At 49.3% G+C, this 274,768-nt stretch overlaps 16 protein-coding genes, 5 long non-coding RNA genes and 2 pseudogenes across 45 annotated transcripts; 14 read left to right on the top strand and 9 right to left on the bottom strand.

The window, feature by feature from the left end:
• Positions 1-24,110: 24,110 nt before the first annotated feature.
• SPINT4 (serine peptidase inhibitor, Kunitz type 4) lies at positions 24,111-27,924 on the top strand. Its single transcript, XM_086331609.1, has 3 exons — positions 24,111-24,222; positions 26,823-26,997; positions 27,897-27,924. The coding sequence occupies exons 1-3, from the start codon at positions 24,111-24,113 to the stop codon at positions 27,922-27,924; spliced, it is 315 nt and encodes a 104-aa protein (XP_086187735.1).
• Positions 27,925-31,806: 3,882 nt separating this feature from the next.
• Positions 31,807-32,653, top strand: LOC147360123 (large ribosomal subunit protein eL18 pseudogene; annotated as a pseudogene).
• Positions 32,654-64,253: 31,600 nt separating this feature from the next.
• On the bottom strand, positions 64,254-77,691 carry WFDC3 (WAP four-disulfide core domain 3). The gene is given in 7 exon segments (XM_086331602.1): positions 64,254-64,476; positions 65,374-65,437; positions 65,439-65,560; positions 66,333-66,464; positions 75,477-75,711; positions 77,157-77,239; positions 77,599-77,691. Coding segments are annotated over 6 exon segments (759 nt in total). The 5' UTR covers positions 77,214-77,239; positions 77,599-77,691; the 3' UTR covers positions 64,254-64,327.
• A 72-nt stretch (positions 77,692-77,763) lies between these two features.
• On the top strand, positions 77,764-99,733 carry DNTTIP1 (deoxynucleotidyltransferase terminal interacting protein 1). 3 transcript variants are annotated; one of them, XM_086331592.1, is made up of 13 exons: positions 77,764-77,924; positions 78,502-78,572; positions 79,617-79,713; positions 85,983-86,081; positions 87,760-87,828; positions 88,089-88,145; positions 88,400-88,458; positions 89,794-89,839; positions 92,786-92,844; positions 92,945-93,005; positions 97,122-97,193; positions 99,220-99,275; positions 99,372-99,733. In XM_086331592.1, exons 1-13 carry the CDS (start codon positions 77,820-77,822, stop codon positions 99,508-99,510), a joined length of 990 nt encoding a protein of 329 aa, XP_086187718.1. In that variant the 5' UTR covers positions 77,764-77,819; the 3' UTR covers positions 99,511-99,733. The 3 variants fall into 3 exon arrangements, with proteins under 3 accessions (XP_086187718.1, XP_086187717.1, XP_086187719.1); XM_086331591.1 differs by having other exon boundaries at positions 89,791-89,839; XM_086331593.1 differs by lacking the exons at positions 89,794-89,839; positions 92,786-92,844; positions 92,945-93,005; ... (1 more) ...; positions 99,220-99,275; positions 99,372-99,733 and adding an exon at positions 89,471-89,670 and having other exon boundaries at positions 88,400-88,456.
• LOC147360121 (U5 spliceosomal RNA) lies at positions 96,385-96,490 on the top strand (annotated as a pseudogene).
• Positions 99,734-100,819: 1,086 nt separating the features above from the next.
• UBE2C (ubiquitin conjugating enzyme E2 C) lies at positions 100,820-104,240 on the top strand. 2 transcript variants are annotated; one of them, XM_086331606.1, is made up of 6 exons: positions 100,820-100,963; positions 101,521-101,548; positions 102,592-102,678; positions 103,118-103,322; positions 103,429-103,488; positions 103,986-104,240. In XM_086331606.1, exons 1-6 carry the CDS (start codon positions 100,875-100,877, stop codon positions 104,042-104,044), a joined length of 528 nt encoding a protein of 175 aa, XP_086187732.1. In that variant the 5' UTR covers positions 100,820-100,874; the 3' UTR covers positions 104,045-104,240. The 2 variants fall into 2 exon arrangements, with proteins under 2 accessions (XP_086187732.1, XP_086187731.1); XM_086331605.1 differs by having other exon boundaries at positions 102,592-102,699.
• A 5,374-nt stretch (positions 104,241-109,614) lies between these two features.
• TNNC2 (troponin C2, fast skeletal type) lies at positions 109,615-112,554 on the bottom strand. The gene is made up of 6 exons (XM_086331607.1): positions 112,490-112,554; positions 110,818-110,872; positions 110,530-110,673; positions 110,342-110,456; positions 110,025-110,161; positions 109,615-109,794 (listed from the first exon to the last, which is right to left on the bottom strand). Exons 1-6 carry the CDS (start codon positions 112,490-112,492, stop codon positions 109,763-109,765), a joined length of 486 nt encoding a protein of 161 aa, XP_086187733.1. The 5' UTR covers positions 112,493-112,554; the 3' UTR covers positions 109,615-109,762.
• Positions 112,555-116,055: 3,501 nt separating this feature from the next.
• Positions 116,056-121,632, top strand: SNX21 (sorting nexin family member 21). 2 transcript variants are annotated; one of them, XM_086331590.1, is made up of 3 exons: positions 116,056-116,400; positions 116,831-117,002; positions 120,557-121,632. In XM_086331590.1, the coding sequence occupies exon 3, from the start codon at positions 120,575-120,577 to the stop codon at positions 121,229-121,231; it is 657 nt and encodes a 218-aa protein (XP_086187716.1). In that variant the 5' UTR covers positions 116,056-116,400; positions 116,831-117,002; positions 120,557-120,574; the 3' UTR covers positions 121,232-121,632. The 2 variants fall into 2 exon arrangements, with proteins under 2 accessions (XP_086187716.1, XP_086187715.1); XM_086331589.1 differs by having other exon boundaries at positions 116,831-117,009.
• Positions 121,629-136,215, bottom strand: ACOT8 (acyl-CoA thioesterase 8). 6 transcript variants are annotated; one of them, XR_015138953.1, is made up of 6 exons: positions 136,036-136,215; positions 134,432-134,568; positions 127,694-127,919; positions 124,062-124,219; positions 123,349-123,599; positions 121,629-121,873 (listed from the first exon to the last, which is right to left on the bottom strand). XR_015138953.1 is itself a non-coding variant. In XM_086331596.1 (6 exons), exons 1-6 carry the CDS (start codon positions 136,152-136,154, stop codon positions 121,755-121,757), a joined length of 954 nt encoding a protein of 317 aa, XP_086187722.1. In that variant the 5' UTR covers positions 136,155-136,215; the 3' UTR covers positions 121,629-121,754. The 6 variants fall into 6 exon arrangements, 5 of the variants coding, with proteins under 5 accessions (XP_086187722.1, XP_086187726.1, XP_086187724.1 ...); XM_086331596.1 differs by having other exon boundaries at positions 123,349-123,543; XM_086331601.1 differs by lacking the exon at positions 121,629-121,873 and adding an exon at positions 122,207-122,634 and having other exon boundaries at positions 123,349-123,543.
• Positions 136,216-136,437: 222 nt separating this feature from the next.
• ZSWIM3 (zinc finger SWIM-type containing 3) lies at positions 136,438-155,333 on the top strand. Of its 2 annotated transcripts, XM_086331575.1 has the most exons (3): positions 136,525-136,820; positions 152,928-154,751; positions 154,811-155,157. In XM_086331575.1, the coding sequence occupies exons 1-3, from the start codon at positions 136,666-136,668 to the stop codon at positions 155,004-155,006; spliced, it is 2,175 nt and encodes a 724-aa protein (XP_086187701.1). In that variant the 5' UTR covers positions 136,525-136,665; the 3' UTR covers positions 155,007-155,157. The 2 variants fall into 2 exon arrangements, with proteins under 2 accessions (XP_086187700.1, XP_086187701.1); XM_086331574.1 differs by having other exon boundaries at positions 136,438-136,820; positions 152,928-155,333.
• Positions 155,334-156,024: 691 nt separating this feature from the next.
• On the top strand, positions 156,025-159,430 carry ZSWIM1 (zinc finger SWIM-type containing 1). Of its 6 annotated transcripts, none has more exons than XM_086331588.1 (3): positions 156,356-156,448; positions 157,382-157,705; positions 157,831-159,430. In XM_086331588.1, the coding sequence occupies exon 3, from the start codon at positions 157,915-157,917 to the stop codon at positions 158,896-158,898; it is 984 nt and encodes a 327-aa protein (XP_086187714.1). In that variant the 5' UTR covers positions 156,356-156,448; positions 157,382-157,705; positions 157,831-157,914; the 3' UTR covers positions 158,899-159,430. The 6 variants fall into 6 exon arrangements, with proteins under 6 accessions (XP_086187710.1, XP_086187708.1, XP_086187714.1 ...); XM_086331585.1 differs by having other exon boundaries at positions 157,382-157,710; XM_086331587.1 differs by lacking the exon at positions 156,356-156,448 and adding an exon at positions 156,475-156,602 and having other exon boundaries at positions 157,382-157,710.
• On the bottom strand, positions 156,073-156,814 carry LOC147360114 (uncharacterized). The gene is made up of 2 exons (XR_015138955.1): positions 156,699-156,814; positions 156,073-156,591 (listed from the first exon to the last, which is right to left on the bottom strand). It is a non-coding gene; the product is annotated as an uncharacterized LOC147360114 (long non-coding RNA).
• A 714-nt stretch (positions 159,431-160,144) lies between the features above and the next one.
• Positions 160,145-162,389, bottom strand: SPATA25 (spermatogenesis associated 25). Of its 2 annotated transcripts, XM_086331604.1 has the most exons (3): positions 162,295-162,389; positions 161,149-161,179; positions 160,145-160,772 (listed from the first exon to the last, which is right to left on the bottom strand). In XM_086331604.1, exon 3 carries the CDS (start codon positions 160,714-160,716, stop codon positions 160,171-160,173), a length of 546 nt encoding a protein of 181 aa, XP_086187730.1. In that variant the 5' UTR covers positions 160,717-160,772; positions 161,149-161,179; positions 162,295-162,389; the 3' UTR covers positions 160,145-160,170. The 2 variants fall into 2 exon arrangements, with proteins under 2 accessions (XP_086187730.1, XP_086187729.1); XM_086331603.1 differs by lacking the exon at positions 162,295-162,389 and having other exon boundaries at positions 161,149-161,343.
• On the bottom strand, positions 162,370-164,903 carry NEURL2 (neuralized E3 ubiquitin protein ligase 2). 2 transcript variants are annotated; one of them, XM_086331594.1, is made up of 3 exons: positions 163,790-164,531; positions 162,870-163,054; positions 162,370-162,604 (listed from the first exon to the last, which is right to left on the bottom strand). In XM_086331594.1, exons 1-3 carry the CDS (start codon positions 164,529-164,531, stop codon positions 162,572-162,574), a joined length of 960 nt encoding a protein of 319 aa, XP_086187720.1. In that variant the 3' UTR covers positions 162,370-162,571. The 2 variants fall into 2 exon arrangements, with proteins under 2 accessions (XP_086187720.1, XP_086187721.1); XM_086331595.1 differs by lacking the exon at positions 162,870-163,054 and having other exon boundaries at positions 163,790-164,903.
• Positions 164,904-164,933: 30 nt separating this feature from the next.
• CTSA (cathepsin A) lies at positions 164,934-171,511 on the top strand. Its single transcript, XM_086331581.1, has 15 exons — positions 164,934-164,981; positions 165,208-165,398; positions 165,745-165,856; positions 166,133-166,183; positions 166,276-166,362; positions 166,589-166,744; positions 167,162-167,253; positions 167,655-167,739; positions 168,548-168,639; positions 168,723-168,801; positions 168,895-169,034; positions 169,683-169,758; positions 170,453-170,542; positions 170,716-170,820; positions 171,066-171,511. The coding sequence occupies exons 2-15, from the start codon at positions 165,208-165,210 to the stop codon at positions 171,147-171,149; spliced, it is 1,440 nt and encodes a 479-aa protein (XP_086187707.1). The 5' UTR covers positions 164,934-164,981; the 3' UTR covers positions 171,150-171,511.
• PLTP (phospholipid transfer protein) lies at positions 171,445-182,788 on the bottom strand. 4 transcript variants are annotated; one of them, XM_086331580.1, is made up of 16 exons: positions 182,548-182,788; positions 181,207-181,317; positions 180,997-181,096; positions 180,337-180,465; positions 179,888-180,043; positions 178,838-178,901; positions 178,671-178,734; positions 177,532-177,623; positions 176,174-176,350; positions 176,041-176,100; positions 174,062-174,226; positions 173,899-173,966; positions 172,551-172,593; positions 172,382-172,445; positions 172,213-172,289; positions 171,445-171,761 (listed from the first exon to the last, which is right to left on the bottom strand). In XM_086331580.1, exons 2-16 carry the CDS (start codon positions 181,304-181,306, stop codon positions 171,630-171,632), a joined length of 1,491 nt encoding a protein of 496 aa, XP_086187706.1. In that variant the 5' UTR covers positions 181,307-181,317; positions 182,548-182,788; the 3' UTR covers positions 171,445-171,629. The 4 variants fall into 4 exon arrangements, with proteins under 4 accessions (XP_086187706.1, XP_086187705.1, XP_086187704.1 ...); XM_086331579.1 differs by lacking the exon at positions 182,548-182,788 and adding an exon at positions 181,668-182,107; XM_086331578.1 differs by lacking the exon at positions 182,548-182,788 and adding an exon at positions 181,944-182,107.
• Positions 178,354-179,453, top strand: LOC147360109 (uncharacterized). The gene is made up of 2 exons (XR_015138954.1): positions 178,354-178,923; positions 179,081-179,453. It is a non-coding gene; the product is annotated as an uncharacterized LOC147360109 (long non-coding RNA).
• A 19,117-nt stretch (positions 182,789-201,905) lies between the features above and the next one.
• PCIF1 (phosphorylated CTD interacting factor 1) lies at positions 201,906-213,118 on the top strand. 3 transcript variants are annotated; one of them, XM_086331571.1, is made up of 17 exons: positions 201,906-202,022; positions 203,755-203,930; positions 205,305-205,447; positions 205,538-205,662; positions 206,827-206,964; positions 207,106-207,236; positions 207,357-207,511; positions 208,159-208,306; positions 208,399-208,482; positions 208,745-208,844; positions 209,894-210,056; positions 210,896-211,068; positions 211,194-211,280; positions 211,359-211,543; positions 212,157-212,250; positions 212,350-212,525; positions 212,610-213,118. In XM_086331571.1, exons 3-17 carry the CDS (start codon positions 205,324-205,326, stop codon positions 212,833-212,835), a joined length of 2,109 nt encoding a protein of 702 aa, XP_086187697.1. In that variant the 5' UTR covers positions 201,906-202,022; positions 203,755-203,930; positions 205,305-205,323; the 3' UTR covers positions 212,836-213,118. The 3 variants fall into 3 exon arrangements, with proteins under 3 accessions (XP_086187697.1, XP_086187698.1, XP_086187699.1); XM_086331572.1 differs by lacking the exon at positions 201,906-202,022 and adding an exon at positions 202,533-202,649; XM_086331573.1 differs by lacking the exon at positions 201,906-202,022 and adding an exon at positions 202,563-203,144.
• A 684-nt stretch (positions 213,119-213,802) lies between these two features.
• Positions 213,803-233,224, bottom strand: ZNF335 (zinc finger protein 335). 3 transcript variants are annotated; one of them, XM_086331568.1, is made up of 28 exons: positions 232,966-233,224; positions 232,044-232,294; positions 230,532-230,772; positions 229,520-229,597; positions 228,961-229,266; positions 228,738-228,866; positions 227,730-227,876; positions 225,753-226,005; positions 225,495-225,675; positions 224,479-224,591; positions 223,690-223,708; positions 223,430-223,546; positions 223,268-223,344; positions 223,026-223,186; positions 222,066-222,298; positions 221,118-221,211; positions 220,897-220,991; positions 217,749-218,008; positions 216,822-216,933; positions 216,326-216,700; positions 215,573-215,715; positions 215,336-215,490; positions 215,100-215,203; positions 214,928-215,005; positions 214,635-214,718; positions 214,478-214,543; positions 214,314-214,395; positions 213,803-214,223 (listed from the first exon to the last, which is right to left on the bottom strand). In XM_086331568.1, the coding sequence occupies exons 2-28, from the start codon at positions 232,242-232,244 to the stop codon at positions 214,096-214,098; spliced, it is 4,032 nt and encodes a 1,343-aa protein (XP_086187694.1). In that variant the 5' UTR covers positions 232,245-232,294; positions 232,966-233,224; the 3' UTR covers positions 213,803-214,095. The 3 variants fall into 3 exon arrangements, with proteins under 3 accessions (XP_086187694.1, XP_086187695.1, XP_086187696.1); XM_086331569.1 differs by having other exon boundaries at positions 225,495-225,672; positions 232,966-233,103; XM_086331570.1 differs by lacking the exons at positions 213,803-214,223; positions 214,314-214,395; positions 214,478-214,543; ... (6 more) ...; positions 216,822-216,933; positions 217,749-218,008 and adding an exon at positions 219,211-220,560.
• Positions 233,225-233,303: 79 nt separating this feature from the next.
• LOC147360105 (uncharacterized) lies at positions 233,304-236,320 on the top strand. Its single transcript, XR_015138952.1, has 2 exons — positions 233,304-233,402; positions 235,168-236,320. It is a non-coding gene; the product is annotated as an uncharacterized LOC147360105 (long non-coding RNA).
• Positions 236,321-241,757: 5,437 nt separating this feature from the next.
• On the top strand, positions 241,758-242,772 carry LOC147360104 (uncharacterized). The gene is made up of 2 exons (XR_015138950.1): positions 241,758-242,076; positions 242,422-242,772. It is a non-coding gene; the product is annotated as an uncharacterized LOC147360104 (long non-coding RNA).
• Positions 242,773-250,860: 8,088 nt separating this feature from the next.
• LOC147360103 (uncharacterized) lies at positions 250,861-255,233 on the bottom strand. Its single transcript, XR_015138623.1, has 2 exons — positions 252,831-255,233; positions 250,861-252,075 (listed from the first exon to the last, which is right to left on the bottom strand). It is a non-coding gene; the product is annotated as an uncharacterized LOC147360103 (long non-coding RNA).
• A 7,543-nt stretch (positions 255,234-262,776) lies between these two features.
• On the top strand, positions 262,777-270,143 carry MMP9 (matrix metallopeptidase 9). Its single transcript, XM_086330845.1, has 13 exons — positions 262,777-262,981; positions 263,494-263,726; positions 264,081-264,229; positions 264,528-264,656; positions 264,745-264,918; positions 265,127-265,300; positions 265,706-265,882; positions 266,004-266,159; positions 266,912-267,206; positions 267,329-267,468; positions 267,903-268,053; positions 268,146-268,249; positions 269,834-270,143. Exons 1-13 carry the CDS (start codon positions 262,844-262,846, stop codon positions 269,950-269,952), a joined length of 2,139 nt encoding a protein of 712 aa, XP_086186971.1. The 5' UTR covers positions 262,777-262,843; the 3' UTR covers positions 269,953-270,143.
• Positions 270,144-274,768: the final 4,625 nt, after the last annotated feature.

The raw sequence follows: 274,768 nt of genomic DNA, 5'->3' as shown, positions 1-274,768 counted from the left end.
GGCGTGCTGTGATTCATGGGGTTGCAAAGAGTCGGACATGACTGAGCGACTGAACTGAACTGAACTCAAAATGTACAAACCTCCAGCTACAAGATAAATAATTACTAGGGGTATAGTGTACAATGTGATAAATATAACTAACACTTTATGTTATATATGAAAGTTGTTAAGAGATTAAATCAAGAGTTCTCATTATAAGAAAAAATCTTTTTTCTATTCATTTAGTTTAGTATCTATATGAGATGATGGATCATCACCAAGCTTAGTGTGCTAATCATTTCATGATGTGTGTAAGTCAAATCATTCTGCTGTACCCCTTAAACTTATACAGTGATGCATGTCAATTATAACTTGATAAAACTGGAAGAAGAAATAGTAAAATTAAACCAAAAACAAATGAACCAATGAAACAAAACAGAAACAGACTCATAGATATACAGAACAGGTGGTTGCCAGAAAGGAGGGCAGTGAGGGAATGAGTGGAATAGATGAAGAAGGTAAAAGGTATAAATTTTCAGTTACAAAATAAATGAATGTCAAAGATAAGATGTAAAGTAAGGAATATGCTCAATGGTTTGGTAAAAACTGTGTATGTGACAGATGGTAACTAGACTGATCACTTTGTGATGTATAGAAATATTGAGGCACTATGTCAGGCAAATTTGGCCTTGGAATACAGAATGAAGCAGGGCAAAGACTCATAGAGTTTTGCCAAGAAAATGCACTGGTCATAACAAACACCCTCTTCCAACAACACAAGAGAAGACTCTATACATGGACATCACCAGATGGTCAACACCGAAATCAGATTAATTATATTCTTTGCAGCCAAAGATGGAGAAGCTCTATACAGTCAGTAAAAACAAGACCAGGAGTTGACTGTGGCTCAGATCATGAACTCCTTATTGCCAAATTCAGAGTTAAATTGAAGAAAGTAGGGAAAACCACTAGACCATTCAGATATGACCTAAATCAAATCCCTTATGATTATACAGTGGGAGTGAGAAATAGATTTAAGGGCCTAGATCTGATAGATAGAGTGCCTGATGAACTATGGTCGGAGATTTGTGACATTGTACAGGAGACAGGGATCAAGACCATCCCCATGGAAAAGAAATGCAAAAAAGCAGAATGGGTGTCTGGGGAGGCCTTACAAATAGCTGTGAAAAGAAGAGAAGCAAAAAGCAAAGGAGAAAAGGAAAGATATAAGCATCTGAATGCAGAGTTCCAAAGAATAGCAAGGAGAGATAAGAAAGCCTTCTTCAGCAATCAATGCAAAGACATAGAGGAAAACAACAGAATGGGAAAGACTAGAGATCTCTTCAAGAAAATCAGAGATACCAAGGGAATATTTCATGCAAAGATGGGCTCGAAAAGGACAGAAATGGTAAGAACCTAACAGAAGCAGAAGATATTAAGAAGAGATGGCAAGAATACACAGAAGAACTGTACAAAAAAGATCTTCACGACCCAGATAATCACAATGGTGTGATCACTGACCTAGAGCCAGACATCCTGGAATGTGAAGTCAAGTGGGCCTTAGGAAGCATCACTATGAACAAAGCTAGTGGAGGTGATGGAATTCCAGTTGAGCTATTCCAAATCCTGAAAGATGATGCTGTGAAAGTGCTACACTCAATATGCCAGCAAATCTAGAAAACTCAGCAGTGGCCACAGGACTGGAAAAGGTCAGTTTTCATTCCAATCCCAAAGAAAGGCAATGCCAAAGAATGCTCAAGCTACTGCACAATTGCACTCATCTCACACGCTAGTCAAGTAATGCTCAAAATTCTCCAAGCCAGGCTTCAGCAATATGGGAATCATGAACTTCCTGATGTTCAAGCTGGTTTTAGAAAAGGCAGAGGAACCAGAGATCAAATTGCCAGCATCCTCTGGATCATGGAAAAAGCAAGAGAGTTACAGAAAAACATCTATCTCTGCTTTATTGACTATGCCAAAGCCTTTGACTGTGTGGATCACAATAAACTATGGAAAATTCTGAAAGAGATGGGAATACCAGAACACCTGATCTGCCTCTTGAGAAATGTGTATGCAGGTCAGGAAGCAACAGTTAGAACTGGACATGGAAGAACAGACTGGTTCCAAATAGGAACAGGAGTACGTCAAGGCTGTATATTGTCACCCTGCTTATTTAACTTATATGCAGAGTACATCATGAGAAATGCTGGAGTGGAAGAAACACAAGCTGGAATCAAGATTGCCAGGAGATAATCAATAACCTCAGATATGCAGATGACACCACCTTTATGGCAGAAAGTGAAGAGGAACTCAAAAGCCTCTTGATGAAAGTGAAAATGGAGAGTGAAAAAGTTGGCTTAAAGCTCAACATTCAGAAAACGAAGATCATGGCATCCGGTCCCATCACTTCATGAGAAAGAGATGGGGAAACAGTGGAAACAGTGTCAGACTTCATTTTGGGGGGCTCCAAAATCACTCAGATGGTGACTGCAGCCATGAAATTAAAAGACACTTACTCCTTGGAAGGGAAGTTATGACCAACCTAGATAGCATATTCAAAAGCAGAGACATTACTTTGCCAACAAAGGTTCATCTAGTCAAGGCTATGGTTTTTCCTGTGGTCGTGTATGGATGTGAAAGTTGGACTGTGAAGAAGGGTGAGAGCCAAAGAATTGATGCTTTTGAACTATGTGTTGGAGAAGACTCTTGAGAGTCCCTTGGACTGCAAGGAGATCCAACCAGTCCATTCTGAAGGAGATCAGCCCTGGGATTTCTTTGGAAGGAATGATGCTAAAGCTGAAACTCCAGTACTTTGGCCACCTCATGTGAAGAGTTGACTCATTGGAAAAGACTCTGAAGCTGGGAGGGATTGGGGGCAGGAGGAGAAGGGGACGACAGAGGATGAGATGGCTGGATGGCATCACTGACTTGATGGACGTGAGTCTGGGTGAACTCCAGGAGTTGGTGATGGACAGGGTGGCCTGGCGTGCTGCAATTCATGGGGTCGCAAAGAGTCGGACATGACTGAGGGACTGAACTGAACTGAATTGATGTTGCACACCTGGAACTAACATAGTGTTGTAGGTCAATTATGTTGTTGTTGCTGTTCAGTCACTCAGCTGTGTCCAGCTCTTCATGACCCCATGGACTGCAGCACACCAGTCTTCCCTGTCCTTGAACATCTCCCAGAGGTTGCTCAAACTCATGTCCATTAAGTCCGTGATGCCATCCAACCATCTCATCCTCTATCATCCCCTTCTCCTCCTTCCTTCAATCTTTCCCAGCATCAGGGTCTTTTCAAATGAGTCAGCTCTTCGCATCAGGTGGCCAAAGTATCAGAGTTTCAGCTTCAATATCAGTCCTTCCAGTGAACACTCAGGACTGATCTCATTTAGGATGGACTGGTTGAATCTCCTTGCAGTCCAAGGGACTCTGAAGAGTCTTTTCCAACACCACGGTTCAAAAGCATCAATTTTTCAGAACTCAGCTTTATTGATAGTTGAACTCTCACATCCATACATGAAAAACTGTTTTTCCATACTGGAAAAACCATAGCCTTGTCTAGACGAACCTTTGTTGGCAAAGTAACATCTCTGCTTTTTAATATGCTGTCTAGGTTTGTCATAGCTTTTTTTCCAAGGAGCAAGCATCTTTTAATTTCATGACTGCAGTCACCATCCGAGTGATTTTGGAGCCCAAGAAAATGAAGCCTTCCACTGTTTCCATTGTTTCCCCATCTATTTGCCATGAAGTGATGGGACCAGATGCCATGATCTTAGTTTTTTGAATGTTGAGCTTTAAGCCAACTTTTTCACTGTCCTCTTTCACTTTCATCAAGAGGCTCTTTAGTTCCTCTTCATGTTCTGCCATAAGGGTGGTGTCATCTGCACAGCTTAGATTATTGATATTTCTTCTGGTGATCTTGATTCCAGCTTGTGCTTCATCCAGCCTGGCATTTCACATGATGTACTCTGCATGTAAGTTAAATAGCAAGGTGACAATATACAGCCTTGACGTACTCCTTTCCCAATTTGAAACCAGTCCATTGTTCCATGTCCGGTTCTGACCGTTGTTTCTTGACCTACATACAGGTCAATCATACTTCAATTTTTAAAAAAAGACAATCATTGAAGAGTGCCCATTCATTCTAAAGAGAATTATTAAATATCTGAAGAGGAAGCCATTTAGAAGTGGTCAGATGGTCCAATGACTATCACTCAACTTCAGCCATCAGAGAGAAGTTTAGAGCTTTAATATAGAGAGGGTTCATGAATATGTTTTTGGAAGGGATGTCATAGATCTAGAATGCTGTGTTTCCCTCCAGCACACCCAGTCAGAGACTTTTAAAAAAACTAACCATTCATAGATGTATTAAGACTTGTGCTAAAAGGGAAGAGATTCCAGGCCCAATGCAGACCTGCAAAAACATGAGACTCCCTACCACTGCTGCTATCCAAGCGAAGCATGAAAGAGTGCTTGGAAGAGATTGAGATGTGTTCCCTGAAATTGGGAGGCACTAGGCTCTTGCCTATGTTACTAAATGCATGTGGGGTCCAGCTGCTCGCCACTCAAAAGCCAATAAACAGACCAGGTTGGTGGAAAGGGAAGTTTGCTTTATTTCAGATGCTGACAACTCAGGGGGAGGGTGGACATCTGTCTAAAGGCTGACTTCCCCCCTGCCACTGGCAACCAGTGGATCAAGAACTTTTATAGACAGAAGTGGCAGGGGGGTGCGGGGGCAGGGGGGCGGGTTGCAGGGTGCGGAGGGGGGAGGGCTACATGCAGAAACAGCACAGTGATCTCTGACAGTCATCTTCAAACTGGTCATCAGTGGTCTGACCAGTGTCATTCTTGATTGTTTTAGGTGCAGTTAATCTTCAGTTCCAGGGCTTCCCCAATGGCGCTAATGGTAAAGAATCTGCCTGCCAATGCTGGAGACACAGGTTCAATCCCTGGATAGGGAAGATGCCCTGGAGGAGAGCATGACAAACCACTTCAGTATCCTTGCCTGGAGAATCCCATGGACAAAGGAGCTTGCAGGGGGACTGCAGTCCATGAGGTCGCAGAAAGTCGGACACGACTGAAGTGACTTAGCAGCAGCAGCAATCTTCAGTTCCAGGGTCCATTTGTTCCAATTTCTTTGAGACCAATTCTCAGAATTGTAGCAGCTGATGTCGTGGGTACAGTCTGTCATCATGTAGTTGACTTCTTCCACCTGCTGTTTTGGTGAGCTGTCTTATAGATAGCTCACAGGACATGGCTCAGAATATTATCTATATCCTTTGAGAAGGAACTAAAGGTCCTTGACTATGCTTCATGGGTACATTTTCATCATTTGGTCTCACTGGACTGTTTTACTTTGTTTCCACATGCTCTCATTTCTCTGATTAAACTTATTCTTTGACTGAAGTTTTCTGCAGACAAAGGGCAGGCAGAGGACACTGGTGGGAGGAGCATAGGGTCCTGCTCTGTTTCACCTAGACAGTGAGAAGCAATGGCCTTCCTGAGTCTGAAAGGACTTGGAAGCCCCCGATTTCTTGTGAGCCAAGGAAATAACAGAGAATTAGCCAGGCTTGAGACACTTAGGAAGAACTTCAGCAAGAAGACTGCCAGCTCTGGACTCCTTGTGTGTGTTGCCAGGGGCAGTTACAGAAGGACTTAGCCCCTAAGCACATCACCCCATTAGAGAAAGCTGCAATCTGGAAATGAAAAACGCCCCTTTGACCAGTGCCCCCCATTGTTTGTGGACATACCTTGAGGAAGGATAGACTGAATGGCTTCCAAAGACTCATCAATCCAGGATTCCCAGTTCTCCTTCGATTGTCTGTTTTTAGGTAAAGAGTGGGTTTATTTAGAGAGACATACATTCCACAAACATAATGTGGGTCATCTTAAAAGGTAAGAATGGCGCTGGGAGAAACATGCTCCACAGACAGAGAACGGCCCATCACAGAAGGCGAGAGCCTTCCCTTGTGTCTTAACACAGATCTTTCTTCTAAGGATCCAAGAATATCTCCAGCAATAGCCACTGTGATCTACCAACTTGGGTGTTGTGGGGGTTTTATTAATATCCCAGGGTGGAATTCCTCCACCAAGGCTCACAAAAGCTGTACTTGAATGAAGGGGTAAGACTGCCAAGTGGCCGTTTCATGCTCCTTATTTCACTAAACAAATCAAGAGGGGTTTCTCTGTTGACTATAGTGGTCAATCACTATTATAAAAAAGAAATAGGACTGCTATGCTAAGTTGTTCAGTCATGTCCAACTGTTTGCAACTCCATGAGCTATAGCCCACGAGGGTCCTCTGTCCACGGAATTCTCCAGGCAAGAATACTGGAGTGGGTAGCCTACTGCTACTAAACTACAAAGGTAAGAATTAGACTAGAACATAGGAAACTTCTAGGTGTAATGTAATAGAAGATTACAACAACCAATAAAGACAGAGCCACGAAGGTCTCACATGCTTCAGATATGAGAATTTGGAATAAGAATTCTACCAAGTTTTAAAAAAAAAAAAAAAAGGACACACAAACCCGCTGATACATTGCTGGATGAAAGCAAAGGGAATGTGGATGAATAGCATGAGGAAAAAATCATAAACATCAGCCACAACATTCTGGTCAGAAAAGAGGACCATAACATCCTCCTTCTTGCTGTATCAAGGATGTTTATACATATAAGTATCACTAATATTATATATGGGTCTATTCATTTTAGTTCTTCCACATCTCCTACTATCTGATACTGTGTGTGTATGTAATGTTTAAATCATAATTTTTTTGCATGAGTGGTTTAGTCAACATTGCTGAGCAACATAATGCCTCACCAAGAAAATCTCAGTGGCAAGCAACAATAAAAGTTTCTCTCACACACATCAGCAGAAACACAGACATCCGATTACCTAAACTGGGTTTAGCTGAGCTTGAATCCAGGCTGAGGGGAGGGTCCACTTTGATCTATACATCTCTCATTCTTCTGGGACCAGTGGTTTCTCAAGAAACATTCTTCTCATGGAAAAAAAGCAGAAGTCAAAGGAGGAAATTAAATTCTACAAGCACACTTCAAACTTGACCAAAGCAAATAGCAAACCAAGTCCAAAGTCAAGGAGATAGGAAGCACAGAGAGAGTAGTCTGTTCACCTGAAAGTCACTGTACCAAAGTAGATGTATAATAAAAACCTATGTTCGATAAGCCTTATAAGAAAGAGATTAACTTAAATACTACAGAAGGATAACGCATCCAATGTACTCATACTTTGCATTTCAAAAGTGAGAAATGTTCCTTTTCAGTGACTCAGAAATTTTTAGAAAAGCATGATAGTATAAACAGTGTTTATGAACACTGTAATAGAAGCAATGGGCAAGACGGAGGGAAGCTAGAAAGACCGAAGCTGGAGAACAAGGAAGAAGGCTGTACTTCTCAGATCCCCATCATTTAAATGACATGAAAGAATGCTAACAAGGCATTCTCCATGGAGATGGTAATGATTGAATACCAAAGAAATTATAGTCCAAAAGAGCAAAACTAAGAGTAAAGAGAATGTAGGGTGAGGAAGAGATAGAGTGAGAGTTTGGGGGTAGCAGGGGCAACCTATTATGTACAGAATGGATATACAACAATGTCCGACTGCAGTTAAGTGAAAGTCACTCGGTCATGTCTGACTCTTTGCAACCCCATAGTCTATACAGTCCATGGAATTCTCCAGTCCAGAATACTGGAGTGGGTAACCCATCCCTTTTCCATCGAATCTTCCCAACCCAGGAATCAAACCGGGGAGTCCTGCAGGCAGGACTTTACAGGCAGATTCTTTACCAACTGAGCTATCAGGGAAGCCATCCTACTGTAGAGCACAGAGAGCTATATTCACTATCCTGTGATAAACCATAATGGAAAATAGTGTGTGTGTGTGTGTGTGTGTGTGTTTTATATACATAAACACAGGCTTCCCTGGTGGCTTAGACTCCAGGCCAGAATACTGGAGTGGGTAGCCTTTCCCTTTTCCAGGGGATCTTCCCAACCCAAGAATCAAACCCAGGTCTCCCGCATTGCAGGCAGATTCTTTACCAGCTGAGCCACAAGGGAAGCCCCAACACCACTATATATATATATATGAGAGGGTAACAGGCAGGAAGGCCAGGGGTCTCCAAATGGAGGAAATAGCCTGCAAGTGTCAGACATTTTTATCTCTCTTAAGCGGCAGGAGGAAACAAACTAGCAATATTTTTTCCTTCTCTATACAAATTTAAAGGGAGGTTTCTCTTAAAATACTGTGTTGCCATAATGACACCTGGTTTCGCCTGAAGTTAGCTATTCTTGAGCCTAGAGATAACCAATGCCTTTTTCTTATGGAAATGTTTGTCTTAAGCTATGCTAATGTACTATGCCTTTACCCCAAACTCTGTCTCCAAGTCGGTTCCACCTCTTGGCCCAGAACCTACTTGACAAACCAGTATGTTATACTCAGATATTGTTCCCCTAATCTATGTAAATGAAACTATTTGTATGGTGGTCTGCCCTTCTTCAAGATTCAAGTTAATCATTTCATGGCCCAGGATAAACCATTTGGTGCCAAGATTATCCCAAAATGCATCTTACGGGTGAGGGGCCTGGTGCCATTCTGAATTTTAAGACATTCCTTTCTTTCATTAACAGACTGCTAGTGACTATATAACATCCAGCTGAAGACTAGCAGGGGGGTACTCTTTCTGCCCCCTTCTGATGCCTATGTCAGAAGCTTTCTCTATCTCCTTTATACTTTAATAAAACTTTATTACACAAAAGCTCTGAGCGATCAAGCCTCGTCTCTGGCCCCGGATTGAATTCTTCTTCTCCGGGGGCCAAGAATCCTGGTGTATTCACGTGATTCAACAACAACCTTTCATATATATATATATTTAAGAAATTTAGAATTGGAAGGACTGATGCTGAAGCTGAAACTTCAATACTTTGACCACCTGATGTGAAGAACTGACCCACTGGAAAAGACCCTGATGCTGGGAAAGACTGAAGGCAGGAGGAGAAGGGGATGACAGAGGATGAGATGGTTGGATGGCATCACCGACTTGATGGACATGAGTCTGTGTAAGCTCTGGGAGTTGGTGATGAACAGGGAAGCCTAGAGTGCTGCAGTGCATGGGGTTGCAAAGAGTCGGACACGACTGAGTGACTGAACTGAACTGAGAAATTAGAAGTTTTTTATATATATATATATATACATATGTATATATATATATATATAACTGAATCACTTCTAATTTTATTTCAGGGTACAGGCTAAGGCATAAATATAGCCTGTCCTGGGGATCTCACTACTGCTCTTACCATCTTTTCTAGTCATCTGGAGAAGCAAGTAAAGCTCAAAGAAGGGTTCAGATGAACCTTGTCCTTGATGCTATTAGGAGAAAGTGGGAGATGGCGTCTCTGAGATGAGACTACTCTTTTAAGTAAATTCTTGGCAGCTCTACTTGTATTTCAGTCCCATGTGTCCCACTTCACTACCTTTCAGCCACGGGGGCAGAACAGGATGTGCCGGGTCCCCAGCCATGAAGCTAATGAACCCAGGAGGTAACCGTGAGTCTCCAAAGCCCCTTTTCACCCTTTCCACATTCCAAGCAGCATGTTACCCTATAAAAAAAAATAATTTAGGGGACTTCCCTGGTAGTCCAGTGGTTAAGAATCCAGCTGTCAATGCAAGGGACACAGTTTCTATCCCTGGTCCTCAAAGATCCCCCGTAGCCTGGGACAACAAAGCCCATGCTCCATGACAACAGAAGTCACAGCAATGAGAACCCCATGCACCATAACTAGAGAAAGCCTGCGTACAGCAACGAAGACCCAGTGTGGCCAAAAATAAAAATATAAAATAAATAAATAATAAAAATAATTTTATTATGAAGACTGAGTTCAAGCTAGCTTATGGGTTTACTCATTTATTTATTTCTATTCAACCTAGTTTCAGAAGGGTTTAAGGCAGCTTACCAAGACTCATAACACATTGTATTTTTAAAAATAAATTTAGCTGATATAAGGAAGACAGAGCATAGAAGATATAAGGGTAATAAAGTATGGCAGAACCATGAGGGAGACTACAAGACATCATAAAATTGACTGTCAAAGAAAAAAAGAATCCAGAAGGAAAAATGGATTCGTTACCCTCCCCATTTTCCCCATAAGGCTCCACACTATTGTTTTTCTTAGTCCACTTTTAGAAAGATACTGGGTAGCAATAGATTTTTTTTTCTTTTGGCCACACTTTGGGGCTTATGGGATCCTAGTTCCCTGAACAGGGACTGAACCCAAGCCCTCCACAATGAAAGCACGGAGTCCCAATCACTGGACCACCAGGGAATTCCAGAGAAGCAATAAATTTGAGACCACTCTCCCCAACATGATCTGACTTGCAAATAGAGGTTGAGCTTGGCTGCAAAGGCTAATTTACCATGAAACTCATGGAGCTTAAGCTTCAGGCCACTCATGTGCTCTTCTCAAGGCTCAGTGCCTGCCAGGATGAGTCAGGAAGGAGTAACCTCATCCAAGCATGGAGGCAGGCAGCATTGTCCCTACCCAGGGTGAAGCAGCGGAGGCTGAAGGGGCACGGAATACAATACTACATGCCCTGATGAAGGCCTTAAGGTAGCACTGTTCACATCTGGACAATCCCTACTGACAATCTGTCACACTCACTGGACAAACTGATCCCATATTTGAGCTCAAGGAGAAATCTCAATCAGATGTTGCACTGCAAGTAACCTGCCTGGGAGCAGCCTTCAGGGCTTCATGACCATATCGTGAATCAAGGACAGGCACAGTGTGGGGTGGGGAGGACTTGGAAGAGATGGATCAGAGGCTACTGAGCTGCAGTGAGAGTCTATTAAGTCAAGACCAAAGAGTTAGGGTCTTCCCTGTGGTCCAGGGGTTAAGAATCCACCTTCCTGGGGAACTAAGATCCCACATGCTGTGGAGCAACTAAGCCCATGAGCAACTAGAGAGTCCATGAAACAAAGATACTGCATGCCACAACCAAGACCAAAGCAGCCAAATAAATAAATTTTTAAAAAGAAAGAAGGGAAATGGATTATCACCCCCTTCCTCAACTAATGCATTCTAAGCACCTGGACTTGCTTTGAGGGAGACAAGGCTGAACTGAAAACACCCTGGCATGTATACCGCACAAAAGGGGCTGAACTTCCAGGATAGAATCTCTTTTTTTCTTTTCCTTTTTTTTTATTTTATTGAAGTATAGTTGATTTATTATAGTAAATAATGTTAATATAGCAATATAGTGTTAATTTCTTCTGTACCTCAAAGTGACTCAGATACTTGTATATATAGATACATACATATAGATACAGATATCCCCTACCCTGTCTCGCCCTAGGCAGCCACAAGTCCATTCTCTGTGTCTGTCTCTTTCTGTTTTGTAGATATGTTCGTTTGTGTTGTATTTTAGATTCCACATATAAACAATATCACACAGTATTTGTCCTCCTCTTTCTGACTTACTTTCCTTAGTACAATAACCTCTAGGTTCATTTATGTTGCTGCAAATGACAATGTTTCATTCTTTTTGATAGCTGAGTAATATTCCAGGGTGGAATCTCTTGAAAGGATGTTTCACCCCAGCCTGAGTTTTAGTCCAGTTCGGTCACTCAGTTGTGTCCGACTCTTTGCAACCCCATGGACTGCAGCAACCCAGGCTTCCCTGTTCATCACCAACTCTCAGGGCTTGTTCAAACTTACGTCCTTTGAGTTGATGATGCCATCCAACCATCTCATCCTCTGTCATCCCCTTCTGCTTCTGCCTTCGATCTTTCCCAGTATCAGGGTCTTTTCCAATGAGTCAGTTCTTTGCATCAGATGGACAAAATATTGGAGCTTCAGCTTCAGCATCAGTCCTTCCAAGGAATATTCAGGACTGATTTCCCTGAGTTTATTGAATGTATTAAAGAAAAAGTGAAGAGAATGGGGAATGTGGGAGAAGATGCTCTCATAGATTGGTCCAGCTTTTCCTGGGGAGGCAGTAAAGGTTGGGAAGCTGGGGGACAAGGGTTTGGGTACAATAATGACCAAAATAAAATGGGCCAAAAAAGACAATGACACTTATGAATATACTGTTGACAGTTGCTGGAAATTCTCTTCCCAGTCCACCCCCAGCAGAGACTGTGACAGATCAACAGACCCTCAATTCCGGGGAGGGGGGGTGGGCAGCAGGGAGAGGCTACATCGAGTTAATAATGATACTTGAGGGACAGAATGAAAGACAAGTGTCTTTTTACTTTTTACTTTCTGTCCCCCTGCAGAAGACTGAATATGAATACATGAAGACTATAATCCCTTGGAGAACACCCTTGTCATTCTGTCATGGTGTCTCCAAGAATTACAATTTATATAAAAGTATAATTAAATAGAGGCTACAGATTTACATCAAGGGTTGGCAAACTTTTTCTGTAAAGGATCAGACAGTAAATATTTTGGACTTTTCAGGCTATCTGATCTCTGTCACAACTACTCAAGCCTGCTGTTTAGCACACACACACACACACAAAATAGACAATATATAAATGAATGAGTGGAGGTGTGTTCCAGTAAAGCCTAGTTTACAATCATAAATGACATGGCAGATTTGGCCTGCTGGTCATGTTTGTCGATACCTGCCTGCTAAGATGGGAAGGGGAGGCTCTAGAGAACACCAAAGTTTTTGAAATGAACATCAAAATACCTTTATCCTAAAAGTAAGATGAAATATAAATAGGTACTCTTTTACAGGGCATATTAACTTAGGTTTGAACCATCACAATGACTCATTGGATTAAGGTGATCTGGAAATCAGTGTCTCTGGCCAAGCCACTCAACCAGGGGCAATTTTCCCCAAAAGGAACATTTGGCAATGTCTAGAGAAATGTGGGATTAGCAAAGTTTAGCAGGAGGTGGTTTCTACTAAAATGCAGTGAAGAGAGAGAAGGGACGCTGCCAAACATCCCACAAACAGAGCAGACTAAGAGCAGACTAAGGACTTCCCTGGTTATTCAGTGGTTAAGACTCTGAACTTCCATGGTAAGGGGCACGGGTTCCATCCCAGGTTGGGAAACTAATATCCCACAGGCCAAGCAGTGTGGCCCAAAAAGAGAGAGAGAGAGAGCAGACTGAATGACTTAAGTTAGCTGATATAACTGACTCCTTTAAAAAAATGTTTCATCATCCTTTACCCTGAAAGGATCATTGGACTCAGGCTTTCTCTAGTTGCAGCGAGCCAGAGGTTGAGCAGGGGGTTACTCTTCACTGGGCGCAGGCTTCTCATCGCATTTCAACTCTTGTTGAAGAGCACAGGCTACAGGCTCGAGGTGCGCAGCTTCCATACTTGGGGCACACAGGCTCAGGAGCTGCTGTTGGCTCGTGGGCTTAGTTGCTCCAGGACATGTGGGATCTTCTTCGGCCAGGGATAGTACCCATGTCCCCTGCACTGACAGGTGGATTATTATCCACTGTGCCAACCAGAGAAGTCCAGATATAGAGTACTTTTTAAATATCATGTCTGGGACTGCCATCTTCCCCTCCTCCCTTCCATCCTTCACAGCACAGGCTCTGGTTGGGCCAGTAGAGCTGATTTTATGTCACTTTCATCCAACATAAAACCTCAATAGCTCTGGCTGGGAAGTGGGGGCAGAGATGGAAAAAAAAATAAATAAATAAATATCATGTCTGGTCCCTCAAATTGGCATCTGATAATGTACATTCTGGATAACATACATAATGGACAGACAAGCATATGACAGTGCAAATACTTTTACATTTCTAAGAAGTTAAAATGACCTGTGTGTCCTATGAATGATTTTAAGAGCAAGTTTTAAAACTTGAATTGTGGTTTGTTTGTTTGTTTTCAGTCCTTCTATACTTGCCCCAAGTTGTAGTCTTTGAAATTGTGTTCCTTCACTCACGTTGGATGAGCCACGGGAATTATTACATTAACACAGAAGCATTTCATGACATGTATGTAGCTGTTGCTTTATACTGAGAGAAAACTGAAACTGTGGGGAATGATTAAATAGTAAGCTCTACAATTTTATTTCGGGAAATAGGAGAAGGTACAATTGCCAGGAGAAATATCAATAACCTCAGATATGCAGATGAAACCACCCTTATGGCAGACACTGAAGAGGAACTAAAAAGCCTCTTGATGAAAGTGAAAGAGGAGAGTGAAAAAGTTGGCTTAAAGCTCAACATTCAAAAAACAAAGATCATGGCATCTGGTCACATCACTTCATGGCAAATAGATGGGGAAACAGTGCAAGACTTCATTTTGGGGGGCTCCGAAATCACTGCAGATGGTGACTGCAGCCATGAAATTAAAAGATGCTTACTCCTTGGAAGGAAAGCTATGACCAATCTAGATAGCATATTCAAAAGCAGAGACGTTATTTTGCCAACAAAGGTCCGTCTAGTCAAGGCTATGGTTTTTCCAGTGGTCATGTATGGATGTGAGAGTTGGACTGTGAAGAAAGCTGAGCACCGAAGAATTGATGCTTTTGAACTGTGGTGTTGGGGAAGACTCTTTTTTTTTTTTTTTTTTTTGGAGAAGACTCTTGAGAGTCCCTTGGACTGCAAGGAGATCCAACCAGTTCATCCTAAAGGAGATTGGTCCTGGGTGTTCTTTGGAAGGAATGATGCTAAAGCTGAAACTCCAATACTTTGACCACCTCATGCGAACAGTTGACTCATTGGAAAAGACTCTGATGCTGGGAGGGATTGGGGGCAGGAAAAGAAGGGGACGACAGAGGATGAGATGGCTGGATGGCATCACCGACTCGATGGATGTGAGTTTGAGTGAACTCTGGAAGTTGGTGATGGACAGGGAGGCCTGGTGTGCTGCAATTCATGGGGTCGCAAAGAGTCGGACGCAACTGAGCGACTGAATTGAACTGAACTGAACACTTTGTCTCTGGAGAAAGAATCTGCCTGCCAATGCAGGAGACACTGTTTGATCCCTGGTCCAGGAAGATCCCACGTGCTGCAGAGAAACTAAGCCTGTGAGCTGCAACTACTGAGTCTGTGCACTAGAGCCTGGAAACCACAACTACTGAGCACACACACCCTAGAGCCATGCTCCACAACAAGAGAAGCCACTTCAGTGAGAAGGCCCCACACTGCAACCAGAGGGGAGCCTTTGCTCCCCACAACTAGAGAGAAGCCCTCACAGCAATGAAGACAGCTCAGCCAAAAAGAAAGCACAAAATAAATGAAACTGAGCATGATTTTTCAGCATTTACCCTTGATTCAAATTACAATTTCAAAATATGTAGATTAACTGTATCTTTTGTCCAGTGTAGATTTTTTCCCCTGATACTATGGTTCGTTGATGCCTTTTGCATCAACATAGCATATGGTTTATAGGTTGGTATCTTAAAATAAGTGTTAACTATGTCTCAAACTTCACCCCATACCACCACCAAAATGTCTTATTAAAAAAAAAAAAAAAACTAAAACCATACTTTCAAGTCAGAGTGTATATTTTGGTGTAAGACTTAGGATTTTTTTTTAGTTTGTTTGGAGTTTCTTTAGGATATTTATTTTTTTAATTAATTTGTATTAGAGTTGATTTACAATCCTGTGTTAGTTTCTGCTGTACAGCAAAGTGAATCAGTAATACATATATATACACATATATATCCACTTCTTTATGTGTGTGTGTGTGTGTATATATATATATATATATATATATATATACAATTCATATAGATAGATAGATATCCAGTAGTCATGTATGGATGTGAGAGTTGAACCATAAAGAAGGCTGAGGACCAAAGAATTGTTGCTTTTGAACTGCGGTGCTGGAAAAGACTCTTAGAGTCCCTTGGACAGCAAGGAGATCAAACCAGTCAATCTTAAAGGAAATCAACCCTGAATATTTACTAGAAGGACTGATGCTGAAGCTGAAGCTCCAATACTGTGGTCATCTGATGCAAAGAGCTGACTCGTTGGAAAAGATCCTGACACTGGGAAAGATTGAGGGCAGGAGGAGAAGGGGGACGACAGAGGATGAGATGGCTGGATGGCATCACAACTCAGTGGACATGAGTTTGAGCAAACTCAGGGAGATAGTGAAGGACAGGGAAGCCTGGTGTGCTGCCGTCCACGGGGTCACAAAGAGTCAACACAACTGAGCAACTGAACAACAACAACACTGTTTTTTAGATTCCTTCCCATACAGGTCATTACAGAGTGTTGCGCAGAGTTCCCTGTGCTATACAATAGGTTACCAGTTATCTGTTTTATACAGAGTAGTATGCATATGTCAGTCCCAGTCTCCCAGTCTATTCCTATCTCCACCTTGGTAACCACAAGTTTGTTTTCTATGTCAAGGGACTCTATTTCTGTTTTGTAAACAAGTTCATCTGTACTATTATTTTAGATTCCACATATAAGTGATATTATATGATATCTTTTTTTCTCTGTGTGACTTACTTCACTCAGTATGACAATCTCTAGGTTCATCCATGTTGCTACAAATGGCATTATTTCATTCTTTTTTTTATAGCTGTTGGGTTTTTCTTTGTGTTGTTTGTTTATTTCACATTGAATATAGTGAAATACCCAAGAAGTCTGAAAGCTGCAAACGGGTAACTAGGGCCTGACCCAGCCCATCCTGGGCTTTAGACTTGGAAATAACTTCTTTCTATGAATCCTCATCCAGTTTACAGATCTAAAAACTCATCTGATAGAAAGGTTTATGACTACATCTGAGAAATCATCTTCAATGTAAAACTTACACAAAAATTACACTGTAAGAATTAAAAATTTGTGGGAAGAACTTTGTTTAGAGCACTAGCTTATATCATTCACTCTTTTGGGGTGGCGGGGCTGGGCCAAAGGTGTGTGGGATCTCAGTACCCCAACCAGGTATCAAATTTGCACCCCCTTCCTTGGAGCATGGAGGCTTAACCACTGGATTGCCAGCCAAGTCCCTCACCTCTTTCTCTATGGTCCATCTCACTGATTATAGCATATGTAATTTTTTTTCACATTGAAATTATACAAGACTTCCCTGGTGGACCAATGGCTGGGGCTCCCATGCTCTCAAAATAGGGGGCCTGGTGTTTGACCCATGGTCAGGGAACTAGATCCCACATACCACACCTGAAGATCTTGCATGCTGCAACTGAAAGAGATCCCATCTGCTTCAATGAAATAATGAAGAATCTTTTATTCTTTAGTTGAGCCAAATAAATAATATTTTTTAAAGAAAGTGTACAAATATTTGGTATAATAAACCTTGTTACCTTGATATTTTAAGAAATTAAACCCTAGCAGGAGAAGATATTGGTCTCCAGTTTTGTTTTGTTTTTTTAACTTATTTTGATGAGACTGAAGGACAGCCATATATCTACCAGGAAGGAATGTGCTTTGCCACACCAAACAGAAGAGATTTTTGCAAATTCAGATTCAAATTCTCAGCTAGGTTTTAATTTTTTTTTCAGATATTTCTGAGTAATAACTTCTCCAAGGAGGTGAGGGGAGAAGTTCTGCAACATAGGGCAGGTAGTTGGGAACACCAAAAGATCACAGATAATTAAAGAAACCAAACATGTCAAGTTAAGGAATTTCTCGCTTTTCTATGTTTGGGAAGATGCAAGAGTCTGGGCTCATTAAAATCATTCCTTTGATATGCATTTCACCTATCTGGGGCCAGTATCCTGTGTTTTCACACATGAGTTTCCTCAGGGCTTGCTGTTGGGAGTGGCTGCAGTCTGATGGCTGCTAGATGGCAGGTGTTCTTTCCTACCTGAGTTCCTTCAGGGTTCACTAGTTCACCATCCATGGTGGCTGCAACTGCTGGTTACTGTGACATCCTTGTTTACCAATATGGCAGGAGATATTTGATTTCTCAAACTTGAGAGTGTAAAACTCCTAGAAGAAGACATAAAAAGAAACCTCCTTGATGTTAGTTTTTGGCAATAATATTTTGGATATAACATCAAAATTACAAGCAACAAAACCAAAAATAAACAAGTGGGACTACACCATATTAAAAAGCTCTGCACAACAAAGGAAACAATCAACAAAATTGTTACCAACTTCAAGCTCACTCTATTGGCCCCACAATTAACTGAGAGAGGAGGTGTTAAGGCAAGGAATATGACTTTATCCAGAAAGTCAGCAGACTAGTATATCAAAATAACCATCTTATCTTGATCTGGATGCTGGTTTCTTTTATAAAACAGAGAGGAAGGGAGGGAGGAAGGGAAGTAAAAAGCCCATTTATCTTGCAAAATAGGAGAGGATGTATTAATACTTCTTTTCTGCAGCCTTTCACAGCTGGGCTGGCTCAGATTGTCTCTCTGTGAGCTGAATAAAGGCACTTTAGTTTAATAGTCAGGCAGAGGGGCTAGGTTCCCTGAGGCAGGCCATTATGTATGAATATAATAACAAAAGCAAAGGTTAAAGTCAAAGAAACAGATCCAACATGGAGTAAGAATTGGCTCTTCCCTGCAATAAAATGAAAAGGCAACCTATGGAATGAGAAAAAATACTTGTAAACCATATATCTGGTAAAGAGTTTATATTAAAAATATATAAGGAAATCGTACAACTTATTAGGGAGGAAAAGCCAAAATACCTGATTTTAAAAAGGACAAAGTCCTGACTAGCATTCATCCAAGAAGACATAAGAATGAACATAAGTGTAAGTATATGACATAAGTATACGAAAGACATAAGTGTATGGAAAGATCATCAACATACTACTCATTAAGGAAATGTTTATGCTGGACACAAGATGAATGCATAATATGAATAGCATTTTGTACATTGGAAACAGAAAAAATGCATCATTTGAAGACAACTTTTACAATAATATTAAAAATATAATTAAGACTGCAAGACCTGTATGGTAAATACCATAAACCGCTCTTGGCAGGTAATAATGAAAACCTGTATAGATGAACTGTATACCGAAGACTATATTGTAAGGATATCATTCTCTTCAAACTGGTCTGTAAATCCAATGCAATTCAAACCAATATCCAAGATGAGTCTTCTGAAGTACTTAACAGACTCTAAAATGTATATGAGTAAAACCACCTGCCAATGCAGGGAACACATTCTGGTCCTGGAAGATTCCACATGCCACAAAAGCAGCTGAAACCTGTGTGCTGAAACTACTAAACCCATGCTCTAAAGCCCATGAACCACAACTACTGAGCCCATATGCTGCAAGTACTAAAGCCCTTGCAACTGCAGCCTGTGCTCTGCAACAAGAGAAGCCACTGCAATGAAGAGTAGCCCCCACTTACCACAACGATAGAAAGCCCATGCCCAGCAACAAAGACTCAGTGCAATCAAAAATTAAAAAATTAAAATTAAATGTATATGAACAGATTCAAGCACGTGCTAATTGGGGAAGAGAAGGGAAGCGGAAACAATGGAGCAGCAGTCAAGGAAAAATAGTGCAGACTTGGGGCAGAGTCCTGGATCCTCCTTGAGGAATATAAACAATATGTTTGAGTTCTTCTTTAGGAACTAAGGCCTACACTCAGGCAGATGATGGTAACTTTAGGATAAGCACAAGATTCCTGGAGGACAACCCACTTAACCTCACCACCAACCAGTCAGAAGAAAGTCACATACCCTACAGCTCTCACCACAGATTTTGCTCATGAAAACTTCTCCTCTCCTCAGAACCTTTGGGGAGCTTGGGGTTTTTTAGAATGAGCTACCAGTTATCCTTCTTTGGCCCCACAATAAACCTTTCTCTAATCCAAGATAAATAAATAAAATGGAATAAAATGTATATGAAAATGCAAAACCCTAAAATAATACAAAATGCAAGTAATTAAGAGTGATTTTGGAGTAGAAATGTACAGCAGAGTAAAATAAATAGTTCAGGAGCTGGATAAAAGAGGAACTCACCAATAAATGGGTCTAGAAGCATTGAAAAAATGAAATCGTACCTTTACTTTACACTTTACCAAAAATAATCAACTTCAGGTAAAATGAAGATCATGGCATCCAGCCCTATCATTTAATGGCAAATCAGTTCAGTTCAGTTCAGTCACTCAGTTGTGTCTGACTCTTTGCGACCCCATGGACCACAGCACGCCAGGCCTCCCTATCCATCACCAACTTCCGGAGCTTACACAAACTCATGTCCATAGAGTCAGTGATGCCATCCAGCCATCTCATCCTCTGTCATCCCCTTCTCCTCCTGCCCTCAATCTTTCCCAGTATCAAGCTCTTTTCAAATGAGTCAGCTCTTTGCATCAGATAGCCGAAGTACTGAAGTTTCAGCTTCAACATCAGTCCTTCCAATGAACACTCAGGACTGATTTTCTTTAGGATGGACAGTTTGGATCTCCTTGCAGTCCAAGGGACTCTCAAGAGTCTTCTCCAACACCACAGTTCAAAAGCATCAATTCTTCGGCCCTCAGCTTTCTTTCTAGTCCAACTCTCACATTCATACATGACCCCCGGAAAAACCATAGCCTTGACTAGACAGACCTTTGTTGGCAAAGTTAACATCTATGCTTTTTAATATGCTGTCTAGGTTGGTCATAACTTTCCTTCCAAGGAGTAAGCATCTTTTAATTTGATGACTGCAGTCACCACCTGCAGTGATTTTACAGCCCCCAAAAATGAAGTCTTCCACTGCTTCCCCATCTATTTGCCATGGATTCCATGATCTTAGTTTTCTGTATGTTGAGCTTTAAGCCAACTTTTTCACTCTCCACTTTCACTTTCATCAAGAGGCTCTTCAGCTCTTCTTCACTTTCTGCCATAAGGGTGGTATCATCTGCATATCTGAAGTTATTGATATTTCTCCCAGCAATCTTGTTCCCAGCTTGTGCTTCATCCAGCCCAGTGTTTCTCATGATGTACTCTGCATATAAGTTAAATAAGCAGGATGACAGTATACAGCCTTGATGTACTTCTTTTCCTATTTGGAACCAGTTTGTTCTTCCATGTCCAGTTCTAACTGTTGCTTCCTGACCTGCATACAGATTTCTCAAGAAGCAGGTCAGGTGGTCTGGTATTCCCATCTCTTTCAGAATTTTCCACAGTTTCTTGTGATCCACACAGTCAAAGGCTTTGGCATAGTCAATAAAGCAGAAATAGATGTTTTTCTGGAACTCTCTTGCTTTTTTGATGACCCAACAGATGTTGGCAATTTGATCTCTGGTTCCTCTGTCTTTTCTAAAACCAGCTTGAACATCTGGAAATTCACAGCTCACGTACTGCTGAAGCCTGGCTTGAAGAATTTTGAGCATTACTTTACTAGCATGTGAGATGAGTACAATTGTGCAGTAGTTTGAGCATTCTTTGACATTGCCTTTCTTTGGGATTGGAATGAAAACTGACCTTTTACAGTCCTGTGGACACTGCTGAGTTTTCCAAATTTGCTGGCATATTGAGTGCAGCACTTTCACAGCATTGTCTTTTAGGATTTGAAGTAGCTCAACTGGAATTCCATCACCTCCTCTAGTTTTGTTTGTAGTGATGCTTCCTAGGCCCACTTGACTTCACATTCCAGGATGTGAATGTCTGACTCTAGGTGAGTGATCACACCATCATGATTATCTGGGTCATGAAGATCTTTTTTGTACAGTTCTTCTGTGTATTCTTGCCACCTCTTCTTAATATCTTCTGCTTCTGTTAGGTCCATACCATTTTGGTCCTTTACTGAGCCCATCTTTGCATGAAATGTTCCCTTGGTATCTCTAATTTTTTTGAAGAGATCTCTAGTCTTTCCCATTCTATTGTTTTCCTCTATTTCTTTGCATTGTTCACTGAGGAAGTCTTTCTTATCTCTCCTTGCTATTCTTTGGAACTCTGCATTCAAATGGGTATATCTTTCCTTTTCTCTTTGCTTTTTGTTTCTCTTCTTTTCACAGCTCTTTGTAAGGCCTCCTCAGACAGCCATTTTGCTTTTATGCATTTCTTTTTCTTGGGGATGGTCTTGATCCCTGTCTCCTGCACAATGTCATGAACCTCCATCCATAGTTCATCAGGCACTCTGTCTATCAAATCTAGTCCCTTAAGTCTATTCTCACTTCCACTGTATAATCGTAAGGAATTTGATTTATGTCATACCTGAATGGTCTAGTGGTTTTCCCTACTTTGTTCAATTTCAATCTGATTTTGGCAATAAGGAGTTCATGATCTGAGCCACAGTCAGCTCCCGGTCTTGTTTTTGCTGATTGTATAGAGCTTCTCCATCTTTGGCTGCAAAGAATATAGTCAGTCTGATTTCGGTGTTGACCATCTGGTGATGTCCATGTGTAGAGTCTTCTCTCGTGTTGTTGGAAGAGCATGTTTGCTATGACCAGTGCATTCTCTTGGCAAAACTATTAGCCTTTGTGTGGCACTGGAGCAGCAAGCAGCCAAGAGGAGATAACCCATGTCCAAGGTCATGGCAAATAGGTGGAGAAAAAGTGGAAACAATGACAGATTTTATTTTCTTAGGTTCCAAAATCACTGTGGACTGTGACTGCAGCCACAAAATCAAAAGACGCTCGCTCCTTGGAAGAAAACTATTACAAATTTAGACAGGGTAATTTTGCCAACAAAGGTCAAACATAGTCAAAGCTATGGTTTTTTCAGTAGTCACATATGGATGTGAGAGTTGGGCCATAAAGAAGGTTGAGCACTAAAGAATTTTTGCTTTCGAACTGTGGTGATGAAGAAGACTCTTGAGAGTGCATTGGACAGCAAGGAAATCAAACCAGTCAATCCTAAAGGAAATCAACGCTGAATATTCATTGGCAGGATTGATGATGAAGCTGAAGCTCCAATACTTTGGCCACCTGATTCGAAGGGCTGACTCATTGGGAAAGACCCTGATGCTGGAAACAGTTGAGGGCAGGAGGAGAAGGGGACGACAGAGGATGAGATGGCTGGATGGCATCACTGATTTAATGGACATGAGTTTGAGCAAACTCAGGGAGATAGTGAAGGACAGGAAGCCTTCTATGCTGCAGCTCAGGGGATCGCAAAGAGTCAGACACAACTTAGCAACTGAACAACAGGTGGCTTAGAGGTGCAAATGCAGAAGTCAAAATTTCAAAAGTCTTACAAGAAAACAGAACCAATATGTCCCACATTCTTAGGTAACAGAGTGTTGTGAGTTCAAATCTTGTGTTCACAACATAATGGATGTGTGACTTTGTACATATAATTTAACCTCAGCCTGTTTCTCCATCTGTAAATGATGATCACAAGTGCACCTAATTCATGGGGTGCATATGATTATTTAGTGAGATAGAAATAGATGTAGATATAGACTTAGTTATAAGGTTTCATTTAAACAGTGCTTTTCATGAAGAAAATGCTATAGGGTTTAGCTACTGTTGGGTAGCACCCAGCAGGCCTGCAAGGCTTGTACTTGTCCAGCTTCAAGACAAAAAAAGAGCCCAAAGTCATCAACAGAGACATCAAAGGTTTAATGGATGGGAGAATCTGTAGGACACCCCACTGCATGCAGCAGACAGTGGGCAGGACATGGCAGCAGACCTCATTCTGGAGGCCAGCAAGATTGAGGGGGCAGAGATCAGTAGTTAAAGGGGAACTTGACATCAGGTTGGCTCATCAGTCACCAGGGAAACTAGTAACAGGGCATACCTCTCACCACCCCTTTGGCAACAATCACTAGCTGAATCCTGAGGCAAGTACATAGGAAGGTCAGTCATGTGAGTAGGAGAAGCAGCACTGGTCAAATAGGGGATGTACAGAGAACAATAGAACAGCCATCTTGAGTAACCTGATAATACAGCTACTATCATTACTATTGTATTTATTATATTCTTTCTGTTGCACCAGAATGTCTGTTCTTTGCTATAGAAGGTTAAGTTGAGGAAAGGAAGCAATCTTTTTTTAATTCAATGCTCTGATGCTTCTACCCTCCATGGTTAAACATACATAGAAGCCCTGCATTCTAGATAAACTTGTGACTCACTATCAGGGGTCTAAATCAGCTTGGAACCTTCAGCTTCATGGCTGGATACCCAAGCACTCACTGTCCAACTCATCACTAGGAAATGCCCAGTCCTGGCCCTTGGGGTAAGTGGGCCCAGCCCTCTCAAGCATCAGGCCCAGAATATAACATCAGTTGATACCAAAACTCTCCTACTTGCTACTGGCTACACCATGAAATTGATCGAGCTGGGATTTCTTCTGGGGCTCTTCACCTCCTTGCTGACTACTCCATTAATGGGTGGTATGACTCAGATTACTGACATGATATGTAAAAAATTCAAAGGTATGAAATTGAAGCAGAAAATAAATCCAAGGACCAATTTTGAATGAGGAAGAAAGAATTAGAAAAAATTTGATATGCAGATGGTCCAAGAAGGTCCTCCTTTAGTATCAATACCCATAAACGCTGACTGCCTTGACTTGGGGCATATATTCTAGGCATCCTGTGGATGTTTGATGAGAAAAAACAAACTGTGATACAAATAAGTCCTTTCCAAATGGGATTCTCTTTTGTAGGCCATGCAAAGGACTAGAAGTATTCTGAATTACGGGTTTCACTGTAAATTTCAAAAATTCCAGACCATTCAAGGACATGGGGGGAAGAATTGGAGGAAGGGATAGTTGGGGAGTTTGGGATAGACATGTCCACACTGCTATATTTAAAATGGATGACCAATAAGGACCTACTGTACAGCACAGGGAACTCTGCTCAATGTTATGTGGCAGCCTAGATGGGAGGGGAGTTTGGGGGAGAATGGATACATGTATATTATGGCTGAGTTCCTTCCCTGTTCACCTGAAACTATCATAACACTGTTAATCAGCTATCTGTGCTGTGCTTAGTTGCTCAGTCATGTCCCACTCTTTGCAATCCCATGGACTATAGCTTGCCAGGCTCCTCTGTCCATCGGATTCTCCAGGCAAGAATACTGGAATGGGTTGCCATGCCCTCCTCCAGGGGATTTTCCCAACCCAGGGATCAAACCCAGGTCTTCTGCCTTGCAGGCGGATTATTTATCATCTGAGCCACTAGGGAAGCCCAAGAATACTGGAGTGGGTAGCCTATCCCTTCTCCAGGAGAACTTCCCAACCCAGGAATCGAACCAGGGTCTCCTGCATTGCACCAGGAATCAAACCAGGCTTCCCTGGTGGCTCAGATGGTAAAGAATCCGCCTGCAATGCAGGAGACTTGGGTTCAATCCCTGGGTTGGGAAGATCCCCTGGAGAAGGGAAAGGCTACCCACCCTAGTATTCTGGCCTGGAGAATTCCATGTACAAAGGAGCCTGGCAGGCTACAATTCATGGGGAAACAAAGAGTTGGACATGACTGGAGCGACTTAGCACTAGCACAGGCTCTGGGGAAGGAGAGAACACTGGAACACATGGTTACTGTTTAGAGAAACTTACAATGTAGATGCAAAAGACAATGAAGTTTTCTTTCACAGGTACTATATACAGGCTCAAGTGCTTCCAGAACATAGGGAAAAAGTAACACAGTCTACACTGTAAGTCAGACACCCCAAATTCCAGCCTTGTCATTTAACAAACTAGTCCAAGTCACTGAATCCCATACCATCCCTTAGCTTCAGTTTCACTTGTATAAAGTGTGGATCAGAAGAATGCCTGTATCAGAGGATGTATGTATAAAATAAGCTTGTGCATGTCACTGTATTTAAATAGCTACTTTTACCAAGGAATAAATCCCAGTCTGGCTGCTTGAATAGGATGAACAACAATCTCTGGGTTGCCAGTATAACCGTGTTGTAGCTGTTTGGACCACTTACTATGTGATTTTTTTTTTTTTTGGTATTTTTATATTAAATTTATTTATTTCTAATTGGAGGATAATTGCTTTACAATGTTGTGTTGGTTTTTGCCTCATATCACCATGAATGAGCCATAGTATACATATGTCCCCTCCCTCTTGAACCTCCCTCTCACCTCCTACCCCATCCCACCCGTCTAGTTTGTCACAGAGCACCTAGCTGAGCTCCCTGTGCTGTACAGCAACTTCCCATTGGCTATCTGTTTTACCTATGGTAATGTATATATTTCAATGCTACTCTCTCAATTCATCCCACCCTCTCCTTCCCCTGCTGTGGCCATAAGGGTTATTCTTATCACTAAGAACAGAAGGTTTGCCTCTGGGAAGGGGACAAGGGGAGAGATGACAGGGTGTGAAGGTGAAAGAGTATTACCTCCAAGGTTATGCATCTTGGTATGTACCCTGTTTTGAGCAGCAGGCACAGTTAACTTAAAGTGGGGACATGGTTAGTATAGTGGGTCTATGAAAACTGGAAGGTAAGCATTGAATGTCCTGTCCAGGCAGTTAAGAGGCGAGAAAGATGAGAAGGAGATTGTGCTTTCATATAACGTAAGATATGAAAGGTGAATGTCATTACTTTGCACAAGATACTGGTAAAGGGTTTCACAGGAGGTTCAGTGGTATAGAATCCACCTGCCAAGCAGGAGACACGGGTTCGATCCCTGAGTTGGGAAGGCCCCGTGGAGAAGGAAATGGCAACCCACTCCAGTATTCTTGACTGATAAATCTCATGGACAGAGGAGCCTAGCAGGCTACAGTCCACGAGGTTGCAAAGAGTCAGACAGACTTGGTGACTAAGTCCCCACCACCACTGACAGAACCCCCTTTTTCATGGCTCACCATCTCTCCAAATCACTGCTGAAGACCAGAAACTGGAGTTTTAATCAATTTGCATGCCCAAGGGCAACCTTGCCAGGGGATCTTAATTCCAAGAGAAAAACAAATGCCTTTCAGTGACCTTGAATAGGGGTATTTCCAGACTGCCGTGACAAATGTGTAAAGGCCTGTGAAGATAAGCTCTTTAATTCCCCCTAATTCAATGTGAACCTCTCACGCAGATCGCTGCAAGATGCCGCTCAATTTTGGCAGCTGCTATGACATTCAGTTCAGATATTTCTACAACATTACCTCTGGATTATGTGAAAGTTTTGTCTACACTGGCTGTGATGGCAATCTTAACAACTACAGGCTTAAAATAGAATGTCAAATGACCTGTGAGAAAAAATACATAAAGTAAGAAATTTAATGTTATTCTTGGTTATTGGGGGAGTGGAAAGGAGAGGCTCTGAGATCCCAGGACAAATCCTGGCTGGGGAGGGGAGGTGGGATGATTGTCATAATCAAAACATTTAATAGTTGGGTTGGATCTCATATCACTTGTCAATTTGCAGTTAGGAAATCAAAAGTCTAGAGAGAAAATTATAGCCATCATTTATTGGACAGTTAGCATGTGCTGGGTACTACACTAAGTTAATTACATATATTGATAGAATTTAAAATTAAAATCACCCTAAGATAGGTGTGTATCATGATTTTTATATGGCAGATGAGGAAACAAAGTCCAATATTGGTAACTAACTGGTCCAAGATCACATTAATAAATGGCATGGCAAGGTTTCTGACCAAATCTGGTCATCCAGGGCCGGATCATCTTACATGCACAAGATCACCCAGACCCAAACCTTGAACTCCGAGACCTGTGAACTTCCCATAACAACATGCTGTTTTATAGCGCTAAGCTCCCAGCCCACACCTCACCATTTCCCAGTCATAAAACTAGAAGGCGGTCCACAGAGGTAACAGGGCTATGGTGTGGGTGATCTCTAGGAAAGTGGGATGGAACATGGCCTTGGGAATAGTTCAAAAGCAGAAAATGTGTTTTATTTATTTACTTAATATCCCTAGTGACTCTTTGTAGCGCCTGGCACATAGAAGACAATAACTAAGTTTTGAGGAAATGAAAGAGAGATTAATGAAGAATGAGAGTTTAATCAAGGGAAGTAGAGGGACACTGAAAGAGATGCCATCCTCTGGGCTTTCCCTGAGATAAAAATGACTTAACATAGTCCAGGGGGACTTTACAAAACCTATAACCTGTTTCTTTTGTTTCTTTGTTTGTTTTGCTTAAACAGACCATCTGGGGAAACTCCCATCAGCTAAGAAGCTTCTTAGCACAAGCACACTGAAGAACAGCTGTGGGGAAAATCAGACCAGTTTTAAGATCTTTGAAATGTGCATCCTTTTACTATTTTCCTAATGTTAGTGTTGTGTTTCCTGAGAAATAACTGTATGATCATTAAAATGAAAAAATTTTATGTGTGAGCCCTTCTTCCTCTCTGCAATTCCCAACCCACCTCCCACCACTTTATCCAGAGCTGGAATGTGAGCTGGTCCTAATCCATTACTCCCCACTCCCTCCTGAACCATTCCTCATGCATATAGTCAATGCTTACACTGTTAGAGATGTGATGAGCCAAATCTAGATAGGTTTATATCACTTCGCCTCTCAGGTTGAGTAGTTAGTAGAACCAAAGTACCAAATCTACACTACTCTTTGTCCTTGAAATCAAACCAAGCAGTGACCCTTAAACTCAAATGAAATGTTCTTGCACTCATAACAAATTTTTCTTCACAGTGTCTTCCAATTCATGTTCACCAAGGCAGGAGTCCCAATTTGTTTAACTATTGGGACTAATAGTTAACTATTTGTTTAGCTATCTTCCTGATATCATCTCTATTTATCACGGTTATTGAATACTTGGACATTTTTCAGTGCCTCAATCACTGACATTTGACTTGGCTATTCTCAGCCCTGAGAAAAGAACTCTCAGCTTCAGTTCAGTGAGTATGCTTTAGCTCCCAAGAGAGTGACCATCCTGACACTGTTTGCCAAGTCTTCTGAACACAGTGCTACAAGGTTCCACATGACCATGATCTTCCCAGCTGCAGGACACTCAGCTTAGCCATCTCATTTCTGAATTTCTTCAGGCATCCCTTCCCTGAACCCCTTCCCTGTCCATCTTATTGACAGATTCCCATCCCATCCTGCACCACCAGTTGCTAGGGCCAATGTCAGGGGCCTTATGAACCAGCCAGTGAAATCTTGTTGCTAGACGTGCAAGTTTGGTCTCTGCTCAGTCTTAAGAATAAGAAAACAAGTTCCCTAAACTGAGACAGTTTTCTGCAAAAATTCTGATTACTTCAAGAAGAGACTCTCGTCCAGACAGGGTTTACTCTGAATATATGTACATTTCAACTTTGGTAAAGATTCTAGAATTGCAAATCATTCTTGAACCCCATCAGCTATAGGAGACATGCTATGGGGCCTGAAATACAGGCACTGGGCTAATCTGACTGGTCCACATAAATGAAAGTTCTGACATTTTCCTATTGTGAGACATGAAACTGGGTGTCCCAGAGTAGGTTTGTTGGGTACAAAAATGCATAACATATTCCCATAGACTGTTTGCTTCCTCTTCCAGTCAACTCCTGGAAAAGCCAGAGAAGTGGGGGAAAAAAGTGTGTAAATATTAATAACCAAACTCAAGACTAAGAATCCTTTGAGGAAAGAGGGCAGTTATACCTTAGGGAGGAAAGGATATTTTGATGCCCATGACAGTTGGGCACCAAAAGTGAAAGAATGACTTGGATGACGGCTTTTAACTTGTGTTATTCTCCTCAATACAAAAATCTGGGTCTGTCAGTGTTTCCCTTGTCTTCCTTGGCAAAGCAGTAACAGCCCCAAGATACAACAAGGGCAACTGAGATAACATGTGTGGCCCTAGCACCCAGCTAAAGTAAGGTGTGTATAAAAACAAGTGCAATGGACTTCCCCGGTGGTCCAGTGGTTAAGAATCTGCCTGCCAATGCAAAGGACACAAGTTCAGATCCCTGGTCCAGGAAGAGCTCACATGCTGGGGAGCAACGAAGCCCATGTTGCCACAACTACTGAGCCCATGCACCTTAGAGCTAATGTTCCACAACAAGAGAAATCACTGCAGTGAGAGGCCCATGCACCGCAACTAGAGAAAGCCCTCGTGCAGCAACGAAGAACAAGTGCAGCCATAAATAAACAAATAAAATAAAAAACTGGTGCAACTGGACTAACCAGACACAGAGTTTATTGTTTTGTCTTCTTCCTATATGCACCAAAGGTCCAACTGTCACATCTGTACATGACTACTGGAAAAACTATAGCTTTGACTAGACGGACTTTTGTCGGCAAAGTGATGTCTCTGCTTTTTAATACACTGTCTGGGTTTGTCAAAGTTTATCTTCCAGGAGCAAGTGTCTTTTAATTTCATGGCTGCAGTCACCATCCAAAGTGATTTTGGAGCCCAAGAAAAGAATATCTGTCACCATTTCTACTTTTTCCCCATCTATTTTCCATGTAGTGATGAGACCAGAAGCCATGATCTTAGTGTTTTGAATGTTGAGTTTTAAGCCAGCTTTTTCACTCTCGTCTTTCACCTTCATCAAGAGGCTTTTTAGTTCCTCTTCACTTTCTGCCATAAGGGTGGTGTCATCTGCATATCTGAGGTTATTGATATTTCTCCCGGCAATCTTGATTCCAGCATGTGATTCATCCAGTCCAGCATTTCATATGATGTACTCTGCATATAAGTTAAATAAGCAGGGTGACAATATACAGCCTTTCTCAATTTTGTACTCCTCTCTCAATTTTGAACCAATTTTCTGTTCCATGTGGAGGCTGAACCAAGTGGAAAAAACATCCAGCTGTGGATGTGTCTGGTGGTGAAAGTAAAGTCCAATGTTGTAAAGAACAATATTGCATAGGAACTTGGGATGTTAGGTCCATGAATCAAGGCAAATTGGATGTAGTCAAGTAGAAGATGGCAAGAGCGAATATCGACATTTTAGAAATTAGTGAACTAAAATGGACATGAATGGGTGAATTTAATTCAGATGACCATTATATCTCCTACTGTGGGTAGTAGATATTTCTTCCCTTTTAGAAGAAATGAAGTAGCCTTCATAGTCAACAAAAGAGTCTGAAATGCAGTATTTGGGTGCAGTCTCAAAAAAGACAGAATGATCTCGGTTTGTTTCCAAGACAAACCATTCAGCCTCACAGTAATCCAAGTCTATGCCCCAACCACTAATGCCAAAGAAGCTGAAGTCGAATGGTTCTGTGAAGAACTCCAAGTCTTTCTAGAACTAACACCAAAAAAAGATGTTTTTCTCATCACAGAGGACTGGAATGCAAAAACAGAAAATCAAGAGATACCTGGAATAACAGGCAAGTTTGGCATTGGAGTACTAAATAAAGCAGGGCAAAAAACAGGGGAGGATAATTGTTGTAATTAATTTCAATTTCAGCTCTTAGAGGAGTAGCAGCTCTGTATTCTCCACCCCCAGCCACGTGACAGACAACTGTGCACATGTTCCTGGAGAAGTTTAAACATAGCTGTGGCAGCCAACTTGGGCAAAAAGAATTCTGTTCTCCAAATATCAGGGATCTATGCTCTGCCTGCTGATTGCCCATTCTGATCTCACAAAGAAGCACCTCCTTTCATTGTTACAAGCCCTTCCCCCTCTGGTCAAAGTGACTTCCAGGGCCAGTGCCCATTTCCCTACACTTCATTTTTCTCTTTCTGGGAGCCAGACATTTAAAAAATAACTACGTATACAGGAAAAATTAGAAAGTGAGAATGCATGTCCTAGAAAGGGCTCAGAAAAAAATGTGAAAATATCGTTAAGTTTTCATTTCAGACTGATCCTCAACATACGGACAGACTAAAGCAATAAAAAACAAACAAAAACAAAACAGCACTCACAAAAACAGTAATAAAATAAAATCACTCCCTAGGGAAGGGGGAGAAATGGATTTCCAGAGTTACCACATTATTAGATTCAAATGTCCGATTTTTTTAAAAAAAGAAAAAAGTCACAAGGCATACAAAGAAATATGAAAGCTTTTTTAATAAATCAATAATAATTGTCCCTGAAGAAGATCTGATGGAAGATCTGCTAGAGAAAAAGTTTTAAGACAACTGTCTTAAAGATGCTTAAAGAGCTTTCCAGACCTGGCTAAGGAGGAGGCGCCATCATGGGAGTTGACATTTACCACAAGAACAGAAAGGTTCCACACAAGGAGCCCAAGAGCCAGGACATTTACCTGGGGCTGTTGGTCAAACCATACAGGTTCCTGGCCAGAGGAACCAACTCCACCTTCAATTAGGTTATCCTGAAGAGATTGTTCATGAGCTGCACCAACTGGCCACCACGGTCCCTTTCCTGGATGATCCGGAAGATGAAGCTTCTTGGCCGGGAAGGCAAAACAGCTGTGGTTGTGGGGGCTGTAACTGATGGTGTTCATGTTCAGTTCAATTCAGTTCAGTCACTCAGTCATGTCCGACTCTTTGCGACCCCATGAACTGCAGCACACCAGGCCTCCCTGTCCATCACCAACTCCCTCAGTCCACCCAAACCCATGTCCATTGAGTCGGTGATGCCGTCCAACCATCTGATCCTCTGTCGTCCCCTTCTCCTCCTGCCCTCACCCTCAGTCTTTCCCAGCATCAGAGTCTTTTCAATTAGTCAGCTCTTCGCATCAGGTTCGTGTCCAGGAGGTGCCCAAACTGAAGCTTGCGTGCTCTGCGAGTGAGCGGCCGCGCCCAGAGTCGCATCCTCAAGGCAGGGGGCAAGATCCTCACCTTTGACCAGCTGGCCCTGGCCTCTCCCAAGGGCTGTGGCACTGTCCTCCTCTCTGGTCCTGACAAGGGGCGAGAGGTGTACAAGGCATTTCGGCAAGGCCCCAGTAACCCCGCATAGCTACCTCAAACCCTATGTCCGCTCCAAGGGCCGGAAGTTGGAGTGTACCAGAGGCCAACGAGCCGCTCTGCCGTGGCTGCGAAAACTAACCTGAGAGTCTACCTTGTTATTAAAAAGATTTTGGATGAAAAAAAAAATGTTCAAGGAACTAACTTGAAGAAAGTCAATACAATGAATGAATAAGATGGAAATATCCATACAGAGATTTTTTTAAAACTAAAAACAAACAGAAAAGAAATTCTGGAACTGAAAAATACAATAACCAAAATGAAAAAACCATTAGAGGGATTCAAAGGCAAATTTAAACAGGCAGAATAAAAAAGCAGTGAACTTGAATGATGATAGAAATTCTCAAGTCTGAAGAACAGAAACAAAAAAATACCTGTGATATATCATAAAAATATATCAAAATACTCATTGTGGGAGTCCCAGAAGGAGAAGTGAGAGAGAAAAGGAAGAGTTTTTGAAGAAATATGACAGAAAACTTACAAAATTTGGTGAAAGATATGAATATAAATACCCAAAAAGTACCATAAACTGCAAGATGAACAAGATACATATCCCTTATAAATAAACAGATTTTCTTCTCTTAGCCAACTTTTGAGTTCATGAGTGATGAGACCATGTCATCTGAGTCTTCTGTGTCTCTCTACCCATTCTCTTTTCCTCTAAACCTAGGACATACATAGCCCATCAGAGATTAAATCATAACAATCAGCATGTCTGGAAGGAATTCCTCCATGTTCTAAGGCTGATAAAAAAAACAAGGAAATATATCCTCAGTTGCAAAGACTTTCAGATAGTGAAACCATCATCATTTCTCAAAGTTCCATTCTAGTAGATGAGATTGAATCAAATAATTAGTAATATTAATCATACTACTAACTATAGTGTTATGGTATATTATAGTATTATAACTATAGTTATAATAGTATAACATAATCAAGTAGTATATAAATAAATACAACATAAATAAAAGTACAGCTTTTATAAGTGTTACCAATGACAGGTACATATTGCTATAAAATTATAGAAAAGAGAGCTTGCCCTGATCAGGGAAGCCATGGAAAGGTTAACAGAAGAAATCACAACTTAGCCAAAACCTAATGGATGAGGCAGAGGAACGATGAGATAATAGAAAAACAGGCAGAGACAATACCATCTGTAAAAACATGATGGTTGAGAAAGTGACGGGTTTAACAGACTAAAAAATAAATTCCGTAAGTTAGGGGAACAAAGAGTAGGAGGAATTTTTGAGAAGACAAGATGCCTCTAGAGATGGGAAAACATAAAGTAAATAAATTAACAGGACTTATTATATTTTATTACTTCTTGCATTAGGATATAAATTCCTAAAATAGTCAGGAACAATATAATACTGCTTACTAGGAAAACCATAAAGCTTTTATTAAGTCCATTAAGGTTGGTTTTGACAAAAATATAATGGACAAAAAAAATCAAATCTAACAGGATGATGAAACAGTTTTGGAGATGGATAGTAATGATAATTGCACAGCAACATGAGGGCACTTAATTCACAAAACTGTACACTTAAAAGTGGTTAAAATGGTAAATTTTATGATATGTGTGTTTTACCATAATAAAAAAATCTAAGTTCATTATAGCAGTATGCTTATGTCCCAAAATGACCTAGTATTTGATCCTATTGTAGAATCATAAGAAATTAATATCATAGCAAATGGGACACAGGGAAGTTGGATGTCTCTTTGGTTAAAGTTATGCATAGCTTCTATATCTGTTCACTGAAAAAGACCCTGATGGTGGGAAAGATTGAAGGCAAAAGGAGAAGGGGGCAGCAGAGAATGAGATGGTTAGATAGCATCACTGATTCAATGGCCATGAATTTGAGCAAACTCCAGAAGATAGTGAAGGACAGAGGAACCTGGTGTGCTGTAGTTCATGGTGTCGCAGAGCAGGACACAACTCAGCAACTGAACAACAAAGCTTCTACATCTAAACTTACAGCTGTGATTATTGTGAGTCTATTAACCAAGTGATGGGCTACTCAAGCAAGGGGATCATGCTATTTACAAAGTGACATATCTGGTCCATCTGACTATTAGGAATCTCTTCCATATTGATGATCTCTAATGAATATGAATGGTCTCACATTATGGGTTCATTTTATCCCATAAGTTACTCTTGAGCAACAATTATGTGTCATAATAAAATTTCTGTTCACATTTCCTTCTCTAAAACTTGTTCTTAGATTTTTTGCCACTGTGCCATGAGGCATGTGAGATCTTAGTTGCCCGACCAGGGACCAAATCTGTGCCCCTGCATTGAGAACACGAAGTTCCCCTGCCAGGGAAGTCCCAGTTCTCACCAACTTTTAATCTGACTTATTCCGCTACCCTTGCGATAAAAACAGACCATTATAATTTCCCATAAATCCATGAATTAGGTTGTCTTTGCTTCTGGGTAAGGTGGACAAGGACAGATATTTCCTCAAGATCTGCCCACTCAGAAAATTTTCATTCCTCACTCTTCTTCAGGGTAACGAAGCTATAAATGCTGAAGCAGTTGTTTTCGATCAGTCCTAACACACATACACAGAAGGATTGTGCAAATCAGACAATTTTTCCACCATCAGTCATCCCTGAAGAAACCATAAGTGTGGATTTCAAATACTGTAACAGCACAACACAACAGGAAGAGCATATTCCATAGGTTAAGAGTGTAAATTGCTTGCTCATAAAATTTACTTGTGCCTTTGGGGCCATGTCATAATTGGTCTAATATAGATTCCTTCCTTATTTAAAAGGACTTTCAATGGGTTTACCAAGCACTCCAAGCTTTTCTCAAGCACCCTTCTTTTGCAAGCTTTTTTCCAGACAAAGCAAGGAGTTAATGACCTGCACTGTTTTCCACCCTGTAAAGTTACACCCACTGTCTTAGATCCCCACACACTGAAATGGAAAGTTTCATCTTCTCTCCCTGAGGACCTACAGAGAACATACTGAGACCATAACTCTGAGACCCTGAGAACATACTCTCACACTTGCACATGACCATACAGGAACTTTAGGAACCAAATATTTAAATAACAATGCCATCACATAGCCTGTCTACTGAGCACATTGCAGGGAAATACAAGGCATTCAGCACTCTGGGACGTATTTATTCCTTCATCATAGCCTAGGGTCTCTCTGTCCCAGCCCAGACACTATTCAGCCTTGTCCTACTAAGGACAATAGAGCTGGTGACCAGGCCAAGCAAAGATGTTGGTCTTGTTGAACCTACAGAACCAAAGCTTTCACATTCCTTTTACTGTAGCTGCTGGCCCTGATCTTACTCCATGCTGTGGAGAATGTACTCCAGCCAATGCAAGATACTTAGCCTCTACCCACGGACTGTTAAATCAGAGTCCAAGTCTCTTATGCAATTTAATTGTGCATGCTCAGTCGCTCAGTTGTGTCCCCTTTGTGACCCGCCCTTTTTTTTTTGCGACTCTTTGTAACCCCATGAACTGCAGCCCACCAGGCTCCTCTGTCCAAGGAATTTTCCAGGCAAGAATACTGGCGTGGGTTGCCATTTCCTACTCTAGGGGATCTTCCTCATCCAAGGATAGAACCCGAGTCTCTTGTGTCTCCTGCATTGGCAAGAGGATTCTTTACCACTTCACCACCTGGGCAGCCCCATACAATTTAGTTATGAAAGCCTTAAAGAAAGGAATTATGTTTCATTTGGCTTCCTCAAGCAGTATATGACCTAGAAGAGCAGAGAAACTACATAATTGTAGATGGATTACATCATCAGTACAGGGCTGGATTATAACGACACACTAGAACTCAAGTATGCAAAAACATTTAAAGGCTACCAAAAAATTTAAAATATAAGTTTAACATTTTTCAAAAATAGTATTCCACCTAGATTTAAATCAAGGTTGCTTATATTTTTTGCCACACAGAATATATATTATTAATAACATGGAGATATGGAGTCATAATATGTAACAGAATTTATATAGTCTATGCATTATAAGCTAAAACATTTTAATCCTTTCTTACTCAAGTCCAAGTCCAAAAAAAAAATTAATGCCCTTAGCAAAAAGAAAAATCCTGGCACCAATAAGATTATAGATTAAGATTTGCCCAGTATGAACAAAAATCCCTGAATGTTAAAAGCTTGGATTCTCTAGTGGTGATGGTTTAGTCACTAAGTCATGTTTGACTCTTGCAACCCCATGGACTATAATCCCCAGGTTCCTCCGTCCATGGGATTTCCCAGGCAAGAATACTGACATGGGTTGCCATTTCCTTCTCCAGTGGATCTTCCTGACCCAGGGATGAAACCTGGGTCTCCTGCATTGTCGGCAGAGCCGCTTCTGCCCACACTTTCAGAAAAGAAAAGACATCATGACTGAGAGTCTAGTATGTGGAGGGAAAGTTCTGCAAAGAAAACTTGGGATGCTATTACCAAGTGGAGGATAGCAGGCAAAACCAAAAATATTCACTACTCCCATCCCTTGACTCTTAAACTCGTACGCACTGTTTTCCAATCATAAACTTTTTAAGGTTTATGATTAACATAGCCAAAAACATTTAACAAAACCCAAAAAGAAACCGTTGGCAGTCCCATTCCCTACCTCAATTAGCTTCAGGGCTAGGGTTTTACAGGTAAAGTCCCTTATCTTTTAGCACGACCTGAACCCTGCCAGGAAATTCTGCAATCAGTGTATCAAACGGCAAGTTTCAACATCAACCAACATATCTTAAATAAAATAGTAGGTAAAATGGAAAAGAGACCATGTTTGTGCTATGTGTATGCTCAATCATGTCCAACTCTTTGCAACCTCGTGGACTAAAACTCGCCAGGCTCCTCTGGCCATGGGATTTTCCAGGCAACAGTACTGGAGTGGGTTGCCGTTTCCTCCTCCAGGGGATCTTTCCGACCCAGGGATAGAACCCTCTTCCATCTCCTGCATTGGCAGGTGGATTCTTTACCACTGGGCCACCTGGGAAGCCTATTTGTACTGTGAAGTGAAGTGAAGTCGCTCAGTCGTGTCTGACTCTTTGTGACCCCGTGGACTGTAGTCTACCAGGCTCCTCTGTCCATGGGATTTTCCAGGCAATAGTCCTGGAGTGGGTTGCCATTTCCTTCTCCAGGGGATCTTCCCAACCCAGGGCTTGAACCAGGGTCTCCCACATTGTAGGCAGATGCTTTACCATCTGAGCCACCAGGAAGTTTGTACTGTAGCTAGTTTTTTATATGTGTGTAATTTCATTGATTTTATTTTTGGCTGTGCTGGGTCTTTATCGCTGCATGGGCTTTTCTCTAGTTGCGGCGAGCAGGGGCTCCTCTCCAGTTGTGGTGCATGGGATTTTCATTGCACTGACTTCTCTTCTTCCAGGGCACAGGCTCTAGGGCACATGAGCTCAGTAGTTGTGGTTCCCAGGCTCTAGAAGAGCACAGGCTTAGTAGCTGTGGATCACAGATTAGCTGCTTCACAGCATGTTGGATCTTCCTGGACCAGGGATCAAACTCATGTCCCCTGCATTGGCAGTAGGATTCTTTACCACTTTACCACCACACTCCTGCTGTAGCTAGTTTTAATCATATTCTTCCTCCAAATGTGTTCCATATTGCCCCACCTTTGTCCAGAACCTCTGTTTAACTGAGCTCTTTACAAACTGAGTAGCCCAAATTAACATTCTAGACAGAAGAAATATGAGCTCATGGTGGGACTTCCTGGGCAGTTTTTAATCTTTCCCTCTTCCAGGCTTTCATGCTTTCTAATTTCATGATCACCTCAATACAATAATGCTCTAGGGCTTCAGAGTCCCTTCAGTGAAGCATTAACCATATCTCCCCTTGATAGTCAGGCTCATTCACTTTAGGTAAAAATATAATCCTCCTTTTCTTGCTTTGCCAAGTGCAAGAGAATTCCAGTTGAAGCTTTAAATGTGCGTTAAGGAAGCTGTTACACCATAGAAAAAAGAGGCATAGCCAGAAGTGAAATATACCTCCAATGAAATTGTCTGGCCAAATACAAACTCTTTCTTCTCTCTAATGGAATGCTACTGGATGCGTGAGTCCCTCAAACATTTCTCAAGAAACTTCCATCATCAGTTTTCAACTAGACAGAGCAGAAAATGAATTGCAAAAAAAATAAATACAGGAAGTTTAATGACCCTTCTTGTTTTCTGACTCATATCTCTTTCATCTGAAATGTTGCGCTATATGACTTCCACTGAAATGGAACATCTCACTTTCTTCCCCCAGTGACAGGCAGCGCAGAGCGCTCACCGCACATGACTAGAGAGATACTTCATGCAAAACACCAAGCTATCCAGCATCCTGGGGATATTTTTTCTTTTTTTTTTTAATTTTATTTTATTTTTTAACTTTACAATATTGTATTGGTTTTGCCATATATCAACATGAATCCGCCACAGGTATACACGTGTTCCCCATCCTGAACCCTCCTCCCACCTCCCTCCCAGTACCATCTCATTATAGCCTAGTAAAAGTGAAAGTCACTCAGTCATGTCTCTTTTTGACCCCATGGACTATAGAGTCCATGGAATTCTCTAGGCCAGAATGCTGGAGTGGGTAGCCATTCCCTTCTCCAGGGGATCTTCCCAACCCAGGGATCGAACCCAGGTCTCCCGTATTGCAGGCAGATTCTTTACCAACTGAGCCACCAGGGGTCCTATTCCAATCAGTTTTGCCATCACCCAGGTTTCTCTTTATTGAAAGCTGGGTTAATTAGCAAGTTAAGCAAAAATGTTGATTCTGTTGCAATCATGGAGCAAGGCACCTTCGGACTCCTGGCCCAACAATGAGGAATGGACATCAAGAATTTAGCTTGGGAACTTCCCTGGCATCCAGTGGTTAGGGCTTCACCTTCCAATGAAGGGGGTGCCCATTAGATCCCCGGTCAGGGACCTTAGATCCCACATGCCTTGTGGCCAAAAAAAAACAAAACATAAAACAAAAATAATATTGTAACAAATTCAGAAAAGACTTTAAAAATGGTTCATAAAAAAAAAAAAAAAAAGAATCTAGCTTCCACTAGGTAGATCTTAGTTGGAGAAGGAAATGGCGACCCACTCCAGTATGCTTACCTGGAGAATCCCAGGGGCGGGGAAGCCTGGTGGGCTGCCGTCTATGGGGTCGCACAGAGTTGGACACTACTAAAGCAACTTAGCAGCAGCAGCAGGTAGATCTTAAATGTTCTCACCACACACACATACATGGTAATTATATGAAGTAATCAATACAGTAATTTGCTATCGCTTTGAAGTGAAAGTCCCTCAGTTGTGTCCAACTCTTTTTGACCCCATGGGGTGTAACCCATCAGGCTCCTCTGGGATTCTCCAGACAAGAATACTGGAGTCAGTTGCCATTTCCTCCTCCAGGGGATCTTTCCAGCCCAGGGTATACATATTTCAAAACATCATGTTGTGCACCTTAAATGTAATTTTTTATTTTCAACTGAATTTTGATAAAGCTGAAGGGTAGGATAGGTCTGATTAGTTACCTCAGGTTTCTATATCTCCAGTTTTTTATCTTCTATTAAACGTTACTACAATACAGCGGTACAATTCATGTTTCAGGAACCCCATTCATATGCTTCACTCACCCTATTGTGACACGTCAACTCTATTTTCTCCTGATAGAGTCAGTTGAATGAAATTGAGACTCCAGAAATAAAGTCTTACATTTTTGGTCAACTGATTTCCAACAAGGGGCCAAGACAGTTTAATGGGGAATTCAATAGCTTTTTCAACAAATGGTACTGGAACAATTGGACATACACATGCAAAAAGAGGGACATGGGACCCTTGCCTCACTTCATATACAATAACTAACACAAAATGGATCAAAGACCTAAATGTAAGAGTTAAAACTGTACAACTCTTAAAAGAAAACAGAGGTTTTTTAGTCACCTTGGGTTAGGCAATGACTCCTTCAGTTCAGTTCAGTTCAGTCGCTCAGTCGTGTCCGACTCTTTGCAACCCCATGAATCACAGCACGCCAGGCCTCCCTGGCCATCACCAACTCCTGGTGTTCACTCAGACTCAGGTCCATCGAGTCGGTGATGCCATCCAGCCATCTCATCCTCTGTCGTCCCCTTCTCCTCCTGCCCCCAATCCCTCCCAGCATCAGACTCTTTTCGAATGAGTCAACTCTTTGCATGAGGTGGCCAAAGTACTGGAGTTTCAGCTTCAGCATCATTCCTTCCAAAGAAATCCCAGGACTGATCTCCTTCAAAATGGACTGGTTGGATCTCCTTTTAGTCCAAGGGACTCTCAAGAGTCTTCTCCAACACCACAGTTCAAAAGCATCAATTCTTTAGCGCTCAGCTTTACTTATAGTCCAACTCTCACATCCATACATGACCACTGGAAAAACCATAGCCTTGACTAGACAGACCTTTTTTGGCAAAGTAACATCTCTGCTTTTTAATATGCAGTCTAGATTGGTCATTACTTTCCTTCCAAGGAGTAAGCATCTTTTAATTTCATGGCTGCAATCACCATCTGCAGTGATTTTGGAGCCCAGAAAAATAAAGTCAGCCATTGTTTCCACTGTTTCCCCATCTATCTGCCATGAAGTGATGGGACCAGATGCCATGATCTTAGTTTTCTGTATGTTGAGCTTTAAGCCAACTTTTTCACTCTCCTCTTTCACTTTCATCAAGAGGCTGTTTAGTTCTTCACTTTCTGCCATAAGGGTGGTGTCATCTGCATATCTGAGGTTATTGATATTTCTCCCAGCAATCTTGATTCCAGTTTGTGCTTCATCCAGCCCAGCATTTCTCATGATGTACTCTGCATATAAGTTAAACAAGCAGGGTAACAACATACAGCCTTGATGAACTCCTTTTCCTATTTGGAACCAGTCCGTTCTTCCAAGTCCATTTCTAACTGTTGCTTCCTGACCTGCATATAGATTTCTCAAGAGGCAGGTCAGGTGGTCTGGTATTCCCATCTCTTTCAGAATTTTCCACAGTCTATTGTGATCCACACAGTCAAAGGCTATGGCATAGCCAATAAAGCAGAAATAGATGTTTTTCTGGAACTCTCTTGCTTTTTTGATGACCCAGCAATGTTGGCAATTTGATCTTTGGTTCCTCTACCTTTTCCAAAACCAGCTTGAACATCTGGAAATTCACAGTTCACGTATTGCTGAAGCCTGGCTTGGAGAATTTTGAGCTTTACTTTACTAGTGTGTGAGATGAGTGCAATTGTGTGGTAGTTTGAGCATTCTTTGGCATTGCCTTTCTTTGGGATTGGAATAGAAACTGACCTTTTCCAGTCCTGTGGCCACTGCTGAGTTTTCCAAATTTGCTGGCATATTGAGTGCAGCACTTTCACAGCATCATCTTTTAGGATTTGAAGTAGCTCAACTGGAATTCCATCACCTCCACTAGCTTATATTTCGTCAAAGCTTTAAAAATTGAAATTTGAAGGGCACTCTCAAGAATGTTGAGAGAATTCCCTAGTGGTCCAAAGATTAGGAGCTTTTTGCTTCACTGCAGGGGACAGAGGTTCGATCCCTAGTCAGGGAACTAAGATCCTACAGGCCAAAAAGTGTGGCCAAAAAGAAAAAGGAAAAAAAAAAAAAAAAAAGAAAGTGGAAAGACAGTCCACAGAATGGGAGAAAAATTTGCAAATCATATATCTGATAAAGGACTAGTAGCCAGAATATAGGCTTCCCTGGTGGCTCAAACAGTAAAGAATCTGTCCATGATGTGGGAGACCCAGGTTTGATCCCTGGGTCTGGAAGATACCCTGCAGGAGGGCATGGCTACCCATTCTGTATTCTTGCCTGGAGAATTCCATGGACAGAGGAGCCTGGTGAGCTACAGTTGATGGGGTCACAAAGAGTGGGCCACGACTGAGCAACTGATACTGTCAATTTTTTTATAGCCAGAATATATACAGAATTCTTATAACTCAAAAATAAAAATGAAAAGACAATAATTAATACAACCTAATCTTAAAATGCATATAAGTTAATAAGCAGAAGAACTAAAGAGCCTCTCGATGAAAGTGAAAGAGGAGAGTGAAAAAGTTGGCTTAAAGCTCAACATTCAGAAAACTAAAATCATGGCATCTGGTCCCATCACTTCATGGCAAATAGATGGGGAAACAGTGAGAACAGGGGCTGCCTTTATTTTTCTGGGCTTCAAAATCACTGCAGGTAGTGATTGCAGCCATGAAATTAAAAGATGCTTACTCCTTGGAAGGAAACTTATGACCAACCTAGACTGCATATTATAAAGCAGAAACATTACTTTGCCAGCAAAGGTCTGTCTAGTCAAGGCTATGGTTTTTCCAGTGGTCATGTATGGATGTGAGAGTTGGACTATAAAGAAAGCTGAGCACCGAAGAATTGATGCTTTTGAACTGTGGTGTTGGAGAAGACTCTTGAGAGTCCCTTGGACTGCAAGGAGATCCAACCAGTCCATCCTAAAGGAGGTCAGTTCCTGGGTGTTCACTGGAAGGACTGATGTTGAAGCTGAAACTCCAGTACTTTGGCCACCTGATGCGAAGAGCTGACTCATTTGAAAAGACCATGATGCTGGGAAAGATTGAGGGCAGGAGGAGAAGGGGACAACAGAGGATGAGATGGTTGGATAGCATCACTGACACAATGGACAAGGGTTTGGGTAGACTCTGGGAGTTGGTGATGGACAGGGAGGCCTGGCCTGCTGCGGTTCATGGGGTCACATAGAGTCAGACATGACTGAGCGACTGAACTGAACTGAACTGAACTAATATGTAGAGTACATCATGAGAAATGCTAGGCTGGATGAAGCACAGGCTGGAATCAAGATTGCTGGGAGAAATATCAAAAACCTCAGATATGCAGATGACACCACCCTTATGGCAGAAAGTGAAGAAGAACTGAAGAGCCTCTTGATGAAAGTGAAATAGGAGAGTGAAAAAGTTGGCTTAAAGCTCAACATTCAGAAAACTAAGATCATGGCGTCTGGTCCCATCACTTCATGGCAAATAGATGGGGAAACAGTGGAAACAATGGCTGACTTTATTTTTAGTGGCTCCAAAATCAGGGCAGATGGTGACTGCAGCCATGAAATTAAAAGACGGTTGCTCCTTGGAAGAAAAGTTATGACCAACCTAGACTGCATATTAAAAAGCAGAGACGTTACTTTGCCAACAAAGGTCTGTCTAGTCAAGACTATGGTTTTTCCAGTAGTCATGTATGGATGTGAGAGTTGGACTATAAAGAAAGCTGAGTGCCGAAGAATTGATGCTTTTGAACTGTGGTGTTGGAGAAGACTCTGTGAGTCCCTTGGACTGCAAGGAGATCCAACCAGTCCATCCTAAAGGAAATCAGACCTGAATGTTCATTCGAAGGACTGATGTTGAGGCTGAAGCTCCAAACTTTGGCCACCTACTGCAAAAAACTGACCCATTTGAAGAGACACTGGTGCTGGGAAAGATTGAAGTTGATAGGAGACGGGATGACAGAGGATGAGAAGGTTGGATGGCATCACTGACTCAATGGACATAAGTTGAGTAAATTCTGGGGGTTGGTGATGGACAGGAAGGCCTGGTGTGCTGCACGCCATGTGGTCACAAACAATTGGACACAACTGAGCGACTTAACTGAACTGAATCTTAAAATTGGCAGAGTTTCAGTAAACATTTCTGAAAAGATATACAGACAATAAGCACATGAAAAGATGCCCAACATCCTTGGTCATTACAGAAATGCAAATCAAAATCACAATGAGGGTTTCCCTGGTGGCCCAGTGGTAAAGAATCTGCTTCCCCATGCAGGAGACACGGGTTGAATTCCTGGTCCAGGAAGGGAGCAACTAAACCCACATGCCACAGCTGCTGAAACCCTCATGCTCTAGAGCCTGTACTCTGCAATAAGAGAAGCCACCGCAATGAGAAGCCTGCACACCACAACAAAGAGAAACCCCCACTTGCCACAACTAGAGAGAAGAAAAAGCGCAAGCAGCAACGAAGACCGGGAACAGCCATAAATAAATAAATAAAATTATTTTTTCAAAAAATCACAATGACATACCACTTCACATCCACTAGGATGGCTATAATAAAAAAAAAAGTTAGACAATAACAAGGGTTGAAAAGAATGGAGAAATTGGAACCCTCATATGTTGCTGGTGGGATTGTCAAGTGGAGAAACTGCTCTAGAGAGCAGTTTGACATTTCCTTAAAAACTTAAACAGGTGGTTACTATGCTGTGGTTGTCATTCAGTCGCTAAGTCATGTCTGACTCTTTGCAGCCCCGTGAACTGCAGCATACCAGGCTTCCCTGTCTTTCACCATCTCCCAGAGTTTGCTCAAACTCATGTCCATTGACTCAGTGATGCGATCCAACCATCTCATCCTCTGTTGCCCACTTTTCCTGCCTTCAATCTTTCCCAGCCTCAGGGTCTTTTCCAGTGAGTTGGTTGTTTGCATCAGGTGGCCAAATTATTGGAGCTTTGGCTTCAGCATCAGTCCTTCCAATGAATATTCAGGGTTGATTTCCTTTACAATCCAGCAATTCCACTCCGGAGTGTACGTTCAAAAGAAATGAAAACATGTGTCTACACAAAAACTTACATATAAATTTTTCAAATAAGTATTATTCAGGGAATTTCCTGGCAATTCAATTCAGTGGTTGGGACTCCATGCTTCCACTGCCTAGGGGCAAGGGGATTCCCGTTTGGGGAACTGAGATCCCACAAACCGTGTCACCAAGTCAAAAAGAAAAAAAAGGATTACTCATAATAGCAAAAAAGTGGGAGTAACCCAGGTGGTCATCCGTTGATGAATGGGTAAACAAATGTGCTGTATTCATGTATTAGAATATTATTTAGCATAGGAATCAACCAAGTATTGATACATGCTACAATACGGATGGACCTTGAAAATGTTGAGGGGGTACAGAGATGCTTCTGGAAGAAATATTCATTTATATTTATGTATATTTTAAAAACTGAGTCACTTTGTTGTACAACAGAAATTAACACAACTTTGTAAATCAACTGTATTTCAATAAAATTTTAAAACTATTTAATTGGCCATTAATACCAAAAATTTAAGTAAATTATGATAGTTTAATGATGTAATTATTTTGTGAATATTACCATAAATGTAATATATAAACACATATGTAAATACATAATTATGTAAATTATGATGCTTAAATGATGTAAATTATGATGTAATCCATGTAGTTATTTTAACAGCTCAGCAATATAATGTTAAGGATAAAAGTAAGTCCCAGATGCATCTGCGTAGTATGATTTCAATTATGTCTTTGTGTTTTTTTTTTAATAAGAAGCTTTCTTAATGAAACACACTTAATAAGTTAAATGGCATTCTATTTCCTATATAAAGTAAACTGAATAATTTGTTCCCTCCTTGGGAGGCACAAGTAGTAGAAGACTAAAAATATAATTTACCCTCAGAAGGATGATTCTGGCATTTGGAGGAGCAAAGAATGCTGAAACCAAGTAATAGGTTTCTAAGCATATGGGGGAAAGTTGGAGATTGGATGGAGGGACTGAGGGAAGTGACTTTCTTACTTTCTTCAGTTCAATAAAGAAACTGATGGGGATAGAAATCTTTTCATTTTTTCTGTAAATTTTAAATATTTTTCTATTGAAGTTTTTAAAATTTTACTTATATATTTATTTTATGTTTTGGCTGTCCTGGATCTTCATTGCTCAGCAGGCTTTTCTCTCGTTTCAGCAAGCAGCGGCTACTCTCTGGTTGTGGTGCGCGAATTTCTCACTGCAGTGACGTCTCTCACTTGGGAGGCTCTAGGGTGCATGGGCTTCAGTAGTTGTGGCACGCGGACTCAGTAGCTGTGGTTCCCATTCTCTAGAGCACAAGCTCAATAGCTGTGGTGCACAGGCTTCGCTGTCCTGCAGCAGGTGGGATCCTCCCAGACCAGGGATCAAGCCTGTGTCTCCTGCATTGGCAGGTGGACTCTTTACCACTGAGCCACCAGAGAAGCCCCTCTAGTAAGGTTTCAAAGGCACGGAAAATGAGTAACAGATGTTTAATCAAACTTACCAGTATAATCATCTCACCAGTTAAGTCAGTGTTTATTTAAATTGCATGTATGTTTATTAATGACCTCAGGCATGTTGCAATATACTGAGTCTGTTTGGTATTTCCATTTTATGGAGATTTTTATACTTTTAACCATAAAAATGAGGCTTCCCTGGTGGCTCAGTGATAAAGAATGCACTTGCCAATGCAGGAGACAGGGGTTTGATCCCTGGGTTGGAAAGATTCCCTGGAGAAGGAAATGAAACCCACTCCAGTATTCTTGCCTGGGAAATCCCACAGGCAGAGAAGCCTGGCAGGCTACAGTCCATGGAGTCACAGAGTCAGACACAGCCTAGCCACTAAGCAACAACAAACCATAAAAACACACACGAACTTTTCCTAGTGAATTTTCATCTCCTCCATGTTTGAGTTCTATGCTTTTCACATTCTTTTTATTCAAGATGCTTATTTATTCTGTTTTTCTTAACCATGCTTGCCAAAGTTTCGTCATCTTAATGGTGTTTTAGAGTAGAAACTTTTCATTTTATATGGCAATTTTAGTGATTCCTTTTTTAATTTGTTCTTTTCCATCACTACCCTCATCAACATATTTTGTCTACTTTATTTTATATTTATTTTGCTATTTTGGTTCCAGTTTAAGTGCAGGGCTACATTAACTGATTTCTCCAATGTTTGTGTGTGTTAGTCACTCAGCTGTGTCTGATTCTTTGTGATCCCATGGACTGCAGCCTGCCAAGCTCCTCTGTCCATAGAATTCTCCAGGCAAGAAAACTGGAGTGGGTTGCCTTTTCTTCCTCCAGGGGATCTCTGGACCCAGGGATCAAACCCAGGTCTCCGGCATTGTGGGCAAATTCTTTACTATCTGAGCCACCAGGGAAGATTTCCAATGTTTACATTTATATATTAAAGCACTGATAACAATTCATTTACAGCTGTTCATTATGGAGATGTTGATGTGATGCTGATATCCTGAAATAGTCATGACCCCTAGACGTGGATGAGAAATGGTTAAGCTGGGCTTCACCACAGGGCTTTGACAAAACAGGACCTTGCAAGCTACATGGCTGGGTAGTCAAGAATCTACTGTCCTACACACTAGGCTGATTCTGGTTGCACCAAAACCCTACCCTGGCATGGGCCCTAGGGAGATGGAATCAGAGAGATGGATCAACTCCCCTTAAGAGAAGGAGCTCCACCCCCAGTATTTAACATCAGCCCCATCCAGGACTCTTCCTATCTACTATCTGCAGCACCATGAAGTCTGAATGGATTCACTTTTTTCTGGGCCTCATCTTTTCCATGCCCCTCCATACACATTCTGGTTTCTTGTTTACTCCATCTCTCAGAAAAAGCTTGTGCGAAACCGGATATCTTGGACGTAAGGCAAAATAGAAGGGGTAACCAAGGAGGGCACTATGAAAGGGGATCTAGGCGGCATCCTGGAAGACATTGCTGCCAATAAGCAGGAATCAAGTCGTCCTTCCATTTCAAACAGCACGGCTCTTAGAGTATCAAATGTTGGGGGTCCCATTAAGTTCTGCCTAAGGATGAGAGGAGGTAGACAGAAAGTACAGTCGCGTTAAGTTTTTTCCGAGAGATTTCAGTGTAAGAGTGGGGATTATGAACATCAGATCGATGTCAGGAGTGTCCAGGAAATTCTCTTATTGGTGTGAATATACGTGTGCATGAATGTGTGTATGTCAGGTGAAATCAATTCTATTTAACACATACGTCCAGGACCACTGTGTTACATTCCACAGATACAGGGAAGCAGAAGTGATCACAGACTTAGGGCAATCACATTCTACTTATTTAAATTAATTTGCTCAATTCACTTTCTTTTTTTTTTTAATTTTTTGGCTGTGCCAAGTCTTCACTGTTGCTTGCGGGCTTTTCTCTACCTGTGGCAAGCAGGGGCTACTCCGTGGCTGCTGCACGCCCAGGCTTCTCATCGCAGTGGCTTCTCTTGCGGAGCCTGGGCTCTAGGTGCACAGGCTTCAATAGTTGCAGCACACGGGCTTGGTGGTCGTGGCATAAAGGCTTAGTGGCTCCACGGCATGTGGGATCTTCCCGGACCAGGGATCGAACTCGTATCCCTTGCTTTGGCAGGCAGATTAACTGTACCACCAGGGAAGCTCTCGACTCACATTCTAATGGACGTGTATGAAATACTCAGAGTAAACAGAGCAAATTCCCCATTGTGGGTAAGGGCTGTGGTTGAACTTCAAGAAGACTGACATTAACTCCTCCTTTGTCTCCAACATGGTCCTCACTTCTCCTGCTCTAACCACCGATCTCCATCGTCTCAGTGAAACCAGGTAAGTCTGAATGGCTAGGCCCAAAGGTGGGGGGCAGAGGGGGAGCAGGGGATGCAGGATGGGAGAGGACACAGACTCTGGTGAAGGAGAGGAAGACTTTCTGCCAGTTGGGGCACTTTAAGCCTAATCTTCAGGAGGAGATGTAGAGAGCCAAAGGCCTTTTTCGCTTGTGTGTCTGCACTCTATGGAGGGGGACCTGTGTCCCTGGGGGAATGGATAAGCTGTTGACCTCTGGTGACGTGCAGGGTCAGGAAATGGGATAGATTTAAAATCCGGGAGGAGTACTGGGGTAAATGCAGGGAGCTTCAGGTCTCTCCTGAGAGAGACAGAATTCCCTTACTGTAGGTAAGGTAGCAGAACTCCCTTACTGTCCTTCTCCAGCTGTGGATCTGAGTCACAGACCCGGGCTACAGACTAGAATCCTTGCCCTGTATCAGTACATAGCGAAATTCAGGCTCAAGGGACTCTCCCAGTGTTATAGGGTCAGGCAGATTCACACAGGCTGATGGGCATCAGTAGGCTGAGTCTGTGAGGAGAAGGATGCCAACTTGGCCCTGGAAAGGAAAACCTGACTCCAGGATTCTCCCAGTATTATAGGGTCAGGCAGATTCACACAGGCTGATGGGCATCAGTAGGCTGAGTCTGTGAGGAGAAGGATGCCAACTTGGCCCTGGAAAGGAAAACCTGACTCCAGGACTCTCCCGCACAGAGTACTGCAACTACCCTCCTTTGTCAGGCAACTGTAAATTAGTTTTGACCAGATTCTACTACAACACTTACACCTTTGTCTGTGAGCCCTTCATCTTCACTGGCTGCGGAGGCAACAGAAACAACTTTAAACAGAAATATATCTGTGAATATTTCTGTCTTCCTGAAAGGTAAATCTCTCAGCCCCCTCTCCTCCAATTCCAATGACACCAAATATTAGTGAACCATGGTTTTTCCAGAAAAATCAAGGAAGAGGTCAGGAGAAATGGAGCAAGGGTGACAAGATATTTTACTTGGGTTGGGCAAAGTCAGTCACAGGCACGAATTTCCAACATCTCAAGTCATTTAGTCCCAAGGAAACTCTTTCGAAATTGTGAAAATTGAGGGACTTTCTTTGTGGTCCAGTGGTTAAGAATCTATGCCTCCACTATAGGGGGCCCGGTTTCCATCCTCACTCGGGGACTTAAGATTCTGCATGCCACTTGGTATGGCCAAAAAACAAAAAAGAAACTGTGAAAATTGAGGCCCAGGGAGGCTAACAACTTGGAAGAAGGACATAGATCCAGACGCCCTGACTTCCACCCCCAATGTCTCTACTACCATGATGGCCTCAGATCCTGGAGATTCTGCCAAACTCCTTATGTTTGCACAGCTAAAAGAGAAGTTAATGAGAGTGTCAGAAGAGTAGGTGGTTCAGTATTTATAGTGAATGCCTAAACACTAGACTTGTGCTCAAGAGCAGAGCCATCACTTCATTAATTTGTCTGTCCTCAGGGTCTAGCACTTTATTTGCTCATTAATATTTTATGAATAGATAGATACATGGATCAGGAGAGATAGCAGTGTTTTAAGAATAGCTATGAAGTTCTGCTAACATTCAAAAGATTAACGGATTCTTCCAATGTCTGTACGAATCACTAAATTTGTTTATTTTTTTTAACAGCGACAGAGAAAAAGAGATTGAGAAGGAACCATCAGAAAGAAGAAGCCAGGGAAAATAAATATTCCTTATGAAGAATTATGCCAAAAAAAAAAAAGAATTATGCCCAAATTATTCTGAGTAAATAAATTAGGCTATATTGCAAGAAGGTTTTCAGATTTCTTACTTTCTTTGCCCAGATTTGCCCTTCACACTGATTAGATATATAAAATTTTAACTGAAAAACATCTATATGTCAAGCCTTGATCTAAATTCATTCACCTCTCCCACACTACATTTCTCCAACATCAACTACAAATGATCTCTTTGAGGTACCAACCCACCCATATAATGAGTCAATCTGTATTGAAGCAATCATTGTTGCCATCTCCTTGGTGTGCCCTTCCAAAACTGAGTTTGCTTCCGTATTTTGTCACTGACTCCAGGGGATTTCCATGTAAGTGGCACAAAAACAATCATCATAAAATTATTTCCTCTGCCCCAATCAACAACTATCCAACCCCCAACAATGCTTGTATGCTAGAAAAATGTCTCCAGTGCTCCCAAGTGCCAGAAATACAAAAATTATGACTTTGCAGCTGGAAACTGAAAATCTTAAACCAAGCTGAACCTCTACAGTCAGAGTATAGAGTTTCATTCCCCTTTGCCCTAACTGCCTTATCCATAGTCTCATCAAAACCAGCCTCACAAATGGGTTCAGAGATACAAGTGTGTGCACACACATACTCAGTCATGTCCAGCTCTTTGCAACCCCATGGACTGTAGCTCGCCAGGCTCCTCCGTCCACGGGATTTCCCAGGCAAGAATACTGGAGTGTGTTGTCATGCCCTTTTCCAAGGGAATCTTCCTGACCCAAGAAAGGAACCAGCAACTCCTGTGTCTCCTGCATTAGCAGGCAAGTTCTTTACCAGCTGAGCCACCGGAGGAATCCCCTAGAGATATGTGTATAGTAGGCCAATATGCTAAGGACTATAAACAGTAAGAGGAGCCATAGCTTAGAGCAAAGCCACATGTGAATGTGCTGAATATTCCAGCTTAATTCCATCAATGGCAACCCCTGCCTGTGGCCTGTGGAAACAGCCTTGGAGATATCTCTGCAACTGGCAGAAAACATAGGTTAGGGATGTCACCCTAGCCCCTCACCCAGGAATTACTCTTGTGTAAGTGTTGAGTCAGAGTGCAGTATCTTGCCCCTTCTGAGTCCAGATCAGATTGTTCTAGGCCTCACATCATTGGTATAACCTACCTGGTGCCCATCCATGGATTCTCAAGAGTTTCCTGCCTCTGACTATTATGAAACACAGTGTTATAACACAAGACTCGTGTCATTTCCTTGGAAGTCTTTCAAAACTATATTCTGGTTTTCCAAAGAAGGACTCTTGTAATTTTTTTTTAATTAAATATTGAGGGGGTGGGGAGAATGTAACATAAGAAGGATAATTTAAAAAAAAAACAAAACAGCAGCTTCAGCACTCCCTAGGAGCTTGGTAGAAATGCAGCTCTTGGGCCCACCTGAGAATGTTAACAAGACCCACTTGGAGGAATTCCCTGGCGGTCCAGTGGCTAGGACTTTGTGCTTTCACTGGAGGAAGAGTGGGTTCAATCCCTGATTGAGAAACCAAGATCCTGGGGGGGCGGGGGGTGGGAAGGGGAAGACTCCTTGTTGATGTGCATTCTCATTTCACAAATTGTTGTTTGTTGTTCAGTTGCGAAGTCGTGTCTGACTCTTTGTGACTCCATGGACTGCAGCACACCAGGCTCCTCTGTCCTTCACTATCTCCCGGAGTTTGCTCAAATTCATGTCCATTGATTCAGTGATGCCATCCAACCATCTCATCCTCTGCCACCCCCTTCTTCTCTTGCCCTCAGTCTTTCCCAGCATCAAGGTCTTTTCCAGTGAGTCAGCTTTTCACATCAAGTGGCCAAAGGATTGGAGCTTCAGCTTCAGCATCAGTCCTTCCAATGAATATTCAGGGATGATTTCCTTTAGGATTGATGGTTTGATCTCCTTGCAGTCCAGAAACTCTCAAGAATCTTCTCCAGCACCACAATTTGAAAGCATCAATTCTTTAGCGTTCAAACTTCTTTATGGTCCAATTCTCACATCAGTGCATGACTACAGGAAAAATGATAGCTTTGATTAGATGGACTTTTGTCAGCAAAGTGATGTCTCTGCTTTTTAATACACTGTCTAGGTTTGTTATAGCTCCTCTTCCAAGGAGCAAGCATCTTTTAATCTTAAGGCTGCAGTCACTGTCTGCAGTGACTTTGGAGCCCAAGAAAATAAAATCTAGCACTGCTTCTACTTTTTCCCCTTGTATTTGCCATGAAGTGATGGGACCAGATGCCATGATCTTAGTTTTTTGAATGTTGAGTTTCAAAACAGCTTTTTCACTATCCTCTTTCACTCTCATCAAAAGGCTCCCTGGTTCCTTTTCATTTTCTGCCATTAGAATGCTATCATCTGCATATCTGAGGTTGTTGATATTTCCCCTGGCAATCTTGATTCCAGCTTGTGATTCATCCAGTCTGGCATTTCACAGGATGTAATCTACATTTAAGGTAAAGAAGCAGAGTGACAATATACAGCCTTGTCATATTCCTTTTCCAGTTTTGAACTAGTCAGTTGTCTGGTTCTAACTGTTCTGGTTCTAACTGTTGCTTCTTGCCCCCACTGCCCCCTCCCCCCGCCCCCCCGCCCAGTACAGGTTTCTCAGGAGGCAGATAAAGTGATCTGGTATTCCCATCTCTTTAAGAATTTTCCAGTTTTGTTGTGATCCACACAGTCAAAGGCTTTAGCATAGTCAGTGAAGCAGAATTGACTTTTTTTATGGGACTTTTTTTTAATTGTTTTAAAGAGTGACTTCCCCAGCAGTCCAGTGGTTGGGACTGTGCCTTCCAATGCAGGGGACGCAGGTTCGATCCTTGATTGGGGACCTAGGCTACCACATGCCATGGTGTGCAGCCAAACATTTTTTTTTTTAAAGAAAAAAGTAATAGATGGCTAATTATTTTTTAATTTAAAAAGAAAAGTAAAAAATTTAAACGGGGAGAACACTAAAAATGGAAACACATAAACTCCATATCAAATGGATCATGATGGAGCAAAAGAACCTTAACGCTGAAACCAAGAACACTCAGTATCAAGAAAAACCAATAGCAATCTATCTGAAAGCTCAAGAAGTATTGAAAAAAGATAGAGGCTTTGTTATCTAAACACCTGCTGGCTTCATTGAAACAACATTGAAAGTAAAAGATTTTGAAGCCATTGGAAATAGAACAAAAACCTTGCTAAATAAAAAAAAAAAACTATTTAAAAAACAGAATAGCAATAAAAAAACATGTGTATCTGTGACACACTGCTGAGTGACAAGAGAATCACAGGCATTTTGGCTGCTTGCTACCCATATCAACACCAGCCAAGATTATCTATGGGCCCGGAAAGATTCCTCCTTGAACTTTTTGGTATGTCTGGATATCTCGACAGTGATTATGCAGCTTTTTTAAGAGATAACAACCCGGAGCTGTGGTACATATATACAAAGGAGTATCACTTGGCCATAAAAAGAATGAAATAATGCCATTTGCAGCAACATGGATGGGCCTAGAGACTGTCACACGGAGTGAAATAAGTCAGAGAAGGAGAAATACCGTGTGACATCCCTTACCTGTGCACTCTAAAGAGAAATGGTACAAATGAACTTACTTACAAAACAGAAAGAGACTCACAGACTTAGAAAATGAACTTAAGGTTGCCAGTGGGAGGAGAGAGAGTTTGGGAAGGTCATGTACACACCACTGCATTCAAAGTGAATAACCAACAAGGGCCTATTGTGCAGCACATGGAACTCCATGCAGTGACGCGTGCCAGCCTGGAAGGCAGAGGGGTTTAGGGGAGAACGGATACATGTGTACGCATGGCTGAGTTCTTTCGCTGTTCACCTCAAACTACCACAATGTTGTTAATAGGCTATATCCCAACACAAAATAAGAAGTTTAAAGTTTGAAGAAAATAAAAAGATAACAAACCAGGAAAGGAAGAGGAGACGGAAGAAGGGGAGGAGGGGAAGGAGAAAACTAAAAACAGAAAAGACTGGGTGATCCCAAGTATATGAACAGCTCTGAACGTATGGGCAACCTGAAGAAGAGAAACAAGAGAGGGACTTCCCTGACGGTCCAGCGGTGACGACTCTGAACTCCCAGTGCAGGGCGTGTGGCTGGCCAAAATCTTGGCCTTCCCCGCACACCAAAGCCGAATGAAAAATACGGAGACAGGGTGTGGAGGAAATAGGTAGATGGCCTTTATTCTAGCCCGAGGAGAGGGGCACACAGTAGGCTCACGCCTCAAGGACTGTGCCCCGCCCCCCATCTCCATGAGGAACCTGCTGCTAAGCCGCTTCAGTCGTGTCCGACTCTGTGCGACCCCATAGAGGGCAGCCCACCGGGCTCCCCCATCCCTGGGATTCTCCAGGCAAGAACACTGGAGTGGGTTGCCATTTCCTTCTCCAATGCATGAAAGTGTAAAGTGAAAGTGAAGTCGCTCAGTCGTGTCCGACTCTTAGCGACACCATGGACTGCAGACTACCAGGCTCCTCCATCCATGGGATTTTCCAGGCAAGAGTACTGGAGGGGCTTATATAAGTCACCGGCTTGCAGTCAGGAGTTGCTGATGAGGGGCAAAGGTGATAGGCTCTTGGTTTCTTCCTCTTGCATTGTTTCAAAGACAGTCATCAACTGGCATCCATAACCCAGTCATCGAGTCTGGCAGTTCGGGGGCTCTGCGGCCTCCTTTCTGATGTGTTAACTACAAGGGGAAGAGTGTTGTAAGGGTGAGCACCAGATAAGGGATGTATTTAGCATGGAGTCAAAGGAAATAAGTGTGAAGCGTGGCTCCTGCGAAGTCAGCGAACAGAAAAGCAAATTTAGTTACAGACATGCAGAGTTAAGAGCAGTTAAAGTAAAAAAAACAAACGAGGGATGTTCAGGCCTGCTCACTGTTCTCTTTAAATTCTTTGTTCTCAGGAAAGGGAAACAGGAAAACTCATTCCTCTTTTTCCCTTTTCACTGCAACAGGGGCACGGGTTCGATCCCTGATGGGAAACTAAGATCCCACATGCTGCACTGAGTGGCCAAAAAAGAAAGAAAGAGAAGAAAAACAAGAGAAAGGCTGGATGAACATATAAGGTTACTGAATTAGGCTCACAGACCCTTGTAGCTGAGAGGGGATTTTGATGCTGACAACTCAGCCCTGTGCCAAATGGAATCTCAAGATAAGAGTTTGAGGGGAAGTAGAAAAGAACAGCTTTAGGGAATTCCGAGGCTGTCCAGTGGTTAGGACTCTTCGCTTTCACTGCTGAGAGTACGAGTTTGAACCCTGGTTGGAGAACTAAGATCTTGCAAGCCACGTGGCACTGCCAAGAAAAAAAAAAAGGAATAGCTTTATTATTTTGCCAGCGGAGTTTTATAGTAATAGTTCAAGGGTCAGGATGCTGATAAGGATCAGGTTTTACAGAGGTCCTGCCTTTCTTTAATCCAGCCTCATGTGGTTTCCTGATGAACTTTTGTAGTTGTCAAAGTTATAAAACTATGACCTTCTCTCTGGAATAAAAAATGCTTCATTAAATAGTTCATCTTCCATTTCCTGAAGATTTTAGTTCTGCAGAAGAGCTCTCAGTTCAGTTCAGTTCAGTCGCTCAGTTGTGTCTGACTGTTTGCAACCCCATGAACCGCAGCACGCCAGGCCTCCCTGGCCATCACCAAGTCCCAGAATCCACCCAAACCCATATCTATTGAGTCGGTGATGCCATCCAACCATCTCATCCTCTGTCATCCCCTTCTCCTGCCCTCAATCTTTCCCAGCTTCAGGGTCTTTTCAAATGAGTCAGCTCTTCACATCAGGTGGCCAAAGTATTGGAGTTTCAGCTTCAACATCAGTCCTTCCAATGAATGCCCAGGACTGATCTCCTTTAGGATGGACTGGTTGAATCTCTTTGCAGTCCAAGGGACCCTCAAGAGTCTTCTCCAACACCACACTTCAAAAGCATCAATTCTTTGGCGCTCAGTTTTCTTTATAGTCCAAGATCCAACCAGTCCATTCTAAAGGAGATCAGTACTGGGTGCTCTTTGGAGGGACTGATGCTGAAGCTGAAACTCCAATACTTTGGCCACCTCATGCGAAGAGTTGACTCATTGGAAAAGACTCTGATGCTGGGAGGGATTGGGGGGCAAGAGGAGAAGGGGACGACAGAGGATGAGATGGCTGGATGGCATCACCGACTCGATAGACATGAGTTTGGGTGAACTCCGGGAGTTGGTGATGGACAGGGAAGCCTGGCATGTTGCAATTCATAGGGTCGCAGAGTTGGACATGACTGAGTGACTGAACTGAACTCACATCCATACATGAACACTGGAAAAACCATAGCCTTGACTAGACGGACCTTTGTTGACAAAGTAATGTCTCTGCTTTTCAATATGCTATCTAGGTTGGTCATAACTTTCCTTCCAAGGAGTAAGCAGAAGAGCTCTCGGATAATGTATATGTGTCCCTTGAGGCAGAACCAGAAAACTTCCCCAAAGCTACACTACTGTGTTTCTTGATCGCTTCTCCCTTGTTTCTGCATCCCCTCCTTCCTTGATTCAGTTCAGTTCAGTTCAGTTGCTCAGTCTTGTTCAACTCTTTGGAACCCCATGGGCTGCAGCACACCAGGCTTCCCTGTCCATCACCAACTCCCAGAGCTTACTCAAACTCATGTCCATCGAGTCAGTGATGCCATCCAACCATCTCTTCCTCTGTTCTCCCCTTCTCCTCCTGCCAGTATCAGGGTCTTTTCCAATGAGTGGGCTCTTCATATCAGTTCACTTCAGTTCAGTTGCTCAGTCGTGTCCAACTCTTTGCAATGCCATGAATCACAGGAGGCCAGGCCTCCCTGTTCATCACTAGCTCCCAGAGTTCACCCAAACTCATGTGCATGGAGTCGGTGATGCCATCCAGCCATCTCATCCTCTGTTGTCCCCTTCTCTTCCTGTCCCCAATCCCTCCCAGCATCAGAGTCTTTTCCAATGAGTCAACACTTCCCATGAGGTGGCCAAAGTATTTGAATTTAAGCCTCAGCATCAGTCCTTCCAATAAACACCCAGGACTGGTCTCCTTTAGGATGGACTGGTTGGATCTCCTTGAAGTCCAAGGGACTCTCAAGAGTCTTCTCCAACACCACTGTTCAAAAGCATCAATTCTTCGGCACTCAGCTTTCTTTATAGTCCAACTCTCATATCCATACATGACCACTGGAAAAACCATAGCCTTGACTAGACGGACCTTTGTTGGCAAAGCAATAGCTCTACTTTTTAATATGCTATCTAGGTTGGTCATAACTTCCCTTCCAAGGAGTAAGCGTCTTTTAATTTCATGGCTGCAATCACCATCTGCAGTGATTTTGGAGCCCAGAAAAATAAAGTCAGCCACTGTTTCCACTGTTTCCTCATCTATTTGCCATGAAGTGATGGGACCAGATGCCATGATCTTTGTTTTCTGAATGCTGAGCTTTAAGCCAACTTTTTCACTCTCCTCTTTCACTTTCATCAAAAGGCTTTTAGTTCCTCTTCACTTTCTGCCATAAGGGTGGTGTCATCTGCATATCTGAGGTTATTGATATTTCTCCTGGCAATCTTGATTCCAGCTTGTGCTTCTTCCAGCCCAGCGTTTCTCATGACGTACTCTGCATACAGGTTAAATAAGCAGGGTGACAATATACAGCCTTGATGTACTCCTTTTCCTATTTGGAACCAGTCTGTTGTTTTTTGTACAGTTCTAACTGTTGCTTCCTGACCTGCATACAGATTTCTCAAGAAGCAGGTCAGGTGGTCTGGTATTCCCATCTCTTTCAGAATTTTCCACAGTTCATTGTGATCCACACAGTCAAAGGCTTTGGCATAGTCAATAAAGCAGAAATAGATGTTTTTCTGGAACTCTCTTGCTTTTTTGATGACCCAGCAGATGTTGGCAATTTGATGTCCGGTTCCTCTGCCTTTTCTAAAACCAGCTTGAACATCTGGAAGTTCATGGTTCATGTATTGCTGAAGCCTGGCTTGAAGAATTTTGAGCATTATTTTACTAGCGTGTGACATGAGTGCAATTGTGCAGTAGTTTGAGTATTCTTTGGCATTGCCTTTCTTTGGGATTGGAATGAAAACTGACCTTTTCCAGGCCACTGCTGAGTTTTCCAAATTTGCTGGCATATTGAGTGCAGCACTTTCACAGCATCATCTTTCAGGATGTGAAATAGCTCAACTGGAATTCCATCACCTCCACTAGTATATTGTCACCCTGTTTATTTAACTTATATGCAGAGTACATCATGAGAAACGCTGGGCTGGAAGAAGCACAAGCTGGAATCAAGATTGCCAGGAGAAATATCAATAACCTCAGATATGCAGATGACACCACCCTTATGGCAGAAAGTGAAGAACTAAAGAGCCTCTTGATGAAAGTGAAAGAGAAGAGTGAAAAAGTTGGCTTAAAGCTCAACACTCAGAAAACAAAGATCATGGCATCTGGTCCCATCACTTCATGGCAAATAGATGGGGAAACAGTGGAAACAGTGGCTGACTTTATTTTTCTGGGCTCCAAAATCACTGCAGATGGTGATTGCAGCCATGAAATTAAAAGACGCTTACTCCTTGGAAGGAGAGTAGTGACCAACCTAGATAGCATATTAAAAAGCAGAGCTATTACTTTGCCAACAAAGGTCCATCTAGTAAAGGCTATGGTTTTTCCAGTGGTCATGTATGCATGTGAGAGTTGGACTGTAAAGAAAGCTGAGTGCTGAAGAATTGATGCTTTTGAACTGTGGTGTCAGAGAAGACTCTTGAGAGTCCCTTGGACTGCAAGGAGATCCAACCAGTCCATCCTAAAGGAGATCAGTCCTGGATGTTCTTTGGAAGGACTGATGTTGAAGCTGAAACTCCGATACTTTGGCCACCTGATGTGAAGAGTTGACTCATTTGAAAAGACCCTGATGCTGGGAAAGATTGAGGGCAGGAGGAGAAGGGGAGAACAGAGGATAAGATTGGATGGCATCACCGACTCAATAGATATGGGCTGGGGTGGATTCTGGGAGTTGGTGATGGACAGGGAGGCCTGGCGTGCTGTGGTTCATGGGGTCACAGAGTCGGACATGACTGAGCGACTGAACTGAAGTCTTATTTTATTACATATAATTCAGTAAGGATCTGTATTATAGATCCAGCTATGTAACTTCTCAAAGTCAATTGAAAAAGGTGGGACTAACTCCGATTTAGTCTTAACTAGGCTTCAGAAGCTGATGCTGAAGCTGAAGCACCAATATTTTGGTCATCTGATGTGAACAGACGACTCATTGGAAAAGTCTCTGATGCTGGGGAAAGATTGAGGGCAGAAGGAAAAGAGGGTGTCAGAGGATGAGATGGCTGGATGGCATCACCGATACAGTGAACATGAACTTGGTCAAACTCTGGGGGATGGTGAAGGACAGGGAGAGGCCTAAGGTGCTGCACTCCACGGAGCGCCAGAGTCAGACACTACGGGAGATGGAACAAGGCTTCAGAAGTGGTCTATGACAGACCTCTGCTGCCCTCTGGTGGCTTTAAGCATAAAAGCACCAGCAAAGAACGAGCACTCAAAACTTCCAGACACCAAAGTGCAGCTAAGCCTGGAGTCCCAGGGGAGGAGCATCTGAACCTCACCACCACTCCAAATAGGTCTTGACCCCTCACTGAACACCCTCTTCATCTCCAGTCTGGATAATCACCCTCACAAACTACGCTTCATTTCCCTGTCCTGGATGGGCTAGTGTACTGGTCCAGATTGGAGCTAGGGGGTCCAGGTAGGTGGTTGTTGTTGTTGTTGAGTCCCTAAGCCTTGTCTAACTCTTTGAGACCCCATGGACTGCAGCACATCAGGCTCCTCTGTCCTCCACTATCTTCCAGAGTTTACTCAAATTCATGTTGAGTCAGTAATGCTTGCCAACCATCTCACCCTCTGCCGCCCCCGTTCTCCTTTTGCCCTCAATCTTTCCCAGCATCAGGGTTTTTTCCAATGAGTCAGACTGGTCACATTAGGTAATCAAAGTATTGGAGCTTCAGTTTCAGCAACAGCGCTTCCAATGAATATTCAGGATTGATTTCCTTTAGGATTGACTGGTTTGATCTCCTTGCACTCCAAGGGACTTTCAGGAGTCTCTCCAGCACCATAATTTGAAAACATCAATTCTTCAGTGCTCAGCCTTCTTGATGGTCCAACTCTTACAACTGTACATGACCACTGGAAAAAATATAGCTTTGATTAGATGGACCTTTGTCAGCAAAATCATGTCTCTGCTTCTTAATACGCTGTCTAGGTTTGTCATAGCTTTTCTTCTAAGAAGCAAGCATCTTTTAATTTTATGGCTGCAGTCATCATCCAGAGTGATTTTGGAGCCCCAAAAAATAAAATTTTATTAAAAACTCCCAAAATAAAACTGTCACTGCTTTCACTTTTTCCCCTTCTATTTGCCATGAAGTGATGGGACCAGATGCCATGATCTTAGTTTTTTTAACGCTGAGTTTCAAGCCAGCTTTTTCACTCTTCTCTTCCACCTTCATCAAGAGGCTCTTTAGTTGTTGGAAAAAAACAGTTCAAGAGCTGTTACCTGATAGTCTGATGGTCAGTGCAAAAGAATGTGATTATAGAGTACAAATGAGGAACTATGAAAGGGAGAGTCTGATGCAGAGTTACCCTTGCCTGTCCCTCTTTTTCTTACTTCCCAGACTATCACAGGGGATCCCAAGCAACTAGCCTTTCTCTAGTTTATAATGAGAGAAATGAGAATATCAAAATTAGAAGAATTTTGAGGTCAAACAGACCAAGGTTTGAACTAGCCCTCTGACTTACTCTGGGACCTCTGGGCAAGTTATCTAAACTTCCTGACCCTCTAGGAAGAGAAAAACAAATACCAGATGATATCATGTATTTGGAATCTAAAAAATGACACAAATGAACACATCTGTGAAACACAAACAGATTCACGGACAGAGGGAACAAACGTGTGGTTGCCAAGGGGGAAAAGGATGGAGGCGGGATGGATTGGGAGTTTGGGGTTAGCAGATGCAAACTATTATGTAGAGAATGGATAAACAGCAAGGTCCTGCTGTAGAGCATAGGGAACTATATTCAATATCCTGTGAGAAAACGTAATGAAAAAGAGTTTGAAAAATAAAGTATACATATGTATATCTGAGACACTTTGCTGTACAACAGAAACTAACAGACTGTAAATCAATAAAACAAATTTTTAAAAAATTAAAAAATAAACTTTCTGACTCTGTTTCCTCATCTGAAAAACACAGGATTTCTCAGGCCACTGTGAGGATTCAATGAGATGGTGCGTGGAAAGTTCTTAGCTCAGCGCCTGAATGGGATGAAGTCAGCACTCAAATGTTACCTGTTAACTCCTATGGTGGGGACGGGGGGAGTGGGGGGGCTTCTTCGTTCTTCGCTGATGCTGGTGAATCTAGATGAGGCTGTCCTCTGCACTGATCCGCTTGTCAGAAGGGCCCCTTGCCCATGGGTTCAGCCTCCTGCCCCTCTCATCCCATGTACCCCACTCACCAAAGACATTCCGCCTCACGGGACAGCAGTGAAATCCAGAAGGATGACAAGGAGAGGATACAGAGGTCCACGGTGCTCTCAGGTCACCTGTGGAGCCTCGAATTTCTAACACCTGATGGTCAGGAAGCAGAGGGAGAAGGAAGACGCACTGGGTCTGGTCAAAGAATGGGTCTTGCTTGACCCACACTGGAGGACTGGCAAGTGTCGGAGCCTCAGGAAATCCTGCTCAGCATGAGAGGTTGTTAGGGGAGGTCATCGAAAGGATGTGACCGTTGATTGACACGTGAGTTGAACCTGGGCAATCGGAGGCTCCAGCCCTCCCGTCTTTGGAATGGACCTTGTGCCCACTGTTCCCACAGCGGGAGTTCTAAGGATACAGCCTTAAGAGAGGGAGGCTATTAGGTGCATCGGCACTGTATATGAAGCTGAACCCCGCTAAGACCTCCCGATAAACCTTTTAAGTTTCTGAAGGTGAGTGCAGAGATCTGCTGGCCTTGGGGCCGCCCCAGACAAAAATGTAAGTTGCCTTACATGTTAGAACTCCCACCTACCAATCCAAGTGGTCGGCTCTTTCTTTTCTATCCCTCCCTCTGAGTGCTCTCCACTAGGGGTTGGTTTCAGATTTCACCTGGAAAGCGCTCAAGGTGAAACAGGTGGAAGCTTGAGGGTCAGGGAGTGGGAGGTGTGTGGCTTTTCTACCTGGTCAGAAGCTACTTTCAGGGTACAAGGTTACGGAATGGGACCAGGGTCCACAGAGGCCTTCAACCCTCAGAAAGGAAAGGTTCTGATGGCTTCTTTGGTTTTACAATGTGGGAAATAAATAATAATGTCTGCCTCTGCTTTCCCCTCCCCCCACCCTCTCCCCGCCATTCCAGGCAGACAGGATAGGCTGGCCCAGATGAAGAGGACGGGAGGTCTGGAAGGACTCCTCTCCCAGTGCTCAGCCTGAGCTGTACCTGGAGCTCACACCTCCCTCTCCAGTCCTGCTCCCCACCTGGCAGAAAACCATCCTACAGTATTTTAAGATCCTCTTTTTTTTGACTGCACTGAGCAGGATCTTTGCTTCCCAACCAGAGATCTAACCTGTGCCCCCTTAAGTGGAAGTGTGGAGCCCTAACCACTGAACTACCTGGGAATTCTCTGTGCAAAGATATTAACGTCCAACAAGGGATAACTGGTTAGTTATTTTTATGGAGCTCTATTAAAAGAATGTATGTGATGGCATAAAAGATCTCCCAGATATAGAATCCGATCCATAAAAAATAGAATTTTTTTTAAATTATCTTGGTCTGAAGAACCTAAAGAATGTCCAACAAGAGATAATTGGTTAGTTATTTTGATGTGTGTGTGTGAGTCGCTCAGTCATGTCCAACTCTTTGTAACCCCATAGACTGTAGCCAGCCAGGCTCCTCTGCCCATGGAGTTCTCCAAGCAAGAATACTAGAGTGGGTGGCATTCCTTTCTCCTGGGGATCTTCCTGACCCAGGGATTTAACCTGCGGGCAGATTCTTTACCATCTGAGCCACCAGGGAACCCCAGTTATTTTTATGGAGCTCTATTAGAAGAATACATGTGATGGCATAAAAGAGCTATATATATATATATTTTTTTTTTTTTTAATTATCTTGGTCGAAAGAGCCTAAAGACATCCCACCCTATAGCAAAGTTTCCTGGAGGGGACAAAACACCTATCGTGAAGCCAAGGGCTGGCCCCCAAGGAAGGTGGACCATGGTGGGATAATCCAAGTGACTCAAAAAACTAGCCATTCACCCCAGCTCCACCCCAACCCTCATCCTCCAACCAAAGAAAAGTCAGCAAGTCCAAAAAGAGGCCTGACTCTCCCCTTCCTGGAGCTGAGATACATGTCTATGGCAAGTCACCCTGGGTTTGGCATCAACCCATCTCCCCCTTGGCCACACCTAACCAATATCCATTTGTTGGTGTTCTCAGAATAAATCGCTTATCCCTCCTAAAGAAGTCAATCTCAGAATCCCACAGGCACACTCAGACCCTTTTGCTCTTTCCTCATCTTAGCCCTCAAACAGCACAGACAAGAGGGTCAGCACCAGCCTTTATTGGGGAAAAGACACACCACACACCCACTGCCCAGACCCAGGGCCAGGCTTCCCACAGTCAAGGCAGCAGTAGGAACAGAAACAGCGACGAGGGCAGTGACAGTGCCCAGGGGTGCCACAAGCCCCAGGACAACAGCCTCTCCCGGCTGCCAGGACAAGCCCCCTCGACGCTCAGGACACACCAGATTGACGAGAGCACCGGGGCCTCTGCAAGAAGAAGAAACATCAGGTCATAACTGTGCCCTCCTGGCTCCAGCTCCCCAGCATGTTCGTCTCCCCTTCTACACTGGAGAAGTTAAGCAAAGATTGCTCTCACGGACCTTAAATGGCTACCTGCTTTCCAGACTGGAGAAGGCAATGGCACTCCACTCCAGTACTCTTGCCTGGAAAATCCCATGGACGGAGGAGCTTGGTGGGCTGCAGTCCATCGGGTTGCTAAGAGTCAGACACGACTGAGCGACTTCACTTTCACTTTTCACTTTCATGCATTGGAGAAGGAAATGGCAACTCACTCCAGTGTTCTTGCCTGGAGAATCCCAGGGACAGAGGAGCCTAGTGGGCTGCCGTCTATGGGGTCGCACAGAGTCGGACACGACTGAAGCGACTTAGCAGCAACAGCAGCAGCTTCCCAGACAATCCAGGCTAAACTGGCATTGAAGACTATGTATCATGAAGTGATCAACCTTATATTTCCTGTTGTAAACACAGCCTGCCTGGTCCCTTACCCACTCTCTCATATCACTCCCATCCGTTTCCCAAATGTGTCACACACAATCCACCCTCTGTGTCTTTGGTCACCAGGCCACCCTGGTGTCCAGCTTGTTCTCTGTGTTCTCCTTGCTGGGTCACATCTAGCCTAGCCTTCAGGGCCCAGATCAAATCCTACTTCTAGGAGAAGGACCTTCCCAAGGAACCACACTTACTCTGATCACCTGTATGCCCATACGGCCTATACAAGAGTCCTGACCTGTGAAACAGAATCTAACTAGACTTTCCAGGGCAAATACTGCCTTGCCCTTCTGGAGTTCCCACTCAGCATCTAAGTCGGTGTTTTGTACATGGCAGTGAAGACCACTGTTACTGATAATGAGGGACTGTACTCACCTAACTCAGGGTCAGACCTAATGGTCCAGGTGGGGTTCGGGGCCGGCTGGGGTGATGGGACTGGGTGGGACACAGAAGCGGCCACAGCCTGACTTGCAGCACTTCTCCCCAGCCTGGCAGTTCTCATCGACCATGCAGTTGACAATGCACAGCCCCACTAAGACTTCTGGACAGTCACCGTCCCACCCTGGCGGATAAGCAGGCAAAGGTATAGAGATGGGACGGTTGGTTCCAGTGACTCCAGGTGGGATCCCACCTGGGACTTAGACACAGAGGCTCAGATGACTCCATCCCTGATTCTGACTAGATCTTAATCAAACATCTGGCTGGGACACCTTGAAGCTAGAGGATCTGAGCCCCCGCAGGGCCCCAAGAGAGCACCTGGATTAATTTCCAAATGGTATTTCACAAGGAGTTCCCTAGAGGTACCTCGCTGGTGGCTCAGATGGTAAAGAATCTGCCTGCAACGCAGGAGACCTGGGTTTGATCCCTGGGTTGGGAAAGCTCCCCTGGAGAAGGGACAGGTTACCCACTCCAGTACTCTTGCCTGGAGAATTTCATGGATGGAGGAGCCTGGCGGGCTACAGTCCATGGGGTCGCAGAGTCAAATATGACTGAGTAACAAACACTCACTTTTTTCTTTTTCCACTTCAGGACTTGATATCACTGTAGGTTTGGGGTGGGCCTGGGCCGGGTGCAGAAGCAAGGCTCCCACGCCACCACCCTCAACCCTGGTGTTTGGGCTTCCTACTTCCCACCCCCTGCCATACATGGGCCCCTTGATCCAGGAGGAGGATTGCTTTGGCTTGAAGCGGGGCAGGGTATGAGGACTGGAAGGATAAGGATTTTGACTTCCTCCCACAAACAGAAAGAGAAGACGATCACAGATGGCTCCCTCCCCAACCAGCTCTGGGAGCCCAGGAGCACCCAAGGATTTCTTCCCCAAAGAGCTGACATACCTCCCTTGATGTCTCCGAAGCAGGCATGGCCACAGCCGGTGCTGCAGCACTTATGTCCCTGGGGACAGGACGTGTCCCCGTCACACAGCTCTTCACACGGAAGGGGGTCGGCCGGACATTCACCACCAAACTCTGCCACAGAATCAGAACACTGGGGCTCAGAGACACCCCAGCCCAGTGTTGCCAGTTATTTTTATCAGGACTCCAGTACAAAATGTACAAAAAAAGATGTAATGGAAAACAATACATTTTCCATTGTTTCCTGTTTGTATTTCATAAATATTTATGCTTAAAGTGTATATATTATGTGCATTCATGAATATTCAATGCTGATACTTCTTATTCTATTTCCTCTCTTTTTTAATGCTGGCCACAAAATACAAAGTTGATATCCAGATTCAGCTTGAAAAGCGCGGTTGAGGTCTAACAAGTTGTGACAAACTCACTAGTTGCCGCCCCATACTCGTCCTCCCTCCTTGCTTCCTGTGGTTGACATCAGCACTGCTGGCTGCTGAACTCATGCCCACGGGGAGCCCCCTTCCTATCATCTCTGGGCTGGACTGGGTGACTTGCTTTGACCGACAAGACCCCAGCAAGTATGATGGAAGCAGCGTGTGTGCATGCGTGTGTGCTCAGTGGCTTCAGTCATGTCTGACTCTTTGCGACCTTATGGACTGTAGCCCACCAGGCTCTCTGTCTATGGGATTCTCTAGGCAAGAATACTGGAGGGGTCGCCATGCCCTTCTCCAGGGGACACGTTCACGGCCTCTAGACAGACAATGAAACTCAGAGAAGAGAAGCTGTTGGCCCAGAACCGCAGAGTGAGTCAGCGCCAAAGCAGGATGAAACCCAGCCTCTCGGTCTGTAGTGAAGCACTCTTTCTACTACACCATCCCTAAGACAGGTGGGCAACGGGCCAGCTCCACAGGGCAGGCACACCCAAGAAGTCACATCCAAACCATACCCACTCACCGTGACTCACTCCTCTCGGTGTTCCAGTTTTTTAAATGGAGGGAAAATACAGGCCATTCAAGGCTTTGTAGAAAACCAAGACAGGACTGGCCCAGTGCCTCCGAGAAAGAACATATACATACGATTGGACACAGCTGGTTCCGGGAAGTCTGACATGATGGAAAAAGCACGTGCTAGACTCCAAGAGAATGCGTGCAGCTGAACATGTGCTCGGCCGCTCCGCTGTGTCTGACTCTCTGCGACCCTATGGACTGCAGTCCTCCAGGCTTCTCTGTCTGTGATATTCTCCAGGCAAGAATACTGGAGCAGGTTGCCCTTTCCTCCTCCAGGGGATCTTCCCCACCCAGAGATCAAACTCCAGTCTCCTGCATCTCCTGCATTGGCAGGCAGATTCTTTGCCACTGAGCCACCTGGGAAACCTCATACAGCTGGACAATCCAAGGTATGATAACCTAGCATCCTTAGATTTTCTAAATAGCCCCTATTTCATGTCATTCCGTATTACAACTATGTGTCTTGATTTTTTTATTCAGAAAATAAGATCATTGTTCATCACCACATGTCTCTCCCCACACCTCCCACTTGTTTGACAAACACTAAAATCCCTCTAACAAGGAACAAACCCTTTTATCCCCAAGGCTGAGAAGACAGCATAAAATAATCTCCCCAATAGAGAAAAAACCCAGCAACATAAACATCTCACCAAATTATACCTTGTACCATAGAGAGTGGAGGTCTAGAATCTCAAACTTCCCAGATTAAACCATTATGCTGGGCCTGACTCTGAAGTAGCTTCCCAGGTGGCTCAGCGGTAAAGAACCCACCTGCCAATGCAGGAGACAGAGGAGATGCGGGTTCGATTCCTGGGCCGGGAAGATCCCTGGAGGAGGAAATGGCAACACACTCCAGTATTCTTGCCTGGAGAATCCCACAGACAGAGGAACCTGGGAGGCTACAGTCCATGGGGTCGCAAAGAGTCGGACACGACTTAGCGACTGAGCGCATTTCACGACTCTGAAGTAACCAAAGCCAGGAGCACCCGGCTTCCCCTGCTTTCATCCCCAGGACCAGGAACAGACACCAAAGCCCTATTGTCTCCCAGGCCAGACTTCCTTGAGTTCCCTGGGGATTTATCAACTATCAGAAGCAACAAAGGGACCCTTGGAGGATAGGCTGAAGCCTTGAGGCTCAGAATATATCCCTTCGGACCAGTGCCCAGCAGGGCCACCCAGTCCAACACCCTATCTGATGCCTGAATCCCTGCCAAATGATCCCCCATCCTCAGCTTGGAGAGCTGGAATTAAGGAAGCCTTACTAACTCCAAGCCCGACTACAGCCAGCCATCCTTATATTTAAGCTAGACAGCCTTAAGGAGAAGAAAGTCTTCTTTACACTCAACTGAAATCTGTTTCCCCATCGGTCCTTTACCTGCCCCCAGACACCCGGTAAGATCACAGCTTGTGTCACCTTTGCAGACATCCTCTGCCTTTCTCTGTCTCAGCTTTGCCAGGCTAGGGAGCTCAGTTCCTCCTATCACATGGTTTCTAGTCACCTCAGTTATCTCAGCAGGAATCAAGGTGAGAAATACGAATGACAGCCAGAATAGGGGTGGTCAATCTAGCCTCCGGATATGCCCAATCCCAAGATCCCAAGCTATCAGCAGAAAGGCAGGATACAAAGCTGAAGCCCAGACACACTCACTCACTGAGTCTCCACTGCTGCCTCAGCTCCAACCCTCCACTAGGGAAAGACGCCAGCTGCTGGCGGAAAGTGACATGTCAAAACTTCTTAAGCCAAGAAGGGCCCTGAGTCCTCAAACCTACTCCTTTCTTCTCATGTATATAGACAGATAGACATCCAGAAGGGGGAGAAACTGGCTGAAGTCAGTGGTCCCAGAACTGGGCCCCAAACCCGCAGCTTTGGCACTAGGTCCAGTGCCCTTTAACCCACATGATTACAATCCCCTACACTCTGCAAGGATCACCTAAAAACAAATCAACAAGCACTAAGACTCAGCTCAGTTCTGCCAAAACTAGTAGACAGCTTTAGGGGTTAGGAAAACTTACAAATAAACTAGCGTGTGTCTGGAGCCCCCGCAACCACTCCTAGTTTCGGTGATTCACCGGGACTCAGCATACAGGTGTACATACGGCCATGATTCACACAGCACAAAAATGCAAAGCAAAACCCATCAACGGGAAGAGGCGCGTGATGCGAAGTCCAGAGGAAACCAGGCGCAAGCTTCCAGGAGCCCTCTCCAGGAAAGTCGCACAGGATGGTCTTTATTCTTCTGGCATGAAACTGTGACAACATGTATGAAGTGGTATTCTACCAGGAAACCCACTGGAGACTCAAGATTTTTCCTGGGGGCTGGTCACACGGCACTCTCTGCCTAGCCCATACCACTCTTAATAGTTAGGGTGGCAGGAACTCTCTCAAAAATCCAAAGTCTCAGAAGCCAGCCAAGGCCAATCTTGTGAGCAGGCCTTTCTGGGAATGTTAACGTTGGACCCGCTGTGTTAACTCTCTCAGCTGTACAAACAGCGTGGAGGTTTCAGGAAAGGGGGGCCCAAACACACATGGAGCCCACACCCTCGATCCATACAAAAGGACATAATGCGTATGTCCTAATAAGAAAACGGAGGCTCACAGGGGCTCAGGAGGGGCCAGCCTTCACGCAGTGGGAGGGGGCCATAAGGGACCCAAGATAGACAGTCGTGTCCAACTCTTGGCAACCCCACATACTGCAGTGCACCAGGCTCCTCTGTCCATGGAATTCTCCAGGCAAGAATACTGGAATGAGTTGCCATCCTTTTTTCCAGGGGATCTTCCCAACCCAGGCATTGAACCTGGGTCTTCCACATTGCAGGTAGATTCTTTACCGTCTGAGCTACCAGGGAAGCCTCTGGGACAACATTAAGGGAGCCAAAGGGGACAACATTAAGGCCATTATCTGAATCTTTGCTCCAAAACCTTCTCCTCTCAAAGTTATCCCCTTCTCAGCAAAGAGTACGACCATCACCCAAAGGCTCCAGCCAGCCACTCAGCATTCTTCTCGACACCTCCTCTTCCTCATCACCCACATCTGCTAACCAGGCCTGTCAGCTCCAACTTCAGAAGTATTTCAGGGACTTCCCTGGTGGTCCGCTGGTTAAGAACCTGCCCGCCAATACAGTGGACACGGGTTCAATCCCTGGTCCGGGAAGATCTCACATGCCCTGGGGCAACTAAGCCAGTGAACCGCAACTGCTGAGCCCCTCTGCTGCAACTGCTGAAGCCTGCTTGCCATGAGCCGGTGCTCCGCAACAAGAGAAGCCCGAGTGCCGCAACTAGAGAGTGGCTCCCCCTTGCCACAACTAGAGAAAGCCCACACGCAGCAACAAAGACCCAGCACGGCCAAAAATAGTAAATAAACTTTTTTTTCCCCAAAAAAAAGTACTTTGAGTCTGCCACTTTCCCAGGTCTGTACTGTCACCACCCTGGTCTGAGCCATGGCACTCCCTTGCCCAGCCTGACACAGTGGCCTCTCAACTGGCCTACCACCTTCTACATTTTCCTCATCCATGCTTCACACACCAGCAGAGAGGTCTTTTTAAAATGAAAACCCAACCAGGTCTCTCCTGCTTTAAAGGCCTCCCATTGCACTTACAATAAAGCCTTAGACAGAGGCCCTGGAGGTTCCCCGAAAGCCCAGACCTGAACCGGAAACACCCTCCTTCCCCGTCTCTCGTCTCCAACCACACTGACCTTCAGTTCAGTTCAGTCGCTCAGTCATGTCCGACTCTTTGTGACCCCATGAACTGCGGCACACCAGGCCTCCCTGTCCATCACCAACTTCCGGAGTTCACTCAAACTCACATCCATCGAGTTGGTGATGCCATCCAGCCATCTCATCCTCTGTCATCCCCTTTTCCTCCTGCCCCCAATCCCTCCCAGCATCAGAGTCTTTTCCAATGAGTCAACTCTTTGCATGAGGTGGCCAAAGTATTGGAGTTTCAGCTTTAGCATCATTCCTTCCAAAGAAATCCCAGGGCTGATCTCCTTTAGAATGGACTGGGTTGGATCTCCTTGCAGTCCAAGGGACTCTCAAGAGTCTTCTCCAACACCACAGTTCAAAAGCATCAATTCTTCGGCACTCAGCTTTCTTCACAGTCCAACTCTCACATCCATACATGACCACTGGAAAAACCATAGCCTTGACTAGATGGACCTTTGTTGGCAAAGTAATGTCTTTGTATCTAGGTTGGTCATAACTTTCCTTCCAAGGAGTAAGCGTCTTTTAATTTCATGGCTGCAGTCACCATCTGCAGTGATTTTGGAGCCCCAAAAAATAAAGTCTGACACTGTTTCCATTGTTTCCCCTGGTTTTAGAAACAGCAGAGGAACCAGAGATAAAATTGCCAACATCCGCTGGATCATCACAAAAGCAACAGAGTTCCAGAAAAACATCTATTTCTGCTTTATTGACTATGCCAAAGCCTTTGACTGTGTGGATCACAATAAACTGTGGAAAATTCTGAAAGAGATGGGAATACCAGACCACCAGACCTGCCTCTTGAGAAACCTATATGCAGGTCAGGAAGCAACAGTTAGAACTGGACATGGAACAACAGACTGGTTCCAAATAAGAAGAGGAGTATGTCAAGGCTGTATACTGTCACCCTGCTTATTTAACCTATATGCAGAGTACATCATGAGAAATGCTGGGTTGGAAGAACCACAAGCTGGAATCAAGATTGCCAGGAGAAATATCAATAACCTTAGATATGCAGATGACACCACCCTTATGGCAGAAAGTGAAAAGGAACTCAAAAGCCTCTTGATGAAAGTGAAAGAGAAGACTGAAAAGGTTGGCTTAAAGGTCAACATTCAGGAAACGAAGATCATGGCATCTGGTGCCATCACTTCATGGGAAACAGATGGGGAAACAGTGGAAACAATGACCTTTCACCTCCTGAAAAGAGGAAGCCCGGCCCCACCCCACAGGCTTTGCCCCCGCAGTTCCCTCTTCCTAGCATTGCACCCAACAGCCAGATGCTTCTTCTCATTCTCCAACTTAAAATGATACCTCCTCTTTCCCTCGCTTTTCTTTCCTTTCGTAGCACCAGCATGACTGGTACTTATTATTGTCCGCTTATGATTATTTCCTATGTCTCACATCAGGGGCTGAGCTCCACGAGACCAAGGACCGTGACTGCTCTGCTCACCCCTGGATGCCCAAATGCCAGGTAGTATAGACCGACTCAGTGTGTACTGAATCCATTTATAAGCAAGCAAGTGAAATACACAGGCCGGACGTCAGAGATGTGGGAGGAAATCTGATCAGCAAGGTGCCAGGCATAACTCTATAAGCTCTTGGGCATTATTTGGCAGGTTTTGTACAAGCTTCTTATATACATTTCTTCTCAACTACATGATTGGAGAAGGCAATGGCAACCCACTCCAGTACTTTTGCCTGGAAAATCCCATGGACAGAGGAGCCTGGTAGACTGCAGTCCATGGGGTTGCAAAGAATCGGACACCACTGAGCGACTTCACTTTCACTTTTCACTTTCGTGCACTGGAGAAGGAAATGGCAACCCCCTTCAGTGTTCTTGCCTGGAAAATCCCAGGGACGGGGGAGCCTGGTGGGCTGCCGTCTATGGGGTCGCACAGAGTTGGACACGACTGAAGCGACTTAGCATCAGCATCAACTACATGGGATAGACTGAATACTTGTACTCTCCGAAAATTCTTATGTTGAAACTAAATACCCAAAGTGAGGGTATTTGGAAGTGGGGTCTTTGGGAAGTGATCAGGTCAAGAGACTGGAGCCCTTATAAGGGCTAGTGGCCCTTATTGGCCTTCTGTCAGATGAGGTCACAGCAAAAAGAGAGCAGTCTACAAACCAGGAAGCAGGCCCTCACCAGACACTTAATCTGGCACCCTGATCTCGGATGTCCCCGTTTCCAGAATTGTGAGAAATAAATGTCTGTCGTTTGTAAACCACCCGGTCTGTGCTACTCTGTTTCAGCAGTGGGAATGGACACTACCTTATCGCCCTATGCGATAAATGTCCTTGCATGCACGTGTTTAGTCCATCGGTCATTTCAGAGTCTTTGCAACTCTTTGGAGTCCACCAGGCTCCTCTGTCCATGGGATTCTCTAGGCAAGAATACTGCAGCAAGTTGCCATTTCCTCCTCCACGGGATCTTTCTGACCCAGGGATCTCCTGTGTCTCCTGCACTGCAGGCAGATTCTTAGCTGCTGAGCCATCAGGGAAGCCCTGATAAGAGATAAATATGCTTACCTCCATTTTAAGGATGATAAAAAGAGGCCACAGAGGAGCCAGGCTTCTTACCCATGTTCAAACCCTAACTGCCTCAGGAGAGCAGCTCCAGGGTCCAGCCTGGGCCCTCAGGAACTCTGATGTGCCTCTACCTTACCAAACAGACAGCACAGGAAGCCTCTGGTGAATCAGGGCTTAATGAAAGCGGAAGTTGTTCACAGCCCAGAAAGAAGAGCTCCCAGTGCCAGTCATCGGGTGTAGCAACAAGTCCCATTGGGTGAGTGGGCCAGCCCTGCTCTAGGACTGGAACTGTAGAAAAGCACTTAACTAATAACTCCGTGGCCAATATCACTTCCCACCAGACGAGGAACCCCACGCAGCCCGTGGGCTCCGGGAGATCTGCAGAGAAATCACTGTTCTAACCTGCTGAGCTCCCAGGAAAGAAGCAGCCCCAACTGGGCTGGCCAGGGCCCAGAGCAGCTCACTGAGGTGCCCGGCTGGGCTGCCAGCCTCACCCTCAGCCCCTATAATTCAGTCATCACCTTCAAACATGGGGAAGACTGTACCAGGCCCAACAAGCTGCCAGGGAGTGACCCGTGGGAGACAGATGCCCAGCCCTGGTTCCAGACAGGGCCTCAAGAGTCCTGGCAACGAGTACAACCCTCTATTCTCTTTTATGGGCACGCTGCCCAAGGGAGCTGCCAAACTGAGGTGCAGACAATCCTACTGGGTAGAGGGAAGGGACCTGCTACATGGGGAGATTTGGCTGGCAGGTCAGCCTTCACAAGAACCCTGAGTTCCAAGTAAAAGAATCACAGATAATCAATGGTCTGTTCTTTCCTGACAGAAAGCAAAGAAGTGGGGACTCTAGTGATTAAAGAAGAGACAGCTCCCCCACCAAAAAAAAAAAGGGGGGTGGGGGTGGGGAAGAGGTGCTCTAGGTGAGCTAGATTCCAAGAGCCAACCTTGAAGACAAGAAGCTGGCTGGGTCTACGTAGCCCAGAGGCAAGATCGGAAAGGAGACATGGATTTCGCCTCCCGAGACATCCTTAGGGATGCCTCCTCAGCAGAGCCAACTACAGCATGCACTGCAGCGCATCTGCCTAGCCAGACAGGATTCATCCCCCTGGTATGGCTCTTGGCACAGGTTCTTATCAGGAGGGTATTTTTCTTCTTTCACTGCAAAAGAGATCACCTGAGATTGGGGGTAACTGATAAGGCCTCAAGAAATGGGGAATGGAAGTCAAATGCACTTTGGGGACCTTTAGCCTCTCTGGCACTCCACTCCAGTACTCTTGCCTGGAAGATCCCATGGACGGAGGAGCCTGGTAGGCTGCAGTCCATGGGGCACTAAGAGTCGGACACGACAGAGTGACTTCACTTTCACTTTTCACTTTCATGCATTGGAGAAGGAAATGGCAACCCACTCCAGTGTTCTTGCCTGGAGAATCCCAGGGACAGGGGAGCCTGGTGGGCTGCCGTCTATGGGGTCGCACAGAGTCAGACATGACTGAAGCGGTTTAGCAGCAGTAGCAGCCTCTCCCAAATTCTTATCTGAAATATTTCTGCAATCACTTTCCCCTCCTCCCACACCCCCACCATCCACCAACACACACCCAGCACCACTCAAGGACCAGCCATTCTGCAGAAAGAGAGAAAGGTTGGGCAAAGCCAGAACCTCTAGTAAGCCAGACTGGAAATGTTATCTCCTTGTCCAGAGAGGACAGAGAAAGCCAGGAAGACCTATCCTGGCTGCTCCCAGAATTGATCCATCCAGGTCTGTCCTACAGAGGAGACCATCATCTCCCCAAATGAGGACCCTCACTCTGGGGGGAGGCAAGGGGTGATTTCTTCTCTAGTTATTTTCAGTTACTCTTAGTCAGGGGTCCCAAAGGGTAACTCACCACGCTCTCCTACAGTCAGCCTGGATGCCACAGACCCAAGAGCCACTACTGTCTTCAGGAGGAAGAGGCAGCTCAACATGACGAGGATGCTGAGAGCTGAGACGAAAACTCCAATCTGGCCAGACATGTACATCTTGCCCAGAAGATCAACCGAGGGAAGGGCAAGGCAAGGGGACTGGCCTAAGCCCAGCCCCAGATCCTTCGCTTTCGCAATAATTCCCAAGGATGTCTTCTCCTGACAAGAAGAAGAAAAGTGATTGGTTGCTGGTGTGTGGAACATTCCTGGTGCTACCAAAAGACACATGTGATCAGAATGATCAAACTCTGTACAAGGGACAATGATGAGGAATCTAGGGGGAGCTGGGGAAACAGAGGGATAGACACTGGATCAAAGAGAGCCCCAGAGGGTTTTTCAGGGACATGGCTACAGCTGAAATGAGAGAGGAAAGGACTAACGACACCACGGAAGGAAAGAACCAACGCTAATAAAATGCACTGTGGCTCCTGTCCATCATTGCAACCTAGAAAGCAGAGACTAGAACCAACTGCACACAAACTAGTCAAAAACTATAGAAAAGTAGTGCTTGAATTTCTTCAGAACTAACATAAACGCACCAAAAACCTACATCTTGGTCCCTCCGGCCCATATATAGGACATTTGTGGCCTATATGAAGGCCAGTTGACAAAACCCAAAAGAACAGTTGCTGACTCAAGTAATAACCTAGGCCATATACACTTCTTTTCTTTATCTCTTCTTCCTATATTTCTTTTTATTTTTCTTTATCTGTCCCTTTGATCAACCATGATACCTGTGTCCACTGGCATTGCTTAGTCTAACAAGGCTAAAGGGCAGGGGACATTCAAGGCACAAGGTTAAAAACCTCAATAGGGCCTAGGAGTTTGTTGCCAGAAAGTCACCTTATTATTTTAAGGCTGATAAATGAACATTTGTTGATCTAACATGTGCTTTACATATTTTATTTCTCACAATTAACTTGCAAAAGTAAGAAAACTGATTCTTTTTTTAGAGAAAGAACTGCCCAAGGTCATTAAGCTAGTAAGTGGTGGCTGCTGGAATTTAATAACAGTAATGACAGATAGCATTGTTTGAAGGTTTATTACTGCCAAGGGTCTAAGTACTTTACATAAGTTAACTCACTTAATTTCACTGCAACCCTATGAGTTAAGTACTATTATCCCCATTCTACAGACAGGGAAACTGAATCAAAGAAAGAAATGTAGGTCACAGCTAATAAGTAGTAGAATAAAGGTGTGTGTGTGTGCATGCTCAGTTGCTTCAATCGTGTCTGACTTTTTGCAGTGTCTGAGTCTTTCTAACTCTATGGACTGTAGCCCACCAGGCTCCTCTGTCCACGGGATTCCGAAGGCAAGAATACCAGGAGTGGGTTGCCATTCCCTTCTCCAGGGAATCTTCTGACCCAGGGATCGAACGGAAGTCTCCTGCATCTCCTGTGTTGCAGGAGGATTCTTTAACCACTGAGCCACTTGGGAAGCCCAGAACAAAGGTAAGCAGTCCAATTCCATAGTCAGTGTTCTTTATCATCATATCATAATGAATTTGAACTCAGATCATTCTAACTGCAAAACTCATGCACCTTCTACTACCCCGTATTATGACCTGGTAAAAGAAGATCCAATTCTATTCAGGGATGTCTTACCTCTAATGCAGAGCAAAAGGGGGTCTGGGGAACTCCACAGCTGTGAAACCCCTGCATCCTCAACCTATCCCAGAATCAACCATCTGGGGAGAGAAGCCCAGGATCTTCATTAGATGCCTTCCGAAGCCAAGAGGCAACCCCCGGGATAAAGGCCTGGAGGGACCGCTGAGTGAGTGTTTAGGATGCCATGGGCCAGACCCCCTCCCCCTCTTGTTGGGTTTTGGGGTCCTCGCATGAGGCCCATCCAATTCTGGGAGCTGAGTGCCGGGCATATTAAAATCTAGTTTTCCAAAGACAACCGCAGACGCCCCTATACCAAACGCTCCCCACCTCTCCCCAGCTCCAGCCCGTGGAAACCTGCTCCCTTCCTCCCGCCCTGCACTTCTCCACGGGCCTTGGCCCGGCCAGAGAACGACCCTTGATTGAACACCCCCAGTCACACCCGAAGCGAGGCCGCCCCCGAGAGGGAGACAGGCCACCCGACGCGCAACGCCTCTAAGCAGCCGCAACCGGACGGGAACCAGCGGTTCGGTTTCCCTGGCAACCCCGCCGCTCGCCGCGTCGCGCTTCCGGAGCCTGAGGGCGGCGCGCTCCAATGACGTCACGGGGCCACTTTCCGGCCGGTGGCAGAGTCGGACTGAAGTTGTGGGGGCCCGTGGCGCCATGGGGGCCACTGGCGACGTTGAGCAGCCGCGGGGACCCGGCGGGGCAGAGCGGGGTGGGCCCGAGCTGGGAGACGCGGGCGCAGCGGGGCAGCTGGTTCTCACGGTGAGGGCGCCCCCGGGGAGGCCCCGGCCGGGCCTGGGCTCGGGCCGGGCAGGGCCTCGGGCTCCTGGGACCCTGGCCCGCGGGGGAGAGAACGCGGCGGCTGATCTACCGAGGGGGTTGGCATTGTCGCAGTCCGACGACCTGGCTTCAAATTCTGGTGCCGCCCTCCTAAAGCTAGGTGACGTGGGCCGGCCCTGTCAAGCCCCTGAGCCCCAGTTTTATCTTCAGGAAGATGGAGATGCTTAGCCCTTGCCTCATAAAGTTGTCGGGGGGGAGGGATAATAAATGCGGGTAAAGCTCCCAGCACATCATCTGGCAGAGTAGACCCTCGGTAAACACTGGTCTCCTTCCTCCACCCTTTTCTGAAAAGTAGGGTTGGGACTTTGGAGGCAGGAAACTTTCCCTCGGTTCCTTTTGCCCGGCCGGGCCTTCCCCCGCACCGCCCTACCCCCAAGGTGGCAGAGACGGTGAAAGCACCCGAGAAGCAGGAATGTCTGAGGTGTAACTTAATACCCACGCTCCACCTCCACGCCAGTGTTACGGACCTCGGTGACATCTGCTCCCTTGGTCCCCACAGAACCCTTGGAACATAATGATCAAGCACCGGCAGGTGCAGCGGAGGGGCCGCCGCTCACAGATGACCACAAGGTAAGGTTAGCCCCGGATGGGATGTCTCTCCCAGGCACTGGCGTGGAGGGCAGCTTTGCGGTCCCCACTGCACAGGGCTAAGAAAGAGTTCATCAGCCAGTAGAAAGAGGAGATTCAGATTCTGTAACTCTCTGTGTGATCTTGAGCAAGTCATTTCCCCCCTGAACTCAAAACGAGGGGGAGGGGTGTTGATTAGGGTTAGGGTGTAACCTAGGGACAATGCCCAAGGTCCCTAACATTCAATGGCTCTTGTGTTTAAAGCTGCCAAAGAGGCAGAATAGCATGGAGGTTATGAGAAACATGGGCGTCATAGTCTCCATCTCAGGGAAGGGAGGGAGCACAAGACGGGTCTTTGGGATGCTGGTTGTATATGTTTCCTGACCTGTATATGTTTCCTGACCTGTATGTGTGTGTGTGTATGCTAATTCGCTTCAATGGTGTCCAGGTCTTTGCAACCCTATGGACTGTAGCCCACCATGGGATTCTCAGCCGAGAATACTGGAGTGGGTAGCCATGCCCTCCTCCAGAGGGATCTTCAGACCCAGGGATTGAACCCTCATCTCCTGCATCTCAGGCGCATTCTTTACATCTAGTACTATCTGGGAAGTCTTGACCTGAGTAGTGATTAAATGGATGTTCACTAAAACTTACAGTGTATTAAGTATATCTACTAAAACACTTTAAAAATAATGCCCATTTCATAGCGTTATGAGTATGAAATGAAGTCCCACGTCTATGTGGTTTGCACAGAACTTGGACACATAGCTAGTTTTCAGTAAAAGTCATCTGATTGTTTGGGGGTGGTTTGTTTTTTTCTTTTTCTAGCCACACTACATGGCATGCAGTATCTTAGTTCCCTGACCAGGGGTCAAATCTGTGCTTCCTATAGTGAAAGCATAGGGTTTTAACCACTGGACTGCCAGGGAAGTCCCAAAGCCATCTGTTATTGTTGAAGGATCTTATGTCAGTAATTGGCAGATTGGGAAAGGAAATGTTTGGAACATGCCTTCTGACTGTGGCTTCTTCCCCTCCCTCCCTCTGCAGTTTCACAGATCCTGCCATCTCCATGGACCTCCTCCGAGCTGTCCTGCAGCCCAGCATCAACGAGGAGATCCAGACAGTCTTCAACAAGTACATGAAGGTGAGAAGGATGCAGAGACAAAAAAAAAAAATAGGAGTTAAGACTCATGGGTGATCCTTCCTTGCATCACAGTCTTCCTAGCTCTTTCTAGTACCTACACATACCTAAAGTTTTCCAATTTGGAATCCCCACTCCAAGAATGTTTTTTCTCTTTGGGGGTAATTTGAATACCTCTTATTGTTACCAAAGCAAGTTTGGGTCTCCTCACCCATGTGTGTGCTAAGTCACTTCAGTCATATCCAACTCTTCGTGACCCCGTGGACTGTAGCCCGCCAGGCTCCTCTGTCCGTGGGATTCTCCAGGCAAGAATACTGGAGTAGGTTGCCACATCCTTCTCCAGGGGATCTTCCTAACCCAGGGATCAAACCTGCGTCTCTTAAGTCTCCTGCATTGGCAAGTGGGTTCTTTACCTCTAGCGCCGCCTAGGAAGCCCAAGCAAGTTTGGGTCTGCTCACCAACACGCAGTAAAACCAATCTACTGACAGCAGGTAGTGGTGAAGGAAAGTGCAACATTTACTGCTGGGCAGCGCCAAGCACGGAGGCTGGGGGCTAGTTTGTTTCTGTTATAGTTACTTAGTCACTAAGTCATGCCGACTCTGCAGCCCCATGGACTGTAGCCCACCAGGCTCCTCTGTCCATGGGATTTCCCAAGCAAGACTACTGGAGTGGGATGCTATTTCCTTCTCCATGGGATCTTCAGACCCTCATCTCCTGCATTGGCAGGTGGGTTCTTTACCACTGAGCCACCAGGGAAGCCCTCCGGGGACTAGACTAGTGCTTGAAACACCCAGACTCCCCAATAAGTTTCAGCAAAGCATTTTTAAAGACAAAGTGAGGGAGGGGCGTCCCAGGGTATGTGATCAGCTTGTGCACAATTCTCTGATTGGTTGATGGTGAGGTGGCCATGTGGTATCACAGGGAGTAACATTATTAACACTTAGGCTCTGCTCATGTTCATCAGGTAGTTCATTTCTTCCACTTCGTGGTGGTTTTAACATCTATTAGACAACTCAGGAAATGTGCATCAGATGCTGTTATTGAGGAGTTTTAAAGCAGAGGATATGGGAGAGGAGTCTGCTCCCTGTCCTCCAAGGCCCCATAGGGTCAGCTCCATTAGTTGTGCCAAGCTGTGGTGAGGATGAAATGACCTGAGTGTAATGTGCTCAGCCTGTGCTTGGAATGCAAGTGTTTTTAGTACTTGTTTAATAGATAACCATTGTTACTGTTTAAAATTCATTTTAATATCTATTAATAATCTACACGGCTCTACCTGAATTTGCCACAGATGCTTCAGTCCCAGCATATTAAGGACTGGACTCTTTTTTCTTCCTAAATCTTCTCTTGTATTTATTCTTTCATTCGAGAAGTATTTACTAAGCCCTTGGCAATGCACTCCAGTACTATTGCCTGGAAAATCCCATGGACAGAGGAGCCTGGTAGGCTACAGTCCATGGGGTCACAAGGAGTCGGACACAACTGAGCGACTTCACTTATTCACTTACCATAATTCAGGCACTGTTCTAGGCACTTAAGGATGTAACAGGGAACAAAATGGGCAGCGTCCTTGCCCTCTTTAAATAAATGTGTCCTTTGCCGGGGAATGCCAGAGAGAAGGAGAAGACAGTGACCTGTAGGGAACAGAGGTGCTCTTTCATAGATTGTGTCTAGACAGGACATTTGAGCAGAGACCCAAAAGAGTGAGGAAGGAACAAGTCATGCATTTACCTGGAGGGAAAGCAATCCAGGCAAAGGGAACAAGGGCAGAGGCCCTGAGCCAGGAGCATACTTGGCACGTTCAAAGCACCAGAGTGGCCAGTGTGGTGGGAGCCAACCAAACCAGGAAAGAAGTAGGAGAGGTGACCAGACCGGTAACAGACTCAGCTCAGGCAGAACTTTGAAGCCGGAATGAGAACTGTGAATGAAAAGTATTACCTGCCACATCAGAAAACAAAGGATGCTGCAGCCATCAAGCCATCTCTTTACAGCCCCCCTGCCTGGAGCCCCAAGGGAACTCGGGGTAGAAACAGGATGCCCGCCATCTAGTGGTCAACTGCTGCAACCACCCCCAACAGTGCACCCCGAGGGGACTCGGGACTGAGAAAGCACAGGATTCTGGCCCCAGGAAGCTGAGGCACACGTCAAAAGAGTGGTTTCAGTGAGCCCAGACTCTTGCATCTTTCCATACATAGGAAAGCACTAAATTCCTTAACTGGACATAGCTGGTTTTCTTTATTTAACGGTAATCTTTTGATGTTCCGACTACCTGCTCTTTGTTGCAAAAATTCCTGTGTCGATATCCTGGCTCCCCACCTTGCCCTCTTGGAGCCGTCTCTCAAAGCTGTCTTAGATGCTGCGTCCTGGACCTAAATCCTCAGTTTTGTCCACCAAATAAAACATAACTCTCAACTTTTAGGTTGTGCTTTTTTTCCCCCAGTTGACAGAACTTTGGGTTTTATTACAAGTAAAACAGAGGCTCTTGGAGAGTTTTGAGCAGAGTTCATGAGGAACATTTTTTAAAGAGTCTCTCTGACAGTCATAGAGAGAGTAGACTTCAGGAGGAGCAGTTAGGAGGCTTGAGATGATAGTGGCTTGGGTATTAGCAGTAAGGGTGCCAGGAAAAAGTCAGATTCTATATGTCTCAAAGGTAGCAAACAGGATTTGCCAGTAATTCAGAAGTGCCGGGTAAAAGAAAAAGAGAAGTAAATAACTCCCAAGTTATTTGCCAGAGGCAACTGTAAAGGTAGAATCACCTCTGACTTGGTATGAAGAAGATGGAAACAAGCAGAGGCATCGGGAGCTCAGGGACAATTTAAATGAGATCATCATCCACTTAAAAACCAGAGTCCAGTGGGCTCTGCCCTCCTGCATCTTCCAATTCAGTCCTGGGGTCCCGCACATTCCACCCCACACTCTGACCAGCCTGCCCTTCTTCTTTGCCTCTGCCTTGGTTCAGGCCTTCATTATTTCTCCCACTGTAATCCTTAACTGCCTCTGTTCTTTCCGTTTTTCAGCCCACCCTCCATAAATCCGGTGATTTCTAAAATGTAAATCCTTTAAAATCCTTCCACGACTTTTCCATTTTTTTCTGGGTGAAATCCAAATTCCTTTATGTGGCATATATGGCCCTCTGAGATCAGACCGCAGCCACCCCTTGCTGTATACCTAGTTATTCCTGCCCCTAACTTCTGCACTTCCCAGGATGCCCCAAGTATTCTTATACCTCTGCACCTTTGCATATGCAGAAATAAAGGGGTTAAGCCACTAGGAAAAGACTAGACCAGGATTATCTGTCTCCAAAGCACTTTCCTTGTTGCTTGTCCAGATAGTGGATACCATGATTCAGGAACTTTCTCTCCTGGACACATGCTGAATAAACACAGTTTGTGGCTTCACGTTGTCTGTGAAGATACCTCCTTGCCACGCTTGTTTTTAGAACAAGGTACAAATGACTTGATTACATCACAGCTTCGGATAAGTCCAGGCTGTTGATCAGCCTCATCAGGTCACTTTGTTTAATAGTGTTCCCAAATCTCAGCTACCCATTTTCTTAAGAATGTTTAGAATAATAACTTCTAGAAATGGCTGATCTTATCCAAGAAATGTTTAATTTTATCAATTTATTCTTGTTACTACTAAATGCTTTACTTTAAAAATATTTTAAATACTACTAAATGCTTTACTTTAAAAATACTACTTTAAAAAATATTCTAATAATATAGCTTAGAAAATGGAGTGATAGATGGATTAAATGGGATGGGTAGATGGCTATGTGATAGCAAATACAGCAGAAGGTTCATTGTAAACCTAGAACCTATTATACAGAGTGAAGTGAGTCAGAAAGAGAAAGATAAATTCTGTATTCTAACGCATATATACAGAATCTAGAAAAATGGTATTATTTACAGGGCAACAGTGGAGAAATAGACATAGAAAATAAACATATGGACATGAGGAGAGGGGAGGAGAGAGTGAGATGCAAAGAAAGGGTAACACGGAAATTTACATTACCATATGTAAAATAGATAGCCAACGGGAATTTGCTGTAAGGCTCGGGAAACTCAAACGGGCTCTGTATCAGCCTAGAGGGGTGGGATGGGGAGGGTATATATATATATACCTCTGGCTGATTCATGTTGAGGTTTGACAGAAAACAGCAGAATTTTGTAAAGCAATTATCCTTCAATAAAAAATAAATTAATTTTTTTTAAAAAGCTTAATTGTAGACTAGGTAATAGGTATTAGTATCAATTGAATAAAAGTAAAAACCAAAAATCACTAAAACTCACCTTACAGAATCCCAGACTGTTAACAATGATCATGTAGTCTCCTGTATTTATTTGTGTGTATGTGTGCGCACGCACATGCATGTTTAAAAAATACATAGGATCATTTTACACAGTTCTGCAACAATATATTTTGGTCATGTTTCTAGGTCAGTACATAATAGCTCACGCTGACTGTTTTGTAATAGTTGCAGAGTAGTCTAGTGTGTGAATGTACTGCAGTTTGTTAGCTAGTCCGTAGAACACTTGGATTATTTACATTTTTCTCTATTACAAACAGTTCTACGTTGAACACTTTGAATGTATATCTTTGTTCACCTGTGAGAGTATTTCTAAAGGATAAAGTTATAAAGATGAAATCGGTGGATAAAGGAGGAAACATTTTTCCCTCAAGAAAATTTCTCTCCAGAAATTTTGTGCCGTTTTGCATTTCTACCAATGGTGCTTGAGAATTCCGTATTTACCCTCATACCCGGAGGTGGCTCACGCTTAGCCTACGTATGCCTTGCACTGCCCGCCTCACAGGGTGCTTGTAAAGTATCCATGTTATTTCATTTAGCATTCACTTAGTCATTAGTCGACATTGAACACCAGTATTAATCTCCAGTTTTTAGTTTTTGTTTTGAAGTCAAACTCACCTGATCACTTCACTTAATTTTGCCTGCAGAATTTCCCCCTAAACTCTTTTTTTTTTCCTCCTAAACTCTTGAGCTCTCTAATCCAGTGCTTTCACTCTCTCCTCCTTGGTTTGGTGTACACAACAAAGGCATATATGTCAGTGATTGTACTTCCGCATGGTTGTCTCCCTCGGGGGGTTCATGGGTTTTAGGTTTCAGAAGTTTTCTATTTGCCGGAGAGAACCTATCTTCTCTCCTAGAGACACGGACTGTCTTTGATGTGTGCCCAGTGTCTCGGTTTGGACCTCGCGTCACCTTATCCCTTGGTGCTTTCAGGCTCCAGCTCTCCCTCGTACCTGGTGGAGGAACCTTTCTGCCTTTCCTTTCCCCAGCCAGCTGGGGCTGCTGATAGCCGGGCGCCTGGCCAAGTCTTACCCCTCCCAACCTACAGATGTTTCTCTCAGATTGGGTGAAGTCAGGATTCAAGTAGGCTTTTCTCCCACTGGGTCTTTTCTGGCCTCCCTGACCTGTTCATCTCAGGCACTGGCCTTTTTTTTTTTTTCCTTCTATGGAAGTAAAATATGTACATTATAGAAATTGAGAAGAGGTATAGTTAAAAAAAAAAAAGAGAAAACAATCATGATATCGCCACTTTAATATAGTGTATTCTCACAGTTCTTTTGTCTATGCTTGCTTTTTGCTATTTTAGTCTCATGCTATCCCAAACTGTTTAATAACTTCCTTTCTTCACTTTACTATATATCATGAATACCTTTTTGTGTCAAAAATATATTCTCCTGTACCTTCCTTACTGTGATTTTGATACTTGTCTACTTCTTCATGGTATAGATAGTCCATAATTTACTTCAGTTGTACTTGGACATTTAGGTTATCCTTTGATTTTGTACTGTCTACACATTACTGCTGTGAAGACCCTTCTTTGAGTACCTCCATGATGGTTCTCCTCTGTAAGAGTGGATAAAGAGGGGAAGTAGAGCCAGGGACCTGAATCTAAGTCTGGCTGATCTCACGGCATGGTCATGATTGCCTTTCCCTTCTTCATGCTTACGTGTGTGCTTAGTCGCTCAGTTATGTCTGACTCTTTGCAACTCCATGGACACCAAGCTCCTCTGTCCATGGAATTTTCCAGGCAAGAATACTTGAATGGGTTGCCATTTCCTACTCCAGGGGATCTTCCTCGAACCTGTGTCTTGTGTGTCTCCTGCATTGGCAGGCAGATTCTTTACCACTGAGCCACCTGGGAAGCCCCTTCTCTTCTTTATAAGGGTAGATTTTATGTACAATTCCCTTCCCGTTGATGCAAATCAGCAGGACTTCTGGCTCTGTCTTCTATTGTACTTCTCCCTAGTTCTTCCAGAAGGCAGCACTGAATGTACGAGACAATGTCGGGGAAGAAGTGGATGCTGAGCAGCTGATCCAGGAGGCCTGTCGGAGCTGCCTGGAGCAGGTGAGATCAAAGAGGAAGAGAGATGTAGGCACAGGGGTTAGCCCTCCGGGCTCGGCGAAGACATACGGTCTCATCATGAGTGGTATTTGGAAGGAAACCCAGTGAGCTACTTACTTAGGGCTTGGAGCTTTGAAGACAGAGGGAAGGGAGGTAGCTACTAGATGCCAAGTACTATGGTAGACACTTTCACCTGCATGAGTTCGTTTCCATCTCAGAAGAAACCTGTACAGAAGGCACATTTCAATTCCTAGTTTACAGATGAAGAAATTGTGGCTTAGAACAAGCAGGAGGTAGAACAGCTAAGATCTGGCTCGCCTCTGTAAGCGCGTGGTGACTTGATCACGTAGTCACAGCCCCTTTTGGTGTCACGAGAAGTACCGCCCTTTCTGCCTCCTTGCCTCCCAAGGTGTGGTCAGGAGGCATGACGTCAGGTCTAGAAATGGCTGTGTGCTCAAGATAGTCGTGAACCTGTTTGCATGTGTCAGCTGCTGTTATTAATAGGAATTGTCAACATCACCCAGATTCTGTGCTTGACTGTGAGCCATTAGCTGTCAGAGATGGAATTTGCTTCATGACGACAGCCGCAAGGGCAGACTGGAGTTCAGTCCTCTTATGTTGTTGGTGTTCAGTCGCCAAATCGTGTCCGACTCTTGGTGACCCCACGGACTGCAGTATGCCAGGCTTCCCCGTCCCTCACTATCATGAGTTGAGAGAGTAATGTCTTCTGGGAGGTTGGCTGGCAAGCTGCTCAGGCACAGCCTCAGAAAAGAGCAAGACCAGGGCCTCGAACCTGAGATACGCATCTCATCTGTCTGAGGACCTGTTTTCCCAAAGCACAGAGTGCCTCTTTTTCATCTCGAATTTCCCTCGGCGTGCAGTCTACTTGCAGTGGGTTACAACTTAACCCTCATAGAGCTGAGCAGCGCTCTTTGTTTTGTTTTGTTCACAAATCCCGTCTCGTCTCTGGCTCCCTGTCCTTCCAGGTGCCTTTACCTGGTCCTGTGGCTTTGAAGCCAGTGTAGCTGTTGATGATTCTAAACATACAGCTCAGCCCTGAGCTGCTTCCCCATTTGCCTTCCTCCCCTCTATCCTCAGAGCAGGCAGCCCCAGGTTTTTGAAGATGAGTCGGATTGTGTCTGATCATGGTCCCAAGTCCCCTTTCTATGTGTTTGTTTCTTTGCTCGCCATCCAGATCACCCATAGAATGAGGCTCACAAGAGCAAAGCCCTTGCTTGTGCTATTAATTGCTGTGTCTCCGGCACTGACATACTAGGCACTCAATATTTATTAAAAACAAAACAAAACAAAACAGCAGCTTACTGAGGAACATGTTTAATATCAGTGCATATACTTAGAAAAAAAATGTTTAGCATATGTTTACATGGAAAAAGTCAAGAAGAGTCTTACATTGAAATGTTAATAGTATTCTGTGGGAACTGAGGTTTCAGATTTTTTTTTTTTAATTTTTGCTTATTTACATTTTTGTAATTTTCCAGTAATGATCCTTCATTATTCAGGGTTTTCAAAAAAGGTGTTTATTTGTATAACTATTTCAGGGTCCCTTTGTACTGACCATGAAAAAGTTTTAACAGAGTTTGAAGTTGTATCTAGTGGAGGTAGATAGGTTTACCCACCAAAAGAGTGACTGATAACACTTTTTTTTGTCTTTTCCCTTCAGGCTAAACTACTGTTTTCAGATGGAGAAAAAGTAATACCCAGACTGACACATGAGCTTCCAGGGATAAAGGTCAGAGTCCCTGTGTGCCAGTGTTTTGCAGGGAGGACCAATCAGACTGGGAGGCTGGAGAGCTCTGTAGCCCCAAGGAGGCTGCACGGACCCCCGTTTGTGGGACCAGGTCTGAATGGCATCGTGCCAAGAGGGCTGCTGAGTCCTGGCTCGGGGGTGCCAGAGGGTGTGTTCCAGGGCTTTTGTCTTCTGCGGCCCCGGGGACCTGCAGCTCCCGGGCAGTGGCCTCCATCTGACTCCCTTCCCTTCCCCACCCCCAGCGTGGCCGGCAGGCAGAAGAGGAGTGTGCCCTCCGAGGAAGCCCCATTCCCAAAAAGGTGAACCGTCTCCTCATTTTCTGCCTGGGTAAAGGCCCTGCAGCTCCAGAAGAGGGTGGGCTTCCTCAGCGCCCCTTGGGGCCTTTCTAGCGTGAGAGGCAGGAGTCCTAGGCACAGTCACCCTTCCCGCTCACCCCCGAGCGTCATCTGGCCTCGCAGGGAAGCCGCCTCCTTCAGGTGACCCTGGTCCTGCCCGTGGGCTGGGGGCTCCCACAGGGCCAGGCCTCTCACGGCTGTTCTGTTCTCTGTGGCAGCGGAAGGGACGGCCTCCGGGACACATCCTGGCAAACGACCGGGCCGCCACGGGCATGGTGTGAGTAGAGGCCAGCAGAGCCGCGGGGAGGAACGCGCGGGGGTGGGCCTGGGGGAGGGGGGGCCGGAGTCGACCCAGCCGCTGCGGGCATGGTATGAGTAGAGGCCAGCAGAGCCGCAGGGAGGAGCGTGCGGGGGTGGGCCTGGAGGAGGGGAGGCCGGAGTCCACCACCTGGCAGCCTGGCAGACTCAGACTCATCTGTGCAAGAACCCAGGAAGGAGAGTTCTCTAGTCTGAGGGCTGAGGGAAGAAGGCAGCGAGGAGGGTGTCGTATCTTGCTTTTACCCCAGAACAGTTCAGCCCAGCTTCATTAAACACCAAAGTTTTTCTTTAAACACCAGAATTTTGTTTTATTTGTATGTACCAAATGCTTGTGGGGCTTCCCCAGTGGCTCAGCTGTAAAGAATCCACCTGCAATGCAGGAGGCGCAGGAGATGTGGGTTTGATCCCTGGGTCAAGAAGATCCCCTGGAGGAGGGCGTGGCAACACACTCCAGTACTCTTACGTGGAGAATTCCATGGAGAGAGGAGCCTGGCGTGGGCTACACAGAGTCAGGCACGACTGAAGTGACTTGGCACACACACACGAATGCTTGTAATGTGCCATCACTGGTCTGAACACCTAATATATACGTTTCCTTTTAATTCTTCCAACCACCCTCTGACAAAGGTATAATTAATTCTGCAAATAAGGAAACAGACTCACAATTACTTGCCCAAAGTCAGACGGCTAATAAAAGGCAAAACTATACCACATTGCCTCCAGGATGGTCATTTTCAAAGACTGTTGAAGGAACAGAATCTTTTTCAAACAGCTTTACGTGGAAGCCTAATACCAATATGTAAAAAAGATAAAGCCTCCCTGGTCAGGGAACTGAGATCCTGCAAGCTGCATGGCATGGCCAAGGTTTGGGGGTAGGGTGAGGAGGAGCCGCACTGATCTGGTTAAGAGAGATGGAGATAGTTTGAAACCACCAGCTTAAGAGATGGATTAGTGTAATCCTTATACCTTAGACTTGTCTCCTGCCTGAAGCAAGTTCATTCCTCACTTACACAAGACTGGGAGTTGCTACTGTTACCTCTTCAGACAGGTGAGAAACTGCAGCCCAGAGAGGTTCCCGGACTTGCCCACACGGCTAGATGGTGTCAGAGCGAGTCCTCGAGTGGACTAGGACCCGTTCTTTTTCCCTTTGCACCCCCTCTAACGGGGACCAGGCAGCAGTCTCCCTAGGGCTGGAGTGAGAGTGTATGAGGAGCTCCCACCGGTAGCAGCAAACTTTCTTGCAGTCCTAGGCCCTATCTCGGAGAATTCACCTTTCCTTTTTCCCTCCAAGCAGATGGAAACCAAAATCCTGTGAACCAATTCGCCGGGAGGGCCCCAAGGTATGATGCTGTGAGCATGGCAGTGACTGCTGTCCCAGGGAGACCCCAGTCCAAGCTCTGGGCTCCCCCTTGAGGGAAAGGGGGTGGGGCTGGGTGAAGGATGTGTGCGCCAGAGCCATTTTACCCGCCCGCCTACCTCCCCACTCTGGCTTCCAGGAGGATCCCAAGTAAGGATTGAAATTAGGGGCAAAACAAAGAGAGGGCTTGGTCTTTGCTGCAGCCTTCTCCCTGTAAAAGCTCGGTGTCACCAAGACTTATCCAGTACTTACAGGCACTGCCCTACATCTTTGGTATGGATTGCCTCATTTAATCTTTATCACAACCTGTTGAGAGAGATTCTGTTACCTTTCTATGGTTCATGAGCTTCCTTTCCTACCTCATGGCAGAAATTATTTTATCTGTTATCCTACACATTTGATACGCTTGAAGATACTAAGGACTACAGAGTTGCCCAAAGTCACATACCGAGTAAGTGGCAGAGCTGTGTAAAGCCAAGGTCCAGGGACACCAGTCTGGGTTCTTAAAACTGTAGCTTCTGTTGCCTCCAGAACAGTTGTTTGCAGGCTTTTTTTTTTTTTAATTTTAATATTTTTAACACCAAAAACATTTTGTTTTGGGGTCTGCCAATTAACAATGTTGTGATAGTTTCAACTGAACAGTGAAGGAACTCAGCCATACACGTACATGTATGCATTCTCCCCCAACCCCCCTCCCATCCAGGCTGCCACATAGCATTGAGCAGAGTTCCACATGCTGTACAGGTGTTTGTTATCCATTTAAACATAACAGAGTATGCATGCCATTCCCAAAGTCCCTAGCTGTCCCTTCCCTCCCTGCCCCACCCTCTACCCCTCCGCCAGCAACCATTAGTTCGTTTTCTAAGTCTGGGAGTCGCTTTCTGTTTTGTAAGTCATTCCATTTGTATCGTTTCTTTTTAGATTCCACATGTAAGTGGTGTCCCATGATATTTCTCCTTCTCTGCCTGACTGCTCTCAGTGTGACATTTCTCTAGTTGCATCCAGTTTGTTGCAGATGACCTTATTTCATTCTTTTTAATGGCTGAATAGTATTCCATTGTGTGCGTGCCACGTCGTCTTTATCCACTCCTCGGCTGATGGAGGTCTAGGTTGTCTCCATGTCTCGGCCATTGTAAACAGTGCTGCAGTGAACACTGAGGTGCATGTATCTTTGGGGAGCAAGTTTTTCTCTGGATATATGCCTAGGAGTGGGATTGCAGGGTCATATGGTAGCTGTTATTAAAGGAGCCTCCATACCGTTCTCCATAGTGGCTATACCAGTTTATGTCGCCACCAACAATTCAGGAAGGTTCCTTTCTCTCCACACCCTCTCCAGCATTTGTTGTTTATGGATTTTTTGGTGATGGCCATTATGACTGGTGTAAGAATAGAATCTTTTCTTCAACTAAAATCATACATGCAAGCCCACCGTCCAGTCATAAATGATAGGTGAAAGCTCCACCATCCAAATCGAGGCTGTGTCCAGTGGAAATGGTCCCCCTGTTATTGTACTGGCCCGCTGCCTCCCCCAGTGCCCATGCCTGCCTTCTTCACCTCTGCTTCCTTGGAGCCGGTGATCCCGCAGCCTCCTAGAGCTCTGTCTTCCTCTCCAAACACCCCTGCTCTCTCTCCAGTGAGTCCTTCCTCTGCAGTGGCCTGTATAAGTGGGCATTCCCCAGAATTCTCTCCATTGCCCACTTCACCTCAGGTTTCTCTCTGGATGACCTAAAGCATCCACGCTTGTTAGATCTTGGGGACTAGTACTTGCTGAAGTTGCCTTACCTCTTGGTTTGTACCCCCACCTTTCCCTCTAGTTTAAAACCTGTATATCCTACTGTCTGCTGGAGCTCTTGGCCTGGAATCTCCATAGAATTTCAAACTCAGCGTATCCAGAGTTGAAATCAGAATCTTTCTCCCAGACCCACTTCAACCTTCTCTTCTTGAGGCATCTTTGCCTCTTCCTTCCCTTCCCCTCCCTACATCCAGTCCCAGCTGATTCTGCCTCCCAAATAAATTCCCTAAAGAGGTTCCTAGTCCCTCTTCTTCCTTCATCCTACTACTGCGGCCCTCATCTTCCTTTTTTTTTTTTTGGCCAAACTGGCATGCAGGACCTTAAGTTCCCCAACCAGGGATCAAACCCATCCCCCCTGCAGTGGAAGCGCAGAGTCCTAACCACTGGACCACCAGGGAATTCCTCCTCATTTTCCAAACTGCTCTGTACAACTGCCTCTAACTGCCCACCCCTCCTATAGTCGAGCCACTTCACACCCGTTAGCCTAGTTACAGAAGAGCAAGCTATCATGAACGCAGATCCAGCTCTTCCTGCCTAGAGGCCTTCAGTGACTCCATCACCTCCAGGATAAACAAATAAAAAGCCGTCCACATAGTGAATGAGCGCCCCCAGCCCCGCTCTGCTTCCCCCCAGCCCCATCCATTGCCACTCCCGAATGCTCACTCTTTCAGCAGCACACAGCTGCTGTGGTTTCTCCCACGAGCTCCCCAACCGTCACCTGCCTGTTTGCGCTACCCCTCCTGCCTCCCCTCTCACTGTCCAGCTGTGCTCTCTGCCAGCACCACCTTGGGAGTCACCCTTCAAGGAAGCCCTTCTGTTACCCTCCCCTTGACTCCCATCAGGCCTTGCACTCGTCTGTGTCACTGCCCACCGTATAGAGGTATCATTGTCCACATGTGCATCTGTGACCCTGTGGAGAACAGAGACTGTCCCTGATTCATCCCCTTAGCCCCAGTCCCCCATTCCCCTCTCCACAGTATATAGCACAGTGTGCAGTATTTTAAAAGTATTCAGTTTCTTAAATCAGCTGTTTGTTCAGTAATGGTCAAGGATGATGGTAGGAGAGGGCGGGGGAGAGTTTCTGTCCTGCCCACCAGATAAACCTCCACCTCACCAGCCTCTCTGTCTTTTGCACAGTGGGACCCAGCTCGGCTGAACGAATCTACCACCTTCGTGTTGGGATCTCGAGCCAACAAGTAAGTCTATACGGAATTGGTGCTGAGGGAGGGGGCCCTGAGGGGTCCCCCTGAGCACCACACCTGTTGGGATCCTCACCACTCGTCTGTTGCCTTGCAGGGCCCTGGGGATGGGGGGCACCCGAGGGAGAATCTACATCAAGCACCCACACCTCTTTAAGGTACGTGAGTGCCAGGAGTCGGGCCAACCCTGGCCGTGGAGTAGGCGGCACTGGGAGCTCTCCATGGCCCAGAGGAACCTGGAGTAAACCCTGACCCAGGAGCCAGGGCAGCAGGGTTCTAGTGGCCCCTCTGCCCTTAACCTTTACCTTTTGTAATTGACTCAACACCTCTGTGCCTCATAACATAGCTCCTGTCCTCGTCTATTTGCTGCGTGTCAAACATGGTTTTAAGTGCTACACTTATGTTACCGCTTGGATGTGAGTCAGGATTCTGTCTCCTGCAAATCCTGAGCTCTTAACCACTGCTGTATTCGTTTGTCTGCAAAATAAAGAGATTGCAAGCAGTTCTAACGTTTTCCAAAGAGGGGACTCCTCGTCTGAGGTATGCTTTGGTCTCCACTATTTGAGAAAATAATGGATCTGGGAGGGCATGAATTCATGCTCTTAAATAAGTTTGTATTTTATCAGTCACAGGAGCATCCAAATACATTAGAAAAAAGGTAACATGCACGTGTTCAGGCTAATGGTTTTTGCACCTACATGCAAGACTCGGTGCCCCTTGTCAGAACAGCTCCTGGGGTCTCAGAATCATGGGCTCTGGGCGCTACATTCGGTGCAAGTTCAAGTTCTTTAAAGGGTAAACCTACTTCTATCTTACCGGTCTTAGTTTGGGGATTTTCAACCTGTGTTTTGGCCTGCGTGCTACTACTTCATTTTCCTCCCTAGTGTCTTCAGTCCTGCTGTTCCTTTGATGACCTTCCCCCACCACCCCCACCCTTTTCTCTGCCTGACTGTTCTGTAAGATCCACCTTGTCCAAGACCCTCGCTGGCGTCATTGCCAAATGGATATGCTCTTAGACCTACTTCCAGTTCCTTTTGTGCAATGGTTTAGAGTATCATCTCAGTCCTGTTCCATTACTGACTAGCATGTGACCTTGGGCAAGTGGCTCCACATTTCTGAGCCTGTTTTGTCCTCTGTAAAATGAGAAGGATGCAAACCAGCCTTTTATGGTTGGTAGAATTAAGAGAGAATGCAGTAAAATCTAGCCTTTCTTTGCAGTAACTTTTCCTTTTAATACTTACTTGGCTGCATCAGGTCTTAGTTGTGACTCACGGGCTTAGTTCCCTGACCAGGGATCAAACCCACATCCCCTGCATTAGAAGGCAGATTCTTAACCATTGGACCACCAGGGAAGTCAGTAGTAATAACTTTAAAAGGAGTATAGTCTATAAAAACATTGAATCATTGTGTTGTACACTTGAAATTAGTATGATATTATGAATCAGCTATACTTCAAAAAAAAATAAAAAATGGACTTCCTCTATTAAAAAAAAGAGAGAGAGAGATAAAGCACAGTAAAGCCCCCAGACAATGCCAACATAGCAAGGGCTCAGTAAACTGTCATTACCAGCATGCTTTCCCAGTTCTTAGACCTATCGTTGGTAATAAACTCATGGCCAGTAGATACTCTCTTACTTTAATCTTTTCAGAATAATAAGTGGAGGGGAAAAGTTTTTGGTTTTTTACTTTTAATTCTTTACGACTGATGATAAGCATCTTTTCATCCATTTAGAGTTTTTGTGTTTCTTCTATAAACTGCCCGTTATACCTTTTGCCCATTCTTTTGTCCTTCTAAAGGCATTTTGCAAATTTCCTTTTTGTTTTTAACTTTTTTAAATTATAGAAATAATATATAAACCCATTCTTGTAAAAAGATTCAAACAATACACTAAAGCTCATAGGGAACAAGGCACCAAACTCCGCTTCACCCTTGACTCTGACTCTTCTCCCTGAAGGTCACCCCAGCACTATGGTAGCAGTTTTCAGTCCCGTGTGTGTGTGTGTCTCCTTGTCCTTCACTGATGTTTTGTTAATGTTATTGGTCTTATACTATATATATTGCTCTAATTTTTTTTTCACCCCAAAATTCATTCAGTCATTCAAATACCTATTGAGTACTGAGCAGTCTCAGACTGCAGAGATACAGCAGTGGGCAAAACAGACACACACAGCTCCTTGCCCTCACAGAGCTTACAGTCTAATGTAAAGCAAGCTGCATAGCCTGGAGCCAAATCCAATCTGTAGCCTGTTTTTGTCCAACGCAGAGTGATGACGTTTTTAAAGGGTAATTTAAAAAGAAAAAGATTACGTGACCAGCAAAGCCTAAAGTATTTAAGAAAAAGTGTGCTGACCACTATAAATCTAGGGAATAATACCTTAAGAGATTTGTCCATGTTATTAAGTCCCCCTCATTTAACTTTTTTTTTTTTAAGATTTATTTTTGACTGTGCTGGGTCTCTGTTGCTGCACAGGCTTTGCTCTGTTTTCGGAGAGCAGGGTCTACTCTCTAGTTGCGATGCACCGGCTTCTCATTCCTTGGCTTCTCTTGTTGCAGAGCTCAGGCTCTAGGACACACGGGCTTCAGTAGTTGAGGCTCCCAGGCTTTAGAGCACAAACTCAATAGTTGTGGTGCGTGGGCTTAGTCGCTCCTCGGCATGTGAGGTCTTCCCAGATCAGGGATGGAACCTACATCCCTTGCATTGACAGGTGGACTCTTCACCACAGAGCCACCAGGGAAGCCCTTCTTTTTTTTGTTTTTTAATATTATTTATTTGTTTTTGGCTACACTGGGTCTGTGTCCAACCTTCTCTAGTTGCGGCAAGCAGGGTCTACTCCCGAGTTGTGGTGTGCGGGCTTCTCATCACAGTGGCTTTGCTTGTTGCGGAGCACAGGCTCCAGGCACTCGGTCTTCAGTAGCTGCTGAATGCGCACTCAGTAATTATGGCGCACAGGTTTAGTTTCTCCCCAGCATGTCGGCTCTTCGCCGACCAGGACTGAACCCATGTCCTCTGCATTGGCAGGCAGATTCTAATCCACTGGACCACCAGGGATGTGCTGACTCTGTTAATTTTAACAACAGTCCTATAAGTGTTAATACTCTCTGTTTTACAAATGAAGGAACTGAGTCTCAAAGAAATCATTGCCTCGATTTACACCACCTAATAAGTAGAAGAAACCGAGATTTATGAACCAAGTTTTTTTTCTTTTCTTTCTTGTTTTTTTAACCTGCCACCCCCTAAAAGCCCACCAGGCCAAATTGGCTACCTGCGCATATGATCATCTCCAACTTTCCACGCCACACGCGCTCCCTATGGGCTGAGCTCTGAACCCCACAATTAAGTTCTTACTCATGATGCTCTTCTGCCTCCAGGGCATAAAGTGTCCTCACTTTGGTTTTAGAAAATTTGGTCACCTTAATAACCACATATGTTGTAAGCCACCTCCAATCACTTCTTCACAGAGGAGTACAGCCCTCAAACATAGTCACCAGTCTGACCAGTTGCCAGAGGTGCTATGTTTTAAGGAAGGAAAGGGAGGATACTCTGGTTTCTCTTGAAATCGAATATATCTTTTGCCTTTTACTAAAGATTTCTGTAGAGAGAAACAACTCTGAGTGTTCAACTCAGAGCCCTTGGCAGGGCTAATCTTTGATGTTATGGTGGTGGTTTAGTCGTTAAATCATGTCCAACTCTTGGCAAACCCCCACTGTAGCCTGCCAGGCTCCTCTGTCCATGGGATTTCCCAGGCAAGAATATGGGAGTAGTTTGCCATTTCCTTCTCCAGGGGATCTTCCCCACCCAAGGATTGAACCTGGGTCTCCTGCATTGCAAGCAGATTCTTTACCAACTGAGTTACCAGGGCAGCCCCTTGATGTTATAATAAAAGATAAAAAAGTAAAGTAAAGCAAAGTGGGGAGTTCCTTGGTGGTCTAGTGGTTAGGACTCCATTCTTTCACTGCCATGCCCCAGGTTCAGTCCCTGGTTGGGGAACTGAGATCCCACAAGCCTTGAGTCTTGGCCAAAAGAAAAAACAAAAAAAAAATTTTTTTTTAAGGGAAAGGAATTAGAAGTGTATTAAATCTCTGGGAATTGGGCCCCTTTCCCTGGCCTCCTGGACTCAGCCCTGTTTGCTCTGAAGAAGTCAGTGAGCCCTCTCTAGCCACCAGAGGTCTTGTTGGTAAGAAAGCCCCAAAGGCTAAAAGTATGTTCTGAACCAAATGAAAAATTCCCATCACACCAGACTAATGTCTCCCCCTGTGGCTTCATCCCTCACAGTATGCAGCTGACCCCCAAGACAAGCACTGGCTGGCTGAGCAGCACCATATGCGGGCAACAGGGGGAAAGATGGTAAGCACTGTTCACACGTGCCACTGCCAGGGACCCACCAGCCCAGGGACCAGGGCTGTTGGTGACAGCTGCCTCCAAACCTGAGAGAGTCCACACCCAACAAATGAGAAAGGAGACTTGTAAGAGTAGAGAGGGCCCGTTCCTTCATGCTGAAGACCCGTCTAGCCCCTGCCTTTCCTCTCCTGTGCCCAGGTCTCCCACACACTGCCCCCTCCCCCTCCCATGGCACCCTCATATGTAGTTCATATTAGCTGTACATAAGAATAGCAAGTACAAGACACACTTAACACTCTTTCCCATCATGCACTGCCTGTCGATAGATTTCACCCCTCCATCACAACTCTGCCATCAGACGCAACTATGGAATCTCTTCTCAGCACTGCCCCAGACTGTACCCCTTGTCAGAAAAAATTAGCACATGCAGTGAAACTTGTTTGCCACACCTGGCAGCCCCTTTCAGAATCACTTCTACTTGAAGAGTTCTCAGCTCAGATCAAGCAACATCCTTAGGAAAATCATCTTCACGTGTATTCTAAAACTGTCATGGTGGGGTGTGTCCATCACACGCACTGTCTCTCATCTGAAGATGCACTTAGCCCCACTGCTGGGACTGCTCCTGTTAGAATTCAGTGGCCTTGCAAGCCACTGCACCATCCCCTACCTGGCTGCCTTTTATTTCCTAATATTTATGCTATACTCTCTTTGAAAAAAAGATTTTAGGAAGCTTACTGTGAACACATAACATAAATAAGAAAAGAGAGGAAAAAAGGAAAGGCCGGATCGAAAATTAAGGCAGGAGCAAGACTAGTTATAAAAAAGGATTGTTGTTGTTTTAAGAAAAAAAGGCAGGGGAATTTTAAGTTACCAGACTGGGAGACCAGTGCATGTCTATAGGTTTTCACAGATTCAGTTCCTTTGCCCCTGAGGTGAAGACAGTCAAATGACTCAAGGGACACACAGTTATTTCTGACCCTAAGACTGGAAAGAAACGCCTCCCACAGAAGACTCATGTGATGAACATCATCGCCCACGTGGTAAATTCACAAGAGGGCTCTCCCAAGGCCGATCATGGCATTGTGCCAAAGCAATTCTGCAGGCCCCGGACCAACACCCCAGCGCCTGGACAGCAGTGCAGTTTGTCGTGTTTGCCCTTTTGCCTCAGAGTTCAAAACCAGCTTATCTTAGTTCCAGGGTTCACACATGGCTTCCTTCTGATTTCCTGTTTCCATGTGTATTTTGCTGGCTCTCTGGCCCTTTTGTGATTGAAGGATAATTACAATATTGTGTTAGTTTCTGTCATACATCAACATGGATCACCCATAGGTACATATGTCCCCTCCCTCCTGAGCCTCCCTCCCACCTCCTACCCCATCCTATCCCACTAGGTTGTCACAGAGCCCCAGTTTGAGTTCCGTGAGTCATACAGCAAATTCCCACTGGCTATCTGTTTTACATATGTTAGTGTATATGTTTCCATGCTACTCTCTTCGTTTGTCCCACCGTCTCCTTCTTACTCCGCACGCCCCCATGTCAATAAGTCTGTTCTCTATGTCTGTACCTCCATCACTGCCCAGCAAATAGGATCATTAGTACCATCTTTCTAGATTCCATATATATGGGGAATATACAATGTTTGTTTATCTCTTTCCAACTTACTTCACTCTGTATAATAGGCTCTAGGCTCATCCACCTCATTAGCACTGACTCAAGTGTGTTCCTTTTTATTGGCCCTTTAATTTTAAAACACCTCAGGGTCCCTTTTTACAAGAGATGGCAGCTATAGATAAATTAGTCACCATTGCCCACTCTCGCACCCAGAAAGTTTCAACTTAAGTGAAAGAATGCCTCAAGGAACTGTTCCCCAGACAGACAGTCTCTCCCTACTCTCTCCATTGCTAAATTATAAACTGTGACTACCAGCCCCTCCCTTCCAGCCCTTACTTTAAGCAGACATTTAATAAAGTGCTAATCAAGTTGACTGAAATGAACCATAGGCAATGATGACTCTCCTTTGCTCCTACTCTAGGCCTACCTTCTCATTGAGGAGGACATCCGGGACCTGGCTGCCAGCGATGACTACAGGTAAAACCAGTAGTCTCTGCTCTCCCCTCCCCACTGGGATGAGCATGGACCTACATCCTCCCTTGCTCCAACTCTCCTCCTCAATGTCTGTTCCAGAGGATGCCTGGACCTGAAGTTAGAGGAGCTGAAATCCTTTGTCCTGCCCTCCTGGATGGTTGAGAAGATGCGGAAGTACATGGAGACACTTCGGACAGAGAATGAGCATCGTGCTGTCGAAGCACCTCCACAGACCTGAAACTGGGTCCCCTGGTTACACTTGGCAGCCCTCCTCCAAGGCCCTCATACCCACATGGCTGAGGCCACTGCTGGGACTGCTCCTAGATGGATCTCAGCGGCATTAAGCTATGCCTGGGCTAGTTTGTAGTGACTCACTGCAGAGCACCCCCAGACTGGCATGTGGTTCTATATTTGTAAAGTTATTGGGATAAGAAGCAATTAAACAGTTTGTAATAAACACAGATGGTGAGCCTGCTGTGAGGTCTGCCAGTGGGGCCTGACAAAATATCAAGGGCTCTAGAGGAAGTGGGTGTAGGAAAAAAGGACCAGGCACCCTCACCCCAGGAAGCCCAGTGCCCCCGCGAACATCTGCTTTGTGAGATGAAGCTGGAGACACCGTGTATTTTGCCAATCTTCCCTGTCCCTCTGTTTCTGTTTCCTCACCCAACTAAAGCGTGGAATACCAGAATGTGATGGCTGGCACCATGGGAGATTGATGACAAATCAGAAAAAAAAATGTAAGGTGGCTTTTATTACCCCCGTTTTATAGGTTAAAACTCTAAATTTTGTGCCCAGGGTAATGCAGCAAACTTGGAGAAGCAGCCAGTGAAGCTGTTTTCCAATCAGGACTCTGGCTCTAACCATCAGCTTCTAGTTTTTTCCCTCACCTGCGTGTTCAGACACCTAAGGCCCCAACCAAAGTGCCTAGGACATTAATAACAGGTGGAGGAGCTGGGGTTTCCGGTTTGAGGGACGAGTGTGGCTTCCCAGGTGGCATACTGGTAAAGAATCCGCCTGCCAATGCAGTAGACAGCAAGAGACACTGGTTTGATCCCTGGATTGGGAAAATCCCCAGGAGTAGGAAATGGAAACATACTCCAGTATTGCTTAGAAAGTTCCATGGACAAAGGAGCCTGGCAGGCTACAGTCCGTGGGGTCGCAGAGTTAGGAGTGAGCACACGCACACATCACAGGATTGGAGACTCTCGGTAAGGACGTGCAGGGTGTTGCCGACTGTAGCCAAGCGTTTGACCTAAAGGGATTCATCCCACGTGGACGTCTTCTAGGCCCTTTAATGGTTGGCGTTTTCCAAAGGCGACCAATCTATTACAGGTTCGTTAATCAATGACAGCCTCTTCTGCCAATCGCCAGTGAGAAGCCCGATTCCGTCGCCCAATAGTGGTACGCTGGTAGAGGGTCTAGCGGTTGCGCGATGACATAGCACTCTGGAGTGCCCCATTGGCTGGATCAAACCCAAGCGAGCCACTGATTGGTTAACGCTGCCGGAGGGTTACAATTCAAACGCGGGCGGGCGGGCCCGCAGCCCTGCAGTTGGAACTGTGACCTCCGCGTACCGCTTTTCTCCGTCTCATCGCCGCCCGGATGGCTTCCCAGAACCGCGACCCAGTCGCCGCCGCCCGTAAAGGAGCCGAGCCCAGCGGGGGTGCTGCCCGGGGCCCTGTGGGCAAGAGGTGAGTGGTGTGGAGGTAACACCCGCCGAGCCTGGCACGCCCTGGGCATTTGGGGCCAAGAGGGAAGACTTCCGGGACCCCCACCTCCTCCTGGAACGGGTGAGATACGGGAGTTAGAGAGACACGCCAGAAGCTCTCCTGCTCTTAAGAGACACTCCCGAAAGAGGACGAAAGGGGTAGGATCACTGCCAGGATCCTCTGTCAGTGAGCCGAGATGAAGATACTCCGGCGACCCTCGGTGGCTAGGCCGGAGGGTGGCGGAGGAGCGGGGTGGGGGAGGAAGAAGGGGGGAAATTGAGATCCGGAGAGAGACGCCAGAGAAGCAGATGGGGTTAAGAGTAAGCCAGATCCGTCCTTCGAGATCCTCGAATTAGGGAGGGTGAGGGCTCACTAGGACCCTCCTATGGAAATGGAGGTGACTGTTACCCAGGTGAGTCCGACTTCAGGGTAGAGGAAAGCCTCCGTGACAGCTGCTCCAGAGAGACTGGGGTGGGAGAAGATACCTGGAGTCCTGGCCCATCCAGACTCCTAGGTAACTCCAAGTACTCTTTTTGCAGGCTACAACAGGAGCTGATGACTCTCATGGTGAGTGACTGGTGCCCAGATCCCCAACCAATTGGTCTACCCTTCCACCTCCTAGTCACTTATCGTGGCTTCCTTTCCTACATCAGGCTCTTTGGTAGTCGTGGGGGTAAAAAGATGAGTCCACCTTTCTCTCTTTTGGAAAGAAGTTAATCCACCCCACCTACACGCCTTTTCTCCCACAATCTCTACTCCCCAGTACCATCCCCCCCACAGTGAAGTTATACCTAAAATACAGCTTTTATACAAGGCCTCTCCTTGTCCTGGCTGGCCCTACTTCCCTGCCCTAAGGTTTGAAAAAAGGGAAAATGTTAGTAGCTCAGTGGTGTCCGACTCTGCAACCCCATGAACTGTAGCCTGGTAGTCTCCTCTGTTGAGGGAACTCTCCAGGCAAGAATACTGGAGTGGGTAGCCATTCCCTTCTCCAGGGGATCTTCCTGCATTGCGGGCAGATTCTTTATCCTCTGAGCCACCAGGGAAGCCCTCAGGTTTATCCACACCCATCTCTCCATCCTTCTTAATATTTCTAATCCTGTCATACTTTGGAATGCTTCCTTCCTGGACTATGTTTTCTACATTAACCCTAGATACTCAACTCACATCCTTCAATGACCATATTGTTCCTCTTCCCAGTCTGCGAATAGTTTCTGGGCTTCATATATAACCAGCACTCAATAGCATGTTGAGGGAATTCCCTGGTGGTCCAGTGGACTCAACGCTTTTACTGCCTTGGGCCAGGTTCCATCCCTGGTCAGGGAATGAAGATCCCACAAGCCAAAGAACAGCCAAAAAAAAATAGCATGTTGAACTGAATTCCTACAGCCAGCATTAAAGGTCCAGAGCTGCCTTCTGCTTCCCTACACAGCATCTCATTTCTTAGCCTGGCAATGAACCTCCACAATCCCAGTACTCCCCTCAGGAAAGCATATCGGTTTGGCCCAGTTGCTTTATTTTGGATCAGAATGTGAGGTTAAGAGGAACGGGTTCACCGACTGGCCCCCCAGGAGCGAACTCTTCCAGCCCAGCATGTGTTGTTTCCTCCCCAGATGTCTGGCGATAAAGGAATTTCTGCCTTCCCTGAATCCGACAACCTCTTCAAATGGGTGGGGACCATCCATGGAGCCGCTGGCACAGTAAGTGCAGGGTTGGGAGAGGTGAGTGTGACTAAGCTGAGTCTGGGTACAAGTGGGAGGTGAAATCCAAGTGCCAGGTCTGCTTCACGTCTCTTGCCCGGCAGGACACTCCTCTGTGTCTGCTGTGGTGCCCTGAGCTTGTGACCCTGGTCACCCTGAGTACAGTGAGAGGCTGGGTTTAAGGCACCGCTGTCCATCTGAGACGCGTACAGAGGACCAGACAGCAGAGACAACTGAGCACACTAAGGCTCGTGGGCCTTAGACCAAAGGATCACTGAGGACCCCACCAGATACAAGAGAACGCACCAGACCAGTTTCATGCTTCATCTTCTGTTGAGTCCTGATGAACTCAGGGGTCCTGGCAAGTCCTTTATGTGGAGCTTGGGCTGGGAACTGAGGCTCGGGGCAGGAGGGTTAATCCGCGAATCTCTTTCTCCAGGTATATGAAGACCTGAGGTATAAACTGTCCCTGGAGTTCCCCAGTGGCTACCCTTACAACGCGCCCACGGTGAAGTTCCTCACACCCTGCTACCATCCCAATGTGGACACCCAGGGTAACATCTGTCTGGACATCCTGAAAGACAAGTGGTCTGCCCTGTATGACGTCAGGACCATCCTGCTCTCCATCCAGAGTCTGCTTGGAGGTGACTGTCAGGCCCGGCCCCTCCCCCAGAACCTGGGGACCTGTCAAGACTCCCCCCGGGCCGCCTCTCCTATCCACACCTGACCCTTCTTTTCCTCCACCTGCAGAGCCCAACATTGATAGCCCTTTGAACACACATGCTGCCGAGCTCTGGAAAAACCCCACAGGTAGGTCCTTCATCCTGAGGGCACCAGACCATCCCTCCCCAACCTTCAGAAGCTCCTTCAAACAACAGGAGGAATCCAGTGACTTGGGAATGTGTCCTGATGGCTTAAGGGGGCCGGGGAGGAGGGGAAGACGGTAACCCACTTCCACCTCTTCCTTGATGTGTCCGGTTCTCTTGTTTGCTATAAAATCAGAAAAACTAACCCATTCCACATTAATGGACCTTGGGGAGATTTTAAGTAGAAGACAAAGCTTTGTGCAAATGACTTGCTCTCTCAGGGCCGCTAGGCGCCTCCCCTGTCCCTGAGAGCAGAGCTACCCCCTAGAAGCAGAACCCATCCAGGAGACCTGTCTGAGTGGCCAGCAGAGGGTTAAGCTGTTGTGCTGGGAAACCCCTCCGAGCTCCCCAAAGTCCTCCCACGTGTGTATTCTTGCCGCTCTCTTGCCCACCTTATCCCCTGCCCCCATCAGTCACCAAGACCCGCCTGTTCTCTTCCAGCCTTTAAGAAGTACCTGCAAGAAACCTACTCAAAGCAGGTCTCCAGCCAAGACCCCTGACCTGGGATGTCCAGCTCTCCTTGTGTTCTTTTTTTTTCTGTTTTTCCTTAGGCGGTCTGCCCATGCCTCAGTTTCTGTACAGGACTCTGTCTTATCTGTGGTGTCATTTTGTTTTGTTTCTGTTTTTTAAATTAAGTGTGGGTAAACCCTTGTGATAAATATATTAAATAAATACATTTTGGGGTTTTTATAGCAAGTTGCTGTTTTGTCATTACCCAAGGGTTGGAAGTGCCCAGGGTCGGCAGAGATCAGGTTTAGGATTTGGGTTCTCTGCTCCACGGCCCAGGGAGTAGAAACAGCTGATAGGCTGTAGGGCTGAGCAAGGAAGTGACAGGATTCCCTCCCTTGTAACCTGAGTTATTTTATGATTCTGCATCTGTTTCCTCATCTATAAAACAGGTGTCACAAAATGCTAGTTTCTGGGAGTTCCCTGGGGGTCTAGTGGTGAGGAGTCAATGCTTTCACTGCTGCAGCCCGGGTTCAACCCCTGGGAACTGAGATCCCAGAAGCCACACAGCGTGGCAATAAATAAATACTAATTTAAAGAAAAGCAAAATGCTGATCTTATGGAGTGGTGACACAGACCAGGAACACAGGTGTTGTCCCAGTTGTGTTGCAGATGAAGCTGAGCCAGATCTTAAGACTGAAATGGAGCGATACAGTGTGTGTGTGTGTGTGTGTGTGTGTGTGTGTGTGTTAGAGAGGGCTGGGAGGAGGACCAGCTACCCACTTTAGGACAGTAGATTTTTTGACCCTGAAGAAGGAGCAAGATGACATTCAGGTAACCCTACAGCCGGCCCAGGGTCTGGGGAGACAGCCAGGGGAAGTTTTCTGGATGAAGGTCATAAGTCACCCCTGGCCCAGGTCCTCCACTGGTGGTTCCATCTCCACTGGGGCACATTCACCTGCTCCATCTCCCAGCATTTCCTCTGCTTGCTGCACCACTGGTCCAGAGCCCCAGCCCCCTGGGCCATCTTTCCACTGACCCACCATAGGCCTTTGGGCCCCTGGAAGGAAACCCCCGTGTTGACCAGCTGGGTCCCAGCAGGCCGAGGTGCTAGGCCCTGCCCAGGTCCTGCAGGAAGATCTCCATGAGAAGCTTAGGTGCACTCCAACAAAGCCCGAGCGTTGCCCTGCTCGCCTAGCCTGGTCAACTGTCTGCAGCTGCTTGTGCAGGCCTGGGGTAGGGCAGGAGGAGGAGATAGCAGGGAGACCATCAGGAAGGTTCTCACCCACCTTTTTCTCTTAATCCAGCTAGCCCACATCCCTGTGCCCCGACCAAGCTGTCACATGTGGAAAGAACTGCGGTTGGAACTTAAATGTCCTCTGATCAATTTCTTCATCTCAAATTGTGCTGTTGGCTCTCTCCTTGGAGCTTAGACTCATGTTGTTCAATCTACTGTGCATATAAACCTTCCTGGGATTTTATTCAAATACAAATTTTGATTCCGTCCGTCTGGGTGGGGCCTGACGCTCTGCAGTTCCAATTGGCTCCCAGGTGGTATCACTGCTGTTGTCTAGTTAAAGGTACAGAGCTGTCTTCTCAAGGTGTGCTCCTTCCACGTGTCACCTGGATCTGGCTAGAAATGCAAGTTCTTGGCCCCAGTAATCTGTCCAGATGATTCTGATGCTGTCAAATTGAAAATCACCAGACCAGGCTTCCCTGGTGGCCCAGTGGTTCAGAATCTGTCTGCCAATGCAAGGGACACAGGTTCAACTCCTGGTCCAGGAAGATCCCATATGCTACAAGGCAACTGAGCTCATATGCCACAACTACTGAGCCTACACTCTATAGAGTCCACCAGCCACAACCCCTGAGCCCACGCATGCCCTAGAGGCCATGCCCTGCAAAAAGAGAAGCCACTGCAGTAAGAACCCCAAGCATTGCAACTAAGAGTAACCCTGCTTGCTGCAAATAAGACCCAGTGCAGCCAGAAATAAATAAAATTAAAAAAAAAAAAAAGTCACCAGGCCAGGAGATGTCTGAGAAGAGCAGCGCTCAGAATCTGACACTAAATTGGTTCTTAAGTGCTGACCAAGGTGGATAAGTCTTTGCCTGCCTTAGGAAGCCTCCTTATGTACTTTGCTAGATCATGGTGTCTGATCCCCCCAGATGGTCATGTGGCCTACAAGTGTCAGTCACAGAGACCCAACTCCACATTGTCATTCAGAACTAATCCCTCCAAGAAAGTAAAATTGCTTTATTGACTACTACTAGGGCTGCTAAAAGAGGAGGGAGTCAGTCTGGGCTGCTGGTGGAGACAGCTGCAAATAAAAAGAATGCCAAGCAGAAACAAATAGCTGAGAGATGACACTGAAACTCTGGCCTCCACTTCACGCCTTGGCATCCCAGTGTCATGAGTCAACAAATCTTTTTCGTGTAAGTCAGTTTGACTTCAGTTTCGGACACTAGCTCAGTAAGTATGAGAAGGTGGTCGTGGTGGTTGCTAAGTCGCTAAGTCATGCCCGATTCTTGTGAAGCCATGGACTGTAGCCTGCTAGGCTCCTGTGATGATTGTCATTCTCATTCATTCAGTACAACGGTTGAGTGCCTACTAGGTAAAGGCCCTAGGTTGGGGTCTGGGGATAAGGCAGGGAAGAAGACACAGTGCTGTCCTCGAGGAGAGTGAAGTTTAGGGAACAGATAGACATATCAGTGGGGCATCAGAGGTGGCTCAGTGGTAAAGCCTCCGCCTGCCAATCCCTGGAATGGGAAGATCCCCTGGAGAAGGAAACAGCAACCCACTCCAGTATCCTTGCCTGGGAAATCACATGGACGGAGGAGCCTGGCAGGCTACAGTCCATGGGGTCACAAAGAGTCAAACACAACCAAGTGACTGAACACATACACAAGCGAAGGCATGTCAATAGCAGGAATAAGTGGTGGTTAAAGTAGAACTGTGTTAGAATTCCTGATCCACTCCCATATTACTTGTACACACTTGGGAACTTAGAGCAAACCTCTCTGTAAAATGGAAATATTAGTAGCTACCTCATAGGATAGAACAGTGCCTCAGAATAGTGCCTGACACATAAAAAGCACTAAATAAAAGCCGGATGTGGGAGATCCCTGGCAGTCTAGTGGTTAGGATTCCAGGCTTCCACTGACAGGGCTTGGGTTCAGTCCCCAGTCAGGGAACTGAGATAAGCCATGTGGTGTGGCAAAAAAAAAACAAAAACAGCGCTAGGCTCACATGTTGCTATGAGCACTCAGAGGTGAGTGAGGCACCTAACAAAGATGGGGAGGGTCAAAGAAGGCTCTTTGGAGAAAGGAATTGGGCCGTGTGGGAGGTAATAGGCAGTTCATGAAGCCTTGAGCAGGGCAGTGACATGATCAGATTTGGTTTTGGGAAGATCCTTCTGGCCACCGTCTGTCTAGGGAGTGAGTGGCTGGAAGGAAGTTTGCTACTGTTATCAATAGCCTGGTAAGCAATGGTGGTGACCTGAGTTATGACGCTCAGTGGGCTTGGAGAGGAGGGATGAAGTGGTAGGGAGACAAAGTGGCAGGGCCCAGTAAGTAAATTAGAGGTGGGAAACGAGTTTCAGAATTTCTGACTTGGGTCTCATCCCTGAGAAAGGCACCACAAGACAAGATGGAGGAGGGAGATTTATCAATTTACAGCAGAGCCAGTTTGAAGCACTCAGGACGCCCAGAAAGAACTGTCACTGCTAGTCTTACTCCTGTTTCCACCCCACAGCCATATCGTCTCGGTCAGTGGTCCCCAGCCTTTTGGGCACCAGGGACCAATTTCATGGAAGACAATTATCCACCAACCAGAGTGGTAGGTGGGGGGATGGTTTCAGGATGATTCAAGCACACTACATTTCTATTATTATTACATTGTGATAAATAATTATATAACTCACCATAATGCAGAATCAGATCATCAGGCATTAGATTCTTGTGCAATCTAGATCCCTCACATGCATAGTTCACAGTAGGGTTTGCACTCCTTTGAGAATCTAATACTGCCACTGATCTTACCGGACATGAAGCTCAGGAGGTAATGTGAGCGATGGGGAATGGCTATGAATACAGATGAAGTTTCAATCCTCACTCACTAACTCACCTCTCACCTCCTGCTGTGTGGCCCACTTCCTAATAGGCCATGGACTGGTACCGTACCCGGTACTGGAGATTGGGGACCTCTGATCTAAGTTATCATCTATATGTCTGGGTAAGATGGTTGGATGGCATCACCAGCTCAATGGACATGAGTTTGAGCAAGCTCCAGGAGTTGGTGATGGACATGGAAGCCTGGCATGCTGCAGTCCATGGGGTTGCAAAGAGTTGGGCATGACTGAGCAACTGAACTGAACTGATATGTCTGGGTGCGTCATTCCACTCGGTGTTAGTTTCCTCAACTGTAAAATGGAAATAAGGGCATCTGTCCCTGGGGTTGTGTGGATAAATGAGACAATGAGCAGCACACAGTAGGCACTCATAGGGATGATAACTAACCTCCAGCACTGTTCCTGGTTGGAAATACCATCCAGGAAACACGAATGAGACAGAAAGGGGAGAAGAAAACACGGAGTTGGAGAGAGAGAGCTAGAGCGATGAATAAGAGTTCAATGTTTTAAGATGATAACAACATTACTAAAAGGATTTACTGTATGCTGACTCTGTGCCAGCCTCTGTTCTAAGCACTTGGTACACATTAACTAGTCCTTCCAACGCTGTGAAAGTGAAAGTCACTCAGTCCTGTCCGATTCTTTGGGACCTCATGGACTGTACAATCCATAGAATTCTCCAGGCCAGAATATTGGAGTGGGTAGCCTTCTCCTTCTCCAGGGGATCTTCCCAACCCAGGGATCAAACCCAGATCTCTGACATTGCAGGCGAATTCTCTACCAGCTGAGCCACCAGGGAAGGCCAAAGATATGTACTGTCATTGTCCCCACTTTACAGATTAGGATAGGGAGCAGAGAGTGGTTTGTCACCGGCAGTGAGGATTCAGACTTAGCTTTACCAAAGCCAAACTACCACTGCACCTAATTAGCTTCAGCCCGACTCTCACTATCATTGAGTTGTTTCCAAAAGAGCTCTGGTCGCCAGAGTGCAGCCAGTCAGCGCACGGATCAAGGAAGGACGCGATGGTATCTGAGCTGGGTCGTGGTATCTTGGAGATGGCATCTGAGCTGAGTTGAAGGATTTGCCAAGGCTTTAATAAGAGGAAGAAGGGGAGTCCAAGGAGAGAGAACAACGTGTGCAAAGGCCCGAGGGCTTAAAGTGCACCCCACCTCCAGAGCAAGAGAGAGAGGCCGAAGCCTGTCGAGGGGAGGGGCAACTGTGAGAAGGAGGGGATGGAATCTGGATTTGCTTCTAGAAGCAGAGGGGACGCTGGAAGCGCCAGGCGCCACACAGCCCCTCAGCTAAGCTGTCACGCACGCTCAGTCGCGAAACTTCCGAGGGCACGGAACGCCACCTCGGGTTCCCGGGTCCCGCTGCGCTCGGACCGGAGGACGCTCGGGCGGCTCCAGCCTTGCGGCGCCCTGGACGGTGGCCCAACCAGGCGGCCCCGGACACACGATCCGTCCCGGTCCTCCCCTCTACTCAAGCCACGCGCTTTGCAATGTTTCCTTTTATTCCTTCCAGACACATCCCCAGAAGGGGCCGCGCCTCCCGCCCGGGGCGGGGGAACGAAAGCGGCTCGGGGGGCGGCGCCGCCCACGCCCGAGGGCCGCGCGGTGTCGATGGCTGCAAGGGCCGACTTCTTACTGCACGCCCTCCATCATCTTCAGGAACTCTGCGGGAAAGGATAGGGTGGGGCGCTCACGAGTCTCCCCGCGGCGGACTAGGCCGGGTCCCGGGGTGGGGCGGGGGACCTGCCTCTGAGACCGGGCGCCGGGCTATTAGCCGATACATTGCACAAAACCAGCCCGCGGGAGGCGGGGAAAAACCTGGCCCCGCCCCGCCCTCAAGGCGGAGGACGCTCCCGTCCGCGAGCCCCGGTCCCCGCGCGCCCCAGACCCTCACCGTCGAAGTCAATGCGGCCGTCGTTGTTCTTGTCCCCGTCCTTCATCAGGGATTCGAGCTCCTCGTCTGTCACGTGCTCCCCGGAGGCTCGGAAAATCTCCGCCAGCTCCTCGGCGTCGATGTAGCCGTCCGCGTTCCTGCGGGAGTGTAGGGCCGGGGCGGGGAGGGGGGCGCTCAGGGCCCGCAGGTGCGAGCCGCCCGCGCCACGCCCCCCGCCTGCACCCCCATCCGCCCCCCCGCCCCCCAGAACCTTCCGGCCCTGCGGGCCATATTCAGACTGCTCCGCGCCTTGGCTGCTCCCAGGGCCTCCGACGCACCTGTCGAAGATGCGGAAACACTCAGCCAGCTCCTCCTCGGTCTTGCCCTTGGCGTCCTCTTTCATCTGGCGCACCATCATGACCAAGAACTCCTCGAAGTCGATGGTGCCGCTGCCTGAGGGGAGCGGGTGGTAAGTGGGCCCGAGCCCTGGCTGCCACGCCCCCACCCCCGAGGGCCGCCGGCTCACCATCCTCATCCACCTCCTCGATGATGGCGTCCAGCTCCTCTTTGGTGGGTGTCTGGCCCAGCATCCTCATCACGGTGCCCAGCTCCTTGACGCTAATGTCCCCGCCGCCGTCCGCGTCGAACATGTCAAAGGCGGCCTTGAACTCTGCCAGGGCGAGGAGGGCAGAGGGCTGAAGTGAGCCTGGCGAGACTGTCAGCCTCACATCCACATACTGTCTCCCCGCCTGCCCAGACTCCAGGTTCCCCGGCACCCCGCCTCCCAGCAGCCAGCCCGCCCACCCCCACTCACCAGCGATCATCTCCTCGCTGAGGTAGGACCGGGCCTCAGCCTGCTGGTCCGTCGTCTGCAGAAGACACGGGCCATCAAAGAGTCGAAGGGACAGCCCGGAGTACATTCCTGCCTTCACCCCGTTCTCCTGCACCCCCATTTCTGTACGTGCCCTCTAAGTCCCTGCAGAGCAACAGCTTCCAGTTGCCCCACTCTGGGCATGCCCCCACAGCACCCAGCTCCACTTTTGAAGAACTGGGGATTATGTCTCGCTTGTCTATCGGAGATCAAGTCAGGACCTCCATCCCCATGACCTTCCGCGAGTCATTAAATGTACCTCATTCCCTCATCTCTTCTCAGCAGCTTTTCCGGGATCAGCTGGAATCAGCCCAGTGAGAAAGAAGGCTTTGTAAAGTGCCAGCACGATTCCAGCATGGTTTTCCAGTTTCCCCTACCTGCTCATCACACTTGGTACTTTAATAGTGAAGTCACTCAGTCGTGTCCTACTCTTTGCGGCCCCATGGACTGTAGCCTACCATGCTCCTCTCTCCATGGGATTCTCCAAGCAAGAACACTGGAGTGGGTTGCCATTTCCTTCTCCAGGGGATCTTCTCAACCCAGGGATCGAATCCGGATCTCCCGCATTGCAGGCAGACACTTTAACTTCTGAGCCACCAGGGAAGCCCGGTACTTTAATAGGTGCTAATAAATGTTTGCGGTCACACAAATAATAATGTGACAGAAAGTTACTGATTACTGACCAAGGGTCAGGCCATAGACCAGGCACTGGTACCACCAAGGAATCAGGCACATTCCCTCCCTCAGAACTTGCAGAGACAGAGGGTGTAAGCTTCCTTCGGATGACTCAGTCATCAGAGTAAATACCACTCGGTGCTGGGCAGAGTGGGATGTGGGCCTTGTGGGGGTGACAGATGGCTCTGGAGAGTTCCGGTCACATCCAAGCCCAGACACCCAGCTGGGGCTTTGGACTGAGGCTGGTGGTGAGGGAGTGCTGAAGCATCCTAGGAGTCCTTTGGCTGGCTGGCAGCCGCCTGTCCTCCCTGTCTCCCTCCTCCCCTCCCCCTCCCCAGTCCTGAGCCAGAAGGGCAGACTATTTTTAGTAAGGCATGGGCAACAGCAGCTGCCCTGCGGGTCCAGTTACTCCTTGAAGAGAAGTGGGGAGGGCTCTTGGAGGAGAAGCACAGCCTCAAATCCCAGCCCCTCTCAGGGAGGCTGACATCTCTCTAACCCGGCTCTGTCATCTTTGGCCCCTTGGAGCTCTGGGGGTCCTGCTCCTGAGCAGGCCTCCTGTCTTCCAGAGGAGGGCTTTAGCAAGGCTTCCAACCCATCCCCCCACCACCACTCACTGCCTTGCTGGATAACCCCCTCTCCACCACGAGGGAGACAAGCTAAGGCCCACTCACAATCCCCTGATCCACACTGCTAGAAGCCTCAGAAGATCTCAGGGAACCAGCAAGCCTGGAGGATGGGCCCCTGGAACGTCCTCACAGCCCTCCCCTTCCAAAACAAGTCCAAGGCCCTCTTCCAGCCTTCCTCCCAGACACCGGCATTCCAGGAGCCTTCAGATTCCATCTTCAAACATCCAAGTGACTGCCCCACCAAGAACCCAGATCTGAAAGATGCCCAGAAGAGCTCCAGTGAGGGCAGAGAGGAAGTCCCTTCTGGTGCTTACCATTTTGCAGGTCAACCTGGACTCCCACTCTAGGTCACCTTCTCCGTACTCCACCACCCAAAGATGCCCTGGCCCGCTCTAGCCCCTCAGATTTGTAGGGGCACCCTCTCCTCCCACCTCCCTGCTCCCCAGGACCGATGCCCTGGCCAATCAGATCCTGGGGTCAGTGCGCCACCCCCTCCCAGAATCCTAGCCCATTACCTAATTTAGCCAAGGGCCCTTGCAGAGAAATTTAAGCCTCTGAGCAGGTGGCGGGCTTGACGTCCTAGATTCTTGTGAGGAGAACCCGCCCTGCTCTGCCACTCCTAGTGAGCCCCCCCGCCCCACCCCCAAGAAGCACGCTTGCTCCAAGATGGGTGAGGAAGATCAGGATAGAGGAAAGAGAGGCAGCATAGTAGCATGGAAGAGCACAAGCCTTGACGTTCAAAACCCAAGATCCAAGTCCTATCTCTACAAGCTGTGCATACATGGGCATGTGGTAATGCCACTCTGAGCTTCAGTTTCCTTGTGTGTGAGATGAAGACAGTCATAACCTTCCTCCCAGAGAAACCATGGTAAACGGGAGCTTGGGTTTAAGTCACTGGGCTTGTGCCAACTACTTAAAGTCAGTGCTTTGCGAGTGGAGTGTTTTGTCTTTGAATCAGAGACCAGAGCGGGACGAGACAGGATGAGGGGAAATTGACAGCCACAGTTACTGAACCTCTGCTAAGCGTTTTAATCATCTGATCTCACCCAGTACTCATCCTGTGAGGAAGCAACTATGGTTATTCCCCTTTTTACCAGGGAGCTTTGTAAACCATAAAGCTCTATAGTCACTTTGGGGATTCTTATTCATTCTGACTGAGAGGAAGTTGGGGCAGACGGTCCTCCAGGGACCTGTCTGGAGGGAAAAATGAATAGAGGGGTCCAGGAAACGGGGTGTGCACTTGGAACAGAAATAAACATTGAAAGTAGATTCTTCTCTCAAGCTTACCTTGTCCAGGAAAGGAGGTTTGGGGATTCACTTTTTTAGCGGGGGAGGGGACCAGGGGAGGTTTCACTAAGTAAATGCAGGGACAGCTGGCCCTTTGCTGCAGCTCGGGGAAGAAGTCTGGAGGAGTTCAGCTGGCCTCCTAGAGAGTGAAGGGGTGGGTGGATCAAGTCAAATCCGAAGGGAGACCACCCTGAGAATCCACGGGGTCCACCAGGGTGTTGGGATGGGCAACATTCATGGACTCTCATCAAGTAACAGAAAGAGCACGATGATGACTAAACACAGGGGCTGGGGCCAGGGAGAGGGGGCTGGACACCAAGGAAGGCAGACGGACAGTGGCAGCTGGGCTGCCTTCTTGCCCTACATAGATATTCCCAAGGAAAGCTCTGTGGAGCCAGGCCAGGCTAAATAAGGCCTCCCCCATCCAGGCCCAGGGCCAAAGGGTGATGCTCTCCAGGGGGTGCCTATTTGGACACAAACATTGGAACCACTTGATCCTTTAGGAACAGAGTATAGAGAGTATAGAACTCCCAGCAATCCTTTGTTCATTAGTTTGTTCTTTAATATATTCGGGGAAATAGATAAGGTCCAAACTCAGTGTGGCCAAGCAAGGTCCCACTGACCCTTCCATTTTCATTCCCACCTTACAAGTGGTTCTGCTCTGGTTCAAGCTAAAATGCAGCTCCAAACACCACCCTTTATAGCCCTCCAAGCCCTTGTACATGTAGGTTTGTAGGTGTTTTTTTTAATATTTACTTATTTGGCTGTGCCGGGTCTTAGCTGAGGCATGTGGTACGTTCCATCTTCATTGAGGCATGCAGGATCTTTAGTTGTGGCCTGTGAACGCTTAGTTGCAGCATGTGGGATCCAGTTCCCTGACCAGGGATTGAACTTGGGGCCCCTGCAATGGGAGCTCAGAGTCTTAGCCACTGGACCAGGAGTGAAGTCCCTCAGTTTCTTCGTCTTAAAAATGGACGATTCTTTCCACTAACAGCCTGTTCCCCAGGAGGTTGTGAGGGTTAGATATGACACCTTTTCAAGTGCCGAGAACCAGGTGGAGGATACCGTGGAACCTCAGGAAATGACAGCCTTGCCTCATGCACTGAGGGATGGCAGGGAGTGTGTTCCATTCAAAGCCATTCCCCCACCCCTGTCTCCTGCACATTTAAAAAGGGCAGGAGTGGACTTCCCTGGTGGCGGAGAGGATAAGAATCTGCCTCCCAAAGCAGGGGACATGAGTTCAGTCCCTGGTCTGAGAAGATTCCACATGCTGCAGAGCAACTAAGCCCATGCTCCACAACTACTGAACCCTCGCTCCAGAGCGAGGGTTGGAGCCACAACTTCCAAGCCCAAGTGCTGCAACTACTGAAGCCCAGGTGCCTGGAGCCTGTGCTCTGCAACAAGAGAAGCCACTGCAATGCGAAGCCTGTGAACCACAACGAAACAAAGAGTAGCCCCTACTCGCCACAACTAGAGAAGGCCAGGCAAAGCAACGAAGCCCAGCGCAGCCAAAAGTAAAATTAAAAAAAAAAAATTTAAAGAAGAAGGAGCTACTATCAGAGATTTTATCTGATCATACAATATAACTAGCAATATCTTCCCTGCTAGGGACTGATAGCTAGGCCTTCTGACAGGAAGGGACAATAAATTCTTGACCTACAGCTGCCTTCTGGATACAAGATAAAAACACAGCTTGTTAGAGGAATTGCTGAGATTGCAACTGACATCGCAAGATAAAAAACAGGATGTGGAACTCAGGAGACCTGGGCTGCAAGGCCCCACTCTCAGAAACCTCTGGCAAGCTGTGTGACTTCAGGCAAGTAACTCAGCCCCTCTGGGTCTCAGTTTCCTCGTTTGTCTATGTGCTCTGTGTGAGGCAGGCTCAAATGAGATTGTAAGAACTTGTGAACACTGGAGAAACAATAATCACTGTGTAACTGATGATCCTCTTAGCCCCTGCTCTGAGCTAAGCTCTGGACTAGGGTCCTTTTGGAGAGCTGCAAAATTCGTGCTTCAGTTCTTATTGTTCTTGTTTTACGTATGAGAAAACCTAGGCCACTAGAGGTTAGATTCCATCTCAGATCCCATGGCTTCTCTTGGCCTCGGTTTCCTCCCAGAAGAGATGGGTTTCTGACTGCCGCGCAGTGACTTTGTAAAGTTAAAGAGTGCTGGGTGGAAATGAGGGGATAGTCTGCGGCCAGCCTTGGTCTCCGGGAGGGATGGGCGGATTCAAGGAGGGCGTAGCCCCCTCCGGATTGGGGACGATCCCGGAGGAGGCCTGGCCTACCCAGGATTCCCATAGCCCTCCTGGAGCGAAGGGCCCGGGATTCCCGGGCGGCTCCGGGAGCGGGCGGGGCGGGAGGCGGGCCAGCGGCAGGAAGGGGCTGGAGCGGCGCTCGGAGCGGACTGGGCCGGTTCGGTGCAACCCGGTCGGCCTCGGCCAGCCTCCGGGAGCTGCACCGGGGAGAGGGGCGCCCCGGAGTGCGCCGCGGGGCGCAGGAGGCACGGGCGCGGGGAGAGCCCCCCGTCCCCTCAACGGGCAGGGGCGGGACCTCCACGGCGCCCCGCCCACCCCCGCCCCGGGCCCCGCCCCGCCCCTTCCCGGCGCGGGGCCGGGGTCCACCTCCCTCCCGCCCCGGCCCGCGACCCGGCGTCGCGCGCTCCCCCCGGGGTGCCATGGCCTCCCGGCTCCTGCACCGGCTGCGGCACGCCCTGACTGGCGACGGCCCCGGGGAGGCGGCGGCCGGCCCCGAGGCCGAGCAGTTCCCGGAGAGCTCGGAACTGGAGGACGACGATGCCGAGGGCCTGTCGTCCCGCCTCAGCGGCACCTTGAGCTTCACCAGCGCCGAGGACGACGACGAGGAGGACGGCGAGGACGATGACGACCCTGACCCCGACCCGCTGTCCGCTGGCGACCGGGTGGCGGGAGAAGACGCAGGCGAGTGCGGGAGGATGGAGGCGGGAACCCTGGGCTCGGTTAGGCCTCCACCCCGGCCGCGTTCCCGAGTTGATCCAGCCGAAACTCGAGACACTTCTTTAAGTGCGTCCAGCTGCCTCTTGGCTGTGTGACCTTGAGAGACTCACAACACCTCTCTGGGCCAAGTTCCCTGTGTCAAATCACTCCCATCTCAGGGTTGTTTAGGGCGTGAAATGTACAGTCTGGGATACAAACGGTAGTACTGTGCTAGGGATGTTTTGGGGGTGGAGATGTTTATTTAACACCTACTGTCTGCCCGGCAGGTGTTTGGCTCCGGGTCCCTGTCTGGCCCTCGTTTCCATTGATGTCAGATAGGGATAAAGCCTTTGTCATTCGTTGGGAGGAGGATGAATGAGGTCAGGCACCTAATTTACATCAAACCTGGCCCCAGGCCCATCCTGTGCTCAAGCAGAACGGAGTCCCCCACCTGATGGGCAGCGGGGCAGTCAGCTCCTGACCCGGCAGTTGCAAGATTTCTGGAAGAAGTCCCGGAACACCCTGGTACCCCAGCGGCTGCTCTTTGAGGTGACCAACGCCACCGTGGTTAAGGACCCGCCCTCCAAGTACGTGGTGAGTGAGGGTCCAGGACCCTGAGCTACGAGTCTTAGAAGACCCTGGCTTAGAGAAAGTAAGGGAAGCTTCAGCATCCTGGGTGATCTGGCTATGTAGTTGTAAATGGCTGCCCCATTTGACAGATGGGGAAACTGAGGCCAGAAAAGGGGTGTAATTTGAGCAGATCCTCAGGCAAATGAACCTATCCTATCCCAGTTTTGAGACTAAGAACTACTGTGCATGTCCTCTGCCCCTCGGACTTTTGCAAACTGTCACAAGATGCAAGATACATGGGGAAGAATATTATCTGAGTCAGACTTGAGACCAAGTTGGTATTGGTTGGAAAAATGGGTTTGGCATCCAGATCTTGATTCAGATCCCAGTTATTACCAGTTGTTTGACTTCAGGTGAGTTGTGAAACCTTGACTAACCCGTTTTCTCACCTGAACAATGGGGATAATGCAGGAGTTAAATGAGACAGTACACAGAAAGCCCTTAGCATTGTGCCTGGCATCTTGAAGTGCTCGATAAAATGGTAGTTCTGTTATTACTGTTTTACTTTGGGTTGGCCTCTTGTGGCCTCTTTGCAACTCAGAAGAGTCAGTTCTCCAGCACTCACACCTGTACAGAATAAGCTTGTCCAAAGGACTGGATTTAGGGGATTGGTGTGTGTGTGTGTGCTCAGTCATGTCCGACTCTTTGCAGCCCCATGGACCATAGCCCACCAGGCTCCTCTGTCCATAGAATTTTCCAGGCAAGGATACTGGAGTGGGTTGCCATTTCCTTCGCCAGGGGATTGGTGGATTGGGGTAAAGATTGGTGGGTTGCGGGGGTGTGGGCTGATTTCCTGACTGTGGAAAGGAGGAACACACGGAGGATGCGCTTGGCCTGGTCCTGAAACCCAGCCTAACCTGGCTGGTCATGGCAGCGGCAGCTCCCTGCCTCTCACTTCCCTCCTCTTCCCCACCCTCCTCCATTTCTGACTCAGCAGGAAGGGGACCTGGAGCCCGGTCCCATATCTGGACCTCTCCACCCCTTTCTGAGGCTCTCAGTGAAAAAAGGGCTACACCCACAGGGCAGCTGCTCCAGTTTCAGCGGGAATTAACTCTGATGATCGAGTCCTGAGTGGCAGAAGTCCTGGCTGGGGGTCATGCGCAGGAAGGGGGCGCATGGAGCAGCTGAGAGACAGGGAAGTTGGGAGCAGCTCTGGGAAGAGAATGACAAGATAGAGCCCAGCCTGGCCTGGGCCGGGCCTGGGAGAATCCCAGGGAATCAGGAGCCTGGGGGTGGGTCTCAAACAGTCAGACCTAACTGAGTGACTAGGCAACAAATCCTGCTTCAACATCTGGAAGTTAAGAGCACAGACTTTGGAATTAGGTCGGCCTGGGTTTGAGTCCCAGCTGGGCCATTTACCAGCTGTGTGACTTAGAGGAGGTCTTTAAACCCTTTGCCTTCTCTGGCAGCCTGCTTCCTGAGCTGACAGAGGTATGGACACCTTCCTCGCAGTGAGGTTGTGATGGTGAAATAGTGGCTGTGAAGAACTCACACCACGGTGTGGTGCAGGGTAGTGCTCAGTTAATGATCCTCATTATTACCTGTCACGTAGGACAACAGAAGGATCAGGCAGTGGATCTAAAATGGGTTTTTGTCCAAAAACTACCAATGAAAATAAAAGCTAGATGAGCATAAGGAGTCACTATAGATGAGGGCTTCCTGAAATGTGTTCTGAAGAAAACTGGTTCCCTGGAATATTAATAACTGTCCCTTTAAAGAAAAAACAAAAGCTTTACAGTCAATATGTAATGTTTTGGGAATGTGGAGTTGAACTAGAGTAAAGTAAGTTTCTTTATTGTTAAACTTTCTAATCCTGAATACTAATGTAGACTGAATCTTCCAGAGTGAGCAGGCAAACCTGACTGAGCAGGGGTGGCTCCGATATTGGCAGTTTCACAGAACAGATTTGAGAGTAAAATCTGGGTTTGGTGTTAGTATACTTTTAACATCTGTGTGTATGTGTGTGTGTGCGTGTCAGTTGCGACCGATTCTTTTTAACATCTAATGCTTGCTAATCCCCTTTTTAGACCTGTTAGCTCAGCATTATTATAGATTAAGGCATATTTGGGTTCTCAAACCTGGTGGGAAGCTTAGTGGTCATCTTGTTCAGCATTTCCCAAACCTCCGTCACCCTCACAATTTTTGTCCTATCTAAATGCTACATTTACCAATTGGTGCTTATCATTTTTCTTCAAATAAACATATTTTTTTTTAAATAACTTTAAAAGACAACTTTACAAAACAACTGTAGATGGGAAGCTTGACTGCTGCTGCTGCTAAGTCACTTCAGTCATGTCCGACCCTGTGTGACCCCATAGACGGCAGCCCACCAGGGTCCCCCGTCCCCGGGATTCTCCAGGGAAGCTTGACTAACTCACCATAAAAAGAAGATAACCATAAAAATAAAAGCAGTGAAACTGTCAGTAAAGTCTGGCTGGATGCTGCTGCCTGGAGGTGGCGCTGACAAATTCTCTTTCTGGCTCTTTTCTAAAAATGGAGCTGAGAAGTGTTGGAGAAGGGCTTTTGTGAACCAAACTGAGAGCTTCTCAATTTGTAGTCAGAAAGATTCACAGAGAATGAGAGGGGTATCACCTCCTGCCTCTATTCAAGTGTTATTCACTCCAGTACTTACCACCTAAACATCCCGGGGACCGAGGTTTGTTCCCGTCCCACACCTGAGTAAACACTGAGCTGGGCAGGCGCTCCATTCACTCGAGTGGAAGTGGACCCAAGAAGGGGACCACCCTGCCCGACTCCCATAGGGAGGGAGCGTCTGACCCAAGGGTAGAACTTGGGTCCCAGTCCAGTGTGCTTTACACTGGTCACTACTGGGACTGTCTGAAGACCTGTGTTGAGGGTCTGGATGGGAATAACCTGGCCATGTGGAGCCGTGTGTCCAGAATGGAACAAAGCTCCAAGCTGGTCCTAAAGGTTGGCCTGGAGATGGGCCTGGGTTTCAACACATGGCTGGTTTTCCAGAGGGGCTGTCAGAAGAGCTCGCTTCCCAATGGGAGGGGCTTCCCAGGTGGCACTAGTGGTAAAGAACCTGCCTGCCGAGGCAGGAGACATGAGGCCTGGGTTTGATCCCCGGGTGGGAAGATCCCTTGGAGGAGGGCGTGGCAACCCACTCCAGTATTCTTGCCTGGAGAATCCCATGGACAGTGGAGCTTGGTGGGCTATAGTCCATAGGGTTGCAGCGAGTCAGACGCGACTGAAGCAACTTAGCACACACTCCCTGGAAGGGGTGAGGGGGGCAGCCGTCCAGGCACTAAAGCTCATCCCTGTCTTTTTCTCCCTGTGCTGCCTTGGGCCTGGGTCATTTCAGACGAACCTCAGGTAAGATGAGACTGGGCTCCCCGGCTGCAGCCCTGGCAGCTCCCACCCTCCAGGCTCGATCTCCAGGGTGAAGGGAAGGGGTAGGGAAAGAGAGTTGGAAGTGGGGGTGGGGGGTCAGGGAGGGAAGGGGCCTGGGGACACCCTGCCTCTGCCCTGACCCCCGCCCTCCCTGCAGCTCTACACCCTCGCCGTGATGGGCCCGGGGCCACCAGATAGCCAGCCAGCCCAGATCTCCCGCCGCTACTCGGACTTTGAGCGGTTGCACCGAAACCTGCAGCGGCAGTTCCGGGGCCCCATGGCTGGCATCTCCTTCCCCCGCAAGCGCCTGCGCCGGAACTTTACCGCCGAGACCATCGCCCGCCGCAGCCGGGCCTTCGAGCAGTTTCTGGGCCACCTCCAGGCTGTGCCTGAGCTGCGCCACGCTGCAGACCTGCAGGACTTCTTCGTGCTGCCCGAGCTGCGGCGGGCGCAGAGCCTCACCTGCACCGGCCTCTACCGCGAGGCCCTGGCGCTCTGGGCCAACGCCTGGCAGCTACAAGCCCAGCTGGGCATCCCCTGTGGCCCAGACCGACGTCTGCTAACCCTGGCGGGGCTGGCCGTGTGCCACCAGGAGCTGGAGGACGCCAGTGAGGCCCGGGCATGCTGTGAGAGGGCCCTGCAGCTTCTGGGGGCCGAGAGCCCGCACCCTCTGCTGGCCCCCTTTCTGGAGGCCCACGTGCGGCTCTCCTGGCGCCTGGGCCTGGACAAACGCCACTCCGAGGCCCGGCTCCAGGCCCTGCAGGAGGCAGGGCTGACCCCCACGCCACCCCCCAGTCTTAAAGAGTTACTCATCAAGGAGGTGCTGGACTAGCGTCACCTAGACTTAAGGCCACTGTGGGAGAGGCGCCGCCCCCAGATGGGGGGTGGGCTGGGGGGCGGACGAGGACACAGACAGCTGCTGAGAGGCTCCCTGGGGTGCTGGGAACCCCAAGAAGGTCCACAGAGAATTTGCAGAAGACCAAGGAAACGTGCTCTTCTACTGAGCTGCACTCAGGACAGGCTGGGATGGTGCAGGGAGAAAGTGAAAGTCTGACGCTGCCTCTCCAGCTTATGAATACCTGGGGGCCGTGACCCAGGTCAGGGTCGATGGTCTGTCTTCCCGCAGGCCAGCCTGGCGGAAGGGCCAGGGACTGTGGCCGTGGAGTCCTGGAGTTGATGGCTGGAGGGAGAGCTGCGATCCTGGCCCAGGGGGATTAAAGGGCAGCAGCTCCAGTGGTTTGAGTCTCTTTATTGGATGTCCTGGACAGAAGGCCCAGCCCTGGATGGTAGTCCTGCCTCAGGAGTAGGGGGAGAAGGGAGATCCTTGAAGCCCCAGGCCCAGCTGGCACCTCTGGCTACAACTTGCTTGTTGAGTCCCAGGGCTTAACTCGGATCACGCCCTCCTGGGCACAGGACACAGCCAGGACCCCGTCCTGACGCCACAGCCGCCCGTGAACCAGGCCCCGGGAGCCACCTGCGGATGAAGAGAAGAATCTCAATGGCCTTCTGTCTCCCGCTGCCCAGCCGAACGTGCTCCTTGCAAGAGGTGCAGCTCGGGTTGGGCTGCCCCATGCCAGAGCCATGCTTGGTGGTGTGGTCACTCCCAATTTCCAAGCACCCCTTTAGGAGCCTATTATGGTTGCTCAAGGGTGTAACTCCTCCCAAGGGAGCCCCACTTGATGGTTTAAAAGCACTTTCATGTATCTGCTGACTTCCTCAAAAAAAAAAAAATCCCAAGGGGAGAAGTTCTGAGAACAGTCTGGTTCAGTAGTTCAGCTAGGTGGATCTGCCCAACCTCTGGCCACTTGTGTAAGGAAACCCATCAGTTCCCTTTCTAATAAATCTGGCCCTCCAGGCCAGTCATTCATATTATTAAAAAAAATAATCTTCCACAATCACGGGGACAAAGGGGCTCAGGGGAGAGGACATGAAGCCATGAGGAGCCTAGGCACTCCCCTCCGCACTTGGAGATTCTCCCTTGCTACCCAGGGCCGGAGTCTGACGTTTAGGAAGGGAACTGCTGGTTTCTTTTAAACACAGTATAGCCCACTTAGTTCTCACGGTAGCCAAGTAAAGCAGGCCTTGTCCTGTGTTCCAGGTGATGACACTCAAGCCCAGAGAGGCTCGGGAACTTGGCCTTAAGGATCAGGTCAAAGCCGAACCCAAGAGACCTACCATCAAGGTGGCGGCTGTTCCTGTGCTGTGATGCTATTGGTTCTTGAGAGTCCCTCTTCCCTGAGTATAAAGAGTCCCTTAAGTTTTGTCTCTGTTTCACAAAACAAGGTTTCTCTTCGTTTGAAATGCACTTCCTTGGGACGGAACCCAGGGCTCTGAGACCAGGCGCTGATGAACAAGTCTGGGTTTCTTGCTTCACAGTATAAGGAGGGTCCAAGCAGTGGGGCCCCTACACTGCTGAGGGCCCCAACCCCCAGGCCAGGCTAACTGTCAGAATCACTTAGGGAATCTTCGTAAAAATACCTTCCTGGACCTCATCCAAGCCCTGCAGTCAGAATCCTGGGGGTCAAATCTGGGAATGTTTTGAAAACGTTCTCCCGAGAGGTGGAAGAATAGGCCCCCAGCTTTGGACCCCTCTGCTCCGGTGCAACCCGATTTGTGTAGACAAGGAAACAGAGCGGAGACGGGACTTGCCCAGCATCACACAGAGAATCTGAAGTGGTTCTGGGACTAGCGCTGAGCCTCAGATAAAGTGAATCATGTCCCCAGCATGTTACAGAAATGAAGAGCTAAGCGGGTGTCCTGTCCTCAGGCCGCACCCTGTCATTTTGAAGACAAGGATGCCGCAGCCTGCGGAAGCAGGAGAGGAAGTGATCTGTGCGGTGCTCCACAGCAAGTGGGTGGGGCAGCATCACCCAAGACAGCAGGCTCCCTGCCCTCCCCACCAAAGGCACCAAGGTCAGCACCCTCGTCCCCCGTGACCCCAGTACTCACCAGCCCAGGGGCTCTCACACTCATAGAGCATCCAGTGGTCAGCTCGGAAAGGGGCATGGAACCACATGGAGTGGTCCAGGGAGACCATGAAGCCCACCTTGTACTTCCAGTGGTGGGGCAGCATTGCTGTGCCCAGGAAGGCGAAGTCTGAGATATAGGCCGCCACGCAGCAGTGCATCTTCATGTCGCCCTCGCCTGCAACAGGTTCCAGTCCCATCAGCCCTGGGCTCCTGGGCTTTATAGCTCAGGACCTGCAGGGAGGTAGGGAGAAAGGGGCTGCCGTGCACAGATGTGCAGACTCTTCACAAGGGCACCTGGCCCAAGGGGGTGGGTGCGTGTGTGTGATGGAGGTCAAGGGAGATGAAGACTGGAGAGGGCAGGGGTGGGTGAGGACTGAGAGCCTCCCCCCGTCTCCCACCCTGGACCTTGTGAGTGTCTTCTTCCAGTTTTGCACAAAGGTACCTTATGCTTGGTAGGGGACCTGGAGAAGAATCTCGGCTAGGTGCCTTGCCTTCCCCAGGAAAGGCCCACGTGAGGATTCCCGTCACTTCCCCATTCTCCCCCTGCAAAAGGCTGAGCTCACTTCTCCATCACTCAGATAAGAAAATGGGCCCATAGTGTGGGAGGACCATGCCCAAGGCCACCCAGGGCAGAGGAGGTACAGGTCTAGACCCCCAAAGAGAGTTTCCTTTCAGGCCAAGGGGTCCGCTTACCAATATAGCCCCGGGCTCGCACCCAGAACATCTGCTTGGGCTCCATTTTCTTCAGCTGGCTTGGAGTGGATGGGTTTACCACCTTGATCTCAATGGGCACTTCCTGGGCAGCAATTCGGTTCAGCCCCACTCGGTACCTCTCCTGGAGCTCCGGGTCCCTGAAAGTAAAGGGGAGAGGGGTGGGGAGACCCCGGAAGATGGGGAACCTATCTGAGCTGCCTCTTCGGACCCCGCTTGTTCCTCCACAGGAACTCCTGACATCCCCAGACCTCCCCTCCCCTCCAGCAGGCAGGATAGGACGGTATCTGCATCCTTTCTTTGCCGCTGAGGAGCCCTGTGGCCTGCTGCAAGTTAGTCATCATCAGCCCTTTCCCATCTGCAAAATGTGGATGATGACAGTCACCTCCCTCATAGTTAACACTGGGGAGGAGACAACATAATGCATGTGAGGCCAACACGTCACCCAGCCGTGGGGCTACCCTGTAATGGCCCAGCTCCAGGCTATCATCCCTGAACTCAGATGCTATCCTCCCTGCTCTCTGAGAAGTGGAGTAAACACAGAGGGTGCAGATAGCCAGCTCAGGAAGTGCATGGGGGCAGGAGTTAGACCCAGGCAGTCTGGCTCCTCCTCCGTTCCTGCTCTTAACCGCTTCTCTATTCTAACCCTCAGGAAACAGGCTGCCCTACTTTGACACTTACCTAACCTGAGCCACTGGGGAAACCGTCTCCCAGGGCAAGGAGGCCATTTCCAGGGAAGCCCCTTCGCCACAGGGACCACCACCCCTCATGCCCCTAGCGCTCTTCCCCAGTATTTCATTTCCCTCCCTTTCCCCTTGAGCCCTGTCTGATGGAAACTTCTGTGATGATGGAACGTTCTGGTCCACTGTGGTGGCCACTAGCCACATCGGGCTGCTGAGGGCTTGACATGTGGCCAGTGTGACTGAGGAACAGATCTGAATTAACTCTCTTTAATGTTAATAAACTCAACACAGCCCCCTGTGGTTAGTAGTTTCCTTATGGGAGACACAGTTCTAGATTCAGGGACCTTTAAGAACAATGTCCTCCTTTCATTCTCAAAGTTTTTTATTTAATTTATTTTTGTCTGCGGCATGTAGGATCTTAATTCCCCGAACAGGGACTGAACCCCAAGCCCCCTGTAGTGAAAGTTAACCACTGCACCGCCAGGGAGAAAAGAGAAAGAAAGTGAAAGTTGCTCAGTCATGTCCAACTCTTTGCAATCTCATGGACTGTACAGTCCATGGAATTCTCCAGGCCAGAATACTGGAGCGGGTAGCCGTTCCCTTCTCCAGGGGATCTTCCTGACCCAGGGATTGAACCCAGGTCTCCTTCTCAAGTATTTTGGAGCTCTGACCACACACCAGGCTCCATGTTTATTCCTCTCTGTCAAGAGTGGCCTAACTGTAATTTACTGAGCGCTCACTGAGCACCTTGTTATCACTTATCTCTGTCATCCTCACAGCAGCCTTACGAGGTAGGGATTCCGATGGAGTTTAATAACTGATCACAAGCTCAAAGTGGGAAAGCAACTTGCCAGACTCACAAGGTGGGCAGTGACAGAGTCCAGATCTGAGCCCAGGCCTTTCCCAGGTTCAGACGCACATTCGCTCCATCTCACTGGGCTGACTCCCCTGCACGGGGCACTAGGCAGTGGAGCCCTCCTTACCGCTCAGCTGGGAAGCAAGCGGGGCAGAAACAATGACCCCCATTTTTCATATGAAGAAGCGGGGCTCTGAGAGGTAGGAGAAGGACAAAGCTACACAGCAGGTGGGCACCAAGAGAGGTGGAGCCCTGGCAGGAATCAGTAACCGACCATGAACCTGTGGCCACCTCTGTCAAGTTTATGATTAACTTCCATATCTGAACCTTTATTCCTTTTTTTGGTCAAAACGTGTTCTCCTCAAGACTGAAGAGTATTGAAAGAAAGGTGGGAACTGTAATTGAGCAGGACCCTGTGGGGCCTTCCGGGGACTGGTCTTCATCCACTTCCTCGGCTTTCGCTCCTCTCTGAGGTACCCAGGTAACCAGCATTTGATGCACATTTCCTGAGTTGTTTTACAGCTGTGAAAACTCCCCACCAAATGGAAGATGTCAACTACTGACGACCATGAGCACGTAGCCCTGGGGCCTTCTGGAACCTGGGGACTGATAAGGTTCACCCCTGAGACACTGCCCTGTTACGTCAGCATCAGCCAATCAGAGAAGTGCGCATGAGCGGATCACGTGCCCTGCAGCCCGCCCCACCCTGCCAGTCTAGCTTTTTTCTCCTTTGAATATTTACTTATTTACTTTTATCTGGCTGTGTGTGTCTTAGTTGTGGTAGGGGGGTTCTTTGATCGTCGCGATACTCAGGATCTGTTCGTTGTTGTATGCAGGATCTAGTTCCCCAACCGGGGATTGAACTCAGGCTCCCTGCACTGGCCGCACAGTGTTAGCCATTGAACCACCACGGAAGCCCCCAGCTTGCTTTTTTTTTAATTGGAGGATAACTGCTTTACAATGTCATGTTAGTTTCTGCTGTACAACAAAGTGTATCTGATAGGGACAGAGTTAAGGGACAAACAAGTGATTAAATAGTGAATCCCACTAGGGGATAGTGGGCTTCCCTGGTAGCTCAGCTGGTAAAGAATCCACCTGCAATGCAGGAGACCCTGGTTCGATTCCTGGGTCGGGAAGATCTCCTGGAGAAGGGATAGGCTACCCACTCCAGTATTCTTGGGCTTCCCTGATGGCTCAGCTGGTAAAGAATCCGCCTGCAATGCAGAAGACTAGGGATCGATACCTGGTTGGGAAGATCCCCTGGAGGAGGGCATGGCAACCCACTCCAGTATTCTTGCCTGGAGAATCCCATGGACAGAGGAGCCTGGCAGGCTACAGTCCATGAGGTTGCAAAGAATCAAACATGACTGAGTCCCAACAACTAAGCACTAAGGGATTGTTAAGTAGAAAAAGTATGGGAAACCCTGGTAAGTTAATGATTACTCAAGAAAACAGGTTTGTTTAGCAACAAAGCCATGCAACAGAAGCACGAGACCTGCCCCCAAAACAATGAGACCCACATCCTGCCCAGTGAGCTCAGTAAGTTAATGATCCCTAGGACATACTCTGCACACATGAAAAACAGTCATTTATGGACCTAGCTTGACCACGCAGGGACAAGAAAACTTCCTGCTCAAGCTGGAGGAGAAGCTGATGTTGGAAGCATGACATCTACTCAAGAAAGACAAAGACGTTCTCCTCCCCACTTTTCCTTCGATTATAAAACTGTAGCCCAGTAAGTTCTCAGGGTGTGTGGCATGTCTCTCCCGCCCACTTATAAGCCTCATAAGCATCCTCTCCTAATAAATCACTTATCAATCACTTTGCCTCTTGCTGAATTATTTTCTGTGCTGAGCCATAAAGGACTATGGTGCCGAAGCTCTTCAGAGCCCCTGAAGTGACACCAAATGGTTTCAAATCAGCTGTAAGTATACCTATATTCCCTCCCTTCCACTCCCCCAATCCCCAATCTAGCTTTTTAAAATGCTAGTTGGGATCCACTGAAGGAGGCCGTGACCCGCCAATGGGTGGCAACGGCAGTTTGAACACTGTCCTGGGGCCTCCAGGTCTCTCACCTTAAAAATTGGTCAATGAAGTCCTCACGGCCAACCACCTCCTCCGGCGGGGGCACAGCAGGCATGGAGAACTGGTGCTGCACGGGGCTGGGCTGGGCCTTCTGGAAGGAGGCCTGGCAGATAAAGATGGGCCTGCCATGTTGCACAGCCTTCACGAAGCGCACAGAGAAGCTTGCCCCTGTCCGCGTCCGCTCCACCTGGTACAGCACCGGCACCTTCGGGTCCCCTGCAGCGGGCACAAGGCACACAGTGAGCCCAAGTGAGCCCTGCGGGCCCGCTCACCTAATGGTTCTCCATTTCTTTACTGCTCAGTAGCTACTGACTCGGAGAAGGCAATGGCACCCCACTCCAGTACTATTGCCTGGAAAATCCCATGGACAGAGGAGGCTGGTAGGCTGCAGTCCATGGGGTCGCTAAGAGTCGGACATGACTGATCGACTTCACTTTCACTTTTCACTTTCATGCATTGGAGAAGGAAATGGCAACCCACTCCAGTGTTCTTGCCTGGAGAATCCCAGGGACGGGGGAGCCTGATGGGCTGCCATCTATGGGGTCGCACAGAGTCAGACACGACTGAATCGACTTAGCAGCAGCAGCAGCAGCTACTGACTGCAGCCTGCTGAGTCCCAGGTACTGGGGATACAGGGAGGAAACCTAGACCCTGTCATCAGGATGCTCCTGGTGCAGGCAGAGCTCCTGTCCCTCAATAGCACAGGAAAGAAGGGACACTGCCAGATTCCCTGCATTCAAAGCCTGGCTCCGCCACTCACCAGCTGCAGCTGTGCGACCTTGGGGAAATCACTCAACCTCTCTGAGCAGTTAACCCATCTGTGAAATGGGAACATCATAGTGTTCATACCTCTCAGGATTTCAATGAGGGTAAATTAGTTCAGAGTTGTAAGGTATGTTCAGAATAATATCCAGCACACAGTAAGTTCTCTGTGTTTAAATAAAATACTCTCAGCTTTTGTCTTGTTCCACCTATGACTGGGCTCTTGTCATGAGCCCAGAACCATTCTTCTAGATCAGGTGTCAGCAAATCTGGTCTGCTGCCTGTTTTCTTTCTTTAAAACAATTTTATCAATTTATTTTTGGCTACACTGGGTCTTCATTGCTTTGTGAGGGCTTTCTCCAACTGCTGCGAGCAGGGGCTACTCTCCAGTTATGGTGCCTGGGCTTCTCACTGCGGTGACTTTTCTTGTTGCAGAGCACGGGCTCCAGGCACCTGGGCTTCATTAGTTGTAGCGCTCGGGCTCAGTGGTTGCAGCGTGTGGTCTCAGTTGCTCCACAGAACATGGGATCTTCCACAGCAGGAATTGAACCCATGTCCCCTGCAACGGCAGGTGGATCATTATCCATTGCACCACCAGGGGAAGTCCCTGCTGCCTATTTTCTTTCTGTTTTTCTTTTCTACCTTCCTTTTTTTTTTTTTTTTTGAGAACAAGCAAAGGTCATTTATTCAGAATTTAGTACATCAAGGGAGTCAGCCACAATTACTTCCATTTGGGAGAGACCCAAAGGCAGACAGAGGAGTGCAAAAGCTTTATGCTGCTGCTGCTGCTGCTGCTAAGTCGCTTCAGTCGTGTCCAACTCTGTGCGACCCCATAGACGGCAGCCCACCAGGCTCCCCTGTCCCTGGGATTCTCCAGGCAAGAACACTGGAGTGGGTTGCCATTTCCTTCTCCAATGCATGAAAGTGAAAAGTGAAAGTGAAGTTGCTCAGTCATGTCCAACTCTTCGAGACCCCATGGACTGCAGCCTACCAGGCTCCTCCGTCCATGGGATTTTCTAGGCAAGAGTACTGGAGTGGGGTGCCATCGCCTTCTCCGGGGAAAGCTTTATAGTGGGAAAAAAAAAATGGTTTCCAGTGTGCCCTGCTTTGAGACCACTGGCAAGGGGAAGCTACAGGTAGGCTAACTAAGTAATTGATGCAGGGCGCATGTTTGGCTTTCCTTAGTTAGTCCTAAGTTGGAAACGGGTAAAAGGAAGCTCTCGGCTATTCACCAAGCCTGGCCATTAGGGGCTGATCTTTACAGGGACTATGGTTTGACTCCCTAGACTGGCTGCTAGAAATGGTGGTCTGACACCCTCCAAACCTGACTTGTAGATAGTAGGCTGGTCTCCTGTGCTACTTGCTACCAGTTGTGGCTCAGAGTACTTTTTTTATACACGGTTTGGCCATTGTCTGATATTCATTCTCCCAAGAAAGGCCTGCTGTCAAGTCAGTTCCTTCATTCTTAATGCAAATGGAAGTCACTAGGTCCTTCTCCTTTGGTGTCTGCTCTGTCAATGCAAGAGGGGAAACACTGGCCCCAGGGTAAGGACTATCAACCCTCAACAAACAGGCTGGGAAGGGTTTTTAGAGGGAGAGAGTCTTCCTGGTGTTCCTGAAGTCCTTTGGTCTGAGTCAGACGACCTCGGAGAACATCTAGGTGGTAAAACGCCTTGGGGATGATTTTCAACTTTGACAGGCAAGAAGCAAGTCTAGAGAAGTGTTGTTTCCTCCACCTTGTCCAGGTGGTAAGCCCCTGCCAGGCACAGGGGCTCATTCAACAGCCACAAACATGCCTGGAACGCCTTGAAGCCCAGCAGGTTTGCTCAGGTCTGCTAGCTGGCAATGCTAAAGGACACTTTTATCAGAATGGGGGCTCCTCAAGGCCTTAGTGAGTAGGAAGTGGCAACCCACTCTAGTATTTTTGCCTAGAGAATCCCATGGACAGAGGAACCTGGTGAGCTACAGTACCTGGGGTCACAAAGAGTCAGACACAACAGAGCAACAGAGCAGGCACACAAGGCCAAAGGCCTTTGAGAAGGGTTTCCCAAGAGTCCAGAAACTGGAGATAGCTACATGAGCAGTCTGATTTCAGGGGATGGGAAAGAGGCCTCCCTTCCCTACCAAAAAAAGGTTTTCATCCAGTCCTTGGGCTGCAGCTAAAATGCAGTATTTTCCATTACTAGTGATTTACCTTTCAGTATGAATGAGTTCTTGGAGAAGGCAATGGCAACCCACTCCAGTGTTCTTGCCTGGAGAATCCCAGGGACGGGGGAGCCTGATGGGCTGCCGTCTATGGGGTCGCACAGAGGCAGACACGACTGAAGTGACTTAGCAGCATCAGCATGAATGAGTTCTAGACCTGTTCTTTAAAATTTGTATTGGAACAAAGCAGGTAGGCTCTGCAGTATATTGAAGGAAGAGAGAGAAAGAGTTATGGAGTTGAGTGCATTTGCTACATTGACCTGAAACAGATAGCCAGATACTTTTCCAGCTAAGTTATGTTTCTTCAGGATCAGCAGAGAATTGCAATTCGAGGTCTGCAACCATGGTGAGCCAGGTACAAGTCCCCGCCCAGCAAGGGAAGGAGCCCGCTTTTATAGAGGGGGGTGGGGGGGGGTGAGGGGGGCGGCTACTGTACAGTGTAATTGGGAGGGTCCTAGTAAACAAGGAACCTGTGGTTTTTCATTGGCTGATTCCTTGCCAGAAAGGAGTCTTTCTTTTTCCTCTTGGGCTCCATTGTCACAGGGCACGAGGGCGCCCTCTTCTGGCCTCCCAACACTCCTGAATGGAGGTTTCCGTTTAATTTTTTACAGTTAAACTAAGGTATCCTCTCATGTTGGTTTCACATTAACTACGCCAAGTGGGTCTTATCCCAATTGTATAGATGGGGAAATTGATGCCATAAATAACATTTTTGGAGAATACAGCCAAGCCCATTTGTTTATGTATTTTGACTATTGTTTTGCCCATAAAATCGAAAATATTTATGATCTGCCTTTATAGAATGTTTTTTGACTCCTGCTGTAGAATCTCCAAGCTCTAAACTTATACCAGGGCTTCCCTGGTGGCTCAGCTGGTAAAGGAACCCACCTGCAATGTGGAAGACCTGGGTTCCATCCCTGGGTTGGGAAGATCTCCTGGAGAAAGGAAAGGCTACCCACTCCAGTATCCTGGCCTGGAGAATTCCATGGCCTGTACCAAGCCAGATGACAACTATCTAGAGAAATACATTTTTTAAAAAATAAACAAACAAAAACCCAAACTCACATTCTCTCCTAGGCATCAAGAAAAAGAATTGGTATGATAAATGGCCAAGAACCAGACCCCAACCTCACAGTATCTTTTAATTAAAAATATCACTGGAGGACTTCCCTGTAGTCCAGTGATTAAGATCTGTCCTTCCAATGCAGAGAACAAGGGTTTGATCCCTGGTCAGGGAATTAAGCTCTAAGATCATTGGAGCACCATCACTGTTTATAAATCTTGATGTACCTGGTAGAGGGGGCTTCCCTGGTGGCTTAGCAGTAAAGAATTCACCTGCGGAGACTCAGGTTCGATCCCTGAGTCGGGAAGAAACCTTGGAGCAGGAAATGGCAACCTACTCCAGTATGCTTGCCTAGGAAATCTCATGGTCAGAGGAGCCTGGCTGGCTAAAGGCCATGGGGTCACAAAGAGTTGGACACAACTTAGCAAGTAAACAACACCCTGGTAGTGGGTCACATCAGAAACTAATAAGAGCTTCCCTTTCTGCCTTGCTGCCAGGAAGCTTGGAACTAACTTTTGTATAAAACTGCGATGATATGCCTTAGCCTAGTATTCTAACACAATCATTCCCCCCAAATCCCAGTCTCCTGGCCCTTTAATTTATTACTTTTAAAACTTTTGCCCCAAATGTTTTATTTTTTCCCCACACTTTATTTTCTTGCAGATTATATTCCATTACAGGTTATTAAAAGATATTGAATTCTCTATGCCTCACAGTAAATCTTTGTTGCAGATCTATTTTATGTATTAATAGTTTGTATCTGTTAACCCCATACTCCTAATCTGCCTCACCTTTTATTTTATTTTTTAAATTAAAGAATTTATTTTTGGCCACATCACACGGCTTGCAGGATCTTAGTTTCCTGAACAGGGATCGAACCTAGGCCCTCCACAGTGAAACCATGGAGTCCTAACCACTGGGCTATTAGGGAATTCTGACTTTTAACAGCCAGTTATTTTAAGCTGTCTTCTTTCAAGAAGCAGAAAGGGGATACAAATAACTGGTGATTATTAGGATATAGTGGTGTTGGCACCATTCATTTCATGCTGCTCCTGAATGGAGAATTTCCAAGAAAGTGGATGCCTCCCACAGAATCTGAGATGGGCTCTCCCATGGTTTTGGAATTATTTCCCAAGAGTGAAAGAGAAAAGCACAGAAGGAGAACAAAGCACAGAGCTTGGAGTCACCCAACCTCAGGTTCAAAACCTGGCCTTGCCTCTCTGAGCATTATGGAAGCTCCTTACATAATCTCTTTGGGTCCAAGGTTCCTTACACGTAGAATAAACACCCCTCGGGTTTACTGAAGAGGATCAAACAAGACAGTGTAAATAGCTGTGCACTATAACATGCAAACTGTAATCACTCCAATAAATTCATCGTCAAAAAATAAAGGTAAGTACTGTTTATGGAGAACTCACAACCTGCCAGGCCCTGCACTAGATACTTCACCTACAAAGACTCAGAATTCTTTTCAGAAACTGGATAATGAAACCGGTTCAAAGGGATCAGATAATGCTCCTACTTCCACAAAACAAAACAAAACTGTCTCACTGGGCGAGAAGGATTACAGTATCAAAAGGCCAGGATTTTTGGAGTTTACATGCAAACTGAGGGAACCAAGGGCACAAGGGTACGTCTGCCTCCAACTGGCATAAAGGTTAAGAACAGGGCTCACCTTAAAATAAGCATTCAAATACTTTATAGCAATGACTATCAGGAAAGGCCAGGAAATAAAGGGATGGGGAGTGACCAACAGAGTATAGTATGAAAAGGTATATTTACTATTAAACTATTCTATATTTGTATATATGCTGGGAAAGACTGAAGGCAAAAGAAGTGGGCGACAGAGGATGAGATGGTTAGATAGCATCACTGACTCAATGGACATGAATTTGAGCAAACTCTGGGAGATAGTGAAGGACAGGGAAGCCTGGCAGGCTGCAGTCCTTATGGACACGACTTATCGAGTGAACAACAACGATTCTATATTTGTAAAATGAAGGGGGGAAACCCACTGTCTTTTTTAATACCGATCACATTTCATAAAGTTGCATAAATTCTTCTCAGCTGATGGGACCACGCAGAAGGCAGAAACTCTTAAAATTGGGAGCATCTGCTTAGGAGTGAGATTTTTATGTTTCTCAAAAGAGCATGAGTTTTAAAAGATTATGCTCTTTCTTTGATTTGATCCCAGAGTTGTAAGCAGCTAGAACAATCTCGCTTGGCCCAGGCCCTCCTGCATTTTTCAGGTGGGAAGAAGGAGAGGGTGAGGAAGAGTGGTTATGTCACTCAAGGGCACCTGGCAAATCAGTGACAAAGCTCCATCTAGACCAGAGGTCTCTTGATTCCCAGGCTGGTCTCTTTTCCAAACTCCCAGCAGAGATTCCAGTACTTCTCTGAGGAACCAGCACCAGGACTGGCATGAGAAGGTGTGTAAAGGATAAAGAGCAAAAGACCCACTGGGAACAGTTAAGCACCAACAAGTACCTAGTATCTCAACAGGTACTGGGCCTAAGGTTCTTCCTGGCCCCTGCCCTTCTTCCTCTAGGCTCCCCTGAGGTTGATCAACTAACCTCACCATCCCTCTCCCTTCTCCTTCTCTCCTGCTTTCTCCTCAGTCACCACCCCCATCCCTCAAGGCCAGAATTCTTCTGCTGAGCCACCTGTGCTGGGGTGGGGTAGGGAGGAGTTGGTTTACCTGTCCGTACGAAGTAGCAGTGCAGGGAATGCACATGGACATCTTCACTCACAGACTTAGCTGCAGCCACCAGGGCCTGGCCCACGATCTGACCCCCAAACAGCCGCTCAGTTGAGGGTACCCAGTAATGCGTCCCTCTGTGGGGAGAGGGGGACAAGAGGAAAGATTTGGGGGCTGAGCCAAATCCTACGACCTTCCGTGAGCCTCCAGTGTAGGATTTCTTAACCTGATTGGGGTATGTGATCCTTTGAGAATCCGGTGAAAGCCTTTCCCTAGACAAATATCCTAACATCACTCTATCTACAACTCCAAGGCCTTATCTGTGGACTTCAGTAAAGGGATCAGAGAGGGAAACTGACTTGAGAAAGGTCACACAGTTCACAAACTACCATCCTGAGCAATATCTGGGTCTTTTGATCCCAAGTCCAATATGTCTTCCATTGCCCATACGAGGCTAAGACATAAGCTTGTCTCAACGCCTTGAGTAGACCAAGATGAACCCCACAAGCTGCAGGTGGACTGCATTAGCTCTGCCACTTACACCCCTCAACTTTGATAGACCAGTTCTTAAAAGAACTAAATTTAGAACTTGGAGACCCTCAGACTTCAAGTCTAACCCATTCAGTGCACAGATGAGGAAACGCAGCCCCCAGAGGTCAAAAGTCTCCCCCAGTGAAAGATTAAAGATTACGATTAAGTCTCAAACTTCCCACTGCCCAGCCCAGCATTTTTCATATAAGGCACTGCAAAATTCCTGGCAGTTATTTGTAGTTGGTTAAACGGGGGAAATTAAGTTAGTGCCTAAAACAGCTTCCAATAACCCAGGAGGAGCCTTGGTAGCTGGAACTGTTACACCTCGTTACAGTCAAGAAATTTAAGTGACATCAGGAAGGAAACTGGCTCAGGCCTCAGAATGAATAAGGAGCTACTAGACGCCACCTCGGAGAAGGCGATGGCACCCCACTCCAGTACTCTTGCCTGGAAAATCCCATGGACAGAGGAGCCTAGTAGGCTGCAGTCCATGGGGTCTCGAAGAGTCGGACACGAGTGAGCGACTTCACTGTCACGCATTGGAGAAGGAAATGGCAGTCCACTCCAGTGTTCTTGCCTGGAGAATCCCAGGGACGGGGGAGCCTGGTGGGCTGCCGTCTATGGGGTGGCACAGAGACGGACATGACTGAAGCGATTTAGCAGCAGACCCCACCTAGTGGTGGTGGGGATGGAGTATGTAAAAGGAAAAGATAGTGACTGTGCAAGGAGCTGGGGATAAGTTTGTTCCCTCGGACAAATCACTGCCCTTTCTGGGCTGGCTCTCCCAGGGACCTGACCCTTCCTGGGGAGGCTGCTGAGAAGGATACCTCGGATCACCACTTTATCTGCCCAGATTGCCAGGACCTCCCGGGGATGAGGCTGCACAGATCCCCGCGCCGAGGAAGCCGGGGCAGCTTCTTCAGACACAAGTTCCCTCCCAATTACGACAGAGGCATCGCGCACAGAGCCCATCCTCGTTCGGAGGGGTACGAGCAGAGGCAGTGGGGTTGCAGCAATCAAGATCAGAAGACTCTGACCCGATGCGGGGTTGCGGACCAGATGCGGCCGGCTACCTGAAGAGATCCTCGTCCAGCGGCTCGAGGTTGAGCACGCTGGTGACCAGGACGCTGCGGAGGTCCCCGGGTGGATCGCCGCCGCCCTGTTCGTCTTCCGGGTCCTGAGGGGGCGACATGTAGTTCACCAGCTGCCGGCACGGGCGCTGCGCTGGAGGGGCACACGCGGACACCTGCAACAGAACGCGCAGCCTCGAGAGGACGCTTAAATAACCGGAAGTCTCCCTCAGGCCATAAGAAAGAAGGACAGCCTGTATCCTCTTTGTGATTGGTCGGTGCTCCTGTCAGTCTTCGGATGGGCGAGCCCATCTGCTCTCTTGCAATTGAGGAAAATGAGTGCCAGTCCGGCGAACCCATGCGTGATTGGATATGACTGTGAGGGGGCGGAGCCTCGAGACTGGATAATAAGGGCTCAGTGTCATTTTTTTCCCCACTTGTCAGAGAGCAAACCCACCTAACCCACGATAACCCTCTCAGGCCGAGGGCTTCTCCTGAGCTCCGTAACAAGGCACCCAATAGAGGCCCGCTCTTAAGGCATCCTGGGGACCAACAGCCTGTAGACCCTCCTAGGTGACCTCTGATCCCCGGTGTTGATCTTAGTCAGCCCCTGGGTGGGCCGAGGGGGCGGCCATGGAGCTTGGGAGCTGCTTCAAGACCTACGAGGACTTCAAGGAGTGCTTCAGCGCCTACAAAAAGGAGAACAAGTGTTCCTTCATTCTCAGGGACTGCATCTCCGTCCGGTACCACAACCTCAACCATGGCACCTCTATCCGCGAGGACATCCTGTAAGGGCGTGGCGGGGGCGGGGCAGGAGGTTGGGGAGGAGGCCGGACGGTCCCAAAAAGAAGGGCGGCGTGGAGGAGGGGGTGCACCTGGGCGCCCCCCGACCCCGCCCCGTCTCTGAGCAATTCCACATTGAGCACCTGCTTGGTGCCTGGGAAAAGCGCAAAACCTCCACAGGCATCGCCTTTTGACCACCCACGTCACCTCCACTCATTCACGCCTTCATTCCCAGCTTTTCTGAAATTCATGACGACTGCAGTTTATCTCATTTTTTGAGCACCTGCCATATCCCAGACACAAAGTATGGCCTTCACAATGGATAAAAACGCCTTGGCGAGAATTTTGTTCATGTCTTCTCTTTACAAAGCAGTAACACTGGTCAGTTATTGGTTGGTTAGATTGGTCATTCATTCTTTCATTCTTTTCTTAGTTCTGTAAATGGTTCTCGAGCTCCAGAGATTAACAAACCGGTTTTCAAACACTTCCCATGTCCCAGGCAGAGTTCTCTATTCTAGGCACGCTTTCACCCACAGGGGTGTATTGAAAATCACAGGTAAATGTTATTTTTCCCATTTGGCAGATGAGAAAAGAGGCTTGGAGGCTAAGCTAAGGGTTGAAAACTCAATTGCCTTCAAGACTCAGGTGAAACGGCCCCGTGTAAGAAAACTGAACTTTTAATTTAACTATCTGAAAAGGAATGATGAAATAATCAACTCCAGGTCTTTGTGCTAGGGAGAATAGACAAGTAAACTGGGCAAAATGGAGAGCAGGCCAATTAAGTCCAGCCGATGGCCTCCATGTGGGGGTGAAGATCCAGTGTTCCCAGATATGGGCAAATGGAGTTAGCAGTCCAGGCTTTATGTGAATGTGTCCACTTTTTAAAAATTGGAAATCAATTCACATGTGAACATGCACTCTATGGGCCAACTCTGAGAGTCAAAGTGTATCTGAGTTTGAGACCTCTAGGTTGAGACATTTGGCCAAAGCTCACTCTTTGGCCAGGCAGGTGGTGTTTATTTCCCTGTTCTGGAGTCCAGTGCTGTGCTGGGTACAGATAAATATGAATAAGTAATTAAACTTGTGCTCAAAGAGCTTGAGATGGCATAGTACATGGGCTAGTATGTGACAAATGCTTTGTTAGATATGTGCAGAGGAAGAAGGGACAAGTGTCTGGGAAGACAGGAAGGGCTTCACACTGGAAGTAATGGTTTCTGCTGGGCTGTGAATGAAAACAGAAGGCTAGAGCAGAAGTTCAGTGGTTAATATCAAGTATCACAGAGGGGTTTGACCAGAAGGAGCTGTGGAGTGAAGACACAAATATATGAAAGAATGTGGCGTGTTTGAGAAACAGTGTAGCAGTCCATACCTGTCAGGAGGTCGTGTCAGTTGCAGTTCACCCATCAAGAAAAGCTTCCCTTGTGGCTTTACTGTAAAGAATCCACCTGCAACATGGAAGACCTGGGTTCAATCCCTGGGTGGGGAAGATCCCCTGGAGAAGGGAAAGGCTACCCACTCCAGTATTCTGGCCTAGAGAATTCCATGGACTGTATAGTCCATGGGGTCGCAAAGAGTTGGACACAACTGAGAGACTTCCATCAATAAAAGGTCTTCAAGCTTCCCTGGTGGCTCAGATGGTAAAGAATCTGCCTGCAATGCAGGAGAGTGGGGTTTGATCCCTGAATCGGGAAGATGCCCTGGAGAAGGGCATGGCTACCCAATCCAGTCTGTGAAGTGTTTGGACTTTGATCTATGCTATCTTTCTAAGCAATGAAAGAATGCAAAAAAAAAAATGCCCTGCTTCAAACTGCTTAACAGTATAGGCCAGATAAAGTGCAATAGCCTCCCTGTTGCCCTCTTGATTAAGTCCAGGACTATTATTAACCTGGCTCCCCAGACTATCTAACCCTTTTGACCTCCCCATCTTGCATTGTGTGCTCCATACTCACCGACTCTTACTCCATGATCAGCCCCTGTCCCAAGCCCATAGCTTCCTAGTCCTTGCACTTAACCACTTCTACTTGTTAGGATAACCTTGTCCATCACTTATCTTAGCTCTCTCTTCCTCAAACAGTTGTTTTGTATACTAACCTTTCTGTACTGTATATCCTGAACTACGATTTACCAACATTTTTCTTTAAATTGTTCTAATATTCAAAGAAATTCTAGAACCAATCTAAGTAATACTATATAAGAAGGAACAGTATGGTGGCCAAAAAGTAGTATATCTTTTTTAAACATCCTTGTTTCTCTGCAGTCATTTTGGACCACTTGTGGAAAACTCTGTCTTAGCTAATTGTTACTTTTCCTTCAGATACTAGCATAATTTCCAAAAAGCCTTTCTTATGTTAGGTTCAGTGCTCCTACTCTGTGTTCTGACAGCGCTTGTTATAGCTCTTTGCACATCCTTTTGGAATATAGTTTACAGAGGTTTCCCTGGTTTGCTGAGCTCTTTGAGGGAGGGACTCTGGTTTACTATTTTTTGCATTCTCACTGATTGACACCATGCTGCTTGCTTAGAATCAAGTCCAAACCCCTCACAAATGCACCTCGACACCCTTCGGGGGGATCACCTCCAGGGTCTAGCATAAGGCTTGTCCCACAGCAGGGCTTAAGTAACCGTTGAATGAATGAGTCATCGAATATTAAATGTATAACTCAGTGAAACTGGTGCTACAGGGACTCAGAGAAAAGTCACAGTGGGCTGGGGAAGTAAGAGAGACAAGGAGGCTTGAGCTGGGCCCTCAGAGACAGGGAGGTGTCAGGAGGTGTGCTTTCTATCTGCTGCTGTAACAAATTACCCACAAACTCAGTGATGAAAGCAACACAAATTTAGTAGCTTATCCTTCTATAGGTTAGAAGTCAGGCACAGATCTGACTGGGCTAAAACCAAGGCATCAGCAGAGTTGTATTTCTTTCTGGAGCCCCTGTACATGCATGCTAAGTCACTTCAGTCGTGTCTGACTCTTCGAGACGCTATGGACTGTAGCCCTCCAGGCTCCTCTGTCCATGGGATTCTCCGGGCAAGAATACTGGAGTGGGTTGTCATGTCCTCCTGGGGATCTTCCTTACCCAGGAATCTAACCCAAGTCTTCTGAGGCTCCTGCTTTGCAGGTGGCTTCTTTACCTCTGAGCCACTGGGGAAGCCCCTGGAGTCCCTGTAAGAGAGTCCATTTTCAAGCCTTCCAGCTTCTAGAAGCTGTTCACATTCCTTGACTCATGGTCCCCTTCCTCCATCTTCAAACCAGCAGTGGCTGGTGTAGTCCTCGAATCATATCACTCTGACCCTGCTTTGTTCCATCTCCTTCTCTGGCGCCCCTTCTGCCTCCCTCTTCCATTTTTTAGGATCCTGTGGTTGTATTAGGCCCGCCCAGATAATCTAGGATAATTTCCCTTTTAAAAAATCAGGTAATTAGTAACCTTGATTCCATCTGCAATCTTAATTCCACTTTGCCGTCTAACCCAGCATATTGACAAAGTTTAGAGATGAGGCAGTTGGCATCTTCAGGGGCCCATCTGCCTATCACAGGGGGTTAACATGCTGCCGGGAGAAGTGGTGTGTGAGCCAGTGCATATGCTATACCTGGAAGGCAGTGAGGAGACACACTTGACTAGAAGGGAGATTTATGCTGGAGCAGTACCAAAAAGAATGGCAGGGACTTAGCTAACAGAGGTGCAGATTAGTTTCATTTATTTTTGCAGGTTGAACAGTTTTTTAAATGAATTTGTTTTTGAGTGGTCAATATAGTCATCTAATTTTTTAAAAATTTCAAATTACATCAAAGTTTGCAAAAGGCAGTGTCCCTTCCAGTATATTATCTAGAGACAACCACTCTTATCTTCCTGACATACTCTGAGCTTGAAAAAATATATCTTGTGTGTACATATGCACCTTTAAAAAACACACACAGGTGACTGACTCTTTTTTTTTTTTTTTTTGTGGCGGCAATGTACCACATGCGGAATCTTAGTTCCTTAACCAAGGACCGAACTTGGGGCCCCCTGCATTGGAGTCTTAACCGCTGGACCCTTGGGGAAGTCCCTTGCATACTACTTTTACATATCATTCTGTACCTTGTTTTTCTCACTTATCAATGTATTTTGGAGATTACTCCACATCACTCCATTGTATGAGCCATTTAATTCTTTGATTCTGGCGATTGTCAACTGAAAACTTACTCCATGCTAGTGTCTAGAAAGAGTGTTGAAAAACATAAGTTGAGTCCCTGCCTTCATAGTGCTTGCCCTCCAGGCAGGGAGACAAATATTAAACTCTAATTGCAGAAATAACAATTTCCTTAAAAGAGTGGTAAGAGGGAATTCCCTGGCTGTCCAGTGGTTAGGACTCTAATTCCACTGCCAAGGGCCCAGGTTCCCTCTCTGGTCAGCCCCAAAGCCAATCAGTCAATCAATAAATAAAATAGTAGTAAGAGTCTAGGAAAGACTGGTAGTAAGAGCCAAAGGAGGAGAAGGAAATGGCAACCCACTCCAGTGTTCTTGCCTGGAGAATCCCAGGGACGGGGGAGCCCGGTGGGCTACCATCTATGGGGTCGTCTTTTTTTTTTTTTTTTTTAAAAAAAAAAGAGCCAAAGGAAAAGTCTAGGGTGCCATGTGGGGAATGGCAAGGGACTCTAATCTTGTACGTAGTGTGGGTGTTGGCTGACACTTGATGCCGGTGCAGGCTCTTGGGGAGGAAAAAACGGCCATCCCTGATATTTTGTGGAAGTAAGTTTACAAAGCACATTCACCTCCTTACCTGACTTGGCCCTCTGAATCCCCTTGTCAGAAGTAGGTTTCACTCCCATTAAATGAGTTAATACATGTAAAGTGTTTATTACAAGGCCCACTACACAGAAAATATTCCATAAATATTATTGCCTTTATAATAATGTTATTGTGCAGATGGGGGAAATGGCCAGGAGAAGTTGAATGTTCAGTTCAGTTCAGTTCAGTCGCTCAGTCGTGTCCGACTCTTTGGGACCCCATGAATCACAGCACGCCAGGTCTCCCTGTCCATCACCATCTCCCAGAGTTCACTCGAACTCACTTCCATGAATCAGTGATGCCATCCAGCCATCTCATCCTCTGTTGTCCCCTTCTCCTGCCCCCAATCCCTCCCAGCATCAGAGTCTTTTCCAATGAGTCAACTCTTTGCATGAGGTGGCCAAAGTACTAGAGTTTCAGCCTTAGCATCATTCCTTCCAAAAAACACCCAGGGCTGATCTCCTTCAGAATGGACTGGTTGCATCTCCTTGCAGTCCAAGGGGCTCTCAAGAGTCTTCTCCAACACCACAGTTCAAAAGCATCAATTCTTCGGCACTCAGCCTTCTTCACAGTCCAACTCTCACATCCATACATGACCACAGGAAAAACCATAGCCTTGACTAGACGGACCTTTGTTGGTAAAGTAATGTCTCTGCTTTTCAATATGCTGTCTAGGTTGGTCATAACTTTCCTCCCAAGGAGTAAGCATCTTTTAATTTCATGGCTGCAGTCACCATCTGCAGTGATTTTGGAGCCCAAAAAAATAAAGTCAGCCACTGCTTCCACTGTTTCCCCATCTATTTGCCATGAAGTGATGGGACCAGATGCTATGATCTTCGTTTTCTGAATGTTGACCTTTAAGCCAACTTTTTCACTCCTCTTTCACTTTCATCAAGAGGCTTTTTAGTTCCTCTTCACTTTCTGCCATAAGAGTGGTGTCATCTGCATATCTAAGGTTGTTGGTATTTCTCCCGGAATCTTGTTTCCAGCTTGTGCTTCTTCCAGCCCAGCGTTTCTCATGATGTACTCTGCATATAAGTTAAATAAGCAAGGTTAAGAGGACTAAAAGTTCTACCTCTCTGCTTTACATTAAGGCTCCTAGTTTCATTATGTAACTCTTTGAAGGCGGTTACCCCCTAGCTCCTCTGTTCTTGGGCAAAAGGGAGGAGAGAAGGTAGATAGAGTCAAGGCAGGCAAGGAGCAGAGGCCTGGGTAGTCAAGACTTAGAAGAGGAAAATAAGATTCAGTAACAAAAACCACCCCCAGCCCCAAAACCACCTGGTGGGAGCCAGGGAAGTCTGAATTTGGGGTACAGTTGCAGTCAAGGAAAATAAGAATATGCAGAAAGGAGCAAGCAAGTCAGAGCAGGGAGTGGGGTAAGATTTCTTTCTTTTTTCTTTTCTGGCCGCACCATGCAGCATGTGGGATCTTAGTTCCCCAACCAGGAGTTGAACCTGCGCCCCCTGCATTGGAAGTGCAGAGTCTTAACTACTGGATTGCCAGAGAAGTCAGAAGGTTTTCAGAAGTTGTAAGAAAGCATCAAGGTGTTAGAACTGAAGATCAGACCCATCCTGTTTATTGCCACAGCTCGAAGCTCCCTCCTCAACCACTGGGTTATAACAGCATCCCGGTATTGATTCAGTCAACAAACTTCTAGTGAGAGGTAAAAAGGTTTACCCCCGCAGGCTTGAGCTAGGATAAAAAGATTGAGTGAACTGTGGTCTCTACCCTTGAGGATAATCATATGCCAGAGCTAGTTTGGGAGGAAGTGAATTCTGAGCAGCTCAGGCCTTCAGCAGAGAGGGAGTGACTGCTTGTTGGGGTGTTGTAAAGGGTGTTCTTGGAGCTTGTGTTGGATACTGGCTCTGTGCCAGAGTGCACTGAGTTGGGCTTTTTGAGTGATGTATGGACGTGTGGGATGAGCACTTCTCTTGTGGGACTGGAGGGCAGGAAGGGGAAATGCTTTCAGGGAGTAATTTAGCAGAGCAGTGTTTCCTGCAACCAGATAGACAGGTCAGGCGAGATGATTTTAAATGTTTATGTTAATATCTAAACATAAAGGTCCTTATTAAATAAAGTGAGCTGATTTAAAGAAAACCATTTGAAAATACTGATACAAAGGTTATAGGAATGGCTATGGCAGATGGAAAGGGGGTCGGTGATTCCTTGAAGTTCAGGAAAAGCTGGCATATCTGTTAAAAGTGAGAGCTCTGAAGTCAGAAAGACAGGCTTTAACTCTGACCCGGGGCAAGACTTTTAATTTCCATGACACAGTTTCATCCTCTGCAAAATGAGGAGGATGTGGTGAAGATTACATAAAATACACGTAGTGGTTTAAAAATGAAGTCGCTCAGTCGTTTTCGACCCCATGGACTGTAGCCTACCAGGCTCCTCCGTCCATGGGATTTTCCAGGCAAGAGTACTGGAGTGGGTTGCCATTGCCTTTTCCAGAGTATCTTCCCGACCCAGGGATTAAACTCAGGTCTCCCGCATTGTAAGCAAGACGCTCTTGCTAGTGGTTTAAGCACAGTAATATTTGCTAAAGTCATAATTGTAGTACATGACAGAAAATGGTAGGTATTTTTAAAAGAGTCAGAGAATTGTGTTGTGGGAGTTATTTCTAAATGACCCAAAATCCCAATCAACTGGGAGATTCTGTGATTTTTACACCCAGTTTCCCTTCCCATATTTTTATGTATGGCTGTTACGTGTGTTTTTATTTGTGTTATGTCTTTGGAGAATTGATAGTCTTCAAACATTCCGTGAAGTGTTCTGTTGTCTCTCTCCATTGCTGTTCAGTCTAATAGCTACCTTTTTTGACACTGGAACACGTTCCCAAAAAAGTGTTCAAAAAAGGTAGCTATTAGATTGAAGACTATCGACCTCAACATGAATCAGTCATAGGTACACATATACATATATGCCCTCCCTTTTGAACCTCCCTCCTCTGCTGAGGGTTTTAGTTTTATTTAATCCCCATCACACCCTTTGAACTAAGCCTTTGTTATCTGAGTTTTCATTTTCCACATATCCCTGGTGACTCAGACAGTAAAGTGTCTGCCTACAATGCGGGAGACCTGGGTTCGATCCCTGGGTCGGGAAGATCCCCTGGAGAAAGAAATGGCAACCCACTCCAGTACTATTGCCTGGAAAATCCCATGGGCAGAGGAGCCTGGTAGGCTATAGTCCATGGGATTGCAAAGAGTCAGACATAAATGAGCGACTTCACTTTCTTTCTTTTCTAGTCACAAGGCTGTGTGGGAAAACAAAAATCATGCTAACAAACTAGCCACTTTTAAAATTAGTTACTACTTAGTCATTCCTTCTTGCTTGTCTCCACCAATTCCATCAACATCTTTGGTAGTCAGTTTCTGGCTAATGAATAGATGAGGTAAACCTCAGGATAATAACAGTGCAAATAAAATTGATTGCAAACTGAAATAGCAAGAGCTATTCCAGAGCTATGGTACTTGGTGAAGTCCCTATCATGAAGTCTCTATCATGAAGAGTCGTGATAGAGAAATCCTTACATTCCCCACAGCCTTATGCCAGCTGACAGACGGAGAAGGAAAATCAAGGACAGTGACTGAAATACAGACTTGAAAAGCAAAGAATTTGCAGAGCAAAAAATTAAGTTAGGCCCTTGGGAAACATGATAAAGCACAGGAATATTTTGGTAAAACTGACCTTTATATATTGCAAAGGTGAGCTAGGAAATAAAGTATAAGAGTGTTTGGGGTAAATACATCAGGGAAAAAAATTGATTCTTCAAGTGGTTCTTTGATTATTTAAGAATTGGCAGACAGCCACCATTATAGCCTGTTGTTCAGTTGCTAAGTTCTGTCCAGCTCTTTGCAACCCCATGGACTACAGCACATCAGGCTTCTCTCTCCTTCACTATCTCCCAGAGTTTGCTCAAATTCATGTCCATTGAGTTGGTGATGCTATCAAACCATCTCATCTTCTGCCACCCTCTTCTTTTGCCCTCAATCTTTCCCAGCATCAGGGCCTTTTCCAATAAGTCAGCTCTTCGCATCAGGTGGCCAAAGTATTAGAGCTTCAACTTCAGCATCAGTCCTTCCAATGAATATTCAGGGTTGGTTTCCTTTAAGATTGACTGGTTTGATTTCTTTGGCAGTCCAAGGGACTCTCAAGAGTCTTCTCTAGTGCCACAATTTTAAAGCATCAGTTCTTCAGTGTTCAGTCTTCTTTATAGTCCAACTCTCACATCTCTACATGACTTAAATTTCATTACATATAATATTTTCATAATTTTCATCACATTTTTTAAAGATCTGCTCAAATCTTTTTTTCTACTATTTTCTATAAAACAGGGATTCTGAAAATGTATTTTGGGCTGCAATTAATTGAAAGTCCTGACTCAAAATGCCTTATTTCTTAGCCCAGAGAAGGTGATTGTTTCAGCGGCTCAGGCTTTTCCTTTCTTTCCACTCTCCGTCTTCAATTCTCAGCTTTGTTCTTAGAGTGTCTCGCCACATGGCACATATGTAGGGGTCACATTCAGAAGAAAAAGCCTGCCTTGGTTTCTTACAGACTTCCTATCATGTTTCTTTGCAGAATTGGGCCGGTATCCATGGTCATTCTTAACAAGATTACTTTAATTGGCTTAGACCAGCCCTGAAGCACTTAGCTGTGTGGGGAGGAATGACAACCTGAATGAAACTGGCCAGAAGGAAGGAAGGAGCGAGGGGGATGGGGGATGTTGGATTAATTACCAACCAATCATGCCTTTTTTTTTTTTTTAATTGAAGAATAGTTGAGGGAACTCCCTGGTGGTACAGTGGCTAAGATGGTTAGGACATGGGGTTTCATTACCATGGGTTCAGGTTTGATCCCTAGTCAGAGAACTAAGATCCCATGAGCCTCAAGACGTGGCCAAAAAAAAAAGAAAGAAAAGAATAGTCACTGTACTACGTAAGTGTACAGTATAGTGATTCACAATTTTCAAAGATTTTATCCCATTCTTTTTATAAAATATTGTCTATATTCCCCATGTTGAACAGCATATCCTTATACACAGTATAGTGATTCACAATTTTCAAAGATTTTATCCTATTCTTTTTATAAAATATTGTCTACATTCCCCATGTTGAACAGCATATCCTTATACACAGTACAGTGATTCACAATTTTCAAAGATTTTATCCCATTCTTTTTATAAAATATTGTCTATATTCCCCATGTTGTACAGCATATCCTTATACAGAGTATAGTGATTCACAATTTTCAAAGATTTTATCCCATTCTTTTTATAAAATATTGTCTATATTCCCCATGTTGTACAGCATATCCTTATACAGAGTATAGTGATTCACAATTTTCAAAGATTTTATCCCATTCTTTTTATAAAATATTGTCTATATTCCCCATGTTGAACAGCGTATCCTTATGGCTTATTTTATACCTAAATGGTTTGTACCTCTTAGTCCCCTACCCCATCCTGCCCCTCCCCCCTTGCCTCTTCCCACTGTTAACCATTAGCTTGTTCCCTGTATCTGTGAGTCCGCTTCTTTTTTGTTATATTCTCTGCTGCTGCTAAACCGCTTCAGTCGTGTCCGACTCTGTGCGACCCCAGAGACGGCAGCCCACCAGGCTCCCCCGTCCCTGGGATTCTCCAGTCAAGAACACTAGAATGGGTTGCCATTTCCTTCTCCAATGCATGAAAGTGAAAAGTGAAAGTGAAGTCGATCAGTTGTGTCCGACTCTTAGCGACCCCATGGACTGCAGCCTACCAGGCTCCTCCGTCCATGGGGTTTTCCAGGCAAGAGTACTGGAGTGGGGTGCCATTGCCTTCTCCAGTTATATTCTCTAGTTTGTTATATTTTTTAGATCCCACATATAGGTGATATCAGATTGTAAATTATCTTTCTCTGCCACAGCCTTTTAAACAAATTCACTTTTGTGCATGCTAAATCACTTCAGTCGTGTCCGACTCTGTGCAACCCTATGGAGTGTATAGCCCACCAAGCTCTTCTGTCCATGACATTCTCCGGGCAAGAATACTGGAGTGGGTGGCCATGCCCTCCTCCAGGGGATCTTCCCAACCCAGGGAACAAACTTGAGTCTCTGACATCTCCTGCATTGGCAGGCAGGTTCTTTACCACTAGCGCCACTGGGAAGCCTGAATTCACTTTTAGTTGTAGTGATTATTCTTGGATCAGGTACTGATTATTCAGAGACCAGTGCTCTGGTTATTTCTGTATTTATAGATTTGGAGGCTGAGAGGAAATGAAGTGACTTGTTCACTTTCACACAGCTAAGTGGTAAAGCTGGAAATTCAACTCAGATCTTCTGAGTCTTGTTCCTAACTCAGATTATGTTGTCTAAAATGGGTTGACTTCACCTGTAAAAATTCTGTTCTTTGCTCGAGGTACAGTTTACATGCAGCAAGGACACAAATCTCATGTGAAATTAATCAAAAGCTTTAGATCTGCTCCAATCCCCATAGTCAGGGGGAATTAGTCTTTATTCAGTTATAAGTGTGTTGCTCGTACCTCTGTTTAACCTTTCACTTACTTCTGACTTTACCGATCATCTGTGTACTCATCTCCGTGCTCAACAGACTTTGACAGTAGAGCCTAATTTGTCTCCATCACCTTCTGAGCAACTAGTGTTTGGTACATAATAGACTTAGTACACGTTTGAAATTAAACAAAGGACTTGTCCAAAGTTACAGTTCATAGTAGTGCTGGGCCAGAAGCCAAGCCACCTGACAGAACTCTCCTGGCGATCGTCCTAATGTGCTGCTCACACTGTAAGATGAATTTCTGTCATGCAGTCTCTCATTCAGTGTGTGTGTTCTGAGCACCTACTCTGTGCCAGGTACAGTACCGGGCGCTGGGAGTACACTGGGGGCACAGTCCAGTTAGAGGAAAATAAACACCTACAGAGCAGATTTGGCTGACTTCCTTCCTTCACGTCCTGGCTGAGCATGCTGGGATAGAAGCACTAAGGGGGATTCAGAAGTATAAAACCCTATCCCTGTCTTGAAGAGAGTCTATGCCTTCACTTGGGAGATAGAAATAAATATAGATTAAAATTACTACAGTGCTCCAAGAATTCTTCCGAAAGACTTGTGTATTTCACTGTGTGTAAGTTACAGCTCAATACCAAAGATTAAGGGAAGCAGGAAAAAATGACACAGGCTTTAACCTAGTGCCCCTGAAGTTTGAAGTGCTTGATGCCAACAAGCACAGTATGTTTAGAGATCTTTAAGGACATTATTGAACCTGAATAAAGTATTGAGGGTCAAGTTGAGGAAGATAAAAATGAGAATTCAGAAGGAGAAATATTTTGGAAGAAGACAGGCAACATAATGGTTAACTACATAGACTGTAGCCAAGCAGACTTAGTTCAAATCCCAGATTCTCCAGTTTTAGCCAGAGGATTAAATCCCAGATTCTCATGCTCAAGAACCTCTTTAAGCCTGTTGCCCCATCTGTAAAATGTAGATGGTAGAACCCTTTTATTAGAATGAAATGATGCATGTAAGGGGTTTACATGGAACTTGGCATATAGTAATCCTTATACATGCAATAGTGGGAGAAATGAATTTAAAAGACATAACATAATGGATATAAACCTGGAGAAGGAGGAATTAAAAAGAATGCTGATGTCTCCACAGGGAGGTGCAGTCGTTAATGAACCAGAAAAGGGGGAAAGAGTTTTATGCTTGGCACTCACCAGTGTCTTTTTTTTTCTTTTTTTGACTAGGCTAACAAGCATGGATTATGAGCACATAAAGTCAATACAATGTGATGAGCTAAGATCTATGCCAAGATGTTGAGCCAGCAGAAGGGTAGGGCCCATCCTGAGGGCTTGGGGGAGGCCTCCTAGGAAAGAAGGTAGTTGCATGTAATCCTGAAGGATGAGTAAGCTCTGAGATGAAGACAGGTGGGTAGGGCATTCCAGACAGAGAGACAACACGAGCAAAGGCGAAGACGTGAGACACAGTGTAGGGGACCCTGGAAGCAGTTGGTCTTTCTCAGTTCAGTTCAGTTCAGTCGCACAGTCGTGTCCGACTCTTTGCAACCCCGTGAATCACAGCACGCCAGGCCTCCCTGTCCATCGCCAACTCCCAGAGGTCACTTAGACTCATGTCCATCGAGTCAGTGATGCCATCCAGCCATCTCATCCTCTGTCGTCCCCTTCTCCTCCTGCCCCCAATCCCTCCCAGCATCAGAGTCTTTTCCAATGAGTCAACTCTTTGCATGAGGTGGCCAAAGTACTAGAGTTTCAGCCTTAGCATCATTCCTTCCAAAGAAATCCCAGGGCTGATCTTCAGAATGGACTGGTTGGATCTCCTTGCAGTCCAAGGGGCTCTCAAGAGTCTTCTCCAACACCACAGTTCAAAAGCATCAATTCTTCGGCACTCAGCCTTCTTCACAGTCCAACTCTCACATCCATACATGACCACAGGAAAAACCATAGCCTTGACTAGACGGACCTTTGTTGGCAAAGTAATGTCTCTGCTTTTCAATATGCTGTCTAGGTTGGTTATAACTTTTCTTCCAAGGAGTAAGCATCTTTTAATTTCATGGCTGCAGTCACCATCTGCAGTGATTTTGGAGCCCAGAAAAATAAAGTCTGACACTGTTTCCACTGTTTCCCCATCTATTTCCCATGAAGTGATGGGACCAGATGCCATGATCTTCGTTTTCTGAATGTTGAGTTTTAAGCCAACTTTTTCAGTCTCCACTTTCCCCTTCATCAAGAGGCTTTGTAGTTCCTTTTCACTTTCTGCCATAAGGGTGGTGTCATCTGCATATCTGAGGTTATTGATATTTCTCCAGGAAATCTTGATTCCAGCTTGTGCTTCTTCCAGCCCAGCATTTCTCATGATGTACTCTACATATAAGTTAAATAAGCAGGGTGACAATATACAGCCTTGACGTACTCCTTTTCCTATTTGGAACCAGTCTGTTCTTCCATGTCCAGTTCTAACTGTTGCTTCCTGACCTGCATATAGGTTTCTCAAGAGGCAGGTCAGGTGGTCTGGTATTCCCATCTCTTTCAGAATTTTCCACAGTTTATTGTGATCTACACAGTCAAAGGCTTTGGCATAGTCAATAAAGCAGAAATAGATGTTTTTCTGGAACTCTCGATTTTTTGATGATCCAGCGGATGTTGGCAATTTGATCTCTGGTTCCTCTTCCTTTTCTAAAACCAGCTTGAACATCTGGAAGTTCACGGTTCACATATTGATGAAGCCTGGCTTGGAGAATTTTGAGCATTACTTTACTAGCGTGTGAGATGAATGCAATTATGCGGTAGTTTGAGCATTCTTTGGCATTGCCTTTCTTTGGGATTGGAATGAAAACCGACCTTTTCCAGTCCTGTGACCACTGCTGAGTTTTCCAAATTTGCTGGCATATTGAGTGCAGCACTTTCACAGCATCATCTTTCAGGAGTTGAAATAGCTCAACTGGAATTCCATCACCTCCACTAGCTTTGTTCATAGTGATGCTTTCTAAGGCCCACTTGACTTCACATTCCAGGGTGTCTGGCTCTAGGTCAGTGATCACACCATCGTGATTATCTGGGTTGTGAAGATATTTTTTGTACAGTTCTTCTGTGTATTCTTTCCACCTCTTCTTAATATCTTCTGGTCTTTCTAGGGTACAATAAAACAAGATGGTGGGGGCAGTGGAAAACAGGCAGGAGATCAGGCGGAGGCTGTCCCAAGGTCACAGCCTGCTGGCCTTGCCGTACCACCGGGCCGCTCCCTGAGCCAGGGATGACGTGGCCGCCTGGCTGCTGTGCACACAACAGGTGCAGGCATTTTCAGCCTCCGGCCCCTCCGCCCTGTAATTTCAAGCCTGACATCCTATTTCTCTAAGCTTGCCCCACAGGGTGAGCAAACAGGACCAGCTGGATTAGAGTGTTTGGAACGGGTTGCTGAGATGCCAGCGTTGTGTCATGTCATGCCAGAGGCTGAGATTTTTTTTCCCCTTCATTAATCTTTGGGTTGGGACCTCTCTGAGGAGTCAGGGGTGTGACCTGTCCCACCCACCTGCGGTCCCTGAGTCATTCAGCCAGCCCATCTTTGACAAGCATCTGCTGAAAGAATAGCATTTGTGCTAGGTGCTTAGAATACGCTGAGGATTGATTTACTCTTGACAGTTGAAAACAGCCCCATCCAATTGGAAAAGTACTGCATAAACGCCCAAGAATAGGTCACAAGGCTTAGGAGCTGTAATAACAGTAGATGACTCCTATTTAGAATAAATAAAAGGCTGAACCAGGCTCTGGGCTAAATATTATGTCTGTGGCTTATTTAAATCTCATAACAACCCTATTTAGTTTTATTTTATGATGTTAAGGAAACTGCATACAGAGAGTTGAAGTAACTTGCCCAGAGTCAAACAGCTGCTGAGTGGTAGAAGTGAAGTGAAGTCACTCAGTCGTGTCCGACTCTTAGCGACCCCATGGACTGCAGCCCACCAGGCTCCTCCGTCCATGGGATTTTCCAGGCAGGAGTACTGGAGTGGGGTGCCATCGCCTTCTGGATTCAAATCCAGGAGTCAGCCTCCAGCCTCCCCACTGTGTAACCACTACTGCTACCCAGGAAATCTGCTAAGCCTTTTGTTTCAAATAAATGCTATGAATCTTAAGTAAGGAGCAATTACTGTGGCTTGAGGGCATCCATAAAGGTTTCCTGGAGAAGGTAGGACCTAATTTGGGCCTCAAAGATAGAAAGGAGGGAGACAACAGATATTCAGTTTAATTACCAGTCTCCTTTGAGTAGGCACATTCAGCCTAGAACGGCAAAGCTAGCAGAATCCCAGGGATCATCTAGCCTCAGGGTTCTCACTCTCTCAGGATGTAGACATTTTTCTTTAAGTCAAAGATGAACCCAGATCTTTTCTCTTAGAGAGGCAGCCCAGATCTACCCTAACCCCTGAGACCTCTTTTATTTTTGCTGCCTGGAGGAGGAAACAGAGAAGGCAATGGCTCCCTGAGGGCAGGAATGAAAGACACTTTAGACAGCAGGTAACTAGTTCTGCTGTTGCTATTCATCTATTTCCCCGTATATCTTTGCCTCAGATTGACAACTACAGATGGGAAAATGAGAATAAGTAAAAGGAGTTGGAGCTTAGAACTTCTGTAGATGCAAATGAAGGGTGTTTTAATTGGATGGGGTCTTGAAGAAAGACCTGACTACTTTGGGACTGGAGCGTGAACGTGAATCTTTCTTTCCCATATCCTATACCACACTGTGGTCTCCAGGAAATGTATCAGGCACTGTGAGTCCCTACAGGGCCTAGACTTGTAAGAGAAAACTGGGTGGTCAGCACCTGTTTCACTGTTGCTTCTGCCTTCCCTAGATATGTGCAGGTGAAATTTGTCTGTATTCGGACCCAGTCAAACAGGAAGAGAGCAGCAGAAGCAGACATGTGCCCAGCATACTTGCTCCTGCGGTACAATGAGAAACTGGATAAACTGTTCATCAGTGAACTCAACACACAGCATATACACATTGACCCCAAAACCACTGGTCCTAGAGGAGACGCCACCGGCAAATCTCAGAAGAAACTCCCGTCTGCACAGCCCGCGGTCAACAAAGACCTTGGCACAGCTGCAAAGTCCCCAGTTGAACCATCGTTTTGCTTAGACGAGGTCCAGATACCCGCCAAGCCAGAGCAGGAGGACATCGCTCCTTCTGACCTGGCCAAGATAGCCAAAGTGATGAAGAACTTTCTTAAGGTAGATGTGGGTTCCATGGCCTCCTTCAGTGTGGGCAGCAGCCAAGACCTGGACCGGCTCAGTTTCCAGAGCAGCAAGATGAGCGATCTGTTTGTCCGCTTCCCAGAGAATCTCTTGCTGCACCGGGTGGAGAACGCTCAGGGCCACATCCTCTACGCTTTCCTGGTGGAGAGCAAGGAGCGAGAAGGGCGGGTGGTACACTTCGCGGTGCTCAAGGCCGAGACAGCCACCTCCGTGGCCAAGATGCTAAGCATCTTTACGGAGTTCAACTCAGATTGGCCCAAGGTCAAGGTGGTCTTCGTGGACCCGTCCTTCCCTCACCGAGCCATCCTGCAGGAGGTCTTCCCTGGTGCCCGCATCCTCCTCTCCGTCTATCACACGACCCGACTCTTGGAGAAGAAGCTGCATCGCAGTTCTGCAGATCCGTCCTTTAAACGGCTCATGAAGGAAGCCCTGCGGGAGGCCGTGTTTGTCACCTCCGAGACCAGCCTGCAAAATCTCTGCCAGATGTCCCGGGCCCTGCTTGACGAGCAGCTCTTCAGCTTCCTGCAGGCCCACTGGTTCTCCTGTGAACTGCTGTGGTACATGCACGTCAGGAAGGGCCTGCACGCCTGTAGCACCTACATGGACAGCCTGGACGTCGTCACCAGCAAGGTGTCGAGCCTCTTCCGGGAGCAGCAGTCCCTGCTGGACTGCATCCTCCACTTTGTGGATTACATAGACTTCTTTAACACCAAAGGCGTGAAGAACTTTCCCACGGCTCCCCCCAAGTTAAAGAGAGCCCGGTCAGCAAACACGGCCCCCAAGTCCAAGAAGCCTTCTGGCATCTGCGGAGGGAGCCTCAGCAGGCCCCCCGTGCAGGAGGCCAAGCCAGAACAAGTGCGGGGGCCGCCACGGCAGCCTCCCCAGGGGCAGCCCTTGCAGGGCGGCATGCTGGCCTCCTTACGCCAGAGCGGCTCCGACCTGGCCTACAAGCTGTGCCACAATGAGTGGGTGGTGGTGCAGAGCTCCACGCACCTGGTGGACGTGGCTGGCTGCGCTGTGGACGTGCAGCTGCTTGAGGACTCCCACCAGGTGAGCAAAGACGGCTGCAGCTGCAGCTGCTACTTTCAGCAGCGGTACCACCTGCCGTGCCGGCACATCCTGGCGCTGCTGCACACCAGCCAGAGGCCTGTGAGCGAAGCCATGGTGTGCCGCCGGTGGCAGAAGAGGTACCAGCACCTCCTCGGGCCCTGCGGGGAGCTCCGGGACCCCATTCTGATCCCAGCAGATGCAGGCCAGCCAGAGGAGCCGGGACGGAACGACATGATTCAGGACCTAAGCAGGGAGCTTGCAAATCTGCTGATGCAGAGTGAGGGACCAGAGCTGGAGGAGCGCTGCTCCACGCTGCGCAAGATTGTGGACATCTGGGCGGCCCCCCGCCAGCCTCCTGAGCCCAGTCACCGGCCGAGGGACTTCAGGGATGTGGGCTGCCTCCCTTTCCTCTGGGGAAAGCAGGAGGAAGGGGAGGGACTGGCTCCTGCTGGCACCACCATTCATGGTTGAAGCACTTGCACTGGCACGCTAGGCCGCCAGCCCCTCTCCCTAGCAGTCCAAGAGCTCAAAGTGGGCAGGACATGCTCGGGGTCAGCGTTTTAACCAATGTCTTTCTGGGTAGGGTTAGGAAAATGGTTCCAAGAGAAAGAAACCCTACTGTGTGACAGTCCTTTGAATCTGCCCCATTTCTGCCCTGCCTTTGGTTTTCCTTGGGAGCCTCATTCATTGTTCAAGGCCAAAGTTATTTCCATGCAGAAAGGTCATTCCTCTTTCTCCCTCAGCCCCTGAGATCAGATCTAACTAACTTTACAGAGATGATAACCCAGCCCCAGGATAGGGGGAGATAAAACAGACCTGGTTTCAGGGACTATATGAAAGGAGTGTGCTACTTGGCTGTTGCTGCTCTTTACAAAGAATTTGTACCTATTTTTACTCATATTAAAGTTTTGTTTTGTTTCTGTTCTTTAAATAAAGCAAATAAGCAAGAGAAATGTGTTCTGCCTGAACAGGGAAGGAATCTGGGTGTTGTGCAGCCAAATAGAGTCCAATGCCTCAAATTCAATGATTAGCAATCCTTCCCTTGCTTCATCCTCTTCCTGCAACCAAGTCTTCAACATTGACTTCAGGCTGCCTCATATTCTAGCCCAAAGAAGCCAAATAGATTGGGAGGGAAGAAACCTGGGTCCAAGACTTGACTGCCCTCAACTTGCTGGGCGACTGTGCACAAGTCCTTAATTTGACCCCAGTTTCCTCATCTGCAAAAACGAATCCATTGGCATGTTCTAATTCCAGTTTCACTTCTAGATTCAATGGAGATTTAAGCATCAACACAGACTTTTGTTGCTGTTGCTAGTTTGTAACCTTAGTCACCTAAAGCCTGGTAGCTTCCCAGCTTTCGAAGAACCATCTTCAACGGAACTGAGGTCAAAAGATGGGAGTCAATCCTGCTTCTTGCACTAGTTCACCATGACCTTAACAGTCACAACACTATTCTGGATCTTGCCTGGAAAATACTGGAGGGGTTGGGCTGAGCAATACCCAAGCTCAGCTCTCTCAAGATCTCGATCTCCTCAATTCCGAGAGTTGGGCCCCTCTGACCCTTGTTGGAGAAGCAAAATTTGAGACCTGGGCCTCAGCCTCCCCATAAGACAGAGGACACAGTACAATCACACAGGCACCACTTCCTACCCTCCTGGGGCTTTGGAATTTGACCAGAAAAGACAAAAAAAATTTTTTTGAAACACTGCTATTTATTTTCCTTTTGTTTTTTGGCCTCTGAGGGAGTTTCCATAGTAACCCACCCTTCCAGCCCTCTTCCCAGATGTGTGGTTCCGCAGTTTCAGCTTCAGGGTTCAGACTCCAAAGGATGCTAGTGTCTTCAGGCTTTCATTGGTTGCCGCCAGCCGAGCCCCTCGTAACCCTGGTAACAGCGCCCGCCCACAAGTTACCGGGCTATGATTGGTCGTTGCCACAAAGTCCTAAAGCGAATTCCTCAGGCCATTGGCCCGAGTCACGGGAAGCTGGCACCGCGGTTGGTGAGCCTAGAGGTCAGTCAGAGTCAGAGGCAGGGTCAAATAGGGAGAAATGGCGACGGAGCCAAGCTGTGGTGAGTAATTCCTGAAGGGGTGGTGTGAGGCAGCTGGTGACCGTAGTCACCATGACACAGCCCCCAAAGGGGTGGGAGGTTGACTTCTCTTCTGGCTCCGGCCAGACCCCGAATGCGAACGTCAGACATCCACATCCTGCCACCTGGGTTAGAGGTGAGAGGTCAGAGGCCGTATCCCCTCTCTGTCTCTGGTTTTTTACTGTGGCAAGCTGTCAGAATCCCGAGCCAAAGACAGCTTCCAACTACTTACTGAGTGATGGTAGGCAAGTCACTTAACTTCTTTGAGCCTCAGTTTCTCATCTGTAAAATGGGGACAGTAACCGGTTTGAGGAACTAAATAGAGGAAACATTTGAATAAAGTATTACAGTTAATCGAGGGATTAACGTAGAGGGAGGAAAAACTTAGGAACATTTGTTAACCCTGTTTTCGGTTGAAGGGATTGAGGCTCAGAGGGATCACTGACCGGCCCAAGATCACACAGTAAGTCTGGAGCAATTGCAGTTCTCTTGTATATACCAGTACCAATGAAAGAATGGAGGCCAAGAAGTAAATACAAAGTGCTGTACAAATATTTTAAATATTTAAGGAGAATATTAAATATTCCTTCACACTCACTCAAATCTCCTGGCACCAAATCCTTCCATGCTGACTTCTTATCAATTAGCTCTCAGCTCCAAGTCATCCTCCCACCACTCAGAGAGGGCTTACTTGGCCACCTTGGCTAAGGCATCCTTCCCTCCTCCAGCCTACCCTTACCCCATTCTAGGGTCTTTATAAACTTCATTATCTGATACATCCTTGTTTGTTTACATGTTTATTGCATATCCCTCAGAACAGTGCTGATACATAGTTAAGGAATAAAGTATTGTCTGGGTGAATAATTGAAGAGCCAAACCCCTACTGGCTCCTTAAAGCTCTTTTCTTCTCCATAGGCCCATCTTTGGATTAAGATCTGGGGTCTACAGCCTAGCCTCAAGCCTTGACTTAGTTGGAGCTTGAGAGAGTGGGAGCCTTCTGTTTGGCGGCCGCACAGAGCAAATATTTTGACCTTGGCATCGAGACATTTCCCATCTTCCCCATGGCGCTGACAGTGCTGAATGAGCTCCTGATTGAGGACCCAAGCCCACCTCTGCTGCTCTACCAGCTTAACAAGACTGCCCAGTTGGAGACCCTCAACTATCAGAGCTGCTATATGCAGAGGGTCTTTACCCATTTTCCTGAGATCTTATTTATCCACCGGACCTATAACCCGAGGGGTGAGGTATTATACACCTTCCTGGTGGATGGACCCCGGGTGCCGCTGGAGGGTCATCTTTCCCGCGCAGTCTACTTTGCCATTCTTGCCAAGGAGGATGCTGAAGCCTTGGCCCATATATTCCAGGTGTTCAAGAAGTTTAACCCAGCATGGGAGAGAGTCTGTACCATTCTGGTGGATCCCTACTTCCTCCTGCTGCCCACCCTCGCTATGGAGTTCCCCGCAGCTGAGGTCCTGCTCTCGGCCTTCCACATCTGTAAGTTCCTCCAGGGCAAGTTCTGTCAACTGGCCCTCGAGCAGCCGGTGGAGAGGCTGCTCCTGACTGCCCTGCGGAGCACCATGTGCTCGGCCACAGCTGGGAACCTGCGGAAGCTGTACACGCTGCTGAGCACCTGCATCCCGCCAGCCCAGCTGCCCGCGCTCCACTCACACTGGCTGCTCAACGACCGCATCTGGCTGGCCCATCGCTGGAGAAGCCAAGCTGAGAGCAGCCGCTATTTTCAGGGCCTGGAGGTCACCACCCGCCTCCTCAGCCAGTTCTTTGGCACCACCCCAGTGGTGGAAAAAGGCATGAGCGCCCTGCTGCAGTACCTGCAGCAGAACTCGGGAGACAAGGTGAGTTTCAACCTGGGCCCGAGTCCCCCGAACCATTACACCCCCTTGGAGGGCAGTCCTGAAAGCCCCAAAGTGGAGCAGTTGGTGGAAGCCCGCATCCAGCACTCACTTAATGCCATCTGCACGGGGCCAGCCGCCCAGCTCTGCCTGGGCGAGCTTGCTGTGGTCCAGAAATCCATGCACCTCATCAGCTCGGGTTCCGAAAAGGTGAACATACAGATCCTGGAGGACACCCACAGGGTGCAGCCCCAGCCCCCAGCCAGCTGCAGCTGCTACTTCAACCAGGCCTTCCGCCTGCCCTGCCGTCACATCCTGGCCATGCTCAGCGCCCACCGCCAGGAGCTCAAGCCCGACATGCTGCCTGCTGAGTGGACGGCAGGCTGTGCCCCCAACCTCAGTGACATCCTGGAAAGCACATGGAGTGAGACCCTGGAGAAGCGCTTGGCTGTGGCTCTCCTCACAGAGGAGGTGAGTCAGCTCCTGCAGCATTGCAGCCAGGAGGAGTTTGAACGGCGGTACAGCACTCTGCGGGAGCTGGCCGACAGCTGGATTGGCCCTTATGAGCAGGTACAACTCTGATTACCCGTGATGCTTATCCTCGTGTATCACTTACATCCCCCTACACACACCCTTCCCCCAATACTCACTGCTATACTTCCTCAGACCCTCCTTCCAGGGAAGAAGCACAAAGGTCTTCTCTTCTGCAGCCCGCTACCCATGTGTCTAGATTCCTAAAACAGGAGGCAGCAAAGCTGTCCCGTAAAGGGCCCGGTAGTCAGTATCCTAGACTTTGCTGGGCACTTACAGCCTGTTGTATATTCCTGCTTCTTTGTTGTGTGGGTTGTTGTTTTTTTTTCCCTAACAACCTTTTCAAAAAGTAAAATCCATTCTTAGCTCAAGGGCCTTAACAGGTAATACCTGCTCTAGGATAAGAGATAAGACACTGAGTGAAGATGAAGATTAGGACTTGGTAAGAGCTTCCACAGTCATGAGACGACACCTTACCCACAGAGGAAAAGGCCCCCCAGAGGCTGAGAGCCAGGCTCTCAGCCTCACCACCTGCCAAGCTCCCCCCATCCTGAGGTTATTAAAGTGAATGTTGTCTGTTTTAGCACTTGTCTAGTTTTTTGTCTCATAGAAGGAAGTTTAGGAAATACTGGGTTGGCCAAAATGTTCGGGTTTTTCTGTGAGATGTTAGGAAAAACCCAAATGACCTTTTTGGCCACCCCAATACTATAGAACGACTAGACTCTAGAGAGTCTTCCATTACATTGCAAATTCTGGTTTCTTCCCTGTCTGTTTTCTGAGGCCTGGTGCTGCCTTTTACTTGTCCTGGGACTTGAGGCAAGTCACCTCTCTAAGCCACAATTCATTCACCTGTAAAAATGGAGCTTTCCCAGAGCACTGGTAAGATGAGAGGAGAATGGGAATGTGATAGGCTGATTCCCAGTGGGTGCTCAAATAAGAGTTAATGTTCCTTCCTTGCCTATGGTCTCATCACCTGCCCTCAGCAGAGTGAGAAACAAAAGGCAAGAGAAAAGTGCACGTTGCCTAGGGCTTTGCACAAGAATTCTGATGGGAATACCAAAAGGGTACAAAAGAAGCCTCCACTGTTCAAGCAGGGCCGCCTACCTCAGTAGTTCTCATTGTAACTACTCTGATCAAAGACCCATCTCCCAGCTTAATGGTTTCTGGGAACTTCCTGGAGTCTGGGCCCTGAATGGGCCAGTATTTGTCAGAGTGGCTCAGACCACCACCTTATTCCAGTCCCTGCCATAGGCACCACCAACCCTGCCTGCCCAAAAACCATACGGAGAAGCCACCCTCTGTGTCTGGTGCTATTTCATCCAGCTACAAGTAGGAGCCAGGAGGCTGGCCCCTCCGGGATCTTGCTAAGGCCATCGGCCCAGAGGCTATGTGGGTCTGCGCCTGTGCCCACTGGGCCCCCTCCACAGCCCCGTCCGGCTCCGGATGGGCCATCATGAAAGCTTGAGCTGCCCGGATCAGGTCCTCCTCCCGCAGGCCTGGGACGGGCACGGTGGGGATGCCAGCAATCATCATGGCCAAGGTCAGGATGCAGATGTCGGGCTGGGAGGTGGCCTCCTTCCCCCCTGCTTCGGCGGGCATCAGCGGAGCCCCAGGTGACAGCCCACACAGCAGCAGGGGTGCAGGCCTGCTGGGGCCACCCAGCTGGGGGGCTCTGCTTCTGGAGCAGCTATCCTCCCGGCCCAGGTTCTCCAGCTGCCTCGCGGCGGGGAATTTGTGGCAGTACCAGTTGTACTCCTGCCTCGGTGGCTCCCAGCCAGTGCCCCCAGGGGCCGGGCCCCAGGCCTGGGCAACAGGTGTCACCTGCTCAGCTTTCTGGCTCAGTGGGCCTTGTCCACCAGAGGCTACCATCCCTGGCTCTATAGGACTATAGAGGCCAAGAGATGAGCCCGGAGAAGCGGCCCCACCTGCAGAGACAGGAATGGGATGGAGTGTTATTCTTGGTCTTGGAGGAGGAGGCCCTGAGGGGCAGGGCATAGGAGCAGAGCACTGGGTTCGGGAGCAATTAAGACCAACCCAAGAGGGCGGTCTGGTGGTTGGGAACTGGGTTTTACTCATATCCACACCCCAAATCAATCCCTAATGTAGGTAGGTGATGGAGCCGTGTTTGTTGAATGAATGAACAAGTGGGTGGCTCTTGGCAAGGACTTTGGGAATGGCTTTCTTCAAAGAGAACTGACTCCAGGGCAAGCCTAAAAATGCCCAGTAGAACCGCCACCTCCCCTGAGCAGGACTCAGGTTTTCAGGAAGTTGTATACCCCCCAGTTTCAAGAGCCCCCTCACCTTGGCCAGAAGATGGAAGACCTGGCTGAGTCTGTGGAGACATGAAATAGGACATGGTTGCCCCAAAGCCCCTATTTGTGAGGGAACAGTCACCTGCCTCCTGTCCTACCTTCTCCACCCTTCTAGAATGTCACCTCATAGTCATAGTATAGTGAAGTCGTTCAGTCGTGTCCGACTCTTTGCAACCCCGTGGACTGTAGCCTACCAGGCTTCTCTGTCCATGGGATTCTCCAGGCAAGAATACTGGAGTGGGTTACCATTTCCTTCTCCAGGGGATCTTCCCGACCCAGGGATTGAACCCAGGTCTCCCGCATTGGGGGCAGACGCTTTAACCTCTGAGCCACCAGGGAAGTCCCCTCACAGTCCTTCCCTTTTACACCTGGAACCCCCCTCACAGGATTGACCTGTTCATTCTAGAACCTGCACATGGATGGCGCTAAAAGAGTGCTGGACCAGGAACTGGGCATTCTAGGTTCTTGCCTTTACCTTGGGCAAGTCACCTGGACAGTTCTGTTCCTTGATATCCTCATCTGTAAGATGGGGGAAATGACTGCCCACTACTTCACCAGAAGTTATGAAGGTTCAAATGAGATCATTTGTATGGAAGAAATGATCAGAGATGACAAAGGAGTCGGGTACTTTGTGCCCTGTAGTGTGTGAGGAGGAAACACCCTGTATTCATTCATTTGCTTGTGTCCTTGGACAAACACATTCCCATCTCTGGGCTTCCACTTCCCATCTGTGAAATGATGTAGTTGGTCTAGGGCATTGGTTCTCACCCCAGGCTGCACATTAGATTCTCTTGGATTCTCTTGGAAGCTTTTAGAAATCCTGATGCTCAGCCTTATTCTGGGGTTAACTAAATCAGAATCCCAGGGTCAGACCCAGTTAGCAGTATTTTTAAAATATTATTTGAAAATATAGGGAAATGTTTGAAATGTTTGAAAAGTTTGAGGGAAATGCTTCTTAACCCTGGCTATTCCTTAGTATCTCGAGGGGAACTTTTGCAAAAACAATGTCCTTTGACAAATCAAATGAGAATCTCTGGAGACAGGGCCCGGAGCGCTGGCAATCTATCTTAGATCACGAGTAGTCAGGCTAGGAGTCACTGGTCTAGGTGATGTCAAAATGCTCTCTTTCTCTCACCTGCCCTGCTGAGCCCCAGTGATTCTAAAAGAAATGCCCCTCACAGACTTCAGGGGCAAGGAGACCCTCCAAGGATCAGTGGCAACATCGGCTGTGTTTATTTCCGTCCTGGCTGGCAGCAGCATGGCCAGCTTCAGGGCAGGCATGCCTCTGGGGCCAGGATGCATGGCCCTGCTCCAGGGCGGTGCAGGCCTTCACTCATACTTGCAGAAATCCTTAAGTCCTTTGGGCAAGTGGAGCCCATCAATGGCCAACCGGTGCACCACGCTCCTCTGGATCACCAGGCGGCACAGGGTCTGCAGCGACGGCACTGTGGAGAGAAGGCTGTCTAAGGCAAAAGCAACCGGGTGGGGGCGGGGGGGGCGGCGCGGGAAGCCAAGGCCGGAACCCAGATCAAGGTCTTGGTCCCTTCACTCTCTGGCTCGGGGCTGTTTACATGATTGCGCAGCACTTCCCCAACACTGCAGCTCTGTCTCCTTGATAACATCACCCTGCTCCCTTCCCCTCCCTTATCAGCTTCTGGGGGCAGGGGTAGTGTCTGATAAACCTGCGCAACCCCAGCCTCCAGCACAGACCTGGCACAGAGAGGGTTCTCGTCTACTGAAACCATAAAATGTGAATTCGGATGTATGGATTCCCAGGCGGTTCAGTGGTAAAGAATCCACTTGCCAACACAGGAACTGCAGAAGCTGTAGGTTCCATCCCTGGGTCAGGAGGATCCCCTGGAGGAAGGCATGGCAACCCACTCCAGTATTCTTGCCTGGAAAATCCCATGGACAGAGAAGCCTGGTGGGCTGCGGTCCATAGGGCCGCAAAGAGTCGGAGGCGACTGAGTGCACACGCACACACACGCTCAGATGTATAAATAAAGGGGCTTAATGGTGCTATCATGAACCAGACCTCAGGATTCAGAAGCTCTCAGGAGTTGAGAGGTGATGCCTTTAAACTCTGTATACTCAAATTGATGAGTATTTGTCTAATAGACATAATTCTCAGAGGACCAAAATCTAAAATTGGTTTAGAATTCATGCCCTAGGTTAATACAGAAAATAATTGGCAAAGCTAGAAAGAGGATTTAGAGGACATCCTAATCAATCACAGCCAAGGTGGGTAAATTGAGGCCCAAAGCCAGGGGAACTGACTTGTCCAAGGCCACAGGCAGAGGCAGAATCTGAAGTCAGAATCCCCCCTCCACTTTTTTTTTTTTTTTTAATATTTATGTATTTATTTGGCTGTGCCAGGTCTTAGTTGCAGCACGCAAACTCCTAGCTGTGGCACGTGGGATCCAGTTCCCTGACCAGGGATGGAATCCCAGTCCCCTGCATTGGGCCCATGGAGTCCTAGCCACTGGACCACCAGGGAAGTCCCAAGTTCCCCAACTTCTAAAGCAACGCTGAACAGACCAAGGTCTTGCCAGCTGGTTCAGAAGTCCTAGCAGGTTCCTGTCCCCACTGGGGCCCAGGAGGGGTCGCTGCCCAGAGGATGGGATACCTACAGCCATACTCCAGCTGGATCAAGCGCACGCTCTTGGTGGAGGCGAAGACGTCCACCACCGCGTAGAGGGGCTGGGCGGCTGGCAGCCCCCGGGCGCTGGGGCCCATGTCCTCGCCGTTGATGACGATATGCATGTCAGCCGTGCCGTCCGGGCGCGGGCAGAAGAGAACGCCCAGGCGGCTGCGGCGCGCGGTCGGAGGCAGCACATTCAGCTCATAGAGCTGATCCAAGAGGTGGCTGTACAAACCCGGCCGGCTGCGGCCCTCCAGGCGATCGCGGGGAATACGAAACTGCTCGATGCAGAGATACGGTTCCACCAGGAGGGCTGGGGGGCGACTCGGGGCCAGGGCCTCTGCCTCCGGCCGGCCCTCCCGGGGCACGCGGTTATGATGGCGCGTGATGGCGAAGACCCAGGTGTGCCCGAGGCTGACCAGGTCGGGTAGCGAAAACTCGGGCACGGCGGCCAGACTGGCGGGGTCCAGCGCGGTCAGGCCGAGGCGCAGGTGCCCGCACCAGCCCAGCTCTTTCTCCTCGATCTCCACCAGGAACACCTGGCCGGGGGCCAGCGGCTCGCGACTGAAGCACACACCGTGGGCGAAGCTCTCCACGCGTGTGGCCCGCGTCCCGGAGAGGTCCACGCGGATGTTGGCACCGTGCACTGGGTGGAAGCGGGTGGGAGGGGGCTCGGGGCGCGCCGGTCCCCACGGAGCACCCAGCCCCACGGGGTCGGAGACAGCAGCCATCTCCCGGCCATGGGGCAGACCGGCGGGCGCCGGGGGCTATTTTGGGCAGCGGACTCAGATGGTGACCGCCGGGGGCGGTGGGGTAGTGTACCATGTAAGGTATTGTCCTCCGCCCACCGACTCCCTTCCCCGAGGCTCTGCCCAGGGGTCCTAGCGCCGCTAGCTCGGCCATCCCGCCTCGAAGCGAGTCCCGGGAGGCTCGAGGGTCCCGGCCTTCCACGCTTGGGTCATCTGACCGCCGGCGCCCGGGATGCGACCTGCCGAACCCGCTGACCTTCGCCGAGGTGGAACCTCCGCCGCCCCCGTCCTGTACCCCTGGGTCCATAGAGGCCAGAAAGGGGCAGGAGGCGGCCCGTCACGTGACGCCGGGGCACACGTGACTCGGAGTACACATGACTTCCCGTCGCCGGGCCGGCATCTCCAGGAGAGCAAGGACGCGAGGGAGCGGAGGTGAGAGGGATCCCGGGGCTGGAAGGGATCCCGGAGGCTGGAAGCGATCCCGGAGGCTGGAGGCGATCCGGGAGCCACCCGGGCGGGGCGCGACGGAGGAGGCACGGCGGGTGGGAGCTGGGGCAAGGCAGGGGCTTCCCTGGAGGGTGCGCCGCCAGCTCCCCGCCAGGGGCGGCCGAGCACCGAGCTCGGCGAGGCAACAGCCGGCACCCGCTTCCTGCCGCAGATGTTCCGAGCCGCGCTGTGGCCGCCGGTTCTCCTCCTGCTGCAGCTGCTGCTGCTCGCCTGCGCGCCCGGGGGCGAAGGGGCCCCCGACCAGGACGAGATCCGCTTCCTGCCCGGGCTGGCCAAGCAGCCTTCTTTCCGCCAGTACTCCGGCTACCTCAAAGGCTCCGGCTCCAAGCGCCTCCACTACTGGTCTGCAGCCTTTTCTTCCCGGACGGGGTTGGGAGGGGGGCACTGCAATGCCCACCATGAGGGGAGATGATGGTGTGTGTGTGGGGGGGTGTCTTTAAGACCCCTGAGGGATCGGACTTACCTGGGGGTTCTCTGGTTAAGGCTCCAGTGCTTCCAGCTGCAGGGGACTGGGTTTCCATCCCTGGTTGGGGGACTAAGAACTCGCATGCTCTGCCGTCAAACTGAGATTAAGAAGAAGAAGAAGAAGAAAAAATCCCTGAGGAAATCCAGGAGTAGGGAAGGCTGGAAGACTGAGCTGCACCCAGTCCCCCGCACCAGCACCCACCCTAGCCTGACTGGCCCCCAGGTTTGTGGAGTCCCAGAAGGATCCGAAGAGCAGTCCTGTGGTTCTGTGGCTCAATGGAGGGCCAGGCTGTAGCTCCCTTGACGGCCTCCTGACAGAGCACGGCCCCTTCCTGGTGAGTGGAGAGCAGCGGGGTCACCCCCTGGTCAGGGGCAGGGAGGGGACAGTTCCCAAAGGAAAAGGCCCGGGAAGAGGGAGAAAAGGACTTTGTGGTCTTCCAAAAAATGTGTCCCTTTCCTGAGCCTCGGTTTCTTCATCCATACCCCTGACTTGACAGTTTCACACCTCAGGGGGTTTTGCCTGGTTGTGCAATACCCAGCAGGATGACCTTCCCCCACTCCACCCGCCACCCAGCTGACTCTGGGAATTTAGCCATCTCTTTCCTCCACAGATCCAGCCAGATGGTGTCACACTGGAGTACAACCCCTACTCCTGGAACCTGGTATCGCCACCCCTTTGGGTCCTGGGTGGGTGTCTCAGCAGTTGGATGGGGAAGGGAACAGCCCCCTCAACCCATTTCCACTTCCCCTCTAGATTGCCAACGTGTTATACCTCGAGTCCCCAGCTGGAGTGGGCTTCTCTTACTCCGATGACAAGTCTTATGCCACCAATGACACGGAGGTGAGTCCAGTGTCCACCCACGTGTCTCAGTCTCCCTGGTTGGCATGATGCAAGGAGAAAAAGAGCATGGTCTTGGAGTCCATTTGTGGCTCTGTCACCAGCTCTGGGGTGTGGTCTCGGACAAGTCACAGGCTCTTGCACAAACAGGATGGGTGGGTGTCATTATCTCTAAGATTGTAGCTCAAGCACCACCACTTTCTGATTCCCTCTATCCTGCCATCTCCAGGTCGCCCAGAGCAATTTTGAAGCCCTTAAAGATTTCTTCTGCCTGTTCCCGGAATACAAGGGCAATGAGCTTTTCCTGACGGGTGAGAGCTATGCCGGCATCTACATCCCAACCCTGGCAGTGCTGGTCATGCAGGACCCCAGCATGAATCTTCAGGTGCAGGGAGGCTGCAGGAGAGGAGGGAGGCCTAGACTTGTGATTAGCAAGGTCAAATAGGTCCGCTCTCCACCCACTTCTTGGGCATTCCCCTGCGGCAAGTCTCCTCCAGGCGTATGATATCCCAGGTCCTGCCTCCCCTGCTCTACGAGCAGAAGGTCAGCTCCTCCGTCCAACTCTTCCTTCATGACACCCCTTGCACTTGATGGCCCTTCTGGGCTGCGAGCCTCCCCTGACCGGAAGCTCACTCATCAAGCTGCCAGCTCCATTCTTTACACTGAGTGGCCTCCCCCGCCCAACCACTCCCTCAAACCACCCTGGGTTTCAGCTTCCAGACTGCTGAAGGTTTGGGTGGAGGTCAAAGGAGGCTCTTCTGGCCCACGTCCAGATGAGCTGAATGCCCTGGGTGTTTCACAGGGGCTGGCGGTGGGCAATGGACTCTCTTCCTATGAGCAGAATGACAACTCCCTGGTCTATTTCGCCTACTACCATGGCCTTCTGGGGAACAGGTATGGGAGAGGACCACTGGGCAATCCCTGGGCGTGGCGGGTCATGGGGGTCTCTGGTCTGTCCTCCAGGCGCATGCTATCTCGGGTCCTGCCCTGGTTTATGAGCAGAAGTTGGGGGGCGGGGGAGGTGGGTGAGATGGGGTTGCTAGAAGGATTTTGGTGTAGAAAGATGAAAGGATCTTTCATGTAAAGATCAGAACGTAAAGAAATGAAGGACGGCTGGCAGGATGGCCCCAGGGCAGCCAGGTTTGGGAGCTACATACCACGCTCTCTGATAAATATCTTTGTCCCCAGGAAACAGGTCCTTTGGGTCCAAGCCCTGACGGGGAAGTTGAGAAGGTGGGATACTTGCCTTCTCTGGCCCACCATGGGCCTAAGCAATTATCATTCATCTCTTACAGGCTCTGGTCTTCCCTGCAGACGCACTGTTGCTCTCAAAACAAATGTAACTTCCACGACAACAAAGAGCCAGAATGCGTGGCCAATGTGCGGTTCTGCCCCCGCCCTGCGCCACCCCCGACAGCCCCCATCCTGCCCATCCCCCACCCCCTTCATTTTATAGCCTGCTTGGTGTTGGTTAGTCGGTTGTGTCCGACTCTGTGACCCCATGGACTGTAGCCCACCAGCCTCCTCTGTCCATGGGATTCTCCAGGCAAGAATACCGGGGGGTGGGGGGTGCCGTTTCCTTCTCCAGGAGATCTTCCTGACTAAGGGATTAGCCTGTTTCTCCCGCCTGAAGGCAGATGCTTTGGAGTGTGGGTGCGGTCCCACACCACTGCCTGTGGTCTCCCTGTGAGGGGAAAGGGCGTTTCCCTCGTCCAGCGTCTGATGTGCCATGGCTGTGCTCAGTGATGGCCATGCAGATTGTTCCTCCTCCAGAAGTCCCTTTCGAGGGAGATCGTATTATCCACATTTTCCAGATAAGGAAACTGAGGCCAAGCATGTGGAAGTCACAGTGCTAGGAAGGAGAGGCACAAGGATTGGACCCAGGACTAGCAGATTCCTTCCACTGAGGCTCAGTTTCCCTGGGGGAGGGGGGGAAGGATAATGACCAGGCCAAGTAGAAGAGCAATAAATCTCGGGATGTGGGACTTCCCTGGTGGTCCAATGGTTAAGACTCCTTACTCCCAAGACAGGGCGTGCGGGTTTGATCCCTGGTCCGTCGGGGAACTAAGATCCCACGTGTCACATAACAGGCCCAAAGAAAGAAAAAAAAAGTCTTGGGGCGCTGTTGGGGAGGTGGTGGGAGGCCAGGATTCTGTAAAGCATGGCAGCTTGGGGGGTGTCATTGCAGCTTCAGGAAGTGTCCCACATCGTGGCCAGCTCCGGCCTCAACATCTACAACCTCTATGCTCCATGTGCTGGGGGGGTGCCCAGCCACGTAAGGTAGGCCCTGCCAGGCATCCTGTTTGCCAACCCCAGCCCTATCTGGGGGCCCAGGCACCCATTTCCCCCCATTGCACTTGCAGGCATGAGAAGGACACTGTCGTGGTCCAGGATCTGGGCAACATCTTCACCCGCCTGCCACTCAAGCGGGTGTGGCATCAGGTGTGCAAGGGCCCAGGCTTCCTCCCAGCAGGGACAGGGAGGGACAGCGGGGCAGGGAAGCCAAGATCCTGACCCTCTGTGCCCCCCTCCCAGACGCTGCTGCGTTCTGGGGAGAAGGTGCACCTGGACCCCCCCTGCACCAACACCACGGCCGCCTCCAACTACCTCAACGACCCTCACGTGCGGAAGGCGCTCCACATTCCCGAGCAGCTGCCCCGCTGGGACCTGTGCAAGTGGGTTTCTATGGGTGCTCGTGGCCCAAGGGGTGGCGGACTGTTGGGGCTTGTGGGCCTCAGAAAGGTCCCCAGGCATCCTGTGCCTAGGGTTTCTCATTGAGGACACCATGCACATCTGGGTTGTGATCGTGAATTGTTCCAATAGGATTTTAAGGTCCCTGACCCCCAGATGGACGGATATTCAGCCACTTAACTCTTAAATGGCCACAATGGTGGTTAAAATGTCAGTTGCTTACACTGGTATTTAGTAGACACTCCCATCCCCTGCCCCTCCCTGACTTTAGTACCAGCCCAGCTGCCTGCAGCTGTCTCCTGTGACACCTACACATAAGAAGGTGACCACAGCAGGGGCCAGTCAGGTCCATTCTGATTGGTCAGCACGAGTCCTTATGCCTTAACGCCAGTGGCATCCCAGCCACAGTAAAAAAGCATCCCTGCACATTTCTAAATGGGGGTGATTTGGGGTCTGCTGGATTCCAGCCCCACCTCCCCTCATCTAGGTGAGTCCCAGAGAGGTTACATGCCCAAGGAGGGGCTGGATCCCAGCTGTCTGTCTCTCTTGGGCTGGAGCTTGGGAATAGGAGCAGGTAGGGGATGAGGTCTGATCTGTGGTCTCTTTTTCTTACTGCCCACGTGGTCCTGCAGCTTCCTGGTGAATATCCAGTACCGCCGTCTCTACCAAAGCATGTGTTCCCAGTACCTGAAGCTGCTGTCTGCACAGGTGAGTGGGCAGCAGCCACAGCTGGGTCCATCAGCAGCCTCAGGACCCCGGAGCAGCGTGGCAAGGTGGGGGCTGCTTTAGGGCGCCAGTTGGGGCAGGGGAAGCTGAAACTCCCCAAAAAAGTGAAGTCCCTTGCCAAGAGCCTGTGGTCAGCAGGGTCAGGATTTGAACCTGGCTCTGTCCCCACCTGATGCTGCTCTGTGGGAAGAGTCTGAGGGGTCTCCATCAGTCCAGGAGCCTTTAAGGTGAGAAGAGCTAGTCAGATCATGTTACAAGGGGCAAACAGAGGTCCAGGGTGGGAGAGGACCCGTCCAAGGTCACCTAGAAGATACGGTAGGTTACCTAGGAGATACTGGCTGAGCCAGGGCAGGACCAAGTTCTGCAGAGCACAGTGGGTAGCGTATGGGCTCTGGGGTCACTAGCCAGGTTACCCTGGGCAAGTTTCTCACATATCTGAGGCTTGATTTTTCCATCTGTAAAATGGGGTTACTAATGGTATCATAGTAAAATGCTGCATAGGTAAAGCATTCAGTAGGGCTCTCGCCTTGAAGGAAGTGGTCAGAAAACAAGGGTTTCCTGGTTTATGCAATTTAGCTGGATTCCTTGAATTTCCTGGTGGGTAGGGCTTGAACCGGGGGAGGGCTGGGGTCTGGGCTTATTCCAAACCCTCATTTTCCCGCTTGTGCTGCTTCAGAAATACCGGATTCTGCTGTACAACGGCGATGTGGACATGGCCTGCAATTTCATGGGAGACGAGTGGTTTGTGGATTCCCTCAACCAGAAGGTGAGGCAGGGGTCCCAGCCCCAGGGTCAAGTAGGTGCGGGGGAGGGCAGACTGGCTGGGGCAGACAGAGAGAGCAAACCTGGAGGCGTTCCCGGCCCCTGAGGCCTGGCCGGTGGTTGCGAGCAGAGGCGAGGGGGCAGCTGCAGGCTGCTAAGTCTTTCCTGGCGGGGCAGATGGAAGTCCAGCGCCGGCCCTGGTTGGTGGACTACGGGGAGAGCGGGGAGCAGATCGCTGGCTTCGTGAAGGAGTTCTCCCACATCGCATTCCTTACCATCAAGGTAGGACCTTGATGAGGACTGGGGAGGAGGGAGAGGGTGCAGCAGGACCTGCCTGTCCTTTTCTTCCAACCTTTTATGCTGGGTTACCACGTGGCCCCTGGAAGGGCAAGTTCTGGCCAGGGATGGGATAAAGGGAGGGACCAGAGGAGGAAGGTCATGGGCTAGAGGGTTCCCGTAGGATGAAGGAAGCACCCAGGGGCAGGGGTCGTCCAGGGAGGGAAATCTCACAAAGCTTTGCCCTTCAGGGCGCCGGACACATGGTCCCCACCGACAAGCCCCAGGCTGCCCTCACCATGTTCTCCCGCTTCCTGAATAGGCAGCCATACTGAGAACCACAGGACCAGCCCCCACTGCCTGATCTAGTCCTTCCCAGCCTCTCCTGCCAGAAGAGAGGGCCCCCTTTATGCAGAATACCCCTGTAGGGCAGATCCCTGCTTCCAGAACGGCTCCCACCCCCCTCCACTGCCCTGTGCATCCCAGACCTGGCCCCAGCGCCTCACTTGGGGGGAGTTTGCACTTTATAACTCACCGGGGTGGGGCCTAACCCCCTCCCTGCTGAAAGAATTGCCCTCATTGCACTGATAGCATCCCACAATCAAAACAAAGCTCAGAACACCCCACGGGGAGAGTGGACGGACTGTAATTGATGGATTGACTGTGATTATGGAATTAAATTGGGTACAGCTTAAAACCCCGTCTTCTCTGTGGCACTGGGGGTTATAGAGGACACTAGAGGCTGTGATGGGGTGAGGGAGGGGATGAGAGGCGGTGGAGTCCTGAATGCAGCTGCCAGGGTAGGGGCTGAGGGCTCAGACAGCTGCCATGGAGGGTGGCGGGGCGCTGGATGTTCGGGGGTCCCTGGTGTCAGCGGGCCGGTTCTTCTCAATCACCTCTCTCAGCCCTTTGGCAAAGTGGAGGTCAGCCCCGATGGTGAGGAAGCCCTGTGCAGGAGGGAGCAGAGAAAGGGGTCTCTTTATTCCATTACTAAGAATAGTGTCTAGAGACACAGACAAGAATCACTGGCCTCAATCTAGTGGGAGAGGCAGAGCACCAGAGTGGTACTTATAACTCCCTGTGATGGGTGCTGAAATAGAGGCTGCAGGAGGTCCAGGAGGGCTTCCTGGAGGAGGCAAGCTTTTAGTTAAGACCTGATAGATTAGTAGGCATTGGGGATGGAATCAGGGAAGAGTGTTCCAAGGTGAGGATGCAGCCTGTGCGAAGGGCTGGAGGAATCTGATGTAAGGTTGAGATGAGAAGAGGCCGTTGAAAAAAAAATTAGTTAAAAAAAGATGTTGATAAGGGAGAAACGGCGATCAGGTCATGCAGGGCAGAGGAGAGCTGTAGAGGGAGGGGAAGGCTCTGCCCTCCTTCCCCACGGTGCCCCCTACTCACCGCGTGGTTTGTCACCACTTCACGCACAAAGTCGATTCCCTCGGGGAGTGGGATCTGCACCCCACGCCAGGTCCGCTCTGTGGGCAGGAATAGTCAGCTCAGTCTGAATCCACCCAGCTCCTCCCCTGACCTCTCCCCAACGCTCCTCACACCCCGACCCCAACCCTACCATTGAGCATGGGCATCACTGCAATCTGCAGCAAGGTCTTCAGAGGGGTCTGCAATGGTATCAGCTGGGAGCGGGGAGACAAGAAGTCAGGGCAGTGAGGGGATGGGTTGGCCTTCACTGCCCTCCCCAGACCCCAACCTTGTGCCTGTACCCCCTCTTCCCAACTCACTGCCAGTGACTCCAGTGCAGATTGGTTTGAGTAGATTCGGAACCTATGGGAGAGAAAGAAGGGTCCCATGGGCAGGGGCCCTTCCCCAGGCCACCCAGGCCTACCTACCCCAAGCCCTTGAGCTTCTGTCTTGGATGTTCCACCCACACACCTTGCCAGGGGGTTCTAGCACTTTCCAGATGTGCATCCTTGGGTGAGTTGTTTCTCCCTCTTCAGTCTCCTTTCTCCAAGTCTACTACCTTTTGTTTTTTGTTGTTTTGTTTTGAATCTCAAATCTGCTGCTTTTTATTTGTAGAGCACCTCCTATAGCCAGACTTTTGCTGATGGCTTTCCATGTGTTGGGGCTTCCCTGGTAGCTCAGACGGTAAAGAGTCTACCTACAATGCAGGAGACCCGGATTCAATCCCTGGGTCGGGAAGATCCCCTGGAGAAGGCAATGGCAAAACCCACTCCAGTATTCATGCCTGGAGAATCCCATGGACTGAGGAGCCTGGTGGGCTACAGTCCACGGGGTCGCAAGGAGTCGGACACAACTGAGCGGCTTCACTTTCACTTCCGTGTGTTATTTACCTTTATTTAGCAAAACTGTCCATGCTTGCTTCCTGCCAGATACCAGGCATGTTAAAAAGCTAAATACTGAAATATTTTTAAATGCCACATGATTTAATCCTCATAACAACCCTAAGGAATAGGCACTATTAAAATTTGCATTTATAGAGGCAGCATAGGAGGCCCAGAGAAACTGAGTGATTTGCATAAGGTCACACAGCTGGCAAATTCCAGAACCTGCCTCTAGAATCTAGGCTCTTGGACAGTGTTCTACACCAGCCACACAGTAGCCACTAGCTGCCATGGTTATAGAAATGAGCAAGTGAGGAACTGTTTCATTATAATTAAATGAATACAGCCATCAGTGGGCTGGCGCCTGCTACACTGAACAGTACAGCCTTAGACAGCAGATGCTACTATTTTCTATATTTAATACATGAAGAAAATGAAGCTCAGAAAGATAAAAGAACTTGTTTCAAGATCGCAAAACTAAGTTGTGCCAAAACCTGTGTTCTTACGCACTTTGCTGTGTGACAGTGGGTGTGTCATTTAACCTTCCTGGGCCAGCTGGATCATCTCTCATCATACCTGCTCTGCCTGCTTCTGGGCGGTTGAGGATACAGAGAAATTACACTGTAATGAAACGCTTGATGCGTTAACAAGACCCTGGCTTTCAGGTGGCTGATAGCTATGACTGAATTTTAGCTCCCCAGTATCGCTGGGCAGGTATGATTATCCTGAAGGCACTGACACTCAGAGAGGTTACGGGCTCATCCAAGACCCTCAGACACCTGCCCACCTGCGCAGGTCCAGCTGGGTGCGCAGTGCCTTCCCCCGGAGGGCCATCTTGGCGCTGAGTCGGGCATCCTGGGTGGGAAAGCAGGGAGGGTGGTGTTACTGCCCCAAAGTGGGTGGTGGCCCCCCTCCTTGACCCTCTGCATCCCCTGCTCTGGTGTCCGGACCATGATCATGCTGGACAGCTGGACCTCGGGCTGGTTGGGTGGCACCAGGGCGATGGTGACACTGGTGGTGACAGAGACAGTGGTGCCCGAGGGCTTGATGGTGCAACGCGGAGGCTCCATGACCCGCAGCTCCAGCTTCAGCGGAGAGTCGATCACTGCCGGGCTCTGGGGACACAGCAGGGAGGGCCGGTCAAGTCCTCCCCGAGGAGTCCCTGGGGAGGAGTGGGTAGTTTTACCCTCTGGGGGCACACAAACACAAATAGGAAGACAGCGATGGCTTCCAGAACCCTCCAGGACTGTGTCCAGCCTCTGCCTTTGCTCAGACAGGGAATGTCTCGTTCCAGGAATGCCTCCTTCCTTCTCTCTCTGTTTTCCCATGTTCTCAATATTCAGGACCCAGCTGCAATCCAGACTCCTCCAGAACAGTCTCTTTGCACTTAAACACCCCAGGGAATTCCCTGGTGGTCCAGTGGTTAGGATCTGCCTCCAAGTAGGAGGGTCCGGAAGATCCCCTGGGGAAGGAAACGGCCACCCACTCCAGTATTCTTGTCTGGAGAATCCCATGGACAGAGGAGCCTGGCGGGCTGCAGTCTATGGGATCACAAAGAGTCGGACACAACTTAGCGACTAAACCACCGCCACCAGCAGTGGTTAGGACTCCGTACTTTCACTGCCGTGGGCCTGGGTACAATCCAGGTCAGGGAACTAAGATCCCACAAGCCACATGACTTGACAAAAAAATTAATAAATAACAAAACTCAGCCCCCTGCCATACCTTTCTTCTTGAACCTGCTGAGCTATTCTACAGGCAGTGTAGTGACCACCTGCTTGCTTTTCACCAAACACTTCACACATGTTCGCTCATTTAAACCTCACAGTAACTGTGAAGCAGGTATTAACTTACACCCACTTTTGAGATGGGAAAATTGAAGCAGAGGGAGGTTAAGTAACCTGTCCAAGTTGTGTTGCTCAGTTGAAGAACTGGGACTGAGACCCAGGCAATCATGGCAACAGAGTCCATGCTCGGCCACGACGATGATGCCACTGATGACGACAAGGATAGTGTTCGTAGCAGCTGGTGTTGTAATTATAAGTATTAACGCATTCAACCCTCATGACAACTCTGGGAGGCTACATAGTATAGAGAAGTAGGGTAACCTTGAATCACCGAGATTCATACCCAGGTTCAAATCCCAGCTCCATCATTTTATAAGCTAGAACCAAGGACAAGTCCAAAGACTCTAATGCTGGGAGGGATTGGAGGCAAGAGGAGAAGGGGACAACAGAGGATGAGATGGCTGGATGGCATCACTGACTCGATGGACGTGAGTCTGAGTGAACTCCAGGAGTTGGTGATGGACAGGGAGGCCTGGCGTGCTGCGATTCATGGGGTCGCAAAGTCGGACACGACTGAGCGACTGATCTGATCTGATCTGAAAGTAATGGACATGGGTTTGGGTAAACTCCGGGAGTTGGTGATGGACAGGGAGGCCTGGTGTGCTGCAGTCCATGGGGTCGCAAAGAGTCGGACACGACTGAGGAACTGAACCAAACTGAAGTATTTCTTTAAAAATTTTAACTCTCCATTAAACAAGGGAAAAGAAGCAAAAAGGATAATACCCGGATCTCCCACATTGCAGGCAGATTCTTTACGATCTGAGCCAGCAGGGAGGCCCAGATTGATATTTCAGTTGCTTTTAAAGTCCCTACACTGGCCTGCCTTGGGTTCTCAGCCCAGCTTCTTCATCCTGGTTTTCGTGAAAGAGACGAAGCAAGAGTAGCAAAGTCTTCCTTGCAGACCTGGGAACCTTCATAGACTCTGGCCAAGTCAGGGGCTGTGGCCACTGGCAGGAGGCCAGGCCTTCTGTCTACTCTGTGGCTGCCGCTGGGGGCCCTGCTCGCCTCACCAGTCGCCTTGTGGGTGTACACTTGGTGTGCCCACCCACCTGACCAGGCTCCCACCTCCCACCCACACTCACCATCAGGACGATGCTCCCAAAGTAGGAGGCCCTCAACACCATATCCAGGTCATGAGGCACCTGCACAGGGGAATTGGGGGTAAGGCAGAAGGCCCATCACAGGCCCCCACCTCACAAACAGATCCCGGCTTACCTTGTCCCCCACCAGCGAGAGCTTCAGGGCTCCTGCCCGGAAGTAGCTCTCCATGGCAGAGTCAAAGAAGAACTCAGAGAAGGCCACGTATACCATCCGCTCTTCCTCCTGCAGCTGGGGCTCCACCGCCCGGTTGGACAGACTCCAGTTGGCCTCAGTCAGGGGATAGAAGGCCCCCTGGTTTTGGAGGATCAGGGTCAGGGCCAGGCAGACTGGTCCGACACCCAGATGTCTCGAGGCATATAATTCACTGTCCCCAGACAACATGGTGGAGGATTGGACCTCGTTGTTGACCCTGGGGGGACTCAACAGGTACTTTCCTTAAAAAGCATGGAAAGGAGGGTAGCTGGAGTGCTCCGAGGCCGCAGTCCCATCCGACTGAAGGAGGGACACAAGAAAGGGCTCAAGGGGGAGGTGGCCCTTGAGTGGGCCTTGAAAACTAGACAGTAATAATGATGGCAACCACTGCCTCCATGTACGGAGTACTTCTGTGCCGTTTACCTAGACCAACTCCTTTAATCCACATAACATCCCATGAGATTATCTTTTCTTACTGTATTATTTCTATTTACATTTGAGGAAACAGGTACAGAAACGTTAAGCCACTGGCTTAATATCACACAGCTAGTAAGTGGCAGAGCCGGGAGCTGATCTTCTGGCATTCTAACTGGACTCTGCTCTGAAACTCTGCAACGCTCCATTAGGAAAAGCAATGGCCATGGCTACAGACTAGTTGAGGGGCCTTGGACAAGGGACATGGCCTCCCTGAGCAAGTCTGCACATCCCTAAAATGAATAAAACATCAGGACCTGATTTACAGGGTTGTGAGAGGAGGGAATGAGATTGCGTGCATTAAAGCTAAATGTTCAGTTCCTTCTGGGAGAAATGGGGGAAGACAGTACATGAACAAAGGCCCTGAGATAGGAAGCGAAGGGCATCTTTGGCAAAGAGTAGGAGTTTCCCAGGTGGCACTCGTGGTAAAGAACTCGCCGGCAATGCAAAAGATGTAAGAGACGTGGGTTCGATCCCTGGGTCAGGAAGATCCCCTGGAGGAGGGCATGGCAACCCACTCCAGTATTCTTGCCTGGAGAACTCCACGGACAGAGAAGCCTTGAGGGCTACAGTCCACAGGGTCGCAAAGAGTTGGACACAACTGAAGCGACTTACCACATACACGCACACAGCTGCAAAGGATGAAGTTGGAAAGGTGGGACCAGACAAGATTAACAAGGCTCAAGTGTCAGACCCAGGAGTTGAGCCTGAGGCCACAGCATCCCCACCAGTGGAGTGGCCACATAAGAGTGTGCTTTAGGAGAGAAGGAGGGGGTCCGGTTGCACACACCAGCTGGGCAGCTCACCCGGAATTCCATGTCCAGGTTGCTGGTGGAGGCCACGGGATCCTTCAGGAGGGAGTAGTCGATGCCAACGAGCTCATCCACAGCACTGCGCACTGTCGGGAGGGGCTGGAGTCATGCAAAGCCATGTGGTGCTGGGCTGGCTGCTTAGGCTCTCTGGGCCTCAGCTGCTTACTCACAGAAGGGGGATTAGAACACTTCCTTCATAGGGTGCTTATGAAGCTCAAATCAGTTTTACTACAAGTGGAAAGTACTTAGTGCCCGGTGTGCAGTGGTCAACAGTGTTAGCTATTATTATTGTGGCTTTTGTTGTTCTCTCGGTTTGTTTTTGGTCGCAGTGCTCAGCTTGCTGCATTTTAGTTCCCCAACGAGGAATTGAACCTGGGGCCATGGCAGTGAAAGCACTGGGTTCTAACCACTGAGCCATCAGGGACCGCCCCCCCCCAACCCCGATTATTATTGTTGTTGTTGTTTGCTGCTACTACTACTACATAGGTTTCATCAAGTCACTAAATAATATTGCGAGGGAGAGACTTCCCTGGTGGTCCAGTGGCTAAGACTCCATGCTCCCAATGCAGGGGCCCAGGTTTGACCCCTGGTCAGGGAATTAGATCCCACATGCCGCAATTAAGAGTTTGCATGCTGCAACTAAAGATCCTGCGTGTCACAATTAAGACCTGGCACAGCCAAATAAATAAATAAAAAGAAATTTAAGAAATACTCTAAGATGGCAAGGGATTCCCTTCTCTCAGTGGCTTGGTTTCCCCTGCCCTCTCCTTCCCATCCTGTGCCCCATGCATGTGACATGATGATCTCATCGCTTAGGGAAAGGGAAGTCATGTTTACTGAGCTCCTGTTAAGTGCCAGGAGTTGAATACAAATGAGGCCCCCACAGCAGACACGTATTAAGGATCACGACAACCATGCCTTCAGTCAACCCTCACAGCGAGCCCTGAGGAAGTGCTGTCAGCCAACAAGGAGGGAGAGAGTGAGTACTGACCACAGGGAGTCAGTGGCAGGAGGCCACCTTTGAACCCAGGGCTGTTCCATCAAGTGCTACCTGACAGCTGCCCACCCAGCCTCCTCCCCACCTCCGCGCCAGGGTGGGGCCCAGAGCTCCCCACCCCGTCTACACAACTCACCAGGCACGGTGTCCAGCAGCGAGTTGAGAAGCACAGTCCCTGCGTGGTAGAGCACGGGGCAGATCTGGGAGGTGGCAGCCTGAGTCAAGGTCTTGGCAAGAGAGGGCATACGACCCCCACCCCGCCATTGTCCTCCAACATGCCCCCCCACCTGCCATTGCCCACACCTGCTGGTTGAGGAGGAAGCGCATCCCTGAGGTGATGAACGTGGAGAGGAATTCATACACCTTCCTGTGAGGAGAGGAGAGGCCAGGTGAGTCCAGACCCTGCCCTCACCCCAACCCAGTTCTAGGAGAAATCACAGTGATTAGAGATGGGGGTGGGTGGGCAGAATACCTCTACTTCAACTTAATTTACCATGTCTTTAGTGGAGTTTCCATTAAAGATGTGGGCTCAAATTCCTTCTCCAGACTGGTTCTCAAGACCTCTTCTGTCACCTCGTCCCCCACCAATCAAATGAATGGACCCAGAGTTCCTCAAACCTCTGAGCATCCTCAGCTCCATATCCTTACTCCTGTCTTCCCTTACATCCTCAGTGCTCCCACCCTGTATTTTCCCATCTGGGCACAGGTGCTTCCTCTTCCAGGCAGTCCTCCTAGATTATTCTCTGAACTCCTCCTCCTCCTCCCAGAGTACTTTCTTGGTCCCTCTCTCAAGGCCCCAGTGACAAATGTTTCATCCCTCCAGCCAGGCTCTAGTGTCCTTTCTGAATCCTCAGGGCCTGGCCTACACATTTGTTGAATGAATAAAAAAACTGTGTATCAACACCAGATAATAAATCCACCATTTTCTCTCCTCCACCTTCTTTCAGAACCAGCACAAATTCCCCTTCTCAGCCCCAACCCTGGAACTATGTTATTATTTTTGTTATTAATGGTAAGAGCTACCGATTATTGAAAACCCAGTACATGCCCACTGTATACACTAGGTCCTCACAGTGGTTCTTTATTTGGTGAGCCCACATTATATGTGAGGTACTGTTATAAATATTTTTACATAAATTAAGATGAACAGTCCTCACATCTCATAGAGTAGGTCCTATTACCAGCCCCATCTTAGAGAGCTTCAGCAACTTGCTCAAGTTCATAGCCAGGAAGTGGTGGGGCTGCGACCTGGACCCAGTTGATCTGATTCCCAAGCCGTGCATTGTGCATTGCCCTAGGCAAATGGGCTGTGCGGCTGAAAGGGGGGACAGTAGGATTGGGGACAGAGCTTACTTGAAGGTTCCCCCAAAGGCTGCATGCATTCTGGAGACAGAGGCCTGGCAGGAGACGTTGGACACTTTGATCCGGCCAATGGTATCCCGGGAGAGTTGCAGAGCAGTGTGGATGGATACACCCTCGGCAGAGGCGTTGATATAGCCCCCATCATAGCTGTGGCAGGGGTGGGAGTGTTAATGGTCACTCCAGCTTGGAGCTTAACCAAGTCTTTACTGTCCTCCTCCCCAAGCCATATTGGTCATGGTGGGAGCCCTCTTAATAAGGCTTATGTGCTTCTGCACAGTTCACCTGACTGTGAAATGGGTATGATTGCCCCTTTTGTACAGATGGAGAAACTGAGGCTCAGAAAGGCTAAGGGATTGCCCACAGCTCCACAGTTCCCCAGGCTTCCCAATCCACTCTCCACTCCCAGGTGTGGAGTGGAGAGTCTTGCGCCAGGTCCTCACAAGAACCAGTAGAGGAGCTGTCTCCGGAAACGCAGCCCCCAGGAGGCATTGTTGATTTGTAGAACCAGCTCCTGGTCTGGCTGGAAATGGAGCTCAGAGAATGTCAGCTGCAGTTCTGTGACCTTCACCCTGTGTGGGAGGCCTCAGGGTCAGATTCATGACCAAGAAAAGGGCATCCCACCCAACCGTAGGAAATTCATTTGCTCCTCTTCCGTTCCAGGTCTGGGGAAGCTGGGGTGAGTGGAACGAATTCTCCCATCGCCCGTCAAGTGCCCAACCTGGACCTGGGTGGCTAAAGACCATGGGTCTTTATCTCCTGTCCTTCGGACCTCTCCTATTAGCTCCACCCGGGTACCCTACACCCCACTCTCATCCTTGGCCAAGTTTCTTGACTCCGCCTCTAGGACCAGCCCCAATTCCACAGGTTCGGCTTCGCTTTTCTTGGTCCCGCCTACTTCTAGGCCACGCCCATCGGCTTGGTCCCGCCTCGGTAGGCGGGTCAGGCCTTTATCTTTTCCGGCCTCATCCTGTTTCTTAAGTCCAGCCTCGGCGGGCGGGCCACGCCCCCAATCCACTCAGCCCTCCCTTCTCCCGAGACTCCGTAGGTATTTCCTAAGCCTCCGCCCCTGCCCAGGCCCCGCCCCCTTGACCCCCACTTACTCAGAGATGTTGTAGAAGAAGTGGCCCTCACTGCCCCGCAGGTCCGGGATGGTCACGGTCTCCAGCTCTTGTTCCAGAAAGCGCAGCCCCTCCTGCTTCACTGAAGCCGCAGTGAGGTCCTTAGTTCCTGCACACACACACACACACACAAACACACACACACCTCCCCTCCTTACTCCCCCCACCCCCCACCGCACCCCCGCGCCTTACCCAGCTCCAGCGCCTTGGAGGTGATGCGGATCTTGCAGCCGGGGAGCTCGGCGTGAGCGCCGGCCAGCAGCGCTAGGATCAGGGCCCCGAAGAGGGCCATGGCGAGCGGGCCTGGGGATGGGGTGGGGATCGCAGGAGTCATCCAGGCCGCTAAAACCCACTCCTCGGATGGCCAACCAGAGGAGGGGGATGGCCCGGCTCGTTAAGCTCGAGATCGCTCTTCGGGGAACTTGCAACCAGTAACATTGCCTCCATTTGACAGATGCGGAAACTGAGGCTTAGGCGACGTGCTCCCTTACGCTCGGAGGATTTGGGGCACCGGGGGAGAGCAAGAGCACCTTCTCTGTTCCCCCGTGCAACCGCCGCGTGACGAGTCTGGACCTCCCGGGAATCAAGCCCCCCAGCCCCCACAGCAACCTCCCCTTTTCCTCGGCGGAGGGCGGGGGCAGCTTGCACGTTACCGTGGGAACGGCTGCACGCGCATTCCTGGGGGGTGGCTTGCGATCTCCTAGGCCGCGAGTCGGAGGAGGCGAGGGAGCAAGCGGCCGACCCGACCTCCGGCTCCCGGGGCTCCCGGCTCCTCCAGGTCCTAAATCCCTGTCGTTGGGCTTCTGCCTGATGCCCCCCACCCCAATCTCAGCGCTCTCCTTCAGAGGCCCTCTTCCTCAGCCCGGGTTCAGTAAATCAGGGGGCTGGGCGAGGGTCTGAGGGCAGATGGGGGCGCGCCCCCAACTCACTCGCGGTGCAGCCGGTGGTCGGCGCGGTCACGTGGGGCGGCGGGCAGCGCAAGGGATCCGGGCGGCGGGGTCTGGCGGGCAGCGCTGGTCCAGCCGCCTTTATAAAGCCGAGCCTCCCTGAGCCCCCCTCCTCTCTCCCACTCTCCTCTCCTCCCTCGGAGATTGGGAGGGGATGGGGCGGGTCGCTGGCAACTGGGAGGGTGGAGAGGGCTGTACGGAGCCCCGTGACAAGCCTGGCCTTGTCAAGACAAGTGGGGGACCCAAGCGGGGCAAGAGGGAGGGAAGTGCAGAAGTCAGCCCGCCCGACGCCAGCAGTCCCTGCTTTGCTGGGACCTTGGTTCAGTTTCCCCCACCCATCTCTTCCTGTGTGATCCTAGGCAAGTCCCTTCCCTTGGGTGCCTGAGCCTCAATGTCCTCATCCAGTAAAATGTGTGTGATAATAGGAACCACCTCTTGGGCCCCGCGGCAAGCCTCAAAGGCAATGCCCAAGACGCATACTTCCCTTTCCTTCCACCGAGCATCATCTCAAGACCTCTCCTTGCCAGGCTTCACTGTGGGAAGCCCCCACCGCCACCCCACCCGCAACTGTCTCTGTGTCACTAACCTGCGGATCTTCAGGGCCCAGAGACCTCTCCAACTGGGGTTCAAGCAAACACTGCCAGCCCAGGAGGACACACGCAAGCTGCTGGAATCACCCTCAGGGAGGCTGGCATTTCCCCAAGGGCTGTGGGTTTCTGGTGAGCCTCTGAAGCTAGGTTCTCTGCACGTGTACTGCCTACAGATGGCCCCAGCTCCCAGGACAGGCTCAGGGCATGCAACCTTTTTGTTGTCAAATGTGTGAAAGCGGGAAAGAGAAATAATGATGGTTCACATCCATTGAACATGTATTTAAGCACAAAACACTAGTCCAGACATGATGACCAACTCCGCCTAATTTCTCCAGAACTTTCCCAGATTTTGAAACTCCAAGTCTCCCTGCCTGGGACCCCCCTGCCCCACACAGTCCCAGGGAAACTAGAATGTTCAGTCACCCTGGATCTAGATTAACTTGTTTAATCTTCTAACAACCTGTGAGGTTGGCATTATTATGAACCCTCTTTAGCAGGAAACTAGAGGTAAAGACAATCCTTGGCTGCTCTGGGAGCCCATAAACTGTTCATGACAAGGTGGGAGGTGAGAGGTGGGTGCCTACAGCCCAGTAATTGTGTCCAGACCCTGTGTCTAGCAGATCAGGGTTAAAATTCTAGGCTTGCAGCAACATGAATGGACCTAGAGAATGTCACATTGAGTGACGTGAGTCAGACAGAGAAGGAGAAATATCGTATAACAACCCTTAGATGAGGAATCTAAAAAGAATTGATAACACAGGGACTTCCCTAGTGGTCCAGGGATACGACTCTGTGCTCCCAATGCAGGGGGCCTGGGTTCGATCCCTGATCAGGGAACTAGATCCCATATGCCACAATTAAGAGTTTGGAAAAAAAAAAACAACAGAGTTTGCATGCCAAGACCAAAGAATCCACATGCCAAAACTAAGAGCCAATGTAGCCAGATAAATACATATTTTAAAAAATAAAAAGAAATGATACAAATAAACTTACATCCAAAACAGAAACAGACTCAGACTTCAAAAACGAGATTATGGTTGCCCGGGTAAGAAAGGTTGGGGGAAAGGAGAATTAGGGAGTTTGGGATGGACATGTGCTAATGCTAAGTCGCTTCAGTCGTGTCCGACTCTGTGCGACCCCATAGACGGCAGCCCACCAGGCTCCCCCGTCCCTGGGATTCTCCAGGCAAGAACACTGGAGTGGGTTGCCATTTCCTTCTCCAATGCATGAAAGAGAAAAGTGAAAGTGAAGTCGCTCAGTCGTGTCCGACTCCTAGCGACCCCATGGACTGGCAGCCTACCAGGCTCCTCTGTCCATGGATTTTCCAGGGAAGAGTACTGGAGTGGGGTGCCATTGCCTTCTCCGGGGATGGACATGTACACACTGTTATATTTAAATGGATTAAACAACAAGGATCTACTGCATAGCAAGCGGAACTCTGCTCAGTGTTATGTGGCAGCCTGGATGGGAGGGGAGTTTGAGGAGAAAGGATACATGAATATGTATGGCTGAGTCCCTTCTCTGTTCATCTCAAACTATCATCACATTGTCTGTTAATCAGCTATATTCCAATACAAAACAAAAGGTTTTTTTTTTTTTTTAAATCCTAGGCTATCAATTCTTAGGTGTATGACCTTGGACCCCATACTTTAGCAACTCTCAGCCTCAGTTTCTAAAATGAAGACAATTAGATTATTGCAAGAATAAATTAAATAGGCATAGTGCATGTGCTGGGCATGATACCTGACACACCATTAATGCCAAATAGATGCTAGCTATTGTGATTAGGGTCACAGATTACAAACAGACAAGGCGGGAGGGCTGTAGGAGGGGAACAGAGAAAGTGGTAAGGATATCCAGAGGAGGAAGTGCCTGAACGCCTTTAAACTCTAGTAACCCTGGCTCTTCCCGGAGTCTGGCTGGAGAGAAAAACCTGACGGATGTTAGTTTTTCTTTCCTCACATTTTCCTAACTGGAATGCAAATGTCTTTTGTATCATTGCTATCTTTTACAGGGTCGAGCATGCCTGCTAAGTCACTTCAGTCGTGTCCGACTCCAGGGATTATAGCCCGATAGGCTCCTCTGTCCATGGGGATTCTCTAAGCAAGAACACTGGAGTGGGTTTGCCATGCCCTCCTCCAGGGGCTCTTCCTGACCCCGGGATTGAACCCGTGTCTCTTATGTCTCCTGCATTGGCAGGTGGGTTCTTTATCACCTGGGAAGCCCCTTACAGGGTCTCCCCCCTATAATTCACTGTCCCCAGAGAACCCCAGTGAACTTTACATTTTTTAAATTATTTATTTATGTATTGTTTTTGGCTGTGCTGGGTCTTCATTGCTGCGCACGAGCTTCTCATCGTGATGGCTTCTCATGTTGTAGAGTATGGGCTCTAGAGTACATGGGTTTCAATAGTTGCAGAGTGTGGGTTCAGTAATTGTGGCTCTGCGGCGTGTGGAATCTTCCCAGATCAGGGATCAAATGCATGTCCCCTGCCTTGGCAGGTGGATTATTAACCGCTGGACCACCAGGGAAGTCCCCAGCCTCAGTGAACTTTAAATATAGCAGTGTGACCCTGGGCCAGTGGTTTAATCGCTCTGGGCCTTTGTTTCCTCATCTATAAAATGAGGACAAAGCACCTCCTTCTTAGGGTTGCTTGTGAGGATTAAATGAGTTAATGTATAAAAAGGACTTAATAAGCACCTGGCATTTAGTAAGGGCTCAAAAACTAGCTATAATTATTACCATCATTAGCCATCAACAATTAGTAGCGTCATTAGCCTTCAGTCAGTGACTTTCCACCATTCTTGAACTGCCCCCGTGCCCAGATGTCTAGACACCTGAAAGGGCCTTTCCCTGTCTCCTTTCCCACCTCCCTCACCCTTTTCCTTCTGCTCCAGCTACACTGATTTTTTTGGTGCCTTGAACGTGCAAATGAAATTCTTCTTTGCTCAGGTCCTTTGCCGTTGCTGTTCCCTCTGCCTCAAAGGCTTTTCCCTCTGATTTTCCCATGGCCTGGCCCCTTGTCCTTTTGGTCTCCGCCTAAATGACCCTTCTTCAGAGAAGCCTTCCCTGACTACTTAGCAGTTAACTCTCAATTGCAATAGCCCTTTTTTTTTTTTTTTTTTCCTTTTTACCCTTTTTTAGTTGCAGCATATGAACTCAGTTGTGGCATGTGCAATCCAGTTCCCTGACCAGGGATCAAACCTGGGCTCCCTGCACTGGGAGGACAGAGTCCTAGCCACTGGACCTCCAGGGAAGTCCCTGGTTTATTTTCTTTATAGATCTTATTCTAATTTAATATTGGCTCGTTGTCTGTCTCTGTGAGAGCTGGGATCTTATTCACCCCTTACTCCCAGCACTAGAACAGTGCCTGGTACAGATTAGGTTGTTGCTTAGTCGCTAAGTCGTGTCCAACTCTTTTCGACCCCATAGATTGTAGACCGCCAGGCTCCCCTGTCCATGAGATTTTCCAGGCAAGAATACTGGAGTGAGTTGACATTTCCTTCTCCAGGGGATCTTCCCGACCCAGGGATCAAACCCGTGTCTCCTGCATTGGCAGGCAGATTTTTTTTTTTACCACTGAGCCACCTGGGAAGCCCACAGATTAGGTACTGAGGCGTGCTGCGATTCATGGGGTTGCAAAGAGTCGGACACGACTGAGCGACTGAACTGAACTGAACTGAAATGTATTTGCTGAGTAACTGGACTGGTTTGGGAGCGCTTGAGTATCCCTGGGGAGCAGGCGATACCTGTGCTGCCCCTTGTGAGTCACAGTCTAACTGACTGTAAACACAGCCTCGACCTGGGCTGGGGGACATGAAGGTCACCTCTGACCTTGATTCCAGAGACTTGCCTACTCAGCCCGATCCCCTCTGTCACCCTTTCTCCCACAACTTGTGCCCCCAACCTTCTCACTGCAGAATGAAGTTGGCAAACATCCAGCCCAAATGGAGTTCTTTTTACTTTTTTTTTTTAAATTTATTTATTTGGCTACACTGTGTCTTAGTTGCAGCATGCAGGATCTAGTTCCCTGACCAGGGATCAAACCCGGGGCCCCCTGCCCTGGGAGCATGGAGTCTTAGCCACTAGATCACCAGGGAAGTTCCCCACGCGGAGTTTTGGCAGCCTCCCCGAGTCCTCACCACTTGGCTTGAGAGATGGAGCGATCAGAATCCCCAATCCCTTTCTACTTTCACTTCTGTCTTTGAAATGATAAGAAAAGCCTTCCGAGCATTCAAAGCGACAGGAAAGAAATGGTTTTCCAGACTTTATTTTACACCCAGCACACTGATAGTGCAAAACACCAGTGCTTTGGATCCAGGCCAACCTGGTTCAAATCCTGCTTCTGCCGCTTTCTAAAGCAGAGGTCAGCAAGCCTTTCCTGTAAAGGGCCAGACAGTACATATTTCAGGCTTTGTAGGTCCTTTAATCTCTGTCATAGCTCCACTCTGCTACTGTAGCATGAGAGGAGCCATACACAGTCCTTTAAGGAAGAGGCTGCTTGTTGGACTGGGCCCACGGGCTGTAGTTTGCCTACTCCTGTCCTAGAGTAAAAATTAAAAAGTAAATCTCCTGGGACTTTCCTGGCGTTCCAGTGGTTGAGGCTTTGCCTTCCAATACAGGGGTTGTGGGTTTGATCCCTGGTTGGGGAGCTAAGATCTCACATGCCTCATGGCCACAAAAATCCAAAACATGAAACAGAAGCCATATTTCAACAAATTCAATAGACATGGTTCATATTCTTAAAAATGTTTAAAAGAAAAAAATTAAGCTTGTCTCGATCCTCAGTTTCCACATCTGTAAAATGGGGATGATTTAGTACCTGCCTCCCCCTGCCGAGTGGCAGTGACATTCCAATGTCATAAAATATATCAAGTCTAAATCTAGTACTTGGCCTACCAAAGGGCTGAATAAATGTCTCTGGTTATTAGTATTAAGCAGTTGTTTAACAAACAAAAAGTGCTTGCCAAATAGGAACTCACTTGAACCTCAAAACACCCTACAAAAGAGCTATCATCATACCCCCTTAACAGATGTGGAAACAGAGGTCTAGAGAGGTGAAGTAATCAGCTCAAGTCAGTCTGGCTCCAGAGCCCACGCTCTTCACCCCTTCAGCCTGTCATCTTTCTTTCTTTTTTTAAATATTTATTTACTTGGCTGCTCTGGGTCTTAGTTGCGGAATGCAGGCTCTTTGATTTCAGCACGCGAACTCCTAGCTGTGGCTTGTGGGATCTAGCTCCCTGACCGGGGATCAGACCCCAGGCCCCCTGCATTGGGAGAGTGGCGTCCTAGCTCCTGGGCCACCAGGGAAGCCCCTGTCCTCTTTCTTTCTGAATGATCCCCTTTAATCCTCACAGCCACCCCTCAAATTATCCAATGTCCCTGTTTAGCAGACTGAGATACTGAGGTACAGCAGGAGGAAGTAACTGGCCTCAGTCAATAAACACAGGCTCCACTGACCACAGGATACCAAGTTGGATTTCTGCCCAAGAAGTCAACAGGAGGGTAGCCGGGCTCCCCCCTCCCTCTCCCTGTCTCCAGCTGTGTTGTCTTTGGATACTTGTGTGGCTTGGAGAAGCTGCGTGCGGTCAGCCCATCTCCCTTCCTGACCTTTCCCCTACCCCGCAACGCCCACCCAAGCGACCCCCACAGGCAATCATCCTCCTCTCTCTCATGAACCCTGCAGGCTCTGTGCCCCCCGCTGCTCAGTGAGGCTGTGCCTGGGACCATGTGAGGGGGGCCAGTTGGAATGAGGGGAGGGGTGTGTGGTGGGCGGTGGGGAGGGGGCACAGATGTCAGATCAGGAAACCCTGATTACGTCTCTCCAAACCACCTGTTTCTAGAATGTAGCTGGGCAGAACTGCCCCCATGGGGGCCAAACATTTCCCAAATGGACAGAGACACAGGACGGACCAGAGCTTTCAGGGTTCAGCCAGGGTGGAGCTATTGACTGCTTCTGTTGCTTCTAAAGTTGGAAGACTTGGTCTTTTGATTTCTCCTTTTCTGTCCCATTTCCTCCTTTTTCGGGTTAAGGAGCCGGCCACATGGTCCTCGAAGGCCCTTCCAGGTTTGAAACTCAAGGATTCTAAGGCTTCTCATGGGGTGCTGTAGCCCTGGCTCCTGGGTCCTCTGCAGGAGGACCAGGGTTTGATCTCTCTGGTCAGGGAACTAAGATCCTGCAGGCTGTGCGGTGCAGCCAAAATATATACAAGCATCATCCGTGCCCTCAGCTTCCTCCCGATACCTCTCCAGCTCAGCTCCGACGTTGGCCTCGGGCAGCTCATTCATTCCCTCTGATTTCTTCTTTATTTTCTTCATGCTCTACCCTCCTTTCCAGGTCCTATGCCTCTTACAGCCTGTGAACTGACTGACTCACGGGGCCTCTCTCTGATGGCCCTCTGAGCCTCCTGCCCTTGCTTGTGCTAGTCACCTTGTATGGGCTTTCTAGCCTCTAAGTGATTTGAGGACAGGGTGGAGGGTTTGCAGCAGTGCTATTTAGACGCTCGGAGTTCGTAAGCCAGTAATAAAATTTCGAAGTACCTTAAATTCAGTTCAGTTCAGTCGCTCAGTCTTGTCCGACTCTTTGCAACCCCATGGACTGCAGCACGCCAGGCTTCCCTGTCCATCCCCAACTCCCGGATTTGCTCAAACTCATGTCCATCAAGTTGTTGATGGCATCCAACCATCTCATCTTCTGTCGTCCCCTTCTCCTCCTGCCTTCAATCTTTCCCAGCATTAGGGTCTTTTCTAATGAGTCAGTTCTTAGCATCAGGTGGCCAAAGTATTACACTTTCAGCTTCAGCATCAGTCCTTCCAATGAATATTCACCGTTGATTTCCTCTAGGATTTACTGGTTTGATCTCCTTGCAGTCCAAGGGACTCTCAAGAGTCTTCTCCAACACCACAGTTCAAAAGCATCAATTCTTCGGCGCTCAGCTTTCTTTATAGTCCAACTCTTACATCCATACATGACTACTGGAAAAACCATATCTTTGACTAGATGTACCTGTGTTGGCAAAGTAATGTCTCTGCTTTTCAATATGCTGTCTAGGTTGGTCATAGATTTTCTTCCAAGGAGCAAGCATCTTTTAATTTCATGGCTGTGGTCACCATCTGCAGTGATTTTGGAGCCCCTGAAAAATAAAGTCTGTCACTGTTTCCATTGTTTCCCCATCTATTTGCCATGAAGTGATGGGACCAGATACCATGATCTTAGTTTTCTGAATGTTGAGTCTTAAGCCTACTTTTTCATTCTCCTCTTTCACTTTCATCAAGAGGCTCTTTAGTTCCTCTTCACTTTCTGCCATAAGGGTGGTGTCATCTGCATATCTGAGGTTATTGATATTTCTCCCAGCAATCTTGATTCCAGCTTGTGCTTCATCCAGCCCAGCGTTTCTCATGATGTACTCTGCACAGAAGTTAAATAAGCAGGGTGACAATACACAGCCTTGATGTACACCTTTCCCAATTTGAAACCAGTCTCTTGTTCCATGTCCAGTTGTAACTGCTGCTTCTTGACCTGCATACAGATTTCTCAGGAGGCAGGTAAGGTGGTCTGGTATTCCCCTCTCTTTGAAAAATTTCCACAACAGTCTGTTGTGATCCACTCAATCAAAGGCTTTGGCGTAGTCAATAAAGCAGAAGTAGACGTACCTGAAGAGAGGGGACAGAAAAAGATGGTGACTTTTCCTTTTGATAATAATGATGGGCCACCTCTTTGGCTAAACTTGTCTCTAATACTTCAGGGACCTCCTAAAGGTTGCAAGAAACATCCTGAATATTCCAGCATCTTAAAATTTTCCTAGATGCTCTAATACTCCAGTCTCAGCGGCCCACCCCTGGTGGCTCAGTCGGTAAAGAATTTACCTGTGGTACAGGAGACCCAGGTTCAATCCCTGGGTCAGGAAGATCCCCTGGAGAATGGAATGGCAACTCACTCCAGTATTTTTGCCTGCAAAATCCAGTGGACAGAGGAGCCTGGTGGGCTAGAGTCCCTGGGGTCACAAAAGAGTCAGACATGACTTAGCAAATAAACCACTACAAGGACCCAACGTACACAGGCTTCGATCTGACAAGGACGGCCAGCCCCTCAGCTGGGAATCACAAGGACATCACGGTCCCTGGCCTCCCTCCTGTCTTCCACTGAGCTAGATCTCTTTTAGTATCCCCACCTCTGGTTCCAATTCTGCTCCTCTCCCAGCATTCTCCATCTCATTTCACAGCCCCATCCTGCACCCAGACGCTTAAGTCAGAAACTCAGGCCTCAGGATTTCCCCGCCAGCACAGTGGTGAGGGCACTTCACTTCCACTGCCAGGACCCAGGGTTCGAGCTCTGGTCAAGGAACTAAGAGGGCTTCCCCTGGTGGCTCAGTGGAAAGGAATCCACTTGCCATGAAGGAGCTGCAGGAGACTCGGGTTCAGTCCCTGGGTCAGGAAGATCCCCTGCAGGAAAGGATGGTGACTCCAGTGTTCTTGCCTGGAGAATCCCATGGACAGAGGGATGGACAGAGAATCCCATGGACAGAACCTGGCGAGCCACAGTCTATAATGTGGCAAAGAGTCCAACACGACTTAGCATGCACACACGCTGGGAACTAAGATCCTGCAAGCTGTGCAGTGCATCAAAAAAAAAAAAAAAAAAAAAAGGCATCATCCTTGCCCCCCTTTATTCCCCCTCCTACTCCATGTCAGCAAATCGTGGTGTCTCTCACTCCAGAATATGACCCATATCTACACACATCTCTCCTTTGCACCAACACTGGTCCAAGCCATTTTCCTCGTCTATCTGGACAACTTGACTCGTCTCCCTGCATCACTCTTGGCCCTTTCGGTCTCGTTTCCCTGCACCAACCAAAATGATCTTTAAACAGGAGAAATCCTGACATGCTACTGCTGCTGCTGCTAAGTCGCTTCAGTCGTGTCCAACTCTGTGTGACCCCAGAGACGGCAGCCCAACAGGCTCCCCCATCCCTGGGATTCTCCAGGCAAGAACACTGGAGTGGGGTGCCATTTCCTTCTCCACCTCACACCCTCTGCTGCTGCTGCTGCTAAGTCGATTCAGTCGTGTCCGACTCCGTGTGACCCCATAGACAGCAGCCCACCAGGCTCCGTCCATGGGATTCTCCAGGCAAGATCACTGGAGTGGGTTGCCGTTTCCTACTCCACTGCTCCAACCCCTTCATCTGCTCCCCATCGCTCCCAACATAAAACCTGGACTCTGGTCATGACTCCCAGGAGACGCTAGGTGATCTAGCCCTCGTTTACCTTCCTCTCCAGCTCCGCCATTCACCACTCTCAGGAACACACCAAATCCACTGTCTCAAGCTTTCCTCAAACTCTTCTCTCTACCTGAAACATCTTTACCCACAGATCTTTGCATAATCGGCTTCCTTCACTGACTCAGATCTCTTACTCACATGGCACCCCCACTGAGAGGCCCTCTCCCCATCATTACCTGTCATTCTGTTTAATTCTTTATTGTCTGTTTCTTCAAGTAAACTGTCAGCTCCATGGGAGTAAGGAGTCTGACACTTAGTCATGGCTGTAACCCAGGGTTACATGGCCGTGCCCAGGGTGTGGGCCATGGAAAGTGGGCTGTGGTTATCATCTGCAGGCCCTCCAAAAGGAAGAGATCTTATCATGAACTGTGTGGCCCTGGCCTAATTCCTTCCCGAGCCTCTAAGCTCCCTTTTGCTTCCTGCTGGTACCACTGAGCTCCTTCATTTCCCCAGAGTTATCTGGAGCTGGTCTGCAGCCAGGAATGTCATACTTTCCTAATCTTTTGAGAGGTCTGAACAATCCCTAGGTTGTGGGAGGTGTCCCCCGCCTTGAGATCTAAACAGGCTGTGCAGAAATCAGGACCCCTGAACCCAACCCACTCCTGGTGCCTTCACCTCACTTCACTTGTTCCAACAAGCCCGTCTGCTGTGAGATTGCATGCACCTTTTGGGGAAGTTTCTTGTTTCTTGTCTCCAAGCCCACATGTCTTCTGGTGTGGGAGAGACTGCTGGCCAGCTTGAGTTCCCTCTTGGTGAAGTTGGACAGAACTTCAAGCCGAAAGTTAGATCACTGGTTCTCAACCCATCTGCATGTTAATAATGGCTTTTCAAGCAGGGAGGTTTCTGCTTTGCTTTCTTATGTTTTGAATACCTATGCCTGGGTCCCCATTCCCAATAGTCTGATTTAACTGGTTTGGGTTGGACCCCGGGCATCCTTAGATGTTTTTAAAAAGTTCCTCGGCAGGATATAACGTAGAAGACGGACGATAATAAGTAATCTCAAGGACATGGAGAAACCAGAACCCTCATACTTTGCTGCTAGGAATATAAAATGGTGCAGCTGCTTTGGAAAACATTTCAGCAGTTTCTTAGAAAGTGAAACACAAATGTATTCTATATACAACAATTCCCCTTCTAGCTGTCCACTCAACAAGGAGGAAAACATATGTTCACACAACATTGTACAGGAATGTTCATAGACACCAATTTGTAATAGCCAAAAAGTGTAAACAATCCAAGCGTCCATCGGCTGGTGAACAGACAAAATGCGGTCTATGTGTAGAAGAGAATACTGTTCAGGGAGAAACAAAATGAGCTACTGATCAATGCTAAAGCCTGGATGAATCTCAGAAACATTCTGCAGGACATCCCTGGTGGTCCGGTGGTTGAGAATCCGCCTGCCACTGCAGGGGACATGAGTTTGATCCCTGGTCCGGGAAGATTCCCCATGCTGAGAAGCAACGAAGCCCCTGCATCACAACTACTGAAGCCTCTCTGCCTCGAGCCTGTGCAACAAGGGGAGGCACCACAATGTACCCCAAAAGATAGTAGCTCTGGCTCGCCTCAGCTACAGAAAGTCCACATGGAGCAACAAAGACCCAGTCATGTTGTTATGTGTTAAGTCACTTCAGTCATGTCCAACTCTGTGCGACCCCATGGACTGTAGCCCACCAGGCTCCTCTGTCTATGGGATTCTCCAAGCAAGAATACTGGAGTGGGTTGCCATTCCCTTCTCCAGGGGATCTTCCCGACCCAGGGATCGAACCAGTGCCTCTTATGCCTAACCTGCATTAGCAGACAGGTTCTTTATCACCAGCGCCACCTGGGAAGCCCAAAGACCCAGGGCAGCCCCCCGAAAATTCTGCAAAGCGAAAGAACCACGACATAAAGACTATAATTTGTTTTTCTTTTTAAAGACTACATTTTGTATGATTCTTTTTTTTTTTTTGCCAAGCCGCACAGCCACATGGAGATCTTAGTTCCCAGACCAGGGATGGAACCCGTCTCCCCGGCAATGGAGGCTCAGAGTCCCAACCACTGGACCATCAGGGAATCCCCTGTGATTCCATTTATATGCAAGGGCCAGAGAAGGCAAGTCCCTAGTGGCAGAAAACAGATGAGTGGCAACTGGGGCATTTGAAGAGGGGTTGACTGCAAACAGGAACAAGAGATCTTTTGGGGGAGAAGTGTTCTAAAGACTGAGCTATGATGGTTGCACAATTGTGTAAATTTACCAAAAATCACTGCATCGCTATTTGAAACCAGTAAGTCTCGTGTTATGTAAATTATACCCAAGTAAAGGGTTGAGATCTCTGGGTGAGAAGGCAAGTGCTCTGGAAAGCCCTCAGCTGGGACCCAGGACGCCTTGGTGTCCTCCCCCTCCTCTGTCTAGGTCAGTGTTTCCTCTGATCTCAGACTTTTCAGGAAGCTGCCAGCTGACGCTCTGGCTTCTATTTTGGAGAAGTCTGGGGTTTAATTCTGCAGACTCAGCTCACAAGGGTGTAAACATCTGGCTCCTGGCTATGCTGCCCGAAGGAGAAAAATGGGCATCCGAGGGGATGGATTGGATGGTGAGGGAGACCAGCACAGGTGCCCCCCACTCTATGCTGAGATGACTCTGACACCACCTGGGGATGCTGGGCCCTAAACCAGAACTGGGGTTGGATTTGGGTTCCAAGGCCCTGGTACCATTCCCCGGCAGCACTCAAGCTGGACTAGTTATCCAAACATAACACATCTTTTCATACCTCCAGGCCTGGCCGTACCCTCCCCTACCTGGAAAATCCTGTTCTTCCCACCAAACCCATCTCATTGTTATCTCTTTTGAAGGCTTCTCCTTTGCAGCCCATTCCCCTGATCATCCCAACAGAACCCTTATCTTCCTGTAGTAGAGGGTTTATTCATGTGTCTGCCTCCCCCACTGCTCCATGGGCTCCTGAAGACAAAGAGCCCGTCTTACTTATCGCTGGTGCTCAAGTTTCTGGGGCAGGGCTCAACATGTATCGGGTAGTGGAGAAATGCAAGGGTGCCTCACACCACATCAGACACTCGCCGGGCCACGGAGACCAGAGGAGACGCCCCACTGCCCTCATCTATTCTTGGCCTACATGGCTTCTCTCATCCGGCCCAGAATGGCTGGAGAGCCACTCCCTGGAAAACCACAGCTCAGGGTGGCAGCCTCTTCTGCAGCTTTCCTACTGCCAGACCCACTCGCCTTGGAAACTGCTTTAGTGTTTTGGGGGTTTTACTAATTTCGCTGTGCTGAGTCTGAGTTGCAGCATGTTTTATCTTCGATCTTCATTGCGGCACGTGAGATCTAGTGCCCTGGCTAGCGATCGAACCTAGGCCCCCTGCATTGGGAGCTCGGAGTCTTAGCCACTGGACCAAGAGGGAAGTCCAAAACTGCCTTATTGTTACTTCAACTGCAGAACAGGGTCTCGGGACAGCTGTGGTTTGGCCTTGGTGGGGAGAAAAGCAACCTGGAATAGGGTTGGAACCTCCCTTCCCCAACTGAACAGGAGGGACGGGGGGAGAGCACAGCCTTTAGAAAAATGACATAGCCATAGGACGGGTGACGTAAACCGGTTACAACCAACTAAGTCCAAGATGGCGGACCAGACTGCCACTAGACCTTGAGCCTCACTGACCTTGAGTATTTGTTCATTGTCACACATCTGCATACTAAATGACACACCCACAGGCGCCAGGACAGTTTCATGGCAGACCATAAAAGGTCAACAAGGGGCGGTAGCCCAATTCCTGGAAATCCTCATCCCCTTCCCCAAAATAGCTGGACTACTCGTCCCACTCATTAGCCTATGAAATTCAGTTCAGTTCAGTCACTCAGTCGTGTCCAGCTCTTTGACACCCCATGGACTGCAGTATACCAGGCTTCCCTGCCCATCACCAACTCCTGGAGCTTGTTCAAAATCATGTCCATCGAATTGTTGATGGCATCCAACCATCTCATCCTCTGTCGTCCCCTTCTCCTCCTGCCTTCAATCTTTCCCAGCAGCAGGGTCTTTTCTAAAGAGTCAGTTCTTTGCATCAGGTGGCCAAAGTATTGGACTTTCAGCTTCAGGATCAGTCCTTCCAATGAATGTTCAGGACTGATTTCCTTAAGGACTGACTGATTGGATCTCCTTGCTGTCCAAAGGACTCTCAAGAGTCTTCTCCAACATCACAGTTCAAAAGCATCAATTCTTTGGCACTGAGTTTTCCTTATAGTCCAACTCTCACATCCATGCGTGAGTACTAGAAAAATCATATCTTTGACTAGATGGACCTTTGTCGGCAAAGTAATGAAACTATCCACCCCTATAAAAACTGACAACCTGCACCTTGGTGCCGCGTTTGCCTTCCGAGATGGCCCCACACTGTCTGTGCAGTATGTTTCTCTCCAAATATATCCACTTGTTACCTATCACTTTGTCTCACTAATTTTTTCTGTGATGGGGCATCAAGAACCTGAGTTTCATCAAGTCCTAAGACTGGGTGTGATCTTGGTTTAAAGGCCATGCGTTTGAGGCCCCAGTCTGAGTTACACGGTTTCATAACTGCCAGGACCTCAGGGCTTGAAATGTGTGGCTCTCTCTCAGCAGCTTCTTGCTGTAGTGGGCGACAACAAGGATGTGAAGATATGTGGCGCTCTGAGCCTGTATGTTTTTGTTTTGACTTTAACGTGTAGATGGATTTGTCCTGACTTGCGGCTGGGGTCCTCAGAGGCCCTGGTAACAGGCTCCTGGCTGATGCTGAATACTCGGCCTCTGTGTACTGGTGCCACATTGAATCTCAGAGACAGAGTTTGGGGTGGAGCAGAAAAGAATAAATAACTTCATTGCTTTGTCAAGCAAAGGGGGACACAATGAGCTGGTGGCCCTCAAAACTGTGTGTCTCGGTGAGGGGAGGATTTGTTGAGGAGTTTTATAGCAATGGTTGAAGGGCCGGATTGCTGATAAAGATGAGGGTGTTTGCTGGGCCTGTACTCCTTTAATCTGGCCTCAGGTGGTCTGCTCTTAAAACGTCTCTCTGGCTCCTTTAATCTGGAAGGAAGAACGCTAACATCTTCCGTTTGTCGGGGGTTTGGTTCTGTAAAGACTCCAAAGATACTGTTGTGTGTATCCCTTGAGGCAGAACCAGGACTCTAACCTAGGGCTGCACTATTGTTTCTTTTTAAAAAAATGTTTTATTTACCAATTTGGCCGCGTCAGGTCTTAAATGAGACACACAGGATCTTCGTTCTGTCGTTCTGTCGTTCTTTCCTTGAGGCGCATGGACCCTCCAGTTGCGACGCACAGGCATGGGCTTAGTTGCTCCCCAGCATGTGTGGTGTTAACTTCCCAAGCAATGGAAAGTGAAAGTGTTAGCCACTCAGTCGTGTTTGACCCTTTGCGATCCCATGGACTGTAGCCCGCCAGGCTCTTCTGACCATTGAATTCTCCAGGCAAGAATACTGGGGTGGGTTGTCATTCCCTTCTCCAGGGGATCTTCCTGACCCAGGGATCGGACCCGGGTCTCCCGCATTGCACACAGATTCTTTACCTTCTGAGCCACCAGGGAAACCCCCACCAAGGATCAAATCCACGTTGCCTGCATTGCAAGACGAATTCTTAACCACTGGACCACCAGGGACGTCCCTGAGATATTTTTTCTTGACTGCTCCTCCCTTGTCCCTGCATCGCCTGCCTTCCCTGATTAGAAACTGCTCAAAAGGGCTTCCACACCCAGGGTTCTGCTTGGTTTCCCAGCCAGGACTGGCTATATCTGGAGGAGCTCTGCTTACCCCAACCATCTCTCATACCCCAGGCTTGCTGTCTATTGAGGCTTCTACAGAGGAGTTGTTGGAGTGCTTGAGAGTCCTAGGATCTTTACTCAACCTGCTCATCCCCATCTTGGGAGTAAAGGATTCCAGGCTGTTGGCAGGGACTCTGCCACATCGGGCAGCTCATGTTTTTCTTGGTGTCCCAAAGGGCGCTGCCTTGGTGTTCCCACCACAGAAACCAGACCCTGGAATAGAGATGGGGACACCTGAAAAAGTCACCAAGACTTTAACCTGGTGTGGTCTGTCTGCGGTCAGCAAATATTCAGAGGCTTGGGCACAGTGCTGGGCCTGGGGACTGCAGGAGTGATGAGCCCTGGCCCTGTCCTTCAGCAGTCCACAGCCTCGTGGTCGAAGAAAATGAACAAAGCCTGAGCACAGGCTGTTAGAGGAATACAGAAGAGGTGACCTTCTGTATTCTAGGTGCCTATGACCTAGGCACCTAGTCTGGTCTAGGTGCGAGCAAACTCAGGGGAGACTGACTGGTGGAGGTGACATCTCAGTTAAGATGAAGGTTGAATTAGGCAAAGAAGGGAGGAAAAGTGACAGCAAACAGCATATGCAAAGGCCCAGGGTCACGAGAGAACTTGGCACATTTAGGTACATCATGGAGATCACTGGGACCAAATGAAGGACAGCTGGTTTGAAGGTTCAGGTTGTGAATAACATGAATGTACGTGAAATGCTTGGCGCAGCCCCTAGCAAATGTTCTGCCATAGTTAGCTCTCATTTCTATCATCTTGGAAGCCAAGGTAGGGGTTTGAGAATTTATTGTGCAGTCAATAAACATTCCAGAGATTCCAGGGTTTTAAGGCCAGGGTGACTTGGTCAGATTTGCTATATGACCAAGCTTAAATAGATTCCTGTGACTGGTGGATTATGTACCACCAAAAGGACAGATGGATGATCAGACTAGTTTGGGAACTGATCTCCAAACCAATAGTAACTGAGAAAAGAGGTACAGGGTGGGGGAGCTTCAAATATACCCCAAGTGGAAGAGAAAAATATACAGTGGAAGACAGGATACAGCAATGAAAATTAACTATAATACACACAACTACTTAGATGGGTCTTGCAAGTGCAGTGTTGAACAAAAGAAAGAAACATATATATAATCCCATTTATGTAAAATTCAAAAAACAGGTGAAATGAAAGGATACTCTTTAGGGATGTGTGCTTAGGTGGTAAAACTATAAAAGGAAGGACGTGAATGTCGCAAAAGTAGTGGCAACAGGGATTATCCTGTGCCTTGCAATATCTTGACCTGAGTGATATTTATCAGATTCACTCAGTGACAAATCATTTCTCTTTCTGTTTTACCACACAGTCCTCTGCAAGATTTTCCCAGGTGCTGGTGCAGTGGTAAAGAATGTGCCTGGCAACGCAGGAGATGAAAAAGATGAGGGTTCAGGTTTGAAGGTCCAAGTTGTGAATAACATGAATGTATGTAAAGTTGTTGTTGCAGCCCCTAGAAAATGCCAAATACACTAGAAAAAAGGTTTTAAACTGTTAACAAGAAGAAAGGCTTTAAACTGCTTTAAAAAGTAAAAATGAGGATGGAGAGAAGGGATGAGGATATATTGGGAGGAACAAGTTTGGAGGAGTGTTTAACACTCTTGAGTTAGAGAACCCTGAAAGATACTGAAGTGGAAACTTCCAGGACCACTGTGTGAGCTCAGATAAGCCACTTGTCCCAAGTCCAGATTTCCTTCTCTACGAGAGCAGCAGTATGATTTTAAGGAATCAGCCTTAAAATGTTTTGGTGTTGAGAACCCTGAGCTTAAAATCCCAGTTCTCTCCCTTCATGGCTTTGAACCTAGACAGTCACTTCACCCCCTGCCCCCACAGCCACCCCCAGCTACCGTTTCCTCAGGTGTAGATTTGACATAGCCATTTCCACTCTCAGGGTTCTTGCAGAGGTGCGCACGTGTGCTCAGTCTTGTCCGATGGCAACCCCATGGACTGTAGCCCGCCATGCTTCTCTATCCATGGGATTCTCCACGCAGGAATACTGGAGTGCGTTCCTATCCCCAGATCTTCCTGACCCAGGGGTTGAACCCTCCTCTCTTGCATCTCCTGCACTGACGGGCAGATTCTTAACCACCGAACCACCTGGGAGAATCTTGCAGAGGACTACATGGTAAAAGAAGATAGGTACTTGGGTTATTTGGTGCTAAGGAATGAAAAATTACATTGAATACACAGGACGACAAGCAGGTAACCATCACTATACGATTTTTACACTCCAGTGTTAATAAGAACTAGCTAGTGAGCTTGTAACACGGGTCATTCTATAAGTCTAGAGTAACCATATAATTTATTGTCCGTACCAGGGCCCTTTTGAGAAAGCAAGCCATATTAATAACTATACCAGGATAACAGACATAAATCAAGACAGTCCCAAAGCAGGGTATGTGGTTTCCTTGCGTGTGTTTGAGATGAAGCCCTTGCCTGTCAAGCCTCCCAAGTGAATGGCAGGCAGTGTGAGGGCAGGATCACTGCACCTACTGTGCCTACAAGGAGCCGGTTTATTTCCAGAGGGCTCAGATCTACTTGGAGCAATCCTCAAACCCTGTGAGGTGATAATAGCTAACATCTGTTAGTGCCTCCTTGTAGCTCAGCTGGTAAAGAATCCGCCTGCAATGTGGGAGACCTGGGTTCGATCCCTGGGTTGGGAAGAGGCCCTGGAGGAGAGGATGGCAACCCACTCCAGTATTCTTGCCTGCAGAATCCCCAAGGACAGAGGGGCCTGGTGGGCTACTGTCCATGGGGTCGAAAAGAGTTGGACACGACTGAGCCACTAAGCACAGCACAGTTCGTGCCATATGCTGTGCTGAGTACTTCCACAGGCACCATCCCAGTTAATTTTCATTAAATCTTGATGATGTAGACAGCCTTATTGTCCATTAGAGAAAACTAGAGCTTCGGAGGTTAAGCAACTCCTCCAAGGCCATACATCTAGAATGGAGGAGGAGTTTGAACCCACACTGATGGGAAGCCTAGTTCTTAATTATTTGTTACAGTACTGTCTCTGCTTTGTTGGCACTCCCAGGTGGCGCTAGTGGTAAAAGAAAAACAAACCTGCCCGCCAGTGCAGAAGACATAAGATGGGGGTTCGATCCCCAGGTTGGGAAGATCCCCTGGAAGAGGGAACAGCAACCACTCCAGTATTCTTGCCTGGAGAATCCCAGGGACAGAGGACCATGGCGGGCTACGGTCCATGGGGTCGCAGTCATACTCGACTTAAGCGACTTAGCACACCCCAGCCCCACCAAGCTGCTGGGACCAGGCACCACCACACAAGCCACAGCCCAGCTCAGGCTAAGGCTCCACGTGGGAAGGGGACGTCACAGCAGGTGGCAAGCCCATCTTCCTAAACTATGACTGGAAGATCAGCTTCCAGAGGAGGCCAGAGAGAGGTGGAGCTAGTGTCTTCTGCCCGCCCCTACCAAAGAACTCTGCAGGCAGCCAGCCTTGGGCTCCTAGCGATTGCCAGCCTCCTGCTGGGCTAACTAACTTTTGTGGCAGGATTGAGTTCTCAGTGAGGTTTTGGACTGCAACTAGCAACCACCGATATTAAGTGTGGAAAGTCCTCTGATGCATTTAGTTTACAATTTTCCAACTTTGGCAAAAGCCATCTTTATTCTAAGTCTCTCAGGACCATTTTGAATTTCTTCTAAGTTCTTAGAACTTGTGCAGCCTCATTAGGGCAGAAAGTTCGATGTGCATGCAGCCTGCATACGAGAAGTGGTTGGAAAACATCCTAGACTCACGTCCAGAAAACAAGCGACTGCAGAAGAGTGGCAGAGCTGCCCGGAAGCTAGGACCCAGGTCCTCCGAGCGTCCAGAACTTACGTCACCAGGACTCCGCCCCCGGGTGGGCGTCCGAGCCGAGTCCCCGCAAGTTTCAAACCCGCCCCGCGCCCCCTGGTGCGCATACTCAGTTCGACCTTGCAGCCGCACCGCCCACCCAAATCCTAGGGGAACACCCCCTATTTCTCCAGGCGGGTGTGCTCGCGGGGGAAACTGAGGCAGGACACGTGCTTGTGGGTTCGTTCCTCAGTCCACACCCCAGGGCCTGCAAAGCTGCCTCCCGCCCCTTAGACCCGTTTGGAACAGCAGGGAAGGACAAGGGAGAAAGGGAGGGGGCCCAAAGCAAGCGGGGTCTAAGGAGCCGGCCGGTCCTGCCACACTCAAGATGGCGGCGCGGCAGCGGCGAAGTCCCTCAGAGGCGGTACCAGCGCATGCGCAGCGCGGAGTCCCGGCCCGGGACACAAGATGGCGGCAGCGGCGTTGGGGAGGGCGAGGCGGAGGCGGCAAAACGGGCGGTCGAGCAGAACGTGTAACCGCGTCCCCTCGAGTCCGCTGCGGGCAGGTAAGAGCCCCAGGAAGCCATGGTCCGCCGCGAGCCGCGCCAGGGTCTGGGGTTCCGAAGCCAGGCGGCGGTGGCCCCTCCGGCGCTTTCCGCTCCGGGCTACCGCTTGTCCCGTCTCTGCCGCCGCCGCCATCTTAGGCCCACGGGTGGGCGGCCGAGCCGGTGGCCTGCATGAGCGAGTTGGGTCCGGGGAGCGCGGGCGGAGCGGCCTCTAGGGCCCCTCCGCTGCTGCCGCCGCCACCGCCTTTGTGTCGGGCGCCGACTCTGAGTCGCCTCAGCCCGGGGGCGGGAGCGCGCGGCGGGGCGGGGGGCGGAGCCCGGGAGATGGGCCGGCGCGCGCGCGCCAAACAGCCCGCCCCCGGTAGAGGGTAGGGGGAAAGTGCGCGCGCGCTGGGAGTCGGCCCAGCCCCTCCTTCGCGCGCCCCCCGCGCCTGCGCACTTTGGGAGCCCTTTGACGCCTCCCTACTGGGTCGGAGGACTTTGATTGGTGCGTTACTGGATGATCCCGCCCCATCTCCCTCCAATCCTGGAGTCGGAGTCTTTTTTTTTTTTCACCTTCTGGTGGGTTCTTGTGGTTGCGCAGATACAGTTGTTTATCCTTAAGCTGCTGGGCACTGTTGAACTGCGGTATGCCTGGGGGTCGGGAAGCCACAAGATAAATTAAAAACGTTCTTTTAGTAATAGCAGTTATTTCCTACTGAGAGTGTACAATGTGGTAGACTCTACGCATTGAGACCGTAGAGGCCGAATGATTCTTATTAGAAGTCGGAAAATGGCAGAAGCGTGTGGAACCGGGGTCTGTCCAAACCCAGACCTGGTGTTTTAGCCATCGACCTGCTGTATCCAGATCACCTGGGAAATTAAAAAGCTTTTTAATCATAACAAAATTGGTAAAGATTTGAAGTGGTGTAAAGTGAGAAAATTAGTCATCCGGTTTCCCAGCCCCACTCTTGGGGGGTGTGTGTGAAAAATACAGATATTTGTGTACCTCCCCTCCCCGTTTCTCTACGATGTGGAGTGACGGACAGGAATCTGAGGATTTTTTAAACAAGTTCCCTGGTGTTTCTGATGCACAGCTCGTTTTGGAAACACTGCTGTGTCATGGTTCGGCCTCACGAAACGGTGAGGCCACTAAACTGCTTGTTCCTTCTCTGCATAGTTGACCTATCTGCTGCACCAGTATCACACAGTATTGCTTGGGGAAAAGTATTTCAATAAAGGAGAACACGCTCTGTTGTTTAATGCATTTGCATATTTTATTGTCTTTAGAATTAAAGACCTGATTCAAAGAAATGTGTTTTTTCACTCACTGTAGGTGGCTTGGGGCTGCGCCTGATCCGCGATGTGTATGTTTGTTCACTTTTGTCTTAGTACTATGGTTGGCCAGACCAGCTTACAATTTGTGGTGTCAAGTGTCCAAATGAAAGCACAGGCCCTTTGTTAAATACTTATTAAAAATGTGACAACCGTCAGAGCAGAGCATTAAAGCAGGCTCAGGTCCCTCCTCGGCCCTGGGGGACTGTGTGGGCTGCGAGTCCGTGAAGGTGAACCTGTTGGCTGTTGGGAAGCTTGAGAAATGCTGTTTTCATCCCCTGAATCCCCATGTCTCCCGCAGTGTGTCCTGCCCTGTCCTGGGGGCTCCCGACGTGCTCTCTCCTTGCCTCTCGTGCCATTGTCCCTGTTCTACAGCATTTCATAGGTCTGCGACTCTTTTCTTCTGTTTGCTCTGCAGTTGCTGATGCAAGGAATCCCCTGGGCCCCGGTCCACTCCACTGCTGACCAGCCCATCCTCCTGTGCTGTGCTTTCCTGCAGGCCCCCCCCCACTGCCTCTGTGGGACCCGGTGACGTGGGGGTCCATCTGGCCGGAGAAGAAAACCCTCTCATGCTAGCATTGCAGACCCCAGAGGGTGAGAGAAAGAGGGACCTTGTTCAGCCTTGAGACCTGGGGGTCAGCCCTAAGGCACAGGGCATCCTTTTCCCCAGAGAACCAAGGCAGCTTCCCTTGGTTGGTGGTTCCAAGCCTTTTTGTTATCCTGGCCCCCTTTTGTTGTGTGTTCTCTTGCTCCCTGCATTTTTAGCTGCCAAACCGTACAGACGAAGTGACCACTTTGCCTTTTCCAAATTAACAATGATGTCTATGACTGAATGTACAATAAAAACCACCACCCAATGATTGCTATGCTGTTGTCAACAACATCAGAGCTTCTGATCATCATGAAATAATCAATGCGGCCACAATGAGTTGATAAAATTTCAGCAGCAGAGAAAAACCAGTGTTTATGCCTTTGTGGTCTCTTTGTGGGTAAACGTTTGATTTCTTTTGGGTGTTACAACACTGAAACAACTCTCGGAGTGTCAGCCTGATCTCAGTTGCCCCCCTAGGAGTCTGACAGCCGGGTTGGGAACCATTTTGGCCATTGAGGCTTGTGCCAGAGTGCTTTGGGTGGGGTAATAGAGAATGCTAATCAGAAGGAGCTGACCCTTCTGTGGGCATTTAAAGTAAATTTTCACCTGGGGATTATGAAGGACTGAACTCGGAATTCCTTCTCAGCCATACTGGTTCTTTTAGCAACAGATACCTTCCTGGTCTGTAGTTAGGAGGAGGCATCTAATTTGAAGCCATACTCCTTCCTGCTCTGGGCTGTGTTCCAGTTAGATTTTACTGGGTAGGAAAAGGGAAGAGGAGCAGTTATTGCTGCTTCTTATGGGAACAACTTTCTCAGGCGCAGACCCTGTTTGATCTTGTCTGCCACTCTTGGTGCTTGGTGCTTGGTAAACATTCGCAGAATGAATAGAGCTCTGCTGGTCCCTGGTACTTTGCTGAGCGCCAGAGAGAGCCAAACTGGACCCACTTCTGAGGCCTGGGAGTTCTGACAGTCTAATGGAGGGGGGCAAACTGAGTTGATGGACCAGAGGATTTGAGTGCTACAATCCTAGGGAGGGACTCTGACCGCCTAGCTTGGGGAAGGGAACGAAGGACAGGTTCCTGGAGGATGGAGGACCTAGTGGTAAGCCAGGCAGAGACATGGATGGGGAAAGAGAATTCCAGGCCAAAAGAGTAACGGGAGCGCCCCCATTTGACAGTTGAGGGAACAGCAACGTAGGCCTGAGGGCTCCTGTGGCAGCAGGCTGGCCCTCCAGCATGGGACTGGATCGGCTTCACAGGTGTAGGCGGTCACTGGGGCCCTTGGTGGACTGTAATTCAGGTGCAGTCGCGGGGTGGGGGGGATCGACCTCCACGCCCTGCTGGCCCTGACACCTTTCAGTCCTCTGTGTGGCAGGTCCCGTGTGGGTGCTGAGATGGCCAATGAGAATCACGGCAGCCCCCGGGAGGAAGCATCCTTGTTAAGTCACTCCCCCGGCACCTCCAGTCAGAGCCAGCCCTGTTCTCCAAAGCCCATCCGCCTGGTGCAGGACCTCCCAGGTACCAGCGAGGGGCCGTGGCAGGGCAGTGGGGTCGGCAGGGTGCCCAGGAGCAGCCGTGACCCTGGCTGGATTCCGTGCTTATTTGCAGAGGAGCTGGTGCACGCAGGCTGGGAGAAGTGCTGGAGCCGAAGGGAGAACCGTCCCTACTACTTCAACCGATTCACCAACCAGTCCCTGTGGGAGATGCCTGTGCTTGGCCAGCACGACGTGATTGTGAGTGCCAGCCTTGGGGCGGGGCGGGGTGGGGCGGGGCCGGGTGGTGTCTCAGCGGCTTCTGGCATCTGGGCCTTCCCCAAATGTACCTTGAGCAGCTGTTAACTCACCTGGCACTGTGTCAGGGCCAGGGGACACAGTGCCCAGCAAGACAGACACACAGTCCTGCCCACCTGGAAGCTGTCCTCCAGTAGCAGAGACTGTCGGACACAGGAAGATGATTCTGTGAGGGGGTGCTGTTGCGCTTGGGTAGCACGTTGGGCACTGTGCCTGGGATGCAGTCGTGAGCAAGGTAGATCTAGTCCTGCCCTTGCCTGCTGGGGGCGCCCCGGATTACAGTGTAGCACCCACAGGAAAACAGGGTCAGAGCCTAGCAGGGGTGCTGAGCGGGTCTAGGGAAGCGGGGGGACAGGGAAGGCTCCCTCGAGAACCAGCGTGTGAGGTTAGCTGAGTGAAAGTGGGAAGCGGTGAGCAGCACTGTCTGGGAGCCCGTGTTGACGTGACGGGGACGTGTGGGTGTGGGCCGTCTGTCTGGGTCCCTGTCACTTGGGGCAGACTTTGTTTTCTGGGCACAGTCCACCCCCATTTTGCAGATGAACACACTGAGGCTCAGAGAGGGGAAGGGACTGGCCCAAGACCTCAAGGCAGTAAGAGGCAGAGCAGGACTTGCACCCTGTCCGCCGTCACACTCATACTCTCAGTATCACCACAGGAGTTCCAAGTGTTTCTTAAGTTTCCCCTTTATTCCTGTCGTTCTGGTTTTTTCTGGCCATGCTGTTCAGCATGCAGGATCTTTAGTTCCCTGACTGGAGATCAAACCCTCGCCCTCAGCAGTGAAAGCACAGAGTTCTAGCCACTGGGCCGCCAGGGAATCCCCCCATTCTGGTTCTCATGCCAGGCGGCGTTTTAAACTGGTCACCTGCGTTGACCCCTTAAATCATGCTTTCAGAGGCGAGGTAGGGCTCAGCACGGCCCGCCAGGGAGGAGAAGGCCCTGGCCTGGGGTGCACAGTTGCAGGAGCGGAGCCCAGTGTTCGTCCTGCACCCCAGCCCCTGTGCTCTTCTCCAAGGAGTAGGACTAGGGGCGGGAGGGGGCCAGGACTCGAGTACTGGGGCTCTTAAGCCGCCGGCCCTGGTTGCAACTCTGCTGGTCTCCCTCCACCAGTCGGACCCTTTAGGGCTGAATGCGACCCCCCTGCCCCAAGACTCAAGCTTGGTGGAAACCCCCCTGGCTGAGAACAAGCCCCGAAAGCGGCAGCTCTCGGAAGAGCAGCCCAGCGGCAATGGCGTGAAGAAGCCCAAGGTGAGTGTCAGCGGACTGGGGCGGGCAGGCAGCTGGCAGGGCCCCTGTGCGCTGGGCTTCGGCAGTCAGTCAGGAGGTGGGGCTCGCACTGGTGCAGCCCGGCCAGCTCCCCTGACCTCAGACCTTTGATTCTTACTCCAGATTGAAATCCCCATGACGCCCACGGGCCCGTCAGTCCCCAGCTCCCCCAGCATCCCAGGAACCCCAACGCTGAAGATCTGGGGCACGTGCCCTGAAGATAAACAGCAGGCAGCTCTCCTCCGACCCACAGAGTGAGTCCTTGCTGCTGCGCATCCTGGATGGCTGGCCTGCCCAGGACTGTGTGTGTGTGGGGAGCGGAGAGGGAAGCAGGCAGGGCGTCTGCCTCCTCATTGCTCTGTCTGTGCCCCCAGGGTGTACTGGGATCTGGACATTCAGACCAACGCGGTCATCAAGCACCGGGGGCCTTCGGAGGTGCTGCCTCCACACCCTGAGGTGGAGCTGCTCCGCTCCCAGCTCATCCTGAAGCTCCGGCAGCACTACCGGGAGCTGTGCCAGCAGCGAGAGGGTACTGCCTCCCGGGCCCACCTGCCTTGTGTGCGCTCACCATGAGCTGGAGCTGGGGCTTGGCCAGTGGGGCTCAGGGAGTGGCACCGTGGAACCCAGGGGCTGCGCCTGTGTTCTGTAGGGGTCCCAGCTCCAGTAACTGCTGCTCTGTGACTTTGGGCTTATTGACCAACCTCTCTGCACTCAGGTTCTCTCACCTGTAAGGTAGCGGTAGTCCACATAAGGGTGTCTACGTAGCATCAGCAACACCCGAACAACAAAAAATAGGCACTAGGCACTGTCTGCCAGGCAGTACTCACAGCCTTTTTATGTATCTTAAAGGGCGTAAAAAGCCGAGCACCTACCCCTCACACAGTTACTCCAGGGAGTAAGTGCTTAGTAAACTGTAGCTTTTATTAATAAGCCGGCTTAAACTTGGCTGAGATACAGAATCCATCCGTCCCTGCGTTGTTACACCTTGTGCCTTTTATGGAACTAGCAGTTCTCAGAATACACTTCGGGAGATGTTGCCTGGGACTGAGCTCCTGACATAGCGGGGGCTGTCCCTTGTTTACTGTGGCACCTCTGGTGCCCACACCACGCCTCCGGTGCCGCCCCATGGCGCCTGCTGACTGAATCTGGACTTTGATCTACTGTCCTGTCCCACAGGCATTGAGCCCCCCCGGGAATCTTTCAACCGCTGGATGCTAGAGCGCAAGGTTGTGGACAAAGGCTCTGACCCCCTGTTGCCAAGCAACTGTGAGCCGGTGGTGTCACCTTCCATGTTTCGCGAAATCATGAATGACATTCCCATCAGGTATGCCCCCCAGCCAGGCCAGCCGACCCCAGCCTCTTGGTGTGTGTGCCCAGGCCAGGGTAGTCAGGCTCACTCCCTGCTCTCTGACCCAGGTTATCCCGAATCAAGTTCCGGGAGGAGGCCAAGCGTCTGCTCTTCAAGTACGCAGAGGCGGCCAGGCGGCTCATCGAGTCCAGGTTTGTTGGGCTCTTGTCTCCTGGCCCAGTGTGACGGGTCTCCGGCCAGCGTGAGGGGAGGGCCTGGGCCTTCAGGCCCACCCCTGGGGCCCGGTCATGACGCTTGGTGGCTGGAGTGGGGCCTGCTCCCTCAGACAGCAAGGGTTGCACTGTCAGCCTGGGTGTTGATGCCCAAACACCAGTGGCAGCGGAATGGGAGAAGGAAGGAGTGGGCAGCGGGTGCTTAACAGCCAGCCCCTTTTTATGCGCCCTCAACTGGCAGGAGCGCGTCTCCTGACAGCAGGAAGGTGGTCAAGTGGAATGTGGAGGACACCTTCAGCTGGCTGCGGAAGGACCACTCTGCCTCCAAGGAGGACTACATGGTGAGTAGCCCTGGGTGGAAGGCCACTGCTTCCAAGAAGCCCACTTTGCCTGCCGAGGCCAGGCGGGCCCCCATGGCAGCCGTCTCCTGTGCATTCGGCCGACCTTTGACACTCATCAAGTCCCCAACTCATGTCTGTGGAGCTGTTCCTCTCAGCTCCTGGCTTTCTCCCAAAGAACACTTCTGTTACGGTTCTTACTGGAATCCTGTGCTTGGCCACACACCAAAGTAAGCTGCCTTTTCAACTTAATGAATGTTCCAACACCTCCCTTTAGATTTTTGGAAAACAGATGGACAGACTGCCTTTGCTTGGTGTGTGCGGCCCTACTGCAGTTCAGAGCTACCACCAGATTCAACCGCCCACTTTAATAGTCCAAAACAATTCTGTTTTCTGGCCCAAACCCATCACTCTTCAACTCTCCACCAGCACTAGCAATGGGCTTTCTTTTCAGGACCATTTTTCACAAGAGACAAGGTTTCGCACTTCACGATAGTAACTGTGTACTTGACACGTAGAGAGTGATAAAGGTAGGTGACCTCACTAGCAAGAGTGACTCATTTTCACCCATCACTGTGACATGTGCAATTCAGCGTAATTACAAAGGCCTACAGTTAACCTTACAAATCGCTGAAGGCGCAAATCCACATCTGCAGTGCCCAGAGAGCCTGTTTTACAACAGCCATTCTCCCCATAAACTGCAGATGCCTTGTAAGCAGGGATTATTCCTGGTTTGTCTGTTTCCCCAGCAAGAGATTTGCCCTAGTGTAACCCCAGTAGTAAGTGCTGGCTTTTATTAGATACGTAATTGTATACCAAGGGCATGGCAGATCCTTAATGGGAATGACTGCATTTAATATTCAAACTGCCTTGTTAGGTAAGTATTTTGTGTCGCCTTAACTGTTGAGGAATAAGATTCAGTGATGCCAAGGGATTTGTCCAAGTGACACAGTTAGTAAGTAGCAGAGCCTGTTTCAGGACGAGGACAGTTGGGATCTGACAGCCCTCCCACACCAGCCCCTGGAGCCTGACCAGGAGTCTCTCCCCCTCAGGACCGCCTGGAACACCTCCGGAGGCAGTGTGGCCCCCACGTCTCGGCTGCAGCCAAGGACTCCGTGGAAGGCATCTGCAGCAAGATCTACCACATCTCCCTGGAGTACGTCAAACGGATCCGAGAGAAGCACCTTGCCATCCTCAAGGAAAACAACATCCCAGGTAGGGCACCAGGTGGTACAGAAGGGACAAGTAAGGCTGAGTTTCAAGGCCATGGACTGGTTCGAGGAGGCCCGTTTCTCCCAGCAGTGGGACCTGCTGTGACCTTTGGCTCTGGGGTTTCCGCGCCCTCCGGGAAACAGAAGTGCTAAGAAAGGGAGGGCTGGAGGTGCGAGAGACAGACAGGGAGATAGGCAGGCGGCCTGCTTTCACGTCCGTCCTCTGTAAGCCTCTCTGAGGGGTGACACCTAGCCACAGGGGCGTGTGAGGATCCGGGGACCTCCAAGTGCTGGGCCCCAGAAGAGCCCTATGCACAGTCTCATGACGGTTAGGAGGCAGGCAGTGTAGTTCTCATACTTCTCCATGGCAGCAAACCCACAGCTTGCCCACCAGGCCCCAAGGTATGGTGGCCTGAGTGGGTTCAGAGTGTGTTGATGTGGACCCCCGCTTCTTGCTCCTGCCTGTTGCCTAGCTGTCTCCTTAGTTACTGAACCATCTGAGCTGCTGTTGGGCTTCCCTTGTGGCTCAGCTGGTAAAGAATCCACTGCAATGTGGGAGACCTGGGCTCGATCCCTGGGTTGGGAAGATCCTCTGGAGAAGGGAAAGGCTACCCACTCCAGTATTGTGACCTGGAGAGTTACATGGACTGTATAGTCCATGGGGTCGCAAAGAGTCGGACACGACTGAGCGACTTTCATGTCACGTCACGTCCCTGAGCTGCAGTTCACTCCTCCCCGGATGGGACTTACCTCTCCTGGTCCCTGGGACACACGTGGGAAGCGCCTGGCCTGGGTGGGCCCAGAGCTGTCAGGGTGACGGCCTCCCCGCGCTCCTGCCCGCAGAGGAGGTGGAGGCGCCTGAGGTGGAGCCCCGCCTGGTGTACTGCTACCCAGTGCGGCTGGCCGTGCCCGCGCCCCCCATGCCCAGCGTGGAGATGCACGTGGAGAACAGCGTGGTCTGCGTCCGCTACAAGGGCGAGATGGTCAAGGTCAGCCGCAACTACTTCAGCAAGCTGGTAAGAGCCACGGCGGGAGGCGGCTCCAGGAGGGCGCGCGGGGCCGGCCCTCTCTCAGCTGGAGTCTGCTGAGGGGGCGGCAGTGGGCGGGCTGCAGTTGAAGCCCACTGCTTTCTGCCCCACAGTGGCTCCTTTACCGCTACAGCTGCATCGACGACTCCGCCTTTGAGAGATTCCTGCCCCGGGTCTGGTGTCTGCTTCGCCGGTACCAGGTACTGGCCGGGGCGGCTGGGGGCGGGCTGACCCGGAGGGCGGGGAGGCCGCCCGAGGCTGAGCCAGCCGCTCCGCAGATGATGTTCGGCGTGGGTCTCTACGAGGGCACAGGCCTGCAGGGCTCGCTGCCGGTGCACGTCTTCGAGGCACTGCACCGACTCTTCGGCGTCAGCTTCGAGTGCTTCGCCTCGCCCCTCAACTGCTACTTCCGCCAGTACTGCTCCGCCTTTCCTGACACAGACGGCTACTTCGGCTCCCGCGGGTGAGTGCCCCATGCTTCTCGGCCTCCTGCCTGGGTAGTGTCCTCCAGGGCACAGAGCCCACCGGGGTCAGCTGCTTCCTGATGCTGAGGGGCTTCGGGCCTGGGCGGTTACAGAGCCCACCGGGGTCAGCTGCTTCCCGATGCTGGAGGGCTTGGGGCCTGAGCAGTTTCAGGTGGAGTCCCTGCCTCCCGTCACCAGCCCCGTGGCCGTGGACACGCTGCTGCAGGTCTGGAAACCTATGCCAGCCCTGACCCAGCCAGTGGCGCTCAGTAAACTATCCTGGGTCAGGAGGCGGAGCACCTGGTCCCACAGTGAGCGGATAGGGCACGGAGGCAGCCAGGCCAGCGGGAGGGCAGCCTGGTCACCACTGGGTTTGGGCCCTACCTCCTCCCCTAACCAGTTCCGTGGACTTGGCCCCCAAGCCTGAGCCTCTGTCCTCAGCTGTTCAACAGAGCGGGCCACCTCTTGTCCCAGGACAAACCAAGGGTGGCCCTTGGCCCCTGGCCTGACCAGAGCCCTGTCTCCAAAGGGCTGCCTGTGGTGGGGGTGGCACCTGTTCTTGGTGGAGGGGCTGGGTCCTGGTGGGACCTACACGCTTGCCTCTTCCCCCAGGCCCTGCCTGGACTTCTCCCCACTGAGCGGTTCCTTCGAGGCCAACCCTCCCTTCTGTGAGGAGCTCATGGACGCCATGGTCTCTCACTTTGAGGTGGGTGTGTGACTGGGTGTGGGGGCTTGGTTGGCAAGCCTGAGGGCCAGTGGCCTGGAGTGCAAGCCCCTGATACCCTCCCTGGGACCCTTCCCACAGAAACTGCTTGAGAGCTCGCCAGAGCCCCTGTCCTTCATCGTGTTCATCCCTGAGTGGCGAGAACCCCCAACCCCAGCGCTCACCCGCATGGAGCAGAGCCGCTTCAAGCGCCACCAGCTGGTTCTGCCTGCCTTCGAGCACGAGTACCGCAGTGGCTCCCAGCACGTCTGCAAGAAGTGGGTGCTGGGTGGGCGAGGCGGGAGGGCCGGGCTGGGCTCACCCTGCTGGGCCCTGCCTTGAGCCACTGCTTTTGCCCGCAGGGAGGAAATGCACTACAAGGCCGTCCACAACACGGCCGTGCTCTTCCTGCAGAACGAGCCCGGCTTCGCCAAGTGGGGGCCCACACCTGAGCGGTTGCAGGAGCTGAGTGCCACCTGCCGACAGTCGGGGCGCAGTCATGGCTCCAGTGGCTCCGCATCCTCAGAGGCCAAGGACCGGGACTCAGGCCGGGACCAGGGCCCGAGCCGAGAGCCGCACTCCACTTAACACAGCCTGCGGGGAGGAGGAGCTCCTGGGTGCTGCTGTGGACTGCTGGGGCTCTGGGGGCAGAGTGGACCCCAGGACCCGCCTCGTGGGGCGGCTGCCGATGACATAGGAAGACGTGGCTCTGCCAGGGCGCCCCCTCCCTGCCCACGTCCCCCCAACTCCCCACCTCACACTCACTCCAGGCCCCCTGTAAATAGCCCCGTCCGGCCCTCCCTCCCTTTCCTCACCCCATCCTGTTGCCACCTTGTTTCATTTGTAAAAGGAAATACAGAAACCCCCCTGAGGACGTGTGAGGGTCTTGAGGGCAGAGCAGGCTGAGGAAGCTGGAGCCACTCGCAGGACCGCAGCCCTCCACTGCACATCCAGGCGCACCTTCTCATGACTTCTGGGCCTTCACACCTGGCCCCGGGCTCCAGGATCTAGCTTCTCATCCTGCTGTGCCCAGGAAGTCTGAAGGGTCCAGAGGCAGCGTCAACCACCTGTAAGCCCCAAGCTCCCACAGCCAGCAGCAGCTTCACTGACACCCCTGGGGAGTGGAGGGCTGGTAGAAACCTAGATGCCTGGAGCCACCACTGAGTGGGCAGCCGGCTGTTTTACGGTCAAGGGCCAGGAGGAAGTGCGGCTCCAGGGCACCTGGGCTCTGTTGGCCTCGGTGCCAGTACCTGGCTGTGCGCGGAGGACCTTGAGGCGTGGGGCCAGTGCGCCCCTGGGGCTGGGGAGGAAGCAGCACCTGAAGGTGCTGTCCACTTTCCTCAGCTTGGCCGTCTCTCGGTACCAGGCTGCTGCCCCACGAGTCTGCCCTCCTGGGCCACTGTACTTACAGAGGTGGGGCAGGGTGCACCTCTGGCCGGGCAGCTCCCACCTCAGTCCCACCCTCGTGGGCTCTAACAGGCTCCTCTTCCTGCTTCCTAAGGCCTTGCCTGGTTCCAGCTGTAGCAGCACGTGGACAAAGGGAGTGGGCCACGGCTAGACTCTGGTCCCTTTATTGAGCCTGAGAGACCAGTGGGTACATACCAACAAAAATAAATTTCTCTCCCGAAGCCTGCCTGCAGGCTGGGGCCCCCAGCGTGTCCTGGCTGGTGCCCATGGCTGTCCGCAACCCCAGCAGCACAGGTCTGGCTCCCCAGGAGTGACAGGATGCTGGCTGCTCAGTATCTGGAGATCCTAGGTGGAGCAGGGAGGGAGTCCCCATGGGCCTCCACCCCCAGCAGAGCAGGCCCCATCAACATTCACGGTCTGTGCTGGGCTCCTGGGGCTCGCTCAGTCATCGCTCAGGGTGATGACGTCGTATTCGATGCCCTGGTGCTGCAGCTGTTGGATGTGTTCGGGCACCGCCTCCTCTGTGCCAAAGAGGCCCTGGGCTTGGGCCATGGCAGCGTCGGCCACCGCTGCCGGGGAGGGGAGAGGACGGTGACCTGAGGCCCAGGAACGAGGCCTGGCTCCCAGGCCCCCGAGACCCTCGGGGTCTAGCCCTGTACCTGTGACAGCTGAGTGTGCCGCAGCCTCGAGCTGGGCCTGGGTGACCAACTGCTGGCCCGGGGACACAGGCACGTATTGGATCTGGAGAAGAGAAGCCAGTGAGACACAGCCTTACAGGCCCCCTGCCTGGACCTCTGCTCCCCTGGGTCCCCAGGGGCTCTACCTGGGACTCCTGAAGGAAGGGGGTCCCTTGCTCATACTGGATGTGCGTGATCTGGCCCTCCTGTACCTGGAGAGAGGAAGCCCACATAGTGATCCTGGAAGGAGGTGTCGGCGCCTCTCCACCCCGCTCCCCTGGCCTTGCCCCAGGCCTGGCCTACCTGGATGTGATGGCCCTCGGGCACCACCACATATTCCTGGGGAAGGAGCTGCTGGACTCCGTCTGGGGAAATGATGTACTGTACCTGAGAAGGGAGAAGAGGCAGATGCTGACAGCCCGCCCCCCGGGAGCTCCACGAGGAAGGCAGAGCAGAGTGGCTGGGGACACCCACCCCATCAGCAATGGCAACTGCAAGGATGGACCCTCAGAGGGGTCATTTGCAAAGTACTGTCCCCCCTCCTCCTGGGGGGAGGATGGGCGCCCCGGCCCGGGTGGTCAGCAGCGGCAGCTCACCTGGCTGTCAGATGCCACCAGGTGCTGGACCATCTGGCCGTCTGCCGTGGTGATCTCTTGGATGTAGGCGGCTTCCTCCTGTCATGGCCAGGCCAGCTCTAGCTTCAGATTTCTGGGTGCCCCCACCCCTGTCCCCAACCCGCCAGCGGGGCCCCCAAACTCAGGCTCTCACCGGATTGCTCACTGTCTGTTCCTGGGCCACGAAGATGTGTTCCTGGCCCAGTGCCTGTTGGAGCCGCTCTGGACCCAGGACTCCGTGACTGGACTGGAAGGCAGCTGGGCAGAAAAGAGGGGGGACATTCGCTCAGGGGTTCCAGGGAAACCTGACATGGCCCGGCTCCACCCCAGTCCAAGGGTGTGTGCTGGGGCAGTGGCTCCAGTCCAGGTCCACCCTGGGGTCCTGCTCACTGTGCAGTGTGGCCAGCGTTTCGTCATCACTGTTGAGGATGATGGTCTGGGTGGGGGGCCGGGCTGGGGCCCGTGCAGTGGGGGCTGCCGTCTTCCTCCCGTCAGGGCTGTGGAGCCGCTGGATGTGGAACTTGAGGTGCCCATTGCGGTTGAAGCTGAGGGAGGAGGATGCAGGCTCAGGGGCGCCCCCCCACCCTCCGCAGGCCCAGCAGCCCCACAGGCTTCTCCAAGCCTCACCGCTGCCCGCAGAGCTGGCACTCGAAGGGTTTCTCGTTGGTGTGGGTCAGCATGTGCCGCCGCAGGTCCTTCTTGTTCTTGGAGGCGAAGCTGCACTGGCTGCACTGGTGGGGCCGCAGGCTCGAGTGCTGTGCCATGTGGGCCTGCGGGCGGGGTGGGGCAGCGCTGCTCAGGACAGACGGCTCCGATGCAACAGACCTGTGCTCAGTCTGCTGCCACCCCGCTGGCTCCATCATGAGGCCACTCAGCCCATCCCTGCTCCCCCTCAGGTCACCCCTGTGAAACGTACGGGCTCAAAGAGGGGCCTCTAAAGGTCACCCCCAGCCCTGACACTCTGGGCTCTGCCCGCCCCCCACACAGAGCTGTGTGAGGATTCAGCACGCAGTCAGAACTGAGAACTGGTCCTTCTCGGGATGGAGTCCCCGGAACTTCCCTCGTGTCTCCCCAGCTGCCTCAGGGTACCACCCCTCTGCTCCTGCCAACCCAGCTCAGCCATCACCTCCAGGAAGTCCCCCCAGCACCCCAAGTCCACGTGACTCATTTCCTGTGTGTGTGCGCGCTGCGTTCACCCTGGGGACACTGTCTGGTGTCAGTCCCCGCCTGGTGTGTCTCCCCACCAGACTGAGCCCCCTGAGAGCTGGGGCCTTGCTGAGTCACCTCTGAGCCCAGTGGGGAGCGGAAGATCCGGCATGGAGGGTGCTTAGTCAAGCTTTGTTACACAGACAGGGGCCAGCAGAGAAACAGGGCACCTACCCGGACCTCGGGCCACTGGCGAGCGCTGAACGGGCAGTCAGGGCACTTGAAGGCTCCCGGCCCGGCGTGGGCCCGTTTGTGACTCTCCATCTCTGCTCGGCCGGTGAAGGCCTCGGCACAGATCTTGCAGGAAAACTTCTTTGATGAGGCAGTAGCTGCAGATGGCGGCGAGGGGGGCACTACCAGACCCAGGGGTTTGCTGGCTGCAGGAGGTGGGGAGGCAGAGCCCTGAGGGTCCCTTGGCTGGTGGGTCCTGGCTGGAGCCGGGGGCTCAGGACCATCTCTGGGCAGCCCCCCATACTGTAGGAGGGGCCACTTGGCGCCGGAGGCCAAGGCTTCCGTACTTGGGAAGGAGATGGAGCTGTCTGCAGTCAGCTGTGGAGAGGGGGCGGGACGTGAGGGAAAAGGGCGGTGCGGAGGGGCGGGGCTTGGCAGGGACCGGAAGCAGGGGGCGGGTAGATGGGCGAGGGCGGAGCTGGCCCCCTTCCAGCCTCACCTGGATGTGGTGCAGCTGGGTCCCGTCGGCTGCCATGATGAAGTGCGTGCCAGCTTCTTTCAGGGTGTCACCCACGACCACGGTCTGGGCTGCCTCCCCCGGGGGCTCCTCGCTGTGGGCACAGATGCCAGGAGTGGGAAGCAGAGCTCCAGGGGAGACTAGCGGGCCACGGGAGCCTCTCCCCTGGGAGAGCCCTCCTTTCACAGTAGACCACGGCCACCACAGACCGGCCCTGGGCTCCTCCCTTTACCAGCCGGACCTCCGCTGCCTTTTTCACAAGCAGGGACCAAGTGTCCAGTGTACCGTCCAGCTTAGCAGTGGTCATCCCCACCCCCTCATGGGCATGGAGTGATGAGATGAAGGGCTGCAGGAATCAAGCCCAAGTCTGACTAAGCGGGGCAGGAGGAGAGGGTGAGTGGGGGAAGCAGGGATCCTGACTCCCATCCCATATTGGAATTCAGGGCTTCCTCCGATGGCCCAGGGGTTCAGTGAACATGGAAAATGAACATTTCTACCCTAGACTCGCTCAGCCTAGAAGAACCCAAGTGCAGCGGTGGGGCCTCTGATGTCGCGGAGGAGCCCGAGCGTGTGACGAAGGTCAGAACTGGCCAGACCTCAGGGATCCAGAACCAGGAGCACGTGGCCCACAGGCCAGGCTCAGATCCACAGCGCGTCTGACCTTCGGGGCGCTACTGCACTCCCTCCTCACGTGTAAAGTGAGGGGAACAGGCACCCCACAGGAGTGGTTACCCGAGTCCACGACTGTCAAGTGCCTGGAATTTCTTAAGTAGCCCTTACTTAACCCGTGAGGGACACCATACCCCTACAGCCCAGTCGTTTACATGCATTAGTTTTACCTCCTGCGAACTAGGCGTGGGTGGGCGGGGTGCTCCCCTCACCACACCTATCAACGGCCGCAGGGCTCACCTGTAAGGCGTGCCGGGAGTCGAAGTGCCCTCCTCCACGGTGGGGGCTGTAATGACGCTATAGCCAGCCCCGCCGAACGGCCCAGGCGCCAGGGTGATCTGCTGCAGGTCAGGGGGCGCGAGCTGGCTCTCGGCGGCCACACTGCCTCCTGGGTCTGCCATGTGGAGGGTGACCACCTGGGGAGTGGTGCCTGCTGGGGAGGGCTGCCCCCCAGAGGACACTAACCCCGCTTCCACGTCCTCTGACTTCACCACGGCCACCTGCAATGGCATGACAGGTGGGGTTGGTGGCAGGAGCTGGCATTCGAGGTCCTTTTATATCTCCGGGACTCAAAGCTTGCCCACACTCCAGCCGGATCCAGTGCTTCCACCACTCATGGACACAAGCCCAGCTGTGTGTTCCTGGCAACTGGAGAGACTCTTAACAAGGATGGCATAGAGCCATACTGCCGCCGAAGGGCACTGGAGAGAGACTTAACAAGGACAGGATAGAGCAGTACTGCCCCCTAGGGACACTGGAGAGACTTAACAAGGACAGGATAGAGCATTACTGCCCCCTAGGGACACTGGAGAGACTTAACAAGGACAGGATAAAGTGTTACTGCCCTGTAGGGGCATTGGGTAATGTCTCGAGACAGTTTTGATTGTCACAATTGGGTGGGGGGTGGATACTGGGCCCTGGCTGGTAGAAGCCAAAGAAAGTGAAGTCACTCAGTCGTGTCCAACTCTTTGCTACCCAGTGGACTGTAGCCTGCCAGGCTCCTCTGTCCATGGGATTCTCCAGGCAAGAATACTGGAATGGGTTGCCATTTCCTTCTCCAGGGGATCTTCCCAACCCAGGGATTGAACCCGGGTCTCCTGCATTGCAGGCTGATGCTTTATCCAACATGGAATTATCTAGCCCAAAGTGCCATGGTTAAGAAATCCTGAGGTAGAACAAGTGACAAACCAGTAAAAAAACACAAACATCAGAGCTCTACCTCACATCTTACGCCAAAGTCTGCTTCAAATGGATTAAAGATTGAAACATAAGAAATAAAACTCAAGATGGATTAGAAGAAAATACGGGTATTTCTATAATCCTTTGGTTGAGATTTTCCTAATCATGACGGAAGATGCTAAAACTTACAGCAACATGAATCAGAAAATGAGACCAGAAAACAAAGACACTTGGGGTGGGGGGATGGCATTTAACAATGCATATTAGAGATAAAAGGTGGAGCTTCCGTACATACAAAGAGCCCTTGCAAAGTGATAAGATGACTAATAATTTACAAGCAGGTAAGTGAGAGAATAAAGTGGTCTATGAACATACAGAAACTCAATCTCTCTTGTGATCACAAAGTTATCAATTAAGGTCTTGACACGTGTCTGTGACATGAAGAGCCTGGTAAAGACTGGCGTGCAGCACTGGCGAGGCAGTGGGGAAGCACACTCTAGTAGCAGTCATGTAATGACATGTGTTTTCATTTTTAAAATTTTTATTTATTTGGCTGAAGCAGGTCTTAGTTGCCGCATGTGGGATCCAGTTCCCTGACCAGGGATCAAACCTGGCCCCTGTGCCCTCAAAGCAAGAGGTCTAAGCCACCAGACCACCAGGGAAGTCCTGACACATCACTTTAGGAGTCACGCTTGGGGTGGAACACACTGATTGTGTTTCTAGGAGGCTTCTTTTAACCCCACCACTAAAATACATGTTTATGAACACCTGGAAATACATGTTCATGGAAGCACTGCCTTGAGCTCCTGAAAGACTGGAAACCGTGCACACATGAAGGACTGACAAGATGCGCTTCAGAACACCCCCATGACAGGATGAGGCGGAGACGCCAGGAAGGAGTGGACACATGCGGCCAGGCTGCAGAGGGAAGAAGAGCTAGCCTGTCCATAAGTGCAGATGCCATGATCCCACTTTTTAGAGATCAAAAGGTCTCTGTGTTACCGAGCACCTGGACACAACTCTGCAGAAATGCTTATTAACCTGTTAACAGTGGAAATGAAGGGGAGGGGAGCAAACTTAAAGATTTTCACCCTCTGAAGAGAACATTTCTTAACACTCATTTTGGGTTTACAAAAACAAGCATATGTTTTTGTAATCAGAGAAACAAAGCAAAATGCATGATACTGGCATGAGAATGGCAAACAGATCAAAAGAAAAGACCCTGTCTAGAAACACAGGGAAATCTACTGATAAAGGGGATGTTTCAAATGACTGGGGAAATGAGAGGATTTGATCTACTGCACTGGACAACTTTGGGGAAAAAAAATAAAGTTAGTCCCCTACCTTTATGCATACACCAAAAATAAATTCCCGGTGGAGTAAAGATTTAAGTGTAAAAAATGAGACGCTAAGAAGAAAATACCAATGCATGTTTATATGATCTTGAGGTGAAGAGGCTTTTCTAAGGATGGTACCACAAGCAAAAACTATAAAAGCTTGATACACTGAACTATCTAAAAATCAAAAACTTCTCCCTACCCCCAAATGATGCAAACTAAACCCTATGAAGATTTCCAGGTTCAAAACAGGCTCCCTCCTCCACGGAGCTCTGTCCCCCTGGCAGCATGTTACTGTTCCAAGTTCTTGGAATTTAACATCTCAAACACACGGTTTCCATCTTTCCAAGAGGCTAAGAGACAGGAGGTGCTGACAGACCTTTCCCTGCCTTAGAGAAGCATGGAGAGGTCCAGGGAGGCAGCTGGGCGCAGCGAGGAGAAGTAAAGATGATGAACTTGGGGGAGGACGTGCTGGGTTTAAGGCGCGTGAACCCCGTGAGAGGTCAGAGCTGGAGAAAGCTGTAGGAGCCTTTGTCCTGTGGGAGGTGGCACGGAGTAAGGACACTGGGCTAGCTGGGAAGCCAGTTCAGAGCCCTGAGCACAGTGTGGTGCTTACTTCTCAGTGCGCTGGGTGTCACTGGTGACTCCGGGGTGTGGAGCGGGAGACCGTCTGCCCTCCCTGGTCTCCTGGGGCCTCCCTGGCATAGCGGCCTCCCTCCCCTGCATCCGCCCACTGGGGTCCAGTGGATCCATCTCCCACTACCTGCGAATTCCCTGAGGGCAGGGCATGTCTACTTCACCACTTGCCTCCGCTCCCAGTGTCCAGCGCAGAGCTGACACCCAGGGTGCAGCCAGGCTGGGAAGAAGCTCACCTGCAGGGCTGTGCCACCCAGCTCCCGCTGAGTGCTCATGTTCAGCAGCAGGTCCAAGGCTGTCTGCGTGGCCACGGCTGTAGACTCCGCAGTCCCTGGGTCGGGTGGAACCTGAACCTTAGAAAGGGCTGGAAAACTGGCACCCAAGCCCCCTCCCCACCAGCTTCTGGCCCCGACCAGCACGAGCCCTGTCCCTGCTGCCACTCTCCCGCAGAACTCACCTGGCTGATAAATGATGGTGGCGCCACCCAAGGTGTCAGAACAGAGCAGTGGGGGGGTCTCAGGGGACTGGGAAGGTGCAGCCTCTGAGGGGATCTGCGGGGTGAGAATATGGCCAAGGGTGACAGGGGGCAGCTCAGATTCAAGACACCTCCTGTGTCTTGAAGTGTAAGACACTTCACATCTATTGGCTTGTTTGATCTTTACTCTCTTCAAGATATTTACCAGCTCCATAGGATCCCCCGGCTAGTAAGGAGGAGAACTGGGACTTGAACACAAGGCTGGCTGACTCCAGAGCCCCTCTATGCTCTGCCAGCACATTGTGGTGGTCCATCCTTAGGGGCTAGGAGCGGGCAGGCAACATACTCAGCCACGAGACTGTATTTCTCAGCCTGCTTTGCAGCTGGATAAAGTCTGGCCATGTGGCTAAGCAGGAGCTTCTGGTAAAGTTCATGAGGAAGATAAGATGGATAGATGGCACGCATCCTTTTTCCTCTTCCCCCATCCCTTCCTCCTGCTTCTTATCTGGGATGGTGAGAAAGGCTGGAGCTCCTGCAGCTATACTGGCCATGAGGCAACCACAAAAATGGGAATCATATGCGTAGGAAGATATATTGAGAGAGTTTGGTCCTTGACGACTGACCAGGGAGCTGCCACATCAGCCCTGGGCTGCTCCCCTTTGGACTCCTTTTGTGTGAGAGAATAAACTATTACCACGACCTGGCTCCTGACACTTCGTTCTCTATTACTAGCACTGGAAAGCCCACCCCTCCTCAGAGCTTAGGGACAGCATCTCTGTGCCCTCGGCCACCCTTCACCCCCGTCCAGGGAGGCCGGGCTCATTTTGTTGTACCCCACATGCTGACAAGGATCCTGGGGCTGGGGGAGGCGGCGTCACATGGCCTCGCGGCCCATGTCCCCCACCCCTTCTACCCGCTGCCTGTGCTTACCTCAGGAGGTCCTGGGGAGCTGGCGGGGGGCCCAGGGGCCGTGCTGTGCTGCTGCTTCAGCTCCTCGATCTGCTGCAGGGAGAAGAAGGGGCGGCGGCGGGAGGGGGGCTCCTCGGGGTGGCGCCGCCCCCACTCCTCGAAGCTGCTGGCGTGCCGGCACCGCACATGCAGCCGCAGGTTCTTCTTGTGCCGCGTGCTGAAGTGGCAGTACTCGCAGGCAAAGGGCTTGGCCCCTGCAGGCACACCAGGAGGCAGCCTTGGAGTCACCCGCCCCCTCGGGGAACCCTTCTGCGACCCCAAGGACCTCTCCAGCTGACTGACTCCCAGCACCGCACTCCCAAGCACAGGGAAAGCACACTCTGTCCTTGCTGGTGGGCACGACAGAGACCAGCCAGGTCTCCCTCTGCACTCACGGCCTTCCTCCGAGCACCCAGTTCAAGGTCACGTGACCACACACCTCTCTTCCCGACTTGCTTCCCAACAGGGAGCTGGGAATCCAGCTAAGGGCAGCCCTGGCTCCCTTTCTCTAGCCTTCCCTCGTGTGCCTGCCAGAGGGCCAGGCACCAAAAAAAGGCAACTTCTGCCATCCATCTTCTATGGCTTCCTCTGGTGAGGGCAGGGCCTATGTAAGACCCGTCTTGAGTCCCAGTGCCCAGAATGGACAGGGCTCAGGGAACAAACGGTTTTATGACCACCACAGGGTTGGCACATCTGATTCTCTCCTTTCACAGCTAAGAAAGGCTCAGAGAGGGCAAAGACTGACCCCGGGTCATACAGAGAGGAGCTGGCTGAGCTCATCTGAGCTTAGGTGAGCGACAGTCCCGGGTGGGGTGGGGTGGCAATTCCCTTCCACTGAAGAGCTGGGGCTGCCAAAGCTTGGGGGTGGGGGGATGGCTAACAAGACAGACCCGAGCCTCCACTACGGAGCCCTGCTGTGTTGAGGGGTGGGGCCGGCCGGACCTGTATGCTTGACGGCCACGTGGGATAGCAGGAAGTCCTCTCGGAAGGTGCGGTAGGGGCAAAAGCTACACTTGAAGGGCTTGTCGCTGACGTGGGACAGCTGGTGGTTGAGCAGCGCCTTCTTGTCCTCGCAAACAAACTCGCAGAACTCGCACTTGAACCTGGAGGTGGTTGGAGCAGAGAGAGCTCAGCAGTGGGGCACAGCGGGGCGCTGCAGCCCCAGGGGCTCTTCGGGGGTGTACCTGCGGTTGGCGACAGCCTGAATGTGCGTGAGCAGGTGCATTTTGAAGGTGTAGCGCTTCTTAAAGGACTTTCCACACTGCAGGGGGTGGGGTGGGTTAGATGAAAGAGCCGCCCCCCAGCAGGCCCCCTCACGCCCCAGCCCTGCACTCAGCCCCACCCACCTTGTCGCACATGTGGGGCTTCTCGGTGCTGTGTGTCTTCATGTGCTGAGTGAGTCTCTTTTGCATGGGGTAGACACGGCCACACACGGGGCAGGGGAAGGAGCTCAGCTTTGGGGTCTGGGAAGGGGCAGAAGGGGACAGGTGGACATAGAAGGCAAGCAGGGAGGGTGAGCCAGTGCCTGAGCCTCCCGCCCCCGCCCCTCCACCCCGCAGGCAGCCTGCAAGCAGGCGCCCTTCCCAGGCCTGAGCCCCAGACTCACCGGGTCTGGCCTCTTTTTCCTAGGGGAGAAAGACGCAGGAGTCAGACCATCACGTGCCCAAGCCCACCCCAGACCCTCTCCCATTGACCAGACCCAGTCTCAGCCCTGATCCTAGCCCCCTTCTGTGAGAAGGGCATTCCCCCACTGGAGCTCGCTGGAGAAAATGTGAAGAGATGTGTGGTAAGTTCTGCAACTTAGCTTTAGAAACAAGCCATTCTCTGTCACAAAACACATTTGTGTTTTAAAAACTCTGAGAAATTATGCAGCAGTAGAGAGCTGCTGAACCAAGTGCTTGTTCAACCTGGTATCCCTAATATCATATGGACAAAGGACTTCTCCTTCCTTTTTATTTATATTTTTAAAGAAAAACCTATAAGAGGGAATCCCCTGACAGTCCAATGGTTAGGGCTTGATATTTCCACCGCTGGGGCCTGGGTTCAATCCCTGGTTAGAGAACTAAGAACCTGCAAGTCATGCCAAAGAGAAAGAAAGAAAAAGGTATAACAGAGAACTGGCTTTAGATCCTTTTCTGAGCCCCTTTAGGTACACGATTTCCTTTAACCACCTCGACAATGATAGTCCCCAATTTACAAAGCTTGAAGCAGGAAAGAGACTGAGTAAGAGACCTCTAGGCACCCCCACTGCCCTGCTCTGAGCCGAGTGATCTGGGACGACTTGTCCTGCCGTTCCCAGGTCTGTCATGGGCTGCGAAGGGGCTGACCCAGAGCAGGGGCTCAGTACGTGGGAACTGGGGTCACCCCGGGCCTCTGCCTCCCCAGCCCTACTGACCGATCCCGGCTGTGCACAGCCGCGTGCCGAATGACGTCCTTCCGGTAGACGCTGGTGTAGCTGCATTTGTCACACTTGTAAGGCTTACTGCCCACGTGGTTGAACATGTGCTCCTGGGAGACAGGCAGAAGGATAGGGCTGGAGCATAACCTCCCTTCCTGCCCACCTGCCCTGTGCCCACAGCCTTAGAGTTGTCCCTCCCCAGTGCACCTCGAAACAATACCTGCTCCCCACCCTTCCTGCCGAGGTCCAGAGAACAACCTCTAGGCCCAGTCTGAGGGAGGAAGCACTGTGTGTGCAGAAAGTGCAAAACTCGGGCCATCGGAGCTCAAGGTATCCCCAGCCCCCACGACGGCCCGTTCCACCTCACTCTGGCCAAGCCAAGCTGCAGCTCCCTGGGTAGTAAAACGGGACCTTTCGACTCTCCTGGTGGCGCAGTGGAATAAGAATCTGCCTGCCAACGCAGGGGATACACGTTCAGTGCCTGGCCAGGAAGGTTCCACATGCTGTAGAGCAACTAAGCCAGTGTGCCGCACCTATGAAGCCTGATGCCTGGAGCCTGGGCCCCGCAATGAGTAGACCCCGCTCACACAACTAGAGAAAGCCTACACAAAGCAATGAAGACCCGGCGCGGCCAAAAATAAACATAATAATAATAAAAAAATGGGACTCTTGACACTTAAGACCTCATTGGGCTACATGAGGATGACATCAGAGCATCTACAAGATACAAGGCAGGCTCTGGCTGCTGCAGGCCCACAGGCACCTCTGGGCAGATGATGAAAAGGACCTGCTGGAGACTAACACAGTGAAGGAGATTAATGCAGCTTTCCGGCCACCTGCCAGGTGTGCTGGTGGTTAGGCAAGTCTAAGACATGACGTGACTCTGTAGTGTGCAGCCTGCAAAAGGACACCCTCGGCCTGGAGATGGGGCAGGAAGGGGCCCGTCACCACCACTCCCCTTCAGGGCCTTCTCCCAGGCAGCGTCCCTTCCTGCCCCGGTCCCCCTGCCACACCTTGAGTGAGGACCAGCGACGGGAGCGGTAGCTGCACTGCAGGCACCTGAAGAGCTGGGGGTTGCCGGCCTCGTGGGAGTTGACATGGAAGCGCAGATCCTCGTGGGACAGGAAGCGGGAGCCGCAGATGCGGCACAGGAAAGGCCGAAGGAGCGGTTTGGGTGACTTGTAATAGTACCTGCTAGGAGGATGTTGGAGGAGGTCTGGATGGGCCAGACTGCCACTCCCCACCCTCAGCCCTCATCTCGGCGCCCGTACTTGCGGTATTTCTTGCCAAGGAAGCGCCTGGAGGGTCGACCACGGCGGCGGGGCAGGGCGTCAGCCTCATCCTGGTAGGATGCCGCCGCGCTCCTCGCATCTGACTGGCTCACACTGGGTTCCACGGGGGCCCGGTTGGCCTTGCCCAGGGCCACCAGGCGTCCCCGCCCTGAGGAGCTGGGTGCCTCGGGGTCTTGTGGCTCCAGAGGGCTCTGTCCACTTTGTGGACTCACTAAAGGCTCTCCTTCCACACCTGCCACGGACACACCACGACAGATGTGGACAGGTGTGTCAGAGGCCAGTCAAGATACACCCGCACACACACAGTCCAGACCACTGATGGGCACAGCAGGCTGCGGGACAGATGCAGGCAGCCATGATCAGACAGCATCCCCTCCTACAGCTGTCAGCTGCACGCCTTAAACGGGACGGTCTGGAGCAGCACTGGGAGAGCCAGGACCTTCCGGCCAGAAGACCTGCCTGCAGGCTGAACTCAGTCACCAATCTGCTGTGTGTCCTCAGGCAAAGCCCCGCCCCTCTCTGAGTCTCCTTTTCCCCTATCTGTCAAAGGGAGGTAACTGTTGCTCTTGTGACCTCACAGGGACATTCTAAGATCTGGGGAGCAACAGCAACACTTAATCACTGGTTTTCCCAGGGGAGGCTGGGAGCCTGAAGAGCAGATGGGAGGGAGGGAGGAGACATCACAGCACAGTTGCAAAGCCTCTGTTATCAAAACATCAGAATACATTGCCTATTCAAAAACACTAACAGTATTTCACTGTAATGTTTTAAAAATTCAAAACATGTTAAAAAAATCCAACATATTTTACGGGAAATGCTGGTAACATCTTGTTTCTAACAGGATATTCAGGTGTATTCACTTGTGGAAATTCACTGACCTGGGTAAAGAATCTGGCAGCCAATGCAAGGCACACAGGCTCGATCCCCGGTCTCGGGAGATCCCACATGCTGTGGAACAACTAAACCCTGCACCACAACTGCTAAGCCTATGCTCTAAGCCCGGGAGCCACGATGACTGAGCCTGCGTGCGGCAAGTACTGAAGCCCTTAGAGCCTGTGCTCCGCAATAAGAGAAGCCCCGGCAATGAGAAGGCTGTGCACCGCAACTGGAGAAAAGCCCTCGAAGCAACGAAGACTCAGCACAGCCAAAAATAAATACATACAGAAAATTTTTAAAAAATGCACTGAGCTGTGCAGTTAGCATACATGTGCTTTCCTGAACATAAACCTCAGTAAAAAGTTACTTTACAAAGAAGACTAGGGACTTCCCTGGCAGTCCACGGGTTAAGACACAGTGCTTCCAATGCCAGGGGTGTGGGTTTGATCCCTGGTTGGGGAACTAAGGTCTCACATGCCATGAGGTGTAGCCAAAAATGAAGAGAAGAAAAAGAACACTAAAAAAAATATAACCACTCCTCCACACACACTACTGCATGTACAAAAACCAAGACCTTGTATTTCTGGCATGTCTATTTAAGCTTTAAAACAGTCCTAAGAGACAGGCACCATCACGTCATTCACAATAAGGGAAGGAGCGATTCAAGAGGCAAAGCGACCCACTCCAGGTCACATAGCTGGTAGGAGGCAGAGCTGGCATTCTGTCCATGGGAGCCTCCCCTGTCCCGAGCCTGTCACGCTCCAAGTCCGTGCTCCTCTGACATTGTCTCAAACCTCAGACTTATTCTTGTTTTGATAATAATTAGCTCAGTTGTAAATATTCCAATTTCCATGCTGTGACAGCTTCCCACCGAAAAGCCTTATCAGACAGCTGGTGTATCTTAACCCTCGAGCTCGGAAGGGGAGGGCTTTCCCCGTTACCCGGAGGCCGGCAGGTCATCCCGGTGGGTCTGAGACTTGCTGTTTTGCACAGCATGCTCTGTCCCCAGGCTCCACGGAAGCAAGCAGGGAACGAGGCCACCCCTGGGCCCCACCCGTACCCCTAAGGCCCCACTCTCACCATCTGGGAGATCCAAGGTCTCCAGGCGAGGCAGCTTCCGGGGCCGGCCAGGTCTCCTGCGGGGTCTCAGGGTACTGGGGGTGGGGCGCTGGGCCCGCAGCTGCCGGCCCCGGGGCTCGTCATCTGCAGGGTTATAGTCGCTGTCTTCTGTGGGGAAAGCAAGAGAAGGAGGGCTGCAGCCTTGACCTTTCAGCCCTGACCCCTTGCCAGCTTTCCTGGAAAGAGGCCCACTTCCCCATCTCTGCCTGCTCCTCCTTCCAAACCCAACAGTGATGCCACCTCCAGGAAGCCCTCCTGATGTTCCCCTAGCTGACTGTCAGTATTCATCTTTGAGGCCCTGCAGTCCTTTCTCTGGACCATTCCTAACACCTACCATTAGCTCATATGTACCTTAATGTGAATCAGAAAAAAAGTGCCCCTTCCTCAATACGCTTTATAGTCATTGTTTAGAAAAAAAGAGTCTAGTCATTCAAGTCTACAAAGTATGACTATGCTACCCATTAAAGGAGCTGCTTGCTGTATGTGACTCTTGAGCATACAAAATGTACCTAGTCTAAACTGAGGCATAAACTAAGATATAATTAAGTATAAAATACACATCAGATTACCAAAAATAGAATGAAAAAAAAGTAATTTGTTAAAATTTTTTTATAATGATTGCATACTGAAATTAGATTTTAGACATAATAGGTAAATAAAATATAATATGACTGACTTTAAATTCATCTTTTTACTTTTAATACAGCTACTAAAAAAGTGCACATGTGGCTTGCATTCTGTTTCTGCTAGACAAATGGGACGTGACCCTTAGACACAGTGCTGTTTCTCAGTGCACGGTCTGGATAACTGCACATGAAGCTCCTGGTCCCAAAGCCCCAACTCCTCTTATCTTATGCTGGAGGCACTCCTGGCTGCGCCTGTGCCAATTCCGCTTTCCTGGCCCTTCATGTGGGCCAGAGGGAGCTCAGTATATGCAGATGTGGGAGGGCAGCAGGTCTGGGAGCCTACCCTCCAGGTCATCGATGGCACCAGCATCTATGATGTCATCGTCGTCTTCCTCCTCTGGGCCCTCTTCCTCCTGGGGCTGGGCTAAGCTGCCCCACTTGCGCGGACGCCCCTTCTTACCAGCTGCTACTGCTGGGGGTGGGGAAGCACGGTACAACAAGCTTGTCAAGTCTGACTCTTGGCACTCCATGTGTGCAGGCGGGCAGGCCAGCCGCTATCAACGCACCTGGGCGGAAGTGCCGCTCCCGCATGTGGCGTAGCAGCGTGGCCTTGGTGCTGCTCCGGTACTGGCACATCTTGCACTTGAACTGCTGCACCACCACCACCTCCATCATGGCCTCCAGGCTCTGCAAGTCCGGCTCCTCGGTGCCAGAACCCAGGGGTGGCTGCGCCGGGGAGCTGGGCCCACCCTGAGCTTCCTCCGGTGCCTCCAGGCACGTGGACGTGGATGTGGGGCCATCAGCCAGGGCCTCGATGGCTGCCAGGCTATGGGCCAGGGTGGAACTGGACATTGGTGACGCCATGGGGGCACCTGGCGGGGGTGGTGGTGGTGGTGAGGGAATCAGAGGGAAGTGGAGAGGGAGACTGGCCATGAGCTACCGCTGCCCCTCCCAGGCAAGCTCAGGGGTCCTAGAACCCACGCCCACCATAGTAACCATGGGGAAACCGAGAGGCCAGGGGCAGCGGATTAACCTGCCAAGATCATACAGTAAGTCTGCGGCAGAGCCTGCCTGTCCTACCCCCACCCACGGCAGGGCTCCCTGGGCATAGTGCTGTGCTTTTACCATCGTCTGGTCCCTGCAGGATCAGGTACCGTGTGGCCTCGGCCCCGCTGCCCTCCGCACTGGTCACGGTGATGCAGCCTAGGCAGAGACAGGAGGAGCGGATGCCCAGCTGATAAGGACAACCGTAGTGCCAACACTCACTCCGATTCACCCATGCAACTGTGAAATCGGCTGCCCCGTGACCCACCTCCCGTCCAGGGCAAGGCTGTTGGGAGGTCTGGGACGTGTGACATGCTGGCCCCGCAGCCAGTCCATAGCTGTCTGCCTCTAACCACTACACCTGGAAGGTCTCCCTCTTTTCCTCTGCAGTCTCCTCTAAGGTTAAGGCCCAGCTGCTGCACCACTTTCTTAGGACTGGCTTTCGAGACCACCTCAGGGCCTTTCCAAGTGCTACGACCCTTACACAGATCACTGATGGTAGAAAACAGTCTGGCAAATCATGAGCACCAGCTCTGGAGTCAGACTGAGCTCATGGCCCAACACTTGCTGACGCAGCGGCTACGCTTGTTTACATCCTCTGTGCCTCGGCTGCCTCACCTAGGCTGTGAGAACAATAATAGCATGTACCTTGTAGGGTTACCAAGAGGACCAATGACTGACTGCTGCAGGCAGAGTGTTTAGAACAGACTCCAGGGCAAAGTCAGGTATTTTGTGCTTAATCGCTCAGTTATGTCTGACTCTTTGCAACCCCATGGATTATAGCCCACCAGGCTCCTCTGTCCATGGGATCCTCCAGGCAAGAATACTGGGGTGGGTAGTCATGCCCTTCTCCAGGTGATCTTCCTGACCTAGGGATCAAACTCGGGTCTCCTGCACTGCAGGACTCTACCATCTGAGCCACCAGAAAAGCCCCAAAGTCAGGTCAATCCTCATGTCATTTAGTACTATGAGATGCGGTTGCTGCTTCCACGTTACAACCTCAAAGTGATAAAGTTATCTGCCTGAGTCCGCACAGCTGGTTCTGTAGGGAAACCCTGGAGGGGCAACTCTTGCCCATGATGGCCTGACTCACTCCGGATGAGGTCGGTCCCGATGGTGGACTCGATGATCTTGTCAATGGCCGAGCCCAGGTCCGAGGAAGAAGCCGTGCAGTCGGACACCAGCATGTTGGGGTCTGGCAGTGCACTGGAGTGCACCAGGGCTGGGGGGCCACCCATCACCCCTGCCGCTGGCCCACGGGAAACAGAAGATGAGTCAGGGAGGTAGCCATGGGGCAGGGGGTCTGTGGTGGAGCTGCTCTCAGATACCTCCTCCTGGGGGTCAGGAAACAGGGAGAGAGGAAGCTTAGGAGCCAGGGATGGGGCTCCTTAAGGGCCCAAGGACATGGTGAGTAGAGCCACCCAACGCCCTCATACACACAGAAGACCAGTGGGAGAAGCCCTCTAGTCACAGAGCCTCCCCCAAAACAAGCCCCAGGGTCCCTGGGTCTGATCAGGTATAAGGCCCCATGTCTCTTGTCCCCACACAAAAGTCAGGTGAGGCTGGTTTCACCATGCTGTCAATGAGCTGTTCCCTCTGCCTGAAACGCTTCATAGCATCACACCATGGCTAATTCCTACTCAGACACTCAGCTGATACCTCTCCTGGGAAGCTGACCCTGACCCCCAAGGCCAAGTTAGGACCCCCTCTATCCTCAGCATTTTAGTTGCCCGTGTCCCCCTCATCACTTGATGGTTCACTATGCAGTATTATGGCTCCCAAGTCAGATTCCATCAGGGCCAGAACCACATCTCTCTTGTCTCTTGCTGTAACCCCAGGGTCGAGCACAAGCTGGGCACACGCCAAGCCCATCTCTGCTGACCCAATGAAATCCCTGGAGCCCCAGGTGGAGACTGTTGTTGTGTACCTCTATGATGTGATGTCCTGAAAATGATCACTATCTGGCAAATAATGACAGTGGTGAGGGTGTGGATATTTACTGAGTGTTGAGCCCCGTGTTAATTGCTTTGCATATATTCATTTAACCCTCAAAAAAAAAAAAAAAAAAAAACCTTTCTGAGGCAAACATTTATTATTCTCACTTTACACATGAGAAAACTGACAGCTAAAGCCTGAGGAGCTTATCTAAGACCACAGAGCTAGGAGGTGGCAGACCCATGAGACTATTTTATAAAGCGTTTCCAAGAAAATATCTGGTGGCAGCTCACAACGGAGCACCCTCAGGAGTAGGTATTTCTGCTCCATTTTACAGACAGAAGACTGAGGCTCCACGAGATCTCCCAGTGAATCAGCAGAAGAGCCAAGATGTGAACCAGGGCAACAGTGGAGAGCGCAGCCCACAGCCTAGATTTGAATCCTGACTCTGTGCCCGTTTGCTTCTCTGTAACATGTAGAAAGAGTGGTATGTGCCTTACAAGGTACGAGGTTTAAATAAGAAAACCCATGCTAGGGGCCTGGCATGGGGCCTGGGTCACAGTAAACCATAAACCAATTATTAGCTACAAGCAAGCCTGCTGGCTCCTTCCCCCTGACTGCCAAGCACTGCTGCCTGCGGTCGCTGCCTCCACCCAAGCGCGGTCCATACCAGCGAGCTGCTGCCGCGGTCCGAGCTCTGCCCCACGCCGGAATCGTCGGCCTCCGCTGGCCCCGGGGCGGCCGCGGCGTCGCTGCTGTCAGCCGACACGGCTTCCGAGGTGCCCACACCCAACCCGCTCTCCGTGGGCTCCTCGGGCCGGCCAGGCCTAGGGGCCGCGTCGCTACTGCTCTCCACCTCGTTTTCCTCCATCGGCTCGGAAGGCTGCCTGACAGGGGGGCCCAAGGTCCGGGGCCTTCACTCTGTGAGAGGAGGTGACCGGGGCTGGAACCGGTGGGCCTCATTCCGGGTCCCCGCGGCCCACTCAGCTGCGCCCATGTGCCCATTTCGCAGATGCAAACACTGAGTCGCCGACGGGGCGGGGCTTTCTAGGGTACGGCGACGGGTTGCTTCGGAAAAACAGGACCAGGAAGCCTAGCCTCCCAGGATCCGGCCCTTCTCTCATCCTCGGGAGGGTGGTCAGTGGCGGGGAATCTTGACCCTTTTCTCCTCCCCTCCACAATTCCCGCAGAGTGGTTCCCTCTACGGTCCCCGTGTGGCCTCAGTGGTTCAGCCCTCCGGCCCCCGAGTCCCCCCGGGTGGAGGGTCGGTGGTACCGCCCGCAGGCCCCCAGGGTCAGTGGCTTGCTCCCCCCTCCCCTGGAGCCCATGCGGAGGGGGCTGACAGAGACGGTTCCGGGGCCTGGCGACTAGGGGCTGTCCCCGGCGCTGCCTGAGCTCCAGGCCCGACGCCATCTTGTGGCGGCGCCGGGTTTCCGCTCAGGCAAGTGCGAGAGCGACTAAAGGGCCTGGGACCCCGGGGCCCTGTTCGGACAGCCCCGCCGGCCCGGGACCTCGCCGCCGGGTCTCCCCGCAGTGTGGCCCCGCTTCCTAGCAGGGTGCGGTGTGGCGACCTGACTCTCCCCGAAGCTCACCTGACGCTTTCGTAGCGGTGTTCCTCTCCGACTCCGGCATCGACGAGGTCGCCATCCTCTTCCCCCCCGCGGCGGAGGGACCCATCGACCTCCCTGAGGCCGGGACTACTTCCTACGCCGGGCCGGAGAAAGACAGGCTTCCAATGTTCTGGAAGGTAGCCCCGAGGCCTGAAAATCATAATAGAGTCGTAAGAGAATCTGAGATTTTATATGTCGCTTAGTATGAGTGGAAGAATCCTCTATGGTTAGGGGCTACTTTATCTCAGGGCGGAGGAACACAGAGGAGTGGCTATGTGACGTCACTGCTGGACCCTTCCCTGGGCCGCAGGCCGGGGCGCGGCTGAGTCTGGCCCCACTTCCGGGGGCGTGGCTCCCGGTGGCCTGGCCACGCCCTTCCCGGAACAGCTCAGAAAGACGTGAAACGGAGTGTTTGGTTGGTGAGAAAGAAATAAATGTTATCGGTCTTTTCGCCTGCCTTTTAAGCGGTTACTTTACGCTTTTCATCGAACCTAATCAGATCCTTCCCGATTAGGTTTGACGTGTCCTGGGAAGAGGGAAGCATATAATCCTTGTTTTACAGATGGGGAAACTGAGGCCCTGAGATGGGAGGTGGCTGGTCCAACCTCACGTCAAGTAGAGGGACTTGGGATGCAAGTCCCGGTTGCTGGAGTTGGGGAAACGGAAAAGAATCAGCGCCCAGCCCTTGCTGAGCTTGGTACACATATTTATTATATAATGGAGCTGGAAGTGAAGACATTCTCCATATTTTCCTCTGTTCAGTGTACGTGGTGTAGATGTACTTAAAGGTCTGCCACCTTTCAGAAAGGTATGATCGCCCTTCTGATGCCCGAAATACCACTTTTGGCAGTACCCTCAGTTTAAGCCTTTTTAGCATTTTGCACAGAAGCCTGGCGCTGGGGTTTGCCCCCAAAGTCTCTGTGTTGCATAAGTTGCTTTCGTCAGTTGAAAAATACAAATTTGCCAGGGGGGTGGGGAGGGGGAGGAAATCTAAAAAAAACTCGTGCAAAAAGTTTAAAAAGACAGGGTGCTTTGAGCTGTTACGATCTGTTTTACCCAAGTATGAGGGCGTTTCCCTGGTTCTTTCCTAGGAGCAGGTTTTGTTAAAGGGAATAGAGCATGAGGTCTCTGGATTGGCTATGCCCCCTCATTCCCCCTCATCCCCATTCAGCAAGACCCAGCTCCCAGAGCAGCCCTGGAGAGCTGGGTAAACACGGGCATGATAGCAGGTTGGTTTTGTACCCACTAGGCAGTTTTCCAACCTGATTCCTCAGCCCTGCAGAGCTGCCTCCAACCCCCCACCCCCACCCCATCCCATGTGAGTAGGATATATCTTGCCTCCGAACAAGTCACCTCCCTCAAGGATGTTGGAGGACTCAGGAGGACGCTGTCCATTCTCATCCCCAGCTGGACTAAGTCTTCATCTAACCTTGGCCTTTGCCACCAAATCACAAGATTGCAGAATGTCATGATACAGAAAGTAATAGCTTTGTCATGGAGCTCAAGACCAGAGAGGGAAAGCTCATGGCCCGGAGTATGACTCTGTTTTGCCAAAAGGTTTACTATCATTTTAGGTTCAAAGTATTCATTAACAAAAGAAACTACTTGTCACACACAATAAGTAATATCAATATTTTATAAAAGACTATTTGACTTAATTTCAGTATCCAGTCATGAAAAGAAACAGAAACAATAGAGCAACAGCACGTTCATCACCAAATTGGGCCGACCAACATCCAGACTTAGTGCTGGCAAGTCCCTCATTAATAGCAATCTGGAGTCCCAGTTGGAAAAAGGTCTTGGGTGGTGCGTCCACCCCCAGGAGAGACTTCAAACTGAAGTTTCCGGGGTTCCCCTTTATAATCCCAGGCTGCAAACTGATAGCATCCTCCATTTGCGTAGAAAAATGCAACTCTGGTTTTATTTTAACCTTTTTTACAATGCTGTTTGTTTCACCTTGTGAGTCATAGGGTTTTGTTAGACCCCAGGGTGATTGGCCAGACCTCCAGGGGCTCAATTGACAGACTCACTCCTTTTCTTATCTAAAGTCCTGCCTGACCTGCTGTACTTGCAGGCAGGCATGGAATCTGAGCAGGGTCCAGGCAGGTCAGAAGCAGGTCAGAGGCCTGCTCTCTAACTTCTGAAGCCTGAACAAGACTTCCTTCATTTTAATTTTCCTAACAGACTCCTTGAAACAACATATCAGAATTCTTCCATTGCAAAGACAAGCCAATCTGGTTTTCTGACTACCAATCGAGAGCTCTTCTCACCAGAACATGCAGTGTGTAGTTACGGCCTCAGCTTTGATGGGACGATTTCTAGAAGCAGTGATGGGGCTCTGGGTCAGGACATTCAAGTAGACCATTGAGAAAAATACTGAGGAGAGGAGCCAAGAGGAAAAGAAGAGGGAAAGCACTCTCCTTGTGCATCTGACTCAAGCCAGGCAATGCGTGTGTGCTTTGCTGCATCACAGTACCTTAAAGAAGCTGGGGTTGTTCTAGTCGTCCATGGTAGAGAGGAAGCTGAAGCTCAGAGAGGGAAAGTGACTTGTCCAAGGTCATACAGCCTAGAGGATAGAACTGGCGTATGGGTGCAGGTCTCTCTGATTCCAAAGCCCCAAGCAATTTAGGTACCATATGAGGTATGACAAAGCTACGACAAACCTAGACAGCGTATTAAAAAGCAGAGACATTACTTTGCCAACAAAGGTCTGTATAGGCAAAGTGATGGTTTTTCCAGTAGTCATGTATGGATGTGAGAGTTGGACCGTAAAGAATGGTGAGCACCGAAGAACTGATGCTTTTGAACTGTGATGTTGGAGAAGACTCTTGAGAGTCCCTTGGACTGCAAGGAGATCAAACCAGTCAATCCTAAAGGAAATCAACCCTGAATATTCATTGGAAGGACTGGATGCTGAAGCTGAAACTCCAATACTTTGGTCACCTGATGAGAACTGACTCATTGGAAAAGCCCTGACGCTGGGAACGATTGAAGGCAGGAGGAGAAGGGGACGACAGAGGACACGAGATGGTTGGATGGCATCACTGACTGGATGAGCATGAGTTTGAGCAAGCTCCAGGAGATGGTGAAGGACAGGGAGGCCTGGCATGCTGCAGTTCATGGAGTGTGAAAGAGTCGGACACGACTGAGCAACTGAACTGAACTGATAAACGTACAGCTTAAGAAACTCAGTGCCAATGATTGTATTAAGCACTTTACCTATATGTATTTATCGTCACAACTACTCTATGAAGTAGTTGCCATCATTATTTCCATTTTAGATATGAGAAAACAGGCACAGGACAATAAAGGAATAGAAGTAAGGGTGGAACTGGGATTGAGAATCAGGCCATCTGGCTCTAACCTCTGTACTTTTACAGAGCTGCACAGCTTTTGGGATCTAACCCAGGCATCCTGCAGTGGAAGCATGCAGTCCTAACCAGTGGACCACCAGGGAATTCCCTACCTGGTTCTTAGAGATCCTTGAACTCTCTTTTCTTGAGCCAGGCAGTGTAGTTACTATTTTCCTGTTTTACAGAGGAAAAAACTGAAGCCTAAAGAGCAAATACCTTGCTCAGGATCAATCACACAGTAAGTTTCCTGGTCTAATGGAAAGAGCTGGGATTCTAGGCCAGACCTCCTGTAGCAAATAACAATCATATTAGCAAATGTTTACTGAGCACTTACCAAATACCAAGTGCTTCAATCGCATTTTAAACCTGTAATCATCACAACCAGAGATCCTTAGTACTCTCAGCTTTGCCAGGTTGCAGAGGAGGACACTGAGGCTTGGGAGCAGTCAAATGACTGCTCAAGGTCATGCACTTGATGGTCAGTAGAGCTGGGGCTCAAAGCCTGGTATCCTGACTCCCAGCCCAGTCCAGGGTTCCTGCCACTGTGCTGGGTGCCCCAGGAGGGCAGCACAGGTAGGGGCAGGCGGTCCGCAGGGGAGTGCTCTGGGGCACCTCTCTGCCTTCTCTGTCTGTCTTCTCTCTCTATGGGTTTAGTGAAACCTGTTCTTGAAAGATCTATTTATAGCTTAAAACCATACCACCACTCTCGATAATAAGTCCCTTAAATTGACTCTCCATGGTGTAGATTAAGAATTCATTTTATTTGTCCTAAGTCTTTCTCTGTCAGGATTGGTGGAGGGGGAGGAGGAAGTGAGAAAAGGCCCCAGGCCCAGAACACTCAGAAAACGGGCTCTAGTCCAAATACTGTTTACCTGATGCCGGCAATTCCTGAGACCCAGGCAGCGGGTGACATTTATGCACACAGCTCATCTGATCAGTACAGAGACATGAGGGGTAGGCAGTGCCTGGGTTTTCATGTCTTTTAATCTGCCTTGTTTCCTGTGAGCTTCCCAACACTTAGCACAGTTTTGTAGTTACAAGGAATCTACTAGATACTTATTTGTGAAATGATGGAATGAACCTCCATTTTATGGACAAGGAGACAGAATATCAGAAGTCTGGCTAGGAAAACAAGACGGGAGCCAGACAATTCTAAAGAGGGAATTGGGGACTACTTGGTGATCCAGTGGCTGGGACTCCATGCACCCAATGCAGAAAGCCTAGGTTCAATCCATGATTGGGCAACTAAACTAGATCCCACATGCCGCAACTAAGAGTTCACATACGACAATCAAAAAGAACCCAGTTAAGACCCGGTGCAGGCCTTCCCTGGTGGCTCAGTGGTAAAGAATCCACCTGCCAATGCAGGAGACATGGATTCGATCTCTGATCTGGGAAGGTCCTACATACTTGCTGCTGCTGCTGCTGCTGCTGCTACTAGGTTGCTTCAGTCGTGTCCAACTCTGTGCCACCTCAGAGAGAGCAGCCCACCAGGCTCCCCCATCCCCGGGATTCTCCAGGCAAGAACACTGGAGTGGGTTGCCATTTCCTTCTCCAATGCATGAAAGTGAAAAGTGAAGTCGCACAGTCATGTCTGACTCCCAGCGACCCCATGGACTGCAGCCTACCAGGCTCCTCTGTCCATGGGATTTGCCAGGCAAGAGTACTGGAGTGGGTTGCCATTGTCTTCCCCACCTACATACTTGAGAGCAACTAAACCTGTGAGCCACTATTGAGCCTGTGCTCTAGAACCCGGGAGCCGAATCTACTGAGCCCACATAGCACGACTACTGGAGCTTCCGTGCCCTAGAGCCCGTGTTCTGCAGCAAGAGAAGCCACCACAATGAGAAGCCCGAGCACTGCAACTAGAGAGGAGCCTTTGCTTGCTGCATCTAGAGAAAAGCCTGCACAGCAACAAAGAACCAGCACAGCCAGAAATAATACAATTTTTAAAAAGAGACCTGGTGCAGTCAAATACATTTTTAAAAATAAATATTTTCAAAAAGAGGGACTCTAATTTGGAGGATTAGAAACAAAATTGTTAGAAGGGCTGAAGGAGTGACTAAGGGAAATTGAAAACCTGAGATGAGCAACACAGGAAGGCCATGCCCTCCTCGAGGGCCAGCATTATAGACAGGAGCTGGCACCACCTAGCCCAGGAACTGAGGGCCACCCAGAGAAGAGCTGGGACCACCGGCCTTTCTAGCAGGTTCTGCAAACGTGGAGGAGAGACTCTGGCTGCTGAAGTCATCCCCTCCCTTCCCTCGAGGCTGAGAGAGATGGGATTAGAAACTCTAGCTTTTCCCTCATCTTGTGGCTCAGATGGTAAACGTCTGCCTGCAATGCGAGAGACCCAGGTTCGATTGCTGGGTCGGGAAAATCCCTTGGAGAAGGAAATGGCAACCCACTCCAGTACTCTTGCCTGGGAAATCCCATGGACAGAAGAGCCTGGTAGGTTACGGTCCATGGGGTCGCAAAAAGTCGGACACGATTTCACTTTAACTTTCACTTTATTCTCTGATCTCTCACCAAAGTTTCCCATTGGCTAAACGGAGCCAGAAGCTAATTAGCAAGGGAGCCCAGGAAACATGGTTTGCCATATGAAGTGGAACAGGAGAAGGGCAGAGAATAAATTTGAAATAAACAGAAAAATTGGACTCCGTAGTCCCATACCTAGGACGAGGCCATGATGTATGTGTTGTCAGACAACCTCCCTCCCTCCCAACAACTCCAAATGATTCTTCTCTGTTTTTCATCTTTCCACTTCCAGCTTGAGTATCACTGCCTCCAGGAAGCCTTCCAGGACTCCTCCTCTGTAGTTACTATCACCCTAGTGTCAGTTCCCCTAGCACACTCCAAGTGTCACTGTCATAACATATACTGCAGTTCGAGGTGGTCAGTTACCCACTGCCCTCCTCAGTAGATTGAGCCTCTCAAGGCCGACCTGAGTCTGATTTCTTTCTCTGTTGGGAAGAAAATGGTTATTAAATGAGTTAGCTCTCTGTAGGTGTGAAGTGGGATCTGGAGTCAGGCCAAACCTAGGCTCCAAATATCCTAGAACCTACATTTATATGTTCTGTGACCTTGGACAGCATTCATTCCCTCTGAGTCTCAGTTTCGTCATCTGTAAAATGGGAACAACATTAGAAACTTGGAGGAAGGAGTAAAAGATAGACTCTATGGCAGCCCAGTGAAGCTCAGGCTCTGGGATCAGACTGTCTACAGTCAGCCCCCTTCTCCTCTTTTTTTTTTAAATTAATTTATTTTTAATTGGGGGATAATTGCTTTACAATATTGTGTTGGTTTCTGCCATACATCAAGATGAATCAGCCATAGGTATACATATGTCCTCTCCCTCTTGAACCCCCCTCCCACTTCCCAGCCCATCGCAACCCTCTAGGTTGTCACAGAGCACCGGGTTGGGCTCCCTGTATCATACAGCCAATTCCCACCGCGTATCTATTTCACATATGGCAATATATATCCCCTGCTCCTCTCTCTGTTACTTACCTTCCCACATCTCTGTTCCCTCACGTTTAAGTTAGAGGTGATATTCATGCTTCAGGTGGAATCTTTGAGGATTACATGAAGCCGTGAATGGGAAAGAGTACAAGTGCTCGGGAAGTGGGCATAGTAGCATAGCGTTGGTCCATAGCCCCAGGGGCTGAACACTGACTAGGTAGGTTCTCAGTGATGCACTTCAAACAGGGCTGTTGTCTGTGAACCACTGCTGCCCCATTCCCAAGAACAGTTTCTGGGAACCTTCCCTGGCGGTCCAGTGGTTAAGACTCTGTCTTAAAAAAAAAAAAAAAAAAAGACTCTGTCTTGCAATGCAGGGTACACAGGTTCAATCCCTGGTCAGGGAACTAAGAACCCATCTGCTGTGGGGCAAGCCCTTGCACCACAACGGAAGATCCTTGCATGAGGCAATGAAGATCCCATGTTCCTCAACTAAGGCCCAATACAACCAAATAAACCAATAAAGTTTTTTTTTTTTTTTTTAAAGAACAGTTCCTGGCACATGTGTGTGTTGAGTTGCTTCACTTATGTCCAACTCTTTGTGACTGGAGACTCCTCTGTCCATGGGATTCTCCAGGCAAGAATACTGGAGTGGGCTGCCAGTATTCTCCAGGGGATCTTCCTGACCCAGGGATGGAACCCCGAACCCAAGTCTCTTATGACTCCTGCATTGGCAGGCGGGTTCTTCACCACTAGCGCACCGCATAGGTGCTCGACCCATCTCTGACGGACCACTGAACAGTGGCTGAGTTACATATGGTGATGTTATTCTGTCTGTGAGCCAGCACCCCAGGAAACACAAAGGATGCGGCTTCTACACCACAACCCTGGCTCAGAGACATCTTGGAAGAGAAGGTGGGGACAAAGGTCTGGAGCAAAGGAATCTAATATTTCTTGAGCACCTACTGTGTACCAGATGCTGTACACACATTATGGCATTTCATCCTCACAGGAGTCTGCAAAGCACTGATCGTTACCCCATTTTAGAGGTGATGAAATAGGAATGTAGGGAGGTGATGAAACTCACCCAAGGTCATGCAGAAACGAAGGGGCACAGCGGGATAGAACTCTGGACTATCTGGCTCCAAACTCCTGTTCCTTCTACAATACTAGCTGCTTCCTAGAGGGCAAGGGGATGGAAACTGACCTCCCAGCCCTACAGAAACCCCCAGGAGCCAACACTGAGGCCAGGCTCAGGCTGAGTGACGGCTTAAGAGCACAACTTTGACAGCTGTGCCGAGGCTGGCCTGGAAGCAAGTGGTGCTAAACTCGGGTGCCTGGGAAGAAGAACTGTGATTATAAAGACAAGAGCTGTCCAAGGGCTGCAGCAGGGAGCCACAGAGGTGCTGGGCCCCTGAATAGAATACCCTTGGGTCCCACCCCCCAACAGAAAAAGCTCCCTACTAACTGACTCTGTGACCTTGAGCAAGGCACTTAGCTGTCTTAGTTCAGCATCCTCATTTGTCACAGAGGGTCACCACACCTGCTGGGGTGCCACGGAACTACACAAGACAATGCAAAGAGACAGAACTGGGGAAGTCCAGGCCAGTTGTATGATGTGCGGCAAGTCGCTCCACTCCCTGAGCCTCAGTGTCCCCAGCTGTATAATGGGCATAGTACATGCCTCCGCAGATTGCCATGCGTGAGAGCTAAGTCGCTTCAGTCGTGTCTGACTCTTTGCAACCCCATTGGACTGTAACCCTTCGGGCTCCTTTGTCCATGGGATTCTCCAGGAAAGAATACTGGAGTGGGGTTGCCATGTCTTCCTCCAGGGGAATATTCCCAACCCAGGGATAGAACCTGCACCTCTTATGTCTCCTGCATCACAGGTGGGTTCTTTACCACTAGCACCACCTGGGAAGCTCGCCCCGCCCCCGGTTGCCATGAGGATGTACCAGTAAGGTACTGTGCTGTAGACTAGAGCTGCCTGTGTTCAAATAACACTCCACCAACGGCAAGCTGTGAGCCTTCAGGCAAGTCGCTTGATTTCTCCATGCCTCAGTCTCCTCCTCCGTAAAGTGGAGGTGAATATAAGTGCACTCACTGCATGGAGTTGTGATGATTAAGGGATATAATCAACGGAAAGAACACATAACAGCTGCTGATACAAGCAAGCTCTGTGTCTCCGTGAGAAACCATCAGCCTTGGGTCTGGCATCTAATAGTAAGGAGTCCTTGCTGCATGTCAGGCACCACTTTAATCCTCAAAGCAATCCTATGAGGTAGGTGACATTCCTGTCCCATTTTATTCATGAGGAATCTCAGAGTTTTACAGAGGTCCAATGACTTGACAGAGGTCACACAGAGATCAGAGGATAAACTAGGATTTGAGCCCCACAGATTCTCAAAGGCACTGCTTTATCGCTAATAAGGCTCCACGAAAGGGAACTATTAGAATGTCTGTTTTATGTGTGAACGTTTCTGGAAAGCAAAGAGATGGCTGTTATTTGTATCCCAGCGGCGCTGGCCTTAAAATGAGCGCTAGAGGTTGAGGGGAAAGGCTGGGGAAGGGGCGAGGGGCGTGGAGGGATGGGAAACAGATTGTTTCAGTTTTCGTTTATTTCCAGCAGGGGGCGCCCGCTGCCTCCCTCACGGCTCCCAGACCAAAACCGGGCCCTTGGGCTGGTGGCTTGTGCAGCAGCCGGTCCAGGCCGACCTTGGGGATCACGAGAAAGGGCAGCAGCAACGACAGTGTTAGCCTGTGCAAAGCCAGGGACATGCCAAGAGTGGCTTGCCTCCCCTAGGTCCCCAAACCGGACTGCCAAGCGGCAACGCCCAGAGCTTCTGAAAGATGCTTTAGCCCGTGAAGCAGCTCTCGTCCGTCAGAGCCTTCTCCGTTAAGAGCCAGGGGTCTGAAACTTTTAAAACTTCAAAGAAATACTGTGTGAGAGTGAAAATCAATAAACTGGAGCTATAGATATTAACACAGATAACACTCAAAAACGTAATGTTGAATGGCAAAGCAAGTTGCCAAAGGCACAGAGTTTCATGAGGCAGATGGGAGAGTCCAAGGCAAGAATACTAACCCCCATTTGCATCCCACCTCTCCTCCTCTTTCGTGTGTGGGCACGCTGGCTCCGGTTCAGGTCCATTTACTCCCTACCCCATCCCTCACCAACAGCGGGTTCTTGGTCACGCTGGCCTGGGGGTACCCGCCTAGGTAGATGGCCCACCCTCAGGAGGCTGGACCTTGGAGTCCCACGGGATGAGCAATCCCAGGCTCATTGCTGTGGGGCTGAAAGTTCTGGGGTCCCCAGTACCCTGAGTGCGACCTCGAAGAGGCTCACAGGCCCCAAGTGTGCATATTCCCTTGAACTCCTTACCCCATGGAAAGAAGCACAGAGAAGGGTCAGAAGGAGACCCCTCCTCTAAAGCTTGGGGACCAAGACTGGACTTGCTGGGTCTAAGAGTCATACTATATAAATTAACACTATTTTTATATAAAGGAAAACATCCAAAACGAGATGTTTCTTATTGGTAGATATGGAAGTTATAAAAGATTTTTTTAATGGAATAAAAACATGTGTGTCTGATATCGTCACATGTAGAATGGTGTTATCTCTAAGGGAGGGAGGAGGGGAGTGGATCATAGAAAGGTACACCGCTGCTGCTGCTGCTAAGTCGCTTCAGTCGTGTCCGACTCTGTGCGACCCCAGAGACGGCAGCCCACCAGGCTCCCCCGTCCCTGGGATTCTCCAGGCAAGAACACTGGAGTGGGTTGCCATTTCCTTCTCCAATGCATGAAAGTGAAAAGTCAAAGTGAAGTCGCTCAGTCATGTCCGACTCTTAGCGACCCCGTGGACTGCAGCCCACCAGGCTCCTCCGTCCATGGGATTTTCCAGGCAAGAGGACTGGAGGGGGGTGCCATCGCCTTCTCCGAGAAAGGTACACAGAGGTCTTCAAATTGCATCCATCATGTTAAATTACTTAATCTAGGTGGTGGGCACCTGAGTTTGTTTCATTATTTTCTATAATCTGCCGATGCGTCAATGATTTCATAATTTAAAATTTAACCTTAAAAAAGTAATATATACAATAATTAATCTGTGTTTATTGTTAAAAAAATTTGAGAAATACAAAAAGATACGAAGTTTAGGTAGAACTCTCTCTCCATGTCAACCCATCTCAGTGTGACTTCCTAGCGGTAACTGCTGTCTTCGGTCCTTTTGCACTCTCCAGAAATGTTTTAAGAATCTGCACGGGAGCTTCCCTGTTGGTCCAGTGGTTAAGACTCCAAATTTCCACTGCAGGGGGCATGGGTTTGATGCTTGGTCGGGGAACTAACATCTTGCATACTGCGTGGTGCAGAAATAAAAAAATTAAGAAAAAAAGGCTCTACACACACTGTATATATAATACTCATTGTAGACATTGCTCCCCCACCCCCCCACACACACACAATAATTCTTGTCTTGGATAGTTTTCCGTAAGCACATCTAGGCATATCTCATTCTTTTTTAATGACTGGGTAGGATTCCACTTTATCAAAATACCATATATAATCAGTTCCCTATTAATGGGCGCTTCTGTTCCTTGTTTGCTATTATAAACAGTTTGGCAATAAACACCTTTGACTTATATTTGCTTGAGTTGCAAAATACAATGTATACATGTGTAAAGTACAATGAATACATGTGTTAGTATACTTGTAAGAAAAAAATCTTAGCAGTAAAATTGCTGAGTCAAAAGTTATGTGCATTTAAATTATTTCCAAAGTACATTCTCAAAAGTTCCCATTCTATTTACATTCTTAGCATTGATATAGGAGAAGGAAATGGCAACCCACTCCAGTATTCTTGCCTAGAGAATCCCGTGGACAGAGGAGCCTGGTAGGCTGCCGTCTGTGGGGTTGCACAGAGTCGGACACGACTGAAGCAACTTTGCAGCAGCAGCAGCAGCATTGATATAAGATGTTGTCTGTTGCTCCATGCCCCTATTGATTTGGAGGTACTCTTTGTATATGAATTATTTGTCTCCCCTTTGTGTTGCAAATTTTTCCCATTCAAGCATTTGGGTTTTTTTTTAGGTGACTTTAAAAATTATATTCTTATTTATCTTTATGGAAGTAAAATTCACATAAAATGAATTATTTTAAAATTTACAATTCAGTAGCATTTCATACCTTCATAACATTGTGCAACCACCACATCTATCTAGTTTCAAAACATTTTTTATCACCTCAAAAGAAAACCTCGTATTTGTTGAACAATCTGGCTCCATTCTCCCCGCCCATTAGGGCCATTTTGAGTTTTGGCTATTTATTTTTCTGTATTAAAATCCATTAATTTTGTGTGTGTGTGACCATACCATATGGGCTTGCAGAACCTTAGTTCCCCAAACAGGGATCAAATCCTTGCCCCCTGTAGTGGAAGGGTAGACTCCTAACCACTGGACCACCAGGGAATTCCCAAAATTTATTAGTTTTTTCTGTAATAGCTTTGTGATTTTCTCTCATGCATAGAAGTAAATGCTTTCCTCACTAGAAGATTATTAAACAGCAAATAATTTAAAAATTACTGTGAATGGTTAGTGAAATCTGAAGACCTGGAAACCACTGTTCTGAACCACCCTCTTTAGTGTGAGTTCCCTGAGAGCAAGAGTCTCCCCTGGTCCCCATCTCTAGCACCAAGCACAAAGTTAGAGAATAAGTATTCAGCAAATGTTTGTTAAAGGCAATTCCTACCTCAAGATTATAAAGAGAAAATGTCTCACATTCTCTTGTAGTCCTTTTATAGTGTTTTTTTCTTAATTAAAATTTTTATCCATCTGGAATTTATTTTGGTGATTGGAAGGAGGTAGAGATACAGCTTTATTTTTTTTCCAAATGGCTAGCCAGTTGAACCAACACCATACTGAATAGTCTGTCTTCCTCCACTAATTTGAAATGCCACCTTTAGCAGATACTACATTCCCACATGTCTTCAGCTCTATTTCTGGCCTCCCTCTCCCGTCCCGGTGACCTCTCTGTCTGGGATGCTGTCTTTCAAAGCTCCCTAGGTGATTCGGGTACAACCCATCTGCAGTTGGGGCTTATCTACCATGAGATATGTTTTCAGATTCTCAGTGAAATGAAGGGTCATTAAGTTAAATGTTATTTGATGGGCCCATCTTCTATTTTGAGATTATGTCTTTATGAAACTGTTTCTTTAACATTTTTCAAACAAACGAATGCCAAGGAAATTCCCTGGCGGTCCAGTGGTTTGGTCTCTGCACTTCCACTGCAGGGGGCACAGTAGAGAGTCATCTTGGTTTCTTTATTTTAAAGTACATTTTAAAGGAGTTTAACGTACATAGAGAAACACACACAAATCTTAAGTGTGCAGCTTGATGAATTCTCTTTAAGTAAAACACACCTCTGTGTGTGTCTTAGGGCTGCTGTAACAAATGACCACAGACCTAGTGGCTTAAAATAACAGAAATTTATTTTCTCAGTTCTGGAGGCTGGAAGTCTGAGATCAAGGTGTTCCCAGACGGGCTTAGCTCTAAGGGCTCCAGGGGAGAATCCTTCCTTTTGCCTCTTCCAGCTTCTGGTGGTTCCGAGAGTTATCAGCTGTGGCAGCATTGCTCTGATCCCTCCGCCTCTAGCTTCACGCGGCCTTCTTACCTGGGTCTCTGGTTCCCAAATTTCCCTCTGCTTTTCTCTCACAAGGACAGCAGTCATTGGATTTAGTGCCCACTTGCCTGGAGAATCCCAAGGATGGGGGAGCCTGGTGGCTGCCGTCTATGGGGTCACACAGAGTCGGACACGACTGAAGTGACTTAGCAGCTGATGCAGAATGATCTCATTTCTAACTCCCTCACTTAGTTAACCTGGAAAGACCTTTCCAAGTAAGGTTGCATTTACAGATGCCAGAATACTGGAGTGGGTAGCCTATCCGTTCTCCAGGGGATCTTCGCAACCCAGGAATCGAACTGGAGTCTCCTGCATTGCAGGAGGATTCTTTACCCTCTGGGCTATCAGGGAAACCCCACAGGTGCCAGGAAGATGCATCTCTTTGGCAGGGGGTGGGGGTGATGGAGGGGGATGAGGAACAAGGCAACCCACTCTACCATCATGTAACCAACATCCCATATGAAGAACCAGAACATCAGCACAGCCCCCAACACCCATCATCTCTGCCTGGCAGGGGGGTAAACTGCCATCATGACTTATTTTCCCCTCAACTTTTTATTTTGAAAAATTCTCAAACTTTCAGGAAAGTTACAGGAATAGTACATCGAACAATCCTCTAAGCTTCAGCTAGATTCACACATTCAACTGTTAACACATCAACACACTTGCTTTCCCTTTGTCTCTCTCTCTATATATATATACATATTTATATAATAACATTTTTTCTGAGCCACAAGGAAGTTAGTTGCAGATGTCATCATAGTTTATCCTTAAATCCTCCACTCCCTAATCTCCAAAAAACAAGGGCAGTCTCCTACCCAAAGTGAAGTGAAGTGTTAGTTGCTCAGTCATATCCGACTCTTTGGGACCCCATGGACTGCAGCCCACCAAGCTCCTCTGTCCATGGAATTCTCCAGGCAAGAATACTGGAGTGGGTTGCCATCTCCTTTTCCAGAGGTTCTCTCTGACCCAGGGATCAAACTTGTCTCCTGCATTGCAGGCAGATTCTTTACCGTCTGAGACACCAGGGAAGCCCAGTCTCCTACATACAACTGTCCAATATGTAATCTATTTTCAAATTTTTCCAGTTGTCCCACACATATCGTTTAATGTGGATTTTTTTTTTTTTTTTTGGCTGCACTGGGTCTTTGATCTTCATTGCAGTACACAGGATCTTCGGTTGTGGCCTGCAAACTCTTGGTCGCAGCATGCAGGATCTAGTTCCTCCAGCCAGAATCGAATCTGGGCCCTCTGCATTGGGAGCACAGAGTCCCAACCACTAGACCGCCAGGGAAGTCCATTTAATGTGGGCTTTTTAAAAAATGAGAATCCAATCGAGAATTTCATATCACTCTTAGCGTTCATGTTCTGTTTTTAAAATCATTGTTATTGCTTTTGTAATTTTCTGGCAAGACGGAGAGTTGGCAATCTTATGTCAATTCCCAAACACTTTGGGAAAAGTACTGGTCCTGGGAGTCCCTGCTCTTGGCCAGCAGCACAGTCCAAAGGACATTTGTGGTGATGATCTATGGTTTGTGCTGTTCAGTATGATTGCAAACAGCCACATGTGGCTTTTGAGCATTAGAAATGTGGCTAATGAAACCAGGGAATGGATTTTCAAATTTCATTTAATTTTAATTAAAACAGCCACACGAGCCCTGTGGCCATCAGTTCAGATGGCTTGGGTCTAGACCAGCTAGAGCACAGGCTCAGGCAGAGTGTGGGTCTGAGTTCTCTTGTCTACCCCCACGGAGGTGCTGAATGGTGGGAGGAGGGGAGAGGGGGTGCCCTGAGGTCTAAGGTGGCTTTCCCATCTTGCTGGCCCAGCAGCTTCATGTCATTCCTTCCTCAGTGCTCCATGCATATTTATTGAGGACCTACTATGTGCTAGGCCTGAGAATAAGGTTTGAACAGTCTCTGATGTAGTTTTGTCAGAAAGTGAAAGTGTTAGTCACTGAGTCGTGTCCAATTCTTTGTGACCCCAGGGACTGTAACCCACCAGGCTCCTCTGTCTCTGGAATTCTCCAGGCAAGAATACTGGAGTAGGTTGCCATTTCCTTCTCCAGGGGATCTTCCCAACCCAGGGATTGAAACTGGGTCTCCCGCATGGCAGGCAGACTCTTTACCAACTGAGCCACCAGGGAAGAATTGGTTTTGTCAGAATGGATGATAAATGTCTGGGGACATGTTTGTCTCACACACCCATTTGCCTCTTCCTGAAGTCAGGTGCCTGGCTTGGCTCAGTTACTAGTTAAATAGTTTTTGGAATGAATGAATGAATGGGATGAATGCAAGTGGGGGGTAGAGTTTGGGGTGGTATAGGCTTCCAGATTTCATCTGAGAGGCCAGTACAGGATGGACAGGAGAGAGAATGCTGTTTACTGAGAAAGGGCTGGCTCAGCTCAGGAGACCATACTTCCTGTTCAGGTGCTGGCCCTGACTTGCTCTGTATTCTTGGCAAATCTCATCCCCCCTCCAGGCCTCAGTTTTCTCAGCAGTAAAAAAGAGGTGGTTGGGCTAAGATGAGAGTTCAGGACTCCTCTTGGGGTCAAGGTCAGGGTCAGCAGAGGTGGGGAACTGCCGAGCATTTCCTCTTAACCTTTGGTTAGGCTGCGGTACCCTTGAAATCAGTTCCTTGAAAGGGTTCAGGGGCTTCAAAAGTTGGGGAACCCCTGAGCCAGAAGAGGCTCCCAGAGTTTGTAAGGTCAGACTCAGGACAGCTTGAGCGGGGTTTTGGGGAAACTCCTTGGCTCTCTGCTCTGGGGCTGCACCTGCCGGAAGGTGTGCTTGCCAGGACCTTTCCTCTGAGATGACAATACAGTCTGCAAAGCATGGGGGTGCGGTTTGGGAAGTGAGCCTTGAATGTGGGGGTAAAAGGGGAGGGGTGTGTACATCTCACCCACACAGGGACTGAAGAACTGGAGCCTCAGGGTTTGTGCAACTTGCCTCGCCCACCCATGGGTGACTCAGGCTGAAACTGGATGCTGTGTAAGGCACACACACTGTCTAAGCTCCTTGGACAGTATCTAGAGAGTTCTTAATTGCCTTCACTAATACTGCCACTCTGACAGGTGGGCCCAAACTGGAGGTTGTCAAAGCCGCAAAACCCTGCTCCATTTTCACATGGCAAACTCCTATTCACTCCTCATAACCCAGCTTGGGTGTTGTTCCCTCTGAAGACTTCCCTGACCTCTGTCCTCTCTCCCATACAGTTAATCCCACCGTTTTCCAATGTGCACACTCTGGACCCAGACTGCCTGGCTTTGAATCCCTACTCTGCCACCTAATAGCTGTGATATCTTAGAAAAGTTACTTAACTTTTCTGTGTCTCTATTTCCTTCTCTGTGAAATGGGAAAAATAATAGTACTCACCATATTGCATAGTCATATGATTAAATGAATTCATTCATAGAAATATTTAGGACAGTACCTGAGCTCAATAAAAAGCCGACCATTATTACTATTGTTTTTATGTTTAAGAAATATCTGTGAATATAGTGAACACAGCAGATAAGGGCCCTGCCCTCATAATGATTTCAGCCTGTGGGGGAGAGATAGATGAATAAACAGGAAATTCACTCTGAATTATGAAAAATGCCACAATAAGGGAAGTGGTGAGTTGAGAGGAATCATGCGAGCACGGAAGAACCCCCCTTCCCAGGTCTGGGTGGTCAGCAGCATTTTTTTCTGGAAGAAATGACATCTCAGCTGAAATCTAAAGGATGAATAAGAGTTGGCCAGCATAGGGGGAGGGTAGAGACAGGAGACGTGGGAAGGGTTTGAGGTCGGGGGGCGAGTGGAAAGTGCAAACGCCCAGAAGCCAGAGGATGAGTTTGGAGGGATAGAGCAATGCAGTGGGTGGGCGGGTGCCCTTGGCGTGTACTCTGGTTATTGAATTATTGAATGCAGGTCTTTGTGGCCCATCTCCGTCCTTGTTCGTGAGCTCCTTCAGAACAAAGCTCACGTCCTCTTTCATTCCATCTGCCCAACTCCCAGCACCCAGCCTGGCACTCAGCAGGGCCTCCATAAATGTTTGCCAAATGGAAATGAGAGATGAGAACCTTGCCTTTCCCATCAGGGAGCCATCTCCGGCAACCTTTTCCTTTGTTTATACTTGCGAGTTAGGCATTCTTAATAGCCTTGCAGAGTCAAGTTCATGTGTGTGTTCTGAATTGTCATCTGCTGTGCACCCCAGACTCCTGTGAGTAGGATGGTTCTGTCAGGACAAAGTCAAGTTTCTGACCCAACAAGGTGACCACAGCCCCCACTCCTATGAGGCCCTCTCCCTCCACCTTTGGTGTCTGTAAGCTATCAAGCTTCAATGTGAATGCAGATGGCCTGGGGTCCACGCAGGTGATGCAGATTCTGACCCAGCAGGTCCGGGACCCAGCCTGAGAGTCTACATTTCTGACAAGCTCCCAGGGGATGCAGATGCTGTAGGTCCATGAATTATACTTTGAATATCATGATCCTAGACAACAACTGGGGCTTCCCAGGAGGCTCAGTGGTAAAGAATCCACCTGCCCAGCAGAAGAGGTGGGTTCGATCCCTGGATCGGGAGGATCTCTTGAAGAAAGAAATGCAACCCACTCCAGTATTCTTGCCTGGGAAATCCCATGGACAGAGGAGTCTGGCGGGCCACTGTCCACGTGGTCATGGAGTTGGACGTGACTTAGAGACTAAATGACAAGACAACAACTGCCTTATTTTCCTGGCCTTAACTGCAATGATGACTGTAAGAGCAGACTGGAGCCAGGTTCTGAAGGGGACTAGCTGCCAGGCTAAGGAGTTCAGTCTTTATTCCTGAGACCCTAGGGAGCTATGGAAGCTTTCTGATGGAGGTCAGGGAGAGCTGATCCACCAGAAGAATCTGGAGCGTTGGCGCTGGTACAAGAGAGGCTGAGCTACCGTGCTACCAGGTGGGGCATGGCAGGGCTGCAGCTGGAGCAGCCGCAGTGAGAAGGCTGGCACCAGCTGAACTGTGCACCCCACCCCCATTCACATCTTCAAGTTCTAACCCACAGCACCTCAATTGTGACTGTGTTTGGAGAGAGGGTCTTTAAAGAGGTGATTAAGTTAAAACGAGGTCATTAGGGCAGATATGAATCCAATATAATCGGTGCCCTTGTAAGAAGAAGAAATTAGGACACACGGTTGCACAGAGGGAAGACCATATGAAGACCTAGGGAGAAGACAGCCATCTGCAAGCCAGAGGCCTCAGAGAAGAAACAACCCTGTTGACACCTTGATCTTGAACTTCCAGCCTCCGGGACTGTGAGAAAATAAATCTCTGTTGTTTAAGCCCCCCAGTCTGTGATACTTTGTTTTGGCAGCCCCTGCAGACTGATACAGAGGGAATGGATTTAAGAGGATTACACAGGTTGTCAACTGTTTGGATGGCATTGGCGTGGGCGAGTACCCTAGGATTACACGCAGATGGTTTAGAAATTGGGAGGCTCAGGGAGGAGAGAGTGCTGCAGACAGAAGCAGGAAGGGGAGCCCACAGGGAGGAGCAGGGCTGTAGAGAAGTGGATTTGCACCACGATGCACTAGAAGAGGCTCCTGGAAATGAGGCGAGCAGTGCTTGCAGTCAAAGACGCTCGGGAGGCTGAAGCGAAGGAAGACAACGGGCCTTGTGTCAATTGGGGCCCTTGGTTGTGAACAATCAAAACTGGTTCAGGCTAACGTAAGCAAAAAGGAAAGGCATCGAAAAGGTTTCTGGAGCCTCCCAGCGGTAATGGGAGGCCAGACTAGGAAAGTGAGCTGGAGGTAAGGGGAGCTGGTCCACTGTGGGCCGGGATAGCCGTGGAGAACCCTCAGGGCCACTGGGCCGGGAATGGCACTTGCACTCAGCAGATTCCTTCTCAGCCTCAGATCGGGCCTAAGAAAGACTGTCCATTACTGGGCAATCGAATAAAGACATGACTCCCATCACCACGTAATAAGCTTGTTGTTATTGTTTAGTCACTAAGTCATGTCTGACTCTTTGAGACCCCACGGACTGTAGCCCACCAGGCTCTTCTGTCCATGGGATTCTCCAGGCAAGAACACTGGAGTGAGTAGCCATTCCCTTCTCCAGGGGATCTTCCCGACCTAATGATTCAACTCGCTTCTCCTGCATTGGAAGGCAGATTTCTTTTTTTCTAATCCCTAAGTCTCCTGTCTCCATAGAGGAATGCTAGAGAAGGATACTGGATCAGGTTTGCTGGAAGGCAGATTCTTTACTACTGAGCCACCAGGGAAGCCCTCAGTGAGCTTACTACTCCCATTCTAAAGATGAGGAAACCGAAGCTCAGGGAGGGAAAGGTCATTTACACCCAATTCAAGTCCAGGGCTGTCAGATTCCAGCCCCTTCCACTGCACCTGTTGTCACATGGCAGGCTTTTCATGGAGCGTGTGGTTAGAGCTGGAAGGCCCTTGGTGGTGGTCTCCAAGCCAGGTCCCTTCTGAGGCCAGGAAGGAGTCTCACCAACCCTCTGAAAAGCGGAGCTCTCTCGCCCTGTCTACTGGGCTCCCCGTCTTTTCCGCTGGAGATATCCCGCATCGCCTCTCCTCAGGGGCTAGGCTGTGGTTCCAGATCTCAGGAGGCTTCCAACGCTTGCTCTCCGCCGGCCTTCATGCTGCATCCGCGCCGAGCCGGGGCCATCCCAGCGCCAGGGTTTCAGGCGTATCCAAGTCCCATTGCTGCGTGAGGCTCGAACACATCTCAGCGGGCTTTGTGAATACATTAGTTTTATTTTACCCTAACAGGCCACGGGAGGGTGGGGCAGGGGGAAGGGTGGTGCAGCACTGGAGTTCGATATGCAAATATATGCAGATAGCATCAAAATGAGGGTGTTTCTAAATCCCGGGATTAATGGGATTGGAAGGCACTCAGCCGGCCCAGGGCACTGCAGCGGAGCAGCCAGAAAACGGCTCTCCCGGGAGGGCGTCTCGGGCTCCGTTTCAGAGCGTGTGCTTTGAAGCAATGTCTCCGCAGCACAGGGGAAGGAAGAGCTGCGGAAATCGGTTCTGGATACTTCCTGGCAAAATGTTCTCCATTGCTTCAACGATGTTGGGGGTGGGCCGGGGGTGGGGAGGGGTGGAATCTCTGAGCCTCTCTTAGTTACCACAGCCTGCGGGATTCACTGATTTAGAAACCTGGGGAGCTTGCTAACATCTAATTCCGGGCCCTACTGATTACTGAATCAGAGTCTCTTGAGAATCTGTTTTTCATTTTTGTTTTTTTTAAGTCCTCAGCCTTGGGAAATACTGATGCAAATTACAGGCTCTTAATCTGGAGTCTCTTACAGGTTTCGGGGGCTCTGTAGGGGTTGCTCTAATTCCTAGCTGCATATGAGAATCGTGGGGGGCTTTAAAAAAAAAAATCCAGTGCCCGGGCCGCACCGCAGACCAATTAAGTCAGAATCTCTGGAGGTGAAACCCAAGCATCGCTGTTCAAAAGAAAATCCCGAGAGACTCCAGTGTGCAGCCAAATTTAAGAAGCACTGCTGAATGGATATTCTCAGGAGACATTTGTTATACCTGTGTTCTCTTCAGGGCTAAATTTAGCTCCAGGCCCTCTGCCCTGGTGGTAAAGAAGGAGCCTCTCCTTCTAGGAAGGGGATTGTAGTTAGGGCTGAGGTTCAGCAGGTAAGCACCTGTTGTTAAAATATTGAAATATTTCCCTACCCGTTGGTAACAGATGTTACATGGAATCCTTTAAGTGCCCCAGAGCCCTTAGCCCTCTCCTCCAGACCCCAAGGCCTACAGATCCAGGAATGAAAAGGTTTAGAGTGGTCACACACGCATGCCCACTTTCTGTGGGGCCTCCTGGAGTTCCTTGGCTGGAGTCACTTCTGACTGGTGTGGGGTGGTAGTGGTGGTGGTTGTTAAACATTTGAACATTGATCCTAGTTATCATACTGGGGTGAGGATTATCAGTTTTGCAGTCATAAAGGGCTAGATTCCCACCTAATTTGGGTGTGACCTTGGGCAAGCAGCTTCATCTCTCTGAGCCTCAGTTTCCTCATCTGCAAATAGGGTCAAAAACAATCCCTCTCACCCTTAATATATTTGGCTGTGCTGGGTCTTCACTGCTGTGTGGGCTTTTCTCTAGCTGTGGTCAACAGTTCTCCTCTCTAGTTGGGGTGCAAGCTCTTCTCATCGAGGAGGCTTCTCTTGTTGCTGAGCACTCAGGCTTAAGTAGTTGCAGTTCCTGGGCTCTAGAGCATAGGCTCAGTAATTGTGGATCACGGGCTTAGTTGCTCCAAAGTGTGTGGGATCTTCCCAGATCAAGGATCGAACTCACGTCTCCTGTGTTGGCAGACAGATTCTTTACCACTGAGCCACCAGGGAAGCCTGTCCCCTTCCCACTTTGGGTGAAGCTCAAGTAAAGCCAAGGTTTCAAACTTGAGCACACCTTGGAATTGCTTGGCAGATTTTTTAAAACAGAAATTGCTGGGCCCCACCCAGAGGTGCTGATTCAATAGTACTGAGGGTAGGGGGTGGCAGGTGAGGGTCTGAATTTCTAACCAGTTCCCAGATGGTGCTGATGCTGCTGGTCCCATGACTACTTTGAGAACCGGGGAACTAAAAGACGCTTGAGAAAATGTACCCGGCCAAGAGTAGAGGCGTAACCCAGGTGTGTAAAAGGGCCACAGAGGCTGCCAGTTGCCCTGTGTGCTGTCTGGGTTTTTCTCTCCTGCTCTGTTCCCCAGGGTTCTGCATGTATCTGGCCAGGACAGCTGAGTGACCATTGAATGTTTAACCTGGGGTTTCCTGAGAGCTAGCCCCCACCCGCCCCCCCCCAACACACACATTGTGAACAGCATCAGATTTAGACCTTTGGAGGCTTTGAACACTGAGAATATGGCTCCCTTCCCCCATGTCATCCAAAGAAAAACATCACTAAAGCCTAAAATGACTATATAAGGTAGTCCACCAAAGATCTGACTTTTCCCAAGCTGGCTACTTTAAGATTTTTTTTTTTCTTCAAATATCAAAAACAATCTTTGTGGCAGGAAGGGATGAATAAGTGGAGCACAGAGGATTTTTAGAGTAGTGAAACTACTCTGTATGATAACATAATGATAGATGCATGTCATTGCATCTTTGACCAGACCCATAGAATGAGCACCACCAAGAATGAGCCGGAAGCTATGGACTTTGGATGATAGTGATGTGTCAATGAAGTTTCATTGATTGTAACAAAGATACTCCTCCAGTAGCAGATGCTGACAACAGGGGAGGCTGTGAATGTGAGGGTAGGGGTATACAGTAAAATGTCTGTGCTTCCCCTTCAAGTTTCCTGTGAACCTGAAGTTGCTTGTGCTCGGTCACTCAGTCGTGTCCACTCTTCGTGACTCTATGGACTATAGCCCGCCAGGCTCCTCAGTCTATGGGATTCTCCAGGCAAGAATACTGGAATGGGTTGCCATGTCCTCCTCCAGGGGAATCTTCTCGACCCAGGGATTGAACCCCAGTCTGCTCTAAAAAAATTAGTCTTAATTAAACAAATACAAAAAAATAAAAAAAAAACAACACAAGCAACCTTTTAAATGTGTATTTAGGGGCTGCACCTGCTCTGCTGGGACCCCAAGCAAAGTGTTACTTGCCAGTGGGTAATCCCTTGCCAGAGGAACTGGTCCCAGCGCATCCTATTTCCCCCTCAATTCACACAGCGCTCTCTCCACAGTATCATCACTTCTCAAGGTCATGAACTCACCTTAAAGGAAACTCCACTTGACTCTTCCTCTGCCTCCTCTAGCTACCTTGATCTTTCCTTTACCCTCTTTTATTCACCGCCCCCCCACTCCATTTTCTTTTTTCCTACAGAGCCCAAATAACCCACACTTGTCCTCTCTGTTGGTTCCTAGGCTTTAACCCCCTTCAGCCTGACTCCTGGGCATCTTCCACCCCCCAGGTTGCTTCCCCCATTGACTTCCTTCTTGCCAGATCCAGTGACCGGTTCTTAGCACGAGATGTGGAGTCAGAAGGCCTAGGCAGGATCTCCGTCACTCATCAGCTGTGTGACGGTGAGCAACATGAAGCGCTTCTCTGGGCCGTGGGTCCATCACCTTAAAAATGGCTTCCAGTCTGTGCCTCTCACGAATGCCAAGGGGTTCTGCAAGCCCAAACTCAAATAGGATGTTAAGAAGATCAGCCATGAGGCACTTGGATGAGCTGTCAAGTGTCCCCACTCCAGCATTGACAGAACCATGGAACTGAGGTGGCTGGGGGGTGCATGTACAGCCAGGTGGAAAGAACAGGGTGCTGGTGTCAGATGTGGGTTGAGTCCCAGGCCAGCTCCTTGCTAACTGTGCAGGCAACTCCTTGAGTCTCACAGATTCTTCACCTGTAGATTCTTCACCTGTAAAATGGGCTCCTGAGTCCTAATTTGTGAAGTTAACTGGGATCGTGAGTCCTCATTGTACAGGGGAGAGCACTGGAGTGACAGAATCCTAAGAGCTAATATTCTTCCCACCTCCATACCCACTGTGTGCTGAAAACTTGCAGCGTCTAATCTCGCTTAATCCCTCCACAACACTCTGAAGTAAGGACTATTCTCTTTCCCATTTTATAGATGAGGAAATGGAAGCAGAGAGAGACAAAGTAACTTGCTTAAGGCTGCACAGCCTGAGGAATAGAAGCTGGAACTTGAGTCCAGGAGGGCTGATCGCAAAGTCTGTACTCTGACTTCCTATGTTGTTGTTGCTCAGTTGCTCAGTCGTGTCCAATTCGTTTCGATCCCATGAACTGCAGCACACCAGGCTTCCCTGTCCTTCACTATCTCCCTGACCTTGCTCAAACTCATGTCCACTGAGTCGGTGACGCCATCCAACCATCCCATACCATACTCTATTGCCCCCTTCTCCTCCTGCCCTCAATCTTTCCTAGAATCAGGATCTTTTCCAATGAGTTGGCTCTTCACATCAGGTGGCCAAAGTATTGGAGCTTCAGCTCTAGCATCCAGGACTAGCATCAGGACTAGCATCTAGTCTTTCCAATGAATATTCAGGGTTGATTTCCTTTAGAATTGACTGGTTTGATCTCCTCAAAGTACAAGGGACTCTCAGAGTCTTCTCTAGCACCACAGTTTGAAAGCATCTATTCTTCGGCACTCAGCCTTCTTTATGGTTCAACTCTCACATCCGTACATGACTACTGGAAAAACCATAGCCTTGACTAGATGGACTTTTGTCAGCAAAGGGATGTCTCTGCTTTTTTAATATGCTGTTTAGGTTTGACTTCCTATAGAAGGAGCTCAATACAGATAGGTGATAGGCACAATGGTATTGTAATTATTATTAGTGTCTGTGCGAGTCAGCATGGGAATTGCCAACACCCTGGAGCTAGAATGGTAAGTGTGTTTGTTGTGGGGGCGGGGTGGGCACTGGAATGATGCTCTCCCCTCGGGCAAGTGGCGTCTTGCAGTCCACACACCTTCCCGCTTGGTCCCAGACACCAATGTCTTCCTCACATCCTGCCAGGGCCTCTCAGGGCTGCCCCTCCCCTCTTGGGCATGTTTGGGAGAAACAGGCTTGGAGTTCCCCCTGCCTGGAAGTGGGGAGCGAAGCCTCATCTCGTGAGGCTGTCTGGGGGCCTGGAGTTATTAATAGCAGCCTGCAGGGCTGTGTCATCTAGCTGGTGACTCAGGGCTCCAGGATCAGCCCCCTCCCCAGCCTGATGGGGCCTCCTCCTGGGTGAGGGGCTTTGAGTCCAAGTTCTGACTCCAGACAGGGTTGGGGGGCTGCTCACCTAGGGGTGGATCCTGCTCTCCCAGGGCCTTGGCTAAATTCTGTTGTGGTGTTGGGGAAGGAGGGGCTGGGGGAAGTGGAGAAGGGATGTGGTGACAGAACCACTTCCTGCCATTGCTGTGTTGAAGACCAAGCTCCCCCAAGTTCCCCTTGGTGGGGGTGGGGAGCCCAGAGGTAAAGGAGGAAGTTGGGAGGAGTGAGGAAAGGACAGTTGGATTGACTCCAGGAATCAAGTTCTGGGGTTCCTGGCGGGGTTCCCTCTCTCTGTGCCCCAGCTGGTAAAAACAGCCAGCTAGCCCGGAGGGAATCATAATTAGAACAGCAGTAAGCACATGTTACCATGGGTCAGGCACTTTATCTCTGTGAACTCATTTGATTCTCACAGCAGCATGAGGTAAGCGCTGTTATTGCCCTCATTTTACAGATTGGAAAACCGAGGCACCGGCAGGTTATGTCAATGACTTACAGTAATCGGTGCTAGAGCAGAGACTTGAACTTCTCAGCTGATTTCCAGAACAAGCCTCTTAGCTACCACTCCTTTTTGCCCCCTCCCTACTCTGTCTATGGGGTCACACAGTCGGACACAACTGAAGCGACTTAGCAGCAGCAGCAGCACTCTGTCCCTGGCTTGCTCTGTGACCTGAGGGAGGTAAAGTCCCCACCCTGGGCCTCAGTTTCCTCATCTGTATGATATGGGAATAGATAAATATGTCTCCTCCTTGTGATATATGTCTCTCCAGTACTAATTACTCATTCAGTTTTTCCCCTACTGGACTTTCAGCTCCATGATCTTGGGGACAAAGCCTATTTTGGCCACTGCTATATTCCCCAACCTTAGCACGATGCCTGGCCCATAAAGACTCAATAAATATTTCTTGAGTAAATGGTCCTTAAAGGTTTGAGGATCATCATCAATGGCTTGAGTATGTGATAAAAGTTCTGGACCCTTTACATTACAAAAAATCAACATATATCAATAGTTCTCAGCTGGGGGTGTCTGTGCCCCTCCCAGCCACCCAGAGGGCATTTGGTAATGTTTGACAACATTTCTGGTTGCCACAACTGGCAGGGGGAGGTGCTACCAGCATGGCATAGAAGCAGGGGGTGCTACTCAACATCTTACACTGCATAGCAGAGATTCTCCAAACAAAGAATGATCTAACCTCAAACATCAATACCATTAAATCTGAGAATATAACCTATATTCTCATATATAAATCTGAGTATGTGACATATATACATAGACCTGGCATTTTGTACAACTGATGGCAAGTTGGGAGTGGCTCATGGATTCTCTTAAAGTCTATCTCTGCTACCAGCTGAAGATCCCCTGGATTGGAGGGTCTCGATGTTTCCCGTCTCTAAAGTCATAGAGTCATTCTGCTGAACTTCCCTGGTGACCAATGGTTAAGACTCTGCCTGCCAATGCAGGGGACACAGCTTTGATCCCTGGTCTGGGAAGATCCCACATGCTGTGGAGCCACTAAACCCATGTGTCGTAACTACTGAGCCCACGTGCTGCGACTACTGAAGCCCGTGTCTCTAGAGACTGTGCTGCATAACAAGAGAAGCCACTGCAATGGGAAGCCTGCTCATCGTAACTAGACAAAGACCTAGCACAACCAAAAATAAAATAATTAATAAAAATAAAATCAACCTATATTGCTGGACGATTCCACACTCTCAAGTCTGGAATATAGTTTCCCTGAGGCCCCTGTTGCAACCTCTGATCCCCAAAGACCTGAGCCTCCTCTCTGATCTTCAGTGGGCGCCAAGGATTAGGGAAGAAGGGTCCTGGTTTTGTCTCCCATCTCCCACAATTCCCCTCTAACCCCTAGTCATCTCAGTTCCTGTAAATGGTAATAAAGATGAAAAGCTTCAGAACCAAATAGCCCTAGGCTTGAGTCCCAATTTTGTGTATTAACTTACTATGTGGCCATAGCCAAGTTCCTTAACTACCCTGAACCTCAGTGTCCTTCTCTAAAAATGGGAGGGGTACTCATTAAACCTACCTCATAGAGTGGTGGGGATGAAACAAGATGCTTATGGGGAACTTAACAGAGTACTCGACACAGTAAATCTCTAAAAACTGCACTATTATTGTGGTTCGGAAGTGAAATGACTTGCCCAGGGTCACACAGCCTGGCGATGGCAGAGCTGGGACTGAAAACCAGAACAGGGTGACTCCAAAGGAGCTGCTCATTCATTGTGAACACCAGGGCTTCAGTTTTCCTATACAGGAAGTTAACTGTCTCCATCTCAGAGGCTGATTTTTGAGATAAGCATGTAAAGTGCCTAGCACATAGTAAGTCCTTTAAATACAGTGTGTCAGATTATTGCTGTCGTCCTTCCCAAATAATGCTTTGAAGAAGGCAAATATAGATCTTGCCGCACACTGGCTGGTGGGAAGAAGGGAGGGAAGGAGTTTGCTGGTTATTGGCAAAAGGGGTGATAACTGGAGCTGGAGTTTACCAACTTCCCTCTACTGACAATCAAGAACTTTTACAGGCTGAGGGAGGGGGCTACATGCAGAAACAGCATAGTCAACTCTGACAGTCATCTTGACATTGGTCATCGGTGGTCTGACCGGCATCACCTTGATTGTTTTGAGGTAGAGTTAATCTTCAGTTCCAGGGTCGATTTGTTTCCATTTCTTGAGGCCAGTTTTCGGAACTGTGGCAGCTGATGTCATGGCTACGTCTGGTCATCATGTAGTTAACTTTTCACCTGGTGGAGGTTTCAGTATCTATAAGACAGCTCACAGGATATGGCTCAGAATATTATCTATAGCCCTTGAGAAGAAACTAAAAGTCCTTGACATGTTTAATGACTAAACTACAATCATTTGGTCTCCTTGGGCTGCTTTCCTTTGTTTCTGCATATTCTTTCTTTTCTGGTTAAACTTATTCTTTGGCTAAAGTTTTTCCACAGACAAAAGGCAGGCTGAGGATATGGGGGTGGGGGAGGGCTGGCGGCAAGGATCATCGGGTCCTGCTCTGTTTCAAGGTCACAGCAGATTAGAGTCCAGGACCCCCCTTCTTCCGATTCCCAGGTTCCTGGTTTTGGCTCAAATCATGAAAAGTGATCACAGCCATTTCTTGAATATTTGCAACATACACAGTCCAAGGTATTTTGTGTTTGATCTCATCCTCACATCAATGTAGGGACAAAGAACCCTTTTAAATGTATTTTTATTTATTTATTTTTCGAACTTCGCATTTATTTATTCAGTTGACACTGTTGGGCAGTGTGGGGGATACAGATTTTTCTTTTCTTCCACACAAACCATCAGACAATTTCATGCCGTCTCCCCAAGTGGAGAAGTCTATATCAGTGCATACCCAGTGGACAGAGAATGTAGTCAGCAGCCTGCTGTACAGATATTTACACATAATTACAGGGCCCCTGGGCTTCCTTGGTGGCTTAGTGGTAAAGAACCTGCCTGCTAATGCAGGAGATGCAGGTTCAATCCCTGGGCAGGGAAGATCCCCTGGAGAAGGAAATGGCAACCCACTCCAGTATTCTTGCCTGGCAAATCTCATGGACAGAGGAGCCTGGTGGGCTGCAGTCCATGGGGCTGCAAAAGAGTTGGACACGACTGAGTGACTAAACAACAGGACCCCTGCCATTGGATGTGCCAGGCTTGGCCCACCCCATCCCACCTCTCCAGGCTCTGCCCAAACCCTCCTCTCCCATCCCAACATCATTGCCTTTAGCTACAGTAAGTATCCCGGGGCCTGGGACATAGCAGACCACTGAGAGTGCTGCCAGCCCTGAATGATAGGACCCAGCCAGCTATGGGAAAGGGGTAAAGTTAAAAAGGGCCCCTTTTTACAGCTGAAGAAACAGACTCACAGTGGTGAAGACATTTGCCCAAGGCACTGAAGGAATGAGGCTATGTCTGCTGGCTTCCAGACGCCACAACACTCCCACTGTCCCCACCTGCCCTCCCCCCACCGCCCAACCACCATTGTGCAATTCTCAAGGATCCAGCCTGTTGAAGACCAGGAATTGTCTCCATGGAATTCCCCGATTTCCACCAAGCGGGGCCCACTCCTTCTGCCCCCAGGTGGAGCAGGGAGAGGAAGCTGAGTCAAGGCAGACTTCCAGGGAGAAGAGGGCAGAGCCTGGGAGCGTGAGGAGGGTCCACGGAGGGCGTCTGATCAGGAAGCGGGATCGTCTGGCTCAGACAGAAGTCTCGGGAACTTTCCATCCTTTTTCCTTAGGCTGATCTCTAGGGGGTCTTCCGATGGAGGGCTCAGGGAGTCCTCCAGCCAGCCCTGCCTCCCTCCCTCCCTCTCATGCAGTTCTCACAAGCTCTGCAGTTTGCAAAACCCAATCCTTCCCTTGTGGGCCTGTGGTTTCCTGTTGGGTCTGGGGTCCTGCCTGACTTGGCAATGGGGGCTGTGGGCAGGAGGGAGAGGGGAGAGGTGGTGTAAGCCCTTTCCTTGCCTTCTCATGCTGGGACTGCCCGACACACACACACACACACACACACACACACACACACACACGCCATGGCCTGAGTCAGCTCTTGCAAGTGGCCAGTCAGAGAGGGGCGGGGTCACTGATTCAGTTGACAGCCTCTTTAAAGCCCCCAGGAGGGCAGCTGCAGCCAGACCAAGTGCTATCCTCACCATGAGCCCCCTGCAGCCCTTGGTCCTGGCGCTCCTGGTGCTGGCTTGCTGCTCTGCTGTCCCCAGACGACGCCAGCCCACCGTTGTGGTCTTTCCAGGAGAACCACGAACCAACCTCACCAACAGGCAGCTGGCAGAGGTAGGCACACTCCCCCATCTAGAGTTGGGAAGGGCTGGCCAGGAGTCCCAGGAAGGGCGCGGGGTCTCAAACGAGATACTCTGGGGCTTGTTGTGGGGGGAGTGGTGATGGGCACCTCTGGAGGACAGAGCAGTGAGAACGGGCCCTGGGAGATTCTGGACAGGGACTGCTGGAAACAGGCTAGTGAGGGTTTCCTAGATTGGCACTGGAAAATGGATAAGGGGCACTGGGGGGTTCTGGAGTGGTGATGGGCTGAGGGCGAACAGGGGTAAACCCTAGGGGGCCCTGAAGTAGGCACTGCATGGGGGCATCCTGGAGTGGAATGGAGCTGAGGATGTCCACACGGAGGGGAGATTCTTGGGGCGGGCACAAGCCCTGGTATCCAGGGTACCGAGTACTGGATACAGTGTCTCGTTGCTAGTCTCCAAGAGCCGGGAGGGATGGAGTCCTTGCCCAGTAGGACAGAGAAAGGGCGTCGGGGCTCTGCCACGTCTCTGCCCTTCCTTCCACAGGAATACCTGTACCGCTATGGCTACACTCCTGGGGCAGAGCTGAGCGAGGACGGTCAGTCCCTGCAGCGAGCTCTGCTGCGCTTCCAGCGGCGCCTGTCCCTGCCCGAGACTGGCGAGCTGGACAGCACCACCCTGAACGCCATGCGAGCCCCGCGCTGCGGCGTCCCAGACGTGGGCAGATTCCAGACCTTTGAGGGCGAACTCAAGTGGCACCACCACAACATCACCTACTGGTGCGCGGCTGGGCCCCGCGGGGGCGAGCGGGGTGCAGAGGGTGGCGAGAGGCGGGTTCCCAAGCGCCGCCCCTTGGAGAACACATCCCGTCTCAGGCCAATCCATGGCTTTCACTGAATGTGCCCGCCTTGAGGCAAGTGGCTCCCCCTCAGAGCCTCCGTCTCCCCCATCGGGGGAAATGGACCTCGCCAACTGACTCCAAAGAGAAAAGTGCGTCTGAAAGTGCTTTCGAGATGAAAGCGTGGAGCGCAGGCAGGGCTATGTATTTGAAGTCGCGGAGACACCGGGTGGCACTGCTGGCCCGGCTCCCACCTCTCACTTCTGCCCTTTATCCTCCTGCCTTTTCCCTCCAGGATCCAAAATTACTCGGAAGACCTGCCGCGCGCCGTGATCGACGACGCCTTTGCCCGCGCTTTCGCGCTCTGGAGCGCGGTGACGCCGCTCACCTTCACTCGAGTGTACGGCCCCGAAGCTGACATTGTCATCCAGTTTGGTGTTAGAGGTGAGAACGCGAATAAGGGGGAAATCGGGAGAATCTGAGATGGGGACAGAGGTGGGAGGATCAAAGAGAGACGCGGGGGGCCCAGCACCTGGATTTCTCTTGCCTGTCTCTGAAGCCCTGGCGGCCGATCGCCCTTATGGCGCCCCCTCCTGACCGACACCTCACTGCACTGGGACAGCAAATGTTGAACTGCGGCTCTTAGGCCGAATTTTAGCCTGCAGTTAGGCCAGAGCCCTTGGGCAGTGCACAACCTGCGCAACCGTACGCGTCTCACTCTCTTCTCCACCCGCTTCTTCAGAGCACGGAGATGGGTATCCCTTCGATGGGAAGAACGGGCTCCTGGCACACGCCTTTCCGCCTGGCAAAGGCATTCAGGGAGATGCCCACTTCGACGATGAAGAGTTGTGGTCTCTGGGCAAAGGCGTTGGTGAGATCCCGAGCTGCCCCGGCCCCCACTCCCTTCTCCTCTCACGCGCATCACCAGTCCCCCTGACCCCAGTCCCCCTTTCCCGCAGTGATCCCGACCTACTTCGGAAACGCGAAGGGCGCCGCCTGCCACTTCCCCTTCACCTTTGAGGGTCGCTCCTACTCCGCCTGCACCACGGACGGCCGTTCCGACGACATGCTCTGGTGCAGCACCACCGCCGACTACGACGCCGACCGCCAGTTCGGCTTCTGCCCCAGCGAGAGTGAGTGCCCACCCTCCCGAGGGTCCAGAGCGCTGGCTCTTAATCCCAGCTCTGCCACTGATGCCGAGGGTGGCCTGCGAACCCCTCTCCTGTTCTCTGGGCCCAGTTCCCTCATCTGTGAGACGAGGCGAGAAAGGGGAGGAGGACACAGGTGGCTCGTGGGTCAGTTAACTCGCGGCACCTTCAGTTAATCGTGTGGGCCTCCCAGGACTCTACACCCAGGACGGCAATGCGGACGGCAAGCCCTGCGTCTTCCCGTTCACCTTCCAGGGCCGCACCTACTCCGCCTGTACCTCCGATGGTCGCTCCGACGGCTACCGCTGGTGCGCCACCACCGCCAACTACGACCAGGACAAGCTCTACGGCTTCTGCCCGACCCGAGGTACCTCTGACCCACCTACCTGATTCAGCCTCGCGCCCTCATTCCGCGTTGGTTCCCGAGCCTGGCCCTTCCACCCGTCCGTTTGTCTTCCCGCTCCTGTCGGTGCTCAGGACAGCCTTGACTCGGCCTGCCGTCACCGCAGCTCCTCCCCCAGCCTTCCAGATGCCGCCGCCGCATCCGCGGAGGCTTGGCCTTTCAGCCAGGCTTGCAGCCTCCTCCTAGGTCTGCGGTCCCCAGGCCCCGCCCATTATTCTAGCCAGATGTCGGCGGTGCCCCACAACTCCCCCTGGGCTTTTAAAATAAGCCTCCCAGTTTCTCTAGCTCCTCGATTGGCCCGCCCCTGGCTCTTCATTGCCCCCCACACCCCGCCTCCACTTGGCTCACCCGAGGCTCTGGTCTCTCCAGTCGATGCAACGGTGACCGGGGGCAACGCGGCGGGGGAGCTGTGCGTCTTCCCCTTCACCTTCCTGGGCAAGGAATACTCGGCCTGCACCAGAGAGGGTCGCAATGATGGGCACCTCTGGTGCGCCACCACCTCCAACTTCGACAAAGACAAGAAGTGGGGCTTCTGCCCGGATCAAGGTGGGCGGGGCGCCGAGGTTCCGTGGCTGGGGCCTCAGCCAGGGCAGTGGTGACCGGGAGGGATGCCCGGGCTGGGAGCTCGGCCCAGGGCTCCGAGCTCAGGCTCCCTTCTTTCGTCCAGGATACAGCCTGTTCCTTGTGGCCGCACACGAGTTTGGCCACGCGCTGGGCTTAGATCACACGTCCGTGCCAGAGGCTCTCATGTACCCCATGTACAGATTCACAGAGGAGCACCCCCTGCATAGGGACGATGTTCAGGGCATCCAGCATCTGTATGGTGAGGGCGTGGGGCAGGGATAGAGGGAGGAGAGGGAAGGGCTAGGTTCTCCCGGCTCAGAACACCCCGAGAATAGGGAGGAGGGGAGAGTTAGGACTCTGATATCTATCTTTGAGAGCCCTTGAGGCTGGTGGGTACAACTGCTGCCAGGTCAGGACTTGGAGATGGCGATAAAGAGCCCCGACTCTAGAGTGAGACGGACATAGGTTCAAAAGCCAGTCCAGCCACTATCCGGCTAGATGACGTTGGATAGGTTACTTCACCCCTCAACTTCCTTATCTGTAAAGTGGGGCTAACACCTGCCTCATGGGGTTGTTAGGAGGCTTAAGTGAGTTAGAATAATGCCTGGAATATAGCAAGCACCATATAAATGTTTGATAGTTTTATTATTATCACCACTTATTATCATTAGTATGTTTCCGCATCAAAAAAATGAAAATATTAAAGAATCTGCTCCATAGTTTTTTCTTTTTCCCCCTTCTGAAGATCAAAGGAGCTAATGTGCGTTTATAAAGCTCCCAGCACTGTTTGGCACCCAGTTTGAGAGCTCAAAAGAGGCTTCTCTCCCACCAGCCTGGGGGTGGGGGTGAGTGTGTGAAAGGAAGCTGCCAGCCCGGGGTTGGGGGAAGGCAGGATCCAACATTTGAAGTGGGGAGAGCGCCAGGGACCTCCAGGTAGGCACCAGGGAGCAGATACTCCAAAGGCACAGAGATGCAAGAACAGCGATTGCCTTACGCGGTATCTCTTTTCAGGTCCTCGCCCTGAGCCTGAACCACGGCCTCCGACCACTACCACCACTACCACCACCGAACCCCAGCCCACCGCTCCCCCCACGGTCTGCGTCACGGGGCCTCCCACCGCCCGCCCCTCAGAGGGTCCCACTACTGGCCCCACAGGGCCCCCGGCAGCTGGCCCCACGGGTCCTCCCACGGCTGGCCCTTCTGCGGCCTCGACGGAGTCCCCGGATCCAGCGGAGGACGTCTGCAACGTGGACATCTTCGACGCCATCGCGGAGATTAGGAACCGCTTGCATTTCTTCAAGGCTGGGTGAGGGGCGGGGCTGCGCGGTCGGGGGCGGGGGCTTGGAGGCGGGACCTGCCTGTGTCTCCCCGCCCACTGGCCGTCGGTTCCAGGCTCAGTGCCCCCACCCCCACTTTTCGCATCCCTAGGAAGTACTGGAGACTTTCTGAGGGAGGGGGCCGCCGGGTGCAGGGTCCCTTCCTTGTCAAGAGCAAGTGGCCTGAGCTGCCCCGCAAGCTGGACTCCGCCTTCGAGGATCCGCTCACCAAGAAGATTTTCTTCTTCTCTGGTTAGTTTTCGTCTTTCTCCCTCCCCTGTGCTGTGCTTGGTCGCTCAGTCGTGTCCGACTCTTTGCGACCCTGTGGACTGTAGCCCACCAGGTTCCTCTGTCCATGGGGATTCTCCAGGCAAGAAGACTGGAGTGGGTTGCCATTTCTTCTTTCTCCTGGGGATCTTCCCCACCCAGGGATCGAACTGGGTATCCCGCATTGCAGGCAGATTATTTACCGTCTGAGCCACCAGGGGAGCCCTGAACAAATTTAGCAGGGCTGAATTTCAGCCCTCCTCACAGCACCCTGGCACAGTCCTACCGAGGGGCTCTGCTCCTTGGGCACAGAGACTGCGGGCACTCCTGGACCGTGCCTGCGTTTTCCCTCTTGACATTCAAGGGGGGTGTGTACCCCACTCCCTGCCCCCAGACCGATGTGAGCCTCTCTTCGGCAGGGCGCCAAGTGTGGGTGTACACCGGCGCGTCGTTGCTAGGCCCGAGGCGTCTGGACAAGTTGGGCCTGGGCCCGGAAGTGGCCCAGGTCACCGGGGCCCTCCCGCGCCCTGGGGGTAAGGTGCTGCTGTTCAGCGGGCAGAGCTTCTGGAGGTGAGATTCCCGGGGACCGCCAGCAGGGGGAGCCCGGGCGCCATCCGCCTGCCCGCCGGCTCAGCGCCTGTCTCCTCGGTGCCGTCCTGCAGGTTCGACGTGAAGACACAGAAGGTGGATCCCCAGAGCGTCTCCCCCGTGGACCAGATGTTTCCCGGGGTGCCCATTAGCACGCACGACATCTTTCAGTACCAAGGTGAGGGCTGAGAGCCAGGGTCAGGGGGAGGATCCCTCCCAGAGATACCTCCCACAGTAGGTTCCCCTACCCTGTGTTGTTAGTCCCTCAGTCGTGTCTGACTCTTTGTGACTCCATGGATTGTAGCCCGCCAGGCTCCTCTGTCCATGGAATTCTCCAGGCAAGAAAACTGGAGTGGGTAGCCATTCTCTTCTCCAGGGGATGTTCCCCATCCAGGGATCGAACCCAGGTCTCCCACATTGCAGGCAGATTCTCTACCATCTGAGCCACCAGGGAAGCCCCTGCCTTAGTGATTGGTCAAATTTCAAGCCAGAAAGAAAAAGCCGGTGGCGACTGAGGCAAATGTCCCTCATTGATGAGTTCCCCGCAGAGTCAGGGATTTTCCCAGACCATTTGAGGACCAGGGCCACAACAGAACTAGAACCCAGATTTCCTGCCTCCCAGCTGGAAGCTCTTTCCCCCATGGCACAGGACACCTGGTTTGTATGAAGGCTTTATTAGACCATATTTATCAAGTGCCTGTAATATGCTAGGCATCACGCTGCCACTGGGGATACAGTGATAAATAAGACATTACATAGATGTGTGTGTGTGACTTTGGGCAAGTCACTGCTATTCACAGAGCCTCAGTTTCCCCATATGTAAAATGGGGATAGTAGCTGGAGTTAACCCTTTTTTTCTCTTTCCCACTGCTCACCCCCAATCAGCGGACAACTGCTGTTGGCTCAGCCACCAAAATATTTACAACCTCCTTTGCAGACACCCTAGTCCAAGCCACGCTGGTTGTCCAATACCTTCAAATATGTTTTCTGAGAGTAGGGAGGAGCTAAGAGGGGAAGGGCATGCAAGGTCGAAGGCACTAATGAAGCCTGATCTGACCCCTCTCCTCCCCCTTCTCCACCCCCTCCCACTACTCCTGTCGTTCCCTTTGCTCTGCTCCACTCACACCAGCCTCTGGCTGTTCTTTGAACACATCAAGGTCATTCCCAGCTTAGGGCCTTTGTGCCAGTTGTTCCCTCTGCCTGGAGGGTTTTTTCCCCCAGATTGTCACTGGGATACCTCCCTCTCAGCCTTCAGGTCTCAGCACTCAGGCCACCTCTACAGAGAGGCCGTCTCTGGCCCTCATTATCTATTCACTCGACTGCTCACTTACATTTCCTTCATTGCTTTCCCTATTGTCAGAACCAACCTCCTTTACTTATGCATTTGCTTGTTAATCATGTCTTACCCCACTAACATGTAAGCACCCAAACGACTGAGATCATGCCTGCATTTTCCCTCTGCTGTATCCCCAGTGTCTCTAACAGTGCATGGCATGATGAATGTTGGATGGATGAATGGGATTTGTTGAATGAATTGTTCTGAGTATCGACTGTGTGCCAGGCCCTGTGCCAGTGCTTTGGACATGGAGGTCTGTGCCCTCCAGCATCTCCAGGGTGGGGTGGGGAACAGACATGTCCAGTGGAAACCTTGGAAAGATTTCGAAAGGGTAGGAAGCGTGATTGTGAAGACCATACTCCTGTTTGGGTCCGTGTGTGTGGGAGAGCTGGAATCACCCCTCTTGGGCCACTTTCTCCCTTGCAGAGAAAGCTTACTTCTGCCAGGATCACTTCTACTGGCGCGTGAGTTCCCAGAATGAGGTGAATCAGGTGGACTATGTGGGCTACGTGACCTTCGACCTCCTGAAGTGCCCTGAGGACTAGGGCTCCCAAGCCTGCTTCAGCACTGCAGCGGGGGCCCCCTGGGGGACCCTGCCAATAGGGAATGAGCCAGTCTGCCGGATCCCAACTAGTGGATCTGTTCTGAAGGACGAGGAGGAGGGGAGGTGGGCTGGGCCCTCTCTTCCCACCTTCCTTTCTTATTAGAATGTATTTAATAAATGTGGATTCTTTAACCTTGAGGAGCAGATTTATGTATGGTATGCATGCCTGCATGTATGTATGTAACCAGCAGAGAGCTTACTATGCACCAGGCGGTGTTCTAAAACACTTCATAAATATTAACGTTCAATCCTTCCTATTAGAAAGGTATAATGTAATTATTCCTATTTTATAGCTGAGGAAATGGCCAGCCTAATATTCATTCATCAAACATTTATTGAGCTCTGACATGGAGCTGGGCCTTGTGCTGGGCCCTGGGGATAGAGAAGTGAGCTGAACGACGTTTCTTTCCTCCAGGACCTCTCAGTGGCCCTCAGATTCTCGGGTGCATGAGAGCCCTCAAAACTTGCTTAAAACGCAGGCTCCAAACTCCATCTCCATTCTCAGAAAGTCCACCTTAGCTACAAGGGTGATGATCTTGTGGCTGGTGGGGGTGGCATCACACTTGCAGGTGTGACCCTTTATTCTAGAATAACGGTGTGTGTGTGTGTGTGATTCTGCATATTGTGGTTGAAGTCAGAAAACATTTATCAGCCAAGAGGACATCGGAGCTTGAACTGAATCTGGAAGGGTGAGCAAGAGGTCCTTCCTGTGCAAGGAGGACTGTCTTAACCATTAAGCCTAAATATGTTCCTACTCTCTAACCCTCACCCATGTGTACACAAAAGAACACCTAGATGAATGTAAACTGCAGCACTGTTCAGAGACTGAGAAACTGGCAACAACCTAAGTAAGCAGACGTAAGGCAGTGGATAAAGAAAATCCGGGGGACATACATGATGATAGGAATTATTCCTAGGACAGCACTGACTATATGCCGGGCACTGTTTCACATGCTTTAGTGTGTTAACAAGGCCAGTCCTTAAAACAACCCTATGAGAGAATGGATACATATGTATGTATGCCTGAGTCTCTTTGCTGTTCACCTGAAACTATCACAACATTGTTAATCAGCTATACTCCAATATAAAATAAAAAGTTAAAAAAAACCCCACAACTCTATGAGACAGGTTCTGCCTGTAACCTTAGAGGTGCCATTACCATTGCCATCACTGCCTCCCCCGCTTTATAAATGAGATAACTGCTGGCACAGTACTACACAGCTCACCTGTACTCTCTGAGCTGGTAAGTGATGACCCTGGGATTGGAATGAGCTCTAGGGGCAAAAGCTGGGAGGAGAGAAAAAGCAAGAGGGCATTTCAGTTCAGTTCAGTCGCTCAGTTGTGTCTGACTCTTTGCAACCCCATGGACTGCAGCACGCCAGGCTTCCCTGTCCATCACCAACTCCTGGAGCTTGCTCAAACTCATGTCCATTGAGTCGGTGATGCCATCCAACCATCTCACTCTCTGTTGTCACCTTCTCCCCCTGCCTTCAAGCTTTCCCAGCATCAGGGTCTTTTCCAATGAGTCAGTTCCTCGCATCAGGTGGCTAAAGTATTACAGTTTCAGCTTCAGCATCAGTCCTTCCAATGAAGGGAGCATTTGGGGCAACTAGAAATGGCTCAGAACTCTAACATGTGGTTTGAGCAGAGAGGGTTCTGGAATGGGGTTCTGGAATGGTTGAAATAGGGATGGGTGGTCTGGGCTAGATGAGAGAAGGTCTAAGTGGCGGGCTGAGGAGGATGGATTTGATCTTCCAGGAAAGCAGAGGAACTTGACCGAAGGGTTGTTGCAGGTGAGTGGAGGTGATGGCCTTCGTCAGCTTTGATCATCGTTCACACCCTGGGTCAAGTGGGAGTTTAAGAAGGGCTTTAGAGAACTTTCTCCTAAGATTCCTGTGGGTGGGGCCCTCTCTCCTAACTCACCCATTTCTCACTCAGGAATGATCCACTCCCACTGGAATACAAACGTTCCTTAATATCACTTGTTTAAAATCTCTCTGGACCTCTCTGTCTCAGTTCTGTTCCATTTCTCTATTCCCCAACCCCAACTACAGGAAAACCTCCCAAAGTACAGTCTAGACTCACTGTCTCCCACTCTCGCCTCAGTTGTTTGCAGCCTAGTTCCCACTCCACTCCTCCACTGAAATCACTCTCTTTAACACCTGTGAGCTTCCTTAGCCAGATCCAGTGGGTACTTCTCTGGGCTCATTTCATACCACCTCTTGACTTGTTGGACTCAGTGGATAATGCCTTTTCTTCCTGAAATTTTTCTTCACTTGGTCTCTGGGTCAGCCCTTTTTCTGGGTTCTCTTCTCTCATTGGCTAGATCTCCTGCTTTCCAACCTCTAAATGATGGCATGCCCTTGTGTTCAATCCCTTGATGTCTTCTCTAAGTATACTCATTCCTTGGGATCTTGTCTAGTCCCTCAGCTTTAAATAGCATCTCTCTGCTAAAGACTCTGTAATGCACACCCCCAGCATTATCCTCTCCCCTGAACTTGACTCAGATGATTCTTGGGAGCCAAAGAGGCATCTCAACCTACCTGTTTCAACTGAGCTCTTGGGCTCCACCTTCCAAACACACTTATCCATGGGTAGTCACCACGTTAATAAAAGACAACATCATCTGCCCTCAATCAAACGTAACACCTGATCAGTCCTAAAATCTAGGGACCTGTAAAAGCTCCTTATCCTGGCACACAGTTTCTCACACTTGGCACTATTGACAATTTGAACTGAATTATTCTTTGTTGTGGGGGATGGTCCATACATTCCGGGAGGCTTGATGTCTTCCTCCAGGAGGCAGTGGGATCCATGGACAAATGCTAGGCCCATTCAGGGTCAGTCTTCCTCCCTCTGTCTTAGGCCCTAACATACAGGTGAGTGAAGGGACATGATGGTGAATCTGTGGCTCAAGGTCATGCAGTCTCTACCCACTGGATGCCAGTACCACCCTCCTCCAGTTGTGATAACCAAAAATGTCTCTGGATATTGCCAACTGTTCCTTGGTGGGCAACAATGCTCCAAGTTGAGAAATATTGCTCTAACATAACAAATATACAGACAGGTAGACGCTTCATGAGTGTACATTTCAATACATTTTCATAAACTGAACATGACTGTCTCATGAACATCCAAATCAAGAAATAAAATATTCTGAGCGCCCTAAAAGCTTCCTTATGCCCCCTTTTAATCACTACCCCCTCACCCCTTTTGAACTGTGGTGTTGGAGAAGACTCTTGAGAGAAAATTCTGGGAGATGGTGAAGGACAGGGAAGCCTGGCGTGCTGCAGTCCATGGGGTCGCAAAGAGTTGAATACAACTTAGTGAAAGAACAACAAATACACTCTTCTGTGTCTGGCTTTTGTTCCATGATATTTGTCAGGTTTATCCACATTGATTGTGAATTATAAGATCGTTCATTCCCCCTATGGCACTCACTCTATGAATGTACGTTCATTCCCACTATGGCACTCACTCTATGAATGAAACACCGCTTATTTGTCCATTTTACTGTTGATGGCTACTTGGGTAACTTTCAGTTTGAGGCTATCATGAATAATACTGCTAGGAACAATCCTGTCAATGTCTTTTGGTCAACAGGAGCTGTCGCTTCTTTGGGGCACAGACCTTGGAGTGGAATTGCTGAGTAGACAGGCATGTCTAATTAGGCTCAGCTTTAGCTGACTGAACAATTACCCAAAGTGATTTTGCCCAACTATACTCCTACCAGCAGTGCATGAGAGTCCAGGAGCCCTCCTTGACTCCTCTTTCCTTTACATGCAACGTACAATCCAGCAGCAGGTGTAGGTGTAGGTTTCCACTTCCAAAATGTATCCGAAATGCGACTGCCACCACCCCAGCCTGGCGATCATCGCCTCTTACCTGCTGGTTGCAGGAGCCTCCTAATTAGACTCCCAGCTTCCACTCCTGCCCTTAGCTGAGTCCTCACCCAGCAGCCAGAGTGATCCTGTTAACATGTAAGTCACAGCACATCGCTCCCCTACTCAGAAACTTCCCATGGCTTCTCCTGTAGATAAGACTCCAGACTCCTTGACAAAGACTTCAAGTCACAGTATGATCTGCTCTCCTCTCCCCCACCTCATCTCCGCCCCATCACTCACCTCTCCACTCATTCTGCTCCAGACACCCTGGCCATTTTGTTGCTCCCTGAACTGTCTTAGAGCCCTTGCACTTGCTATTTTCTCAGCTAGAGGGCTCTTCCCTCAGATCTTTGCTTAGCTGGCTCCTTCTCATCTCTGAGGGCTCAAGTCAAATACCACATCTTCTGAGAGGTCTTCTTACTCCATCCCTTAAAGTAGTCCTTCCCCTTAGTCATTATCCCTTGACCCCACCTTTTCTTCTTAACATATACCACAATCTCAAACTGTCCTGTCTATGCATTTGCTCACTTGTAATCTTTCTCCTCTCACTCATTAGAATGTAAGCCCCATGAGGACAGGAAGCCAGTCCATCTCATCCGATGCTATATCCCAGTGCCCCAACCAGTGCCGCAAACGCAGGGGCGCTATCAAGATGTGTTGAGTGAATGAAATCCAGTTTAGGAGACCTGAAAGTGAAGTCGCTCAGTCCTGTCGGACTCTTTGCAACCCCATGGACTGTAGCCTACCAGGCTCCTCCGTCCATGGGATTTTCCAACAAGAGTACTGAAGTGGGTAGCTATTCCCTTCTCTAGGGGATCTTTCTGACCCAGGGATCGAACCCGAGTCTCCTGCATCGCACGTAAATGCTTTACT

Source organism: Bos grunniens, chromosome 13 (assembly GCF_055505025.1).
Source record: "Bos grunniens cultivar Pamir isolate PY7600 chromosome 13, Bosgru_T2T1.0, whole genome shotgun sequence".
Taxonomy (NCBI): domain Eukaryota; kingdom Metazoa; phylum Chordata; class Mammalia; order Artiodactyla; family Bovidae; genus Bos; species Bos grunniens.
The sequence above is the reverse complement of the archived record's forward strand: the minus strand, read 5'-3'. Positions and strand labels throughout refer to the sequence as shown.

What these genes read in the sequence shown, in the direction of transcription:
- ACOT8 (XM_086331601.1), bottom strand. Translation starts at nt 136,154, where the DNA reads ATGTCGCCCCCTCAGGACCCGGAAGACGAACAGGGCGGCGGCGATCCA. An exon ending in CTGCTACTTCGTACGGACAG is followed by an intron (nt 127,920 to 134,431) that starts GTAAACCAACTC and finishes TGCCCGCTGCAG; the next exon opens with GGGACCCGAAGGTGCCGGTG. An exon ending in GTGTGAGAGCCCCTGGGCTG is followed by an intron (nt 122,635 to 123,348) that starts GTGAGTACTGGG and finishes CTTTATACTCAG; the next exon opens with GGAAGAGGGACTCTCAAGAA.
- PCIF1 (XM_086331571.1), top strand. Translation starts at nt 205,324, where the DNA reads ATGGCCAATGAGAATCACGGCAGCCCCCGGGAGGAAGCATCCTTGTTA. An exon ending in TTGGCCAGCACGACGTGATT is followed by an intron (nt 205,663 to 206,826) that starts GTGAGTGCCAGC and finishes TCCCTCCACCAG; the next exon opens with TCGGACCCTTTAGGGCTGAA. An exon ending in GGCTACTTCGGCTCCCGCGG is followed by an intron (nt 211,544 to 212,156) that starts GTGAGTGCCCCA and finishes CTCTTCCCCCAG; the next exon opens with GCCCTGCCTGGACTTCTCCC.
- ZSWIM1 (XM_086331582.1), top strand. Translation starts at nt 157,528, where the DNA reads ATGGCGCTGACAGTGCTGAATGAGCTCCTGATTGAGGACCCAAGCCCA.
- ZNF335 (XM_086331568.1), bottom strand. Translation starts at nt 232,244, where the DNA reads ATGGAGGAAAACGAGGTGGAGAGCAGTAGCGACGCGGCCCCTAGGCCT. An exon ending in CGTGGCCGTCAAGCATACAG is followed by an intron (nt 222,299 to 223,025) that starts GTCCGGCCGGCC and finishes GTGTGCCTGCAG; the next exon opens with GGGCCAAGCCCTTTGCCTGC. An exon ending in CCTTCCTTCAGGAGTCCCAG is followed by an intron (nt 214,396 to 214,477) that starts GTAGAGCCCCTG and finishes TCTCTTCTCCAG; the next exon opens with ATCCAATACGTGCCTGTGTC.
- UBE2C (XM_086331605.1), top strand. Translation starts at nt 100,875, where the DNA reads ATGGCTTCCCAGAACCGCGACCCAGTCGCCGCCGCCCGTAAAGGAGCC. An exon ending in AGGAGCTGATGACTCTCATG is followed by an intron (nt 101,549 to 102,591) that starts GTGAGTGACTGG and finishes TTTCCTCCCCAG; the next exon opens with ATGTCTGGCGATAAAGGAAT. An exon ending in TAAGTGCAGGGTTGGGAGAG is followed by an intron (nt 102,700 to 103,117) that starts GTGAGTGTGACT and finishes CTCTTTCTCCAG; the next exon opens with GTATATGAAGACCTGAGGTA.
- PLTP (XM_086331577.1), bottom strand. Translation starts at nt 181,348, where the DNA reads ATGACTCCTGCGATCCCCACCCCATCCCCAGGCCCGCTCGCCATGGCC. An exon ending in GCTGCTGGACACCGTGCCTG is followed by an intron (nt 177,624 to 178,670) that starts GTGAGTTGTGTA and finishes CCCTCCCGACAG; the next exon opens with TGCGCAGTGCTGTGGATGAG. An exon ending in CTGCACTGGAGTCACTGGCA is followed by an intron (nt 172,446 to 172,550) that starts GTGAGTTGGGAA and finishes CCCCGCTCCCAG; the next exon opens with CTGATACCATTGCAGACCCC.
- MMP9 (XM_086330845.1), top strand. Translation starts at nt 262,844, where the DNA reads ATGAGCCCCCTGCAGCCCTTGGTCCTGGCGCTCCTGGTGCTGGCTTGC. An exon ending in GGGCATCCAGCATCTGTATG is followed by an intron (nt 266,160 to 266,911) that starts GTGAGGGCGTGG and finishes ATCTCTTTTCAG; the next exon opens with GTCCTCGCCCTGAGCCTGAA. An exon ending in AGCGGGCAGAGCTTCTGGAG is followed by an intron (nt 268,054 to 268,145) that starts GTGAGATTCCCG and finishes GCCGTCCTGCAG; the next exon opens with GTTCGACGTGAAGACACAGA.
- CTSA (XM_086331581.1), top strand. Translation starts at nt 165,208, where the DNA reads ATGTTCCGAGCCGCGCTGTGGCCGCCGGTTCTCCTCCTGCTGCAGCTG. An exon ending in ATGCCACCAATGACACGGAG is followed by an intron (nt 166,363 to 166,588) that starts GTGAGTCCAGTG and finishes TGCCATCTCCAG; the next exon opens with GTCGCCCAGAGCAATTTTGA. An exon ending in CATGGCCTTCTGGGGAACAG is followed by an intron (nt 167,254 to 167,654) that starts GTATGGGAGAGG and finishes CATCTCTTACAG; the next exon opens with GCTCTGGTCTTCCCTGCAGA.
- ZSWIM3 (XM_086331575.1), top strand. Translation starts at nt 136,666, where the DNA reads ATGGAGCTTGGGAGCTGCTTCAAGACCTACGAGGACTTCAAGGAGTGC. An exon ending in TCTATCCGCGAGGACATCCT is followed by an intron (nt 136,821 to 152,927) that starts GTAAGGGCGTGG and finishes TGCCTTCCCTAG; the next exon opens with ATATGTGCAGGTGAAATTTG. An exon ending in CCTCCTGAGCCCAGTCACCG is followed by an intron (nt 154,752 to 154,810) that starts GCCGAGGGACTT and finishes AGCAGGAGGAAG; the next exon opens with GGGAGGGACTGGCTCCTGCT.
- SPINT4 (XM_086331609.1), top strand. Translation starts at nt 24,111, where the DNA reads ATGAAATTGATCGAGCTGGGATTTCTTCTGGGGCTCTTCACCTCCTTG. An exon ending in GATATGTAAAAAATTCAAAG is followed by an intron (nt 24,223 to 26,822) that starts GTATGAAATTGA and finishes CCTCTCACGCAG; the next exon opens with ATCGCTGCAAGATGCCGCTC. An exon ending in TGTGAGAAAAAATACATAAA is followed by an intron (nt 26,998 to 27,896) that starts GTAAGAAATTTA and finishes TTGCTTAAACAG; the next exon opens with ACCATCTGGGGAAACTCCCA.
- NEURL2 (XM_086331594.1), bottom strand. Translation starts at nt 164,531, where the DNA reads ATGGCTGCTGTCTCCGACCCCGTGGGGCTGGGTGCTCCGTGGGGACCG. An exon ending in GATCCAGCTGGAGTATGGCT is followed by an intron (nt 163,055 to 163,789) that starts GTAGGTATCCCA and finishes GGGATTTTCCAG; the next exon opens with GCAAGAATACTGGAGTGGGT. An exon ending in GAGAACCCTCTCTGTGCCAG is followed by an intron (nt 162,605 to 162,869) that starts GTCTGTGCTGGA and finishes TTCTCTCCACAG; the next exon opens with TGCCGTCGCTGCAGACCCTG.
- DNTTIP1 (XM_086331591.1), top strand. Translation starts at nt 77,820, where the DNA reads ATGGGGGCCACTGGCGACGTTGAGCAGCCGCGGGGACCCGGCGGGGCA. An exon ending in GTCGGAGCTGCCTGGAGCAG is followed by an intron (nt 86,082 to 87,759) that starts GTGAGATCAAAG and finishes TTTTCCCTTCAG; the next exon opens with GCTAAACTACTGTTTTCAGA. An exon ending in AGCACCCACACCTCTTTAAG is followed by an intron (nt 93,006 to 97,121) that starts GTACGTGAGTGC and finishes CATCCCTCACAG; the next exon opens with TATGCAGCTGACCCCCAAGA.
- SPATA25 (XM_086331603.1), bottom strand. Translation starts at nt 161,203, where the DNA reads ATGTCCTATTTCATGTCTCCACAGACTCAGCCAGGTCTTCCATCTTCT. An exon ending in TCTTCCATCTTCTGGCCAAG is followed by an intron (nt 160,773 to 161,148) that starts GTGAGGGGGCTC and finishes CTGTCTCTGCAG; the next exon opens with GTGGGGCCGCTTCTCCGGGC.
- TNNC2 (XM_086331607.1), bottom strand. An exon ending in CGAGGAGGTGGATGAGGATG is followed by an intron (nt 110,457 to 110,529) that starts GTGAGCCGGCGG and finishes CGCTCCCCTCAG; the next exon opens with GCAGCGGCACCATCGACTTC. An exon ending in CGGCCGCATTGACTTCGACG is followed by an intron (nt 109,795 to 110,024) that starts GTGAGGGTCTGG and finishes CCTTTCCCGCAG; the next exon opens with AGTTCCTGAAGATGATGGAG.
- SNX21 (XM_086331589.1), top strand. Translation starts at nt 116,139, where the DNA reads ATGGCCTCCCGGCTCCTGCACCGGCTGCGGCACGCCCTGACTGGCGAC. An exon ending in GGTGGCGGGAGAAGACGCAG is followed by an intron (nt 116,401 to 116,830) that starts GCGAGTGCGGGA and finishes ACCTGGCCCCAG; the next exon opens with GCCCATCCTGTGCTCAAGCA. An exon ending in ACCCGCCCTCCAAGTACGTG is followed by an intron (nt 117,010 to 120,556) that starts GTGAGTGAGGGT and finishes CCCTCCCTGCAG; the next exon opens with CTCTACACCCTCGCCGTGAT.